Source organism: Parasteatoda tepidariorum, chromosome 4, assembly GCF_982258835.1.
Source record: "Parasteatoda tepidariorum strain Cologne lab strain chromosome 4, Ptep-v5.0, whole genome shotgun sequence".
Classification (NCBI taxonomy): domain Eukaryota; kingdom Metazoa; phylum Arthropoda; class Arachnida; order Araneae; family Theridiidae; genus Parasteatoda; species Parasteatoda tepidariorum.
Window position 1 is genome coordinate 103,382,064 of NC_141758.1, and position 272,736 is coordinate 103,654,799.

Sequence of the window (272,736 nt, forward strand, 5' to 3'; positions counted from 1 at the left end):
TATAAACTATTTTGTAGTTTGCGAAATGAGAGGCGCAGATTTCTTAAATTTTGGGGGATTCCATCCTTCCATCATTCTTGAGGGGATGAGCACCCCTTACCTAACTAAACAGAAATATAGTAGGCTGATTAACATAAAATGTGTAAAAAATTAAACCGTTTTCATAAGTATGTCATATGTATTAATTTGTTTATTTTGGATATCACACTGAAAAATTTAAAAGGTAAAACTAAGAAATGGAAGAACGGAAAAACTCAATAAGATATAAAACTAAGAAAGAAAATGCCATAATATACATTATTGAGTATGGAAATTTTCACATGACTGAAATTACAAATTAAAGCGTAACAAAATGGAACCGATAAAATTAAGAAAGCAAATAAATTATGTGTAAAATGTACTGCACAAAACGATCGTTCAAATTTGTCAAAAACTTTCAGATTTGTAAGATTTTTGAAAAAAAGTTCAAAAACTCCCCCGAAATTCCGGAACTACGACAAACTTGTAATTGATATTTTGTATTAAGAAACTCAATTAAAAAAAAAAAAAAAAAAAAAAAAAAAAAAAAAAAAACTGAACTTTGAATACCATCATCATTTTATTTTGTAAGCAAAATTTAATCAAAACAATAAACAGAAATTTTATTCAAAAAGTTCAAATTAAAGTCTTGCATCAGACAAGTTCACTGTTTAATATTTAAAAATAAAAATTATCATATATTTGAGACGTAATCATAACTTTTTAGTTCTGCAAAAGGTAAGTGGAGGCGCCGGGTATCGATCCCGGTACCTCTCGCATGCTAAGCGAGCGCTCTACCATCTGAGCTACGCCCCCTACGTCTTATAAACTAAACAGTAATCAAACTTTCAGTTATAGTTAAAGATCGGGTGTTGAATGCTTGTGAAATAGGTCAGTAATGTAGAGCACGTTCCAGGTAGTATTGAATAAAATCACTAAAAGCAACTTGGTCACTTTCTCCGTAATTGTCAGCAATAGTTCAATGCTTAGAGTTTTTCATCGAATTCAGTTCTTATATTCCATTCAATAGCCTTTTTAATGCGTATTTACTTTAATCATTTATTAGTTCCTCTTCATTGAATTCAAAGGAAATCGACTTTGAAGAAGAAAAAAAATTATCTTAATTTTTAATAATTATCTTTTGTTAATAAATTTTAATTGTCTTAGTCCATAAACAATGTAAGGAATTTTTTAACTGTAGCGCATTGCGTGCTTTACTGTAACATTGTAATCATTATTTTGAATGTTCTATAAATACCTCGCATTGTATCTGTAAGTGGTATTAATGTTTCAAAATATTTATTTATATGAATTTCGTGATTCTAAAAAGACGAAAATTTAATGAGTGACAAAATGAAAGATTTTCTATATCCTTCCAATATAAAAGCGGCTACAACCCCTTAAATGATATGTTGCTTATTTCTTTTGAAAGGTTATCAATTTAAACCTATATCGTAATTTTAGAAAATCTACTTAAGTCATTATTGCGACGCCACTATAAAATCTGTAGCTAATACCTATCAGATTATTTTGTCGAGAAATTCCAAAAATTGTGGTTTATTTCAAGTTAATACAGAATCAAGCTTTCATACACACTTTATAGAGTTTAATCAAATCAATGCTTCCATAAATGTGAAAACTTAATCAAAGATTCATATTGCAAGAAGAAAAATAACGTTTATTTTTCTCTTTTCTGTATTGATAAGAGAAAAAATATGATTAAACCTTTTTCATATGATATTACTCATATTACTCATACTTTTTCATATGATATTTCATAGGATTACTGAAAAAAAATCTATTTCCCTAAAAAAATATTTTGTCGTTACAGCGGATAGTCTGTAATTTTCAACTAGTTTCAAACTAGCGATATTTCTATGTTTAATATGGGCTAACTTAACGGTAACCTTACGGTACTTTCACCGTGACGTGAAAATCCGTCGTACTAGTGAACTTTTCGCAGTATCGAACGTTTCCTGTAAGACAATAAATTTATAACATATCAAGGTCCTAAATATGACCCATCCCAAAATATTAAGAACAATTTTGACATTTACAAGCATTCGTTAATCTCTTAAAAGAAAAACAAGCCCCCATATCAAGGGGCTAGCTGTGGGTAAGCTATTTCCTGCTTAATAGACATAATCTTTATTGATGACATAATTATTGTTCCCCAAAGATTGAAAAAAAAAGGTAAATTATTACCTATTACCATACTACCGCCTATTAAAGATGTAAATCAGTGTTCATACTTGTCTTACAACCACTAAAATGTCTGGGCGAAGTTAGGCTTAATTGCTGTTGCCACGAAAAACATATAAGTTTTGATATGTTTAGTATCTAAGTCTTTATTAACCACTATGTTAGATCTCATATGGAATCGTTAGATGGACTTAAATTGTTGTGATTAACAACCAACTAAGAATGATTTAAACTGTCTGATTTAAGACCAATTATTGCATCTGTTGTGAAACTTTTTTTTCTTGCCGTGTATATTAAGGTATTAAGGTAATTGCTTGATCAGAATTTGTAGTATAATTAAATTTTGAAAGTATTTTTAAAGATATTTACGTAATCTTTTATATTACGTAGGCTTTTGTAAAATAACTAGGGAATAATTTCGTTCGAATTCGCTGTAGCTAATTTCCAGTATATTAGTTTAAATTTGTATAAATTACGTTTAAAAAAAATAGCAAAGCAAGATAAAACTAGTTTTGTTTCCCTATACATTGTTAGAAATGTTTCAGTGGAAGAATTATTCAAATTTCCAAAAAAAAAATTTCACATTTGCATAAATTATGCTTTTAAATCAATAACAAAGCAAGATAAAACTAGTTTTGTTTCCCTGTACATAGCTAGAAATTTTGTAGGGGAACAATATTATTCAAAATTGCTTTAAATTTGTAAAAATTTATATAAATTATGTTTTTAAATCAATAACAAAGATAAAACTAGTTTTGTTTCCCTGTACATTGCTAGAAATTTTGTAGTAGAACAATAAAATTATTCAAAATTGCTTTAAATTTGTAAAAATTTATATAAATTATGTTTTTAAATCAATAGTAAAGATAAAACTAGTTTTGTTTCCCTGTTCATTGCTAGATATTTTGTAGTGAAACAATAATATTATTCAAAATTGTCTTAAATTTATAAAAATTTATATAAATTATGTTTTTAAATCAATAGCAGAGATAAAACTAGCTTTGTTTCCCTGGTCATTGCTAGATATTTTGTAGTGGAACAATAATATTATTCAAAATTGCTTTAAATTTGTAAAAATTTATATAAATTATGTTTTTAAATCAATAGTAAAGATAAAACTAGTTTTGTTTCCCTGTGCATTGCTAGAAATTTTGCAGTGGAACAATAATATTATTCAAAATTGCTTTAAATTTGTAAAAATTTATATAAATTATGCTTTTAAATCAATAACAAAGATAAAACTAGTTTTGTTTCCCTGTACATTGCTTGAAATTTTGTAGTGGAACAATAATATTATTCAAAATTGCTTTAAATTTGTAAAAATTTATATAAATTATGCTTTTAAATCAATAACAAAGATAAAACTAGTTTTGTTTCCCTGTACATTGCTAGAAATTTTGCAGAGGAACAATAATATTTTTCAAATTTGCTGTAAATTTGTTCAAATTATCTGTACTAAATTGAACCATATAATCATAACTCTGATATTTTTCACAATTTTTGGAAATTTTTCATTTTTATTTTATTTATTTATTTTGTTCTTAGTTCACAGGGAAACTAAATGCCTTTGAATTTACAGAAATAAATTCGCTTCTTCTCAACTAACTCTAGTCGAGAATAAAGTTTTCTGGCAAAAATTAGAGGTTGACACAATAATTTGACCGGCCACGCACCAGAGTAGTTAAATGGCAGTTGATCTAATTTGGTAATTTTTTTATTAGTATTTCTTGTAAAAAAAATTTAAAACTTTTAAATTTTTGTCTGAAACTCAAAAATTTTGAATTTTTTTTGCCTTGTTATTCCCTTTCCATGTTTAAGTGTTTGTAGTGTGTTGAATCATAATATCGTTCAAATTCGATCAAATTTGCTAAGCTAGGCTGAATCGTTCACATATTAGGCAAGAATGTTTAGATCAATCCCTTCTCACTCTTTGTCAGGGAAAAATAAGCGAATTACAAACTATCTCCCCAGCTTACCTAATAAAATAACAACACCCCATAGTTTTTTCTTTAGCATTAACTCAAATATTCAAATATTAAGTATTTTAGGATTAAATTCTTTGAACTTTGCATAAAGCAAAATATTCGCTATAATTTATTTTGTTAAATTTTGACACTCCCGGAAGAAATTTTTCTAACTTTTCATTATTTTTAAATTTAACGTTTATTTTAAATTTAAAACTTTTCCACACGTAATTTTTTTTTTAATTTTCTTTCCCACTTCAATAAAAAAAAATTTTTTGAAATTAAGATGGTTTCAGTGATTTATGTTAGCATTACTCACACTCCTTCTATTTTCAGCAAAAATGAGCAAAGCACAGAGCCCTTTAAGTGCTTTAATATAAACTGTACCATATTATACCTCATACTTGTAATACAAATCAATTTTTGATAAATTCTGCAAAGAGCCTCTTGTAGCATGGATGGTTAAAGATAGCGACATAATTCTTAATGACAATTCTGTCAAAAATTATCGAACAAATTTTATAGACTCTAAAAAATGAGTTCGGTAATTTTCGTTATCATTTTTAAGAGCATGACTTTTTTATTATTTTCAAAAGTATTTAAAGAAAACTAGTTTATACGAAATGGATACTTTTTATAAGTCGTTTTCATGATGGATACTTTTCAGAAAAACCGGCTCTAATGTAGAACCACAATATGATGTAAACTTGCGGCAATTTTTAATAAGGTGTTAAATTTATCCATGTCTTGTTCAAATTAAATTATAGTAAAATGTGATTGAGAATAGTGCTCCGGTGGTGGTTAAGGTATCCCTCACACCGCTGCTTGAGGATCTGGGAGTAGTGAGTTCGATCCTGACAGCCGACAAAACAACCGGCGTGTCTACGCAACATGGTGCAATCTTTCATAGCTGAAAGTCCTTTCGTCGGTTGTGCTGAGGAAATTTGGAGAGAGGGGCACCAGCTGAGACGTTCTTCAAGCCGACTGACCATTGTCCAAATTTCGTGGCATTCCTACCCTATGGCCGTTAAAACATGATGTCCTAAAACTGGGGTTAGGTGCTAGGCCAAGGTTGGGAAAATGATGTGATCTGTGAGTGTGATTTTGAATAGCAGGGCAAGAAGTTGCTGTAAATAAAAACTGCGTTTTTAGGACTTTTTTTCTGCAATAACTTGTCCTTTAATATTCTATAATCTAAAACAGTGATTTTTCAACTTAATTTGTTCAACTAACCCTGTTTCCCTATTGCTAAATCCTCTTTCTCCCCTTCAAAAACACAAAACATGGATACACACAATTAATTCAGTTCTTGATTATTTCATAATGTATTTCAAAAAAAAAAATAACAAAAGCATGGAATATTTTGGTATATAAATTTTTTTCTTCTTTTTTATGTTAGCAAACTAATCCTTCAAGCGTAAAAAATAATTTTTCTGTTAATAGAAAAAGTATTTCCAGTAACTTTTTTTGCTTAACTAAATAATGTAGTTGTTTTTTCTTCGATACACAGAGTAGTACAGGGAAAAAAAATAGAAATAAACGGCCACCTCCAGCATTCAATCTATTTCTTTTCGATGCTTTCATTTCACAATTATAAAATTGAGAACAGTCCAATATAAGTCGAGACAAATTATCTACATTATAGCCTTGGTGTATCAGGAGATAGAGTGTTCGCCTTCCCATGAGGTGAACCGGGTTCGAATCCCAGCATATAGTCGATATGAATTCTGCATCCGGCTTGCACCTTCCACAGTACTGACGTAAATTATCCTCAGTAGTAGACAGATCATGGGTTTGAGTCCCCTTGCCGTCAAGCTAACCGTGGGATGTTTTCGTGGATTTCTTCTCCGTGTAACGCAAATACAGGTTAGATCCATCAAAAAGTCCTCCTTGAAGGCAAAATTTCTCCCAATGCTAGGAGTTCTATTGTCTTCTGGATTGGGTTCAGAATGACAAGGGTACGGAGTTGAATATTAGGTGTCGTAAACCCAAAAATTAGTCGGCTGTTCAACTGTGGTTATAAAAAAAATATCAACATTGACTACTTTTGACACTTATGAATATAATTAAGATCACAATTCTATAATTAATTTAACTTCAAATATATATTTTACTTGAAAATCCTTTTTCAGTACAAACATTTCATCTTGAAAACTATCAAAAACATTTGACACAAAGAAACTAAGGGAATTTAGAACCAAATTTAATTTTTCATCAGAGAGTTTTAGAAAGTTTACCTTAAACTTATTTTCTGAAAATAAAAAGAAAACGTTCTACAGTTGAAATTAAGTGTAATCAGACTAACCTTACCTCTGCCCTGGTTGGGGTGATACTCTATAATATATGTACTAAACGGTGTAGTAATATTTTTCAAAAGCAAATTAATCATCTTAAGATGGTGCAATTTGCACCATAAACTTAGTACCATATTAAAGTTGCAGCAAATTTTGGGTCGAAATTTCTATATTCTTTTTTCATAATTTTATACCATGTTAAAGTCAATTTTTTATGTAACGAAAAGAAGGAAAATATAAAGAATATCATTCTAAAATAAAATGAAGTCTTATATAATAAAAGAAAGAGCAACTTAATGAAAGGAAAATTTCATACAAGAAATTATAAAAATATATTAGAACATTTTTTAGCACAAAATAGCCTTTGTTCTGAATTAACACGTAAGAAATCTAATTTATCTACTTATAAATATACCCGCTGTTGCGAGGGTAAAGGTAATTGTTTTAAGCTTATTATAATTTGAGAAATGGCATATAAAAGTTTTGCTCATTTGTGAAGAATGTTCCACGGTTTAGCATCTGATTAGTGAAGTTCAATCACGTTGCCATTTGCAAAGAAAGAAATGTCTGGTATAAAATGGCTTAATTTCTCTGTAATTGCTTCCGTAAAAAAATACTATCAGATAAAAGCAACATTGTGTATTCGAAGTACAGACTATTGTATTATTTAGACGTGACGCACGATTTTGGATTAGCAAACGAAATTAGATAATTCTCTTACAAGAGATAAAGAAAGAACCAGGGAATGTTTTCTTGCACTTCCGGTTTTGATTTGAATTCAAAAGAAGGATTTACTGAAACATATTTTTACTAGTCATCAGCAAATATATTTCTGTAATTTTCCTGACAGCTTATGTTAAAATATAGGAAATACTGCATTCATACTTTTCATGAAATAGGTATTTTTTTTTTTTAATTCTGCTGTCAACTGATGTTGAAATAGTTGAAATATAGCAGATTCTGCATGCTTATATTGCATAGAATACAAGGTTTTGCTTTTTATTTCGGCTACCCTCTGTATTTAAACATTAGAAATTCGTACATTCCATTAAAAAAAGACATTTTAACTCTGCTGTTAGTCTTGCTGCTGCTTCTTGGAAGAAATATATAGAAAATTCTTTGAAAAAAATATAAAAATATATACATTCTTTATAGTAAATTCTTTGTTCATATATTCCAGGAAATTGGCTTATTATATTTTGCTGCTGTAAATGAAATATGAGAAATTCTACATACATGCATTGCATGAAATATATTTTATATTTGGCTGTCAGCTTACATCAAAATATCAGAAATTCTTCACTCACATAATACATGAAAGAAAATTAAAAAATTCTGCTGTCAACTGATGTTAAAATATAGGAAATTCTGCAGTCATATAATACATTATTCCATGAAATAGGTTTTTCTTTTAATTCTGCTATCAACTGTTGAAATGAAGGAAATTCTTCATACAATATGAAGTATAATTTCATATTGCATGTACTTCCATGAAATATATTTTCTATTGAACGCTCAAGTTAAAATATTGGAGATTTTTCATTCATATATTCCATGATTTCATGGAATATGTTTCCTTTTTTTTAAAATTCTGCTGCCTGATGTTGAAATGAAGGAAATTCTTCAAGCATACATTCCGTGAAATACACTTTCGATTGAACGCTTATGCTAAAATATTGGAGATTCTTCATTCATATATTCCATGATTTCATAGAATATTTTTCTTTTTTTCAAAATTCTGCTGTCAGCTAATGTTAAAATATAGGAAATTCTTCATGCATATTTCATGAAATATATTTTCTATTTTTACTTTCTATTAAAATATTGGAAATTCCTTATTCATATGGTCTATAATTCCATAAAATATGTTTTTTAAATCCTATGTCAGCTGATGTTGAAACATATGAATTTCGTCATGTATTTTCCTGAAATTTATTTATTTTTCTTAAACTGTTTGTTTATGTTAAATTATGAGAAATTATTCATACGTTTAAGTAAATAACTTTTTTTCAGTTTTATTAAATTACTCATTAGTGATTGCAACGTAGCACATTGGTAAAACTGTTTGCAACTGCAACATTGGTAAAATTGTTTCCAAAAAATGAAAATTTAAAAATATGATTTTTTTCGAGCTTTTATCAGTTATGAATTATTTGAACAATTTCTTTCCAACTTAGTATTCAGAGATAAAATATTATAAGAAGTCTAAGAAGATATTAAATTTTTATACCTATCAAAAATTTTTCAATACTATTAAGTCAATTATGTTTTCTCAACGTTTAGGGGTATCGGTTTAAATTAAATTCTTTTCTACCATGACATAAATTTCTATACATATATGGATGTTTTAAAAATTATGACGTCTGTTCTTTCCTATGAAACAAAATTTAAATGATTCTGACTTTGTAAAAATTAAAAGAAAAGCAAAATTGGAAATATACTGGAAGATAAAAAATTAAATTCAGCATCTCTATTTCGAGTAATAATAAAAGTAATAATGTTCACATAGTTTTTTTCTCGCTCCAATGTTCAGATATTACGGCGCCACCTCGGCTAAGGGGTTATTTTTTTAGATTAGTAAAACATAAATTAGTTCGTTTTATGATATATTACATAGAATTTTGTACATATAAGAGAATTTTTAAAATTCTGACACTTATTTTTATCATATGAAACTAGTTTTTCACTTTATATTATAAACCTTTTAATTTTATACTATAATAATAACCATCGTGATAATTACATCCGACCCAATTTTGAGTTTATGACTAATGTTCAACTCTGTAACCTTGTAAAAATAAACCCAATCCAGAAGACAAGAGGGATTATGGATCAATTATTGGGAGAAATATGCCTTCGTGAAGAAAGTTTTGATAGAACTATGCGTTGCATGGACAGGAAAACTATGGAAACCTCCGACGGTTAACCTGACGGCAAGGGGGCTCTAACCCATGATCCGTCTACCACTGAAGATATTTTAATTCAACACGGTGGCAGGGATTCGAACTCGGGCCACCTCATTGGGAGGCGAGCGCTCTATCCCCTGAGCCACCACAGCGCATGAAACTAATTTTCAATAATTCTTATCATAAAAATTCATAAGATTTACAAAATGTCCAACAGGAGGTATCAAATAAAATATGTCCCAATTTCGCTTTATGATCTATTATTGGGTGAATTATTATTATTGTTCGATTTTCTTAATAGCCCTCATAAATTCTCAATTCAACCAATCAGAACGCAGAGTTGTTTAGTAGTTGTATATGATTACAGATTGATGAAGGCGGGTATGTGCGAGTCAGAAAAGAACCATTAACCACACAAGAGCTGAAAAAGATCCAGAAAAATTTCTATTGATAAATGAGAGGAGGGGGGGGGGAATCAAAATTGAAAACACTCCAGACGGATCTTTAAACTGGTGACAAGATGTAGTGTCAAGGAGAGCTATTAGGAGGTTTGTTTTAGAGAAGGAATGTCGTAACAGTATCCACCGAGAGGGTATCAGTTTGAATCTAAAAATAGAATAGAACGTTTATTTGCAAGCCAGATTCGTTAGTTAAATGCCCGTGCGACTGAACCATACTAGTAAAATATCTTTCAAGGACATTAAAATATGAAACAGCAGAATCAGATTTATTATGAAAGATTTTTCTTGAGGACACTAGAATATGTCGTAAATTAAAATAATCTCATGAGAACACTGAATTTTAAAGTAATCACCAAAATATGTAGAATGAAATAAGTAAATTAAATGAAAAATCCGTTTCTACTTTTATCTGAGCTTAAATAATTTTGTAGAACGTAATAGAGGGAGGGGAGTTCCGGTAGTAATACGAATTATTGCGAAAGTGATGTGTCCTATTCAGTTTTAGGTCTGAAAAAAAAATTACTTTAGTTTTATTTTTGATTTTTTTCCATTTTAGTTCAATTGAAAAACATAGCTGTCAAAAGTTTTATTTCGTCTTTCTCTTCTTTATAATTTTCTTCCTTTTGTTTGCCGATTTATATCGGTAAGGAGGGAAACTTCGACTTATGATAAAATGTACTACCCTTAAGTTTACGACTACCAATGTTCAACTCCGTAACCTTGTAATTTTGAACCTATTTTAGAAGACAAGGGAACTTCTGGATCCAATATTTGGAGAAATGTGCCATCGTGGCGGAATTTCTGATGGAACTAAACCTCATTAGCGTTACATGGAGAGAAAAGCCTTCCATGGTTAGCCTGACAGCAAGGAAACCAATGATCCGTGTACTACTCAGTATATTTTCCGTTAGCACTGAGGTCGGTGCGAGCCAGATGCGGAATTCGTATTGACCAGCCATCACTGGGATTCGAACTCGGATCAACTCATTGGGGGGCGAGTGCTCCATCCCATGAGCCACCTAGGCTCAAAAATGTGCCAATTGAAACTTGACATCGGACACAAATCTTTACTTGAAGCTATAGCGAGTCGAATAGATGTCGAAATTCGGATCACTCACATGGTGATCATATGGTGCTATACTTGTGTCGGCGGCAAATGATTTGAATATTTGCTGTCTCCCAGCATTAAGTTCCAGTTGAGATTTTTAAAAGCTATGCATCTTAAGTTTTCGAAGAATCAAAAATAAAATTTTGTACTTGTCGGTTATAGGAATAATAAGGTCAAAGTTCGCCAACTCGTAGGTTCTGGTTTACGTGGGTTACTGGCTACCGATCACACACACAGGTGTATCATTTACGACAATTTTGGCATCATTAACGATAACAATACACATCGAATACTATAATCACATGATCATTATTAATAATATATCAAATACGATAATATATCAAATACGATAATATCGCGATTACTTATAGCGTAACATATCGGAAAGACATTGTGAATATTATACATAATCATAATATTTGAATGTGATGTTGTTTTGAAATTTTATTGTTGTAAAGAAAATATTGAGCAATGTAAAAATAGTATTAATGAGTTAAATTGGAAAAAATCGTAATATATTGTTAAATATCGATATTGAAATTCGTACACATCGCCTGTAGGGACCAATATTCGTTTTGGAGGAAACAAGGAAAAATAGGTGCCAACACATTATTCCTATAACCTATTAGAACCGAAAAATTTTTTCATCTTTGGTTCTTCGGTTTTTAAAATTCTATCCTTTATTGCAGCGGTTCCAAATTTTTTTCCGCCGCGGAATCCTAAATCATCGAGCTTCTTTTGATAAAATCCTTTCATTATTTTTTTCAAATAAATAAATTAATAAAGTTTTTAAAAAAAAATCTCATTAGCAGCTGTGAATATACTAATAAAAAAAATCTTATTGTTTGCTGAAAATGAATTTCAAAAAGAAAAAAAAAAAAAAAACTCATAAAAAATTGAGAATATGTTAATCAGAGAAACTGTATTTTTAAAATTAGTTGTTTTATTTTAAATTGAAAAACTAGATGACAAATACTTATTAGTTCTTTTTTAAAACTTATTACTTTTTTTTTAAATGTGTATTTTTTCCATAATTTATATCAAGTCATTATCGAAAAAAAGTTTTTTTTAAAATTTTGCTTGTTTTTTTCATTTGCATTTTTAACTAAATAATTTCATATAAGCAATCGAAATCAAATAAATTATGGATTGTTGACTGGATATGAATACAATCCATACTGGTCAGAAAAATAGTCCAACTATTGGATCCCCTGTAATCCTACCACGGAACCCAGGGTTCCGCCGTACACCTTTCGGGAACCCCTGCTTTATTGCATTTAATAACGAATATCAACTTAAATAATTTAACTGAAATATCCCAATCTTTTTTACCTTATTCCTTAACACCCCACTAATAAACCCCAACAAACTGACGTAACTCCAAAAAAAACCTCTCGGGAAATATAAACGATTCCACTACTATTAGTCATTCCATGAAATACCTACATAAATAACTGTTCACCAACATATTTTACGGAGGAAATAATACATATACGTCACAATGTGTACATTACATAAACGTTTTCCCACCCTTTAAAATAATGGAACGGGCACTCCACTGGGCGAAACGCACAAACTGTTTGGGCACATACGGGCAATGGACCAATTCGAGAGGACCTTGACACATATATACGCCTGATTAATATAAAAAAAAGTGGATTCATTTTGCCCTGTGATCATCCAACCCTAATACGATCCACGGAGCGATATCCATTTATTAATTAGACATCGATCCCCTTTCTCTTTTACGATCGAAAAATTCATTCTGCGCACGCGCAGAAGCCTAGTTAATATAACTCCGTCATGCGCGTAATATGAGTTTAAGTTATGCACATTTTTAATACGGTATAAAATATTGCGCCTCTCCGGGTTTTGAATGTAGATATGATTAACACCTATTTTTGAAGAGGGGTAATTCCTTACACCTTTAGTTCTGTTCCTATTTTTTTAAGGAAAAAAATGATAGTAACAATATGAAACTGAGCAAATTTATTACCCATATAAAGGAAGATATGCAACGATGAATAAATTTATTCAGCATTGAAATATTAACGTCTGTTAAAAAATATCATGTATATTAAGTTTTACTTATAGAAAATCTTCATTGCAAAAAGGATATTTTCATCGACAATAAGAAAAAAAGATACTTAGAAAGATATTGATTTACGCTTAAGTTTTAATCAAATTTATTTAGATAAAAAATAATAATATGTATTTGTAGCAAATTTATCACCAGTAAAAATGTGCTACGATAACTAAATTCATTCAACTTAAAAATGTCGCTTTTAAACAGATATAATCCACTAAAAATGTAATTCGTAATAATATTAATTTGGGTTGGTTATTGTCGAGAATGCCCACTTTAAAAAGTATACCAACTTAAATAATTATTATGAAGTATAGGTAAAGGTTTAGAAGGATTGGATAAACGTACACTTTGATTTAATTTGAACATTAATAGAAAAATTAATAGCGCTCATAGATTAACAATAAAAAGGCCCCCAATTCATTCATTTAACATTGAAATAAAAAGTACTGGACAAAAATAATGCACTGAAAATCTCTTAATTATTTGCCACTATTTTTATACATAAGTGATAAGGATATATCTCATAACAAAATGAGGAAATATGAGAGAAATTTCCACATAAGTTTTGATCTTACAGGCTTTAATTTTTTAAAAAAATTGCACTTCACAAATACATTACAATTAAACTAAATTTATATAATTTTTTAATTATTTTGAACGCATTAATGCGCTAAAGTTTATTACGTTAGTATTAAATGATTACTTTACACGTGACGAAAGCATTACCCTTAAATAGTATATTTTTCGCTATAAATGGAAGGATACGATAAATTTACATTTTAATTTTGTCGTGAGCATATTCACTTTCATAAAAAAATACATTACTGGAAATGCATCATTCATTAAAAGGAAAATACTCCACAATAATTCACCGATAAAACTCCACAATAGTTACTCTACAACAGGGGTGGCGAACCTTTATGCACCAACGTGCCATTTTTTCTAAAAAAATTTTTAATGTTGTCATAGACGTGCCGACAAATAGTTTTGATTTCGTGATTATAGCGTAAGTAATAATACTAAATACTATCAACTCAAAAGTATTATAAAATAAAATACATTTTACAATGTCTCAGTTATACGCATACGCGTAATTCAACTTTAAGTAGCATCAATGTGACTTCTGTTGTTGCAGATTAGATGGCAAATAACTTATATTAGGGTTATAAGATGTTAGTTTAAGCAGAACTGTTAATTAGTTTGCTAGTTATTTATTGCTAGCTTGTTTTTTTATGGTTATTAATTGCTTTTTTGCCTAAATTGTTCAGTTTTTTGTGAATTTTAATTTAATTGTTATTATTCTTCATATCGGAACTTCGTGATCGGTAGCGTGCCCAAAATATGGTTACATGTAGTTTTCATCCTCGCATCGTGTTTGCCACCCCCCCTTCCAATCGTTGAAAGGGAGTGGCTGGGTAGGGCAAAGGGGTTAGTGTATGTTTGCAGTCATTGTCATGCCAAGGACTAGATACAAATTTCGCCAATGTGGGGAATCGCAACTTGGCACCTCATAACGTAAAAATATACCCCTATTCTCCTGAAAAAGTTGACTGCGCGTGCTCTAGAAAACGAAACTGCAAAATAATGGAAAATCGCACTCCTAGCTAGATATCGATATCATAAGTAGAAATTGATGTTTATAAATACTCATTCCACAAACGTACGAGTTCGCAGCAGATTATTTTGCCAAAATATTAATCTAAAAAAAAGATGTAGATCCCTTTCTTTCTCACAAATCGCAAAACTTATCCTCAATAGCCCTTTATTTTTCTTGGCTAAATATATTATGACATTATATTTCGTGCAAACATCAAGAGAGGGTAAAAACCTTATATTAGATACAACCCCAGAAGTTCAATTATTTGTATTCGATTTTTATAATAAAAATAAGTAAAATACGAAAATAGTGGTTTTTTTTCCATCGCTTTTTTTTAACACAATGCTAAAAACATTAATTGCAGAAAATGCTTGGTAATAAGCTCTCCTTAATACCAGCTAATTCAAAAAATTTATTACTAGCACTTGATAATGACTCCCAGTTCGTCTGTCCCGAAATGGGAGCGTTGGTTGGAAGTGTGGAATTATCTATAAAAGTAAAGCAATTTGTTTAATACAAAATCTTTTTTCCTGCTTCATATGATCATTATTAAATGCAATAATTCTAAGAAATTGAAAAGAAAAAGAAATATTCTCAATCGACATAGCAGCACCCAATAGGTTTAGTCTTTAAATTAAAATATATCATACTTTTTCATGAATAGTACTTATTGCATTAAATTTAATATATATCTCAGCAACTCGATATTAATAATTTGTAAAATTTATTCTCTTTTAATTCTGATTTATTCTCTTTAGAGGAACATCGTACTTAAAAAATTCTAAAACTAAGGAATCTTATTTTTAAATTTTTTTTTCTAGAAATCATAAGAAAACTTCATAAGAAATTTTTTAGGACATCAAAACTTGGTCAGTTTTTCCCAAAGAATGTTATTTTCTGTAACTAAAACATAGCATATAAACTTACTGAAGGTTTGGATTAATATTCATTTTAAAGTTGGAGAAATTTATTTAATTTTTTATTTTTTATTTAATTGTCATTGATTGAAATCATTTGAAGCATTCAGTCAATTAAAATTATTTTTACATCAGATATTTAATAGATAGTTAACTTCACTTTTCTGATATATTTTACAGAGATATGGGACTTATTTTAAGTATTTAAACAAATATTAAAATTATTTAAAAGAATTTAAATAATTATTAAAATTTTTTTGAATAGTTAAGATCACTTTAATATTATAGTTTTTAGCAAGTGGTTCAGTGGTATATTGATCGAATTTTATATATTAGCAATCAACCTTGTATTACGGACTAAATTCTTCTTTTTTTACAGTCATATGAGAATTATTTTAAATATTTAAGCAAATATTAAAACAATTTAAAGCAAATTTGAGCAGTTATTAAATTATTATTATTTTCTTTCTCTTCTTTTTTTGAATAGTTAAGATTTCTTCAATATTATAATTTTTAACAAGGGTTTCAGCGGTAAAATTTTTAAATTATTTTATTAGAAAATCTGAACTTAAATGAAATATAATTGCTTGATTTAAATCAAATTGATTGAATTCTATATATACAGGGTGTTTATAAATGCCCGGACCCATTTTGCTGTTTAATAACTCATAAAATAATGAAGATATAAACAAACTTATGGCATTTATTGATGGAATAACTCATATATTTTCCTTTTCAGGTTTGAATATCTTTACTTTTGTAAATATCGTCTACGCGTGTGGTTAATTTCAGATAATTTCATTTTCCTGTCTAAATATCTGTACTTTTCTAAATATCGTCTGCTTATTAATTGCATTTTTTTTGGCAACTATTGCAATGTTATGTTTACTTTCTATGTGATGTTTTATTCGAGAGGATATTAAGGAGAATGCATACATCGACATGCTTGCCGCTAACTGGCGTGAAATTGACTATCGACTTGATATTCTCCGCGCGACGAAGGGGGCACACATGAAACTTTTTGAGTCTATCTAACCATTTATGTTATTAATTTTAATCTATCTTTATTATTTTATGAGTTATTAGAAATCAAAATGGGTCCGGGACTTTATAAACACCCTGTATATTAACAATCAAGCTTGTATTACAGAGTAAGACTAAAACATACTAAAAATTTTTTTTATTTTTTTAAAGAGACCTGTCTAATATGGCTTTACCTAAGCTAATTCTTACTCATACCTTAATCTTAACTTCATTTTTATCAGCTCTAAATCATTATCCAAATACTTATTATACATCCTTATTTGTACTATATATTAATATTACATATTAATAAAGGCTTCTTTACTTGACATGATTTTTTGATCTAAGAATATTTTATTTCGAATTTCAATTGGGAATTCAAATTTCGAATTCAAATTTTGTGAGTTGGAATTTTTAATATTTCAAAACTTTGTAAAACACTCGTATATTTAAAAGTGCGTGATAAAAGCGCATGATGTTCATGGGTCAAGTATTAATTTTACTTTATGCTGTATTATTTTAGATTAATTCTTATTCACTGACTTATATTTTGATTGTGAGAATCAAGATATGTCGTAATATTTTAATAAATTCTTAATAAACTTCGTAATTTCTTAATAAAATTAGTAGGTGCAACTTTCATAATTTCACTTCATGAGTAGTACAATTTTCTTAGTTTAGAAATAGGAAGATTGGCGAAATAAATGTGTAAATAGATTTTTATTTTTTTAAACAGTTTTTTAAATAGTTTTTTTTAGAGTATATTAATAAATAGTATTTTTAGATGTCAAAATTGACTGATTAGGGGATTAATTATAAAAAAAAACTTGTCAAAATGAAGAAATAATAGTTATTTTTATTTATTGCTAAAAATCCATTCGTTTATAGTTAAGAAAAAAGGATTAACTGATTATAAAGCAAGATTAAAAATTTAGAATATGATATAAAATTGTTCGATATTTTTTTAAACTATTATTTATTTTAACCGAACTTTAATTTTAACTGAAATAACTTCAATATTTTCATTCTTCAAAGTATCTGTAAAATACACTTTACAAAATTTATAAAATAGTATTATTACTTAATTGAGATTTCAGTGTTTTAATTCTTTCTTATTTTCCTTGAGCAATTTTCATAAATATGCTTCATATTATTAAGTGAAAGTTTTGTTTAAATATTTCAACAAAAAAAAAGTAAATAGAAGAAAAATTTTCATTATTTCTCTCAAATTTATGAAAAATTGCTAACTGTCAACCATCAACTTCGAGATAAACTTTGTAAAAATAATTAAATATTAATTATAACTATTTTCTTTCTATCAATGCATTTCATTTATACATTTTTCAGTGCTAATAGCTTTGGATAATTTCAACCAAATAAGAATAAATTTTATAATGCAATCCATTTAAAAGGCCATTGTATTTAAAAATCTTTCATTCTTAGGTATTTTAATTTTAAACTTTTCATATGTTTAGTCCCACTTCAACTCCGTATCCTTGTTATTTTGAACCCAATCCAGAAGACAAGGGAACTCCTGAACCAAGTGTTGGGAGAAATGTGTCTTCGTCGAGGACTTTTTGATGGAACTAATCCGTATTTGTGTTACATGGAGAGGAAAACCACGAAAACATATCATGGTTAGGCTGACGGCAAGGGGACACTAACCCTTGATCCGTCTACCGCTCTTGAAACCTGTTCATCTAATTTGAAGGCTCTTTTCCTGAGCCATCATGGCTCTTATCATGAGATATTCAGTTTAGTGAAGTTCAATTTAATTTTCATTAGTTTGCAGTTCAGTTAAGTTTGCAACCGTGTTAGTGAGAAAGTTTTTATTGTGGTTTCTAAAATGTTATGCAGACGACTTCTTTCTCCTATTTCTTTGTGAGAAAGTAATAAAAGATTTTTTAAATTCTTTTTTGGGGTAAATTTTACCATTTTTTTAAAAGCTTTTTTTACAGACTATTGTATAAAAGTACTTAATGAGCATTTTTCTGATTTTAGGTTTAAGCATTAAAACAAGGTTTAAAAAGGTTACTTTTCTAAAAACTTACTAAAACAAGTCACGCAATCATAACTATTATATGATGCTAACTTAATTTGAAAAATATTTGCAATTTTAACCATGTTTCTATAACCCTTAGATCAAGAGGTATTCACTGCACAGTTTTTGATATCCCATGTATAGAAAACTCAAAGTCTAATTTGATTAAAAGTTTAAATATTTAACCACAATTTTTTTAAAAATTTATTAACTTAAGTTAGCTGTGTGTCGATATAAATGAAGATATTAGTTTTTAAAAATATTAAGATATATATATTCATATTTTAAAAATATTAATATAAAATGTTAATTAATATTAGAAGAGGTAATCATGTAATCAAATAAATGTTTGAATAAAATTTACTAGAAAAATCGCTAACAGGAAGAGTAAAATAAGATTTAAAAAATAAAATTTTTTACTTATAAATGTACCATGTAATTAAAATCCCCAAACAAGTAATAGTTTTAAAAAATAAATTATATTTTAAAATAAAGAATTTCTTTTAAGAAAAATTTAAATATAGAAAATAATGTTTTTAAATAGAAATAAGGTTTTTAAAAAACAATTAAATATTTTTAAAACAAAGAATGTTTTTTGAAAATCTATATATATATTTCTCTTACACGGCACCAAAAAAAAGCCTCATTACAACTCCCCGAATGGCAACGTTAGAAAATCGACCAATGATTGCTGCTAAAAATGTCACATGGCAAATGTAGATGAGGTGGCTCAACATATAGCGCTTTTAAAAACGGAAACAATAACCAGAGTGAGCATTATCAGGTTGTTCAATTCAGCTGTGGCAATCTCATACTATTAAGCTAGGCAGAAGTGAGTAGTAGATCTCTATTTTGTCGAAAGCGCTTTTCTGAAGTACTTTGTACAACTAAACAAGATTCTTTTCACAACACTTAAATATTTATTTTATTTTCTTCATTTATAGAGAAAACAGTCGGCAAAGAATTCTGTTAGGTTAAAAAACCTTTCACTAAAAAAAGAACGAATTCTAAAAGAAATAAAAATAAGCAACTTAAAAAATAAAAATGCTGTTGCCAGCCATAGAATTTGTTGAAAGTTAACTTAGCAACATAAATCAAAATGACACAGAAGCGCAACTAGATCAAAATTATGATACCTGAGCGCTTGACGTAACAAATCCTTCAATTCTATAAGTGTTGTATCGCCAAATGCCCAAATTAACAATTGCAATTTCAAATTAATATTGAAATGTACAGGTTTAGAATTTTCTGCAGTGAAAAGTTTTCGGAACTTCAGTATTCAGAAAAGTATACATAAGCTAGACGTCAAGAACGTATCCAATGAGCGAGCATTGGATTGCGAAGCAATCCGAAATGAACTGCGAAAGCAGTTTCGGGGGTTGGCGAGCGCCAGCGAGTAGGGGGCGAAGCTTCCTAGTAAATAATATTCAACAAAATAAGAATTTTCTTATAAATAATAATAAAAATTTGATTTTCTTTAAATAAAAAAGCAATATTTAAAAAATAATAATAATAATTCCCTTCAGCCAGTAATAAAAATAAATAATGATTTTAAAAAATCAATTTAGATTTTTGAAATTAAGAATTTCCTTAAACTTATAAATAATGTTATTAAAAATAAAAATTCCTTCAATAAGAATGCTTATATTTTTAAAAACAAGAAATTCCTTTTAAACAAGAAATTCCTTTTAAAAAACAAACTTTTATTTTAAAAAATATAATTTTTAAAAACAAAATTTCCCCCAAGAAATTGCTGAAAAGGTTACAAGCGCACCACCCAAATGTGAGGAATATTTTATTCTATAAGTTTCATCGGCAATAAACATTTGGTGTAAAAGCGGCAATAATCGCGCCAAGCTAGTTTACGGGCTAAGCAGTAGAATCATATGAGGCTTTGAGTCGAAGGGGAGGGAAAATGAAAACCTGGACCCGAGGATGAAACAACTACGACACCCAAAATATCGTGTCACGTGCCATAAATGGCACGCGTGCCATTGGTTCGCCATCCCTGCTCTACAACAACTCACAATTTTTTTTTTTTAATTGGCTAATTACTTTTTAAGGGATATTTCAAGGAATAAAAAAGATACTACCCATTATGAAATAGTTACAAACAGATAATAACTAAACACAGAAGAAACTTTACAGATTGTAATAAATGCTTTAGATACTTGATTTTGTCTTCAGACACTGAAGAATGCTCTTTTTTATAGAACCAAAACTGTATTATGTCCTTTTCTGTACTTTTATTTGTGCTTTATTCACGTCATTTTGAATTTTTGCACTGAGTATACCTTATCTTCATATAGTTGCTTAACACTTTTAATTGACAAAAATCTACACTGTTTTATCATCCAAAGTGATACTTGTTGAACGGATAGTTTAGTTTAAATCGAATTTATAGTCGTACCAAAATAGTTCATTAAATGTATAGTTTTATGTACCCAATAGGTACTAAAAAAAGTACACAGTTAGAAGTTTAGTCGCGTGTGGAATTTTAAAATAGTATTCATTAGCTGCACATTAAAGTACATATTATCAAGTTTAACCAGACTATAGTGCAAATAAAACCTTTTTAAACTTGATTGCATAGTAGTACTGTTCAATTTGAACGCATAAGCACGCTTCAGTATAGCATCTTGTTGAGGTTACCGCAAATTTTCATGGAATTATAATTCTAGGAAGAGATGCCCAGAGGAAACATCACATTATAGTACTTTCAGTGATAGGATCATTGTTTTTTCTTCAATATTTTAAATGCATATTTATAAGAATTGGAATATACTTTTTTTTCATAATTGGAAAATAGTTTCGGGTGATATTTTTGTCAAGAGGGAGAGTAAATTTTTAAAATCTCATTTTCCGTGACAGATTTAATTAGAAAAATTGATTTCTAATTTCAGTTCAAAACCTGACAAAATAACAAATAAGAAAACAAAATTTATAAACGGTTCTTTAGTTAGACGGAAACTGGAATTTTTTTTTTTTTTTTACTTCTTTTTTTTTAAAAAATAATTTGGTGAAAAACATTTTATTCCGAGACCAAAAAAAAAAAAAAAAAAAGCGAATCACCTTTTTGACCAGTAGTTTTAGAGTTTTAGTTGTACTGACGCGAATAGTCTCCCAATCTCTGAAAATATTTGTTGAATTCCTAAACAAAAATGTTAATTTTTTAAACATCTTTATTTTCGATTTAAATCTTAATTTATGGTAAAATCGGTTTACGATTACTAAAATCTCCACTTCTCAAATAAATATCATATGCCCTGTGTAAATTATGAAAAAATATAGTATTATACGAGACTAATAGTAATATAGTATAGGTATATAGTAATATAGTATATAATAATAATATAGTATTATACATCTAGACGAGTGGTTTCACGCAATGTTTATATAGTCTTCTCAAAATGCTGTTTTAAGACAATATTACTGACTGAGAGGTAATTTAGAATTTAACATTTTATTCTGATGTGAATTAAAAAAGAAAAAAATAGTGCGTGGAGTCCCTCCGCGCGGAAGAAGTTAAACTTCGCAACCTGCGACGTTAATTGTATCAGCAGTCGTAGAAGGATCACTAGTTCTATTCAACGACTGTTTTTCCTGCTCCGCTCGTTTCCGTGCTCTGTAATAACGGAAATATTGTGCATTTTTCCCTCGTGGACCTCTTGAACCAGTGGAAGTGCTTGTGGTTGCCTCATCATCTCGCCCTGGAAAATGTATTTGTATTAATAATGTATGTGAATGCGTCATAATGTAATTTCAAAAGAGAAAACATAACAATCAATTGATATTCACAAGAGACGTACCTTGACGTAACCTTAAATCCGTCGCACTGTCCGTGGGATTGTTTTCACTCATTTTTTACAATTGTTATCCACTAAATTTGAAAATTAAAAGTACTACCCTATTAAATTATATGCGTATCAAAGCAAACTAAAAAAATATTTATAGAAAAACAATACTTTTATTATTTTTATGCTAGTCAGAACCAAAACAATATGGAAATGAATGAGGGAAAACTGGATCTGGATCCTACCACGTGATTTCCCGGCCAATAAAAATGTAGCGTTAAACGTTTAACACAACCTTGTTGGAAGTCGCATAAGAAGTATAACTTCAAAAAAAGCTATTTAAATAAACCTTTTATGAGCATTTTTGTTGTTTTCTGAAATAGAGGGAGTTTTTTTTTTTTTTTTTTTTTTTTTTTAAATGATGAGAGGGATGAATCTTCTCAAGCTCTTGAGAGATTGGTGCATGCTACTAACAATATGGTTCGACGTTGACCCGATTATTCTGTTTCTGTATATTATTTAAATTAAAGGGTAATTGTATGCTTAATCATCATATTTATATTATTAGCAATGTATGTTACCATAATCACTGAGGTACTCTGAACTATTTGTATTCTTTTTTTAAGCGTAATGTAAAAGCTTTTTTTTAAAAAAATATTAATGCCTTGCTTGGTGAAAATAAAGAAGATGGATTTAAAGAAGTTTCAAAGAAGTTTCTTACTTTTTTGCTAAACGCTCTTAGAATTTTTGAGTCTAGATTGATTTTTTTAAGCATATTGTAAATACTATCTTTAAAAAAATATGAATACCTTTCTTCGAGAAAACTAGGGGAAGAAAAGAGGGATAAAAAAAGTTGTTAAGAAGTTTTTACGAAGGGATAGTCAATAGGTATTTTTAACGGAAAACTTAAATGGAATTTAGTTTCAGTTTAAAATAACAATTTTAATATTTATTAAAATAAATTCGAAAATACTTTCTTTTTTTTTTAAATTTATGAAAATTTTCAAAACTGAGGAATGGTATAGTTAATCAAAATGCATGTTAGAAATCTGTTTTAGTTTCTATTACAATAATTTAAAAAAAATGATTTTTTGCATTTTTTTATCCATTTATTAATTTTTAATTTCTTATTTTCAAACCCTCGGTTCCCGATAAAAAGCTAGGCTCAGCTAGATTTTTATAGAAATTAAAATCATTAAAAATTTATATTTGTTTTCCTTTTCTATTTTCTTTTTTTTTCCGAACATTTTGATTTTAAAGACCCATGGCAAAACTGGTTTTAATATTTCAAAGTACAGCAGATTGAAAAAAGTAGGAAAAAATAGAGAAAAGTTTGTCAGACATGCCAAAATCAATGAAAATTTAAGTTTTTTTTCCTTAGTAAGAAGTATCTAGGTAAGTTAAAAATCTCAAACTAATAAAATATTTTTTAAAAAATTGTTCATCTGTACACAATTATGTTTAGAGCATAGTGGAGGATGAATTTTAGTTAATAACATTTTCTATGTTGTGAATTACATTTTTAGAAGTTTCCAATACTTTAGAGCAAAAAGAAACCTTAGACTTTTAACACAGACAATTAAACGCTACTTTTCATTGTCTTAATATTGCTTCAAATTTTCAATTAGCTAAGAATATTTTAGCATAAAAACATTAAAAAAAATGAAATGCAATCAAGTGTATTGAAGAAAAAGAAAAGTATTACATGATTTGATGAGAATTATTTCCTTTTTATTGACTTTTTCAGTTCCAGTAGCCTTTCATTTGTTGTGGAATTCAAGTAACAGTGCTGCCATCTACAATGGGTTGTGGTAAAAATTATTAGATATTTTAAAGTTTGAGTTATTAAATTTGAAATTTAATTTGAAGGAATAAAAAAACAAGTATTTTAAAAGTGTATATATTTAAAACTATTTAAATTTTACAGGCATGTTAATAATAAAATTATTTGAAGAAAATTAAAACAAATATATATTAAGTGTATACGTTTAAAACAAGTAAAATTTTACAGACAAAACTTAGCAAATATTAATTAACAATGATTTATACAATTTAAAAAAAAAAAATCTTTTTTTAAAGCGTGTTTTTTTGTGAAGAACTATTTTGACTACCAACTCAAGTCAGGATGGCCGAGTGGTCTAAGGCGCTGCGTTCAGGTCGCAGTCCTCTTCTGAGGGCGTGGGTTCGAATCCCACTTCTGACAAGTAAATTTTTACTTAATTAAAACTTCATTTTTAACAACATACAAACTATGGAAACAATATAGACATTGACAGCATATAATACATTCCACTGGCTAACGCTTACTCCGTATTGAATTTATTTACAGGCATTCTGTCCTGTAAATTACAACAAGGAAAGATACCCTGATTCGCAACATCATTTATATAAATATACGTAATCAAAATTTTTCCTCATGCCCTATCTATAATCAAAAATTAATGCTTGAAAGAGAGAAAGATAACATTTTCCATTTCTTTTCTTTCTCATCTTTCCGTAATGTATATATGTATTTTTTTTAAATACAAATTATTTTATAAATTCCGTATTTTCTTAACCATTATCAAGTTTTTAAATTAGTTGTATAAAATAAGGTATGCCATGGCTAAATATGAATATAATTTCAGGAATCTTTTAAAAGTTATTTTCATGACCACACAAGGAAAAATCATTTCAAAACTCTCCAAGCATTTTGGGTGATCTGATATGTTATTAAACTCGACTTGAAAATTAAAATTTTCCGGTCGACTCTAAAAATTTAGTAGCTACTTTTTCTTCTAACTTAATGAGTCGATGACTGATTTCGATAGGTCCTATTCATTTAACATTAAATTTTTTTTTCCCGCCAACGTGAATGTAAATTTTTTTTTTAAAATTCACATTAGAAATAATCTACTGTAATAAAAAGTTAATTAAACGCTGAAAATAATATAAATATGTCACAAAATTTATTTAAACATACTGACTTTAAAGAACTTTATTAACAAACCATACCCTCCAACTGCTACGGAATTTCCGTAGTTTCAGAAATCTTCTTTTCAGACGGTAGCAAAATTAATGTCTTAATATTTTAAAAAAATTAGTTTTAGCGTAACTTGTCCACTATTACTTATAAAAGTGCAGACTATATGGCTAGATTCTTAAGTTCTGATAAAAGTTTTATGAGAGATCCATTTGCTTTAAAAATTTCTACTTTGGTTCGCTACCACTAGAAAGAATTATTTTCAAAATCCTCATAAGTTGGAGGGTATGAAAAACAATACTTTTATGACTTTTATTATTTTTATGCTTGTGAGAACCAAAACAATATGGAAATGAATGAGGGAAAACTGGATCCTACCACGTGATTTCCCGGCCAATAAAAATGTAGCGTTAAACGTTTAACGCAACCTTGTTGGAAGTCGCATAAGAAGTATGTATAACTTCAAAAAACTAGAGCGTGGAGTCCCTCAGCGCGGAAGAAGTTAAACTTCGCAACCTGCGACGTTAATTGTAGAAGAATCAGCAGTCGTAGAAGGATCACTAGTTCTATTCAACGACTCTTTTTCTTGCTCCGCTCGCTTCCGTGCTCTGTAATAACGGTAATATTGTGCATTTTTCCCTCGTGGACCTCTTGAACCAGTTCTTGTGGTTGCCTCATCGTCTCGCCTTGGAAAATGTATTTGTATTAATAATGTATGTGAATGCGTCATAATGTAATTTCAGAAGAGAAAACCTAACAATCAATTGATATTCACAAGAGACGTACCTTGACATAACCTTAAATCCGTCGCATTGTCCGTGGGATTGTTTTTACTCATTTTTTACTATTGTTATCCACTAAATTTGAAAATAAAAAATACTACCGTATTAAATTATATGTGTATCAAAACAAACTAAAAAAATATTTATAGAAAAACAATTCTTTTATGACTTTTATTATTTTTATTCTAGTGAGAGCCAAAACAATGTGGAAATGAGTGAGGGAAAACTGGATCCTACCACGTGATTTCCCGGCCAATAAAAATGTAGCGTTAAACGTTTAACGTAACCTTGTTGGAAGCCGCATAAGAAGTATACCTTCAAAACACTTTTCACGTATATGTAACTTGAGTGACCAAAATTAAGAGAATGTCAACTTTCACCAGTGAGGTGAATGTCAACAATCACATCGTCGCTTTGGTGAATGTCCGAAATATTTGTTACATCTGAATTGATATTAATTTACTCGTTGATATTATTATATTTATTCGATGTTTTAATATCTGCTGAAGATAGATTAGGAGAAACATCAGTGTTCGGAGTACCGGTTAAATGGCACTTGACCTAAAAAATAAAAATAAAAACATTGATGTAGGGAATACCGGGCAGTGGCACTGAAATTTAAATAAACATCAGCGTTGGGCATACCGGGCAAATTTATACCGGGCAGTGGCCCTTAACTAGACATAGTATATATTTCGGACATTTACCAAAGTGACTTTGTGATTATCTACATTGACCAGTGGAAGTTAACAACCACCAATTTTGGTCATTCACAGTAACATATGCATTACATTTTTGAATCACATGAATCTTTCCACCACAAATAAAAGGATTCCAAAGGATCAAAACTTTGAATTTTGACATTATTGGACATCTTCAAAATGCTCTTATCCAAAGTCTCTTTTTACATTGATGTACTTTCAACATTAAACAATCAAAAAAGAAATGATGGAAAATAGTGACCCATTGCTTATTTAATTTTTCAAGCCAGATTGGCCACTTTTAATTGTTGACTCGCCTCGAGGCTGGTAGCGAGAGGTTATTTTTAGGTCTAAACTATTTTAATTATTGGTAGTTATTGTGGCAAAAGAAAACTTAGTAAATTCAGACAAGTTACTGTTCAACACAATTATTTTATTTGTAATATTTGAATTTGAAATAAATATATTTAAAATGTATTTAGTAACTTATTTTTATTGTTATCAATTCTAACTATTGAAGCTTTTACAGCTCATGAATAATGCTAAATCTCTATTCCTCACTCAGGAAATAATGCAGTAAGTTCTGAAATTATATTTCAGCTCAATGTATATTTAAGGCAGTGTTTCCCAAACTTATGACTTTTGTGTACCCTTACTACATTTTTCGTGAAGCTGTGTACCACTAAAAAAAAAAAAAAAAAAAAAAAAAAAAATGAATGTATTTTTTTAAAATATGTTTCTTTTTCGTTTTTGGTACAAAGTTTTTTAGATACCAACCATATTCTATGTTAGGAATAAAAATTATATTTTATAAAAATAATCAAAATAAGTGGAATTTATTGCAAACTTTTACTATAAAAAAATTTCACAAAAGTTAAAAATCACAACTGGCTGTTGACACCACTAATTATTAACTGTCAACTCTGCAAAAAATATCCTATAGAAAAATACATAATCGTAAATTTTCATGGCTAACTTTGTTTTTAAATAAAAGTTTTTGAAATTTTCGTTTATTGCAAGTAGCATAAGAACGTGTACCCCGCTAAACTGTTCCCGTACCCCTGGGGGTACGCGTACCACACTTTGGGAAACACTGATTTAAGGCAATGTAGAACATGGTGTTCAATCCATTGTACAATGCTCCAAGGAGAAAAAAAACCAAAAAAAAAAAAAAAAACGTTCAATAACTTTTGAGCTAATGATCGGATCTCCACGTTCTAGGATTCAATTGTAAAAGTTCGAAGGAGTGACCTCAAATATTCTAATTAATTAGTGCAGATGGTATTATTTTAAGTTACGAAATCAGACACAAAAAGGTACTTTCTCACAATAAACATACCTTTTTTTCAAATGATTCGGATTTCTGATCCTTAAAAGGGGGTAGTTGGAGGTAGTTGCAATCTGGGAAGTATGGTCTCAATAGTTTGGTCAGTTGAGCGATCCAAAGTTTGGACCCCTTAATTTTATTTTTATTTTTATATTATTTTTTATTATTATTATTATTTTTATTACTTATTTTTATTATTATATTTAATGTTATTAATATTATTATTTTTTTGCGTATTTCACCATATTTCGAGAACTGTTTAAACGAATTGAAGAATTCTTTGCAAACAAATATAAAATTCGCTTATCCAAATATAATCCCCTGCAAAATATAACTTTTATTAAATAATTATTAGTTTTCAGTTTATTTAATAATAGTCAAAAATATTTTGATTTGTACGAAATACGTTTCATATCATAATTTTACAGTGTACAAAGAAAAATGCAAAATTTCAGCGAAATCGATTGAATATTTCCTGAGAAATCGAATTTTAACTATACGACTTTTTAAGATTCGATTTCTCAAAAAACAGATTTCGAGGTCTGATAATAATGTTTAGCAGATCCTCGAAAGCCTTCAACATAATCAACATTATTATTATCATCATATAAATATGAAACAGGACATTTTAAACCACTACTTTATTATTATTTAGCATTATTTATTTTTCGCAATTTTTATTTTCCAATTTTTCATTCCCAATTTTTTTTTTTGTTCTTTCTTTTTGAATTTTCAATTTTTTTCCTCCCTATATTTTTATTATTTACGTTTCCCAAATTTTACAAATTTTTAAAAATATCGAAAATTTCATTATTTTTCAATTAACGTTTCAAATATTAACTTATTATTCAACTTGTTTACATGATAGAAATAGTATTTTGCAATTTACAAAAAACATTCAGATATTGGTATTATGAATATGTTTTTTTTTTTAAATGATTTTTTTTTATCAAATTCCAAATCAGTTATTTGAAGATATTATTATATTTTATTTCAATTTTACATTCTTAATAAAGTGATTAAAATTCTATAAAAAGAAAACTTTTAATTAATTAATTTATTTTTCTTTTAAATTTACATTTTTAAGAATGTTTTTTTTTTCTACATGGAATAGATCCTCCAATTCTACAGAGAAAAAGTGGTGATGAATCTAGATTCTGGAATATCTCTGGAATCTAGAGAGAACTGAGTACTCTCTGAGACACATAAATCTTATAATGTAAAATCTTACTCATTTTGAGAAATAAATTGGGCACCAAAAATATGTTGCCCTAAAATTATGATATCAAAAAATATTTACAGATGGCGCCATCAACCGCAACAAAAAAAAACATTGTTTAACATTTAATTTCTTATTCTTTTAGAAAAATTTCAATTTTCTTTAATGTTCAGATTAATGTATTTCCCAAAAATAATTTAAAATTATCATAAATTGACAAATATTGGCAACTATATCGCTAATAATTGTCAATTTGTAACAAAAAATGTGTACAGATGGCGCCATCAACTACATCAAAAAAAATAAATTTTTTAACATTTAATTTTTTTATTCCTTTAGAAAAATTTCAGTTCTCATCAATGTTCTTTTTTAATATAATTTCTAAAACGAATTTACAAATAAATGAAGAGTAATGAATGTTTTATCATGGAGAAGACAGAAAATTTTCAATTGGTTTTTATTACCATTAAATAAAATGTCTTGCATTAATTATTTTTAAATAGTACAACTATCTAATAATGGCTAAACTATATTAATTTAATACAAAAACTATCATTGAAATAAAATTTTAAAATTTATTCAGTACAATTTAGCGAATGTATGAAAATTATATTTAATTAATAGCATTTCTAAAACCATTTTTGTTTATTTCATGGGCCTTACAGATATCCAAATTTTTGAAAGGGATAAAATTAATATAAAGTCACACTCAACATTTCACTCATAACAGAAAAAAATTTCATTTGCTAAACATCTGTAAAGAGATTTATTTATTTCGTATCTTTACCTTTAAAGAATTTAAATTGATTAAAATTGATGAAAATGATCTCTGTTTATCTGAAATATAGGAAGAATTTAAAATATTAAAGGGGGCATAAATTAACGTCTCCAATAAGCCAGTTAATTACATTAAGATATATTCATTTTTGATACTATTCTTATTCTACTTAAAAATGTCGAAGAAATTTAGGGAGAACTTAGAGGGATGTCTAAAAATTTCAAATCCATTAAATAAATTCTACAATATTTCAATTAATCTCTTAAAATTTTATTAACATGGAAAATAATTGCAATAAGTAAAGTATTCTACTTTTGATTTAAATTAATAACTGAAATATTTCTTTACATTTTTAATTAAAAATTAATAAATCCTCACTTTGTACGTCCTCGGTAGTATAGTGGTCAGTATCCCCGCCTGTCACGCGGGAGACCGGGGTTCGATTCCCCGCCGGGGAGGACGAAATCTTTTTTTTTAATATTTTGCTTATTAACATTTTATTAATAATATTTCGGAAATAATTTTTTTGGAAGAGGATTTTCAGCAACGCATAGCAGCAATTCTTGCTATTTTTTTTCTATTTAATAATGTATAATGTATGCCTAATCTATGTAAATCAAAAATCCTTAAGAATACAAATTTAAGCTCCTGGTTCCAGTTAATTCTTTTTTTTTTCTGTGGAAACGAAAAGTAATCGTTAAATAAATAACATTATAACAGTTATAATGCTTCTTAAAAAAAAAGAACATTTAATTAATTGTATTCTTTAGATTTAAACGTTTTTTCTTCTCTTTTAATTCCGATTGATAAATTATCTAATTTCTTTTTCGGAACTTTTATTTCTAATTTAATGATTATCTAATCGAATGCTAATTTTATTTATTCTGAATAATACTGAAAATGAGAAAAATTATTTTTAGATAAGATGCTTTCTAAATACGCGAACTACTAAGAAACAGAAGTATATTTGTTAAGTAGGAAAGTTTTAAAATTTTTTGGTAAATACGTAACATTATTTGGAAAAAATGTTTTACAGAATTTACAAGCTGGAGAATTTTAACCCGGATTTCAATTCTTTAGTAGCAAGGTCTGCTTTAAAATTTATTGATTGCTCTTCTTTTTAAAGTGTGTTTCTTTGATACGTTTTTTTAGCTTTTGTTTATTTCTTATTATATTAATAAATAATCATAATAATTATAATTAATTTTTGTTACTCTTTATTTATTATATTTCATTCATTTATTTATTTTATTTATTTATTTATTTTATTTCATTTATTTATTTATATTATTTATTTAAAAAATAAATGATAGTTCCCAAAAGTAATTCGGATAAAATGTTTGAGGAAAAAATAATTTTTCTAAATTTATGGACTTTTATAAAACAGCCTCTCAAAAAGGATTGTGTGCATTAAAGAGTTAAGTACAGTTTAAGAAAGGTTGATTAATGACAAAACTAACATATTTAAGCTAATCTATGTCAAAATGTATGCAAAAAAATAGTAGTCTTGAGTTAATGAATTTTTATAACTGTCCCTAAAATAAGAGACCATAGCAAAAATTAGATACAGTTAAAAACATGTAATATAAAGAAAAAATGTATTTTTTAAATATATATTTATTAAAAAATATTACGTGTGAAAATTTGTTTGAGATAATGACACATTTTTTAACTTTTTCAAAAATGGGTTTTAAGTAGGTTAAATGTAATTCAAAATACGTAGGATATTGCAAAAATTAATGTCTTCACTTTCACTTAGAAAAATAAATTTTACATTTTATAATCATATTATTTCAGAGCTCGAAAAAACTCAGAAATTTTACCCGTCCCCGAGGACGGCTTGTCCAACAATGTACCCGTCCTCCTTTGAAACTAACCCGTCGCTTCTAAATAAATAAAAATATTATTTTTTCTTATTTATTACAAACATTTATATAAATTACACGATGAATTAGTAGCTACTAGGATTACATTATACAGTAATAAAAGAAATACTAGGTTACTAATAGTAAAACCTAGTATTTCTTTTATGAAATATAAATTATTTCTTTTATGAAATAATTTAAATGACAAAGGTCAAGTTATCTGGAATGTCAATTTATCCGCGTTTTTAAATGAATCAGATATGACTTTTGCCAGTTCCACAATCAAGCCTATGATTTACAGAGGTTTCTGCACAGAAATCTGAAAGGGGTTTTCCATTTAGGTGGATGTTCATAATTGCGTTTAACGCTTGCGTAATGTGTTTTTTTGTAAGTTCATTGCTGAAAAGTCCCTTTCAACTGCTGCAGTACTCTCAGACGGAAAAAACATCAATCCACCAAGCGCAGTATGTTGCTGTACGGAATTTCTAGATTAGAGGGTCATTTTAGAAGTGAGGCGCTAGACTCTTGTAAGATAACAAAAATTTAAAGTGTATCACGACTAGGACTGGGCTATAAATCGATATATCGCGACATATCGATTTAACGCCTATATCGGCAAACCGATACAGCAACTTTCATTCCAAGCGATGCATCAGAAATCTGATTTAAGCGTCGAGTGAAGAAGACGATATAACGATATAGCGATATAGCGATACACGCAAGGACTTTCTCTTACGTTCCGATGCCAACTCGCGCTGTGGAAGACGATATTGTTTCGTTATGTTGAGACGGCCTTGACTGATGAGCGGTAGAATCAGAATCACTTTTGAGACCTTATATCGTTATATCACATGTTCGTTTTCGCAACTTCGCGATTTGAAATCGTTTCTTGTAGATTATTTTCAATGGGATTAACTTCGTGATCGCCGTCGTAACCTTGTTCTGAACGCAATCTATTATTGAAAAGAATTTATAAAGAAAAGTTTCTTCATTAATTAGGTAAGTTTTTTATTTATTTTCTGACAAAACTTTTTTTATATTTTTAAATGTGAAAATTATCGGAAATCTAATTTAAGGCATCCATAAGGAATTACAAAGTAAATAAATTTGTTAGGTTATTTTTTTACTTTCTTTTAATTTATTAAAAACCTTTCGGATAAAACTTCTAATAATTTAATGGGCTTCTATTACTGATTTTTAATTTATAAATCTTGAGTTGTTTTTATTTTTAGAAATAAAGTTAAAACAAAACTTATTTTTTGGACATAAGTCAATAAACTTTATTTGTTCAAAAGAATGTGAAAAGTTTGCGAATTTTATTCATTTCTTTTTTTTTTTTATCAATTACTACTTCGTTTTATTAGAGAGTAAAATCATTATTTTTTTTTAATTTTCGTTTTATATTATTAGTTAATTGGCTAAATATATTACCGAATATCACAATTCTTTTGTTTTTATTTTTAAGAATTTAATTAAGAAACTTTGCCTTACTTTATTTTTCGTTCATAATTCGGTCATTATTTAATTTAATTGAATTATTTATATGAAATAATAATAAAAATAGTGTTTAAGAAGCATTTTTTTTTCTAAAATTTATTTAGCTCTTTGTTTTAAGCATACAAATAATTTTTTAACGAACTTATTTTTTAAATTTTGTTCCTATGCTGTTAGGTAAATATATTGATAAATTTCACTTTTATTTATTTTTTTATTTTTAAACTAAGAAATCTTTTGTTATTTGCGTGGTCATTTTTAGAAAATATAACAAAACTTGTGTTTACTTCTTCATTAAGAATTTGAACATTACGATCGAACTTAATAATTCTGTAATTATTTACGCATAATAGTACAAGCAAATATTGATTTGTTAAAAAAAGTTTCTTTTTTAAAAAAAAAAATATTTTTAACACTTTGTTTTAAGTGTATAATGAATTTCTTAACAAACTTTTTTTTTAATTTTTTAAATTTTCTTTCAATAATTTCAGCTAGATATCTTTATAAAATTCCCTTTTTATTTTTAAACTGAGAAATCTTTCAGAGAACGAAAATTTTAAGAAATTATTACAAATCTTATGTTTACTTTTTAGTTTAAAATTCGAACATTTTTAATTTTAAACTTCGGCTTTTAGTCAATCTAACTTTTATTTTAATTAAAATATATTTTGAAATTTTAAAATCAGCTTTTGTTTAATAACAATATTTTTTTTCATTAAGGGTGTTTTAGGGGTTAACTTAAATTAAGACTGCTTATACCTTATAAACGATAAAGAAGTGCAAATATTTCATTCTGTATCTACACACATTTTTTCAATAAATATTTTAAGTAAGATTTGTACATCTTAGTCAATTTATTTAATATCTTTCTTAAGCAAAACATATATATTTTCAAATTTATAAATTGATTTAAATCAATATGCGTATGAAGTCTTGATAGAAATCTGACTTTCTGTGCTTTAAAGTAAATGAAATTCAAAAATACTATATCGCGATACATCGCTATATCGCGATGCAAGACTGACGATATATCACGATATATAATTTCTAATATCGCCCAGTCCTAATCACGACCATTAACGGGAAAATGGCCGTCCGCGCGGACGTCTGATTCGCGAGATTCGTTGTCCGCGGAAATTTTTGACCACCGAGGACGGGCGGTTTTTCGAGCCTTGTATTATTTCTCTTTCTAATGTGCTTACAAGAACGGCGAAAAAAATGAGACCACAATTTTTTTTTCCATAACATATTTTATTAATTTACACGTTTCATTATTACTTTGCCATTGCTAAGTTACAAATAAAAATTTTTTACTTTTTTTAGATTTATTGTACAACTGAACCATCCAGGCCCTAGTCTTAAAATTTTGGCAGTGAAGACTAGTAGGCGCTGGTAACCAACCAGGTGTAAGACATAAAATATATAATATGTATAATGAAATATATGTCATTATATAAAACTACACTACATAAGTTGGAAATGCTTATGCATATAGCTACTCATTTCCCTTAATTTCTCTAATAATAGAATGTAAAAAGAGTATAAGAGAGAATAATATGAAAACATTGCCTTATTTATCTACACAAACTGAACAATAGTGGAGTCTAGTGGAAGAGCATGTTAAGTGAACTGAGAAAGATTTAGAATGAACTGTAACGTAACGACAGGAAGCTGTTTATAAAACACTTTTTTCCGAACTCAACATTAAACTGAAATTTGAATATTTTCGAAATTTCTCTAAAAGTTTCTTAGAAACATGATCTAGCGTAAAACGTGAAGTGATTTAATGAAACTTTAGAAAGTAAAGAAACAGAAAGCTGCTTATGAAGCACATTATTTCCCACTATAACTTAAACCTGCCCTGAAAACAGTAAATTTCAAGAATTTTCAAAATTTCGTTTAACACGTTCTTCCTGCATAGAATATTCTAGTGGAAGAACATGTTAAGTTACATGAAAAAAGCTTTCCCACTATAACTTAAATCAGTCCTTAAAACAGCAAATATCAAGAATTTTCAAAATTTCGTTTAACATGTTCTTCCTGCATAGAATATCCTAGTGGAAGAACATGTTAAGTTACATGAAAAAGCTTTAGAATAAGTAAAAAATTTTATAAAACACATATTTCTCAGTATACTGAGTATTCCCCACTATATACACACTGAAGTTTGAGTACTCTCGAAATTTCGCTTAACATGTTCTTCCACTAGACTTCTAAATTATACTGCTTTTAAGTTTATGAATACCAAGTAATACCTTAATACCCACACTTTTAGTTTATGAGGCGAAAAGAGTTTTTGACCAAATTTGTTTTTTCTTAAAGAGGGAAGATGGCGCCCTAATCTTTAAAGGTTTGAAATATAATTGATAATTATCGCATTAAGCATTTAGAGGCGTAAATTTTAGAATGAAATGCTGAAGAAAAAAATATTAGATGAAAAGTAAATTAAGCCTACATTTTCGCCTTCACGTCTTTCAGATTTTCAATTAAAGTACTATTTACTTTTATACTTTAAGAAAGCATTTCGTGCTTAGTTAAATTCACTTGACATTATTGCTATATTTAACAAAAGCATACAATTATTTAGAATCGGAATTGGTTAAAATACTAACTATTTAAATATTAAAACAAATTTTCTTTCCATATTTGTACTTATTATATACAAGAAAAGAGCTTAAAAGCGACATGGGGATATAATTCATATTTTGTGATGATTTCAACGCAGAATATCTACAAATTACATAAAAAAGTGGATAAAAATATATTTAAACGATACTATTTTTTTGTATCTAATAGCAGTTTAAAAGTTAAATGCAATCCTTTTGTTTTATAAGGTAATAACAATGTAAAAAATTTTAATCTACAGCATAAAACAAGTCCATCGAAATACTTCTAATTTTGAAATTTCTAACAAATTCATTAAAATATGAATAACTAGACAATAAATATGATAGATTCAGTAATGCGAATAATTTAAATGGTTCAAAAATATTAAATAACAACAAGCTATAACTGTTTAATCAATATTAAAATTTTAACTCAACGACGAACTATTTAATGTGGTTAATATTCAATTTCCATTTTCCCCCGTCATTTTATTTTAATAACAATATTCAGTGTCACTAAATTTTAAACGTCGATAAAATTTTGAATCGAAATCAAAAATTTTGTATTAAACAATGTCTATTTGAATCAGTGACGTCGAATAACACAACAAAATCATTTTTGTACTTTTCTGTTTTTTCTAACCCTAGTTCATGAAACGTTCAATGTTTCAAAATTAGAAAGAGTAAATAAAAACTTAAAATTTTGAATCAGCAACGAACAATTTAATACGGAAACATTTCCACCTTTTCTTTTTCAGATAACAACATTCTATGTTACGAAATAGTAAACAGTTCCATATTCATAAATATGGGTATAACATTTCTGAACACCTAACCAGAAAAAGCCACTCAAGCCTTTTTTTCTTCAACCAACATTAAAAGCCATCACGCTTTAAGCTAAAATTAATTAACAAATAAAATGCTTCGCAAGCATATCAATTAACACGTGTATGTTTTCTCAAATTTAACAGAAAGCGCACATCTAAATAAAGCGCAGAAATAGGCCTAAATTCTAATATATTTATACATTTACAAAGTACTAAGCAAAGTTCATAATATTTAGTTCTATATGAAAGTATGCTTTCTTTCACTGACTTTATATTAAAGCTTTAACTTAATAGCTAGAAATTTCTAAATTGAAAAAGCCTAATTTTGCTTGAAATACTTTAAGTAATAAATCTTTATTAGTGATTTTCGTTTAAAAAATTTACTAACGTTTTTACATGTACAAAAGTGATGATTATTTTTAATTTCATGTTTTTATTGGAAATCGAATGATTTAATTTAAAAATAAATGTCATTAGTTAATTCGGTAGTTTTAAAATTTTCACTTGTAAGCTCCTAGCTCAAAATTAGAAAGAAAAACACGTACATTTTAACGGGTTTAGAAGCCTGTAATATTACGGTGACCTAATTACATGAATGCAGTTTTCAGATTTTTAAAATTATAAAATCTGAATTTTATTTTTTATTAACTATGTATTTACAAGAGAGCAGAATCAACAAATTTTTACATTTGAAAGCTAAATGATATTTTATCATTCCCATTTCAATTTTCCATATACATAATTACTATTAACGAAAAAAATCATGTTTATAAGCTTGAAAAAGGAATAAATTAAAATCGAGTAATTTAATTCAATTTACTACTAAAGTTCAGAAGGGAAAAAAATAATAATAAATCAATATTTTTAAGTACATTTGTAAAATCTATTCTATATTTCTACATTTTGAAAAATGCTCAGTAGCTCAAAGATTAAAGTAGCAGTTTCTGTTAAGTAAGTTTTTTTTTTTATCCAGTTTAAATTTTTTTTAAAAATACATTTACATGAAACTAGAGCATGAAATACAAATTTATATATTCACGCTTTAAGATTAAAATTTTTAAACAAGTTAACTTCAAAGTTGATAAATTATATTTAAGGAGATAAAATGTTTAAAAACGTATACAATATAATTCTATGCATGACATTGTCAGTTATCAGTTAATAGTTATACTAAATTTTACATATTTTTTTAAAAATTTTGATCATCTGAAGATAAAAATGTTTGAAATATACATACCATTTTCTAAATAAGTACATGAATTTCAGATGTAGTAAAACATTTTTTTTTTCTAAAACACAGTCTATAAAGTATTGGTTTAACAATAGACAGTAACATAATATTTTATTGAAACGACAAAATGTAAATAAGTAATAACTTGAACATTTCAATATTTTTGAAATTTATTAGAATTGAATAACTAACAATTTAAGTAGTAACAACAGCATATAACGATATCGTTTAAAAGCTAGAAAATTAAAAGTTTTTTAAATTCTATATCAAATTTTTCGTTAGAATAATGAAATATAACTCAAGAAAATGTTAAATAGTGAACAATAGTGTATTTGTAAATGTTATGCTTATTTTGGCAATGCAATCCATGATATTAACTTATGAAAAAAAAATTGAGTAGTGTGGGTTCATATTTCATGCCAAAATAAGCATAAATGTAAATAATTAAGCATTTTCAATAAAAAGTACATATAAATATATTTAATTCTTCAATAATATTTTTTTGACATTATTTCTTACACCTTTTCGTTACTTAAAACTACATCATTGTATAGATTAATAATTAAAGAAATATCTAATTTAAACATTTTTTTCTTAGATTTTAATTCGAGATGAGTTTTTAATTTCATTCAAATACTGAAATGCATGCACATCATTTTATAATTAGTTACAAAATAAAAAAAACTATCACGTGTAAAATATGATGTTGCAGAATCATAGCACATTCACAGATGGGAAATTCTTCTGTGAGAGTTTGCATAGTTTGAAGTATGTGATATAACATCCAAGTATTAGTATGAAGTATAACAAAACTTACGTACACACATTGATCAGCGAAAGAACATGAGAAATGCTTAAGATGATATTAAGGTAATATTTGCTTCACGATATTAAGACCAAGCCGCATTTATCAATAATATTGTTTGGAACGAAACTCTTTTTTTTTTCCACACTTAATTACAGTTTTACATTACACTTAAAAAAAAAAGAAAAAGAGAAAAAAAGGAGAAGTTTGATTTAAAAACAAACTAGGTCAATTTTCATGAATTTTGTATTATAGATAGGGAAGAAAAAACATATTGCTCACAAGATTTAAAATTTCTGTAAGTTACGTAGAATTGATTAAATTTCATATAAATTATTAAAAAATAACATCATGAATAGAACTGGTTTTAAAACAAACCATTTCTCTATTGCATGGTTTATTATTATTATTTTGATACAAAAAAAAACTAAAGTGCTTGTTAATGTTGTTGATTTTGTGTAAAAAATAAAGTTGGAAAAGTATATTAGGATTGGATAAATGTGTTCAATTTTTTCAAAATGAAGTGATTAATTTTACATTTTATATAAATCAAGGAAAATATTTGAATAAAACCCAATACTTCAAACAAAAAAGATCGTTTCCAAAATAGTGGTTAAATTTTTTTTTAAATTAAATTATTTTTTGTTGAAACATTTTTGAAAATTAAAAAAAATATCATATTATGTTTAAAGAAAAAACATTAAAAACTAGACCGAAAACTTGAAATGCTTTGTACCTTGGAAAACAATTAATTACTATAATTAATTCTTTTCGATAATTTATTATCCCTTTTTTAAGCATGATCCTTTTACAAAAAGTTAACAATGCTTGATTATAAACCGTCAAAATCTTAATTTCATTCCATTATTATTCCATAGTAAATCTGCCAATAACTCAATTTTAACCTATTATTTGAAAATTAATTTGTCAATATCTTAATAGCGCGAATATAAATTTGGCAATACCTTGATTTTAAGCCATTATTTGATAATAAATATAACAAATCCGTCCTAATATCGATTTTAACCTATTACTTAATATTTCTCTAAGATTACTTATTTCATGATAATAAATCCGCCAATTTTAGCCAATTATTGGACAATAAATCCGCAAAATCTTAATTGTAACCTAGTGCTTGATAATAAATCTGCTGCTTTCTTCATCAATTTTAATCCATCCGAAAAGGAAAAAAAAAACATTTCCTAATCATATAAACTGACAACACTGGCATGATTCTAATATCATAAACATGATACAATGTACGAAAATGCTTAAAATTTTAAGAAAAAATATACATTACCAACATACACCATGAACATTGAATGATTAACATATAAACTACAAAAGGAATGAAATGAGGTTTAAAACGGACTCTTGATATGAAGTATGATACTATTTATATTTGTAGCAAGAATAATTATGAGTTTTTTCTTCTCGCTGCTTAATAATTGTAGCAAGAATACAGTTAACTGCAATGCAAAGCTAAATTTTAACCAATTTCAGTAAACTTTCTCTAAGACAGAATCTATTCAATGCTGAGCGAAAATTCCGTTTTAAACAGTTTTACACAATTTCACATTTTTTTTAAAAAATTCCTTAACATTTAAACAATTATAAAATAAAACTTTAAAAGAAAGACTAATTACAACTTTTCCTATTACTGAATTAAATGTTTGAATACAATTTATACAATTTAAAATGTATTTTATTACTGTGTTGTCTTAAATCTATTTTAATTTAAAAAATTAAATTTTTAATCTAAATTTGGTTCTATTTTCTATTTACAACAAATTTTTCTATAGCTTATTGTTTATTATGATTGGACTTTTTTTGATAGGGAAATATTATTTATGTAAGCAATTGTGTGTTTTTCACTTTAGTTTTGGAGATAAGAATTAAAAACTTTAAAGTTTTTAAATATTATAATTCTATAGTTATAATAATTATTATAATTCTATAGTTATAATAATTATTATAATTTTAATTATTATAGTTTTAATTATTATAATTTTAATTATTATGGTTTCAATAGTTATAATTTTAATTTTAGTTTTTATAATTTCAATTGTTATAATTAAAAAATTATTATAATTTTAATTATTATAGTTTTAATTATTATAATTTTAATTATTATGGTTTCAATAGTTATAATTTTAATTTTAGTTTTTATAATTTCAATTGTTATAATTAAAAAATTATTATAATTTTAATTAAGTAAAGTTATTTAAAATGGAAATAATTAAATATGTATCTCTTAAACAGATTTTAGATTATATTAAATAAATTAATGTTATTTATAATAGAGTGTGCCAGATCCTAAAAAGTTTCTGCTGTTGTCAAAATTCTATTTCATAACAGCGCTCGTCTTTGACAGAGTTTACTGTAGTTAGTAGAAAGTATAAAAATCTATAAAAAATAATCATGATTTCTTCTAGTAATAATTTAATTTGTAATTCAGCAAGCTGTGACTATAATCTATTTTTCTTCTATTAAAACATTAACTTGTGTCAATTGTATATAATAAATGAGTAAGTAAACTTGAGCAAGATATGATTTTTATAAAAAAATTATTTTTTACTGACACTTTTAAAAAAAATAAACAGCTCTTGTTTTCTCATGATTTACGATTTTGAATATTTTTTTTCAAGCAAAAAGATTTTTTTTCCTCCAAAAAAGTTCATAATTTTAAACTTTTTTTTTTCCGAACAAAGTTATAAATGCAAAAGTTCTGTAGTCCACAATTAAACATTTTTTGTTTTTCTTTTTTTTTTAAACTAATATTGATGATTATAACAAGTAAATCAATCTTAATTTCACATCAATAAGCTTTTTAACAAGTTGAAATGAGACAATTACAACTGTCGTTAAAAATGGTAATTTTTATAAGAAAATATATATTGCTTGGTTACAGAGAACAGCATAATTCCCAATATCAATAAATTTTATAACTAGAAATATTTTAACAAGTAGAAAAAATTTATAAAAACAAATTAAAATTCAATTCGTAACTATAAGATGTGTTTTATAATTAAGTATCATTTTTAAAAACCATTTTTACAGAAACAATTGGAATGCTGTTGATTGAAATTCATTTAAAATAAACGAATTTATAAGAAGTTTTTTAACTGTATAATAAAATGAATCGATTATATATAGTAGTATTTGCATATTAAAATAAACTATTGTATTAATGAGATTTTATCAACAATTCAAAAATGAAAAAAAGCAAGCAAAAATATTAACTTAACACCATTTTTTAGTTTTACTAAGAATTACAAAGGACGCATGAATGAGACATAAATGTGGGACGAATCGTAAACGAAATTACATTTATAAAATGAACATTAAAGGACGGAAACGTTTGTAAACAAAGGAATGAGGTAGGGTACCCATTAACTAACAAGTAAATAAATAAACATTAAATGCACAGCGATGCAATGATTTTATAAAATATATCCAAACGAAATTTAAACATTCATGTGAATAAGAATTGTTAAATCTATAATTGATCAACAAACGACTTTTAAATAAAAGCAGACGATTACTGATTTTAAAAAAAAGAAGACTTTAATCATCCACTTGAATCAGTTTAATTCCAACATTAATTGGTAAAAAAAAACAAAAAACTTTCTTTTTCAAAAAATAATATGAATACTGATTTTATGTCATGATATTAATTTATTCATATTAAAGCAATTTGAAATCATTTAAAATTGGTGAAGGAACAATTTTTTAAATTATTATAAAATCAAATGATAAATGTATTGATTAGTACCACAAAGCAGACGATTTTAAACGATGACATAAAAGCCTTACACAAGCAAATGGAGCATAAATTATATTACCTAAGCGTCCTTTGCAAATCTTTTCTTGTTAAGGACAGACAAAAAAATGATGTCTATAATGAACAATCACCAAACACAATCTTGTAAAGGTGGTAAAACATATAGCAATGAATAAAATAAATACTAACAAAATATTGGTCCTGAAGACTAACAAAATTCAATAAAGTAAAGCCAATAATTACTTGAGAACAAATATGCATGGGCTTATTACGCTTTTAATCGTCAACAAATTTTAGTCCAGTCTCTAGTTTTTGTAATTGAATTTATCGTTTTTTTCTTTCATTTTTAGTACAACAGATTTCTTCCATTATTTTTTTTCTTTTATAGAGTCCTTTTCTCCATAGTGCTGCAGAAAAACATCTTGAAGACAGCTTCTTTCGACGTAAGAAATCTGGAATAAGTCAATAAAAGCTTTTGTGTATTTGTACCAGGAAAATATATGTAAAGTAATAAGGACATTTAATAAAAATATAATAGCTCTTGTCAATCAATAGTCAATAAAAACAATAAGTCAATAAAAGCTTTTGTGTGTTTGTACCAGGAAAATGTATGTAAAGCAATAAGAACTATTAATAAAATTATAATAGCTCTTGCCAATTAATAGGCAATATCAATAGAATCAATAAGTCAATAAAAACTTTTGTGTTTTTGAACCAGGAAAATAAATGTAAAGCAATAAGAACGTTAGATGAAAATATACTAACTGTTGTAAATCAAAGCTTGTTTTTGTGTATTGGTACGAGAAAAAAAAAGTATACCAAATGTAAAGAAATAATTCAAAAACTGTAAACTGTGTCTTTAGAAATCTTAAATATGCTAATTAAAGCTATTATGTATTTCTAACTCCAAATTATAATGTAGCAATGTAAAGCAATAAAAATGTTTCATCAAATTATAATAGCACTTAATAAATCTAAAAAATGCGAATTACGGCTATTACGTAGTGGTAAAGTAATAAGGATATTTAATCACACAAAATCTCTTAATAAAACTGAAATACAAATACGTTAATAACAGTTTTGTATTTGTACTAGGAAAATATTATGCATTTACACAAAGCAGAAAGACGTTTAACAACAAATAATATATTTAAAACAATCTTGAATTCATTAAAACTTGTATTAATTTATACTAGAAAATTACTATGCCTTTAAGTAATATTAATCCAAAATAATTTTTCTATAAATTCTAAAACGTGTCAATTAAAATTTTAGTGCATGTGCACCAGGAATCTATGTAAAGCAATAAAAATATAATACCTCTATGTAAAGAATCTATGTAAAGCAAATGAGAACATTAAATCAAAAGCTAATCTCTATTGAGAAATCTGTATTATATTTTAATCTATTTGAAATTTTAGTTTTGTTCCTTATGGCTGTTTATTTTCCAGCGTAGTTTTCCATTCTTAAAACTTTGAATATTTATTTTTCTTCATTTTTTTTAATTTAATAGCAATAACTAAAAACGGTTAGCGCGCAAGATAAAAAACCTAAACATTTTCTTAAAAAATATAAGCTTAAATAATTAAATATAGAACTTGGACAAAATGGGTTAAATAATTTTTAAGATATAAAAAGCTTAGCAAAGTCTTTTACTGGGATTTTGTTTTTAAATTAATCAACACATTTTGGATTCTTTCATATTTGAGATTTTGTCATCTAAAACTACATAATTAATGATCATGAAAACATTTGTATGAATTAATTAAAAATATGAATAATCATAACTTTTTTCAATGAAATTTTTCTAGAGTAAGCAAATTTCATAAATGAATGCAATGAATTTTTTATTCAATGGCAACGTGACGAGATATGCCAGAAGTAAAAAAAAAAAAAATTACATTTAAACTAAAAAAGGTACTACACCATTTATATTGTAGTATATTCATATATACAAAAAAAGAAGAATGAAATAGAGAGAGAGAGAGAGAGAGAGAGAACGTTTATAAGGCAGGTTTTGCATTTTAATCTATCAAACGTAAAAATTTATTTAAATCAAGTTTAATCTATGATTATTATTTAGTATGCCAAAATGGGCCCTTTAAGCCATAATTATTAATTAGCCTGTCGTAAGTAGGCACCGTAAGCTACGATTTTTAATTAGTATGTCGTTAGTGGGACTTTTAAACCATTATTAAATTAAAATCTGAAGATTTAAAAATCCAATATTTTTGAGTACTATTGTTTAGGGTGTCTGTTTTTTTTTTTTTTTTTTTTTTTTTTTTTTTTTTTTTTTAGCGCATTGTATAAAAAAATTTTTTATCAAGGAATAAAAATTCATGGAAGAAACAATGCTTATTATACTCAAGATATGGAAGTATGCAATTTTGAAAATAAATGTTCGATTAAAAATCTTCAAGTAGTTGGTTGCTCAGTTAAAATCCACTAAAAATTGTTTGGTGCATATTAAGATTTAGATTTTATGTCAGATTTCGCATTATTTTCCCTTTCTTTTCGTATTCGAGTGGAATAATGAGATTTTAAAACGAACAAATAACATAAATATTTTAAAAGGTGATTTTTTTAAATCGCCAATTTGGCGAAATTTTACCACCTAAACCAGAGATGGGCAAACTGTGGCCCGCCGAAAGATTTTATCCGGCCCGCCGGAAGATTTTATCCGGCCCGCGGATAGAATTTTAGCTTGCCGATCCGTGGCAAATATAAACATATAAACAATATACATCCAATTTCTTGTCGACTGTGTTTAAAGCTATTTCTGTTCTTTCTTTTTTAACAAAATACTGATGACCTTTTTACTTTCTCTATTTTTGTTCTACAAAACATAAATTGATGGAAATAGTTAGCACAGACAGCTTCAATTGGTAAAATGTTGAAAGTAGAAGTTCTTTATAGAATAGCCGTAGATTGACTCCAACTAGCGTTTGTCTTTCTCGAGGAGCAGACTTATGGAATCTAATATGTAGGTGAATTGTACTTCACATGTGACAGACTGCGCATTTTAAGCTCCAACGAGCGCACAATCTAACAATCATCTGAAGCAGTTGTTTCTAAATATGTCAAAGTTTGAGTTTTACAAATCGTTACCAAAAGCTAGTTTCCAAAATTTAATATTTCATGCCTAGAAAATCAGTGCTATGTTTGCTTAATCTTATGTTAACAAGAGTTTTCAACTATGAAACAATTATTTCAGAAAAAATTATTTCAGAAGTAGATTAACAGACAAGCATTTAGCCTCGTTCCTTAAAATAAGCACATCTCACATCGAACCTCAATATAGGGAACTTTTGAAAATGAAATCGCAATTTCATTCATCTCATTAAATATTTAAATTAAAACTTGTACATCGTTTTCTTTTCTTTTTTTTTTTTTTTTTTTTTTTTTTAAATTTTGAAGTTTTCACTTGGCCCACCAAAAAAAAATTTTTCTCGATTTTTTGCCCGCGACCAAAAAAGTTTGCTCATCCCTGACCTAAACAGACAAATTAAGCCACAAACGTCATGGCAATGTCGCAAGCGCCATTTTCATGATTAGCGTCATATCATTTTAAAACATATAGGTGGCAATTGGCCTCCACTTACACTGTTATAATTATTGCTGTTCGTATCTCATTTGCTGGTGTGGTGGCTGGTTCATGTCATGCGCCTCAGCAAAGAGTGGCGGTATCTTGACGAGTTCAAAATTTAAATTCACCCTGAACCAATTGAGGTGTTCTTCGTGCTTTGCGCCAAGTGATCTCAACTCCGGCAACTTCATCATGAGCATGGGAAAGGTGTTCGGTTCTCCAGGGTGGCTTTTTGCAACCTGGATTTTCAGAGCCTCCGTGACTTTCTCTTGCATCTGGTCTATCATCTTGTAATTATCGACATTCGATCGCTCTGAAATAGAAGAAAATTGCTCGTTAAAAATACTGTAATAAATGAAGATCTTAAATCTTCGCAAGTTAACATTTTAAATCTTTGGACATTGATATACATTGATATCGTTAAATATAAAATTTTGTCATTCCAAATCATTGAAAAGAGTGGCGTTTGAATTATTCAAAAGTACAGCAATTAAATTATTGCAAATAGGAGCATTTGAGCTGCAATGGATCAGGGGATAGAGCGTTCGCCTTCCAATGAGGCGAACCGGGTTCAAATCCCAGTCGATATAAATTCCGCATCCGGCTTGCACCGACAACAGTGCTGATGTAAAACATCCTCAGTGGTAGACGGATCATGGGTTAGAGTCCTCCTGCCGTCAGGCTAACCGTGAGAAGTTTTCGTGGTTTTCATCTCCCTGTAACGCAAATGTGTAGTCGTATACCCTAAAATCGCGTCACTGTTCAAAGATGGTTATAAAATAAAATGAGAGCATTTAAATGTTTGAAAGTCAGCTATTAAATCTTTTGTTCTTGAAGAGTTTAGTTTACGAATTGTGGCATTTAAATCCTTGAGAATTAACTGTTTAAATTTTTAGAGGTTGAAGCACATAACGTGAGTATTTAGTATTTTTCTTTGTGAATATTTTAATCTTTACGAATTGTAACGTTTAAAAAATTTTGGCTTTATATCATTGCAAAACGAAGGATTTGAACTATTGTGAGTTAAAACCGTTTAAAATCTTTGCAACTTGAAACACGTAAATTTTTCGATATTTATTTGTAGATAAAAGGATCGGAAAATGAATGGATAATTATTATTAGCTATTTTTCGATCATTTCCACATGATTTTTCCAACTTCGGTATTTTTAATACGATAATATTGCGACTCCCGAAGTTCGAATTTGAGTAATCACTTTTTGATGCGTCTGATTCATAGCTATTCTGTCGTTAATTCACGTTAATTCTGTCGTCAATTTTCTAATCGTTTTCTAAGCAGTTATTTAAGCTATTTTTTGTCTTTACGGCATTATTGACATGGTCAGCCAAATTCCGATATTCTTAATACAATATTAATAAGACACGTGAATATAGAAATTTGAGTTAAAATTTTCTGGCCTACTTAATTTGTAACTATCCCGTTATCGATTTTTAGATTGTTTCTCAGAATCATTTTTATGCCAATTCAACATGGTTTTTTAAATGTCGATTTTTTAATACGATGTTTCAATACTTGAATTTCGAAATTAAGTAATCACTTTTTGACTCTCTTTATTGGCGACTAATTCCATGGTTTATCTACGTCAGCGATTCCCAAACGATGTTCAAAGGAACACTAGGGTTCCGTGAAAGAGTTAGACCCGTTTCGTGGGTTAGTACTTTTTATAATTACAGATTAGTTTTGAATCCTTTCATTATATTTAGATCCAACCAGTTATTCATAATTTATTTAATCTTTCGGTTGCCTTTATGAAATTATTTCAAGTAAAATGCCAATGAAATAGAAATGGAATTTTTTGAACGAAAATATAATATATCGAATAACATTATACATAATTAAATTAACTTTGAAATGAGCACGCAATTGTAAAAAAATTGCTTTAATATTCCTCATCGCGCTTTTCAAATCAAAATGAAATAACATAATTTTTTAATTAAGAAATATGTTTCCTTAATAGCCATCTTCACCCTTTATAGTAGTTCTTTTAAGTTTTATTTCGAAGAAAACCATAATTCTGCTTATTTTATTTATTTTCAGCTTATGCATATAAACCTAAAACAAACTCAGACTAGACATAGCACAAGGACTATAAATTTAACTGTCAGACATAAAATATAATTTAAAATTATTAAAGATAAAACGATGAAAAATCTTCATACATCTAATTAAATATTTTAAATATATTTTTATAGGTTATAATAACGTTTACAATTACTTTAACTTTATTTGTAATATGGGGGTTCCGTCAAAAAAAGAAATGGTTAATTATTTAGGGTTCCACAGACGAAAGAAATTGGGAACCGATGATCTATGTCATTTTCTAACAATTTTTTTTTTTGCAGTTATTTTTTGTTCTTACTGTTTTCTACACATGGTTTTTCAAATAATGATATTTTGAACATGATGTTTATGAACACGTGAATTTAAAATTAGTCTTATCATTTTTTAACGCGCTTATTTTGTAACTATATACCGTCGTAATCGTTTCTAATCATTTTCTGGAGTTACTTTACTTTCGGCCCGGCAATTTCCACATCGTTTTTAAAACCTCGATATTTAAATACAATATTCTGAATTGCGCGTTTGAGTATTTAAACTTCCACACAAGTATAAATATTTAATATTTTCTATTCAATGATGGTTTCATTGCAATAAGTCACACAGATTATGCTGAATTTTCTGCACCAGAAAACGCATTGCGACACCGCATTAAAAATTGTTTGTATGAATCCTGATTTTGCTACTAGTATTTTTTAGTTACTGATTTTGAGAAATGAAAACATGCCCTGAAGGTAGGGATTAAAACTTTTACCGTTACGCCTATTATAAATTCAAAGAAAATGGAAGATTGTAGTAGATGATTAAGATAAAGCATTTCTTAGGGAAATATTTAAGTGCTTCTATTAGTATATGTAAGTAATTAATAAAACTACTTCAATAGCCGTAACGTGTTAAATCGTGCATAATAAAGTAAACAATGTCCAGAGATCCAAAGTGAAATTGAGTTGAAGTAATACTTACCTGATGTAAGTAGTACTATTGCAGAAAAAAGAGCAATCTCGGAGTCACTTAGTTCTAGGCTATTGAGTGACGTCATGAAGTTGAACAGAGACAAAGCAAACTCGTACTGTAAAGAGATAAAAAGAACTTTGCAATGATAATTTGAAATAAACGAAAAGAAAATGGCTTTAAGTTACCTTAACCCCTTAACGATCGGCTAATTTTTAAGAAAATGGTCATAAAAGTGTCTATTTTTTTGGCTTTTATATTTGTATTATGTATTTGATTAGTGCTGCAACCAGTTTAAAACAAACTAACTATCTACAATTACCTTTAAAATATCCTGGTACTGTCATCTTGTGTGTAAAATGAGAAATAAGACGTTTTCCGGGCAAAAGAAATGATTTAGTTTTATTCTTATTGGCGCGTTACTACTGAACACTCCTGCCCGTCAATATCACGGGAGCGAGAAATAGAGGGCGAAATCTCACCCCGTCATTTTCACGGGAGCGAGAAGGAAGGGGCTAATGAGAAAAGATTTAAATTTCACGCAAATAAATCTTTCAATCGAAGTACTTGCAGTTATAGTAAAGAACGCCCAGAAAGAATTTTTTTTTAAAAATTTTATAAAGAATATTCATTAATGTAATTCTGAGGAAAATCTGCAGGGATTCAAGACACGTGAACTTAGGGAGAAATTAAGCGAAGTAATAAATTGTGTATCAACGGAAACAAGTAGAGTTAAATTATGATTTGGAAATGATTATAGGAATTTATGATGAAGAGCAAAAAATTTGCATTCTATATTCTGGATAAAATTACTAAACTAAGCAATAATAATGGAAAATTTTTAACAAAAAAATTGCGCTTTTCTACACGAAATTTGAGATATATATTATTTTAAAGTGTTTACTTTAAGCATTAATTTAACCCTTGATAATGTAACAACTTCATTTGATTAAAAAAATATGATGGCAAAAGTCGACATGCTTTGAGCTCTCAAAAAAAAGAGCCTATTCTCAAGACTTGTCAGATGATTCAATTAATTTAACCATCAGCGACTGGTGACAGTAAGCAGACAATCAACAGCAAAAGGTTTAAGCGGACGACACGAGAAATAAAATTACATAATGCAATAAATTATGCATCTAGAATAGAAATTTGACGAAAACGTGTTCGAAGAATGTTAATGATGAACAAAGAAGAATTTAATTTTCCCATTCAGAATGAACTTACATTTTACAATAAGAATAAAACATTTCATACATGAAATAAATTACATGGTATTTATATTTTAAACTTAGGAAAAATTTCAAAAAAAAGTTAGCTTAGAACATAGAGTTATCATTTACAATTCGTAACACACAGACTTATGTTATCTTTCTACTTATATTTGAAATTTAGACGAAATTCCTGTCTCTAAAAGAACTTATGACAAAAAATGGTTTATCTAGATTTTAGATTCAGAATAAACTTATATTAAGTAGAAAGTTTCTGCAGGTACATATGGAAACATCAATAAAAAAAAACATTATGCAATAAAAATAATGCATGCAATAAATTTAGTAGTATCGATATTTGATATTGATAACTAAAATTTCTTCAAGTGTTAACTTCGAACATTGTAATATCTTACATCTAAAGTTCACGTCAACAAATTTAGAGCTTTCATTATAATAAATAAATATTTGAAATTAAGTAGAGCATTTTGCGTCTGAATCATCATGAGACAAACAATGGTGAATGTAGATTCTGAAAGACCTTACATTATGCAACAAGTGGAAAGTCTCAGAAAAACTTATGTAGAATCATTTAATATAGAAATTTATGTAGAATCATGGAATGTAGAAGCTTATGCAGAATTATGTAATGTTATGTAGAATCAACAATTTTTCTTTCGGAATTAACTTTCATCAAGTAATAAGTAAAAAACCTTTGAAAGAACTTATGATAGGTATTGATGAATCTAGAGTTTAGATTCAGAATGAGCTTACATTATACAATAAATAAAAAGCCTCAGTAAGAACGTATATGAAGGGTATAGGTGAATCTAGAGTTTAGATTTAGAATAAACTTACATAAAAAAGTCTCAGTAAGAACGTATATGATGGATATTGGGGAATCTGAATTTTAGATTTAGAATAAACTTACATAAAAATGTCTCAGTAAGAACGTACATGATGGGTATTGGGGAATCTGAATTTTAGATTTAGAATAAACTTACTTAAAAATGTCTCAGTAAGAACGTACATGATGGGTATTGGGGAATCTGAATTTTAGATTTAGAATAAACTTACATAAAAATGTCTCAGTAAGAAAGTATATGATGGGTATTTGGGAATCTGGATTTTAGATTTAGAATAAATTTACATAAAAAAGTATCAGCAAGAACGTATATGATGGGTATTGGGGAATCTGGATTTTAGATTTAGAATAAACTTACATAAAAAAGTTTCAGTAAGAACGTATATGATGGGTATTGGTGAATTTATGTTTTTAATAGATATGAATTTACCAGCGGAATTCAGAAGTTTGAATAATATGGTACCTGGTGCTTTCTTATTTTGTTATTAAATTTTGAAATGAAAATAAATTACTGTAATTTTACTCACACTGTAATTTTTTTATGAAACATAAAATTTTTTTTTATATAAATAAGAAGGAACGTAAGTCCATAGTAGAAATAATAGAACCACCGTAGTATTCGTGATTAAAGTGCACACCAAACTATAAATAATGAAATAGAATGAAAATTACGTCAAACATCAGTTCAACTTGTTGTCGAGTGATGTAGGTGCCGTCCGAGAAAGTGATGGTATTGTCTGCGATTAGCCTAGATGCATGCACCACCCAGATCTCGAAGAATCCCTTCTTGATAAGTCTTAGTTGGTCGTCCTGAGTTAGGCTTAGGAAACTGGGCACTTTCTTGGCGAATTCCACCTGCCTCTGAATGGAAGGTGTGAGAGCAGCCGCAAAATGTTGCCACATAATGATCTTCTGATGCTCCAGGCTGTCTGGCAAGGCTATTTGTGTCTGGCCATCATTCCCATTGCCTGTGTGGAACTCGTCGAGACTCTACAACACAAAGAAGTCATTTTAAGACCTGCTCTAAAAAAGACGCATCAATCATTTGCTTTTGGAATAAAATCTGTTAGTGATTTACAATGATTATTTGATCCAAAAAAAAATATTAGTGTTTATACGTCAATAATTTGCTCTTGGAAGACCTGTTAGTAAATATGCAACAACAGTTTGATCTTGGAAGAAGACCTGTTAGTAAATATGCAACAGCAATTTGATCTTGGAAGAAGACTTGTTAGTAAATATGCAACAGCAATTTGCTCTTGAAAGAAGACCTGTCAGTGATTTACATTAATTATTTGATCCAAACGAAGAAGAAAAAGACCTATTTGTGATAATGCATTTACTCTTGGAATAAGACCTGTTAGTGATTTAGATTGATTATTTTCTCTTGGAAGAAGACTTGTTAGTGAGTTATAATTTTATCCAAAAATTTAAAAAAAAAACACTTCCTATTAGGGATTATACACCAGGCATTTGCTCATGAAAGACCTTAGTGATTTCCATTAATTTTTTGATTTAAATAAAAGATCTATTAGTGATATGATAGACCTATTAGAGCATTAATGTTTTACACCAGGAAATAGACCTACTAGTGAATAGCATTAATTACTTCCTCTAAAAATTATTTATGTCTTTTGTATTAATTACTCGCTCTAAGAAAAAGACCTAACAGGGATTTGCATTAATTATTTGCTTTGAAAAAGAATTAGTGATTCACTTTCATTACTTGTTCTAGAAAAAAAGACACCTATCTCAGTTGAAAAGAAAGTTGAAACTTAAGTGGAAATATACAGTCTATAATGTGAAAAACTTTTTACAAAATCGAGTATACCTATAATAGTTATTTACATCAATTATTTTTTCTAAAAAATAATTAGTGATTCGATTTAATTACTTGCACCAGAAGGCTCTTTTTCGGTACTATCAAAGGAGTGTGAAGGGAAAGGGAAAACGTAGAATTTTTGATAAGTAAACAAATAACTGGTATTATACTTTTGCTTGTAAATAAATCTTTAAAAAAATGTCTTTGTTTTAGCACAATTTAAGTAAGAACAATTTTTTAACATCACCTACATTAATTTTCATCAGTTACAAGCAAAAAAAAAAGTAAATTAAAAAAAAATCTGATAATTTTTTTTCTTTTATTTGATCTTTTCATTTATTAAAATTTTTGTAAAGATACTTATATAGATATAAAGATTATAAAACTAATCTTTATAGATATAAAGATTATGAAAAAGGATACTTACAAATATTGCAGGTTTCCTCACGAGTCCCCTCGTCTTTAATTCAGAATAATCGCAATTGGAGTGATAAGCTTGTGCAATGGTCAGTGTCATATCGTACATGGCTAGTTCCTTGCTTTCGATATCCCTAATAGACTGGTCAGCTTCAGATTGGGTCACTCTGCTCTCTTCCATACGTTCTCTCGTCCTCTTCGGAACACGACCATATCGAACAGCTGAAAGAAGGATTTATTATCATTCAATAAATATCGCCAAGGGTTCGATTTCCCTTTTTTTATAGTTCATACATAGCTGCCAACATGAATAGGAAAAAATCCAGTAGACTTTATGAAGTAATATAAATTTCATGATATCTGTTGCAAAATATACTAAATATTTTACATATAGGCAATTTTAGAGATTTTTATTGTCATCAAAATATAAAAACTTATTGCACTAATAACTATAAATGGCCAACAATATTTTCCATTTACGATTGACATTAAATGAACTTGAATTCGAAATGTTAATTCATAAAATTGAATACTAATAGACAAGTATTTTCTTATTGATAGTTAAAAAGACTTTCTAATTATTTTAAAAAGGGAGATCTGAATAAAAATAAACTAAAAATTTTAGAACAAAAAAGGAAGAAAAAAATGCTTTAAAAGGGTTACTATAATTGAGACTCGTTTCATTATGTGAGTTAGCAATATTTATTTAAATATCTAAGAAAGCAACAAATTGTGTAAAAATTCTATTTCAATAGGAATTTTTTTTTTTTTAGGAAACTTACTAAATTTCTGCAAGAAACTTTTTATATTTGCAAAACTTATTTTTGTTTCAGTACTTTTATTTCAAATATCAATTAGTTTAAAATATTGAAATCATTATTAAAAGCTCTGAGATTTATAAATGCTGGTTATAAGCATATGTTAACTTAGGAAATTAAATTTAAAATCTGCAAAATTTGTAATTTGAAAAGATACAATCATTTAACAAAAATAACGAACATATTTTAAAATTTTTTGACTGTTGGCTAACATGTTTTGAATCATTGATAATGTATCTCACCTTATTATGTTAGAAAATGGTTATTTGATTAATAATAAATAATAATAATTAAGGATATTATTTATTTATTTATAATTATAAATAAGTTTAAAAAAACTTGGTTAAGTGTGATTTAAATGTTTTATTTATAGCTAATAAGGAGGATCACTTTTACTTGAAAACCTTAAATACTGTGTTAACCTATTTTAACCAATTAAATATTAGCGTTATTATGTTAATATGATAAATATGATTTTTACTTAATTTCTTTTTATAATTTTATTTAACAATACTAACTGAAGTCGTTAATAATTTAAACTTTTATTAAGGTTGAATCAAGTTTAATGGTTTACTTTTGAGTCAGTTTTTCCGATTAAATAAAATGCATTTGCAAAAGGAAAAAAAATATTTTGAGAATGAAATTTTTTTTTTGTGTGATAAAAAAATTGCATTTAACCTTTTGTTAAATACATCGAACATTTTACTAAAAAAAAAACTAGTTTAAAGGATTAGATAGATTTAATTAAATAAAATCTTTTAAGAAACTAAAATGCAAAGTAACAAGTAATTTTTATAGATAACAGAGCAAAACAATTTTGTGTAAGGTTTATTTTCGCTATAAATAGGTCTTTAAATGCATTTATAATTAATTCAACATATTTTTACATATTACACATTAAACGCATCACGAAACATATGTTATACATTAAAGCATATTTTCTAGAGAAAATAAAAAAAAAAATTTGTTGTTAAACTACTGCGCGATCAGGAGTCTAGATAAGTTTTGAATTAGTATACGTTTTGTATTCTTAGATGGCGCCACCACTGAAATGATGACTATTAAGTACTCAAATCAGTTTGTATTCAATCTCACCAATTATCTTTTTAAAACTTTTTTCATTTCATTTATTTATTTTATTTTATTTATTTATTTATTTTATTTTATTTTATTTTATTTTATAAATTTTTTTTTGACTATATGAAATATTCAAAATTTGTCTACAAACAATTTTTATTATTGAATTAAAAAAAGTTTTATGAGGGAAAATTGAGAAAAATAAGTAGTAATCAGAACAACGAGAAAATAGAGAAAAATAAAGAGAAATATGTCGAGATGTAATCAATTGAAACATACAAATGTCATAATTGAAATCGATGTAACTGACAGTAAAGCAGATCTCATTTAAATTAATTTATTTCAATTGAAAATCTGATGTAACAGAATTAAAGTGAAATTTTAAGTAAAGATAGGTAAGTAAAGCTAATAAATAATGTAAATCTTAGAAATTCTTTATACCAAAATGCATCCAAAATACCAAAATCAGACATTGCATTAACTTCATGACATACAAAAACTTGATGATTATAGGTTTTTCAGATTTTTTTTTTTTTTTTTACATAGTTTCTTGAAACACTATTATTGCGGGTGTTTTTTTGTTTATTCTACAAATAAATTATACAAATAAAAATAAGGTCGATAACACATATGCTCACACGTTTTATAGTTTTAAGAATTATCAACGCTCTACTTGTTATACTGTTTCGACTTTATCTTATTAAAGTTTTGTTAATCGTACTAAGAAGGAACTAACTATACATAAAAGTAATTTCGTAATTTTAGAATTTTAGAGTCTTGCAAGACTCTAGATTTTTTGTAAAAAAAATTCGGTGAGAAATATTAATTTAAAATTTTTTTTTAAAATTGGTAATACTTAATAGTTTGATATTAAGAAAATCAGGTAGATAAAAATAAGAGTTATAGTAAATATATTAAATGAATATTTAACACCAGTGATGTCAAAACGAGTGACACTTTTTTCTCCTCAATTTTTAATGCATTAGTAAAATAGCTTCACTGTGCTAAAACTACAAGCGCAGCAAAAACACTTTTACAGATGTATTTTACTTCCTCGTAAAAGTCATATGTGAAAGTGCCGTTGCTACTTCTCAAAGAACTGTTTTTCGGGACAATTTTTCAAAGTAAATGAGTATTATTTGCTAAAAAATAGTTTTACTTCTGCGCAACAGAGGTTTTCGTAAATTAATCCAATATTTTTAATTTAAATATGCTATGTTTGGGAATAATACTGACATCTTTAGGAACTTTTCAGTTTTAAAACATTAAAAAAATAATATAAAAAAAAGAGTTTTTATTTTTTTTTTAAAAAGTTCATTATCTATTAAAACTTTTTTCTTTCCTTTCTTGCTAAATGTCTTCTGACGAGAAAAGAAAGTACTAGATAATTGAAACATTAAATGCAACTTTTGCACACAGTATATCAGAATACGATATGTAAAAAGCATTTTTCTGAAATTAGTTTTTGATATTTTACCAACTATGATTAAATCTAACATGGGTGAACAAGTAAATTCCCTTCGTTTTTTTTTTATTTGTTAATTTTTTTTTTAGAAGAACCTGTCAATAAATGTTTTTATCATTATGTTTTAGATTATTCAAAACAGGATATCTTAAAAAGAATTTAAAGATGATATAAAAAATCATGGATTCTGTATGAACAACAGGATCTATGTTTGTTGTTGTTGCAGCTATTTTACGTTTATTTTCCGATCATTATACTTCGAGTTGAGAGAAATAGCATTTTTGACACCTCCTTTTTGCTTGTAAACAAGGTTCTAAGGCTTTTAAAGCTGCTCTTGACATTTGTGCTGTGCGTGAAAAGGCTACCATAGCTGAATGATTAATGTTCGCAATTGGTTTTTGTCAAGCTTAAAATTTGAAATTTTTACCTGATGCTCTAACACTTTAATTTTTTTTAAAAATTCTTTTCTTAAAAAATATTTAGTTGCCGAACAAATATCTAAGATTCATTATAACACTTTTAAGTGTTGATCAAGTAGCATAATGTTTAAACTCTTCTTACTTTAATTATTATTATATCATCGTCGCTTTGTAATTTTTCCGGTACCATGACGATGTTTTTTAGTGTACATCATACGAGGTCTCTTTTTAGATATTTCATTCACTTTTCTTGATTTTTTTTTCTCCTTTCAATATAATAAAGCATTTTCTATTTTTGATAAACATTAATATTTGCTAAAATAATCATAAAAAATAGACAGATTCATAGATTTTTGAATTGAATAATTATTTAACTCCTCCCCGCATAGCATGTTTAGGATACTCACAGTCCCTAGACATTCCAACGTCTAGACATTTCTTGAATCGGCAGAATTGACACCGATTTCTGTTAAGTCGTATAACAAGGCATTTCTCGTCTCTCAGGCATCTGTACTCAATTTTCTTTTGTATACTTCGACGGAAGAAGCCCTAAAAGATAAATAAAAAATTAAAATTAAATTATTGGAATATATTAATATATAATAGCTTAATACTTCACAGCATAATAATTGAAAAAGCATAACTTAACATTATCGGACTAAAAAATTCATTCACTTCAAAAATGTATAAATAGGAAATAGGAGTCAGCATGTTTTAAGCTCTCAAAAGCAGACACCCATTTTCAAGTCTTGCAAGACTTGAATGAGAAGAAAGAAAAGTGATTTTAAATATAAAATGATAAGTTGCCAACGAAAAATGAAAAAAATAAAGGTGAGGAACTAGGCTAGAAAAGCCATTGCAACTGAGAAAAAAAAACAGAACGAGAAAAACTACAGTTGCCAAGAAGGGCTAAGTTAGGTAAAATGCATTTCCACGCGGCAAGGAACTAATATCGTTTACAAGGGAATCATCATTCATATGAATAAAACAAACACTTGAAGCATGTCGACTGTTATTTCCTATTTAAAAAAGTTCGAAGCGAACGAAGTTTTCAAATCAGATGCATATGGTTTCAGTTTCCTGGGATTATTTATTTAATAACTTGATATTCTAAAAAATTATTTATTAATGAACTAAAATTACAAATTTAACTCAGAAATTTGAATGTATTAAACTTATTTAAATACGCTAAAAATAATTACCGCTCTCAAAATAATTAAATAAACTAAAAATAACACAAATTATTAGATACAATACGGTATAATATTTGAATAAACGATAGGAAAAGAATAACGAAAAAATAATTTAGTGTACTAAAAAATAATTTAGTGTACTAAAAAATAATAAACGTTTACTCTAAAAGTAATTTATAACACTGAAAATAATTAAATACTCTTAAAAATAACATAAATATTAAGGAATATTCCATTAAGGAATAGTGCAAAAACATATTTTAATATTCTGATAAATAATAAATTATTACGCTAAAAATAATAAATTTATATGAGAAAAAATAATTGAATGCAATAAAAATAACTTTATACACTATATATAAGATAAAATATTTTAATTCACTTATAATACTAACAGAATACACCAAAAAATAATTTCTGAATATGCATTAAAAGAATTACTAAATCATAATTTAAAAATTATGACTAAAATTACCCTAGTTTTACTAAAAAAAAAAATTTTCAATGCAATAAAAATATTTTGCTACACATAAAAAAATAGTAGTTATCAGATATCTTAAAAATAATTGAATATAAAAACAATTTATTACTTGAATTTTTTTTACTCTGAAACAGAATCTTCATATTTCATAGACACATTTAGTATTGAGAAGTTGTTAGTTAACTAATATTATAAATTGATATCAACTTCCATATTCTATTAATTCGTTTCATCTGAATTTCAGTTAATGTAAACAGTAGTGTAAAAAAAATTCAGCTATTATGCTAGCAGGGTCCTTTAAACTGTTTTGCTCATCCAAAAATATTTCATTTAAGTGTTCCTGTTTCAAAAACAATTTTTTAAAGCAAAAATGTGATGTAATTACAGTATTGATACATTTGTTCGACTTTATAAGATAAGAGGTACCACCCCTAATCGCTCTGCTTACCAACCCCCGTAATTCTGTGTCCCTCTCTATTAGTTTTTTCATAAAAGTCGATAATTTTTACAAAAATTAAAGAACATGTTAATAACTTATATAAATGCTATAATTTTATGTTATAACATTTTGTTAATGTTTTCACCGTAATGAAATGTACGATTTCCTAAATTTTAAAAATAATCAAGCACAATACATGAAAAGAAAAGAAACTTTGGAATACAATTTGGATTTTGTGTGAAATAATAATACGAATTAAAAGAGAAGCCATTTTGTTCGCTAACAAGACTTATATCATTATCATAGAAAATTGTTTTTATCCCTATTGTTTTAAGATTTTTATAATTTTAAAAACTTTAATATGAATGTTAAGTTCTATATGTGGAAACATGTAATCTATATCTCCATTTTGTCATTTTCGACATCAATTTAAATGGGAGCTTATAAAATAAAGATTTCGAGAGAGAAAAAATTCCCTACAACAATGGATTCATTATTTGAAGCAAAAAACGTAGTAAAAAACTATAGAAAACAGCGGATTTAAAATTGTAAAAAACTTCGAAACAAATTGAAATTTCGGAAAAGAACTTACATAAATAAAAAAGGTCCTTATCGCAACTCAAATTACATTTTTGCAAGTTGCAGAATGGCCCACATGGTATTTTCTTCTTCTTTTTTTTTTACTATAACAGTTAGTAATTCTCGAACAAAATAAAAATGTTTTTCATGGGACCCCCTGTGTATTTATAAACACGTCTTCGTAATTTAAAGTTTCTAAGGTTTTGAGCAGCAAAACAAAATATAACGCAAATTTGAACATCAAATTAGAATAACTAACATCGGTGTCCTTAACGATTTCTAAATATTGAGAGAATTATAAAATGTCTATCTTTAAAAACGAAACAATTGTAAATCAAAATAATCGTTTTAACATTTTGACAGTTATTATTTATAAAAAATATATAAATTTGTAACAAACATAAGCATATTAACGTTGTGGATATTTCAATAAAAAATTTTTCGAAGAAAAGGTAAAAAGAAAGAACTTCATAACAAGCGAAGCATATAACTTTTAATTTTAATCCTCAAATATAATTCGTTTAGGAGTTTTTGGCTGAAAAAAGTGGAATAAAATTAAGGATTACGATAACTAAGGAATTTAGAAAAGGAAAAAATTTGCATTCCTGTTTTTTAAAAAAAATTAAATTAAACTTAATTAAAGATAGAAAGAATTTATTTTCAAGTATGTAACTGTTAAAACTTTTATTTAAAAAAATTTTGTATTTAATGTAGGGCATGAAAAATATATTTTTCAAATTTTATAAAGCTAAATTGTAAACTCTAATAAACGCATTCCAAATAGATTCAATAAAAGAAAAACCCAACAAAAAAAATCTTATAATAGCGGTAATATTTAGTTGGTAAACAGAGTGTAATTACATAAAAGTTATTAAGTCAAGCAGAACTTCTTTCCCTCCAAAAAATTTTAAAACTTGTTTATTATAGGACACATAAGTCACATGTCAGAATGCTTAATTATGAAAAGGATTGGCCTATCATAGATACATTTATTTCTCTCATGTAACCAAAAACTTGGGTATTTCTCTACCTAAATTGGCAACACATATAGTCCTCTATATAACAATTCATGCTCTTAGGTTGTCTTAAATAATTTAAGTAGTGTTATATACATAGTTATACGTTAAGTATTTATTTAGATTCATTTGGTTAGGTAGTCAAATTTTAAATTATTAGTAAAATTCAACAAATAGAGGACAATATCACGTACATCTCTTGAAAATAGTTAAAATTGAAATCAAAGTACTTTCGCGCTGGCAACAACTAGCATTAATCTATAAGATAAATATTATAATGGTTGTATTTATAATAAAGGTTGTATTTTCTTTAAAATAGTCATGTATTATAAGATGAATATGATACATGCATTTTTCAACAGCATCCGCATTGTTTTTCATCTATTAACACAATAATAAAATTGAATGCAAATAACTCGGTAATCTTATTCAGCATTTATATTTTCAAAAGATTTAAATTTCATGACTATAAATAAATAAGTAAGCCTTTAAATATTAACTTTAAAAAATAAAATTAACTATAATAATCTATTAAAAGAGCAGTTGAATGAGCATTAACAACTTTTTATCTAAAAAAATTTATGAATTTCTCTAGTAAAATAAAGATGCATTTCATTTTTTTAAAATTTCGAATAGCTTTAAGAACATTTTGTTTTCCAAGAATATTTCATTTCTTTAGAAAAAAATAAACTATTTCTTTAATAAAAAAATAAAGAACCAGAGAATCTACAACAACAAAAAAACTTTAAACATATAGTCGTTTTTTCTTTAATCATCATCCTATCCAAAAGCTCTTCTTTTTTATTTATATTATGCAGCGTTTTTATTCGCTTTAAAAATATTTCAGTTCATTTTTATTTTTATAAATAAAATATATACCCAAGCTTAGAACAGAAAAAAGATGGCGAACATTGAAGATGGCGGCAAATACAAACAGACATGGCAAAGAAAAAATTACCGAACCAGAAAAGATAATATATCTTTGATGCGTTGTTTCTTTTGACATTTCTTTTGAAAGACTACCACTGGAGAGAAAAAAAATTCATGGAGTTAAAAAAGTTTTGCATTAAGAACCTTATCACGAAAGGTTTCAGGACATAAAAAAAGAACTTTTTTATATAGATATATATTAGTTTTTTTTCTCTCTTTTAAAGTATTTTACGAACCTAAACGAATTTGGAACGTGGTGAAAATGCTAAATAACAAAGTTGAGCAATTTTTCAAATGTCTTGCAAAAAACTTAATAAAAAAAATAGTTCCTATGAATCAAAATTGCATTAGACGCAGATGCATATGATGGATGTATATAAAAAAAATGAAACAAATATGCATTACTTAATAGTGAGATAACACATGACAAAACGCTATAGAAAATAAATAAAATGAATTTTTGAAAATAGCGATTTGGGATAAAACAGAAAGAATTGGGAAAAATAATCATGTCTTACTTCATTGTGATATAGCTAAAGAGAGCGATAGAAAATAATGAGATAAATATATTCCTTTAATAAATCAATTTTGAAAAAAAATGAATCAGAGAAGAAAGAGAAGGAAAAAATTGGAAAAAATTAGATGTTTTACAGACATGCCTTTCTAAATTGTAAAGTAACACAAAACAGTAAGATAATAGGGAAAAAATGAGACAAAAATGTTTTTTAATATGACAACTTCAAAATAAATAAATATTTAAACAAATAGAGAAAATAATAGAGAGAAATAATATGAATCAAAATTATATGCATAATAAAGAGATGAATATGATTACTAGATATGATAAATGAAACAAATATGTCTAACTTAAATTTGAAATAACGCATGACAGAAACCTAAATAAATCAGATAGACATATTTTATAAAAATGGAAATTTAAAAAAAAAAGATTAGAAGGAATCTAAAAAAAAACCCAACAAATCTTGTTCAATTTTGATGTAACGGAAAAGAAAAGGCTATGGGAAAAAATGAGACGAATGTATTCTTTAAATATGGAAATTCTGAAGGAAAAAAAAGAGTAAAAAAAGTAGAAAAGAAAGTAGAAAAAATATGTTTTACAAATATGTCTCCATCAATTGTGATATAACAGAAGCCTAAATGATAGTAGTAAAAAATTTGACGAATATATTGTTTTAATATAGAAACTTCAAAATAAATAAATTCGTGGACAAGAATTTTAAAAAATCCTATTAATCAAAATTATACATATTATAAAAAGGAAAATATTACGATGGCTGCGCATAATAAATGAAACAAACATATCTTAATTGTGATATGATGCAAAGAATATTTTTGACTCTTAACTTTAAGATATTGACTTTAAAAGTATTTTTTAAACAAATGTTTAGCAGTAGCAAATTTATTATTTGAAAGCAATTACAAATTTATCCTTTAAAACACAGAGCAATTATAAAGCTTTAACATTGCTATTTGTGTAAATGAAATTATTCTAATTTGAATACAGTTTAAAATAATAATTCCATGCAACGAGTAAAGTAATCGTCTGCAACGGTTGGTAGACGATAACGTTAAAAATAAGAGTACTCCTAAATTTATTAAAAAGGAATTCAATTCAATTAGATTTTAAATTAAGTTAAACTTAAAAGCACAATTAAAAAGATTTTTAAATAATTATTACTCCACATGAAATAAAAAATATTTTCAACTTTGATAATTGAAAATCTTCTGCGCAATGTTTTCAGTGCGAACATCTTAATTAAATTAATCGTTTAATCAAACAGGGATTCGTTCGTAAACATCAAGAGACTCGTTCTAAATTAAATCAGAAACCATCATTGAAGCGTTTTCAGTGACGAAACATATCAAGTGAATGATTCCATAAAACATGGCTGCTTCATTAGTCTGTCACGTGATATGTTGTTCCAAACAATGACAAGTTTATCGTCTGCCAGTGGGTAGCAGATGCTCTTAATTGAAAACCGTCTCTGAGGACACAATAAAGGGATTCAATTAATTACGACTTTCGTAACGGTGACCATAATGTCTTCGGAAAAAGCGGTTTTGGGGTCATTTTTTTTTATTTAATTGTCTGTAGTTTTCACTTTCAAAGATGAGAGGGAATTGAAAATCTTAGGAGAAATAAATTCCTTTATTAAAAAAAATAAGAAATATTAAGTAGTTTCCATTATTTTTATAATGAACGGTTAATTAAGAATTTAGTGATGTTATGGAAATGTTATTGTTTAATTAAATAAATCTTTTATTGAGGAAATTATGATAATTTTTTTTTTTTTGTTAGTTGTTATTATAAAAAAACAAAATCAAGTCAAAATTAAATGATACATAATTCATGAATTTTAAGAATTCAGTGTAGAAAAATACTTACAGCAAACCACCTAGTATAGAATATGGTAAATTAGATATTTTAAAGCATGCAATCTTACATTTTCATCCTTTACTTTTCACATTTACCATGACGTAAGATTTTCAATTGCCATACATAGGCTGAAGATTTTAAATTTCTATTGAATGAAGATTTTCAATTACCATAAGATTAAGATTTTCAATTACCATGTACTGAAAATTTTCAATTACCAAATACCGTTAAAAAAGATTCAATTACCAAATAATGTAGAGTTTTAATCACCATATTCTAAGATTTAATCACCATATAATGAAAGTTTTCAATCAATGTACATTGAAGAGTTTAAACTATCATATACTAAACATTTTAATTTACAGTATACTGAAGGTGGTTAAGTACAGTATATTAAAGATTTTCAATTATCAAATACTGAAGATTCATTGTTCAAAAATTTACTAAAAATTCAAAAACCGTATCTAAGCTAAATCTCAAAACACTGTATTCAAGAAACCAACCTCTATGCATGCATTTTACTTTTATGCTGAAAAGAGTGTGAAGTTTTTCGAATAAAATTCTCGAAAAAAAATTACTATCTCAACATGTTAACCCGATACTTTTTTTCAGCTCACAATTAATGTTTCTTGAGCTTAAAATGACCGTTTTTTCGGTAACTTAAACTTTCAAACTTCACATATTTTTGAATAAGCTGTATAATATCGTTATCTATTTTTAGTATATCATTTTTCATATAATATCATTATCTATTTTCTATCGTTTTATATGGTTATACATTTTTAGAACCCCTTTCTTTTCTTATAATGTTGGATAACACATTATTAAATTATTGTTTATCAAATTGTTATTATTAAATTATTGTTTATTATCCATTATATTAGAGCCCCTCTCTTTCCTTATAATGTTGGATGACACATTATTAAATTATTGTTTATCAAATTGTTATTATTAAATTATTGTATATTATCCATTATTAGAGCCCCTTTCTTTTCTTATAATGTTGGATGACACTTTATTAAATTATTGTTTATCAATGAATGGGGACAAGGCAATTTTATTGTTTTCATTTTATTTCAGAAAATTCTAAATTTAAGCTATAAAAGGTAAACTAATTATACACTCTTTTTTAAACTAGTTAATTTACTGTAGATTCACAAAAAATAACTAACTTGAGAACGATATTTTTTCATATTTTTCATGGAATTATTGATTATAGATAAACAATGAACAACTATTCATTATCGTACGCATTTTCAATCGCATTAACAGAGGCGCAAATAATTTTAAACTAAAGATGAGAAAAATTCTCTTGCGAAATTGTTTTAAAATAAATTTTACCAATGAATAGTGAACACATTTTTAGACTTTTAAATAAACAGATTGATGCAAAAATAACTGCCAAATAACAAATACAATATTGTTGAAATATCAAATATTATTGAAACAATATTGCTGAAACGACAAATATTATTGAAGAAATGTTCATGAAATGCGAAATATATCTGAATTATTATTGAATTGTCAAATATAATTGAAAAAATACTAGTGTTTTTTTTTTAAAAAATCATATTGTAGACGTGAAATATTTCAACATTTTTATTATTGAAAAACATCCTTCAAATGTTAAATCGTATTGAAAAAATATTTTCGTAATGAAAATACATTATTGTTGAAGTAAAACAAAGTTTAAAGTATAAAATGCTGAACTTATTATTTATATAATCTTTTGTAAATAGTTATCCATGCCTGAAATATTTTAATGTCGAATGTGAATGCATAAAAATTATTTTATTCATATTCATGAGAAACAAAAGTTATGTAAAATTTATAATTCCTAACCGCCTCTCCGCCTCAAAACCACCCTCCTTCATTTTAATACACTAATGTCTTTAATAAAAAAAAATTATAAAAAAAAACGTACAATTAAGATTAACACGTAACGAAAACTAGGCTGTAAACACATTTTCCTGGCAAACATAAGAATTTTTTTCTCCTAATTCACTTTCACGCGTAATCATCAACTGCATAGAAAATCATAACCGTAACTTATAAGCGATTTTGCATTTAGAACATTTAGGTCATCGAATTCAATTCCCGCTCACGTCCGATTTAGATTCCGCTGGATGTAAATTTGCAAGCACAAAATCGTGAAAAGATCTGCTCTCCTTTAACTCTCTCTTGATGAAATATAAACATGTATGTAAACACATAAAAACAACATAAAAATGCTTATGGAACCTTTCTGAAATAGTTAACGTCACAATAACGTTGTTATGAAATTGCAAATCAACCTTTGAAAAATAGTTTAACCTATGATCAGGTCATTTGAATAATTTTAACAGTCGTGTTCCGAAAGTGAAAACATCAGTGGGAAACTTTTATTTTTTATATTGTTTTTTTTTATTATTATGTTGCACAACCTATAATAGGTGGCCTAAAAGTGGTCAACAAACCCTTTGAACTTGGCCAGTAAATTGTCTTAAATATTAAAAAAATATGATATAAAAAAATTTAAAAAGTGATTTTTTTTACCCGTGGTCTAACCATAACAGTTAAGTTAGAGATCTAGTTCAGCTTTTCTAAAAGTACCGGAATTGTAGTAATTTCGTTTATAGTAATGAGTTCAGCATTTGTAATGAAATGTAATTTTTTACGAGTTTATAGAAATAATTTAAAGGGAAAAAAAAAGAAAAGGAAATCCCCAAAATAAATGTGATTTCAAAAATTTAACCACAACAATCAAATTTTCTAATACTTTATTCGTGATTTTAGAAACTAATTGTACTTTCTGTAAATAGTGAATGTTACATTTTCTGGTTTGTAATTTATTTTTTACATCTTTAAATTTTTTCGTTGCAATACGTAATGTACTTTGAAATCTTGTTACTGTGCACATTATTGAGATTTATTTCGATAAATTATTTTTGTTTTATTTATTCTTCATTATAAGCATGATAAATTTGCTTTACATGTGCAAAATATGTACACTTTCAAACAAGATTTAAATACACTTTTACAAAAACCGTAAAAAACTAAAACCTTCAAAAATGTAACTCTTTTTTTTCTCCTTATCTTGAACAATATTTTCCGTTTCTTCGCGTAACAAGTGGATAATTCCAGATGTTATCATTGTTTCTTTACAAAATGTCTGATTAAAACTTTTTTATTTCGACTAAAATTCTCTGTTTTTACCCAAAATTTTCCTTTTGACGAAGGAAAACTCCACCTAAAACCTTCAGATATTTAGCTTTTAAATAGCTTTTCCCTTGAACAATATTTTCCGTTTTTTTCACAAACGGAGAATTTACAGAAATTTCCACTGATTCTATACAGAATGTTTAACAATTCTGTTTTCAACTTTTACGTTAGCATCCAGCATTTTTTTGACCACGGAAAATCCGTCAAAAACGGAAACCTTCAAAAATAAAGATGAATACATCTGTTTTTGCTTCTCTTCGATGATAGTTTCGGTTTCTTTTAAGTTAATAGTTTCACCAAGTTTTTTTTCCATCCGAAAAATTTTTGAGGAAAGAGATAACACTGACTAAGAGAATACAAATGAATTTCAAACCCGAAATTAATGTGAAACACATTCAATAAACTTTAAACTTATTACATAAATTTAAAAATATTAAATCAATTTATATAACTTAACAATACTGAGACAACTAAATATATCGATATAATCAGGATCGCAAAAAAAAAAAAAAAAAAAAAAAACAGATTTAGGTAAAGTTTAATAAGTCTTAGAGAATATGCAATTATCATTTATTAAATAAACCCAAAAGCATGTTTTTTTTAAATACTATTCGGTGAATTCACGTTTAAATTAAGCATGAGCCAACCATTTTAATCTAGCTCACAAATAATCTAAAAGAGCCGTCAATCAAGCGGCCAAATTGACCAGGGGCTCTCTTTTAGAAATGGGTCGAAAGTTCAATAATGTTTCCACTTTCTCATCTTTCAAAGGAAAAAAAGAAAATTTAATTAATGAAAACACCACTTTCAAACGGTTATGTAAACATTTCTACGCCACTTTTTTCCCATCTTGAATTTTCTTTATGGGAAATATAATTTTACCCAATAACAAGATGAGTTGTTTTTTTTTTTTTAACTAAATCTATTACGCGTCTTTAAGAGGAAAAAAATTTTCAAATATCAAAATGAAAATAAAATTATGAGATAACTTAGGATTATGCAACGGAGAAGTTCTCCAATAATTTGTTTTTCATATATTTCAATTTTTTCTTCCAACAACAGAAACTTAACGGCATACTCTATGTTTAACTGAACTCACTTTTTCTTTTATTTTTTAATTTTAAACTTGTAATAGACGTCCTCTAAAGAAGAACTCGTATGAGTGCATTCATAGTGAAGATCTTTAGAATCTTTAATGAAGATCTTTAGATTCAAAAGATCTTCATTAAAGATTCATTTAATGAATATCTTTAGTTCTTTTATGAAGATCATAATGAAGATTCATTGAGATTGTTTATAACTAACAATTTGTGTCGTTATTACTTGGAAAGTGGTATAAGTCGAGGCTTTTAAGGTTTAGTGTTTGAGTAAAATTAAAATTTTATGCGAGAGTTAATTAATTTAGGTGATATTTTCAACACTACAATTTTATAAAACATCAAAATGCAACAATAATTATTGAAATCGTGACTTATGTCAAATTGACTTATTCCACATTCAAAAATAAGGGCTCATTTCTTTCTTTTAAATACAAGTTCTACTTCATAACTGCTATATATTCGTAACTGTTACTTTATAAATAATGTATGAAACTAATAATATAAATAATATTTTTAAACCTTTTCTTCATAATTGATATATTTTTTGAAATAGTACTTTAATGCATCTGGTCTATAGCATTTTTTTTAAAATTTTTGTAAGCTTTCTTTTTCAACAGCAATACAGCAAATAACTGTTTTATAAAGGTTGCCTCGTTAGTTTATAAACGAATCGTAACTTATTGCTTGTAAATAAGGTATTGAAGTGATTTTATTTTTGAAAGGAAATAAAATTTTAGAACATTCTTTTTGGACCTTTAATGAAAAATACATTCTCGAAAAATAATTTTATTAGTGCAAGCATCAACTCAACAGAATTCGATGCTTATGTTCTAAATGATCCTCTTCAGACAGAAATAGAGTTTTGCTTCCTCCAATCATTATGAAATTTCAAGGTGTAAGTAAATGCTCATGTATTTTTATATTTTAACGTATAAACCTCCATATTTTGAATTAAACGGTAGACCTACTAGTATGCAAACTTTTGATAGAAAATTTACACCTTAAAATTTTATTACATGTATTTTAAATAATTTAAGGTGTAAACCTATATATTTTAATACTTTAAGATGTAAAACTCCATATTTGGAGTTTTTAAGGAGTAAACCTGCTAATGTGTAAATGTTTCAAGTAAAATTTCAACCTCAATTATTCAATAATTATTATCAGGTATTCAATTATTATCAGGGCCCGCGCTAATCATTCGCCATCTCGCTAAGCAATAAAATCGTAAGTTTAGCGAATAACATTATGTTTTGGCGAATGCTTTTTTCCACTGGAAGGAAAAAATATATATTTAGCCCGATCCTCAAAATTGAGTCAAAATGAATCAGTATTTTTAATTCGATTCTAGTAGTTTTCGGTCGATGCACCTCATAACCAATTAGAACTGGGTCAAAATAATATTAGCCTTATACAAATTACAGTAAAATAGTTTTCTAGGGGAAAAATTAATCATAAAATTTTTTGAGATTTTCATTAGGCGAAAACTTTCGAAAATTGGCGAATACTTTTACTATTTGGCTAATTTACTGGTTATTAAATTGAAATCCTTAGAGCAGGCCCTTATTATAACCTTGTATAATATTCACGATATTGTTACACTCGATATATTATCGATAGCTGTTGAACTGTGTAAATCAGAACCTGACGTTGTTCCACGTGTTGGCGAGCTTAGCTTCATGGTACCAATATTTCTAAAGTACTGGGTTTCTTTTTATAAATAGTTTATGATATTTTCATTTAAGGAATAATAATATTAAGTTTGAGAATTTAAAGTTCGTGATCACAAAAAATGGAAGCAATTATTGATTATTATTAATAATTAGTACTAAAATGTTTTAGTATTAGAATTAAATAAATTTAAAAGTTTTGAAATTGGGTACTTGTACTCCAAGAAGAAGAAGACCTGCCATGCCACTATGTGATCTATGTGACCTTTGCAAAAAGTTATACTGTTACTTTTAATCAAAAAACAAAGTAGAAATATATATTTAGAATAAAGGTTAGTTGTAAGTTTTGGAAAATAAATTTATTTTCATTGTAAGTATAATGGTTATTTTTCGGAAATATTTTTTTGATTTATTTATTTTTGTTTGATTTAAACGTAAATTCATTCCGTTTTATATAATCGTAACTATGATATTTATTTTTTTAGGAATTAACTTTTGATTTCCTTATTTTTACTTAATTTAAATAACGTATCAAACATAAATTTGTTTCTCCTCCTATACATAAGAATTTATTTCATAAATATATTTTTAATTTATTTCATTTTGTTTGATTCATAAAAAAAAAGTATCGAACATAAACTCATTTCGCCTCGCACCCAAAATAGTCATTTTCATAAATATATTTTTGATTTAGTTACTTCAGTCTGCATTAAATAAAACCTTTTTTTTATTCACACAAAAGTTTGATCGATTTCAACAACTCATCAAATTTTTAAAAATTTCTCCCAACATTCCATTTTTTATTTTATTTAACTCAACCTACATAAAAATGGAATTCACGAATTATTTTCTCTGGAAGACTTTCACCGAAATACCGTTATTTCTCATTCTAGGCATGTTTTGATACGTGCGAACACACCGAACAACCCTTTTCCTCGGCGCGAGAGAAGAAAATTGGATTTTCCGAAGGGAGGACGGATAGCCCTTCCTTCTTAGTAGGTCACGTGCCTAGGTCAGGCCCAACTATGAATTAACTTTTTTTTTTCTTTTCTCTTCGGGCGATGAGTTGACCTCTATCTGTCCATATTTAGAATTACCTCACATTTAATTATTCATTCAATCTTTTTGATTGTATGGTATCGTACTGGACGTTTACTGAATAATTCCACGCAGAATTCTTCTTTGACTTTTCGCCAAGCGAAAAACATTTCGAACTATTTTTCGTGACTTTATTACATTAAATCTCGAGGAGAATGTTTGCTCGAGGCAATAAAAAGAATATCTCATAATACGATGTTTTGTTTTCAATAGAATATTATTCTTTAGTTATTTAATATTTTATAAATACGAGACCATAAAATTTCTTAATTATAAGTAATTCATAGAAACTCTGTGATTAAAGTTATAAAAAAAATTTATAATTGAAAGTAAAGTTATAAAATATAATTTACTTCATATAACAGTAAAAATTTGCAGTAGTATATAGTATTAATAAAATTTGTAGCAATAGTAATAGATTACATAATTTAATTAAAAATTTGTACAATCATGAAATCAATAGTTAAAATCGATGAAAAATATAATTAACTTCATATAATAGTACAAATTTGCAGTAGTATACAGTATAGTAAACTAAACTATACTGTCAGAAAGTTTGTAACAATAGTAATATATTATGTAATTTAAATAAAAATTTGTACAATCATTAAATCAGAAATAAAAATCGATAAAAAATATTTAACATAAAGATTTTTTATTATTTATAAATAGGAGTGGAATTGGGAAGGTGGTATTGGAAATTGGAGAGAGGAATTGGGAATTGAGAATATTCCCTCCTGTCGGAGTTTAAGTTTGCCCTCCCATTAAAGACAATTAATTTTCATAGAAAAATTGGTGCAAATAAAAAATACTGAAAAATAGAGATCGATTATACCATCAAATCTGAAAATCCATCTCTGGTTGACAAATTATTTCCTAAAACTGTCAGAAAAATTTGTTCAACGTCTAATCATAATGTAGGTACCATATTATGGTGCAAAATTTGCTGCCAGTTTAATATACGGTAAAATTAATGGTCACAACCGGCTACAAGTGGATTAATATAACAAATGTCGATTAAAAAATTGTCTGACTATTTTTTTAATGAATATGAAGTTACTATGAATATTTTATATTATTCTGAAAATTGCTTGCTCCTTAAAATATTTCTTCATTTTAGAACTGAACCTTGTAACGCTTGTTATGTTTTGAGAAGGAATTCAAAACAAAAGCTTTACATTATTCATCAGTTATCAACAGTTTTTTTTAATCGTTTACATTTTTGAAAAATTGACCATTGTCAAAACTCTCACAACTGGCCAATAACTAAATTTTCAAAATTTAACCCAATATAAAAAGCTTAAGACATGTTTCCTTTCAAGTTGAGCTTAAGTTTTCAAGTTATGTAGTTTAACTTAGTACCGTATTGAGAAAAATTGAACTATATTATGGTTAGAATCGCTTCAATATATCTATTCCTTGCAATAACATGGTTGCAATATTTGTCTCAGCACTGTAAATCATGGATACTCAAATATCATGAAACTTCCTTCGCTTTTGACGAAACCGTTTCCTGGTATATGCTCCGAGCGAATTTTTCGTTAAATTGGCGAAATAACTATCGTCATTTCTTCGATGAAACAAATTTCGTCAAAATTAAAGAAATATTTTATCAAAATTAAAGAAATAATTCGTCGTTTTTTTTATCAAAAAGAAAGAAAAAAAACTAGTAGTGCTTAAAGTATCCAACGTTTCTAATAATCATTTTATCGTGGGCACCATATAGGTGGATTGATGTCGCCCTAACAACACAAGGACAGATATAATAAAAAGATAAATTACACCCATGTCCGAAACGGGATTCGATCCCGGGATTTCCCTGGCACGAGGCCGACTCCTTGACCACAGTCGGCTGGCTTTCTTTGTCACTTTATTTTCGATCGTCTAGTCTTCATTCTAGCTAACCAACTTCCACAATGCACACCGATGAGGTTTGAGATGAGGAAGCATTTTCGTCATCTATTTGAGAGTTTGCGCTTCGTCACAAATCACGTGATTTCGTGACGAAATTATTCTGAAAATTAACGAAATATAGCTTAAGGATTGCTGAATCATCAATAGCGAGAGTTTCATTTCTAAAAGTGAGATGATACTAGAGATTCTAACCAACCGGTTAGGGAAAACGCGTTTTTCAATAATATAAATATACATACTCTCTCTCAGAGAGAAGTAGTAGCGTTTTATTTTAATATTATTAATATTTAAAGTTATATTTGCAGATATATTCAAACTTGAAAAACAGCATTTAGGCACCACCTATAGCTGACATAACTTTTTTTTTTAATATTTTGACCCCTCCTGCTCTCTGTCACAAAGTGTCAAACTTTCTCTTACCCCCTTCAATCCCCTTGTCACACGTTACATTATCTTACAAAATCATCTACCTGTTGTTGACAGCACTATATTATAGCATATAGTTCATATTTTACTATTAAACATTAATTATGTGTTTTAGTGCCATTTGTGCGAATGAAAATAATACTGATTAAATGTATTCTTATTTTAATAAATATATTATGACGAAAATTACATAAATTTATATAAAAAGGCTTAATTTTCTGATTTTATATGTTTTTATTTTAATTAAAATATTTGAAATCACCTTTGTCCTCACTTCTTGCGATAAACTCTTAAGGTAGCATTTTAAATTTTATTTCCATTTTAAAAATTATTTTTATTATAATTATTAAAAATAAATACAGTAACGCACCATTGTAAATCAACTTATAAATGAATAAAAAATCGTATAATCGTTACTTGAAAAATGAGGTTTATATTAATAAGATAAAATGCTGATTTTTTTTTTTTTTTGTATAAAGTTTGTGATATACAATTTCATTAAATTACAGCAGTTTTTTTAAATACTAATTCCCTTTAATGATTTAATAATATATTTTGTGTCCTACTTTTATTTCTTTAACCGCATTACTTAGTAGTTTAAAACAGCCAAACCGTGAAGGGTATTAATTAACGTTAAGCTAATTATACATAACAAAACATATTCAAAATAGAAAGTTCTCTAATAAACGGATTAATTATCACGCAATGTGATTTGAATGTTAGGTCACTTTCTTTATATCAATGGTAACAGCCATCGGCAGTTCATTTTAATCATTTTTATGTAAATGTTTTAACGGCGTAAATTTCTGTACTATTAAATCTCTAAAAGTTAGAAAGTTGATATTTGAATTTAGGAAAATATGTCAATTTTAAAACATTTTAATAATAAAATTCTTAATTGCTGAAAACTGCTATTTTTTTTAACTTTACGTTAACTGTTTTAATAGTTACCTTTTTTTTTGCAAAGAAAATGCCTATATTTACTTTTTTCAATTGCAATTGTCATAATTTTATTGGCTTAAGCATATCTTATTAAAACGGCTACATGGGCTACTTTTATAAATAGTTATTTGTCGCATTCATTCATCTCTAAAAAGCAACAAAGTTATTCTAAATTTCGTAATTATATTTTTAAGCATGGTTCTTTCGTTTTTCTACTCTAAGATTCCAATTATTCCGATTCCAATTCCTCATAACTTCAAATCGTGTCATAGTAAACTAGATACGAAATAAACTAGATCAATATTTTGGATCATAGAAACAATTTAATAGAACGAAATTTAATAATGCTTTGATTAACTTCTGCTTCAAAACCGAAGCTAAGCCTAAATCCAAAATTGAATCGTCATAATTTAAAACCATTTAGAGCAATGCCAATTACAGTCGCAGTTTGATATGTTCATTGAAAAGATCAATTTTACGAACGAAAAACTGTTACAACAGGGAAACATCAACAACCGCAATAACTACGTTCCGATTATCATTACTTTTTTTTTTCCTTTCTTTTTTTTTAATTTTTTAAGGTTGTTTAGAACGTTGTTTTTCTCGTTTTCACTATACTCCCCTCCTTTTTTTTCATTTAAAAAAATCCCTCTCTTTTTCACTTGTATCAAATGGCATGGCCTGAATCGGTGTGCCCAATTCTGTGACGTCATGCCGGCGAAAATAGGACGGATGCATTAGAGTTTTCTGGTGCACGTGACGGATTCAGGCCATGTCGCCAAAAGCCTCGTTGAAAGTGAAAGTGAACGTCACGTGAGAAAAAGGAAATTATTTGAAGATCGCAAACTCTTTTTTCCTCGATGGCTGACTGCTTATTACGGAAGATTTCACTGAATGTCGCCTTCTTAACAGGAAAATAATTTGTTAGATGGTAATGAATTTTTTAAAGGACTGAACACGTTGTAAAATGCTATTTTATTTTTAAATTGACTGTTTGTTTGACTCTTAATTTCAATATGTTTCAAGTTTTTTTTAAATTTTTCACACATAAAGCAAATGTAGATTCAACTAAATAAAAGTTCTTTAAAATATCTAATTTGTTGATACATTTATTTTAAATATAAATTTTAATTGATGCTTGAGTACAAAGTTTCAGAATGAAATAGAATTTTAGACATATGATTTTTTTTAATGTAAGTCTTTAATTTGCATCAACAAAATTTTACTTGAAACTGAAGAAATTGTTTCTGATTGATTTCAAATATTGATTTTTAAAGAAAAATGTGACTTCCAGCTTAATATGACAATGAAAAATACATAAATTCTGAAATCTCATTGCTTCAGTTGTTCAGTATAATGTCTAGATATTTCGAAATAGATGTATCTTAATTCTAGCGGATTATTTAAATTTTTCGTATTATCAAACGCGCTAGGCATATCATTCCAGTGCATTTGTAAAAAAATCTACGCAAATTTTTTAAAAATTTAAATTTAAAGTCGTCACATTTTTTTCAGCCCTGTCTATTTCATGTAGGAAATATTTGAAGACTTGCATAATATTTAAAATTATGAGTAAACAGAAAACAATGTAAAAAATGCTAACTTTGATGTTGTTTAGTCACTAAAAATTTTTTTGCAATTAATATTAAAATGCTACGAATTGAAATTTAAACTAGTGAATTTGTTTACAAGACCTGATAATGCATTTTCTAATTCATTTAACGAACTTTAAATTCACTTAATTCTTCTTAATGGGGTTTTCTATTTTTTTAAAAAATTCATTCTAAGGGATTTTCTACATTTTTAATTCCTTCTAAACGACGTTCTACGTTTATTACATTTAATTAAGTCTAAGGACTTTACAATAATTTTTAACTCATTTAATTCAGTCTTAGGAATCTTCCACATTTTTTAATTCATTCTAAGAGACAAACAAGTGGCAAACAAGGTCTGAACAAATTAATAGCTTCTTGTTTGCAATGAACAAAAAGGTTCGTATTATTCGTACTGATCATAAAGTTTAGTATTAGTTGTTCATTAATTCATCACATAAGAAAGTCATTACTGGTACTGAATGATATCGGAATTTTAATATCGTAGAGTATCGTCAGAAAAATCGGTATTTCACGATAAATCATGATATTTTCTCAATTTAGCAATTTTGCATTATTCTTGCAAAATGCTTTTGTGACCTGAATGAAATTTTTCTTTAGTCATGATAATTTTATATTCGATAACTATTTTTAGTAATTATACTCACGATTTTATCATAAGACATGATTTTTTAATATATCATGAGAATAAATCATAAAATATCGTAATAATTATCACATATCGTATAATTATCGTAACTATATTGAGGATGCATGGCAATACCGTGCAATACTCTGTTCATGATTGCTTCAACCCAACTCCATTTCTTGCCAAAACACGTATTTCTGCACAAATCGCTCCAAACATGAACCATACTTAAAACTGTATTTAAATAGAAATTTTGGCTACTCCTACTCCAACTTACTTCCAAAGCAAGCATTTTGCTCTAAAATATAACTTGCTCTAAAAGCAATTATTTTTTACAGCGAAATTGAAGGAATAAGATATTGGTGTTACAAAATTTGCATTAAAATATCACAAAAAAATCTTTCTAATTACAATTCTAGTAGAGAAAAATTATTGTTCTAAGCTTTGGAAAGCTACAACCACCGGCGACAACTTAAAGAGCTTTCATGTTTTTTTTTTAAGCAATTAAATCTTTTCAAATATTTTTTTACAAATAGACTCGTAACGCGAAAAGATCGAAAACAAACAAATTAATAATTATGTAGATTACGAAATCGTATGCGAGCATTATTACTGCAATAATATGCTAAACATATACTTTTCTTTTTGAAAAATGTATGTTAATGAAATCACATGACCAACTTTTACTTTCATTAATGTCAATCAGTATCAAAATTCAATAATATCAACAAGCTTTGCTGTGCAAAAGATTCGTTCTTTTTTCCACAGTAATTAGGTCAAACCTGTGGCAACAAACACACCTGGTTGAGCATTATTCTTCGAATATCTTGCTCCTGAACTCAATAGACATCATGAGTCACCGCAAACGATAATTTGCAGTTTTGACTAAAAACAAGCAACAAGTCAGAAGCAGTATATTTTAGCACACTGACTTTGAAATTCAAAATGGCGTGCAAAGAGAAATTAAGTAAACGGTGTAAATATTATACTATTATTATTTAGGCTAATCGGCTTTCCTTTTCAGTGTTTAGGAATCAAAACAACTCTAGGAAATGTATTGGAAATATAAAATTAAAGAAATCAGAAGTACTTTTTGTTCCAACCAATACATGTGGTATAAAAATGACAATAAAAAAGAAATGTAGTTCTACAATTTTCTCAGTTGAAACGAAAAGTATTTAAATTGAAACTCAAGAATGAAATAAAATAATAGCATTTAATTATTGTTTCGTATGAAATATTATTGAAAACAATCTGTGGAAATTAAGAACCAGAACAATTTTAAAAACATTATATTGATAATTTTACATAAAGAAACACTTTATTTTTTAATGTGTTTTAGAAAGCAAAAAAATATAAAATCAACTAAATTTTGAATAATAATGTTTTACAAAAATGATTATAAAAACTTTGAGGGAATTAGTTTGTTTCACAGAATAACGTCATTCTATAATTTAAGTGGTAAAAGCAAACATTTACATTTTAAAATAAATAACGTGACAGACATAAAATAACAACAGTGAGATAAAAATGATTTTTGGAAATAAAACTTTTATTCTGTGGTTTATTTCATTTGAAGAAAAAAATAAACATTTACATTTCAAAACAAAAAATTTTTGCCTATAAAAAAAAAGGTTTTATAAACGTGATTAAATTTTGAAAACAATAAGTAAAATTTCAGACAGAATTATTTTATTTTAAGATTTATTTAATGCTTAGCAATAAACCAACTTCTGTAGCAATTTATAAAACACTTGGGACATAACATTAACTTATCAAAGTAAACAGCGTAAAATAAAAAAAAAAACATGACAAGAGCCTTAAAATTTCGAATAAAAAATATTTTCGTTAAACATTTAACTGGCTTATATGAAAACAAAACAGCTTATTTTTATAAAATGGATTCTAATAAATTCTTAAAATGTCTAAAAAAAGGTTAAATTTCGAATAAAAAAACAATACAAGATATCCTTAGGTTAAGTGCTTCAAACAAATGTTTTCAAAAAAACAGTAAAAAAAGTCATTCTTGTAAGATAAAACAGAGCTTATTATTCAGATAAGGCGCGTACTTAATGAAAAAGATACTGAACGTTAAAATCAAGATTCAAAAATTCTCTCAAAAAATTACTTAAATAAAAAGTGAATACCCTATTGTCGAAACAGTGAAGTGCGTGATAATAAGATTACGTATTCTCTAAAAGAGATTTTGCCGGAATAGGTGAAGTAAAAAGATGAAATTCAAAACGAAATGGTATTTTTTTTATGTATGTCATAATACTTGACCTCTTTAAAACAATTGAAGGTTTTGCGAAATTCCTGTTACTTTTAATGATTTTTCTTCAGAAAATAGACGTATATATTTTTTTTTCTGCGTTGATTATTCAGAAAAAGGGTATATTATTCAAATGCGTGATTAATTTTCGACAACAACATAATTTATTTTTAATTTTAAAATAAAACTAACAAATAATTTAACCCCTTTAACACCAGAATACAAGATCGTACCAGTCTTCCTTTCATGGCTAACAATATCATATATGAAATGGTCTTTTAGAACTCTAACGGCCCATGATCATACGGTCGGGATCTCAATACAGTACTTTCGTATTGCATCCCGTATTATTACGTATATATACTCTTTATGACATATGAACTTAAAGTTTCTTCTCCATTTGACGGCCTAAGGGGGGTTAAAAGGATTCAGGTTAAATTTTTGGTGACATTAACAATTAATTAAAAAATTGTTGCCACATGTTTTTTAGTTAACAAGATATGAAATACGTGATTGATCAAATTTAGTAATAAAGCTGCATTAACATTTAACAACGATTCTAAACAATTGAAAAACGGAACCCCGAATTTTGAAACATTATAATCAAAGTTTTTTAATTATTCAAAAATATGCATTGTGGCAGCATTTAGTACAAAGACACAGTTACGATAGCGTTATAAACCATTCAAATTACAAAACTCCCATAAAAAAAATTACGAAAAGCTTAATTGCCAATATATGCAACAATTTATTCTAATAAAAACAATAATTTAAAGCTGAACAATAGCAATAGATTAAATTATTGCTTTTTAAATTAAGAAACATATGTATCATGTAATTATCGTTTGTTGAAACTAAAATAAATAAAATAAAAAATCCTACAAAACGCATTTCATACTGATCGTTTGCTTACGGCAAATCACGTTCATATAATCCACTTTCGTTCTTTCATAACATTTTGTTTACTTAGGATGAACCTCGTTTATTATCGTTTTCATCTGAATTTATTTTTCTGGAAGCTAAAGTATTTCACTGGACGTGTAATTATTGGCAACATCATCGCGTGTACCGTTACAATGGTGATAGAACAAAAAAAAATGAGCTCTTCCTTTTTGTTATGACCCTTTTTTTCGTTCCTTTCTTTTCTTCGTTTATTTAATAGAATGACCCCTTTTCAACAACTTTAGGAAATGATTACATTGTAGGAGTATATTCATTATCAAAAGCATACTCTCTTTTTACATAAAAATAAAATCGTCTGCAAATTTGTAAATATAGTCTGCCACGAAAAAATAAATTCATAAATTAATAACATATTATTAAAATTGCTATCCAACCAAGGAATTATTTAAAAAAATAAATAAATAAAGTCTTTATTAATGAGGTTAAAAACAACGCTAAACCTCTTTGTTAAAATTTTGCGGTACTACAAAAATTGTTTGCTTTATTTTTAATCTATAACTTCAACCGCATATACTTAAGAAACCAATATAATGAGAATTTTGAGAAAAATTACAGCTTGTTTGGATATATCTGCGAAATAAAACTTTAAAACTAAACAAAATTTAAGTAAGCTGTAATTCTTAAAAAATTCTTTCACTTCTTAAAGTCAAGTTATAATTCTTTATAATTTTTACTGAATTTAATTCATTTCTTAAAATTAAAATTATTCTAAAATAATCTTCTATAACTAAATCTTAAGTGTGAATCAATAAAAATTTCATTAAATATCAAAACTTTTTTCTTGGATTATTTTACAATTTCTAGAATCGGTCTTACCAATATATTTATTTTAAATAAATATAAATATAATAACCATTGCTTCTGAAAAATATTTTGAATATTGTATAAAAAACAGTTTTTAATATATTTGAAATTAAACTACTGAAAAATACTAATTCAAATCTAATCAGTAACTTCCAACATGATTTCTTTGAAATAATTCAGTAGGAAAATACTATCTATTCTCATGAAATTCGAACTCTTATATTTTCAAGACAAAAAAATATATTAAAATTAGATACTATTTGTTATTGGAAATTTTAACGTATGTATTTTTGGATTTCATTATTTAAAAATTTGTATTTAGGGACCTTTTGCTTATGTATACGCCAGAAAAGAATTTGAAAGGAATATTGTATGTGAAATTGATGTTAAGTAATTTGAATAAAAATATTTTAAAATTTAAATTTTGAAAATTTTAAAGATTAAATGAAAAGGTAAGATGTAAGGTCGGGGTAACGTTAAGGTCATTAAAACTACTTCTTTGAAAAAAATAAATAATCATTTTGAAATATTATTTTCCCCCTTTAATTTGTGTATAGAATTTTACCTAAAATTACTAGAAAATAAGATTTTTTAAGCAATACTGATCGATGAATTATGATGAAAATAAGAATAGTGTAGTAAACTGATTATTGTAACTGCATGTTTATTTCAATAATTATTTATTTTAAAAAACATATTAATGATCATAAATAGCTTTTTTCTAGTAAACATAAATAAATGGACATAATAAAACGTATGAACTACAGAATTTTATTATTTGCTCTCTCTGCATTTGAAAAATAACTCACTAAGATTGTTTTATTATTTATTGAAATACATTTCTCCGGGAAAAAAATTCTGTTTATACAACGATGAAAAACCCTTGCCTTTAGGTTTCATAAAAATCTTTATATTTAAAATGTTAAAATATGATAAACTAAAAAATTGGAGAATTTTCTTATATTCCATTGACTTTCTGAGCAATAATCAGAAGAAGGCAGAAAGTTTTATTTATATACAATTAATCATTAATCAATTTTGTCTAGACATTGGTTAAGTGAGAAAATATTTCAAGTAAATTTTGCCCCTATTCCAAATAAATTTAAATCACATTTAAAAATAAAGAATATATCAGTACATAGTATAATAATCAGAAATACTGCCATATATTGTCATTAATGAAAGAATAAATAATAACTAACTTTTTTTATATCAGGAAATAATTACGTGGTTATTTAGTAATCATTTGAACAATAATTCCTATGAACCGTAGGGAATCGATAAAAAGATATCAGATGTATCTCGATTAGATAAAATATGATCGGATAAAATATATATTAGATAACCCCTTGACGCAGATGGGACACCGGTGTCCCTTTTATATATATTTTTGTTCTGACGAATCTAATTATAAGTAAAAATATATTTTGGAATTTTTTAATCATAAAAAAACAGCATATTAGTTACTAAGAAATCTGTTAGATTATAGGAATTATACTTGTACAAAGATTCAAAATCCAAAATTATTTAATATTTTTTTCATTCATATTCAGATATTTATTCATGCTTTATTTCATAAATTAAAGAAATTTCAATGATGAATTAGATCTAAATAACTGTATATACATGCAAATAACGAATATATAAAATTATTGAAAAATTATTGCTCGGAGAAGAGCAATCAGTTCATACTTGCTAAGGGACACACGTTTCCCTATTTGCGCCTAACTATCAGATTTCATAATCATAAATTATTACAATTCTAAATGCAATGTTTTTCAATTACTTTGACCTAAATTAATACAAAATTATGAAAAAATTATGAAAATGTGTTTAACGAAAATTTTGAAAGGGAAAAAAGGTGCATTTTTACTTATAATTAATAACGATTTCAACTGAATAGTCTATACTGTAAAAAAAAAAAAAAAAAAAAACTATGAAACGACTTAATAATTATCTCAATATATCTTTCATTATTCATTTATATTTTATTTATTTATTGGTGCTTCTTGATATTTATTTAAATATAGTTTTCGTTTGGCAAAATTGAAATGCATTTAGAAAGCACCATAAATGTACAGAATAATGTGAAGTCATGCTGTGAAGTTTATTTTTTGTTAAATATCGTTGTGTAGCTTATCACAATTTCACAATAAGCGCGCACAAACTCAGTAAGCTAGTTTCATAGCTATATTGCCTGTATCCTTAGAAAGCTATATAAATCCCCTGCCTGCTGCCCTGCCAGAAAAAGATGAGAAAATACTTCATGGTACTTTTTGTGAATAGTGTTTTTACGATACATTTATACCATCAACCATTCTGCAGTCTAGAAGGTACGTTAAATCAGTTGGTGTGAGTTAAAACATTATAGCTAGATTTAAGCAACTGGATCGTGAAACAACTAACTTATTGAGGATAATCGAAATTGTACAATTTTGTTTTTAACAAATGGACTGGCATTCAGTTGTAAAACCTACAAATTAAGTTTGTATAAAAGAGAGCTATTGCTCTTGATATTTTTATCTAGGAGACGCCTTTGAACCTAAGAATAGTTTTATTGAAAACTGTTTTGGAAACTTTGTTCTTTACTAAATTTTTATTAACATAAATGTAAAGTTATCAGTTATCAAAATTTATTTTATTAACATAAATGTAAAGTTATCAGTTAAAGAAAAACATTACGATTTTCCAATCAGTCTCATTAGTTAGCAGATTAGAGAAATGACTAAAAAATTAATTAAACAAAATAAAGATAAACAAAATATGGTTTTAGGCATCAAATAGAATATTTTTATTTATAAGACTTATAACATTGCAAATAACAATAAACTAATATATTGCATTAATAATTATACAGCTCCTTTTTAAAATTACTAAGTTAGTGAAAGCTTTGAAAAAGCTTACAATAATAATGATAAAATAATCATTGATCTTCTACCGCAGTCCGCAGTGGTTCCCAAATAGTGTTCAGCGAGACCCTAGGGTTCGTGGTAGGCTCGCAGGGGTACCATGAATTAGAAATTTTTTTAAGCAGTTGTGTTTTTCGAAACTTGTCATTAAATTTATATTTAAATAATCTATATATCTAGTTCATCATTTGATTTTAGCGTATGCATATACTGAAAATGAATGAACGGAAATATGATATTTTTGTCGAAATAAAATATTTCGTTGAAATAAAAAATATCAAAAATGTTCATCACAGAAACATACTTACTTCATCGTTGAATTTGATAATTTTTATTCTAAGTGAAGTACTATTGCAATGTTTCACGAATGTATTTTCTTTTCATTATTCATTCAATATATTGTTATAAAAAAGTAGATTTTTTTTCTTTTTAATAGATTTTTGTAAAAAAAAAAAAAAAAAACTTTAGGATTAATAGATTTTTTAATGCTTTTCTTTTAACAAGAATTTTAACTTAACTAATAATTTTAACTATAATTTTAACAATTAATTTTAATCATCAACTTTTAATTTTAACTATTTCCAAGAGAGTTCCGTGATAATGTCAGAGTTCTTAATGTATTGAATTTCAGTAATAACTTAAAATTGGTTCAACAGCCATAAAATCACACAAACCATCGTAAGTATGAGTTCTGGACATAGTAGTGAAACTAAAGTAAATTATTTCTATCCCTGTCTTGAGATTAAACAGAAAACTTATCCCAATGCTCTATTACGTGCTGTACTTATGCACCTCTCGAGCCATATCTTGAGTATCGTATATTATTATTCAGTATAATACATTGATTAATAGTTTTACAATTCCAAATGAAATTTATTCATTAAGTTTCGGGGTGCCACCAAAAGAAAATTAATTATTTAAGGTTCCATAGCCGAAAATAATTGGGCACCGCTATTCCACCGTATTTAAATACCTAGTAAAAGGCTTTATTAAATCACATAATAAATTATTTTTAAAAACCTTAGAATTGGGGGGGGGGGAAGAGTTTACGTAAATAGCAAAAACTCACTGAAAATTGCTATAGAAAATGTATGTATTCCCGAAGAAAATCTAGCTAATATCTCTCAACTTAAATAATCAACAAATTAAAATATTGTTTAGCTAACAAATGACTTGTAAATTACTTAAGTTATTTTAATTTTTTTTTTAAAAAAAATACTATTTATTTTCATAAAACAAAATGTGCTTTTAGAATTTCAAAATAAAGAGAAACGAAACTATCTAGATGTGGGTAAAAAATCGCTGCGAAATAATGTGAAGTAATGAAGCTTAATAAAACATCAATAAAATGATAACAAAGAGAAAGTACATATTTCTCAACAAAAGTGAAAGTGTTCATTACGCACATGCGAAGCACATCCACGTCAACATTGCAACACAGATGGATTGTAAATAAACTCAAAGAGAAAGGCCACATATCGGATAGTTTACTCTTACGGCAAAAAATCATTTTGAAATTCTTTTTGCTTTGCCTCGCTATACCAGGACACGCTTTTCACTGCCGATAACTGTCAAAGTATTCGCGGTCACAGACAATTTATGGAATTTTAGTGATACAGTGCTTTAGTTTCGACAACTCGAACATTCGGTTACTTGTATAGCGGGATTCGGTGTTGGTATGCAATACAACTTCGTGTGCAATGGAAAAATAATGTCAAGCAAATATTATTTATATTACTATTGTATATTATATTTTATTATTGCTAAAATTAAAAAGTTGAAATTACGTCATTATTTTTTTTTTTGTCAGAACGTAATGGTAGACTTCCAGCTGAAAGAATTGAATTTGATTTTGGCTACCAAATTTAGAGACATTTAACTTTAATATTAGGTTGAGATCAGTTATTATTATCTTAAAAAAACTGATTATAATTCTTATATTCAACGTAGATAAATTAAAAATCATGAATATTTATGTGGCTTTGGCTACAAAATTTAAAGAAATTTAATCTTAACATTAGGTTGAGTTCAGTAATTATTATCACAAAAAACTGATTATACTTATGTTCAAAGCACATAAATTAAAAATCATGAAATATTTATGTGGCTTTATTTAAACGTCTGTTTAGATAGTATAATTTCAGGCTATCTGCATTTTTTTTAATTCATCATTTTATTACTCATAACATAATACATCGCTTCAATTTTATCACAAAAACCTTGCAATATTGAAGATCTCATTTTTAATCTAATCAAATTTTTAATGAAGATCTAATAATTAATGATCTAAATTTCAGTTTTTAATAAACCCAGTTTAAATTGATGATCCAATTTTAATTTTTATAAATGAAATTGTTATTTGTTTATCACTAATTTTGTTTCAGTTATTAGGTGAAAAATAAATTTATTAATTAAAGAATTAATTTCAATTTTAATCGATTTAATTTATTGATGATCAAATTTCAATCAATCATCATCAGTTTACTTATAAAATTTAACGCACAGCCTACATACATACCTATAACAAGATTGCATCTGTATAGATATACATTACATACGGTGGTATTTAAAAGCTTAGAAGAGTTTATTTGATTAACTAGCTTTATTTAATAGTTTGTTGATGATACATTTATTTAAAGTTTACAGAAATTAACTCAAAATGATTATTCATGAAATAACAAAAAAGATACACATCATGAGTGATGATTATCCCTGTTGAATGTGTTTTTATGGATCAAAAATGGAGTGACCCGTAAGTCTACTAAAACCACTAACAATTAAACTAAAAATATAAAAAATAATAAGATTGGAGAATCCCCACTTGATTCGATTTAGGAAAGCACCTTGGGTTTTATTAGGCATTAATTGAAGTTAAAAAAAAACCTCACTAGTTCTTTTTATGCACCTGCTTCTATATTCCTATTAAATTTCGTTCTTCGGTTGTTTGGAACCAAAACAGCTGTCGCTTGTTTTGGTAAACAGGTACGGCAGCATCAAGATTATATATTTAGAAGAAGGCTTTCATAAAAAAATGAATAAAACCAGCTTTCATATTTCATAAAATATCGTTAAGTATTCATAAAATGTAAATCTCTTTTAAATACAGGATGTTTTCTAAGCTCTTAAGGGTTTTTAGAATAAACACTGCGAACATTTTTGACACTTCGTATTGATTCAGAAATATAATCATATCCTCAAAAAAAAATTCTAGCATGATAATATATTCTATAATATGTCTTACCAAAATAATGCCAGGGCTTCATATTATTGCAATTGTACAAAAAGCAAAAAAAAAAAAAAATTATAATAATAATAATAACGGACTACCTTGAATACCATTTGATCTAATTATCAAATGATTTAATCATTGACTTTTCTGAAATTCGATTTCTCAGTAACTATTCAACAGATTTCGTCCAAGTTTTATATTTTGCCATGTAAAACAACATTCTTCAAAATGATGTAAGAAATTTTTTGCCTTACAATTCAAACATTTTTCGATTATTATTGAATAGAATAATAACAAATAATAAATATTTACTAAAAGTTACGAAATTTATAAATATCGTAACTTTGTCGAATTTGTTTTTTAATTCGCCTGAAAAGATCTCGAAATATGGCGAAATTAAAATGAAAATTAACATTAAGGGGTAAAAATTTTAGATTGCTCTCTAGTTCTCTATGAGGAAAAGATTTCCCAAACTGCAGCTAACCTCTTTATTTTGGGGGTCGGATATCAGAATCCGTTAAAAAAAAATTATATGTTTTTACAGACACATAACGTTTTTCAGTCTGATATCGCCAGTCAAAGTGATCCTTGTTTTACCTTTTTTTCTTCTTTTTTTTTTTTGCACACTGTACATATTAACACAATTAATTCACAAATAATCCAATTTTAACAGGAATGACGAAGTAAAAATAATAACGAATATTCCATAATTTAAAAGGAAAATGAATAATCCATAGTTTAACAAGTGTCAGCTTCCTTTATTTCGCTACATTAAAATCAATTTCGCTAGGAACTATTCGTCTAAAATCAATTTGTCAATTACCTTAGAATTTCCAAAGGCTAATCAGTGAGTTTTAATTTCAAGATCAATTTTAATTCATTTAAATTACATTTCAATCCTCGATTTGTTACGTTTTAAATTATAAATTTCTCGATCGATAATAATTATTTTACTTCTACTATTTCCCTTAAAACATTCCATGTCTACCCATCCGGGCACATAACGTGCTGTTGCGGAAATGCTTTACTTTTAAGCCATTTTTGACCCTAATGTTTTTATATTGCAAACTTTTTTTTTTTAATTTTAAATTATAATATTACTACGCTTATAAATTTGGAACAACTTCTTGTTTACTAAAAAAGAAATCCAAATTAAGATTTAACTCATTTCTTGAAAGTGTTCTATAGAAACGTTTTTGTTCAAATATTTCGTTTTACTATTCTAACAAGTCTTTCTCTATGATTCAATGCAATATGGGAAAAAAAGTACTCTTATCATCTTAATAGAGATAAAAGGGGTATTTAGTTTAGCCGAAATATTTCTAGTTTGTTTGATTAAAGTTATCTAGTTCTTGTATTGTACCTTAGACACGAGTTTCGTATCGATTGTAGCCTAATTATTTGGCAAACATGTTTAATAAGCAACAACAGTAATTAATCACTTTAAAATCAATAACCAGTAATTTTTTTTTAAACATTGAGACAACGTACTAAAACCTAATTTAACTATTCATTTATTTACGGTTAGTACACTAAAACGCTAAATCCCTATCTGAATAACCAAACAGCAAAATGATTAGCTAAATATTTCTTTAAAACAGAAACCCAAATCAAATTAAATTAACTAAATAGTTTTCCAAACTAACACAGTAATTAACTACATCGCAATCTAAACAAACCACTTATAAGTCACTAACTAATTGGTTATTTCACTAAATCATTAATTAAATCAAACACTAAATATTTTATTAAACAATTGACTCATTAAAATAGTAATTGGATTACTAACTGCGCACTGAATTTTCATTTAATAAAACATAATACAGTATCTTAAACAATTTTCTACGTTATGTTAGCATTTCAGTACTACTAAGCTTAAATAATTTAAGCAATCTAATTAATATAAAGTGGTTTTAAGCTAAAATTATATACTATAGATAATTATTAACTAACTATTTAAAATAGATATGTTTTATGAAGAAATCGCTATGCAATTATTAAACCATCACAGTAAATAAATTTTCATGACATATAACGAATAAAATCCATGGAAAAAAATGAATAAAAGATTTTTATATATTATTTTAATCATTAGTAACTATTTACTTAAATTTAGTGAGACTCTTGCATGTACTGCAAAGAGATTTTATGCCAGGTTTTATTTTAATTAACTTCATTCCACAATCTCCCAGTTTTAGTTCTGCTAAATGAGTTTCTTTTTAATAGCAAATCATTTACGGCATTAAATCCACAATAAAAATAAAGATAGAAACAGTAAAAATAGTTCTCTTGCGTATTTAGTTGCATTTGAATATTTGATTTTGGTATTCTCAGAAAGTCATGCCATTGCTTCTTTTATATTTAATGAAGTTCGTCTAAGTCATCAGTTTGCATTTCAACGAGTTCTTATTGATACTGCACATTTGAAATATCAGATAAACCTCCTAACACTGGCTGCATGATCCAACATGGAAAATCAATTTTTTTTTTCTAATTAGAAAACTATCTTTCAAAACAACCGATAAAATTTGCAGATGATAGACAACGTGTATAGACACGATTAACATCAATATAAGGTTAATTTAAATTATCGATCAATCTGTTTTCCACTTTTGAAAGTCCTAATTTAAAACTGATTCCGAATTTTTACGGAATTGGAGTCCCGCAGAGGACTGATCGTAAAGACACGGTTCCCAGTAGAACACCGAAATCAAGCATCACTGTCTCTGGTCAGTAAGTGGGTGGGTGACGATTTTGATCAGACTGCCCGGACCGAGGGTGCCCGGTATCGGTCCTCGTTAAATTGTTCTACCTTAAAGTGCTCGACTTCGCGCTCAGGTCGTCGGGCTACCAAAGCGGGAGAGCCATCCCTTCTGCAGAGGATCAAAATTGCAATGGCAAGTCATCGGATTATCCTCAGGGAAGTTTCCCAGGCCGTCGCCAATAGCTCGTTGCGCAGGTTTAGTGCGACGTAAATAAAGTACCTACCTATATGGAATGAGAAGAGAAAAATAATTTGACTTACTTTACAACCCTCGCAAGAAGTGACGCCGTAGTGATAACCCGATGCCTTATCACCGCATACTTTGCACGGCACAAAAGCCTTTGTTGTCGAGCTGCTGTTTGAATCAGCTGCCGTAAAGCTTTGATCTGAAAGAAATAAAAATAAGTTAGCATTAACTATAACTATTAAAAAAATATACAATTAAAAGTCTCAAAGAAAATCGTCATTTAATTACCTATATTTTTTTAACTCAAATATTTATAGAAAAATATTACAAGAAGTGCATTCGAGTTGGATAAGAAAAAGATGCAACTCTATAAGATATAAGTAATTATATACTCTATAACGCATAAGAAGATGCAACTCTGTAATGTAATATAATGTATAAAGAAAATTTAGTACATCTTGAGTGTCATTTAAAAATAATAACTTATCCATGTCTATAGTTATATTTGTTCATAAGACCAAATTTCTGTGCAATTGTAATTAAAAGGAATTTTTAAATTACATATATTGTTCTGACTAATAAAATTACTGCGGTGGTCACTATTGGTAAATATAGTGGAGGTACTGCCAAACCTCATTAAGATGGAAAATAACGGAATAAAATCACTGAGAACATCGTAGAACATCGTATCGGTATTTAATATCTAATGGGATAAAATTCCAAAATTACTCAACTAATTTTTTTATATCCCAATGGTTTTAGAAAGTTCAAAATTATTGTGACACTTTCATGGAGTTATATTTAAGACCTTTCCCACGATACGTTATTTCAAGCAAAACAATTTTATTTATTACGGCGCAGTAGTTGGTAACTCTTATGACCGGATTTTAATATCAAAAAACAATGACTAAACAATTGTCACTTTTTGCTTATAAGTAAAAACGAGAAAAAAATATTAAAATAGTAAAATATTTACATGCAATCTCAAAAAAAATCAGTTCAACGTTGAACAATGGTTCAACTTTGAGAAGGTGTGTGTTGTGTTCATTTTTCCTCTAAAGTAGAACCAGAATGTCTTGTTATCAAGTTTAAGAAACACGATAATATGATTCAACTTAGATCCATATGAAGCAAATTTCAGGTTAACTACTGGTTTAAGCTTACTTAATTGATTTAAGTTGCAGCAAAGTTGAACTTAAGTATGATTAATTATGCTAATTATAATTAGTCTGACTAAGTATGATTAATCATGTGCTATTTCCTAAATTGTACGAATTTCCTACAACTTTAATACAGTGTTTAATTGTACCATGTTTCCATTCAAGTTGACACATTGTATAGAGTAATTAGGTTTATGCAAGATAATATGGTACAACTCAGCACCATGTTAAGATTAAAACAAGTTGAGGTTCAAAATTCAAAATTTCTCTTGTAATATTGATAATTTCTAAGCTTAATTCAATTTTTTTTCCGCTCAAATTCAGCCATAGTATTGCGTAATAAAATTTATTCACCATTATATAGTTCAACTTAGCACCATATTAATGTGGTCAAAAATGTAACCTACATTAAAATTTTCAAGACGTTGCAAAATTTTTAACAGTGTAGTAGCATTGAAATGTTTAGTCTAAATTTCAATTAACATTAACTATCTTCAATGTATGCTTAAATACTTTCATCAAATTTCATTACGATCCAAAATTTCTAAGAGTGTAGTATTAAAAATTTAGTCAAAATTTCTATAACAACTAATTATCGTTAATACATACTTAGTTACGTTCATAATGAATATCAACGTGCTAAAAATTTCCTAACAGAGTAATATAAGCATTAATAATTTCAGTCTAAAATTTCTATTAACATTAATTATAGTCAATGCATGTTTAATTACATTTAAAGAAAAAAACTTTCACAGAGCGATGGGCAGTGATAAATACATTATTTTAATCCCTTATCTAAATTAAAATTCCTCCTTTTCTCTGTTATACGGAAACGACAAAAGAAACAGAAAAAACTAAAACATTAGCCTGTTTCAAGTGATGAATTTATCATTGTTGATAACAATGTCAAAGAAAAACTCGAATCAAACAACGGCCTCGTTTTCAGAGCAAGCAATCTTACGGAAAAGCTCAACTCAGTTCCTCAAATGGGATTACGTAATATATCAAAACAAAAACAAGAGAAAAGTGAAAGTAGGAGTTATTTTGTTTCTGATCATTTTTCTAGTATCTTTTTCTGGTATTGAGTCTTAATTTTCTAGTTCACGGCAAAAGGGGGAGGGACTAACCTGAAAACCGACAAATCTAAAAAAAAAAAATTAAAAAAAAATGGTTGATAGACTGAGGGAAAGTAATATTGAAAGATCTTATGTCTTAAACAATGACAGGAAATTTTCGATTCAATTACGCCGAAAAGTAGATTCTTTTCGAGCCCGAAGCGTTTTGCGTTAAGTTGCGATCACAACTCCATTTATGACATTGTAGACTTCGCCTTTGATTAAAAAAAAATTTAACTAAATTATTTGAATACATAACTCCATATATGGTTGCATTGGAATGACAGCTTTATCTTTATAAATCGTATTAAAAAAAACTATTCAACCAAATAAATAGCTAGGAATTGAAATTCTCAAAATTTATTTCATACTATGGTATGCAAAAAAGCAAAAATTATATTGCTATAATAACTCAAATGTAAACATGTTAAGTGAAATTACTTTAGATTTTATGAATTTTGTGCTTTCAAATGCCATTTGGAATACGTTCATATTTTTATATATAAAATGTAATCTTCACGATAGTTAAAGAGCTTAATCGAAAAACATATTAAGTGAATTTCTTAAAATTTACACAAATTTAAACAGAAATATTGGGAAGAAGTTTTCAAAACATATTTTTGCTTGTTAAAAGCCACCCTATTTGAACAGTTGAAACAATAAACTGATATTCTATTGTTAATATTATTAATAATAATAATATTAAATTGATACATAACTGATAAAGACATGTTCCAAAAAATTTGGTGCTATCAAAATATCACCTGAAATTCTTCCAAATACGCTTTGAAATTATGCTTTACACCTTTAAATTAAGTCCATTTAATTTTCGTCATATTTCACATATTTTATTTTTTTATCTTACTTCAATGCTTTTTGAAAAAAATTATAAAAAAATTAACTACAAGATAAAATTCTTTATTTTCAACAATGTAACACAAAGCAATTGAAGTTTGAAGGATTCTTAAGTTTAATAGGCAAATTAGTTTTATTAATTCACTCATGCTTAAGAAAGAACAAATAACATTCAATCAAAATATATCTTAGGACTTAAAATTATCTCCAGTTACTGATATTTTAGTATATTATTACGGAAAAATTTATATTCTTCATTTGAAAAATAACTTAATCATTACTTAGTTTTTCTAATTTGTTTTGATGATAATAAGAGAGAAAACTTTATTAATTGTTTGAAATTTTCCACTCTGATTCCAGGCTTTTCTGGAAGGTCGATTTCACCTGATGTTCTATTAGAATTTACACCGAAACCTAATAAAGTAATCACTAAGGAAATGTTAATTTCAAGGTATGCATTTCTTTTTTTTTTATGCATGGTTACAATTAAATATATTTCATTTATAATTTCATTTTATATTATAAGAATTGTTTTATAGATAAGTTATTTTAAATAATATAGCAAATTCATTTTGCTATAAATTGCAATATCAATAGCAAATTCCTTACATAAAATTTTTTTATTTAAATAGTATTGCAGTTTTTTTGTGATAAGTTGTAATTTAAATAGTAAAGAAATTAATTTTGTGGTAAGCTGTAATTTAATTGTCCTGATCGAGTAATATTTTAGTAAACATAATTATAAATAACTGTCTAAATATAACTCATAAGATCTATGATTTCCTTTTTTAAACTTTTGGGTATAACTTCTTACTAACAAGCAATTTTTTCGACTCTAACCTCATTGGCTTGATTATTGCTTTTTAGATTTAACCACAGTGCCATTAATCATCTAATATGTTAAGTACAATACTGCAAGCCTTAAATTCGTTGTAAAGATGTTTTTAAATAAAATTTAGGCACCAATAAAATAAAATTGATGTGATCAATTTACAATCTTAGTAAATTATAATGCAGAACTAACCATTCAACTTAATTACGTAATTCTCCTATATATATTTTTCTCTCTCTTTGTTTTCAAAGCTAATAAATTTTCAAATCAATCGGTAAACACGTCACTCGAGCTCACAAAACATGTTCTAAAATTTAGTTTTATATTCATATATTTATAATTTAAATAAAAACGATGTACCAACAAAATAAAATTGATGATGGGATCCATTTCAAATCTTAGTAAATTATAATAAGGAATTACCAGTTCAAATTTGTTAGTTACGTAATTCTTCGTTAGCTTTTTTCCTCCCTTTCTTTTCCAAGCTAATAAATTTTTAAACCAATCCGAAATCTAGCCCAAAACTCTTTTTAACAATTTAAGTAAAATCGATGTACCAATAAAATAAAATTGATGATCTGATCAATTTACAATCGTAGTAAATTATAATGCGGAATTAACGGTTCAACTTTATCACGTAATTTTTTTTCTCCCTTTGTTTTCGAGGCTAATAAATTTTCAAATCAATCAGGTGATCACTTAACTCACGTTCACAAAGCATGCTCGAAAATCACACACAACCATTTATGACTTCCCAATAACCCAAATCAACTAAAAGGCCTAGGGCCTAAACACATTAACGAGAGAAAAAAAAACCTGTAGAGGGGCGGATTTCGCTTTAAAAGGCGAAAGTCAAACAGCCTATCAATTAATCAACATCGGAAAATAAACGATAGTAATAATAATAATGATCAAGAGAGAAAAAACATTTGTTGACGTTAAGTTTCACTAGATTCTTAGATTCTATAATATATTCTTTTTGTTTTCACACCAAACTCAAAGGTTGAATAAAATGCAGTAATAGTATATACTGTTACGACATAACTTTGGGAAAAAATCGCCGTCTGGCCTAGTGGCCGAGTTTAGGTTGCTTCAATGTCCACTGAGGAAATTAGAAAAATAAAATATGAGCGAAGGATCAAAACGAACAAGATGATTTAAGTTTTTTTTTCTTCCCATTTTTCCATTTAGTTTTTGATTTCTTAGTAGTTGATGATGTAAAAACCGATTTCACATAGAATTCGTAACTTATTTTGATTACTTTTGACACAGCAGAAATATTAAGAGAAGAAGTTTTAAGTAGCGAACTGAAAAATATTTTCCTTTCAATTTATCTGCAAACTTAATACGGTGTAATAAGTCTAACCACATTATTGTGCTGCTTAAACTTGTTTACACGATAGTATCATTCTGTTTGACCGTAAATATTGTTCAATTTAACAACTGCAAATTTCCCCGTATTGTGGTTCAAAGTACTGATATCATCGTTTGTAAGACGTAGAGTCAGTTTTTCTAATAGCTACTTTGGGAGCTTAATACCGATAATTAAAGACAGTTTTTAATCGATCGATATCAAAACCAAAATTTGAACTCATTTTGTATACCAAACTATATAAATAAACAAATTATTGCCAAGCTTAAAATTTTAACCCTCTATAGTAGAGCCTTAGTTTAACATAAGACTCTAAAATTTTTAAGCGTTAAGTTGAAAAGAAAACTTAATCCAAAGGTTATGTGAATCTAAAATCAACTGTCCAAATCTCATACTGTCAAAACTGATTATGAAAAATGTCTCAAGTGGTATAATCTTACAGAATAGGGCCTGATACAGATATTACTGTTAAAGTATGAAATGAAATGCCGGCTTTCTATAGAATGAGTTACGTTTATAGGCAAAGATGATACATGAGAATTATTGAATTATTTACTTTGCCTAATAAGTGTATAAAATGCCTAAGCATTCTAGAGAATGACAAATGTTTAAAAAAAGTACGAAATATGAGATTATTTTCTCTTGGTTAAAATAAACTTTTCAAAGCTTTTTTCAATTATAAATTTATATAACTTGGTTGATGGACTCATAGTCTTTAAGAAAAATGTTTACCGCACGTCCGTATTAAACTAACAACCACCATATTAGCATAAAACGTATGCCTAAAATTAGCATACGATGTTAAGTTAGCTAATATAACATCACATAACCAAAATCGATGCTTAAAATTAAAATAAATAATTATCAAGAAACGCTCTGAATATTAAGTTCCTTTCTGTTTTCTTTCTAACCCGCATGCCGAAAGCTTGCTAGGAGAAATAAAAAGAACCTTGACTATGTTTCTTTTCAGTGTGTATTTAAAAACTGATTTCTATGAAAATTGGAATGGCTATAATTTTTTGTCAAAATAGAATTGTAAAAAGTGAAGTATAATTAAAACTTTTTTAGACTAAAATTTTTACCTTAAAATTAGATTTGATTTTTTTTTTTATTTATAAACTTTGGTTGATATGTATAATCCTTAGCTCTCAAAGAAAATGCTCACTTTACATCCCGGTTAAACCATATTAGCATAACACATAAGCCTAAAAATTAATATAAGATGTTACATTTGTTAACGTAACCTAAAACGACGCTTAAAATTCAAAAAGAAAATAAATATTAAGAAAAGTTCTGAATCTTAATGAATATGTAAAAAATAATTTATGATATTTATTCGCCGTTATTAATCACGTCTGTTTGCTTATTTTCTAGATAAAAGAGAAAGTTAGATAATAATAAACAAGAATCTGGGCAATATTTATCAGTATTGATTGAAGATGTAGTTTCTATGGGGATTCAATCTATCTATTGAAATTAAATTGAGTTATAATAAATCTTTATTTATATGGTATTGTAAAGAGTGAAGCACAATTTAAAATTTCTAATACTTGCTTTAAAATTAGGTTTTCAATTTTTAAATAAAAAAAAAAGAACTTCGTTTATATACATAAATTTTAGTTCACAAATAAAATTTATACCAAATAAACTTTTTTCCGGATTGGCATAAAAAACAATAGTTTAAAATTACTGCAGATCATTAAATTTGTTATTGTAACTTTATGACACCAAAACGGACATTTAAAATTTTGAAGGAAAAAAAAACGAATGTTAATCGATATTTATTCACCATGAAAATCACGTTTGTTTGTATACTGTCAAACAAGCATATCAAAAACTAGTTAACCAGAAATAAAATAAAATTTGCCCACAACTTACGGAATGTCAGTATAAATTGAAAATCTAGTATATATTAGAATTTAATTAATAAAAATTCGTTATTAAAATAGAGTAGAACATATTTGACTTTCTTAAAATCACTTTAAAATATAATATATGTTATGGTAAAAGTAATAAACTGGTGATTATATTTAATAACCGGTAATTATGCATAATCCCTAGGAAATTTGGTAAATATGATAAATTTGTGAAACTTTATCAAATTAACCGGTTTGTTTGAATAATTCACAACTCGTAATGGTAAATGTGATAAATATCATGACTGATTGGGCCAGTAGAATAGAGTGTAGTTTTTTTTGAGTAGTTACTAATCAGAAAGATATTTTTTCGTTGGACACTATGGCGTAAGTGACCACGAATTACAATATTTTATATTTTACGATTATAAAGTCAATAAATGGTAGTTCTCAAATCACATACATTTATTTAACCGAACGAAATTTGAATAAGAGACTGACTGCTACAAAATCAACGTTTAAAATTGTTGAAAAAAAATTTTTGAATATTGAGAAACGCTGTGAATATTAATGGACAAGCGAAAGATAATTCACGATATTTATTCGCCATAAAAATCACGTTTGTTTTCCTACTCTCTAACCCGCATGCTAGTTAACAAGAAACAAAGAATCTGTACAATGTTTACGGGTGTCAAATGTCATTTATCTCATTTCCATTCGCAAAATCGTGAGTTTATCTCATTAAAATTCACGCCGCCATCTACCTCTTGCAACACAAGTGAAAGAAAATATGAAGCATTGAAAAGAATGAGAAGAAAAAAAAAATTCCTTTTAGTTAAATGTCTGAAGGCAAAGAAAACTGGATTCGTACTGAACAACATCATTTCTACGAACATTTTTCAAAAAAATGTTTGACCAGTGAATTAACCTGTGAGAGTTGCGCAGGCGGTTGGAACATTAGATTGTATATTGGCATACTAATTACTAGCGATAGAAGAGGGAGTGACCAAATGAAATTTATTATTATTCTTTTTTACATTTCGAAATTTAATATATTTATTTAGTACTGATATTAAGACAGATGGGGGGGGGGGAATTATGCGGCGTTTCCTAGCTAGCTTGCGTAAGTGGTTAAATAATTTATGCAGTAATTTTTAAGAAAAATAAAAACTGTCAGATTGTATTTTAGATACACCTAAAATATAATTTTATTTTTTTTTAAAAATAATTTTAAGGTAATTGGGTAAAATTTATTAAAAATAAGGTGTCTTAGTAAGTGGTAAAATAATTTAAGTAGTAATTTATAAGAAAAATAAACAATGTCAGATTGTATTTTAGATACACCTGAAATATAGTTTTAATTTTTTAAAAATTATTTTTAAGATAATTGGGAGAAATTTATTTAGAGTAATGTGTTTTAGTTTTGTAAAATAAAGATAAAGAAGAAATCAAGTTTAAGGAAATAAAGTTCTTCAGGGGTGATTGTGAGCCCAAGTCAAAATTCCGGAAAATTTCTTGAGTTAAAAAAAAAAAAAAAACAGTTTAAATTGAAAAATTAGAAAAAAATTTAAGCAAGTTTTTTTTCTCCCTTTTTCTCAATATTTCTTGGTTTACTTAAAATATATTTAAAATTTTACACATACCTATACCATTTACATATACCTATGATGACCTGGAGAAGTAATTAAAATTTACAAATATGTCTTTCTTTCTTGAGTTAATGATTATAACAACTATTTACTGATAAAAAAATGAATAATAATCATGAATATAAGCTTATAAAGTATCTGGCTCCCCCTTACACACAAATAACTTGTGTTTTTAAGTTCCACCTTTGAAAATTTGATTTTCGGAAACTTCTGCGATCAATGATTTTTTGAAACGTCTGGACCCTCGATCTCCGGAAACTTCCGGATCACTGCTAGCGAAAAATCTGGAAATCCGGATTTTTTCCGGAGCACAATCAGCCCTGCTTCTTTAAACTTCCAAAAAAAAAAACATGATTAATTGAGAATAATATGAAAAAAACACAACTACTTCGACTTCGAAAATTTTACTATATTGAATAACATGTACCTTTTAGTTTAATTAATAAATTGACTTTTATATATGTTTACTAAACTCATAAACTTAGATAAAACAACAAAATAAATTATTTCAAAAGGAACTAGACTAGCAGCGACTAGTAACAACACACTTCGTTTAATGTTTACTTGTTGCTAGAAATCAGTTTCGTAGAAAATGCTGTTTACTAGTTAAATTTAGTGGGAATAACACGACCTGTGACGTAGGTTTTAGTATACCCTAATTAAATAGGTTATTTTAATTTACATTTCCCAGAAATGAAAGGATTCTGTAATGAAGAGGTCGAAAACTAGGGAAAATTTCCTCTGAAACTACCATGTTGCTTAGCAACGAGAAGAGGGAAAATTAAGCAACCGTGAGTAAAACTAAAAAGAATCTTATTTAACTCCTTTTAATAACCTATCAATGGAATTTAATTAGATAAAAGAAAATTCTAAACAATGCAAATTTTTTATGAACAATTTTATGAATATATTAAACAAAAAATTATGAATAATTTCCTTCAATTATGTATTTTTTGACAAAAAAAATTTCTTAGATTATCAATGATGAAATATCTTCAATGATCAATCATTCAATGATGAAATATCTTTTCACCCTAAAATCAATCCTAAATCACCCTAAAATCAATCATTTAATGATCAATCATTCAATTATGAAATATCTTTTCACCCTAAAATCAATGAACGTCAATACTAAAAATGCTACTCTAATTGAATTATTCTGAATTTCATGGCTGTATATTTTATGTTTTACTTTTTGTAAATTTAAAATTTTGTTTAAAAAGACTTCCCATAGTGGTTAAAATGCGTTTCAATTGCTAATTTGAAGTGCACGCAGATCAGTAACCTCAACCATTCTGAAATGTTTAAAAATATTAAACGCATTTCTATCTCGAATGTAGGCTTTATTTAAGTTTGTTCACTTATTAAAAATTTTGGAGTCAGCCACGCTTTCAATTACATACAAGTTACTTGTTTCTTACTTTTTAATCTAGTACATATCCAGCTCATTTTTGCTGCCGAAAGAGAATCAAAAATCAAGAATAATACAATCATTAATCTTTAAAAATTTGTGTCTCAAAAGGAAAGAAAGTAAAGGTGGACCATACTCCAATAGGCCTTCAAATATACATTTTTAGACAAAACTAATAATAATCATAATTTTATCATAGTGTGTTGTATTCACTTTGCCCAAACACTGTTAAAATCATAAACTCTCTCTCATTAAAATATTAAATCCAATAAAAATGCTTACTTATCAAGCCCAACGGCAAAGTTGAATGACCTCGAATGCCTCATTTAAAAAAATTATCCATACCATGACAAAAGTATACTTTCGTTTATTTCTCATCATTCACACCATTTTTTTTTTTTTCAAAAAAAAAATCAGTTAAATTTAATTTAAAAACTAATAAATTACTTATGACGTAACCGTGTAGAGTATGATATTTACCCTGACAAACCCCCCAGTTCCAGCAACCAGCAATAATTACTATTTCAAGGCAAGGTGAAAAATTGATTAATACCTCCTCCACTTCTTATCTATCATGATTTTTTTATTCCCTTTCGGAAATACTGTCACTTGATGATGTTAAACCAAAAGAGCAGCTGCGAAGAAAGTTAAAATGAGAAGGAGGAGTAAAAAAGAAAACGTTACTCAAGTGTTTCATAGTTGTGCCACAGAGAGAGAGAAGTTATCGGCAAAATATATATTCCGAGGCTCGAAGGTCGGTCATCGACCCCAGAGCGGATGGAAAAAAATCATCCACCAAGGCCAACCTGATCTCGCGCATCCCAATCGTAGCCTCCCGATCAAATTATTTTCTTCCCTTTCTTTCTTTTTTTTCTGCTCATGAACACTGAGATTAGTCATTAAATGAACTGTGGGATTAAATGAAAAATTGTTTTTATTTCCTTGCGTTTGAATTTTGTTCCTAAATGTAATTTGCAGTTAAAACGGTCTTGCAATTTATTCCATTTAAGGGTTCGTTAACTGCTGCTCGGATTTAAAAAGAAAAGAATTTATTATTTTTAATGTTGCTGAAAATTTTGGTTATACATAACTGAAAAATTATCACAGGCTTGCTCGTGAGAAAAAAGTTTACTAGTTGTATTATTGTTATTATTCGTAAGACTAAGGTGTGTTGTATAATTATTGCTTGCATGCTTCAAGTTTGCTAGTTATATAATTATTATTACTCGTGTGCCTAAGGTTTCCTCTCATTATTGATATTATTATTATTGCCAGAAAAAAACGCAACTAAAATAGTTAGATATTACATTTTAAATATGAACTTAAACAAATTTTCTCGTATGCCTAAGATTTGCTTCTTTTATTATTGCTCTTATGCCTAAATAATAATGAAAAATGTTATTTATTTACCAATTAGTATTATTTCTGACGATTTTGCAATACAGCTTCACAAATTGAACAAATTTTTTGTACTTTATTTATATTAAGTGCAAGCATGTTTAAAAACCATATATTCTTTAAAATTTATTTCTTATACTAAATCAGACGTTTGAATTTTTTTAAGTGTTCCAACAATATGTGTATTAAAATGGCTAAAGTTAAGTTAACCTTTTTAAAGAAATATAAAAGGCTTGAGGATATAATGATAGGCCATTATTTCCCAAAGTGATATTTTTATATCAAGCTGTTCATTAGTATTGTTTTCTAATGGATACAAATTTCAATAATTTAAGACTAAATAAAACCACAATTTATAAAAACATTTTATTGTTTACGTGGAAATCGTGTGTGTGTGGTTTCGTCTTTCAGTAAAAACGCTTTACAGAACAATTTAAAAATTCGGCTTGTAATTATATTACCTCAAATCATTCATATATATTTTAATTGTAAAAAATAATAAATAATGATTGTACTGTAAACAGTATTATATTTTGCATTTAATGATCGCACATGAAATGTATTGAAAATACAATGATCAAGAATTATTGAAATAACTTATAGAAATTATATAATTTGTATTCGTTACAATTTGTATAGTATTATTACATTGTAATATATATTGCTCATAAAATGTTATAATTTTTTTAGTAAAATTATTTCTAAACATTTTTTCAACCATAGCGCAATCAAAAACAGATCAAACAGATTTAACCATAAAGCAATCAGAATTTAATGAAAGTCGAATTCCCTTAAATTTAACAGAACTTTGGGCTCGCTTCATAGAAAAGTTAAATTAAAAATCCAATTTGTTTGTTCTTAAAGATTTCTAAATATTTTTTGTTTTAATTAATTAATTTGCTTATTTTTGTTGATTATTGAAATATCCTGTTACTAAGATGCCATACTATAGTGAGGGAAATTTTAAAAATCTGGTTAAAATAAATCATTATGTTGGTCCCTAAGAGTGGATAATAATTTTAATTATTATTTATTAAATTTCTAAAATATTAAGTTTTAATTATAAAAATATTTAATTTTTTATTTATTATTTTTAATTATTTTATTTTTTAATTACTTTGTTTAAATGCCTATGTTAATCCGCCTAAATGTGTTTTATGTTTTTCTTATGTAAAATTTGTATAAAAATACTATGCATATTGGATATCAAAGGTAACTTAATCCAAATATTTTATATACTGGGCAATAATAAAAGAACTACAATATTTTTCGATTTAAAGTTGCCTGTTTAAAGACCAGTAAATGATACATAAAAATAAACTTTAAAGTTATTTATTGATGCACTTATTTTCAAATATTTTATTTTCTACTAATAATTTTAGAATTAAAAATAATTCAACAAAATAAAAAAATAAAGGCTTAAAACTAAAACACAATAAACATGGATTATTTTGTAAAAATAAGAAAACGAAAAAAATGCGAAATGAAAATAATCGGAAAATATTTCTGGACTAGAAGGTCCTTACACTTGAGACAATAAAAGAAAATAACTGTTTTAACTATTTTCGAACGTATTGCGCAGAAAACTTACTCAACTTTTTACCCGTAAAAACCAGAATTCCCTGTTGTAAAAGAAATCAGATAAATCTTCTTTATCCTCTTTTACAGCACTGAGAAGTGAAATACAATTGACAGGTTAACTGCTCCGAAAACCCATTCGAAAGAAACTTTTGAAGCTATAATAATTTTTATCGGACTTAGAAATTCCCCCTACCCTCAACCAAATAATAAAAAAAAAACTTGTCCTTAAATTCCAAACCATACTCTGAGCTCTTCTAATTTTTTTTTTTTTTTTTTTTTTTTTTTTTTTGAAACACCACCGAACTGTTTCTATCAATATCTACAAATACCGTATCGTATGAGGCAGCTATTTTTAGTAATAATAATGCCTCTAGATTAAAAAAATGTTTCAAGTGAAAAAAATGCTTTAATAAATATAATCCCTTCGTAAAAATAATGTGTTGATTTAAGACGAAAAAAAAAAATTTTGAAAAATAATGCTTGGGTACCATTTAATTAACAATAAGAGAAAATCATCATAGGCATCTTTTTCTAAGTACACCGTAGCAGGCTGTTAATTTTCGTAATAATAATGCATTTATATGATATAATAATGTATATGTATGTAATAAGTAATAATATTGTATTCATATGTACGTAATATGCATTTGTATATACATATTTATATGATATAATATGGTATATGTATATATAATACGTAATAAAAATGTATTTATGTAAACGTAATAAAATGTTTTAAGGTAAAAAAATGCTTTAATAAATATAATCTCTCATAAAAATTATGTGTTAATTTAATACGAAAAAAATTGTTTCGAAAAATAATGTGTGGGTACCATTTAATAAACATTAGAAAAAATCATTCATTTATGAAAATAATTCAAAAATAGTAGTGTAAAGATCAGAACTTAATTTCTGTAAAACTCGATAGATAATAGCATAGCAAAACGTAATTTTTATTATGATAATATTATCTATTATTAATAAGAAATATAGTAATACTAAACTTAAGTTGTAAGAATGGCAGTATCTCCGACTGATTTCTAATTGGAGATACTTGTTTAAAATAACAATACTGAAGAATATTATTCCTTTGAAAAAATAATACCTAAAACGTAAATGCGTTCTTAGCATAGGAAAAAATACTATCAGTGAGCAAAAATGCGTTTAATACCATAAGGAACAATCACTCAATTGCAAAAATAATGCGTAAAAGTTAAATAATTATTTTTTCGTAATTTTCTATGTGTTCTTAGTATGGGAAAAATTACCAAAAAAATGCGTTTAATGTCATCAAAGGGAATTATTTATAAAAATAATGCATTACTGTAGGACTGAGCAACTTTTTTTTCGTAAAAAAATTACAATAATTTATTAGAAAACCAAAAATACATAGGTTTAAAATCCTTCTGTATAACAATTTTTAACTCTTTTTTAGCCATTTCATGCAGAATTTTTATGCAACGCATTTTTCATACTGTTCTCATTATTTTGTATCAGTTTAGATCAAAATAAATGAAAAATATTATATTTAGCATTTTAATAAATTATGGTTATGAAAAACAGCATGAAACACCGGTATCTTTTTCTGAGTTAAAAGCAAAACTCTTTCAAACACTGTTCACTCCCAAACAATAATTTTTCAAATTTGCACTTATTTGCAGTTGTATTTAGATCTAAGAGAAACAGTTATTCATCATTGAAATTTCTTTAATTTACCTAATCAATTTTTGAACATGAATCAAAAAAGATTTAAAACTACTCTTTTTTTAAATTTTATACTTTAGTACAAATGTAATTTTGATTATCTAACCGCTTTTTTTAGTAACTATTAGATTGTTTTTCTTTTATATTTAAGAGATACCAAAATATATTTTTGCTTGTAATTAAAGCTCCAGAAAAAAATATATTTAAAAGGGACACCGAACTCCCATCTGCGTCAAAGAGTTAACTACGTTTTTATAAAAAAAAACAAAAAAAAAAACAGATGAACATAAATTCTCAAACTTGCAGAACAAGAAAAGACTTAGTAGACTCCGGGGGTATGCGGGTGCCTTAACATGTTCTTTTATTAGACAGTAGCTCTTCAAAGATAAATTTTTTATAAGCTATTCTGCAGGAATAAAGAATTTCAATTTATTACAAAAATACGGTCAAAAATCACAGGAAAAAAATGGGAAAAAAGCGGAAGAAAAAAATTATTGGATTAAATAAGGGCCTCTTTTACAATTATATGAATTTATGAAATTTATATGATTATATTACAATTATATGAATTATTTTACAATTATACGAATCGATTCGGGCCAATAAACTCAAATATAATGCAATAAAATGATTATTCGAAAATAATTATATATCTCTTACCAAAAATAATTTTTACACAAAGATTGATTTGAAATTTACGTTTAAGAAATATAATATTTAATTATTTTTAAATTATTCATAATACAGTTATATAATAATATTCTTAAATGCATTACATCAATAATCAATAGTCTATCAAGGGGTTATTTTATGACAAGCTAAAAGTACTAACAAAAATAACAAAGTGTTCAATTTAAAAAAATAACAAATCATTAAAAAAGTAGTATCAGTTTTTTGTTATATCACAATAAATATCATTGTTGAAATTCAGAATCGTTTTAGAACTGCTAAAAAGCATCAGAATAACGGTCATATTGAGACACTTTAATAAATCTTGTTTCGATGTGAAATAATAAGTCTCGTTTCGTTCTACAATAATTTGCTTCAGTTATGAATATCTAATCATTCATTACACTAAATTTTTTCGTAGCACCGAAATTCGGTACAAAATTACTTTTTTAGAAACGTTGGCCACTTACATAGCTGAGCATGCTCCAAATATATTTATATTCTGTCCAGTACATCAAGCGTTACAGTGTTCTAAACACCTCACGTTATTTTATGTGTGCACAGTAGATCAGATATATAAGGCTGACAGGTTAACTGCACCAAAAATATATTCGAAAGAAAGAATTTTTATCAGCGTTCGAAATTCCTGCGTCCTACCACCCCGTCAAATCTTAACAAGACCTGAACAAGTCCCTTTTTTTTTATAACCATTTCGGAGTCCCCATTTTGTAGCCTCTTCAAACAATTTCCAACCATCTTCTAAGAACTTAGGAAGTACCCCTAAGGGGTTGATATTCAGGGGGAAACAAGGGGTGAAGAGAAAAAGGTCAATGCCCGTTTCTGTCTTATGTCAGGAATTATGCCGCCTTAAATATATATTTTCCCCCCGCTCTTACCCTCAATGAATTATATAACTATTTTTTTATGGTTACAAAACTGAAGAGATTTTTTGAGAAGATATCTACATCAACTTTGCGGCTTGACGTTTTCGATAGGTGTGGCCGGGGCGTTCACCTTTAAGTTTATGGAGTGTTTGAAGTTAAGTTTTGTAATGGCTGAGAGATCATTTTTGTCACATTTCAACGATTGTTATATGAACATAAATGTTGAAATTGAATAAGAAAAAAAATTAATGTAATTTTGCTGGTGTGGAAAAAATTGCATTAGGAGATAATGATTACTTGAGTTGAGTTACTCTACAGTTTGGTTGATTAATCCTCTAATATTCTGAATGAAAAAAAAGAAAAAAGAAATCTAAGCTTATTATTTCCAGAAAATCACAGATTAGTTAATAAGTAATTTTCTATTTAATTAACTGATAATAATTGATCACATGAACAAAACAAATAAACGAACTAAACATTTCTAACCAAATGTACAACCTGACGAATTAGCAACATAAGTAATCAAATAAACAGTTGATTGAATCTTGATTTTAAAAAATAGAAACAGCAAAGTAAATATTTGAATAAGCAATTACGCAAATCAACAAAATAATTTTATTACCAATATAAATAATATCAGCTGTTGATTACATTAGCAATATAAACAATTTTAGAACATTTAAAAAAAAGTTTTTTCCTTTTTTGAGAAAACGAATTTTTGTTTTGTTTTGTTTTGCTGTATATAAGGATTATGAAATAACAGATAAAACTATTTAATGGAATAAAAGATAAACTAATAAAAGATATTTTTTGAAAGTATCTACATTAAAAATGTAGATATCTTCCATTAACTTGGTTTGACGTTTTCAATTAAAGTAGTGGGGCGTTAACCTTTTAAGTTTATGGAGGTTCGCTTCGTAATGGCTGAGAGATCATTTTCGTCACATTTCAACAGTTGCTATAGGATCATAAATGTTGAAATTGAATTTTTTAAAAAGCAATATTGCTGATTTGGAAAGTAATTATTTATTTTTGAAAGCAATGCATTCATTAATATTGCTTTTATACAGCTTTCTTACCATTTTACTGTTTAGTTGATATGATCGAAAACTAATATTCAAACTAATATTCAAAACGACAAAAAAAAATTTAAACATAAAGCAATTTTTTAACATTATTCCAAGTAAATTAATAGATTAGGAATACGTTATTTTCCATATAATTAGAAGAAAAAAATGGATCATATATCATCAACGTAAATAATCGAATATGCTAGCAACAATTATGATGAGCCGAGCCAAGAACCGAACGAGCAATTTACATAAACAAAGAGATAATCGAACAAACAGTTGATCGAATTACGACTTAATTAAATCAGGAACGAACTTAAATAATCGAATGTACAGTTACGGCAACATAAATAATTGTATCATTCATAATTTACCGTTGATTATAATAATATAGCAATATAATAAATTTTCATAACATTCAGAAAATTAATGAGTGTTGAGGAAATTAATTATATTTCTGAAATATATTTCGGATGTTTCTTTTTAACGCATGAAATTATTATGAAAATAAACATAACAGTTTTTCGGAAGATAATCTACGCCAACTTTACGGTTTGATGTTTTCGATGAAAGCGGCGGGGCGTTAACCTTTTGAAAGAATACCATCTCATTTTTGTCACAATTCAACGATTGGAGAGATCATAAAAGTTGAAATTATGATAATTTTGTTGGTTTAGAAAGTAATAATTTTATATTTGTAACCAATACATTCTTTATAATTGTGCAAATATTTTCATTAGTTACTGTTAGGTTTTGGTAAGATACAAAATGCATAATGCAGTGAACAATCTGCGGACTCAGTAATGAGTCCACTATAAACAATGGATCACTATATCCAAATTTTTTTAAAGAATATTTTTTGCATTAAGAAAGTAGAATGATTGAAAATTGGGTTTGCAATTTTGCATAAGTTATAAAAAAATTATTATCTAATTAACAGATAATAAAGCAAGGATTAATGAAAAAAGTACTTATGCAGGTAAAAATTAGTTTTAATTTCACCTTTCATGAAGAAAAAATATTTTATTTTTTGATTGAACACAATTTGATTTTAAATAGAGTTCACGAATTTTCTTATCTACAATGTGCAAAAAATGCAAGATATTTTTATCTACATTTTCTGTAGAAAAAAAAAACATATTAAGGACATTAATGGCTGATTTTACTTCAGCTACAGATAGGGATGCATTAATTTTCAGTCCCAACACCTGTAAGTTTAAAGATTGAAGACTGAAAAAGATATTTAGAGAAATGAAATTTGAGTCTATAACCGAATTTCCAAGTTCTCAGCTTTCACTATAAGAGTTAAAAATAACATTATTTAAATAGGAGTACGGACGGGACCACTAAAAAAGTTCACTATATCGAGGTTCGACCGTATTCTCAATCAGAAGAGTAAGATTATTATTTCCAATAAATTATTGCAATTCATGAAATTCTTATGTGACGATTAAGCTCAAATTATTTATGAATAATTTTGTAGAAAATACTTAGAAAATAATTCATTAGTAACTCGTATAATCAAGCAAGCAATTGATTCGAAGCAACAGCATAAATAACCGAGTAATAAATTGATCTGAATCAACGGCATAAGTAATAGAATAAGCTGCTGATCGAATCACGAATGTTTATGAATGAATAAGCAACGTAAAATCATAGAGAAATTAAGCTTTTCAGCAACATGAAAGTCAATGCATTTGTGATATGTTACAGAGAAGATGTTTTTAAGAGATTATTGATGTTTCTGAAATATAAATAATAAACCCAGTAAGACATTTTGCAGCTTTTCATCATTTAAATTTGCTGCAACCTTAACATGGAGAACAGTTAATCATAATTGCATGCAAATTAAACCATCTTAAACCTGATATGAAACTACGCTTTTAAAGGAAACGTGGTTTAATTTAACATCTTATTAAGGTTTTAGCAAACATGTATCAGGAAATTGTTTAAAATACGCGTATTACGGTTCTACGTTGAAATGGTTTTTTTTGAGTGCGTATGAGTTATTGCCGTATCAAAAGATTATAAAATTAAAAATATAAAAATTTAAAATATTAAAAATAATTTTGAAAAACTGAAAAAATAATTATTGAAAATTAAATTATTTCTTAACTTACACGCTTACACGAAAGTATAATACAAATTTAAAGAAAACATGGTATTAATAATTTTATTCGAGTTGCAGCAAATTGTATCATAATATTGTTCAAGATAGGGGTATTATGGTTCAACGTTGAACTGATTTTTTTGAGTGAAAGATTGAATTGAAATTATAGAATAAAAATAACAATTTTTTTTAAAAAAAATGCAAAAAAAACTTCTTTTTTGTAAATTGAATTATTTTTAACTTAATTATCTAAACTGTCGAATAAATTGAAAGGGAACATGGTTTAATTTAACATCTTATTATAGGTTGCAGCAAATTTGCACGATATTAAGGTTCAAAGTTCCGGCTATGCCTTTACATTATTTTAAGTTCTCTGTTAACGTTTGTCTTCTATACGGAGAGCTAACACGTCACGAACCAAGGAATCACGTTATGAACCACGTGTGAGATAAGGTAATTTTAGTTTCATGTAAATTAAAATGTAAAATAATTAATGATGAGCCGTGGTGGCTCAGGGGGTGGACCACTCGCCTCCCAATGAGGTTAACCGGGTTCGAATCCCGATGATGACTGGTTGATTAGAATTCCATACTCGGCTCTCACCGACCTCAGTGCTGACGTAAAATATCCTCAGTGATAGACGGATAATGGGTTTGAGTCCCCTTTCCATCAGGTTAACCGGGGGGGGGGTTCGTGGTTTTCCTCTCCGCGTAACGCAGATGCGGGTTAGTTTCATTGAAAAAGTTCGCCTCAAAGGCAAAGTACTCCTAATACTTGATACAGGAGTTCCCTTGTCTTCTGGATTGGGATCAAATTTACAAGAATACGGAGTTGAACATTAGCAGTACTAAACTAATAAATTCGGTCGGCAGTTCAACGGCGGTTATAAAATAATTGATGACGATTACAATAATTTATTTTCGTCTGAAGGCAAAATTTCTGGATGAAAAAATAAATTGATCCAATCTTAGCTGGTGCACTTTCTTTAAGCGTTTATCAAATCGTTTCAATTACACTCATCAATGACTCCGATGTAAAGTGTAACACGCCTATCTATTCAAACGCACACACACATTTCAAAAGTCAATGACCTCCACGAACTCCTACTTCCATCTCATGTGACGTCATTTCCTTACGACCTTGAAATTCACTGAACGCCTGCTACAATCCATTTAAAAAAAAAAAAAACATACACGATTTTTTTTTCCTCCCTTCTTAAATATACAATAGGGTGAAAGGGACAGTTGTGATTGATATAAAAAATCGTGATACAATAAAGTGGTATAAATTGCCCAAATGAACAATGCTTATGCGATTCGCGATATCTAGACAAGTGCAGAAAGACTTGTATGTAGTCATGGGTTATTTGCGATGTCGATTTTTGAACATTCATTGTTTGCTTTTGTTTTTCTACAACCGGAAGAATTGATGGGTATTATAAGAATCGGGGGTATTTATGGGCTATTTAACGGTATTTTAAGCTGAGATCAAAGGATTAACTGGAAATCTCTTTTTGTTTTGATAAGCTGCCAAAGGGGAATCGGGAAATAACTTCATAAAACTTATCACGGCTGTCACTGTTTTAGTAATTTTTAACCAATTAGTGCTGGCTGTTAAAAGCAAGGCTATATTTGTGTTGGTGTAAATAGCAAATTAAGCGGTATCGAAAAACAAAAAATAGTTTTAAGACGTTCATCTTCGATTTCAAAAACACTATTTTCAATGTCAAGAATTTGCATGCTTTGAAAAGCGAAATCGCGAAATAAGGCATCAGATGTAAAATCTATCATGCTCCATATTTATTTATTTTCTTCGTAGTTTTTAATCAAAGGATTAACTGGAAATCTCTTTTTGTTTTGATAAGCTGCCAAAGGGGAATCGGGAAATAAGTTTATAAAACTTATCACGGCTTTTAGTAATTTTTAACCAATTAGTGCTGGCTGTTAAAAAGCTAGGCTATATTTGTGTTGGTGTACATAGCAAATTAAGCGGTATTGAAAAGCAAAAAATAGTTTTAAGACGTTCATCTTCGATATCAAAAACACTATTTTCAATGTTACGAATTTGAATGCTTTGAAAAGCGAAATAAGGCATCAGATGTAAAATCTATCATGCTCTATATTTATTTATTTTCTTCGTAGTTTTTAATCAATTAGAACTCGCTGTTAAAATAAATGAGGTGCTGTGTTTGTGCTGGAGTAATTAGCGTATTAAGCAGAATTTTAAGGAAAAAAAAATGTTTTCTTACATACAGCTGTTTCAACCTTGAAAAGAAAAATCAGGAAATAACGCATCAGATATAAATTTTTATCAGGCTCTTTATTATCTTAGTAGTTCTTAACCAATTAACGCGTATTGTTTAAAGAAATGATGTTTATGCGCATAGTTGAATAAATAGACTAAAAAGCGTAAATTTAAAAAAGAAAAAAAAAAAGATTATTTTCTTTAATACAACCCCTTCAATGCCTTTAACATGTAATTACCAATACTATGCATGCATCAATATTCACTTTGATTAGGTCTGAAACTAATTAATCGTCTTTCAGAAACCGATTGCAATCGTTACAGTAATTTTTAACTGGAATTTTATTTTCCGGTCTGAAAAGCTCTAATATTATTTTATGGTTACTTTATTTTAAGGAAAGCAATAAAGATGTTTTTTAAAATATAAATTTAAGAATACGTGAAAACCTTTTGGATCAGTGCCATAACCTGCAAAACTTACAACCATTTCATTAAAAGTTTCTACCAATTAAAGCAGATAAAACAGCTAGAGTTTGTGAGGAAAAAACGGAAATTTTGCGCAACCTTAGACATACAAAGGATTTGTGAAATTTTGACTCCTTATGTCCTTTAATAAACTGTTTCAAAAGGTATTAAAATTGTGAATGATTGGTTCGTAGCGAAATATGCAGCATAGTTAACTATTATTTATCGTAACTATATAATTTTCATTATATTTATGTTTTTAAAAGATAACTACAATCTTCAAATTATTGTAAACTAGACAGCAGTGCACTAAAGGAGTTCCGTGGATCGCTGGGGGACAGAGTGTGAAGATTTTTTTTTAACCAATAATAATTTTTGAAGCCTGTAACTATAAGTCTATCTAAAAATCATTCATAAATTATTTAATATTACAGTTATTTTTTTGAAATTATTTACGTAAAATTCCGATGAAAAACAAAATTTAAAAAATATCTATAGATTTTCCAAGCACAACTTATTAAATAAATTACGAAAAACGATATGCATTTATCAATAATGCATAAGAATTTTTCTAGAAACTTTTTATTTCAAAGTAATTAAATTAAAAGTTAAAACATTAAGTATCTCTGATAACCGCTCTTTTAGTTTGTTAGAGTAATTTTGAAAAAAATCATAATTCAGCTTCTTTTATTCAGTTGCAACTTATACATCCACCATAGACTAAGTCAGGTTTAGAAGACGCTCCAGACATTTAACCTAATAATAAGACTATTTTTCGTAAAACAACAAAAAAATTTATATGCATCCAAATTAAGTTGTAGTCTTTTTTTTCTGATAATTTATTCACAGCAGTGAATGAACTTTTTTTATAAAGTCAAGATTCCGCCAAAGGAAGCTAGATCATTTAGAGCTCCATCCATAGCTGGAAAAAATACGAACCACTGGTCTAAAAACCTTCCATAACGAAGAAGTATAACTTTATCATCAGAAACAACTTAGGTTTCAAAATTCAGGGACGCATATGGATGCTATAGCGCCTAAAAAATCGTAGCTGGCCTTCAGCTATTGACTAAAATTTAACTCGAAATTATTTTCATTTTATAATATTACTTTTCATTGCTATCTTCGTGTCTTTCTAAACTCTGGATAAAAAGTTTTTTTTTTTTTAATTATTCGTGTTTTATAATTTTGTGTTTTATTATTTCGAATTGTGGAGAAATAACCATAAAAAATGTTATTTCCCTGAATTGATAATTATAACAAAATAACTAATTGAAAAAATCACACATTATTACGGCCTAAACCTTTTGACGCAGAATTTTTGAAACTATTTTTCATACCTTTTCTTTTTTCTTTTTTTTCTTCCTTTTTTTTGTATTAATTTAGGTCAAACTATATATAGTATTTATAGTTATGAAATAAACACCGGTGTCTCTTTTTGCGTTAAAGGTAAAATCTTCCAAACACGGTTAACTTCCAAATAATATATTTTTTTAAATTTGCACTTAGTATTTAGATTTAAGAGAAATAGTTATTTATCATGATTTTTTTTTTCAATTTACAAAATAAATTATTGATTCACTTTTGAGTATGAATGAGAAAAAAAAATTTTCAAGCTTCTTTTTTTGGGGGGGGGGGTTATATCTTAGTACAAATATTATTTCCGATAAAGTCACAGACATTTTTAATAAATATAAGAGCTTTTGTTTTTAAAATTAAAAAATACCAAAATAGATTTTTGCTTGTAAATAGAGCATCAGAAAAAAATATATAAATAAAAACATAACCGGTGTACCATCTGCAAAGAGTTCAACCCATTATTAGTTTTATTCCAATATTTTTTAATTCTTTTTCGTTGGAATGTTATGTCATTTAAGTTTAACAGAAACGAAAAAAAATTTATCTGATAAATAGCGATAAGAGTACGAAAGAAAAAAAAATTCGAATGTCAAACATCAAAAGCAACTTGCATAATACACATAACAAATAGTTACAACAGGTGTTATTTAAAATAATGTATTCAAATAAAATACTATTTCGAAATTCGCAAGTAATGGATTCCTTACTTCAGTCTGACATAGTTTTGAATCGTGGCAAATAATAATATTTAATAAAAACAAAAACAAGTTAGTTATTTCTCTAATAAACAGAGGAGAAGATCACGTTCTAGACATACTTTTACCTTTTCATTTCTAGAAGAAAAATATTTTTTGGGTCAACGAGTACTTCAGTTAAGTTCCACCTTCGAATGTTTACCAAATAATATGCATTCAAAAAGATAACAGTAATGGAGATTCTAATTTATTATTTAGTGTTTTCAAAAGCATTAAACGGGTTTTATCGCATGTAATTGGAAAAGCAAGTCAAATTAAAGACGATTTTGAAAGAGCATAAGTTTCTTCCTGTTGAAAATTAAATAATAGGTATTCTAAAAATATTACTTAATGCCAGATTCACTTTATTATATAGTATTTTTTAAAGTAATTGGTAATTCTTATCGGACAAGATTGAAATCGATCTTGAAATTTTTTGAGTTACTTTCTATGAATGTTAACCAAATAATAGTTATTCAAAAGGGTAATGGTAGGTTTAATTTTTTATAAATTTTTTCAGAAGTATTTAACAGTTTTTAAATCTTGTAATATGATAAACAAACCAGATTTAAGCTGATTCTGAAAGATTATCTGCAATGAGAAAAAAAAGTATGGTTAAAACTACCGGATAACGGTAAAATTTACCGTGTTCCTAGCTCTATGGGAACACCAAAAAGCTCGGAAATTTTTACCGAAGTGCTTTGGCAAGGATTTTAGAAAAATTAACAACAAAATATTGTTTTATAATCTGTGATAAAATTTGGTAAAATTTGCTTTTTTTTATCATGATGCCGTAAATCAAGGCATAAAAACCTTTTATTCGCTTAAATTTACTTTTCAGTTTTATATTTTTTACTAAATATGTGGCAATAAAAGCCATAATTTTAAAAACCATTCTTTAAAAACCATAGAAACAGAAAAATTACCAGATGAATGATTTGAATACCGTATATTTTTGTTATATATAAACCAATTTTTTTTTTTTACCAAAATTGTAATTACCATACAGTACTGTAATTTTCCAGAATTTAATAATAATATTAATTATAATTTAATTCAATAATATTAATCTATAACTAGTAAGGCATAGAGCAACAAAAAGACCTAACTTAAATTTAATGACTTTTTATAAAAACGAAAATTTCAGATGACAAGTGCATCTGTAACATATTACATTTTACTGTCTTTAAAAGTAAGATACTGGTTTTATTTAATTTATTTTTTCAAAAGTGATACCACTTACAGATAACAATTTTATCAAATAACGGATGCTAAAAAAGTGTCAAAGCTTTTAACTTATTAATTGTTTTTTAGTCATTGATGTTTACATGGTTAAACGGAAAAAAAATTCATTTCAATTAATTATATTAAAAGCATTTTTAATATACTTTTTAGCAAAGCATTTACAACCTATTTAGTTAGTGAAAAAATGAAAAACATTTAATAATTTAAAATCAACACACATATAATGGGCAAAAATAAAACTATTTTCAATAAAGAAATAGTTGGAAAAAAAATTCTACTTTTAGACCTTAATGAAACAATAGCAAATTTAGACATTAATGAAAAAATAATGTTCTTAGCAATTAATTGCTTGATTTGAATGTTATATTTATTTAATAAGCTAATTAGTTAATGCTCACAGAGACTAATTTTCTTATTAAAAATATAAGTATATATAAGTTCCAGTTTTGAATGTAAACTAATTAATAAGAATTTTAAAAGATAATTAATAAGTTTTAATTCATTATATGATTCTTTTAAAATATTTAATAATTTTTAGAGCGGGTAATAGGGTAGGCTATTTAAGTTCGATGAAACTATATGTTTAAAAATCATTTTATTATCTTTACGCAGCTCTGCATCTCTCAAATAATAATGATAATTTAGTTAAACCAATAAGTAAAGTAATATTGAATTAGAATAATCGGAACAAAAAAAGAAAGAAATTTAAAAACTATTTAACAAGTGCGCATAGTAACCTATATTGAATTTTAATATTAGTTGAAGGGTCATTAAATGTTCATGTTATTTTAATTCTACAAGAACAACCAACGAATGCACAGCGGTGTCATGAAATTGATGAAAATTCATCTTAAACATTCATGCGGAATTTATCAATCAGATTTTATCGCGCCAATAACCAATGTAATAAATAAAAATTCGTTGGTTTCAATATTTACTAAAATATGTGGGGAAAATTATTTGTTTTTCCTAGTCAGCTCCTTATAAAAAAAAAAAATAAATAAATAAATAAAAATAAAAAAAATCTCGTATTTTATTTAAAATAGCTGCAGTTAAGTTTTCAATTACAATAATAAAGAAATCTCGTATTGTTCTTAAAATAGTGGCATTGATATTTTTCAATTAAAATAACAAAATGAATCATATTGTTTATATATATATATAATATATATAAAAAAAAGACAAGGTTATTCATATTTGTTTGTCCAACAGTATCTTTGTAACAGTAACTTAATTTCTTTTATTACTTATAAATATATATGTAGAGTTTCTGAAATCGCATACTAAATATAGGCAATTATGAGTTTTTTATATACATTTTTACAAAGTGATGCCATTTTCTTATTTGTACCTGTTACAATAAAACAATAAAGTTGCTCATTTTTTCAATGAAATAAATTTTGCTGATATAATAAAATTACCCAAAACGTTAACGAAAGTAAATAAATAAAAACGTTAGCTGTAGATCTTAAAACTTTTTTTAACATAATTAATACTTGCACCAAAAACCAGCTATTTAAAAAAAAAATACAACTGTGGCTTTAATATATTAAACTGTTATAAAATCAATGATGGTTTTTCTAACATTTAGTAAGATAAATAATCAGATTTCAAGCAAACTTCCACCTTTGCAGAATTTACCATAAAAATGTCACGTTAAAACAGAATGTTTTTACCATAATTCATCTAAAAGAAATGCAAAAAGTTCTCTTTTTTTAAAGATAAAAAAAAAAAAAAAATTACAAAATTACGATATTACGTATTAAAATAAATAATACGAACAAAAATTTAACAATTGCATTAAATTTAATACCTGTTTTTGCAATATTTGTTTTTCATTGTAAAATACGGAAAGGAATTCTCCAGTTTCATAATATTTCTTTCTTAATTTCGCATCAACAAATTCAAAAAAAAAATTTCATAACTTTATTTGAAGACAAGCGTTATTAGAATTCTATCAAAAGAGAAGAAAATACCATCAAAAAATGCCACAGACTAAGCAAAATTTATGTCAACACCGTTAACATAAATCATAAGCATTTTTTTTAAATTAATTGAGAGGAATCATACGATTTTGTTTTCAAATCAAAATATAATTTCATGTTTTTCTTAGAAATTTTTTTTTAACAAGTAAACAATTAAAATTAAATCTGGTAAATATAAAATCAAAAATTAAATAGTTTTATTCTTACTTCTGTAATTCTAAAAATATATTTAGAATCATTTTTCAGTATTTAATAAAGGGGTGAAAATTAATATTTTAGCAAACATTTGCTTAAAATTTAATATCAATAACATAAACGTAATTAAACGCAACATACGTGTGTAGTGTAGCAAGTTAAGTAAAAATTTAAATCTGATGTTGCTAATTTATAAATAACTAAACATTAATAAAGCATACCTTGTAAATAATTTAAAAAAAGGGTTCCTAATTTTTACTTTTGAAATCTTTAATCTTTTAATATTTTCAGCAGTTTAATCGAAACAAACGTTTTTTTTTTCGAACAATAAAACTTATGTTGATTACTGGTGTCAAAATCCATACTGAAGTAAAATTAATAAAAAAAAAGTTATCATGGCAGCGGCGGGATTCGAACCCGCGCCTTTATCAGACTGGTGCCTAAAACCAGCGCCTTAGACCACTCGGCCACGCTACCTTGTCATGAGTTAAGTTAAAGTTAAATAAAAATACAAACATAAATACATCAATGAAGTAAAAAATTTTTCTCATGAAGATATGCTTTCAACAAAGCTTGACCTGAAATATTTTGTTTCTGTAAATTTAATGTCCTTTATTTTTTTTAAAAAAAACGAAGTTTAAAAAGTTTTTTTAAATAGAATAAAATTTAATTCAAACAGCAATGGCAAATAAAATATACTACTAACATTCTTTAAGTGATAGATTTGTCTTTATAATATTTTTCTTTAATTAATAACTACTTTAATTCCCAGAATTAAATTAAATAAATCCTTGTATTAATAATTTTTTAAGATTCCTGAAGTTTTCAAGCTAATTTTACTTGTTAGACTCTTAAAAATTTCCTTTGCTCAATAGAATAATTATTTTCAACTAATTCATGTTCATAAAATATTATTAATTGCATTGAAATCCACAGATTGTTCATTTATACACGAATCATTAGATATTATTATGTTTTGCGTTTTTAAGTAAAAATGAAACTTTATTAGAATTGTTCCACATTGTGTTTTTTAAAAGCTTCTAATATTCGTATTAACAGAGCATGATTCATATTAACAAAATTGTATCAGAAAACAAAATAATTTTATGTTTTTATGAATATAGAAAATAATTTATTCGATTTATTCTACATTACAAAAGTTCATCAATCATATGATAAATATTTCAAGCATTTTACTTTTAAATAAAATTTAATTCTTAAGAAAAGAAATTTAGTGCAAAACAGCTGAAATCCGAAAATAATAATAATAATAAATAAATAAATTTTTCAAATTTAAAAATTATAACGTAAACGTGAAAAAGAAATCTAGCGCAAAACAATTGTAATCCATCAAATCCATTTTTTATTTTTTTATTTGAAAATTGTAACGTAAACGAGAATTTAATTGGTGAAATTGGTGAATTGGTGAGAGATATTACACATAAGTGAAAACAAATGATTCCCTTAAATATTGAAAACTAATGAATAAATTTGTACGTATGCAAATATTTATATTTCATAATAAATTCATGAAATTAACATTATAATAAACAATTCAACACTCATTGTAACTTATTGCTTAAATTAGTGCAAAACTGAATATCAAATATTGATTTTGAAAAAAGAACAGACTTAATATACAAAACACGCCAGGCAGAACATTTACATTTCGTTGAAAAACAATGAACTTAATTTTAAATAATGATTCATTTAACCTTAATGGCAACACTACAATAAAATTTGAGCAGAATTTTTTTAAATGTTGTATAATAAATTCCTATTTAACATGTTCGGAAATAAATTTAATAGGCAATATTTAAATCAACTTAAATAGATATAGATTGACAATATTAATAAAATATATAGACTATATTAAAATAAAATCAATTTCAATAACTTCTTCCGATAAAATGGTGAGTATAGTTAATTTTTCATACAGTTACACTTTTGAAATTTAAAACGAATTACAATTACTACATCCAAATCAATAATGTAATTTTGATTAACAATATGCATAAATTATAAAAAGAAACAAGTTTTTTTTTTTAATATTATTTTATGCACAATTTTTTATTATTCAATCTTATTGGAAGGGGTAAATATTTTATTGAACACGAATTGCACTTTTTAATATTAAACTTTAATTAGAAAAAAAAAACAGAATTAAATGTTTATTTAAAATAATCAACTGATACAAAATTTAAGATGAAGATTTAACTCTATAACACAATATATTAAAATTAGTACATAAAAAATGCATTTTATTTGAATATAAAATAATGAATGAACATTCAGAATATGTAGGTAATTTTCTTTCATTTATAATATAATAATTTATAATATAATAATTTCATTAATAATATAATAAAATCAATAATTAAAAACGAGTTGAAACTGTATATATTAAATTTTCTCCTATAAAAATTTTAATACTTAATTCATACTTGTTCAAAATGTACTATCTATTTATTTATTTCTATTTTAAAATAGATGAAAAAGATTTAGTGAAATTGATAGAAAATATTCTATATTAAAATTTCTACAAAATTAAAAGACACATTTTATTGCAATATAAAAGAGAAAATGTATATTATGAATATAAGGGAGAAAATATGAAAAATTGATTTAAAAATTAGTTTTAGCAAGAACTGCTTCTTTATAGAACTTTGAGTAAAAGCGCTTTTAAAAAAAAATATCACAGAATAAAATGTTTACGTCAAAAAATAAATTAATAAAATATTTATGATTCCATTTTAATATAATTTGAACTGTGATCAGAGAAACAAAAATTAAGCTACATTTAAATTTTATTCCATAATAGATATAGGTTTGCAAAATATATTTGGAAATATTTGGCTTTTCTATTTAAAAGAAAGAATAAGAATTCGTAATAGAAAAATTAATTGTTTCTTCAATTAAACTTCACTTAATGGCTCAAATTTTGATTTTAAGAATTAAACTTTAGGCTAATGTCCTATTATTACGAAATTGTATTATGAAACAACAATTTAATGAGTAAAATTAACTTTAAAAAATCTCAAAAGTTAATTTATTCCTTATTTACTATTCCATTGCTTTTCAAATAATTCAACTAAAAAAAATTCTTAAAATAATTTATTGCAACAATATTGCGATGTTTTCAAATCAAATGCAAAAAAAAAAAAATAATAATAATATTCTACTTTTGTTACAAATAAAAAAATAACAATTGAACTTCAATTTTATTAGATCAATCAAATAAGCATTTAGTAATTACTTCCTTACTATGTTTCTTTTGTCTGCGGCAGAAATAGTAGACAATTGTAAAAGAAAAAAAAAGAAAAATATTTTCGAACAAAATCGTGTATTCTTCTCACAATTAAAGTTTTAAGTAGATGATTCAATGAATTACAGGTGAAATAAGAAGAAAAAGGTAAGAAAAAATAAAGGATAGGGTCAATGACCTCGAGTAACCTTCAAACCACGCCGGGTTTTGGATGTTTACAATTCTACCACTAGCATCACGGTCTGTAAAAGTGATTTCTCACACGGATAACTAGATCAAACATAAAATATTTTCAATGCGTTTTTGTTTGGAAGATTGTTTTGATTGAAGAAATAGTACGATTTTCCTTCAAAGGGGGTACGTATGTTCGAGGGGCATTTTTTTCGAAGTTTTGAGCAAATTCTGTTCTGTAAATTTAAGTACCTAATGTATAAAACTAATGGAGAATAAAGAATAATAAATATATAAATTCTATGCCGCATTTTAAACTTTTTTTTAAATTTTAAACAAAATTCGATTTGTTTATTTAATTTTTTTTATTGCCAACTACTTTTAAAAAATTTTAAAAATAGTTTATGTTTAGTATAATTCTGCAAAAAAAAATCTGACTTTATGAATATAAGCCTTAAATTATATTGCTTAATTTTTCATTTAATTGATTCATTTTTATTAAAAAGTTTATTCTGGAAAGCTGAGGCATTTTAAAAATTCAAATATCCATCGCTTTAATTAATATCAAATTAGATTCAAAATGCAACACTGAAATTAAATTTTAAAAAAAAAATATTGAGAGATTTAGGATTTAATTTACACATTGTCACAGTTTCGTATTTAAAAACTTTCGTGTTTCTTGTTTATACTTTTGTGTTTGGCGTTTTCTCCTCTGTTTTTAAAGGTTTCCAAAATCCCATATGTTTACCAATATTTTATGAAAATTTGTCAAAAATTAGCTAGGATATTTCAACAATTAATATTATTTTCGGATCATTATATTTTCTAATATTTATACTTGAGGAAAAATGAAATTCACATAAATAAATTAGATGACAATTAAAAAGATAAATAAAAAACCAAACAAATTATTATAAAATTTCGTAAAAATATTTGAGTAATATTAATAGATTAGCGTACGAAACCATAAAGTAAAATAAAGCATATTGCTTGCATATTCGTAATGTTATACATGGTTTATATGTATCAAAAAACATAGTATAATTATGGGAAAAATTAACCATATTTTCATTAGGCAAAGAAAGATTTTAGATAAAATAAGTTTTTAAAAAAAGAGCTTCAAAATTAATTTATATAGTGAAATATAATACAAGCATATTTAAATACATTAGTAAACACTTAGACAAAAATTTTAGAATGCATATAATTTGAAGGAAAATATGATACAAAATTCATCAAATATAATTTGTTATAAGTTTGCCCTTTCAACAAAGAAAAAAAAAAGAAGAAAAGAAAAGAAAAAAGTGCCCTATTTATGGTCAAAAAAGCTTTGCATAAGCTTTTGTCTGCATATTCATTTTCATGCACATAAAAATTTCACTCGTACGATGTTTGCAGTAAAAATTTATTTGAATCAATCTTCACTAAATGAATACTGAAATGATAATTAAAAAACAAGATTAAGTACGTGGAGAAAAAATTATTCTGGTAAAATTGCTTTATGGTAATGATTTTTCTAGTTTTTTGGTTAATTAAACCAAAATATACGGTATTTAAATCATTCAATTGGTAATTATTCCGTTCATGTGATAAAAGTTTACCAGAAGTTCTACTTTTAAAAATGTTAGTTCTTATTACCGCATATTTAGTAAAAATACAAAGCTGAAAACTAAATTTTATCGAATAAATATTTTTTTTTGCCATGCTTTAAAGCAGAGGTTCCCGAATGGTGTTCCCCGGAACCCTAGAGTTCCATGAAAGGGTTACAGAGGTTCCGAGAGTTTGGAATTTTTTTAACCAGTAATGATTTTCAAAACCTGTTATTAAATTTAAATCCGATTTAAAATTACTTAATTTCCCATTATTTATTAAATTAACCATATTTCCGCTCATATTAATTTCATACTCATATTAAACTCATATTTCATACTTATATTACTTTTATGTTTCTGCATACACTAAAATCAAATTAAGAACTCGACCAGATGCCTCTCCAGACCTATAATAAATTTAACTGTCTGACATAAAAGCCAATTTTAAGATTAATATAAATAAAACGATATAATGAAAAAATTTCCTTCTTCATTCATTATCAATAAATATTTTCAAAACAATTAATAAAATTTAGATTATTAAACACATTTAATACAATTTATAGCCCTTTATTAGTCAATGCATTCATAATTGTTGATGAAATTTATTAAGTCTCAGCGTTCCGCTAAAAAAAAAATAATTAAAAAAAAACCCGATCACTTAGGCTTCTACAGTCGAAAAAATTCGGGAACCACTGCTCAAAAAAGTTATCATAACAAAGTTACCAAAATTTAAAAAAATTTATCAAATATTATAATACCATATTTTATTGTAAATATTATCAAAATCATTACTGAATCTCTTCGGTAAAAATTACGTGCTCTTTGTTTTTCTCATAGACCTAGAAACACGGTAAATTTTACCTTAATCTGGTAGTTTTGACCATACTTTTTTTCACAGAGTACCAAACTATTCGTGTGATAATATAACTATGCTAATTTGTATAAAAATTAATAACGCAATAAAAATAATTAATGAACTTCAATGAAACGTTAACAAAATAATTTTTTCTTTCTTTTTTTTAAAATAAAGGTTAAATACCTCCAAATAATGCGTCTGTAATATTTTGTAAATATTAATTAATACTATTATGTTAACTTGCGTGAAAATAAATGATGTGAGAAAGTTAATTAAATGCTATGCAAATAAACTCATAGACAATCATTTATTTTTTTCCAAAAATATCTCCAGAGGTCATTGACCTCTACAAATAAACTTCATAATTTAATATAACCAAGTGTATCATTTTTAATAAATTGATTTTGTTTAAAAACCACACTTTAAAAAAAAATTACTACTTATCCAAATTCACTTATTAATTTTCAACGTTCAAATATATTTACGTTGTGCCAAAAATGTAAGCAAAAGTTCATCGACTTTTCAAAACTTGTCCATATACATCCGAAATCAAATTGCTATTTTCCTATCAATAACAGAACCTAATCTCGCAAATACTACTTTTCGCCAAATGCATAAGTTTTTTTATTATTATTATGTTGTTACATTAAGATAATAGTATCACCCCCGAGATAAATTGGGTGACTATTCATTGGTATTTTTATTATTAGTTGTTCGTAAAATAAAATAAAAAACAAAAAGAAAAGCGGAAGAAATAGAAAACACAACGGGTTACGGTTTCAAGGTCATTGACACTGCGTAGTGCTCTCACTGGTGTTTTCTGTTTTCTGAATACGTGTTTCCGTTTTGTAGTCGCGAATCCGTCAAGTTGCGATGTTTGGCGAGGCGGTAGTTTGGCGCTTAGTTTTAGGATTTTTCACCTTGTCATAATATTGTCATGATATTCAAGAGGTTGTTAACTTTTTAAAACGTGATTGGCATCAGGTTTTTTGTGCTCGCACCTTGTCGGGGGTGAAATATTTTTCAAGACAGGATTAAGAAGGCTTAAAGCTTTTAAACATCAATAAGGATTGAAGAAAAATTACATCGTTTCTAGAGAATTTTCAATGAATAATTAAATTATAATTAATCAGTATGCATTTACCAAATTTAATTAATATTAGCATGTTTTTTTTTAGAATAATTAGTGAAAGTAACATAATATAGTAATATCATAATATTTACTTAGCATTTTTTCGATTAAATCACCAAATAATATTGAAAAATGTCTCACTGAATAATCACATAAAATTATATATATACGTATCTCTGTTTGTAGTACGTAATTCTTCAGCTTGCGATATTAGGTGAGGAGGTAGTTTAAAGGTCACTTATACGATTTTTACCATATCATAATACTGTCATAATATACAAGAGGTTAACTTTTTAAAACGTGGCAAGGTCTGTTATAAGGAAGTAAAATTAGAAGTCAGGTTTACGAAGATTTTAATAATAAAAGATTATTAAAATTGGTAATATTACGAAAATTATTTTTCATTGAATAAATAGCTAAATGTTGTAATAATGGATTCCATTAAATGTTTGTAAAGTTAAATAATATATTAAACAATATCAATGATGCTGACAATTTTACCATTTACCTTCTTTTTTTTCTTTTGAATTATCATAATAAAATAAATCATAATAACATAATATCCGTAATAAAAATAATTTTCATTCTAAGCTTACAAGTTTAATATTATAAACCAATATTTTTAAAAATGTGAAATTTTCTTTTAATTTAATTGCTAAATAATGTTAAAAAAAAATCTTTGAATAATCACATAATGTTTTCACATAGCTCCGTTCGTAGTTCCTAAATTCATGTTGCAATCTTTCGCGAGGAGATAGTAATGCTCTGAACATAAAGTTCTCAACTTTTTATAATATCGTCGTGATTATTATTAATTATTTTAAAACTTGATTGGTACCAGGTTTGTTTCCTTGTCGAAAGTAAAATTTAATTATTTTTTGTATGACTATCTAAATATCAAAGAATATTAAAAATTCATATAATTATATTATATTAATAAAGAGGAATTTTATAGCATTCACAATTATGTATATAGTTTGATATTTATACAACATTTTTCAATTCACAAACATGACGATATTAAAAATTATTCATTGAATAATCATAATATTAATTCTATGTATACTTCATCTGCAATCGTGTATTTGTCAAATTGCAACGCTTGGTGATAAAATAGTTTTAAGACGAGTTTCATATTTCCCTCTGGTTACAATATTGTCATGATATACAATTCATAAACATTTTTATAATGTGATTAAGCATCAAATTTATTACTTGCATCGTGTCGGCAGAAAAATATTTTTCTTTGGAAAGACATGGTTGAAATTATTGATTGTATTACAATAGTACAAACACAATGTAAATAATCGATATGAATAAAATGAATTATATAATAAAATTTCTCCTCGAAAGTTTAATTACAAATATTTCACTAACTAAAGATGCAGTTTAATCATCTATTTTTTACAGAGTATTAAATATTTTTATAGAATAATTAAAAGATTATAAAAAAATTTTTACGAAGTTCAATATGTTATCTTGCATTTCTAACGATTTTATAAATGTGCTATGATATTAAACACTTTAATGATACATTTTTATGAAATCAGAATAGTTGTTGATCTTCTTCTTACGCGCACTATATAAAAACATATCGAAAAAAAAGGAGAAAAAAAAATTTTTTTTTTTTTGTATGCACTATGTTACATACGCGTATTTTTTTAATACCCTTTCATAAATACTCTTCAAATGAAAATAAATGTTTAAAAAAAATTACAATTATACAATGTATGCATAAAACAACTATCCGCGTTAATAATTTAAGATATTTGCTGCAATGAATATTAATTTTAAAGTTTGCTTGATATCCTTTTCTTCTTTTCAAAAATACAAACCGACATTACAACATAATTAGTAATATTTTTTACTGAGTTATTATTGAATACTTTACATTAAAATTGAAGTGTATAATAATAATAATTTAAGATATTTGCTGCTTTAATAATTTAAGATATTTGCTGCAATTACTATTAAGTTTGCTTGATATCCTTTTTTTTCTTTCAAAAATACAAACCAACATTACAACATAATTTGTAGTATTTTTTCCTCAGTTATTATTTAATTACTTTACATTAAAATTGAGGTGCTCTGCATTAAAATAATTATCTATTTACGTCGATTATTTGCTTTTGCTGTATAATTTTTCTTATTTATTTATCAAGTTTTATTTAAGGAGGTAGTATCTGTGTAAGCTACTTGTGTAAATGCTCAAGCTTTAGTAAAAGCAATCTAAACAAGTGAAGCAAGTAAACAATAAAAATAAAAAATAAAAACAAGCATTGGATAAATAAATAAAAAATTGTCGGTGTTAGCTTGTTGAGACGAAAGTCATTTTAAAACTATCTTATTTTCACACTTGATAAAGCATTTCTGTTACAGAATATATATCTATTCCGGATTGCCCCAAGGCACTACTTTTTTTATTTTCTCTTTTACTTTCCCACGCTTTTCACCTGTTTGGCATTCTTCTCGTTTGGCAAGAGTTCTAAATAAATGTTTGTATAAGTTCATTCGAATTTTTTTTTTTTTACAGAAAAATTATAAATAAAAAATTTTTTACGCATTTTACCAATATTTGAAAGCATGGATTGATTCAAATGGCAATATTTATGGTAATATAAACTATTGAATTACAACCTGTATATTACATTTATGCATACAAGTGTATGATGTTTCTAAACTAAAATTAATTCAATTAGTAAAACTTGAAAATGCTGTTAAAATAACTTGAACGCTTAACAAATGAAGAAAAAAATTACAGTTACTAATTTTAATAAGTATAAATTGGCATATATAGCACCACCAATTCAAACATATTACGCTTGTATATTGCACCTATGCATCCAATTGTATATTACACCTATGAATATGCTTGTATATCGCACCTATGCATATGCTATGCCTATGCACTTGTAAATTGCACTAAGCCAATACTAGTACATAACGTTATCTATCAAATTAAATGTGAGACTTATATTTTTATGGAAATAAAATTATTATTCGAAGTACAATTATTTACAATATATTTCTATTCGAAATTTACTGAAATGACATGATGAGCATACTTGGTAACACAAAAAGTAATGATTATAATCTATTAAAATTAATGTACAACTTTATGGAAACTATCTCTGATTCTGAACTGCTAAAAAAATTAATTTAATGATCTTCATATTTTTCATTGCCATATTAGGGTAAAATCAATATTAAATATTTAATATAAAAGGATATTTTTTCATACTAAGTAAAATACTGTAGAATTGTAGACTTACATACAAATTTTATGGGTTGAAATTTCGCTTTATTCCATTTAATAGTTTTTCTCTTTACTTTTCCTTAACGAGCATAAAAAATACAACTTTAATTAAAATCAGTTAAATTTAAAATTTCACAAATTGTTTTTAGATTAAGCTGTACTTATCTAACGTGTCGAAAAATTAAATGAAAAGCTTAAAAGTTTATTTTCTAAATTTAAGTATAGAAAAATTTAAAAGAACGACAATCTAAAAGGCGAGCAGTAATATAAGAATTAGTTTTAATAATTTAAAATTCATCAAGTGCAACTATTTAAATACGCTCTATACAAACATAATTGCGAAAAATTTTGATGGACAAACTGTTCGTGGATGTCAATTATAATTATGTTCGAAATGACTGCAGAAGCGCTGTCTCATACAAGAAAGAAGAAATTCTTGTAATTTACCGTATTATTAAAATAAATCCAACAAAACAAAAAAAAGAAACATTTATTTTAATTAAGAAAACTATAATATACAGTATTTAAACCGTTGATTTGAAAAATTTTCCGTTTATAATATCCTGATAGTTTTGACCACATTTGTTTTCTCAGTTTATGTACTGGCATCAGATTGAATTTTAAAACCATTAGGCCTACCCCATAAAAATTATTTATCCCATTATTATTAATAATAATATTCATTAAAATTATAATTAATTACTTCAAACAAGTTAAAATCTTAAATAAATTGATCAAGACAAATTATTAGTTTCTTTTTTAAATATTCTAAAAATTTTAATTTGAAATGAAAAAGATAATTTTAAAGCAACATATTGAATTTATTATAAGTCTCAATCATTAAAGAGTTATGTTGTCCGATTTTAAATATAATTCGATTTTAAAAATACGTGAAACGTTTAGTTAGAGTTATAAATATCATTTTAGTCAATGGCAAAAACACCGGACCTTCTTCAACAAAACCAATTTCAGAACTTATCAATGCGAACAGCTCAAAAACCGCATTAAGCACGCAATTTACGTAACTGAAATTTTTTTTTTTGACATTCCCTTCTTTCCAAATTATTGAAACAAAACATTCAGATCGAACGTTCGGCAAACGATTACCAAGGTCAATGAACTGAAGTGAGATGAGGAAGAAGGAAGAACAAACGTGAACTTGGCCTATTTTTCTTAATCAAGGGACTCACAAACACGTGCATACCAATGCCATGGACAAAAAACTCTTCTTTTTTTCCCATTCATTTGTGTGTAGTTATTTCCTCAAACAAATATTACTCCTCCGTTCCTTACCGGCATTTTTATTTACCTGGCTTTCTTGACCTTTAAAAAACGCGTTTTATCTGTTTGTTGTTCTTTTAAACGAGACTCGAGTCGTAAATCTACCGTATATCTAAATAAATAAATAAATTCTAAATTTATCTCGTTAAATGGTTTCGACTTTATGTAACAAAATTGTTTGGCGTAAAGTTAGAAGACATAACAAATTTTTTTTCTTTTCTTTCTCTGAATCAAAACAAATTGCTTTAGAAGTTTTTAGTTCTTAAAGCTGATATCTCTGCTCGTTTTAAAGTATTTAACAGGATTGCAACAAAAGACTTTAAAAAAAAAATTTTTTTAACTAATTTTATTGAATTTCCCTAATTTGTAAAACAGGTTGCATAAACTTTATCATTAATTTTAAATTAAGTAGCATTCCTTAACATAAAATATGTGTGCTATTTGAGTTGAAAATAAACAATTCTTTTTTTTTTTAAGAAAATTAATTATAAGATTATTACTTCTTTTCTTAAAATGTTCATTATTAGGCATCTCAAACATAAGTTTAATAAATTTTTCGCTAGATTTTCATAGATTTTTCTTATAACTGTACTTTTTATTCAGAAGGACGAAAGAAAAAAAAAGCAGTGTAAGATGATATAAAATTTTGCAACTACGATTTTAGAGAAATTTTCCGATTTTTTTTCCAATTTTTTCAGATTAAGAAAATTCCCAAATTTTGTCCTGTACAATGACCACCCTGTTTAATAAATATAAATAGATATGGGATTAAGTATAGGGATGTGAGAATAGAATAGAATTTCATAAAGTATAAGGATAGAATATATGCGAGGATAGACTTTGCAAAAAATGTCGGGACAATAAATGTTCATGTAAAATTTAGCAATACTTTAATATTAGGAGACAGTAAACTTGAAAAACGAAAAAGAAAAGATAATTTTTGAGTAAATGACTACATAAATAATGAAATTAATATTAAATATTAGTTATTTAGAATGCTTTTCGAAATCGTTTTTAATTTTTCAGTTTTTGTTTTCCAATGCAATAACACATAAAGGAATGAAAACATGTGTAACAATTTGACACCAATAATTCGTAAATTCTAAAATTTGTTTGTTTTAACACATCTTGCAGAAAATTACTCTTATTTTTAACATTATTTTTTATTAAATATGAATTTGCTTCTATTTAACAATAGATGCCAAAAGCCTAATCTATTTGTATTAAGTTTATATTTAATCATGACTTTTTAAATATGAATATATCTGAAGTATTCATATTCATTTATGTAAACATTTACATATGAAGTATTCATACATAATATACATGCACACGAAGCATTTATTTATAATATAAACATTAAGAAATACAGACCTTAGTGGCAAAATATGTAGAATAATAAAATATTATATTCAAATATACTTCAAAAAGGGTCATTCATTCCTTTTTGTATGTATTTTCGGAACTGGACTGAATATTTGGAAAGCTAATCACAACCTCTTTCTTATTTGCAGAAAAGTAGGCTAAATGCGAGTCTGTAATAAATATTTATTCTATATAATATAATGTGATATCTGTAATAAATATTTATTCTATATATTATAATGTGATATCTGTAATAAATATTTATTCTATATTGCTGAAATCCATGCCACTTTTATTAAGAAGTATGTCATTATGTAACACGACTTTCTTTTATTATCTGATATTTAACAGGGTAAGAATTATTAATATACTTGCAGTACACGTCATGGATGACTAACACACTATCTTTTATTCACAAAGTTAGTCATCCTCTCCTCGCTTTTCAAAGTTCACATTCATTCATTCATTTATTGTTCGAAGAGATCTTAAAAGTTTTTTTTTTTTTTTTTAATAAATTATTGATTTCTTTGTAATATGGGCAATTTTTTTTCTTCTAATTGAAAGACTTTTCTTTAAAATAAATAACTCAGTTTAAATTAAGAAATCAAAAGAGAAATAATTTAGAAATTACGTATCCAGAATTAGTAGTTATTAATTTTTTAATAACAAAGTTATTTTGACTGAACGAGTTTTAAATAATGAATTAAAATTTGTCATTTAAATTCATATTATCAAAATATGTTTTCTATTTTATTAGCTTTTAGGGTACATTTTAAGAGCTATACTCAACTTTGTTATTCTGTTTTTTGCGTTGCTAACTAGACTGAATATTTCAAATGCTCATGAATTCTGTTGTTTATAATAACATAATCCGTGCATAGTTCGTTCACCAGAAGTTGGCACATGGCTCCACCTCCACGGACGAAGAGTTCAATTCAGAGCGGGAGTAAGAGGCGAAACATCTCCGCGCTTGAAATTAAGACAACCCTTAATGCGCGCCAAACTCAAACAGCGAGTTCTTGTTCAGTCACTTAATTCGCTTTGTCATCTACTATTAGACTTTTCGTTACCCTAGCTAATTAAATATATTTCGGCAAAACGACTCAAAAAGGACAAACTATTCACTCGAAAGAGAGAAATATCATCAAATTTATGAAATATTTAATCTAAAGCAAATGCACATAAAGATTGTGAAATAAATATTTTTGTCATACGATCGCCAAATCGAAACTTTGTTTAGGAGATTGTCCACGTTCTTCTCCCAATTATACCGAAATAGTATCGTCGGATACCACGTGATGAAGGGAGAGCCAAGTGCCAACTCCCGATGAACGAACTATATATGTAATGCCTTAAAAGAGTGCCCAATGACTGTTAGACAGTGTTTAATACGATCTCAATTTAATTAGTAATTATTTAAAGTAGTATTAGTATTCTTTAAATAAATTGAACTAAAGTCGACTAAGTAATACTGTCATACTGTCACCATGAAAGAATTATGCAAATTAAACCAAACTTACTGATAAAGTAAAGTGAATTAACGCATGTAAATGATTTGAATCGCTAAGTGATTGCGTGTGTACCACTATTGCTCATGATTATTTGCATCTCTATATATGGAATAAATATCATCAATTTTAGACGATTCTTTCAGGGTTTTACAATTTTCATGAACATTGGTGAATGAATAATCTACAGTAAACTGAACTAAAGTCAGTTTAAGTAACTAAAGTCCTTGCTATAATATTTTATTGATATTATACTATCTCATTAACAATAAAGTATTATTGTAACAAGGTTCTTTTTAATAAATTTTACCAATTTTGTTCTTTATAACTATTCCAGTTACAATGGTTAACAGTTAAAGATTATTTATTACAAATAATTTTTTCAGTTCAGGTGTCTATGTGTGTGTGTTTTTTTAAGGATTTTAGTTAGGGATTTTAACTTTTAAAAACATTTTAAATTATTAGGATAAATAAATCAATATAACTCAATAAAGAAATTATCACTCAACATCAACAATAGGTTTTAGTAGAGCCGTGGTGGCTCAGGGGATAGAACGTTCGCCTTCCAATTAAGTAACCCTGGTTCGAATACCAGCGATGGCTGGTCGATACGAATCCCACACCCCGCTCGCATCGACCACAGTGCTGTCTTAAAAATATCCTCAATGGTAGACGGATCATGAGTTAAAGTCCCTTTGCCGTCAGACTAACCGTGGGACATTTTCGTGGTTTTCCTGTTCACGTAACGCAAATGGGAATTAGTTCCATCAAAATCCACAAAGCTAATTTCTCCCTATTCATGATCCAGAAGTTCCCTTGTCTTCTGGATTGGGTTCAAAATTACAAGACTACAGAGTTGAACATTAGTAGTCATAAACCCGAAATTGGGTTGGCTGTTCAACAACGGTTATAAAATGAAATACGTTTTTGTAATTAAGGCTCAATTTTTAATACTATGATACTTCTTTTAGATGGATTAAACATGAACTTTTCTACAATTTCAACAAATGGTAAGATAATTTTTTTTAACTTTTTATGTAGATTATTTATCAGCCGAGTACACAATACTAAATGTAAGACGCTTATAGTAAAAGAAGAATCTCGTTTCGCGAACTCTTTTTAACTCAATTTCAAAACTTCATTTCGAGGCGGGCGTGGCACAAATAAATAAATCTACCTTTTATATCCCTTTGAAAACGTACATAGCAAACATTTGAAACCCAAACTACTACATAAATTTAATCAATAGCCTTAACAATAAAAAAGTAATAAAACCTGTAATAAAAGGTTCGGAAATTACTTTTAACTGTTAAAAAAAAAAAAGTCTCTTTTCTTCCCTGAAGATTGGATGTAAGAAACTGAATCTCCATTAATTATAGCGTAAAAAGGAAACGATTCTAGAATGATAATAAATGATCGTTTACTGATATGAATCAAGTGAACAGGTGACAAATTAACTCTTTTAAACTTGTTTAATTCGTTATCAGCGTTTTGATACTTTATGTATTGACTTTCAATTGTTCAGGGCAGGTTATTGAGTTTTACAAGGAGAAAATATAATTATTGTTTGCGATCGTATATATCACACACTGCGTTAGGATGTAATTAGATGTTGTGTTAAATTATAAAGTTTCTATTATTTTCTTCCTTTTTAAAAAATAATGTGAAATACCTTTATGGCGGAACAAACAATTTTTTTACACTTTAAATTGAGATCTTTTAAAACTTTAACAAGCTCTATAGCTAAATATAACTACTTTATTTAAGATTTGTTTGAATTTTAAATGATTCTCGTTTATTCTAAACACACTATTATTTCGAATTGATTCTCATTATTTTTTAAACTGACATTTACTTAAATTTTAAGGCTTTCTCGCGGATTTAACTTTTACTTCGCATAGCTTATCTTTTTCAAGGTGATATTTTAGGAATAACCACAATTTATAAATATCAATAATGAATTAATCAATAAACTATTTGATTAATATAGTTGCATAACAAACTCTATTTTAGCATATGCTTGTATTTTTAACTTTTATTATAGTATAGTTCTGTATAGTGTTGCTTTCATGAGAACTCCTCCAGACATCAGTCTCGCGTCGTGGCGAGTACTATGGTTACGAGGAAAACTGACTTCGAATAGAAGTGAGTGGCGAATATAGTTTGTCTAAAATAAGAACTTCCCTAGCCATTCGCCTGGACCCTTGGATGTGACTATGGTAACGAGGTATAACTATTTCAAGTAGGGGTGTGGGGTCATTGTTTAGGACAGGTTTTGCCTTGAATAGGCGAGAGAAAGGGAATATTTTTCTTCGGTCTATTTTGTTAGACTTAGAGTGAAGAAAAGCTACCCTCCCTGAAATGCGATATTCTTGTTTCCATAGCAGCAGACGGCATCAAACTTTGTGGCGGGGGGAGTTCTTGATGTAGACAAACTATAGTTTTTGCCTTAATCTTGGCATGGATCGGTGAGAGTAAACCAATCGACACCTTCATTCTTCCATTTCAGCCCCATTAGACACGTACTCACGCTTGTTACTATAGCAGCAGACAGCCCATGACTTTTAGTTTGAAGGAGTTCTTCTCAAAGCCCAACAGTAAATAATATGTAACATATTAAATACGATATAAATATAACTCTGAAATAACGTAACTGAAAATTTTCAGTAAGGTTTTTATTTTCATTTTAAAGCTGATAGCAACTTTTTTTTCTTTCCATTTAATTCTCGGATTTAAAAAGTTAATTCTATATAATTTTGAACACGATTAGATGAAAACAATTATAAAATATATACTAACGTATAGTAAAATCATACCACGATTTGTTTAAGCTCTTTCAAAACGAAACAATTTATGCCTACAGTTGTAATTCAATTGTTATTTTATGATAATTGGCAGAATCATCCTGGGAAAAATTAAAAGTTGGCAGATATAAAATAATGACGAAAAATTTATGAACATTTATTTAATTAAAAAAAAACACTTTTAAATAAATAAATAAAAAATAATTTCTAAGATTTGTTTTTGATTTTGCATTTAAAACAGGAACAAGAAAATTTACTTGCTCTCAATAATGAAGATTAAAAGCTACAGAAAAAGCAAAAACTTTTAAACGATATTTTTTTTCAAAATTATATCCTATTATGCAAAATAATTTGTTTTTTAAATGTCTGCATACAGCATTGCGATTTACTTATTAAATATAACTTCTTAAGAATAATTTAATATATATTAATGTATTAGTTTACACTATATAATTAGATAAATACAGTATAAATATTAGTGCAAAAAGTACAAAAACAACTTTAAAATATTAAATTCTATATTAGAATTTAAAGTAGTTCAAACCTAATTTGAAGCTAATTTTAAGACAGTTGTTAATAAAATAGCAAAAGTTAATATAGTATAATATAGCAGAATAAAACCAATATATTTACATTTATAAAAAATATGCTATATTTTATATAGATCTATTATAGTCGTACTAAAATTATTACATAATTTATAAAAAATAAAAGAAAATGTTACGCACTAAATACTACATGCAATTAAAGTATGGAATTAACTTAAGAAAAAGGCTTAAAAAGTTTTTTTTAACATCACATACATATTTCGTGTTTAAAATTGAGTATTATATAATTTATCACATTACAATGCTAATGAAGTAAAAAATATTGCATTGATACAATAATTTGGATTATTATTTCTGCATTATGAATTCCTTTGTATAATAGATTTTCTGCATTATGAATGTTCTGTGTCAGCACTAAATAATATGCATTGCTCAGAACATTTTATAGAATAATCCACTATACTCAAACATTTTGCAGTAACATTACTATAAAGAATTTAACGTGTGATTTATACAAAGCATAGGGCGAAATTTACTATGAAAAGAAGAGATATAATGAAACCTATCTTTTTAAGTATTCAAAAAGTAAATCGGAAATGTTAATATTATCGTTTTCAAGTTTTAATCTAGTTTAGCATTCCAAACGATTTTTTAGGTCGTTGGAAAAACCGCTTTCTCCAACAACCTGTGACAATGAGGCCATAAACTCGAAAATCAGAACTGTGTTTGACACCTGTACCTGACAGTAATTATAATTCATTTTTAACAACCAAAGTTCTTTTTTTTAATATATCATTATTTTTCTCTGATCTAATTCATTTTCATTTCACTTTCATGAGCTTCATGCATTATTTAACGGAAACCGGGACTCGCCACCATTTTACAACTAAACTCGCGTACTTAATCGCATTTTGTATGCAACTTGGAAACTTGATTATACATATGCATTTTGCTCATAGGGCTGTTCTTAAGTTTTTATGGAAAAAAAATAACAGTGCTGGATTCTTAGAATCAAAGAAAATCATTTGTATATGATTAATCAAACCTACAAATTTCCATTTTCCACTATTGCAAAGAGTGCATTGCTACTCGCAAATCAAAATTATTCTTTTTTATTTATTTAGTTTTTGGGCTAAAAAATTTAAACAAATTTTTTGTCTTCTTAATTTTTGGTTAGAGGTATACATTATTGAAGAGGGAAAAATTGCCAAGATTCGCAAAAACTTTGCCAATTATACGATTACGAATACAATTTTAAACATAGATGCCTAAATAAAATAAATTTTAAACGATTTCTTGTGAGAGCTCTAGTAGATAAAAGCAAATAAAATTTAAATCCTGAAAAAAAACTAGTTAAACGCAGATTATTGCGGGATTTTTAAAATTCATTATTTAAAAAAATAACATTTTTATTCTAATTTTTGATTTAATTTAATTTGTTTTAATATTTTAAAATGCAAAATTTAAAATTTCTAACTAAGGAGAAGAGTCTTAAAAGTTTTTTTAACAGCTAGCAGTGCTCTTTGCCTGCGAAATTGGTGAGATATTCTAAGTAAAAACAAAACACTTATTACGTTTTCGATAGTATATAACTTAAAAATTATTTTTAAATAGAAAAATAATAAATTTTTTTCCTAAACTAAAGAAACTTTCCGTAGTGTTCTGAATGTGTTTTTGGCTGATCTGTTTCAGCCAGAAACACAATCAGCCAATTTCAGCCACTATATTGAACACTTATATTCAATATATGACTCATTTCCTATTCAATAATATATTTATTATAAATAATAAATTATTGAAGCACATATCCAATAACCAAATGATTAAACAAATTTTCAATCATATTTCACATTTTAAACAATATATTGGATAAATTATAAAATTTATATCTAAGTTATTAAACATTGTTTTAAACAATGTATTATATTTTAAGCAATTTAAATTATCGACATTCTTCCTTTTCCATAGCCAAGTGATTTCCATTTGTTTCAAACAATGCAACATATTTAAATTAATATATTTGATGAATTTTTAACAGTCATCTCAGAGAGCCAAATGTCCATATATCTTAAATAATAAATTATTTAAAATATCATATTTTAAATTTATAAATTATGGACATTCCCTTCTGACAGCCAAGTGTATTACATTTGAAGTAAAACATGTGATAAATTATGGACATTTATGTTCAATTATTAAATGATTAAAAAAAATTTATTGAGAAGTATCTTAATTAATAGATTTTGTTCAATTCCGGACACCCATTTCAAATAACCAAATGCTTAAACGTTTCCAGTTTCCAATAATGCATTTAAATTGCATTTCAAATAATCGATTTGATAAATTATAAACATTTATTTCCTTTAAAGAATTATGAAATTTTATTCTAGAATGTCTCATTTTAAAAATTATAGGTTTAGATCATAGTTTTAGTAATATATTTACTAAACTATGATAATTTGATAAATTCTGAACACTCATTTCTGTTAGCCAAATGTTTGAACTTTTTTTCTACTATGACATTTGAATTGAAAAATTTGATAAATTATAGGCTTTTGATTTCATTAACTAAATTATTTTAAAAAAATGATAAAGTAATAGTTTAAATCAGTGGTTCAAATGGCGTTTCACGGAGCTTAAAGGTTCCAAGGAAGAGTTAAAGGGGTTCCGAGAATTAGGACATTTGTTTTAATCCTTTAACCTTTGAAACATTTTATTATAATTCGATCCAATCAATAATCCGTTTTTTATTCCATATTTCCGTTGCCCTTATGGAAATATTTAAAGTAAAATGCCATTTTATTTTCAATAAATAAAATTTTTCTTATAACAATATATTGTATAAATTATGAAAAGATCATGCATTTATAAAACTTTCATTAATAATTCCCATCGCGTTTTTCAAAGAAAAATATTACCAAATTTGTTAATAAAGAAATATGTTTCCTTATGACGATTTTCAACGTTTACAGCAGTTGATTTTAGTTTTTATTTAAAAGAAAACCATACTTCTGCTTATTTATTAATTTTTAGGAACAAGCATACATAACACTTAAAAAGAATTTATAACTAAACTAGATACAGCTCCATGACTTCGAATTTAACAGTCAGACATAAAAAAAATAGCTAAAGATTATTAATAATAAAACAATATTAAAAAAGATCACTCTTCTTAAGTTTTTTTTTTTTAAAATAAAGTCTCTTTATTGGTAAATATGTTCGCAGTTGTCTTTATTATCAACGAAATTGAGGATCAGCCGAAAGAACAATATATTTGATAAAATATTGATTAATAAAAATCATAAAAATATTGATTGATTAGAGCAATAAATTTGATAAAAAAAAAACTCTCCTTCGATAATCAAATAGTTATTTCCAACATTGTAATGTATTTTAAATAAATAGATTTGATAAATTACAGACACTTAATCTCCGATAACTAAAAGATTAAACAATAGCTAACTTATTGCTCAGATATGAAGTGAAATTAGAGAGCGCAGACGATAAAAAAGAGGCGATTAATTTCCGGAAACCAGATGGGTAGTATTGAACCTGCAATCGTCATGAACAAGAAAGTGAACTGCTTCCTATTGAGGCATGAACACGAGAAGAATAGAAAAGAAAAAATGATAAGAAAAGGAGTAAAAAAAGGGAAAGATTCGCGATACGTATTCAAATCGAAAACTTCATTGGAACTTTCATTTCTGTGTTGTTGCCATCTTTTTTTCTTTCTTTTCCCTATCGTTTTCACGGCCGCGTCGAAAGTGCGAGGTCAATGACCTTGAAATCCAAACAATCATCTCTCCCTCCGTTGCTGCGTCTCGCTTCTGTGGCTTTCGATGCGACAAAGGAATGCCTGTAAAGATGACGCGGCACCTGAATTGTTCAAACCGCTTAACGAAAAAAGAATTTAAGAGAACGATTTAGGAAATTCTTCCGTTTTAATCAAGTACGAAGAGTATTAGTTCGTAAAGGGATGGCAGAACGTAAATAAACCGAACTATTTGCAGAATATTTACGATTTACTGCTTTTAATCTGTGTAATAAAAAAAAAACTTGAATATAAAAAAAGGATTAAACAAACAATTACGATACATCAGTATACATTTTTTTTTTTTTTTTTTTTTGCATAACACAAAAAAAAACTTTTTTACTGGAAAAATGATGTTTAAATTTTTCATGAACATTTAGTTGAACTCGTATATTACGAGCTCTGACTATCAATATAATTTTAAATATAAAAATTTCAAATATTATTTTTTTAATTAATCAATTTCATTCACTCTAATTAGAATTAAATCATATAAACACATAAAAATTTTATAAAATTAGCAATTTTTAATTTAAGAGTCTATTGCCAATATTTTCGCATGTACGCTCTAAGTTTTGCTTCAACTAAAATTTAATCACATTAAATATAACTGCGAATTGTGATCTCTATAATTATATTTTACAAACTTAACATGTGCTTTTTTAAATATTACTTAAAGTACTTATTTCATAACATAATTTTATCGGAACGAATATTTTTGGCCATGATTTCTTACCCAAACCAATAAAATTGGTAATTAGAAAATAATGGAACTATATTTGAAAAAGAATTTAGAAAGTTGTAAAATAATCTTTTACACCCAGCGCGCCTAATAAAACATTTTTTTTTAATTTTTTTTTTTTTAATGGCGGGCACTGAGTCTATTTCCCATTGGCCTCAGAATTGCTACTCTCTTATCGCTAGCCAGTGGGCACCTGTGGCTAAGATACGGCAGTGGAGTAGCGTCATCCACGTCATACAACCACAAACCTGTTGCCTAATAAAATAAGGTTTAAAAAAAAAAAACTTTACATTTAACAATTTTTAAAATAAGTAAATTCTTATACACCAAGCGTCCAAAATATGTTAAATTATCGTACAATTGAAGTAGAATACAAATGTAACTTAAAAAAATTGCTATACTCTACTCAAACTCATCGATACCTTAAGCCACAGTGTTTCCTAATTTGTAAAAAAGAAAAAAAAATTAAGTAAATTTTATTTTTTAAAACCTTGCCAAACACGTGTTTTTTTTCTTGGATGCATTAATTTACATTAGCAAAACTAAGCCACATTTTTATATAATTTAAATCCTTTAACACCAAGCCTGTACTTGATGCTCAAGTTACCACGTCAAGTATCCGAGTAAACGAAGCAAGTTAAACATTATGACACAACCTTAAAGTTAAAAATTAACATTAAGTTAAAGCTTAAGGTTAAACATTATGACATAACCTTGGAATTCGCCAAGCCAAATCGATTTTTAAATGTAATTTGAACAAACATCAATTCGTTAAAATAAGAGCTATAAGAGTTTTCTACAATTGTTGCTAAGTACAGACCGACCTGGTTAACCTATTCATATTTAGAAATAAATGGTGATGAAATGCTTAACGCCAAAGTATCTAAATAAGATGCGTAACGTTAAACCTTACAATGTAACGTTAAAATTTGAAAAACTTAGTCATTTTTTTTAAATACAAATTAAATCAATTTTTACTCAAATTCTCAAGACAAGAGTCATTGTAAAACAAGAGGACAGGAAAGTTCGTTACAGTCAATTATTATGAAACACAGAAGTGGTTTTCGTATCCATATTTGCATATGTACAAGACAGGAGCTTTAAGTTAAACATTTCGACATAACCTTGTAATTTGCAAAATTAAGTCAAATGTAAGTTGAACCAATTCTGTTGAATAAGGGTATTTTGACCACAAGAGTTCATGAGAGTTCATTACAGCAATTGTTATGAAATACTGATGTGTGGTTGTCCTGCTCATATTTGGCTTTCGCAATGCCACCAAAACGTACTTCAACGCTCAGAATTTTAAAATAATGACATAACCATGTTCAATCTATCTTCACGGAGCAATGAACTTCAATGACAAGATAAAAAAAGTTTTTCAACAAAAATTTCCAACTCTCGAAGGTAAAAAATTCCATGAACCTTCCAAAACTACCAGTCGACCTTGATACATCAACTACCCCCAAATCATTCTTGGGGCCTCTTAGCACCCCTAAAGAAAGCCTCATTTGTAATAAAAATAATAGAAAGAAGAAAGATTTCGAGGCAACTTTCGAACTGTTGCCACGCACTTGTTGGATAAAAAAGTAATACTAAGATTAAAGGGGGGAAAAAAGATTATAACTTTCCTTTAGCTTCCCCTATGGTGTGCACACTCGTCTGCGGATCAAAAGCGGTAGTGGTGGGGAAGGAGGGGAATGAATGGATAAATGAGGAGAAGAAAAAAATTCTCGGAGAGGAATACCATCAAAAACAAGATTCGTCTCTGAGTTCAATGACCTCGGTGAGCACACCATCCCAGGCAACAAGTGCGGAGGGGTGTTTTTGCATTCGAATGGACACCCACCCTGTATAGTGTAAAATGAGACATTGTGATACATGATTGGAAAGTTCTGAACGCGTTAAGAAAACGATTTCTTTTCTGCGTTTTAAAAAAAAATGGATTATATTTTAAAGAATAGTTTGGTTTTTTTTTGGCACTTTTTTAAATCAAAACTAGTTTCAAATTATTTTTTATTGGGTTGTTGAAATCTTCATCATTACATAAAATATTTTCCAAATTAGGATAAAAATAATGGATAACATCAAAAACTTAAACACGTTTAGGAAAAAAAATTTTTTTTAACCCGACCCTAAACGCGTTTATAAAACGATTTTTTCTTTTTTTCTTTTTTGTGTCTATTGCCAGTTTTCATTAGATCATTGAATGGAAATCAATTTTAAAAATAATTTTTATCGCATGACTTGCAATTATTTTTATCAACTTGCATGCAATAATTTTTTTTAATGTATAATTGAAATTTCGATTGTTAACTAGAGTAATTTACGAACATTTCGGAAGATCCAAACGAGTTTAAACAACGAAATTTCTAATTTTACATAGTTTTTTCCTGTCAGAATAAAAAAACTGAAAAAATAACTTTAAAGCTGTTTATCATCTATTTTTTATCAAAACTAATTGTAATTATTTTTTTAATGCATAACTGAAAATTTTATTATAAACTCAAGCAATTACCAAACTGAGAATTTTGTTATTTCCAGAATTGTTTTTACCCGTGATATGATTAGAACATCTGATTGCATTTAGATTTTATTTTTTGGAAGGTTCATTCAAATTTTTCTTTAGAAGAAGAGCAACAAAATTATTTTAAGAATAATTTAAAAATCACAAACATTTTATCAAAACTTTTTGATACAAAAATTAGTTTAACTTTTCAATGGATAATAGAAATTTTAATTATTCATCAGAACAGTTTCCAAATTAAAAATTTTAATATTTTTTATTATTCTTTTTTTCTCACTTAATAGAATTGGAAGATCTAAACACGTTCCGAGAGAGTTTTTTCTCAGTTTCATTTATATATATTTATTTTTTTTAAAAAGAACATACAAAATGGTTGTTAGAATAGTTTAAACCACACTCATTTCATCACATTTTTTAAATCAAAACCAAGATATAATTAATGTTAAAACATAATTAAAATTTCGATTATAAATTATAGTACTATTTGCCAAATTAGAAACTCGAATAAAATCACAGTTAAAGACATTTTTTCCCAGTTTTCATCATATTTTTATTAGATTTACAAAAATTAAGAATTTTAATATTTTCCTTCACTTTTTTCTCCAAAAAAAATATAATTTTTAACTGTTTTTAAATGCATAGTTGAAATTTTGATTACTAACCATACTAATTTCAAGTTAGATATTTTGATTTAATTTTTCATTATTTTACGTCTAATGATTTAGCAATAGTTAACTTTACAATCGGATTAAAATTTTCAAATTTTTCATCCTAAGTATATGCAAATTTTAAATTTTATAGTTTAAATTTTTGTGATATTCACATGTTCTATAGGTTTTTAATGGTTATATTTCTTTGAAATTAAAGTAGTCCATAACAGAATTATATAAAATACTTAAAATGCGAATTATTAAACAAATGTTAAGGTTTGATTGAACTAAAAAAAACCCCATTTAAATAGACATAATTAAATAAACATTTTCTGAGCTTTAACAAAAAAGAGTTTTGTGTCTAAGTCTGTGTGACAACTAAGTCTAGACCTTTGAAATTAAATTATATGATACAAATCAATAATTATCAATTTCTACTATAGTTAAAATGTACTTGTGGAAAAATTATTCAATACATAAGTATTAATAACTACTATATTTACTTCATAAATTAAAAGATTACTTGGTTATTTACACTTTAGAAAAAAATTCTTCTTCGAATGAGTTGGAATTTTAATGAACACCAAAATGCGAAACAATTTAATAGCTTTGCGCAGACTTAGTGTGTTTTCTCAAAACAAAATTTTCATACATTGAATTTCAGAAGAATGAATGAAAATTCGTTAATTATATCTGGATAGAAAAATTTGCACAAATATAATTAAGCTAAATACAAATAAGATTTATGTTGCCTTATAAAATTATTTTCTTTAAAACTAAAATAAATCATTCAAGTTTATAGAAATTCACTTTTTTATATTTCTGAAATGTGAACCATTCAATGACACCAAATAACGCTCCTTAATTCTTATCATCGAAAAAAAAAGTCGTGTTTTATTTCTAAAGATTGTTTAACTAGAAACAATCTAATGATAAATAATATGTACTTCAAATTTTAAAAAAAAGATGCGTTTGAAAGAAATATCATTAGAACGAATATTTGAAAAATTGTAAAAAAAAAAAAATATTAAAAAAAACTAAAAAGCACAGTAAAATTTTTTAAAAGAAACTTCAGCTTTAATTCAGAACAAAAATCTTTTTAATTATCCCAAGAACTTTTTTAATTTAAATTTATTCAAACCTGAAAGGTAATTTTTTTTATTTTATCTCTTTCATTTTTAAAACTGTCTTTTTTTATAAAAAAAACTTATATTTTAAATGTTAATATTTTTATTTACTTGTTGAAACTTGTCTAAACACTTGTTGAAACTTGTTGAAACTTGTGAAACTTGTCTCTTGCTCTTTAATTAGAATAAATTTACATTCATATACCATTAACTGTACATTTTGTTGCACAAATAAAAATTAATTTTCAATTTACTAGATCACATCTACGTTATTTTAAACTAGGCTTAAAAAACACCTAATCCTTTTAACAATAACGCAGTTATGTTAGTCAATATTTTTTTTTAACATCTTTTCAATACAATTCCTTTAAAAGAAATTTAAAATGTTTTATTTTACAAAATTTAAATTATTTTTTTTTACAGGTGAACCTTTTCAAAAGTTATGTTAAAATACAACCTTTTTTTAAAATTAACTAAATTTTTATGGGGAAAATCAAAAATAATCTCCGTTGAATATTAAGAAAGCTATTCTAAGAAAGCACTTTGGAAACCATATTAATTTCATTAGTTTCATCAGCATTGAAAAAAAAAAAAACTTGAACGGAAATAGCCGATTCAACATTCACCAATAAATAACCAATATTCACCAAATAAAAATAGTACTGACTTGATATAATCCAAGAAAAAATGACTTAAAATTATTTATTAAAAAAAAAATTTAAATGAGTAAGGAAATAAGTCATGTTATACCAAAAACCACTTTCATATTATTAACAAAGTATAGCGAAATTCACTGTTTTAAATATGCAACACTTAAAGGAATTAGTCAGTACGGTTTTACTGTAATCAGCAACTACCATTAACATGCATTTTTAAATTACGATCTAATTTAATTAACTCAACTAATTTAATTTTGAGAATTAACTCCAAAACACGTGATATACCAAAATATCGAATTTCATAAATAATATGTCAATATTCACCTAATACTGTATACACTGACTCAGATAAGGTATATTTAAGACTGATAATAACTTACCAGATGAAGAACTTGAAGATTTAGATGGTGAATATCCTTTCTGCGCCACATATTTACGTTGAGGGGTTGTTGAACTCTCAACTCCTTTTTGTTCATAGAGAAGTGTTATGCCTGGATAAGAGTGTCCACTACTGTTAGGGGAAAATGGTGGGGGACTACGTCCCATCAAGTCCGGTGATCCACTGGTCACCACTGGCGATGTGATATAACTCATATCGTCCCCACTACTAACAACTGCTGCAGGCCGAATATTAGTCACCACCGGTTCGTAGTTATAGTCCTTTTTTATATTGTGATGGAAGGTACTGACCGGCTCGGCCATTGGAGCAAGAGGATCAAAAAATGTCTTTTTGTCGTCAAACAGTCCGATACCAAAATCTGTTGAAGAGGCTGGGTCAAAGCCCAAGTCCGCCATTTGATCATCATGGGGGTGGCCCAGGGGGCTGACCACAGTCGAAGTCACTGAAGATGTGAAATCTTCCGCAGACCCACATTCTTCCACTTTAATAAAAACGTCCATATCAATGTATAGTTTGTCCTATGTCAAGAATTTTTTACGGAGTGTTTGAAACCTCCAGCAATCACCGATGGTGCGACATAGCGATTAGGGGTGTTAGATAATACAGGTGGAACAAACAACATTCATGAATTTCTTTCCTCTACCGCTTTCAAGTAAAACTTGTACTAAAATATTTCAAATCCAAGCTTAAAATATCACAATGTTCGGTTTAAGAATAAGGCACTTTCAAAGTCTAGTTCTAGAAACAGTCAACAATTGTGTAAAAGGGAATGCTTAAAAGTTGTTACAAAAAATTTTTTTCTAAGAGGAATGATCGATTCAGTAAAAGAAAAATTTTCAAAAATAATTCTTGTAAAAATATAAATTTCTATCAAACTTGAATCACTTAAAAGTTCTAAAAATAATCTTACCCAGACTATTGAACTCTGTGTACACGTTGCAGGTACTCGAAAACTGCACAGATTTTGTAGTGTTCTGATGATAATTGGACAGCGTACGCAAAATTAATTTTCATTACCTTGAAATATAGATGAAGGCACAGTCTCTGATTTACTGCCAACTATTCAAGTTCATTCGCTTCAAATCAGTTCTGGAGTTAAACTCCAGCTATGGGGGACCCGGGGTCATTGACCTCAGAAAGCGATTACAGATTCCAAAATAAGAAATGCAATATCTTGAAGACGACATGCAGAACACTTCAAAAACCAAAAATTACTTTCTCCGGAAAAAAATATTGAAGGACAAGCAGACAAAAAGATATCCAGGAAACGATCTTCTCGCCGTAGTCTTGACCATCAAAAAACGCACCGACCATCAAACAACAAGAGCGCGGAAACGCCGATCCCCGCACGGGACGTTTTGGAATACGAGAGGAAAGTTTGGGGGCAACTTTCTCTGTTGAGAACCAACCGGCAAGTGTCGATTCCGATCCTGTTTACCTGGTAGGTCAACGAACCAGGTAGAACCAGCGCGGAGCGAACCTGTCCTACCCTCCTTCAGGTGTGTGTAGAGAACTTACACCATGACCAAAAACCGGTGGCTTTCCACCAGAGTTGTTGGACCACTTCTATCTCTCCATCCCAACTAGTTTTCGGATTTGCTGAAGAAGTACCGTTAGAAGTTAATGCGTCAGCTTACTCAAATGCTTATTACCATCCAAACAGATCATCATACTTTCTTCTTCTTTTTTCACGCTTTCTTCGTCTTCTTGTTTGTTGTTATTAGCTCTTCGGAGTCTGCATCTTCTTCAGGTTCAGGTTTTTATTTTGTTACGCATCTTCCCCTCTTTTTCTTCTTCCCCCCTTCTCCTAAATTCCCTTCTGGTGGGTGTTTAAAATAATAAAGGAGATGGTTCGGGATTTTTATCGTCGAACAAGGATAAACAGTGTGGTGGCGGATGGAATTTTTCAAGCGATCACATCTTCCAGGGATAAGAAAAAATAATTTCAAGGTTCGTCGGATATTACGGAAGTGATTACTTGCATATTTCCCGTTTTCATCTAATTTCAATGTCGCTTGACGCAAAGAAATTAACGATTGCGATTAATGTCATGCATGACATTTGAAAGATTCGCAAAGTTTTGTCTTCAATTATATTTGCTACATGCAATGCGACCACCCGCGTACTTAGGTCTTCATTCGTTACAACTCTAATAACGATGATGAATAAAATCATTCATTTGAAGCTTCTCTTACACGTTCCCAACTAAGAAAACATGATAACAGATTATATCTCACTGTTAATTTGACGATAGCAGTTTTACCCATCTATTCTAGTTTATTCTATTAACAAATCCATACAGTTGTACAGTATTACAGACAGTATTTTACAGAAAACTGAATAGATAATAAAGGTCTGAAGCCATTTCACGTTTCATCCCGCGCGGCCACAAACACATGTGTTGGGTAAATTCTGCAGAGCACCAACATTGTTCAGTAATTTCTGTGCTGTGCTGAACATAAGAACGTGAACTTGCAGGATGCTAATTATTTGTGTTACAATTAGCTATTAGTTTTGCGAAAGTTTTTACGCATCGGCAATTTTACACAGTTCACTAATCCATATAGTTCAAATATGAATAAACATCATAGATAATTGAGACATTTAGCACTTTTACGCAAAATACAGCTTTACACTTCTCACAAATCCATGCAAATTTAAATACAATCTAACTTGGTCGATAATTAAAAGATTTAGCGTCATTCACGTAGTATCCTATTTTACAGTTCTTACAAATGCAAGCAATGGTAGACAATAAAGATCTTTAGCAGTTTCACACAGCCTTCCGTTATATATTTCTCACAAATCCATAAAATTTTAAATACAAACAAACTTTGTAGATGATTGAGAAATTAAAAGCTGTCGCGTAGCATCCGGTTTTACACTTCTCACAAATCTATACAAGGCTTAACACAAGCAAACCGTTTTACGCTTCTCACAAGTTCATAAACGTTTGAATACAAGCAAACTTTATAGACAATTGAAGGATTTAGCGTTTTCACTTTGCATTCAATTTTGCACTTCTCACAAATCTATACAATTTTACAAAATACAAGAAAACTTAAATGGAAAGAAGACAATTAAGAGCTGTCACGTAGCATCTCGTTTTAAACTTCTCACAAATCTATACAATTTTAAACTTAAGCACACCTTTTGACATTTCTCACAAATCTATACCATTTTCAAGACAAGCAAACTTTATTGACAACTGAGAGATGAAGAGCTGTCACGCAACATATCGTTTGTCATTTCGCACAAACACATGCAATTATAAATACTAAAAGCAAACTTAATTACTTGAGAGACTTAGAGCTTCCACCTAGCATGCCTCGCATTCGTATAAGTTTGTTCTGCGCAAGCTCTGTACGGAACTAAGAGTGTTCCGTAGTAAATGCATTGTGCAAAACAAGTAAAAGTCCTGTAAAAATTTAAGTAAAAGTCCTAATCCTCAGAAATAGAAATAATTATATTAAAACTATCTGTCAATTTTACCATTATTTTTTTACACACACAAATTTTGTTTTACATAGTTCACAGATCTGCGTTGTATAAAGAATGGTCAAATTTTATATAAAATAAAATTATTTGTATTATAACTAGATAATAATTTTAGTAGTAGTTCTTTACTTACATATATTATTTTACACAGTTTAAAAAAATCTTTAATAGTTAAAGCATAATTAAATTTGATACATAATATTTTTTTTATATCTTTTCGCACACGTGTTCTGTTTTACTAAGTTCACAAAACTGTGAAATGTTAAGCATGATCAAATTCTATACATAACACTTTTGTACGCATACTACACAATTATTAATTTTACCATAGTTTTGCGTGACAGCTATTTTATTTTAAACAGTTAACAATATAATTTATAATCGGACAATTTCGTTTTCTTTGTTCCTAGGAAACTTCTCAATCAAATTACATTTAATATCACCAATGCTCATTTCAAACCTTAAAAAAAATAAGTTTTTTTGAACTAACATAAATTTATGCTTATACATTATAATTTTTTTAATTAATATTTCTTTTAAATATTTAGAAAAACGTATAATTCAAAATATGGAATTTATGTAAGGTATAAAAAATCAAAATCTTCTTGAATTTATTCCTATTTTGAATTGCAGCTTTTTTATGGAGCTATTTAACTTTTTCATTTAACATATTTAAATAATAATGCATAAATTGCAATAAAAACTTTACATTATTTAGTATCGTACATATTTGTATCATACATAATCCAGTAATAATCCAATAATGAAAATAGTAAACTAATAATGTTAATGCAAAATGTGATCTGAAAATAAAAGCTATTTCGAGCCTTTCTAGAAAGTATAGTAGGTCTAGAAAACTACTTGATTAATTATTATCAAGAGCACTAACAGTAAGACTACTAATATTAAATATACCAGATATTTATCTCGGATCTTGGTTTATAGGTTACGTAAATTTAAAATATATATATATTTATATAAAAAAAAAGAAACACGTAAATCTGTTACAGTCTAAAATTCTAATAACAATACATATTTTGTTAAGTTTGCACATTTTTGTAATATATTATAATTTCGACAGCAGTTTAATACAAATTGTAATCTAAACCAGGGTGCGTAGCCACATTTTTCAGCAAAATATAAGCACCTTTTAAGTACTTCTTAAGAATTCAAAAAATATTTTTCAGCACTATATACATTAACAAAATGCAAAATAGCTTTCAAAGATTTCACATGATCATGATAAAATGACTAGTTTCTGAAAAAGAACTCTTTTCTTGATTAAATTAGCCATTTAAAATGCAGGAGAGATTTTCCGGGTCGATATCAGAAGCTGGAAAATGAGGCCTGAAATTGAGAATATCGAGCAAAATGCAGCACGTAAGAGTGCTAGAATCTCACCGAACACGGCTCAGTAGACGCACATGCGGACTCGCAAGTATTTCATCAAACAAGTAAAATGATCGGTGCTTTCATACGCTATGGACGACGGTAAGCCGAAATAGATTGTAGTTAAATGAATTGCGAAAACGTTGAATAGAACAATGTGAAAAGCAGGCTTTTGCATAATACGTGGCAAAAATCGACATGGTAAAGAAAAAACCTTATTTTCGAAAAGGAAAAATTAAGCACTTTTTAAAAACATCCAATGAAAAAAACACCTTTAAGGGCTTTTAAAAAACAAAAATCGAAAATAAACACCTTTAAGCACTTTTTAAAAACGCTACGCACCATGTAAACTTTATTTATCACCTATAGTCAATCATTTAGAAACATTAGTCTAGCGAACTAAACCATTAAAAACTAAATTATTAATTACGTCACTAATTCACTGATATAATTACTAATTTACCAAGCAAATATTCTACACCAATAATTTCTACCAAGTCTTTCTAAAAAAGATGCTTTTTATGTTTTTCGCTTTACAACTAGAAAAATTAAATATTATCCTTTTCACTCGATTTGAAAAACGTAGTTTTTTCTAAATATTTTCTTAACTTTAAAGATTGATTTTAAACGACTTTTTGTCTTTAATTAGAATAAAATCTGAAAGTTAACGTTCATTAAGTTTTAATTAACATCAATATCCAAAGTGAAATAATAAAATCTTATACGAAAAAAGAAAAAAAAAGAATCCTCTTAACATTATTCTTTAATGCCTGTTTAAATTCTTGTAAGGAGAAAGTCTTCTTCATTCTTAAACCGCTATAAGCTTTTCATCTCTTTTATGTGATGAGGCTGGAACCTGAACGGAAGATTTCTTAATAACGAGCCGAGTCAAAAACCCATGAACAATTTCATCAAATTCCTCGCCAAATTGCTTATCGTGATTATGGGAGGAGATAGGTAAAGACAGAAATGCTCTTCTTTATGCTAATGTATGTAAATCTGTAACTGTTTCCTTTTTCTTTCCTTCGCCTTTCCCTGGGAGAGTTTTAATGAATTCTTTCTCAAAAGTCGATAACTAAAAAAGATATCTTTAACAAGATAATGAAGATTCCTTGGGCCCATACATTGGTTTTATTTTCTAAAAATACTGAAAATTGAAGTGTAGAATTTTTGAGTGGAAGAAAAATTAACCGATAGTATTTAGGTATATTAACCTTCAGACGCAGAATTTTTATTAAACACAATTTTTAATACTTTTTTTTCCTTATTTTAAATTATTTTAAGATATAAATAAGGGAAAATATTATATTTAGCATTTTAATAATTTATGGTAAACAAATACAGCATGGAACACCGGTGTCTTTGTATGCGGTAAAGGTAAAATTTTCCAAACATGGGTCCCTCCCAGAAAATAATTTGTTTCAAATTTGCACTTATTTGCAGTTAATCATATCTAAGAGAAAAAGTTATTCATCATCGAAATTTCTTTAATTTAAAAAATTTATTATTGATACATTTTTGAATATGAATTAAAAAAAATTTCAGTTCACTTTTATTGGATTCTATATTTTAGTAAAATACATTAGTAGGGGAGAGTGGGGACAATTGTAACAGGGTACGATTGTAACAGAGCAAAAATTTCGAGTGTTGGGTTCTAGATTTGGTTCATAGGTGGCGCACAAGGTGTATTTAATAAATCTACATGTACACCCCTGATGGCAACCATTTTTATGTACTTTTGAAAGAGTTACATCACAAAAGATATTTTCACGCCACGCAAGTACTTTTTTTGGTATTTGAATATTATATTGTAACAAAGTAATTTTGTTTAAACAAATAAAAATTAGTAACCGAATATGTAAGTGGACACCTTAATTAACCTTTCAATAAAAAAAAGATTAGTTTTGCTAATTAACTAGCATTGTTTTTCACAAATGAAGCTGAAATGGCGTCTTGGGGACAATTGTAACAATAAGTAAAGGGATGATTGTAACAGCTGAAAATAAATAATCTTATGTTTACAAACCATTACTTAACTCTTTAAGAACCACCAATAGTTTCCTATATCATTTATATTATGTTGCATGTGCATTATTTTATTTGTCACCCTTCACAGCATAAATTAAAATTTTTAACCCCTTAAAGTTAAAAGTTTAACCCTTTAGGTTTCTGCTCATTATTATTTTTACTCCTAAAATATCACTACTATTTTGATCAATAAAGAAATATATCACAACTATGATAATATGCATAATTAACTATGTTTTAGTTGAATTTATGAACTGTTACAATTGACCCCGTAAGAGGGGACAATTGTAACAAGTGCACGACTGTCAAAAATTGTTAATAACTAATATAATAATATTTAAAATCAGGTATTTATTTTTTTTCTAGTAGAGGATAGTCTACTTTACTCGTCTGTCAATTAATACTAATAATATATTGGATTTTTTGTTAGTTGAAAATAGTTAAGTAAAAAATGTTACAATTGACCCCACTCTCCCCTATATATTATATAGTATATATTATATAGTATATATTTTATATAGCATATATTTTATATAGTATATATAGTATGTATTTTATAGCATATACAGGGTACGTAGCCAAATTATTCAACAAAAATAAGCACCTTTTTGGCACTTTTCAAGCATTCAAAAAATATTTTTAAGCACTTTTAAAAAAATGTCATAACTAGGCAGGGTTGGAAAGTTTTTGACAATTGGTGGTTTTACCTGGTTGTAACCGTCATATCATAAAAATAAAATAAAAAACCTTTTGGTACTGTTTTATACAATTGTCAAAAATCACGAAATTTAGAATCATGTAAAACGAATGGCGTTTTCATACGCTAGGGACTGACAATACGCCGAAATAGATTGGGGTTAAATTAATTTTGAAAACGTTGGATAGAACAATGTGAACTGTGTCTTTTTGTATAATTCGTAGCGAAAATTAACATGATAAGGGAAAAATCTCATTTTGAAAAAGGAAAAATTAATCACTTTTTAAAAACACCCAATGAAAAAAGCACCTTTTAAGGTTTTTGAAAAACGGAAATCGAAAATAAGCACCTTTTAAAAACGCTGCGCACCCTGATATATTTTATATAGTACATATTTCAGTACATCGATATTTCAGTAGTCCGATAATTTAACAGATTTTTTAGTAAAAATTATACTGTTTTCTTTTTTCTTTTTTTTTAAATTAAGGAATACCAAAATATATTTTAGCTTAAAATTTGAGTGTCAGATAAAAAGCATATAAAAGAGACACCGATATTCTATCTGCGTCATAGAGTTAAGGATATGTTGTCTGACATATCTTTAACTCTATGTCGTCTAAGTACTTGGACCGAGAATATTTGAAATTGGCCGAAGCATGTTTTGATGGGCACTTCGATTGTGTAAAGGATTGTCCAAGTTTTTCCTCGCTTAACCAACAAGCTCTTTAAATAGCATAACGTCAGCGAGCGGGCAGATGATAATTTCATTTTGTTGTCCATTTTCATACAGTTTAATCTAAATAAATTAACCTGTCGGGATCGATTTCAGTTATTTTGATTTGTTTTGATATTGTATTTTTGCCCTACCGTAAACCGGGGCGAGTCTACCCATCCAGAGGCGAGTCTACCCATTTTAGTTTTATTTAATTTTCACTATTTTAAATTGCAAATAAATTTTTTTTTACCGACGGAGGACTTAGTTCAGACTCTAAGGAAGATGGCGCTGTAGTAGTTTGATCCGATTTTATTTATTTGGTGTCTTTTTAACCGACCTGTTCAAACGTCTTTTGAGAGATTTGTATTGGAAATCAGCAAACTTTTAGTTGGTGCTCTGTAAGTATATTATTATTATTACTATTTTCACTTTGGTTAAGTGATAAACTTATCTAAGACTAAGATTACATTAATTTTATATGAAAAAAAACCAAAAAGAATATAAGTTTTGCTGTTCTAAACAAAAAGCCAGAATTCGCGGGGCGAGTCTACCCATTCGTATTTAGTTTTAATAAAGCATAATAATATAATTTAGAACTATGTTTATATTAAAATTAAGTCGTTTTAAATGAATTTGAGTATATTATTTTAATTCTGCATTGATAAATTTATCATTAATAAGAAAATTTATAGGTTAAATATAAATGTAAATATAAAATATGTTTATTTTACCTATTTTTTCAATTTTTATATTACAAAATTAACTTTTTTTATTTAATGCAAGTTAAATAAATTATTATTTATTATTACAGATGGTTCGAAATTATATTCGCAAAACAAATGGATTTAAATGTTACAAAAAAATGCCACCTGAGATGGAAAAAGCTATCCAAAGGATAAAAGCCAAACAATAACAATATTAATTTTAATTTATTTTTATCAACAATAATCAGAAAAAAATGTTATTTTATAATGTTAATGATTATGAAAACAAAATGTGATAATCGATCAAATACTCAATTTGTGTTATTTTATGAATAAAAAAAATGGAATATATAATAAAGTTATGAATTTTACTTCATAAATATCCTATATAGTAACTAAAATAACAATTTAATAGTAAAATTTGATTATTTACAATGTTAACATTCATTTTAGTAGAATGGGTAGACTCGCCCCATACGAGAGATTTGTCAGCAGTTCTATAAAAATATACAGCGTAACTGTTAATATTTTCTAAAATCGATTTCACAGCCTTAAAGAGGGATAAATAGCGATTCCGAAACACCTATTAAAAGCCTTTTTTCTTTAATATTTACAAAAGTTTGACCACTTGAAAGTTGACAAACTGAAAAAATGGGTAGACTCGCCCCGGTTTACGGTAGTATGAATTGGTAATCTTAAATAGAAACAATGCTCATAAGCAGGTTTTTCATCTGACATTCAAGAACGTATAATATAGTGTAACGATTCATTTAATATCTTAAAAAAGGAAACTACTCTGAGTCATCGGATTCAAGAACTCCTAAACTGTTCTACCGTGAAGTACTCGACTTCGCTCGCAGGTCGTCGGGCTACCAAAGGGTATGTGTATCTTCTCTGCAGAGGATCAAAATTGCAAATGCATGTTTTCGGATCCAGCCATTGTACAGTCAGCAAAAAAAAAAAGATATCACCCTGAATAACTTTTGTTCTAATGATCGGATTTTCACGATCTAAGTGTCAATCTTAATGGTTCCCGGGGGTGACCTCAAATATGCTAATTAATTAGTGCTAACTATTAATTAAGTTACGAAATCAGACACAAAAACGTACTTTCTCTGAATAAACATGTATTTTTTTTTACATATTTGGATTCCTGACCTTCAAAATAGGGGGGGTAGACAAAATTTCGAAAAAAATGGGTTGTAAATTAGGTGGCAATAAGGATTTATATATCTGGCGATGGTTTAAAAATATGCCAAATTACCTCGCCATAGAAGGGGAAATAATTTATAACAACCATAAAGAAACTGAATGAATGACAAGATGGGAAAAGATAGTGCTTCTCGTTGCTAAGCAACCAAAAGAATTTTTCGCGTTGCTTTTTGGGCTTTTTTTTTTTTTTTTTTTTTTTAAATCTCCTTTAAAAAGGAAATTTAAATAAATTAATAAATTATTTTTGATTCTCCAAGATTACAGAATCTTTGAATTTTTATCTGACATTATTTATTTTTTTAAAGCTGTTTTAATGTAATTTGTATGACAGTTTTGAATTAAAACCAAATTTTCATAAGTTATCATAAATTTATGAAGAGTTGTAGGGTTAAATGCTTTTACCCCTCACTTCGAGTTTCTTAGGAAAGGAAAAAAAAAAAGCGATCAAGCAAAGGTGGACCTGAAAAAAGATAGCTATTCTGATGCATAATCGCAAAATTTTATAGAAATCACGGTATTTATTTTCGATAAAATTGTAAAACTTAATAAATGTTATATGGCATTTTAAAAGCATTTTGATATATATATATATATATATATATATATATATATATATATATATATATATCATAATAAATAAAAACAAAAAAAAAACACGAAGAAAATTACGATAAATAATAAGTTTTATTTATTGCGCATAAGCTGCAAGTAAATAGAACTCATAAAATAAGTAAATAAGTTCAAAATGTAGAAAAAACTTGGGAAAAATTACAGAACAATAAAAAAGGGGGGAAGAAAAATAATAATAAAAAATAAAACTGCAAGAAACCGGGAAAAAAAATTCCGAAAAAAGGAAAAAAAATTCTAAAAATATCCGGAAAATAAAAGATATAATCTTTTCATCAGCTTACACGATTATATCAGCAAAAAAATAGCACTTTCTATTATTGTATCAATATAGCCAAAGTAAAATATATCAATGCAATAGTTTGAGAAGCACTCAAAAAAAAATTACAAATGTAATGGAACACAATAAGTAAAAATATCAAGCGAAATCAGAAAATTAAGTATAAAGAAGAAACAGAATAAAACATGAAACGAAATCTATAAAGCGTATTCAAATGAACTTATTACATGAACGTGAAATTTTTAACAGTGTATGAGCGCACCTTGAAAGTCATGAAAAATCATGGAAAGTCATGAATTTCGTTATTGAACACAATTTGTCATGAATTTAACTATTTTTTTTAAAAAAATCATGTATAGTCATGGATTGAGGTCACCGAAAAATTTTATTTTTAAAATGTAAACCCTCCCCAATTTCACGGTGTTCCGAATATCTGAATTTGTTAAAAAATCCCCACTCTGAGTCATATTTTATTAAAATATAAAAAGTTTTTATCATTTTCTTTAAAAATTATGCTGTTTTTTCGTAAAATGAAAGAAAAAACATCATTTCTAGAGCGAAGTATCTTTTAAACTTATGTGATTTCAGAATTATTATTATTCATCTTTTTTTTATTTTATCAATTTAAAATTCAAGCAGGAGCAAGTCAGTCATTGGCAATTTTTTTTTAAATTCCGAAATACGAGCAGAAAAATCAGGAGTATTTCTTTCATTTCTGATGAACAAGGAAATTATCTTTTGAATATAATTCTCCAAAAAAAAATACTTGCTCAGCTGTTTTATTGTTTCAACTCTTTCTTTACTCTGTTTTTCTAAATTTAAAATCAATAAATAAGAAGATGCAGAGTATAACAGTTTTGGTTATACCTATTTTATATAATGTGATTATAATGCTTTTTGAATTTATTATTCTGTTTTTATTGGAGAAAATAGTAACTTCGTTAAATCATGAAAATTCTTGGAATTAGACATGAAAAGTTATGAATTTGAAAATCTAAAATGTAGCAGATACCCTGTATTAAGGAAAATAAAATATTTCATTTGAAATCTCTTTTTTTATTCAACATTATTTTATTTTATGCTTTACAGAATATTAAAACGGTGTGGAGATCAAGGAGGTATGTAAATAGGAAAATATATTAAAATCCATATTTTAAGTTCAGAACCGTTTTTCATGGCACTTGTTAATCAAGATGCTGTAATGATATTGTCAGCATTTCAATTAAAAGAACTAATTCGTTCTGTTTATAACTATCTCTATCACACGACTTTTTTTTTCCGAATGTCGCATACCTCCCTTAACTATATCCGTACTTCTTCAACTACGATTAAAATAAAACTTTATTTTAAGGAGCAAGTCAAGAATTTGTACTTCTTAATATTTGCAAATGATATTAAGTAAACTTAGTTTGCAGTAAAAAGAGTTGATGTTATTTACACACTCCTTTCGTTAGTTCTTTAAAAAAACATGATTAAACGAAAATTAGGTTTATAATACCCTTAATTAAACAAGAGTAACAATTGTTACAATTTTTTTCAATACTTTTTCAACTCTGACACTCTTTTCATGAGATAACTTCTTTTGCCAACGATTTTGTCCCTTTTTTTTGTTAGTTGAAACCAGCTTACGTATTCTTGTAATTTTTACATTTTATCTTTGAAATTTCAATCTCGAAAGACATGCATGAAGTGACGCATAGTCCAAAGAATCTAAGTTAAATAGTTGTAAGGCCGATTATTACGAAAACAATTAACTACTCCGAATCAATGAAACAATTACAGTAAAACTTGTGTAAGTTGACCACTTCATGTGCATTGTTTTAGTGGCCAACGTAGACAAGTGGTCAACTTATAGAAGGGGTGGGACATTGCTTACTTTTTCGCTTCCTACATGTTGCTATACATTTAAATTTTTTTTTACTTGACTTAAAAATTTGATTTAGCAAATGGTCAAATGAATATCTCAAGAAATGTGTTAAAACCTAAACGAACTTCAATTTGTTACACAGAAATAATTTTAATATTTAACTAACTTTTTAAAAAAAATTATTTTGTTAGTTATGCATGTGAAGTGTTTAATAAAAATAATTTCTTAAAATATCAGAACACGAAAACATTGAAAATTTTAACAAAACAAAATTATTTTAACACTTTAAAATTTATTCTGTTATTACTACACATACAAGCCTATTTGCTCACTATTGCAACTGGAAGAGCAACTTTTCAACTAACACACCTGTTTTCAATGAATGAATGAAAGAAATGGTCAAAAGCTGACTCCCTACAGTTTCCCCAGATGGTCAACTCACAAAAAGGTTTAGATTAGCTTTTTACACTATTTCACCAAACAAGTGAAATATTAACATACATTGCAAAATGACAGAAAATTTTCTGAATTTTTTTTTCTGGTCAACTTATGAGGGTTTTAGAATAGAATTTCATAATACTCCTAGACAAAATTAACTTATTTCAGTGGTCAACATACAAGATAGACAGGTGGTCAAGTTACAAAGGTTTTGCTTCTTTATTATGTAGGAAAATTTCCGTTCTTGATAATTGAGGTCAACTTATTCAGGTGTAAAACTTACAAGTGTGATCAACTTGGCAGGTTTCAGTGTATAAATAAATCATTAATATTTTTGTTTTTTTATTACGAAATATTAGGAGAAATTTGTATACATAATTTCTTCAAAACGTGTGTTAAAACTATGATTATAAGTTATTTAAGAAGAAAAAAGTCAAATGGAGTAAAAGAACAATTTTTGACATGATGATTCTAAAAATAGCACGTTTTTCAAATCTTTTTACAATTTTTTATTTTAGTAGTTGTTTAACAAAACAAGGCATATCGAACATTTTCCTGATATAGCAATATTTTTTTGAACTGTGCAAAAGTTGAGAAATCATACAAACAACTTTTAAAGAAAATATTTTCAACTTTTTAAGACAAAAGGGTAACTTAAAAGGGTTAGCGCACAAGATTAACTTTGAATGTTGAATTAAAATTGCATGCCCATAGTTTTTTGTTCATTTAAAAAACAAAACAATCTGTTAAATTTTTCCCCTGTGCGCACATACGCATTTACTTTTCATTACTCGAATAAATAAGAAGCAATAAAAAAAATAAAATTAATAATTTATCTTCATTTTTCGTAAACAATAGTATTTTTAGTAAATAGTCAGCTGTTCTGCTTCGAATGATATTGTGCGTGATCAGTAGAATATTTTTAATTTCTTAACAAGATTTAATTCTCAGATAGCTGGCAATAATTCTAAGTTTTCTTTCAATAAGAACTTAGCAATAATTTAAAAAGTAATTTTATTTTAAAGAAAAACATAAATTAAAGTACTTAAATGATTGATTAGTATATTATTGGAAAAAAATATACATAATAGAATTTAAAAAAAATTGCATTAAAATTCAATAAAAAAGTTAGAAAAATAATTCTGCGAAACACGCACAGACAGGTAATTTACAAATTTATTTTAAGATTAAGGCGATATATAAGATGTAAAGAAGTTTTAAAAAACTCTACTCTAAACTCAGCTGCACGACAGCCCATGGAGGGCCAAGGCCTACTGTGCCCACCTCAGTTTTCTGGACCTAAGGCTCTGGGGTGCAGGAGCAGATGTTCCGGTCAGGTGGTCAGCCGAACGCGGAACCCCCAGTGTTTAGTTCCCAATCATGCTTGGTATTTATTTATCGACCCACTGAAGGGATGAAAGGCTGAGTCAGCCTTGCCCGGCCCGAGGAACGACAGGGCGATGCGCTACCGCACAGCCACCGGGCGAAGTTTTAAGATGATTAAAAATGTTGACTACGCATTCGTATTAATAATTATAAAATATATATTCAAGAAATTGATAAATATATTATTCCAAATCTATGCATACGTATGTATATTATTGAAATTGTATCAGTTATTGAAAAAGAAAATCAAAAATTAAAAAATAATCACATTAAGTAAGCACAATCTGGTGCATAATCATATTCTATCAGATGCACGCCTTTATAAAACTAGACATTCGTTGAATAAAGTGTTTTTTATTCAAAATGTTTTATTAATAATTTCTTTACTGAATTACAAATAAATTATTAAGCGACTAAAAAGGAAACATTGTATTTTATAGTTAGAAATAAATAAAAATTAAAAGATTAGCAAACGATTATTAGCGAAAAAAATATGAATGAAATTTTACACTACGCGCGCGAAGTCAAGTTCCTCGCAAGTTTATCACATTTTAATATTAATCGCCCCATTTAATCATTTTTTTATTGTCGCCAAATTATTTTTTTAAAAATAATTAATTTTAATTTTTTTCAGATTCTAATAAATAAAAACAGTTGAAACTTTAGATTTTTCTATTGAAAAATATGTAGATTATTATGGTATAAAAAAATTCATACCTTATAATTCAATATTTTTTCATCCTCACTTTAATTAAATAATAAAAAATAATAAATAAATATTAAAAATTATTTTTTTCATGAAATTATCTTTGGGTAAATGAGTTTTATGAGTGGGTGCAATTTTTTTTTGAATTGCTTCATTAGTTTTGAAAATATGACTGAAAACGCAAAAAGCGAAATTAACATTAAGGGGTACGAACTTTGGATCGCTCTCCTGACCAAACTATGGAGACCACATTTCCCAGATTGCGGCTACCCCCTATATTTTGAAGGTCAGGAATCCAAATATGTAAAAAAAAAATACATGTTTATTCAGAGAAAGTACGTTTTTGTGTCTGATTTCGTAACTTAATTAATAGTTAGCACTAATTAATTAGCATATTTGAGGTCACCCCCGGGAACCATTAAGATTGACACTTAGATCGTGAAAATCCGATCATTAGAACAAAAGTTATTCAGGGTGATATCTTTTTTTTTTTGCTGACTGTACATCTCTAGTGCGACGTAAATAAAAATACAAAGTATTTACTCAACTCCGCTTGAGATTTAAAAAAGATGATCGCACATAGAGGTTAGCTATTTTTAAATAAAAAAAAGAAGGTTTGTAAATAAAAAAGATTTGACATTCAGGAGTGGAGAAAAGGAATAGCCATAACGTTCGAAATTGAAATTCAAGAAGAGTTGTATACTCTATAATTTTCAATTTTTTTTCGACTGTGACATCCTAAATAACCGACCCTTTTTTTGACGGAACCCCAAGGCGGAGTGAATAAATTTAATCGGCGATTTGGAACTAATGAAAGAATATTAATTATTTTGAAAATATGCAATGATCAAAATTTTATTTATTATTTTGTATTTCATTAAGAGCCGTGGTGGCTCAGGGGCTAGAGCGTTCGCCCTCCAATGAGGTGAAACAGGTTCGAATCCCAGCTACGGCTGATCTATACTAATTCCGCACCAACCACAGTGCATAAAATATCCTCAGTGATAGACGGATCATGGTTTTGAGTCCCTTTGCCGTCAGGCTAACCGTGGTAGGTTTTTGTGGTTTTCTTTTCCATGTAAGGCAAATAAGGATTAATTCCATCAAAAAGTCCTCCACGAAGGCAAAGTTCTCTTAATATTTGATCCAGGAGTTCTTTTGTCTTCTGGATTGGGGGCTACGTAGGGGCTACGTAGTTGAACATTAATAGTCGTTAACCCAAAATTGGGTCGGCTGTTCAACAACGGTTATGTTATTATTTTGTTAATTGAGTTTCTGATTGAGTTCCGGACGTCAGACAGTTGGAATTCATAGGTCTATTTTTGTTCGAAATTTGATTTTAGTGTATGCATCCTTTATAGATAAGCAATTATTGATATGTTAGCAATTATAGACACAAATAGAACACTCATACGAACGAAATCGAATCATGGTAATGAATGTAACTCTTTGAAACAATTCCATAATCTAACTACACGTTAACAGCCAGTTTCTGAATAGAGAACATTTCCGCATATGGGTGTAGTCCTCTAATTTCATTTACGAACGTAGGCTGTAAAACGTACGAACTTCGACACTCCTTTTTTTTAAAACACTACGCCTTAAATGTAACACTCACGTTCTTGTCTAATTTATGCAAGAAAAAAATCTAAATATTAGAATCCTTTACTTGAAAAGTATGTCTGCAAAATTCAATCATTTTTTTTCTCCAAAAAAATTTGTGTAAAATTTGAAGCATGTCAAAAGTTTTGAAAATGAAATCTCAGTGGATACAATTTGGTTTTATCAAAGTGAATATGAACCAAATAAATTTCAACTGATTAAAAAAAATTTAAACAACATGTATGCTATAAGAACAAAACAATGCTATCAAAATAAATATGAACGAAAGACGTGTGCAAATTATATTAATTTAGTTTCAGTTAAAATATTTGTTATGAGTTCAAATTATTTTTTATCAAAGTAAATATGATACAAATTAAGGGGCAAATGAAATTTTTTTATACAAAACACTTGTTTTGAGTTTAATGATTTTTGTTAAAATTATTTGTTAAAAGTTCAAATTAGTTAAAAGAAATTTCGGAAAAAATACTTGTTATAAGTTTAAATTAATTATATCATAGCGAACATAACCACACACAAAGTGTAAATTAATAAATAAAAAAAATCTTACAAAATAGGAGTTAAAATTAATACTTCTAAAATGAATTTGTTCCAAAATAAAGAGCTAATAAAATTAATTGTTTCTTTAAAAATATTTGCCATGCATCCAAACTAATTTTAAAAACATTTTGTGAAAAATGTGTGTTGTTTCCAATCAAATTTATTAAACGTAAATATAATCTAAAATAAAGTGCGAATAAAATTAGTTTATTTCGTGCATAGCAAAATATTTGTTATGAGGTTAAATTAATTTTCATCAAAGCAAATATAAAAACTATTTCAATTGCAATCAATATTTTTTGGGCAAAAATATTTCTTATGGGTGCATGTTAATTTTATCAAAATGAGTGTGAACTAGATATGGTAAGTTTCTGCCACATCAGAAAAAACCGCAGAAAAAACCGATCCGTTTGAAATTGGTTTCTTCAAACCCAAGTGGAAAAAACTCTTTTTTTAATAATGAAATATCAAGTGTTAAATTTAAATTTTAATCAATTTTAATAGCAATAGAATTTCAATAATAGTATTAATTTCCAAGCCATTTCGTATATCATTTTTAAATAAGTTAAAGTAAACAAGCAAATGCTGACAAAAAAACTATACTTAGGTTGTTATGAATGCTATGGATTTTAGAATAACATAATCCAAATACAAAATAAATTATTATAATAGTTTACACAGATTTTAAAATTTTGTATAAATCTAAAATAAATATCTAAAAAAATAATTCTTGATAAAATAAAATGTAAAAAATTTTTTGCCATTTGATAAAAAAATTAACAAAGTAGTAATTTTTTTATTAATACTTTTAGCCGAGATTTTTTTAAACAATATTTTACTATGCAATATTTCTTTTATCTTTTTAAATAATTGATTTTTTAAGAGAATATTCAATAAAATATAAGTACACATTTAACTATATTTAGCGTGTTATAGACATTATGGATTTTAGAATGACATAATCCAGAGTCAAAATAAATGATTATAATAGGTTAATTAGATTTTAAAATTTTTTATAAATCTAAAATAAATATTTAAAAAAATAATTTTTGACAAAATTAAATGTAAAAAAATTACTTCCTTGTATTATATAAAATTTTATTTGTCTTAAAATGGAATTATTCATTAAATAGCTACGTTGAACATTTATAATTGGCCATTTTAGTGTCTTCGATTTTCCTCTAGTTTCTTCCATTTCCTTGAGTTTCTTCCAATTTTTTCCACTAATCTTCCTGGAAGAAATGGATTTCTTCCGCAAAAAAAATACCCATCTCGTGAACATACATTATGGTACAAATAATCAAAAATCTCTTCATGCAAATCAAATATCTTTTGATTAGAAATATTCAAAAATCTTTTGATTATTTTTTATGAGGTAAATTTAATTTTAAAAATTAAATATAATATCCAATATAATGTACAAATATGCTTTTTTTTGTACAAAATATTTGCTGTTCATTTTATTAAGTGAGTTTAAAGCAAAATAAAGTGCATATAAAAGTTTTTTTTCGTGTAAAATAACTCTGATGAGTTCGAATTAGCTTTATCGAAGAGATATACACCACATATTAAAATACAAATAATTTTTAAAAAATTACAAATCCTTGCAATATTCCTTATGAATTTAAATCAATTTCAATAAATAAATAAAAACCCAAATTCAGTCTAAAAAGTTTTTTTCGTGCAAAATATTTTTTGTGAATTCACATTAACTCTCAAAAACTCTGAAAAGAACTCCGATGAGTTTGAATTAGCTTTATCAAAGTGATGTAAACCACATATTAAAATACAAATAATTTTAAAAAAATTATAAATCCTTGCAACGTTCCTTATGAATTTAAATTAATTTCAATAAATAAATAAAAACCCAAATTCAGGATTAAAAAACATTTTCGTGCAAAATATTTTTTGTGAATTCAGATTAATTAAAAACATCTTCGTTCAACATATTCGTTACGTGTTCAAAAATTACTACTTTTGATACCTATATGTACGGAAATATATCGATTCTACAATTTCCCACCCAAACATTAACTTCCCAAAAATCAGCCCTTTTTCTCAAACATTTGACTTCCTGCATTGAAAACCCTTAAACGGATGATTATTCAAAGTAAGTAAAATATTAAGTTTCCTCAAAACAAAATCAACCGCTACTTCTTTACAAAAGTGCGGAACTTGGCGGAGGGGGGGAAAAAACGCCTCGCCAAACAAAATCAACCCCAAGCCTTCTTGTGTTCCCATCTGCTCTATCTCAAAAGTACCCTTTTTTTTAAATAAAAGGGGATAAAAATCACCAAGCACCCACTACTGTATACCGTGAGAGAATTTACAGGTAAACACAAATACTTGACTTATTTTCACTTGTATTGGCCAGGTGCATTCTGGGTATGTCCGGTGAAAGGGGCTTGGCACGGCCATTATATTTTCGATTTTTTTTTTCTTCTGTTGTCAAAGAGTTTTTAAGTTGTTGTCTTTTTTTTTTTTCCTGTTTACTTGATATTTTTTTTCTCGGGAAAGAAAAGGATGCAGGGATTGATTATCGTATTTTTTGTGAGAATTTCTAAGGGGATGAAGGAGAAAACGGGATTATTGAACGGGTCAGCGATTGTTGCATCAATTTTTTTACTTCTTTTATCCTTTTTTTTCTTTCTTATGTGCAATTTTTCTTCCGATAAAGATGATTTTATGCGATATTTGATTGGTTACCATTACTTTCACTGCTTAGATGTCGGATGTTTCTTTATTTTTATTATTTTTTTATTATTATTTCCTTCCTTGGGAGTAAAAAACAGGAAAATCGTATATCCAACTTTCAAGTTGTTTTTATTATTATCATTACTAACTTTAAATTAATTTGATAGTGAGAATAAAGTGTTAAAGAGTACACAGAATGCGTTAGACGTTTTTTGGGGCATCTTAAATAGTACCGGGAAAAAAACGCGGAAAATAATACAAAACCTATTCATAAATCTGTGTTTGCTTATATTAAATAACATGGAAAAAAGGGGAAAAAAATCTTCTTTATTATTTATATTGGTGTCATACATTACGGAACATTGTAAAACCAACCTGAAGCTGCATCTTAAGTACATTACTTAGTTTAGAAAACTGCAAAATACATTATTAAATTTAGAGAATATATATTAAAATAGCGTGGGAAACTATAAAATCTATGAATTAGCTGGGTTTTTTTTTCAATTGTTAAATAACATTTAGGAAATAATAACGGAAAGAAAAGAAATTTATGAGTTAAGCTTCATAAGTAGTTTTTCGCTAATGTTAAATACACTGGTTATCATAAATTAAGGAAAAATCACAAAAATAGCGATAACTCTTTCAAAAGTAAGCCAAACCGTGCAAAATTTGCATATGTTGTCCACTAAGAGTAGCTGAGTAAAATTGCAATATGCAAATTAGTGGCGCTGCACTCGGCTTACGTCATCTGCCTGGAGCATAAAAGTCCAAGTTTGAGAGAAAGCACACAAATTTTACTGTGATTGCGACATTGAAAATCTGAGATAGCCAATTCGTAATAATGACCTCTAGGCATCATTTGCCTGAAGAACTACGATGGAGAGCCATCGGGAGACTAGAGGCAGGGCAGAGTCAATCAGAAGTGGCCAGATGGCTAAATGTGAGTCCATCTGTGGTTCATAGACTTTGGAGGCAATTTCAAACCACAGATTCGGCATCTAGGAGGTTCAGTCAAGGACGGCCAACTGTTACGACCAGTGCCGATGACCGATATTTGACATTAAGTGCACGCAGGAATAGAACCGCTACTCCGACACATCTTAGATCCTCTCTTGCTGCAGCCACCGGAAGGTTGGTGTCAACGTCAACTGTGCGCAGAAGGCTCCACGAAGGTGGTCTGTATGCGAGACGACCAGCCATTTGCGTGCCGCTCACATCACGCCATAGGAGAGACCGTTTACAGTGGGCCCGACAACATGTCCACTGGACGTCAGATCAATGGAGGCCTGTTCTCTTTACGGATGAGTCCAGGTTTAGTCTAGAAAGTGACAGTAGACGTTATTTGATATGGAGAGAACCTGGGACCCGTTATCATCCATCAAACATCCGTGAAAGAGATGCATACGGAAGAGGCAGTGTCTGTGTTTGGGGAGGCATATCCTTAGGAGGGCGCACATACCTCCATGTCTTTCCAAGGGGAACCGTGAATGCTCAGGTTTATCGAGACAACATCCTTGATGCTTATGTGCGCCCATATGCCGGGGCAATTGGTGATTGCTTCCTGTTACAGGACGATAATGCAAGACCACACAGAGCTCGCATTGTTGATGATTATCTTCAACAGGAAACAATTACTCGCATGGAGTGGCCAGCTCGATCCCCGGACTTGAATCCTATCGAGCACGTTTGGGATGCTCTAGGGAGGCGTGTATCTGCCATCAATCCGCCCCCTCAGACCCTTGCCACGCTTGCAACTGCTTTACAAGAGCAATGGCTCTCACTTCCTATTGAACTGATAGACCGCATAATTGAAAGCATCACACATCGCTGTTTGTGCTGTATTGCTTCTAGAGGCAATCATATTCCATATTAAAGGTACTTTTTCTATTGCAAACCGATACTTCCAATTTGTTTATTTTATACATGTGCTAATTTCTATACTACTATTAATGTCTGATAATTTCTTTTTATGTTGTTTAATACCTTACTATGTGTTGTATATTGTGGGTAAGTTTCATAAAATTCCATGTGTAATTTCTTGAGTTATCGCGATTTTTGTGAATTTTCCTTAATTTATGATAACCAGTGTAGTATGAAAAACTATAAAATCTATTTTTCAAGATAGTTTTTATTATTAAATGGTATAAGAAACAATGAAATCCTAATTAAGGCTGATTATTGACTGATGTTGCATGTTATGAGAAACTGTAAAAACAAAAGCTGAGCGCTATATTTTGCTCAATTTAAATAGTCTAGAAAATAATAAAATTAATTATTAAAGCTGTTCTTAGCTAATGCGAAATTAAAAATTATGGAAAGCTATAGGAAATATAATACATCTCTTTTTTTGTTAATAATAAGTAATGTAAAAAATTATTCTGAAAGCTGTTTTTAGTAATGTTTGTTAAATAATGTAAAAATGACGAAAATAATGATTTTTTTTCTTTTTAAACTATAAAATCCTACCTTTAAGCTGTTTTTTGCTAATGTTAAATTAAATATTAAGAGAAGCTATGAAATCCATACCCAACATGAATGTTTAATACTATGGAAAAACAGAAACTATAAAATCCATATTAAAACTGTTTTGAGGAATGTTAAAACACATGGAGAATCATGAAATCCATTTTTAAGGCTGTTTATAATTTATGTGAAATTGTAAAGAAATCTAATATCTGAAATTGTACATATATTTAAACTAATATCTTGTTTTAGGATGCTTTTAACGAATTTTGAAGAATAGTAAAATACTATAAAGTGTATTGTTAAGCCATAATACAAGACTTTTTTAGCCAAATAAATACATCTTTAAGACATAAAAATGCATCATTAGACCATATAAATACATCTCTAGGCCATAAATATACATTTTATATATACAAGACTTGTTAAACTTAAAATATACAAGATTTGTTAAACTGAAAAATCTAAATGCAATTTGTGAAATTAAAAAAAAAAAAAGGCACAACATTATTTTTTAAAAATAAGGAACGTCGATATTTAAGGAGAAAATAATAAAGGAAATTGCTGAAAATTAAAATTATTCAAAATAAAAACAAATTTCAATTATAAGACAAAATTATTGGATTCCTTTTGGTATGATGTTATTGGTAGCGGCTAACTCGTGATGGTCAAAATTTACCACAATTCACTTTACATCGAAGTAGCTCCTTTAAATGCCCGTAAAACACCGATTTCCACTGTATCTGTATTTAACTGCTGCACAGCACTAGTGCAGTTTTAATAGGTACCAAATATACTAATTTTACCTACATTAGTATATTTGGAAATCATTAAAATTGCCCCAATTACCATAATACCAAAAGTGCCTAATACCAAAATTACTTCATTACCATTGGAATAAAAAATATCATGGTGAAGTTTTTAAGTTCCTCCAAAACGAATTAGAACCATTTTCCTATTAATTTTGCTTTTCAGCACACAGCTTTTTTTTTTAAATTTCATTTTTTACCTATTACCAAAATAAATTAACATCATTGGCTTCAATAATAGGGTGATGATTATTTACTTTTCTCCTAAACAAAGTAGTACCATTTCCCCCATTAAGTTCACAGTTTATTTTATTATTTTAGATATAATATACCTTTTACCACAATTAATTAAGCATCAACTGGCGTCGAAAATAGTACGGCGAGTTTTTACTTTTCTCATTAATGAATTATAACCATTTCTCCATTAATTATGCTTTATAGTACGGCGAGTTTTTACTTTTCTCATTAACGAATTATAACCATTTCTCCATTAATTATGCTTTATAGTACGGCGAGTTTTTACTTTTCTCATTAATGAATTATAACCATTTCTCCATTAACTATGCTTTATAGTACGGCGAGTTTTTACTTTTCTCATTAACGAATTATAACCATTTCTCCATTAATTATGCTTTATAGTACGGCGAGTTTTTACTTATCTCATTAACGAATTATAACCATTTCTCCATTAATTATGCTTTATAGTACATAGTTTATTTTTTAGTTAGTATTTATTATCAAATTGAATTAAGCCTCATAGACATAAATTATAGTATGGCGTTTGCTACGCTTTTCCTAAATAAATTTGTATCATTCTTCCCTTAATTTATGTCATTAGTACGTAGCTTGTTTTTTTTCCCAATTACTATCTTCTTGTCCTCCACGAAGACAAAATTTCTCTCAATACTCGATCCAGGAGTTTCATTGTTTTCTGGATAGGGTTCAAAATTACAAGGCTAAGGAGTTGGATATTAGTAGTCGTAAACCCAATATTGGATCTGCTGTTCAACGACTGTTATAAAATAAAATACTATCTTCTGAGCTGCGTCGGAGCAGTGGATACGTTTGCCTTCCAATGAGGTGAACCGAGTTCGAATTCCAGCGGTGGCTGGTTGATACAAATTCCCTACCCGGCTCGCACCGACCACAGTGCTGACTTAAAATATCCTCAGTGGTAGACGGATCATAGGTCAGAGTCCCCTTACCGCCAGGCTATCCGTGGGAGGTTTTCGTGGTTTTCCTCTCCATGTAAAGAAAATGCGGGTTAGTGCCATCAAAGAGTCCTCCATGAAGGCACATTTCTCCCAATGCTTGATTCAGGAGTTCCCTTGTCTTCTGGAGTGGGTTCAAAATTACAAGGCTACGGAGTTGCACATTAGTAGCTGTAAACCCAAAAATTGGGTTAGCTGTTCAACGACGGTTGTAAAAAAAAGAGGAAAAAAAAAAGGGAAAAAAAACAAACAATTTAGTACCTTTTTCCAAAATTAATAAAACACTGGCGATTCATAAATAATATGGCGATTTTTTATCATTCTCCTGAACTATTTGGTACTCCATTAATTTTGATTTTCAATACATATTTTTATTTTATTTCAAATACCGTTAATTTGAAATTATTTAGTTATGTAGAAATGGGTTTTAGAAGCTTAACTGGATATACACGCATAAACGAACTCTTCGTTTTATTATTATAGATATAAATAACTTAAATCTCTGGGAACAAAATAAAATTTTCATTATTTTAGTCGAAGTGCCAATGTTCACGAAGAAAAGGGGAAAAAAAATTTATCATAGTTTTAAACTTAAAATCTATACGGTAAAGTAAAAAAAATGAATTTCAACATGAAATATTTCATTGTTTTGAGTACAGTTAATGATGGAAAAATAAAGGAAACAGTTGGGAATTAAAAAAAATAAAAATAGTTTACTTTTATTCAATTATTAAACAAACAAATCAGATACATCAAAAATAATATACCTTGTTAATATCCAATTGTAATTAGAACATCTCATTTTGTTAAACTTAAACGCTTATATAGCTGATGAAAAGAAACGCTGAATTTCAACATAAAAATATTATCGATTTAAACGAAGTTTGATATTTATAGATAACATAAAGGAAATAGTTAAAAACTGAAAGTATACACACTAAAAATAATAAATCGTAACACTGAAATAAATCGTAAAACTAAAAATAATATATCGTTATAAAATTAAATGTTTGTTTCATTCATGAAAACATATATCTTGAATATTATTATTTCATTCTAATATTCAAGCGATAAATTATTTATTAAAATACTACAAGATATATTTTATTATTTCATGATTTATCATAATAATAATAATAATTATTATTGAAGGAGTAAAAATATATCTTTATAAATTGAATTAATCCAATTGTGAAGTCCTGGTTTTGCTAAAATGCATCTAATATTAATGAATTAATGAAATAATAATATATCTTGAATATAAAAATGTAATATTAATGATACATTATTCCTGATATATTATTATTAGATATCTTGTTAAAATTTGATACACCCAATTGTAACTTCTCATTTTGTTAAAGTTAAACGCCTGTATGGTAGAGTAATGAAAAGAAAACTTGAATTTCAACATAAAAATATCATCATTGTTTTAGAAGAAGCGTCGACAAGAGATATGAAAAAAGTTGCTTTGCCAAGAGCAAATTACGAAGGATTATGAGGTTAACACCAGTAATTCAACTCAACTGTTTCGAAACTGTTGATGGACGCAAAATAGCTATTTGAACGATACAAAAACATTTTTCGATTTCAGAGATTGTGAAATAACAAGCACACCCTGTTTTAACTCGTGTTGTCTCAAAGTATGAGAAAAGATTTTCATGACAAATACATTAATAATAGTTCACAAATTTTGTACAATTTACACCTTAATGCTGTAAATGAAACCGAAGCTTTCTGAAGTTTAAGTACAGGTTGAAGCTAAAGTACATAAGAAATTCAAGACTGATCTAAATTCCACTACACAGGCCTGCGAATTCAACTGTCTGGCAATAATATTCTTAACTTCATCAATGACAATCTTAATTTTAAAATCATTTCTGATAATAAAAAAGTATGAAGAAATTAATTACAATATTATATAAATAATTAATGTATTTCTCACATGAATTATCTTCAAGATGATTAATAGTGTTATTTTGGTTAATAAGTTTGCAATTGCTAATGAACTATATTTTTTAAATCGAGAATCTGCCAAACGAAGGTTGATCATTTGGGGCTGCGTAACCGGAAAAAACTTGGAAACAGTTCATATAAACCACCTTGCCATAAAGAATTATCTAGGCTTTAGAGCAAACAAATTGAAATATTTTAAGTTAGCTTTTTTAAGAAAATAGTCAATTTGGCGAGATTTTTCAACCTAGATGGAAATTATCAAAATCAATGGATAATTTGCAAATTTTGTTAATTTTTATGAGTCCATATAACGCAGGGTTAGAATAACTTTCCAAATATTAAAAAGCTAGATCATAAGCGCTATTTATTTTCTCATAACAGTGGCTTTCTTCCATATAAACGTTTTGTGTCATTTTCAGAATTATTATAGAAAACGCTGGCTAAACTTTCAGAATTATAATAGAATATAAGCTAAACTTGAAGTAACAATAATGAATAATAGCTGCAAACTCACAATAGTTATAAAAATAGCATATTAATTCTGAAAAAAAACCCTATTTTATGTGACAAATGAGCCATCGAAACCCTAAACTTAAAAAGTGAAACATTTTCAGAATGTCAATCTCTTCTTTCTCTAGCTAGAGATTATTATTTATAAATTTATTTATATTTATTTATTTATATATTTATATTTAATTATTTATTTAAATATTCATATTTAATTATTTATTTAAATATTTAAATTTCATTATTTATATATTTATATTTAATTATTTATTTAAATATTTACATTTCATTATTTACGTATTTATATTTCATTAATTATTTATTCATTTATATTTAATTATTTATTTATTTATTTATATTTAATTAATTATTTGTTTTTCTTCTTGCGGTGCAAAAAGCACCTCTGCCTTTTCATTAATTTTTACGTCGGTTTAATTTGTTGTTGCCATGTTTTTCCCCTTTTTCTTTCAATTTTCTATTCGTCGATATTCCCATGAATAAACAAAAAAAATTTATGAGCCGTACAATTAAAATAAATTTACTTCTTATGTGGCCAACCAATCTCTTTGCCAACCAAAAAAGATTAATTTATTAGAAAACGAGGCTTTATAATGAGTAAGGTACTTAAAAGTAACGTTCTCATGTAAATTAATAAAATAAAAACTGCCTTTAATCAAAAAAGAAATGTAAGCAAATTAATCAAATTTGATTTGTTTAAAAGCAATATAGGGTATTGAAGGAAAATATTGTCATTACACACAAGATGGCAAGTTGGCAACTTGCTCACTACACAGACATAAATTAACGTACGTTTGGTATGATAACACAGTAAGTTAATGGCAACACAAATACAACAATTACATCTTTTAAACACTGAGATGTTTATCAATAAACTTAGAAATATTTTTTGTCACTATAAATATTACATTTAATGAAGAAGAATAAAAAAAAAAGAATTAAAATTTACTCAGGAAGTAACAATACGCATGATGCGTATTCAACATACCATAGCGAAGCATTCGATTACTTTTTAATCAACTTCATCAAGTCATTATTATTCTATTCATGTTGCATATTCGATAAGGCATATCTTTTAATTAACTTGTCATTAATAAATTAACATATCTCACTCATAACAAAAGCCCGCTGTCAAAAATTTTCAACTCATTTATTCCAGTTTTATATAATACTGAAATCCTGCGACCTCTCTAGAGGTTATGCGACCCGTTTTTGAACTAAGATACATAAGAGTACTCATCTGTTAAAGATCACTGTCAAAAATTTTAACTCATTCATTTCTGTTTTGTATAATACTGAAATCCTGCTTCCTCTTTAGAGGTTATGCGACCCATTTTTGAACTAGTATATATAAAAGTTCTAAGGAACATGTGTTGGCGATTGCTTTTCAAGTTGTCGCCAACACGAACATTGGTCTCTATATACAATAAGACAAATCTTAATATCGCCATGTGTAGTTAAATATCGGCGTTTAACAACATATCGCGATATTTATCAGCGTAACTATTATGTATTATTTTTGCATTAGTCAATATTTTTGTTATCCAAATAAAATGTATCACCATTTACTTATAATATAGTATTCAATAATTATCATTATTTATAACATTCAAGATCTCGGTATTATCTTTTTAGGCTAGATTGTTAGGTAATGATCGTGATTGTATCGTATTCGTTGTCTTATACTTACAATTATCTTATTATTTTATAACCGTTATTGAACAACCGATCCAATTGTTTGGATTTGTGACTACTAATGTTCAACGACCTAGCCTTGTCATTTTGAACCCAACCCAGAAGACAAGCGAACTCCTGGATCAAGTATTGGGAAACATTTTGCCTTCGTGAAGGATTTTTTGATGGAACTAACCAGCATTTACGTTACATGGAGAGGAAGACCACGAAAACCTCCCGTGGTTAGTCTGACGGCAAGAGGACTGTAACCCATGATCCGTTTACCACTCAGGATATTTCACGTCATCACTGTGGTCGGTGCAAGACGGATGCGGAATTCGTATCGACCAGCCATGACTGGGATTCGAACCTGGTTCACCTCATTGGAAGGAGAACGCACTATCTCCTGAGCCATCGCGGCTCACTTACAATTATTAACAATGATCGCGATTCGTATTCGATGCGTATTAGTTAATGATTCTTTATTCCATACGTATTATTATTGTTTTTCGCCTCGTATTTTGTAATGGTAATTAGTATATAGTATAATAATAGTTTCTGATTTATTTGTGTGTATAATAGGTAAGCGGTAACCTGTAATAAAGAATCTGTCGTTGGTAAAAATGGGTGGGTAAAATCAGTAAATAAATACGAATTGGTAAAATTGGATACATGGTCTCTAAAACCGATAAATACCAATGTAACTTATAACAACGTAGAAAGTAGAAAATAACATTAAACCACAATCTTTTGTTAAGAAGACAGGCAGCCATTTCGATACTATGAAAAACATCCTCAGTCTATAACGAAATAAAATTTATGAGATATTATAAAGATTTATTTCTTTGAAGTGGTTTACAAAAAAAGGTCACATGTTTAAACCTGGTGCACAAACTTTAAAAAAGTCTTTTTTGGAAAATATTTTTCAGTTTTTTAAAAATCCTTAGCTTTTTTTCTTATACTTTTTGTATGATTGCAATTACGAAAACTCCTTTAGTTATTAAGCTTTATCAAAATTAGATTTTTCTACTTAACGCGGAGTCATTTTTTGTTCGTCATTGTCAATGTTTTTAAAATAATAAACGTTTTTAAAAGATATAATTCTAAAAATAAATTGTCCTTTTCATTATATATTATGTTTAGACGGGAAAAATATCATCTATTATTAATATCATTTTTAAATCAAAGATATTTTTGCCAAGCACTATATAATAAGATAATTTATTGCTTTTAAATTTTAAATTCCGCCATAAAAAATTGTAATTAAATTCTTTAATTAGTTTTTTGTTTCAATCGCACCATTTACCGTATTCGGCATCCCATTCTTGATGACGAGATATCAAATTTCTAACACGTTGGGATGTATAAGTTGATTTCTGAAAAAAAAATTTAAAATTTCTAGAATTAAAAAATATTAAGTCTACAAAATGTCCTCAACTGAAAAATATTTCACATTGTTTTCGCCTTCAAATTAAGATCCCCCAAATATAGCTAAACATAATTTAAAGTGTTGTTTCTAAAAATAACTTTATATGTTAAGAAATTTGATGAAAGAAAATGCAAAACTAATTGTATATAAAGTATTAAAAATCGTTTTCGAACGGAGAAAATTGATACTCAGTTATGCATATCTATCGCATTGGCATGGAAAAAAAATTGGCTTGAAAAAAAAATTTAAAAAACGGCAAGTTAAACGAATGGTTAACATGTACAGAATTGAAAGCCACTATTCCAGTTCTAATATTTTTATTGTCAGTCAACTCAACTTACGTGATCAAAATCAGAATTTAAAATTAATAGATGAACAAACACACATGTGAAAAAATTTTATTGCGGGGAGGGTAAGCAACCTGTACTCATTTGGAAACTTATAAAAAAAATTTTTATTCAGAACTAAGTTAGTTTTTCATTATGTCAGGTTTTTCTATTTAATGAGAAGAAAAGAATTTAAAACCGTAAAGAGTGAAACACGTGTTTTTGAAGCTATAGTGGCTCCATCTGTTGTATTTTGTTAAAAACAAATGAAATTACCAAAATTAATTTTATTTTTTTGCGTTAGTATTAGTGTGAACACATTACAAAAACAGAATGTATGCTTCTTTTTCATTATTATGGATTTCGTGACAACTGGCGAAAAATAGAGAATGTAATTAATTAAATTTAATTCTGATTTGTCCTACATGATAGTATTATATTTCAATAAATAACGAAAATTAAATAAATCATTGAGAGTAGAACAAAAATCACAAACGTTAATTTTTTCTTCAAATTCTATTAACGTTATCGATTAAAATGTAATTTCAATTTATAATGGAAATTTCAAACAGAAATAAATTCAGTTTCCTAAATTTATTTAAAGCTTTATTTAAATAATAGTAATTATAGATGAGAACAATGAACAGAATATCAAAATTAAATAGGCTCATAGATGATAAAACATCATGAAAAGAGCTTACGAATAGTAAAATATACTTCTCATAATACATAAAATTTACAGAGCGACATCCCTTTTGTCAAATGCATGTTGTTGTTTTTTTTATTTTTAATATTTTTTATTTTTACACTATTAATATTAAATGAGAAAGCTTCGAAAATAAAAAAATACAAAGTAATATTTTGCATTATAAAACAACTTTTATACTATACCAAGCTATGTTAACAAAATAAGTTTTCAGGCCTTAGTCATATGCAAAGCTCAATTTAAAAAGAAATCATAAAGCAAATTTTAACGTATATCATTTCGTTTCACTTTTATTCAGCTAGTTTCACCATATAAATTGCAGGTTTATGCATTTTTACTTCCGCGAGAGGCTGTAACAAAAACAAAACAAAACAACAAAACTTGGAAACAAGTTGTTTAAATTGGCGGCATCTCGAAACACATCAAATTGAAAAATAAAAATGTTTTATTTCTTTTTTTTTTTTTAATTTTGAAAAAAAAATGTTTACAAAAATTCAAACATGTCTATTTTTATGTTTTCAGTTTGATGAGTCTCGAGATTCGAATGAAAATGTTTAATATTTTTTTCTTAAATTGTAAAAATAGTTTTTTCTTTTCTTTTTTAATTGAAACATGTCTATTTTCATGTTCTTAATATGATGGGTCTCGAGATTTGCATTTTAAACAGACTGTGTCCCATATTAATTTTTTCTTGGTTATGGTACCAGCAAAATCCTTAAACCATAAGTCAAGTAGGATTAAATTTTTCTAAAGAATCCGAATCTGCAATGAAAAAATAAGGGTTTATGCTTTATATTTCAAAGAAAGAAGATCGAGCTTAGTATCATTGGATCGCTTTATTTGATTCAAAGAAAATTTCTCGAAAAATGTAACAGTTTCCTAACTTCCTTTACACCCTGTATATATATGAAATAGCAGTGTGGCCGAGCAGAAGAAATAAACAGGAATGCCGAAGCAAAATAAAAGTTTTATTTAATACTCATTGTTCGTTTTTATAAGTCTTCGAGCATATCGTTTTTTATATGACTTAAAACCTTTCCCAATTTATGTTCCATTTGATGACGGCTGTTTCTTGTGAACGTTTCACAGCGTTTATGTTCACGAATGTTGAATTCAGTCGAAGTTTCTCTAAAAAACTTTTTAATGTCCTGGTGGCTCGATTGGATGATGAGCTTATCCCCTCTTGAACAGGAAATTCGAACATAAAATTCGAAACTGTCACAGCAAGCTTCAAAGCCTGCTGAGACTGCAAACATTTCTTCGGTGTAAGAGTTAAAAAGAATTGAGATTTCAAATGTGAGAAGGCCCGCAATGTCATCTGATTTGAATAAAAAAAATATGGGAGTTCGTAGCATGATATTATAAAAGTCTTAAAAATGTGAACTTTTCTAGATATGCAAAAAAAAATTTTTTTTTCGTGATTATTGTTATTATTCATACCGGTTTTCCTAAAAAAATAACCAACGTTTTGAAAATCAATTAAAGAAAAACAGAAGGAGAAATAAATGTTTTTATTTATTTCTTCTTCTGTTTTTTTATTTTTTAGACTCATTAAATTTTTTTCCCACCAAGTCTCAAAATTCGTTTAAAGATGGTTATTTAGGATGGATTTATTACTGCGCCATCTTTTGACAAAATCTGTAAATAGTTGTAAAATCTTTATGAGCATCAATAACTTGTTTCCTACGCAGAATACAGCAAACAGTGAAAATATCCTTCCATTTTTTAACTTTTTTTTTTCCCAAATGATCGACCGGTTTTTATCACTGCTTTTAACTTTTATTATGAAAATAAATAAAATATTAATAAAAACGTATGTATAACAATTACAGTTCTTACGACTACTATAACATCATCATCATTTTTCTTCCCGCGAATACATGAGCCTATTGTCATGAATTTTTTATTAATGCCTTCAATTTACCAGCATACAAAAAAGAAGAATGAACTACAAAAGAGGCAATGACAAAAAATAGAACCGAAACAAATAAATGAGCGCCAATCGATTAACCTCGAAGAATTCTCACTTGCTTCTTTTTTTCTTCTGTCCTCGTTTTAAAAATCGACCTTGCCAACACATAGAATATCAGCCACTTCATCACGCCAATTCAGAAGAATAATTTTGAAGGTTCTACGCCAAACAGCGCCACTCTTCCCTCAATGGACGTTTGTCTCCCCCTTTTCACCCCAAATAAAACACGCACTATTCCGAAAAAGGGCGTGTGGAATAAGGAGTTGGCGAACAGCCAAATTCCAGAAATAGAATCTGGAATTGGAGAATGAAGTTTAGAACGGCTGGAGAGGGGTAGAAAGGTTAATTTGAGGGAGGGGGGTTGAAATAAAGAAATATTTCCATTCTCGGTGTTCTTTTTTTTTTTTAATAATACCGTCGCCTGTATGTAATATCTGCATTCTTTTACGGTACTTAAAGGAGTTAATTTTTCTTTCATCGAAGAACATTACGATGTGAAAGTCTTTTGTTCCCGTAATAATGGCGGGTATAAAATTCTTGAAGTTAACCTAAGACTGCAGTCGTTTTATTTAAAAGTAGCTTAATTCAAAAGAGTATACATTGGCAAATTATCATATATATTGTTTATATTCTAAACATTGCATTTAAAGAGTCATTTATATTGTTAATCTCAGATATTACATTTAAAGGATCATTTATACTGTAAATCATTGTTTGTTTTTTATTTATTTAATTCTTATTCCATTTGTTTCTATTGCTATTTTTGCATTTATTATACATATTTTAAGTCTTAGATAAAACATTAAAATTATAATTCATACCGCAAATCTTAGTTATGTTATTTAAGTTTATCATACTTTTTGTAAATCTTAGATATTTCTTTACAGTTATTGTTATTTCTTATATGTTATTTCTTATATATATTTCTTATATATATTTCTTATAATATTGTTAATTATAGATTCAACACTCATATTGTTAATCGTAGAATTATAATACATATTGTAAATCTTAGGTATTGTAATTACTGATCAATACATATTGTAAACTTGGATATATCATATACAGGAGCCGTTGTAGCCCAACGGTTAGAGAATCGAACTCTGGTCCACAGGGGCCGGGATTCGATCTTTGACTCCTCGAGAACCAGCCGAGTACATGCGATATCTGTGGAATCAAAAAATTTCGAAAAATCTGTGGGATCGAAAATCCTGTGATCGGTTGTTGAGCAGAACTATGGATGCAGGGATCTCGAGAAAATTCTCTTCCCCATCAGATTTATGTCTAAATTGAGGACGTGGCCTCACGAATGAGCAGTGCTGCCATCTATTCGTGGGGCTCGGAGCTAAGACGTACTTTTACCCTTGCGGTGCTCTCTTCTCAAACGAAAGGCGCACTTTCCTGACTGAATTCGCAAAAGCTCGATGGCTGGCTAGTTTGGCTTGTCAGAGCGTCATTAGAAACAACAACGTATCATCTACAGGATGTTCCTTATGATTACCTTTTATGCATGTTTTCAAAATCCTAGTAAAAAAATTATGCGTGTAGTAAATTTATATTTAGAAAGTATTAGTATATTAAGAAGTTTTAGTAAACTAATTTTATATGTAACGAAAATGCTTACAAACTCAGACCAATCACTTTTCTGACCAAGTCACTAAAGACATAGCAGGTATTAAAATAATCTAAAATCAGTTTATTTGAGATGAAGATGATTAAAAGTGGCTTGCAACGAAAAGTGTATGCACTTCAATCAGTCAAACAAGACTAATATGTTTTTTTTTTGTTTTTTTTTTTTTAAATTTAATGCTGAGTGAAATCTTATCCTTTTCTTCTCCCAGCTGACAATACGTCAGAGTTTTGATATACGATTACACGCATACAATGCCTATACACATTACAAAGTAATTAGTACAATGAAAACTCTCGGAATACTACAATAAACTCTAACAGATAATTCAACAAAATTTTAACTAAGACTGATTACTATAGTTTTGATCTACTTTTTCATACCAGCGCCTTTCAAACGCTTGCTTGAAATAACGCTTTTTCGCAAAAAACTTTTTTTTTTTTTTTTGTAAACTACTAATGTGAGTTTGAAACGATCATGATTGTCATGTTAAATTGCGTCAAACTTCCGCCTTTTAGTTTAGTTATGAACAGTTTCGTGTTCAACGCCCTAGCCTTGTAATTTTAACAGAAGACGAGAGAGCTCCTGGATCAAGTATAGGGAGAAATTTGCCTTCGTGGACGACTTTTTGATGGAACTAACCTTGCGATACATGAAGAGGAAGCCCTCGAGAACCTCCCACGGTTACCCTGACGGCAATGGGACTCTAACCCATGATCCATCTACCACTGAGGATATTTCACGTCAGCACTGTGGTCGGTGCAAACCGGATGCGGATATCGACTGGGATTCGAACCCAGTTCACCTCTTTGGAAGACGAAAATTCCATCCCATCCATGGCTTCTTGTGGTTAATTGTTTGCTCACTGACGCCATTACATCAGGGTGTTGTTGTGTTTACGTATGTTAGTGAACGTTCAAAATGTATAAGACGATTGACGATTCCGCCAACAAAAAAATACATTCCAATACAGTTTCTGAAGGCAAAGAATGTTGTCACCTGCAATTCATCGTCAACTTGTTGAGATTTATGGTGAAAATGTAATGAATGATTAATGGAATGCTGAGAAAAAAAGGTTTCTACAATTCAATGTTGCACGCACCTACGTTCATGACGAAGCGCGGACAACTGTCTCATGTCAACGAAAAATTGTGCCATTAGTTGGGTTGAAAAAACGAATCAGAATACAAACTTCACAATGTGCTTGCCTTGATGAGTTCTCACAAAATTTCGAAAACTGCTTTGCATGACAGTGTCACAAATTGATGACAAAAACGGTGTTCAACAGTGTGTGCTTGCACTGGAGGAATCTTTTTTTTTTGAAGAGGAATAAGGTCTTGATCTTGAAGAAAGTCGAAGACAGGTTGGTCGCCCGTTGTGACAAATGTCTGTACAATGTTAGCAACTATGTAGAAAAAAAAATGATTTTTGAAATTCTTTCTCATGAAAAAAATTAATTTTGTTCTGAAAAAAAAAAAAACTTTCTTTATGCTAGTTTTTCCGAAATGGTACTTACTTTCCGGACATGTATCGTATAAGTGGAAAACTTACGCCAAATTATATTAACACTAGAAAGACTGAAATACCTATATTGCCCAAATACAGCAGTCAAAATGTCTGCATTGTGAAATAATAATGCATAAAGAAATTTGTTTAAAATTAATGTTTGATATTATTTTCAGTTATATAACAAGTTATTAGTAAATATCAACAATAAAAATAATCATGAAAGTCACAAGATTCTAAGAAATTGTGTCATTATATACATCATTGTTTTTCTAATTGAAATTAAAAAGCAGTCAAAATGACTTCCTCGGGCAATCTAGTGTTAAACAATGTTTTTTAAAGTACTTTCACCAAAGAAAATAATAAAGAACAAACCACAGTTTAAATGCCTTACAATTGTAGCAAAGCTATAATATTAAACTACATAAACCATCGTGCCGTAAAAAATTATCTTGGTTTTAAACGGACAAATAACTTAAATATGTTTTAAAAAGTATTGCAATTTTTTTAAAAATTTCCAAAGACACTGTTCTCAGTAGAACACCAAAGTCAAGCATCACTGGCTGCTGTCAGTAAGCGGGTGGGTGACCACTTTGATCAGTCTGCGTAGGGACCGAAGGTGTGCGGTATGGGTCTTCGTTAAACTGTTATACCGTAAAGTGCTCGACTTCGCACGCAGGTCGTCGGGCTACCAAATCAGAGGAGCCATCCCCTCTGCAGAGGATCAAAATTGCGATGGTATGTCTTCCGATCATCCCCATGGATGTTTCCCAGACCGTCGCCAATAGCCCATTGTGCAGCACTTGTGCGACGTAAATGAAGTACCCAATTACCTACCAATTTGGTTTTGTGCTTAAAAGAAAATTATCAAAATTTATGAGGCATTTGAAATTTTTATGGGCCCTTATAATATAGCGTTAAAGATAGGCTAAACTTGTACAAACAACAGTCAAATTGTTGCAAAAGCAACAATTATTCGCAAATTTTTTTTTATTTCAAGTAAGAACAGAGCCTTCAAAATACAGCCTAGAAGCTGTTTTCAAGTCCATGCTATTTTTTTCAACCTCTATCCAGTTTAAAATTAAAACTTTGTTTCGAGTTCAAAGCATTTTATAACAGTGGCTTCTTCATTTTGAACACCTTTTTCAGCAGTTTAATATTATTTACATCAGATCAATTACTCTCCAACTACTGCCATCGTTAATTCCAACTTTAAATGATATACATCACAATTAAAACAACCCACGTGAAAGAAAACATTAGCGGACACCCGCTTATTTTTACAACCTAGAAGACAAATGAACCTGGTGTTAGGAACTTTCCACCTTCTCATTAGGGATAATTTACGAGCGGCATTAATGAAACAGACTCGCAGACATACAATGCTGTTTGTTAAGCGAAGCCCAGAAAGGGTTTCAACTCATTTTTCACACAATATAAGAGGACATTGATAAGCGGAATTTAAAATAAGCAACAACAAAAAAAAGGCTCTGGCAAAAAGCCTTATGCAACTGTTTGCCAAACGGTGTTTAATTTTTCAAAACAAGATGGCATTCATTCTCTGGGGTATTGACACTTAGAAGTCAAAAAGCGCTTGCGGTTAAAATTGTTTCCCCTTCAACACACATTAAGCGTTTTTTTATGTGTGAAGAATTTTATTTTGTTTTTTCATCGTAGAGCTGAGCAATAAATTGTTAAATATTAATTTTTATAAGAATCGCGATATTTTTCGAATTATTTTTAAAATGCATCCAGAGCTCGAAGCCTTTTTTTCCCTGGAGTCCGAAGCTCTACATTTTTCCGTGATCCTAGGCTCCAGCAATTTCTTCTCCTATTAACATCAATGCCGTATATGATATAAGATTTATTAGATTCAATTTCAATTCTTTTTCTTAAGAGTGAGCGTATAATTCAACTGTAGTTTTTTAATTAAAGGCGATAACGATATTTTTCAATTTATTTTCCTGATGTATCCAGCACTCGAAGATATGTTTTCCCAGGAGTCCGAAGCTCCAGCAACTTCGTCTCCTATTGACATCAGTGCTGCATATGAAGGAAGATTTATTAGATTCAATTTCAATTCTTTTTCTCAAGAGTGAGCGTATAATTCAACTGTAGTTTTTTCAATTAATGGCGAAACCGATATTTTTCAATTTATTTTCCTGATGTATCCAGCACTCGAAAATATGTTTTCCTAGGAGTCCGAAGCTCCAGCAACATCGTCTCCTATTGACATCAGTGCCGCATATGATATAAGATTTATTAGATTCAATTTCAATTCTTTTTCTTAAGAGTGAGCGTATAATTCAACTGTAGTTTTTTAATTAAAGGCGATAACGATATTTTTCAATTTATTTTCCTGATGTATCCAGCACTCGAAGATATGTTTTCCCAGGAGTCCGAAGCTCCAGCAACTTCGTCTCCTATTGACATCAGTGCCGCATATGAAGGAAGATTTATTAGATTCAATTTCAATTCTTTTTCTTAAGAGTGAGCGTATAATTCAACTGTAGTTTTTTCAATTAATAGCGAAACCGATATTTTTCAATTTATTTTCCTGATGTATCCAGCACTCGAAAATATGTTTTCCTAGGAGTCCGAAGCTCCAGCAACATCGTCTCCTATTGACATCAGTGCCGCATATGAAGGAAGATTTATTAGATTCAATTTCAATTCTTTTTCTTAAGAGTGAGCGTATAATTCAACTGTAGTTTTTTCAATTAATAGCGAAACCGATATTTTTCAATTTATTTTCCTGATGTATCCAGCACTCGAAAATATGTTTTCCTAGGAGTCCGAAGGTCCAGCAACATCGTCTCCTATTGACATCAGTGCCGCATATGAAGGAAGATTTATTAGATTCAATTTCAATTCTTTTTCTTAAGAGTGAGCGTATAATTCAACTGTAGTTTTTTCAATTAATAGCGAAACCGATATTTTTCAATTTATTTTCCTGATGTATCCAGCACTCGAAAATATGTTTTCCTAGGAGTCCGAAGCTCCAGCAACATCGTCTCCTATTGACATCAGTGCCGCATATGAAGGAAGATTTATTAGATTCAATTTCAATTCTTTTTCTTAAGAGTGAGCGTATAATTCAACTGTAGTTTTTTCAATTAATAGCGAAACCGATATTTTTCAATTTATTTTCCTGATGTATCCAGCACTCGAAAATATGTTTTCCTAGGAGTCCGAAGCTCCAGCAACATCGTCTCCTATTGACATCAGTGCCGCATATGAAGGAAGATTTATTAGATTCAATTTCAATTCTTTTTCTTAAGAGTGAGTGTATAATTCAACTGTAGTTTTTTCAATTAATGGCGATACCGATATTTTTCAATTTATTTTCCTGACGTATCCAGCACTCGAAGATATGTTTTTCCAGGAGTCCGAAGTTCCAGCAACTTCGTCTCCTATTGACATTAATGCCGCATATGATAAAGATTTATTAGATTCAATTTCAATTCTTTTTCTTAAGAGTGAGCATATGCAGGGGTCTGTCCAAACATTTTGTGAAAGGTCCGGTTTTTGTGAAATTGTGAAAAAATTACTCACATTTTTTCAACCAGGGTCCTGCTTTTATGAACTTGTGCAAATAGGGTCCGGTTATTGCAAAAAAACTTTTCCAATGGGTTTTTAAATTGTAAATAGATACAAGATTATGCTCAGCACTTTAAAATTAATAATTAAAGAAATTAAATTTTCAAAAATAAACAGCAATTACTGCTTCTAAATTAGAGATGCAACATACAAATATTTGGTATTTAGCCTACACTGCTGAACGCAGAATATTCATTTCGAACGAATAATGGAAGAATCGTCTGCCGAAGACAAAGCTTAATTCGTTTGCATCCATCTTTCTTGTTTTCTGCCACGGGAAGGGTTTATTCAATTAACAAATCAATAATGAAGGTAAACAAATTTGTGAAGGGTCCGATTAAAAGAAAAATCACTTTGTGAATGGTGCGTTTTTAAGTTAAAATATTTTTTGAAGGGTCCGTTTTTATGAAAAGATATTTTGTGAAGGATCCGTCAACGGACCCAAATTTCTTCTAAGCAGACCCCTGGTATGTAATTTTTATAATAATCACGATAACGATATTTTTCAAATTATTTTCATAATGTATCCAGCTCTGGAAGATATGTTTTCCCTGGAGTCCGTAGCTTTTAACTTTCACGTTCTCCAAAGCTCCAGCAATTTCATCTCCTATTGACATCAATGCTGCATATGAAGGAAGATTTATTAGATTCAATTCTTTTTCTTGATGTTCAATTTCATAACGTTCATTTTCTTAATAAAAAATTTCCAATTAAAAAAAGATTCTTAAAAAAAAACTCAAAAGAGCACATAAACATGTAGTAAAATAATCAGAGATGGAACTTTAGCTTATTATTTGGAGTGGAGCTATAGTTGTAGCATCGAAAAATTCCAGCTTCCTACACAAGAGAAGAAGAGATTTTTATAAAAGTTAATGAATATTTAAATGAAGAAAGTGTGCAATGAAAAATACCGTTTCGGCATTTGCGCAAACCGTGCCAAAGCGAAAGTTGGTGACAAAGTTGAATTTCTCGCCAAAATTATGAAAAAGATGCGAAATTATAGCATTTATCCATTTCATGCTACATTAAGAAGCCCCAGAGGCCAAAAAAGACATCAGCGGAATTAGATGTTTCTGCTTCGAGAGTGTTAAAGTGGTCAATTTAATTAAAAGTCGTGCCTTAAACAGTCGTTTGTTTTCAAATCTTTCTTAAGACGAGGGTTCTGAACACAAAAGCTTTTTATTGCATGCAGAGGTAAGGTGGCTTTCAAGAAGTCACAGTTTAAAAAGGTTATTAAAATTATAAGAATAAATTCTTCTCTTCCTAACCGAACAAAAATCTGATTTTGCAAAATTTATTCCACAAGTTGAGGTTATACTCAGTATGTCATTAAAGAGGCATATTTGAAAAACTAAATGTATCATTTCAAGGAAAAAGTTGCAACATATTCATATTCAAATAAAAAAATAATGTTTTGTTAAGAAAATCGTCAGTGGAAAAGGAATCGTTAGAAATATTGTGAATTTTTAAATAAAAATGAAGTAACAGATCATCAAAAAGATGAGTAACTAAAAGTAATAAATGAACATCTTTCGTGTCTTGAGATATGTAGAGAAATGTTTCACTTCAAATTTTAAAGCCGAAGAACTAATATCGATACTATTCGGAATTGATGCGAAAAATATTACTCATTCTCCAGTAAAATCACAACGAGAACTTGACGAGATATTAAATGATTCGGGCTTTAAAATTTATTATAATACGAAGTTCTTACACTATTTTTGGCTAGGAATTGCAAAAAATTTTCCCATGATTTCTGAAACTGCCATGAACTTTATTCTACTTTTTTCTACCATAAAATTTGTGTGAGACATTTTTGCCTTTAACTTTCATAAATCAAATGTCGATCAAATCTACAAAATAAGTGCTCCATACTACGGTGTCGACTATTTTATCATGATTTGGTAATATAATTACAAATAAACAGGTACACTCTTCCCATTGATATTAAATTCTCACATATGCGCAGTGCCTGATTTATCATAAAGCCTGACAGGCCCAGGCGTAGGGCCCCCTAAGTGATTCGGGTTTTAAAATTTATTTTAATACGAAGTTCTTAAAAAAAAACTTTTTAAATTTAAAAAAAAAATTCTGATTAGTTTTTGAGGGTCATAATTACATAATTAACGGACCATGTTCAGCTCGCAGACCATGTATTTGGCTGCCAAACATGCTTCATTGACTTGAAAATGCAGCAAAACTCCAATAGCAATCACCTGTTTATTGTAAACATAAATTAGATTCATATAATCAATTGCAAAACTTGCTTCGATAAGATTTTATTTTCTCCTGTTATTTACATTTTGCGTGATTCCACGGTAGTTACGTCAAATTACAAGGTTGCACTTATCATATACATCATAAAAGTAAACAAACTAACAACAACTTTCTTTATCACAAAATTTCCCCCCTGTTTTCTGTAAAGCCTTCGATCTATAAATATTCTTAAGATGAATTGAAATGTCTAGTTTTAAGGAAATGTCTAGTCTAGTGTTTTTCGATCTATAAATATTCTTAAGATTAATTGAAATGTCTAGTTTTAGAAAAGGTTTTGTCTAGTTTTCTTCGATCTATAAATATTCTTAAGATTAATTGAAATGTCTAGTTTTAAGGTAATGTCTAGTCTAGTGTTTTCGATCTATAAATATTCTTAAGATTAATTGAAATGTCTAGTTTTAAGGAAAAGTCTAGTCTAGTTTTCTTCGATCTATAAATATTCTTAAGATGAATTGAAATGTCTAGTTTTAAGGTAATGTCTAGTCTAGTGTTTTTCGATCTATAAATATTCTTAAGATTAATTGAAATGTCTAGTTTTAAGGAAATGTCTAGTCTAGGGTTTTTCGATCTATAAATATTCTTCAGATTAATTGAAAGGTCTAGTTTTAAGAAAATGTCTTGTCTAGTTTTCTTCGATCTAAGATTAATTGTAATGTCTGGTTTTAAAACCGGGTAAAGCATTTTAAGATATCAAATAAGATTAATCAGGACTAATGTGAAACACTCAAAACTACGTGGGAAATGTGAAACACTCAAAATAATGAGACTAATATCAAACACTATAAATGACAGGACTAAGGTTAGACACTCAAAATTATAGGATTTGTTTGAAGCACTCAAAATAATGAGACTAATGTGGAATACTCCTAGGATGAGGCTGTCTTAACATCTTAATAAATTGTAAATTCTTAAAAACAAGTCTCGCTTACTTTCTGAGAAATGTAAAGTTATTTGTACTTAACACTTAATAGCATCCAAAATATTATGAAACAAAACGGAAATCGTGATCAGAATTAGCCGAATAGATTCTAGGTATTAACTATTCAAAAAGCCTTGTTTTAAATTTTCCTCTCTTTAGAACTGTTGTTGCTGTCGACGGCCATTAAAGCAGAGGTGGCGCCCTCTATGGCCAAGAATTCGACTTCTGCCGCACCCATACCCGTTTATAGGGCGGAATAATTCATACATCCATTCATTATTCCACAGATCGTAATTTTGACCTGAACCAGAGAATGATCAATCTCCAATTCATTACCCCCAGAGGTATCGATTTGTTATGGGAACATGGAGGACATTGTCACCCGACAGATTTAACGTGGACCAGTCACCATTTATTACACGGAGAACTAATCGACCACCATTTATTACTTTTGAACTAATCGTCTCATTTTATTTAGATTTTGCCATTTGAATTCAAATAGTGCAAATTGATGCAATTCAAAAAACAAAATTTCAAACATTGACAAATATGTTAATAATAAATAAAAAATTTTAAAAAAATTACTTGATTCTTTCGATAAGCAAATCATACAATTAAGTGAGAAAAAATTATTCGAATCTCTCTTATAGGTTTAATAAGGCTCTTTTGCAGGTATTATAAAATATACAAAAAATTTAAACTAATATTTAGTTATTCAAACTTTTAACTGCTCTTCTGTCGAAATTATTGGGGCCATATTTTGAGGGTGAGAAATCCGAATGCATCAAAGAAAGATAATGTTTTTACCCACAGAAAATGCATTTTTATGCCTGATTTCGTTACTTAAAATATCGTCTGCGCTAATTTCTTATCAATACCTCTCAAAACTATTAAAATAGATGTAATGACAGTTCATCAAAATGCCATCATTTAATCAAAATTTATTCGGGTGTTCTGTTTATAATTTTGCACATTCTACATAGATTTGTACTTACGGCTTTATTAAAAAGTGCTAACATTTAACAAGTGCAGGGGGCAAAAAAATTAATGGATCAACCTGAATAACTTCTGATTTAATCATCGGAACTCCACGTTCTGGAACTTAATTTTAATGGCTTGAGAGATGAAATCAAATATGATAATTAATTCGGGCAGACGATATTTTAAGTTACAAAATCAGACACAAAAAAAGTACTTTCTCTGAATAAGCGTACCTTTTTTCGACGGATTTGGATTTCTGACCCACAAAATATAGGGTGTAATCCAGGGGCGGATCCAAAAATTTTCTTGGGGGGGGGGGGGGATCATAGACTCAAAACTCCCCCCCCCCCAAAAAAAAAAAAAATTTTATGATTTTTTTCTATTAAATATTTTTTTTTTGAAAAAAAAACTTGAGTTTTTAATGCTAGTCTTCTCATTTATTTTTTTCATAATGAATAATACATAAATAATTCAAGTATTCAAAATCTTTAAATAATAAATGTAAGGAGTTTTTTAGAAACTTTAGCAAATCTGTCAATGATTTTTTCAACATCAAAATCAATTTCTCGATGAGTGTTTAATAATGCGAGTCCAGTTAATCGTTCTTGATTTTGAGTTGCTCTAAGCCAAGTTTTGAGACATCGAAGAGTTAAAAAGGAACGTTCTGCTGTTGCTGCACTAACTGCCAGAGTTATTAAAATTCTCAACAACATATTGATTGATGGGTACATATCGATGTCACAGGCATTAATAATCTTGGAAAGATCGTTGGGCACTTCAAGTCCCGCTTCTGTTTCACGCTGCCATTTTGCCACCCAAAGACAAAAATTCTGTTTCGGCAACTTTTACGAAAGCATTTAAGAGATTCTTATAAACCCCCCCCCCCTCCTTAAATAATTTTTAAAATGTTTTATTTCTTTTCTAAATTGTGAAAAAAATTATTATTTTTATTTTATTTATTTTTTCAATTTGGGGGGGGGGTCATGACCCCTCCCCCCGGTGGATCCGCCACTAGTGTAATCGCAATCCGGGAAATATAGTCCCCATAGTTTGATCAGGAGAGTGTTCCAAACTTTGGACATCTTAATGTTAATTTCACTTTTTTCGTATTTCACCACATCTCGAGAAATTGAAAAAATTTTCAATTCGCTTAAAAAGTTCTTGAAATATAGCGAATTTTGGTCAAGCTCATTTAACTTCCATACATATTATCTGCTTCTTTAGCAAGTGATATTCTCGGTTTGTAACTATCGAAAATAAATAAAATATCGTTTGTATCGAAAATATGTTCTTATGTTTCTAAGAACATATTTTCGATATTGATACGTATTTGCGTGTTAGGTTTTGCAGTTAAGTTTGGGGCATTTATTGCTTTCACAATATAAAATTAATATTAGTCAATAAATTAACCATTAAAACGAAAAGCAAAACTTAGATGCCAACAGAATATGAAATATTATTGAAGCATTCTAATTTTATTTCATAGTATAAAACGATTCTTTAAACCTTAACAGGTATTTTACGTTCCATCTCTTTAACTGAAAGACAAATCGCTAATCCTCTATTAATATTCGTTTGGTTGATCTACAGAGAGATTTATCAAAATACAAGACATGTTCTATAAAGCGATCGCAATCAACAAAGCAAATAAATACATTTATTAGACGTGTAAACTTCGTAAAAAATTTATGATCTCGTTCGCGCTGAGGCGCCAAATGAAAAAAAAAAAAAAAAATGGCGCTTTGACACTCAGCAATCAGATGAAAACATTGAAAATTCGCGAGCGATCATTACATGACAAGAAGACATGATTTACGTCACGTTACAATGTCAACGACCGGCAAAAGTTGGATGAGTAACGGCAAAAAGTCACGTGATGGAATGGAAAGCTTCGAAAGGAAGAAGGCATTAGCGAAAACAATCGTTTGTAAACCAACACTTTTCACACCGCACAATGGAATAAATTATCCTGAAACTAACAGACGATGATTGATTACGGGTTAACTGTGTTGGCAGAAATGATGAGATCATACTCAGCCTGTGAATTATATTCTTTAGAGAACAATGATGAGGATCTTAGATCACCAATAATAATTGTTGGGAAATGATTCTTTCAGTTGGAACTATTAAATAGAACTATTTACAAATAAAAAATCATAAGGAGGGGGAAACCTTTTAGAACATTCGAAAACTAAAAGACGATTAATTGATTATTGGATGGCTGTTAGTGGATTTAATGGAATCATATACATTTGGCGAGATATATTATTCGATCGAGTAATGAACCTATTTCCTACAAATTGTTGAAAAAGATATTTTTTTTAGAGATAATGAAATAAAACATGAAGTTATCTTTTTTCTAAAAAAAATGCTCTATCGATGATCCATTACTATGAATATTGCAATAGGAAATCGAAAGATAGTCCCCGTGATCCAGAAACTAACAAACGATGATTGATTAGGGGTTGACTGTTGGCGGATTTAGTGGGATCAAATACCTTTTTGGTGTGTTCATGAGCTGAAAATGAATAAAATAAGCTGAATTGCGGTTTTCGTAGAAATGAAAACGAAAAAGAATTGTTATAATAATTGAGAATGGTTATGAACGAAACACATTTTTTTAATCGTTTAATTTGATTATTTTCTTTTTATTGAAAAGTGAGATGAAAATGCTTATGCAATTACTGTTAATTTTTTTTTAAAAAATACAATATTTTTCAATAACATTTTGCTTGAATGATTTGTTAAAAATAGCTGAACTAATATGTAAATAATGGTTTGAAATAAATACAATTGCAGGTTTCAAAAATCATTACAGTTTTTTTGAATTTTTATGTTGTTTTTTTTTTTAAAATCAAAACCCCTGTAAATCTTCTAGAGAACCCTAAGGTTCCGCAGAACACCTTTGGAGAACTGGTGCTCTAGAGAACAATATAAGAATCTTAAATTTCCAAAAATAAATCTTAGAAATGGTATTTTCTGTAGGAACCATATTAAATCGAACTTATAATTATCTTTTTTAAAATAAAGAAACATAATACAAGAGTATTTGAAAACTATAAGACGATTATTGATTTTTGGATGGCTGCTACTCAAAATCAAACTTTATTGAAAATTTAAGAAATCTCTGATGAAATTATTTCTTTTCATTGAAAAGTGTGATGAAAATGCTAACGCAATTATTGTTAATTTAAAAAAAATAATTTTTTCACTAATATTTTGCTTGAATAATTAGTTAAAAATAACTTAAATATTATATAAATAATGGTTTGAAATAAATACAATTGCAAGTTTCAAAAATCGTTATGGGTTTTTTTTTTTTTTAAAGTCAGAACCCCTGTAACTTTTCCAAGGAACCCCAGGGTTCCGCAGAACACCTTTTGAGAACAATATAAGAATTCTGGATTTCCAAAACTAAACAAGAGAAATGGTAGTTTCTGTAGGAACAATATTACATCGAATTTCCAATAATCTTTTTTTGAGATAAAGAAACATAAGACATAGAGATCATAATATCATAGAACATTTTTAGAACATTTGAAAACTATAAGACGATTATTGATTTTTGAAAGGCTGTTGGTGTGCTAGATGGAATCATATACATGTGACGAAATACCTCATTCGACTGAGTAATGATCGAAAAAGAGAACTGATTTTCAATAAATTTTTAAAAATGATTCTTTCTTTAGAGACTATGAAATTGAACTTGCAGTTATCTATTTATTAAAAAAAAAAAAGAAAATTTTTTAATTTTTTCTATCGATGGTCTATTATTATGAAGATTTTTATAATACACTCTATACCAAAAATTCGACGCACCAAGAAGGAGTTGTCCGATTAAAACGAAAGTTGGTGGATAGGAAGACAATATACAGAATAGTAAATGATTAAAATTTCAGAACAATTGAATAGTTTATTGCAGAGTTACAGTAACAAGTTCAATAAGGTGTTGACCCGCCTCTTGCCTGGATACAAGCTGCCACACGGCGTGACATAGACCGATAAAGCTCTCGGATGGTCTCTTGCGGTATTTCCTGCCTAATTCGATCCAATTGTCGAACGAGGTCACCAACATTCCGTGCCAGATGCAATCGCCTTCCCATCATATCCCAGACATGCTCGATGGGAGAGAGATATGGTGTTCTGGCAGGGCAAGGAAGAGTTTGACAAGCTTGCAGACAGTTCATAGCAACACGTGCCGTATGTGGTCTGGCATTATCTTGCTGAAAAACCAGCCAAGGGCGCTGCAAAAGGAACGGTAGCAAAACAGGTCTTAGGATGTCGTCGATGAACCGCTGTGCAGTAAGTGTACCTTTAATGATGACCAAAGGGGTCCGGCTGTCAAAGGAAATGGCACCCCAGACCATAATGCCTTCTTGAGGGCCGTTGTGGCGTGCAATAGTGAAGTCAGGATCCCCCCTCTGCCCTGTGCGTCTCCAAACACGTCTTCGATGACCGTCAGGACACAGTTGGAAGCGGGATTCGTCGCTAAAGACTATACGTCCCCAGTCGGCATCATTCCAGCCATATCTGTTCAAAACATTCATGCATACGAAATTTCAATACAATTGGATGATTGCTTCTTGGTGCGTCGATTTTTTTGTTATAGAGTGTATATCATTAAGATTATAATATTTTCCATAATATAAATTATCCAAAAACTAACAGAAGATGATTGATTAGTTATTGATTGACAGCTTGTGACAACAAAAAAGGCTTTCGATTTCTAATTAATAGAAAGAAAATATTTTTTTTCTTTAGGAACAATTAAAGAAAAGTTATTATCTTTGGTCAAATTAAAAAGCGAAAACTAGAGAAAATAGCATCCTCCCTTAAAAAATTTTTAAAAGTAGAAAGCGCGATCAACATCAAAAACTTAAAAATAAAACTATATTAGTAACTTTGCATTGAAAAAAAAATCAAAAATGATAAATTTCCTTTATGATACACAAAACTCAAGATGAAAGTTATCACAAAAAAAAGTAGCGATGTCCGAGAATGTCAACCTCGGATTAACGACCACACCAAATGACCACATAAAAGTATTTGCTTTTTGGGGATCACTCGCTTAAAAATATATTCTCCTCTGGTTTATGTTTAAAATTATCCTTTCATGTCCTTGAAAAGTGGGACACCCTGCCGTTCGTATTTGTTCTGTAAATTTTCAATCTATATCTATAATATTTCTCATATGAACCTTTTAAATGTATCACACTAACCTACTCATATGTCCCAATCCAATGTATGGTATCTCATACCAACCTCTTTAATGTATCCAACCAACCTACTCAATGTCCCAATCCAATGTATGGTATCTCATACCAACCTTTTTAATGTCCCAAGTTAACTTATAGTGTCTCATACAAAAAAAATTTAATGTCCCAAACCAACGAATGGTATCTTATACCTATCTCTTTAATCTCTCAAACCAACTTATAACATCTCATACTTATCTTTTTAATGTAGTAAACCAGGATATGGTATCTCATACCGACCTTCTCATGTGCACGACATCGAAAATCATAAAATCTGTCATAGCCTTGGCAGAAAAGTTTTAGGCTTCGCAAAAGTTTCATGTCACAAAGACACGGTCTGGTTGATGCAAATAAATCATCAAAAACCAAGCTTTGCTTTTAGAACAAAGTGGTGTTCTCCAAAAATCAAAACTATGATTTTTAGGAACAGCAAGTTTAACGCACACCTATATTTTACTTTATTTCTTAATCCCCGTTGAGCGGCCGACTCTTTTTGGTGTTTGAGTCAATCGATGTTCAATTCCGTAACCTTGTAATTTTGAATCCAACCCATAAGACAAGGGAACTCTTGTATCAAGCAATGGGGCAAACTAGACTTCGTAGAGGATTTATAATGGCGCTAACTCCCGTTACCTCCCACAGTTAGCCGACGGCAAAGATTTCAACCCATGAGAATATTTTACATCTACATTTTGGTTGAGAGCTGAATTCCTCTTCGGGAGGCACCCCAGTTCACTGGTTCACCTCTATTCCCTGAGCTACCGCGACTGCACGCAATCGGATATACAGTCTGGATGTAATGGAAGCCAAGGACTCCGTCTTTCAACCAGAATTACGAATGACACTTTGCCAGGAAGCGCCATCAAGGAGCTTTTATTTACCTAACTTTGTACCAATAAATACTTAAAATTCACTTAAAAACATGTCTAATTCTGAAAATGGGCAACTAGCAGACTGGCATACAGACAACTTGTCACTTTGGTTCCGAAATTAGCATTTGATGCATTTTTAAAAACTACAAATTACCGAACATTATAATCAGCTATAAAAATAAATTATTAATTCATTCCATAAATTCTTTAAGACTGCTCTCACTAGAATTTTTTTTTTAATAAATAGCTCCCTGCTATTTTAAGTCGCTCTCAAGCTGATTTTCTCTTATTCACAAAATTTTTATCAACAAGTTCATCCTTTAAGCTTACCACTCACAGAACAGCAACCATATAACTCTTAAAAGCGCTTTTAACGAAGTTATTTTTATATCAATGAAATATTTATCCTAATTACAACTTCCGAAAATTCACAAAATGCTTCGTGCAATAACTTTTTCCACTTCCGTGTTTGCAAAACCTAATCCAAACATAACCAGATGATACTAAGATATCCGTTCCTTAAGCTCCTGTTATATATTTTTTTAAACATAAAAAGCACTGTAAATAGAATCTTGTCTGTTCACGCACACTTTCCAAGCATCTCCTTGGAAACCAAAAAAATATTAAATAAATAAATAAACAAATAAAAGTAAAACTGCTCGATCGGATCGACTCCAACCCTTTTTCCCACGCCAAACAAAACAACTCCCAATCTTTTCCATGCCTGGGTATTGCTTTGGAACTGGCGAAGACAATTTTATCGACTTAGTCGTCGCCGTTACCCGGGCAACCAACATGTACCCGCGCTAAAGCAAGACCTTCCCGAACTCAGATTTTGGTTAATGGCCAAATTTTATTCAATGAACGAAAAATCTCGCGGCTTCTCAAAGTAGTGGAGAAATGAGAATTTACACGCAGGTTGGGGGGGAGTGTTGCATTCGAGGTATGTATAAAATTTACGCTCAGGTACGCACCGTCATTTGTAGAAAAGTTCTGAATGCAGATTAAACAACAAGGCAATATGTTTTCATCACGTTTGGTTCAAATTTCAAATACTTGACTTATCGCTATAGATAAACCAAATGCTAATTTTGAGATTTTTACAATAGTTTTTAGTAATAAATGGTAGCGCTTCGCGCTGCCGTGCCAGAGGTCCTTGGTTCGATCCTTGGGCCGGGCAAGGCCGACTCAGCCTTTCATCCCTTCAGTGGGTCGATAAAATGAGTACCAAGCATGCTTGGGAACTAACACTGGGGGCTCCGCGTTCGGCTGACCACCTGACCGGAACATATGCTCCTGCACCCCAGAGCCCAAGGTCAAGAAAACTGAGATGGGCACAGTCGGCCTTGGCCCTCTTAATGGGCTGTCGCGCCACTGAGTTAGTTTTTAGTAATAAAACTTAGGAACTTATAAAATCATATTTAAAGCATGATTTGTATAGAAGTTCTGACTGCATTTATAAACTCCAAGCAATGTATTTTCATTTGGTTCTGATTTCGAATGCTTCATTGACAATATTATGTCTTATTGCGTTTTAATAGACCAAATGCTGCTTTTCAAGTTTTTTTTTAAATATTTCTGCGCGTTATTTGTTGTAAGAATCTGCTATAAAAGCGACCTTTTATTAGAACCATGTATAAGACTTACGTTCTGGTAAAATCATGCTTCAACCGTGATTTGGAAGAAGAAAAACCTGAAGCCATATAAACTTCAAGGCAATGTATTTTTATTTGGTTTTAGATTTCAAATACTTCATTGACAATATTAAGTCTTATTGCATTCCAATAGACCATATGCTGCTTTTCACTTTTTTAAAAAAATAATTTTTTTTTGCGCGTTATTTGTTGTAAAAATCTGCTATAAAAGCGGTGTTTTATTAGAACCATGTATAAAACTTACGTTCAGGTAAAATTATGCTTAAACCGAGATTCGCAGAAAAAACCTGAAGGCATATAAATTTCAAGGCAATGTATTTTTATTTGGTTTTAGATTTCAAATAAGTCTTTGTATTGCACTTAAAAAGACTATATGCTGTTTTTCAAGTTTATCTTTGATTTTTGCGTGTTATTTGTTGGAAAAATCAGATTGTTTTTACAAACTTTTTTTTCTTTCTTGAGTGGTGTTTTATTTAAGATGCGTATAAAACTTGCCCCCCAGGTAAAATCATGCTTAATCCGCGAATAGTTCTGAATTCAAATACCTTATTGACAATATTACGACTTATTGCATTTGAATGCATTGCATTGATCATATGCTGCTTTTCAAATATTTTTAGTCCCGCAGTGGACTGATCGTTAAGACACGGTTCCCAGCAGATCACCGAAGTCAAGCATCACTGGCTGCAGTCAGTGTGCGGGTGGGTGACCACTTGTATCAGCCTGGGTAGGGACCGAGGATGTGCGGTATTGGTCCTCGTTAAACTGTTCTACCGTAAAGTGCTCGACTTCGCGTGCAGGTCGTCGGGCTACCGAAGCAGGGGTGCCATCCCCTCCGCAGAGGATCAAAATTGTGATGACATGTCTTCGGATCATCCTCAGGGATGTTTCCCACATCGTCGCCAATAGCCCATTGTGCGACGTAAATGAACAACAATCAAATATTTTTAGATTTTTGCATCTTCATTATTGTAAAAAGCTGCTATGAAAGAGGTGTTTTTATAAGAACAATGCATAAAGCGTACGCTCAGGTAAACTCATGCTTAAACCGAGATTTGCAGAAAAAATCTGAAGGCATATGAACTCTAAGGCAATGTATTCTTGTGTAATTCAGATTGGCGGTCTTACGGACTTATTGCATTTGAGCCATCCAAAAATATTATTTAGGTATTCAGATTTTTGCTATACCTGTTGCAAAAAGACAGGAGGGCAATGCTACAGTTGTAGTACACTGGTTATCATAAATTAAGGAAAATTCACAAAAATCGCGATAACTCAAGAAATTACACATGGAATTTTATGAAACTTACCCACAATATACAACACATAGTAAGGTATTAAACAACATAAAAAGAAATTATCAGACATTAATAGTAGTATAGAAATTAGCACATGTATAAAATAAACAAATTGGAAGTATCGGTTTGCAATAGAAAAAGTACCTTTAATATGGAATATGATTGCCTCTAGAAGCAATACAGCACAAACAGCGATGTGTGATGCTTTCAATTATGCGGTCTATCAGTTCAATAGGAAGTGAGAGCCATTGCTCTTGTAAAGCAGTTGCAAGCGTGGCAAGGGTCTGAGGGGGCGGATTGATGGCAGATACACGCCTCCCTAGAGCATCCCAAACGTGCTCGATAGGATTCAAGTCCGGGGATCGAGCTGGCCACTCCATGCGAGTAATTGTTTCCTGTTGAAGATAATCATCAACAATGCGAGCTCTGTGTGGTCTTGCATTATCGTCCTGTAACAGGAAGCAATCACCAATTGCCCCGGCATATGGGCGCACATAAGCATCAAGGATGTTGTCTCGATAAACCTGAGCATTCACGGTTCCCCTTGGAAAGACATGGAGGTATGTGCGCCCTCCTAAGGATATGCCTCCCCAAACACAGACACTGCCTCTTCCGTATGCATCTCTTTCACGGATGTTTGATGGATGATAACGGGTCCCAGGTTCTCTCCATATCAAATAACGTCTACTGTCACTTTCTAGACTAAACCTGGACTCATCCGTAAAGAGAACAGGCCTCCATTGATCTGACGTCCAGTGGACATGTTGTCGGGCCCACTGCAAACGGTCTCTCCTATGGCGTGATGTGAGCGGCACGCAAATGGCTGGTCGTCTCGCATACAGACCACCTTCGTGGAGCCTTCTGCGCACAGTTGACGTTGACACCAACCTTCCGGTGGCTGCAGCAAGAGAGGATCTAAGATGTGTCGGAGTAGCGGTTCTATTCCTGCGTGCACTTAATGTCAAATATCGGTCATCGGCACTGGTCGTAACAGTTGGCCGTCCTTGACTGAACCTCCTAGATGCCGAATCTGTGGTTTGAAATTGCCTCCAAAGTCTATGAACCACAGATGGATTCACATTTAGCCATCTGGCCACTTCTGATTGACTCTGCCCTGCCTCTAGTCTCCCGATGGCTCTCCATCGTAGTTCTTCAGGCAAATGATGCCTAGAGGTCATTATTACGAATTGGCTATCTCAGATTTTCAATGTCGCAATCACAGTAAAATTTGTGTGCTTTCTCTCAAACTTGGACTTTTATGCTCCAGGCAGATGACGTAAGCCGAGTGCAGCGCCACTAATTTGCATATTGCAATTTTACTCAGCTACTCTTAGTGGACAACATATGCAAATTTTGCACGGTTTGGCTTACTTTTGAAAGAGTTATCGCTATTTTTGTGATTTTTCCTTAATTTATGATAACCAGTGTATTTATAAAACTTACCGGTGAAAGCAATGCTCAAACCAAGATGTGTAAAAAAAAAAAAATTAAAAAAAAAATAAAAAATAAAAAAATGATGGCAGATTAACTCCAAGGCAGGGGTTGGGAGTAGCTTACTACAGTAGTAAAATTACTGTAGTCCAGGGATGGGCAAACTTTTTTGGTCGAGGGCCAAAAATCAAGAAAATTTTTTTTGGTGGGCCAAGTAAGATCTTCAAAATTTAAGAAAGAAAAAAAAGCGATATACAAGTTTTAATTTAAATATTTAGTGGGATGAAGGAAATTGCGATTTCAATTCTAAAAGTTCCTTATATTAAGGTTCGAAGTGAGATGTGCTTATTTTAAGGAACAAGGCTAAATCCTTTTCTGTTAGTCTACTTCTGAAATAATTTTTTCTAAGGTTCATAATTGAAAACTCTTGTTCACGTATATAAGATTAAGCTAACATAGCACTGATTTTCTGGGCGTGAAATTTTAAATTTTGGAAACTAGCTTTTGGTAATGATTTGTCAAACTTAGGCATATTTAGAAACAACTGCTTCAGATTATTGTTAGATTGTCCGCTCTTTGGAGCGTAAAATGCGCAGTCTGCCAAATGTGAAGTACAATTTACCTATATTAGATTCCATAAGTCAGCTCCTCGAGAAAGACAAACGCTAGTTGGAGCCAATCTACGGCCATTCTATAAAGAACTTCTGCTTTCAGCATTTTACCAATAGAAGCTGTCTGTGCTAACTATATCCTTCAATTTATGTTTTGTAGAACAAAAATAGAGAAAGTAAAAATGTCATCAGTACTTTGTTAAAAAAGGAAAAACAGAAATAATTTTAAACATAGTCGACAATAAAATGGATGTATATTGTTTATATTTGCCGCTGATCGGCAAATAAAAATTCTATCCGCGGGCCGGATAAAATCCTCCGGCGGGCCACAGTTGGCCCGCGGGCCGTAGTTTCCCCATCCCTGCTGTAGTCGCTACTTTTTTTCGTAGTTTGTAATGTAATGTGCTACTTTTATTTTTAAAAAAAATAGTCTAGTGAGTAGTGTGATACAAAAAATAGCAGCTTGTAGCGATTCCTGACAACTACGTTAGTTGTAACGTTAGTTTAGTACATGGACAGGGTTCTAACACAACTAATTTTTCGAATTTGATGGGGACAAAGCTTAGCGGGTTTGTCAAAGGACGCAATTTTAAATCTACCTGTGACTTTGAGTTAATATGAATCGTGTAATTGGAGTCACGTAAAACTAATATTTAAGTCAGCCAGTACAAATAATAGATAATTTATCACTTTGGTCACACTTACACATACGAATTTAAATTCGTAAATCAGTGATGTTATTTTAAAGGACGGAAATACATTTTCGATGTATTTAATTTCTCAGAGGAAATAATCGAGCATTAAACACTAAACGAAATTGCAAGTATTTGATAATTTCCAAGCATGTCTTAAATGAAAATCTCGTTGTCAAAGAAGGGCATTTAAAAGTTGAAGACTAAATGAACAAATTCGAAAGAAAAAAAATGTTTTAGAATAACAAAATGGCTCATGTGAACATGAATAAATATTTCTTCATGTTTAATATTATCTAATTTTTAAATCAAAACCATTTTGTACTTAATGTGCAAATTAATTTCTCTAGCAGTGTAAATTATACAGGTGTAAATTAATTTCTCTAGCAGTGTAAATGAGACAGGTGTAAATTAACTTCTCTAGCAGTGTAAATTATATAGCTGTAAATTAATTTCTCCAGCAGTGTAAATTTTACAGGCGTAAATTAATTTCTCTAGCTGTGTAAATGAGACAGGTGTAAATTAACTTCTCTAGCAGTGTAAATTATACAGCTGTAAATTAATTTCTCTAGCAGTGTAAATTATACAGCTGTAAATTAACTTCTCTAGCAGTGTAAATTACACAGGTGTAAATTAATTTCTCCAGCAGTGTAAATTAGACAGGCGTAAATTAATTTCTCTAGCAGTGTAAATGAGACAGGTGTAAATTAACTTCTCTAGCAGTGTAAATTATACAGCTGTAAATTAATTTCTCTAGCAGTGTAAATTATACAGCTGTAAATTAACTTCTCTAGCAGTGTAAATTATACAGCTGTAAATTAATTTCTCTAGCAGTGTAAATTATACAGCTGTAAATTAACTTCTCTAGCAGTGTAAATTATACAGCTGTAAATTAATTTCTCTAGCAGTGTAAATGAGACAGGTGTAAATTAACTTCTCTAGCAGTGTAAATTATACAGCTGTAAATTAATTTCTCCAGCAGTGTAAATTAGACAGGCGTAAATTAATTTCTCTAGCAGTGTAAATTAGACAGGCGTAAATCAATTTCTCTAGCTGTGTAAATTATACAGGTGTAAATTAATTTCTCTAGCAGTGTAATTATGCAGGTGTAAATTAATTTTTCCAGTAAAGTTCGGTTCCTTAAAGTATTCACTACATTTAGAAAAAAGTAGTGTAGTTAACTACATTTGTAACAAAGTAGTTTTAAATGTAGTATAATACAAAAAAAAATGTAGTTTCTCCGACCACTGCTCCAAGGCAATAAATTTTCGCCTTGTTCAGACTAAGGTTATAACATGAAAGGTTATACGATTTATTGCATTTCAATAAACGAAGTGCAGAGTTTCTAAAAAAATTATCGTCATTTTTTGTAAAAAGCTATGAATTAAGTTGAGGAAAATATGTTCAACATGATAATATCTATATAATAAAGACATTTGCAGGCTAAACACCATGAAATTCATCATATTTATAGCGCAATATCCAAAAATCTGTTTCATAGCACTGCAATACATATCTTCTGCATTTTTAATCTCATATTCCAGCATTACTGGAAATATAAATATTCCAGCAGGCGCAAATCTATGAAGCAGAAAATCATAGGGTTACAGCAAAGGAATGAGAAAAGTTGAACTTTTCCATCTACCGTAGAAATTTTTTGTGTTTTTTTTTATAGGAAATTTTTATAGATATTTTTTGTCGTAAAACATTTTTTTAATAATACTTTAATAACATACATAGCACTCTTTTGGAAAATTATGAAAACGGCGCAAAATAGGAGAGCGAAGATAAGCAGCAGGTTAGTTTAAAATGAGAAGTGTTTGTGGTCTCATTTCAGTCGAAAAATTATTCCGGCTTAAAGCAATATGTGAAAATGTGCAAAAATAGAGAATTATTCGATGATTTTAATGTTTTTTTTCTCATCTAGATGGAATAATCTTGCCAACTTGGCGATTTAATAAAAAGAGGAATGATTTTTTAAATATGCAAGCTATTTGTCCGTTTTTTAAGTCCTGACGATTCTTTTCAACGCCATAGTTAATATGGAATAAAATTAAGGCTTTGATTCCACTTTAAGGCACTTAAAATGGGGCTTTTTATTTTCTTTGGCAAAAGATTTCGAAAATCAGATATTAAAACTTTCAATATGGTAAAAAGATCAAGGTCATTCAAAATAAGTAATATCGTCGAACATTTCCTTTGCATATTCTTTAAAACTTAAAAAAATAATAATAATACTTTTAATCAAGCTAGTGGAGAATGAAAACGAGTAAAAATCATTCTAAAAATCGGGAGGTACCCAATCATTTACTTTAAAATCTATCCGAATAAAAGTTTTAATGAAATTCAGGAGCCAGCAGCATCATCATATCGAATGCAAACAAGTTTTGAGTCATCAAGTGCCCTTTTTAAGTAAACAAATTCATGCAAAAGAAGTCGTTGGCCGATAATGAAGTAATCGGAGAAGGAAAAACCTCTGATAAAAGGGAGGGTAACTTGATACTAAGTTTTGTTTAATCAAAATGGCAGCAGCAAAGAAGAATTTTCATCCCGCATGTCTTTGTTCAAGGATTGCAAAAAGAAGATTGTTCACCTCCAAGAACTAATCTTTCTTGTTTTTTTTTTAACCACAGCTTTTTATTTTACCTCTTTTCTTAAATCACAAGTGGTAATGATGAAATTTATAAGCGAAATATTGAATTGCTTAATAATTATATTTAAAAAAAATATATTTAATAGCTTATGAAATTTAATTGCTTAATGCAGTGTTTCCCAAAGTGTGGTACACGTACCCCCAGGGGTACGGGAACAGTTTAGAGGGGATACGCGTTCTTATGCAAAATATCTTGCAACAAACGAAAATTTCAAAATTTTTTACTTAAAAAACAAAGCTGGCCATGAAAATTTACGATTACATATTTTTGTATTGACTATTTTTTGCAGTTGGTGTCAACAGCCAGTTGTGATTTTTAACTTTATCCATTCTAAATAAACATTTTCCTTAAAAAATACATTCATTTTTTTATTAGTGGTACACAGCGTTACGAAAAATTTAGAAAGGGTACACAAAAGTCATAAGTTTGGGAAACACTAGCTTAATGTATTATTTACAACGGTTCTCAATTTTTTTCAGCCACGGAACCTTAAACGATCGAACTTCTTTTGGTGGAACAAAGATTACGATTTTTGCTGTTTAAGTTAAGTATAGTAGATTTCGCTGTTTAAGTTGAAAGTCAAGTTAAGTTATGTTGAAATAAGCTAAAATATAATTTTTGAAAAAGAACTGTTATAAATTGTGAGAAAAATAATAAGAGAAAAGTATTTTTTATTCTTGAATTTGTGGTTATTTTATTTTGAATTTCAAAGTTCGATGAGAAATACTGATGCAATAATTTATAAATGAATATTGTTAAGCAATTTATTTAATGTATCATTATTAGAAAAATATTTATTATTTTAAAATTTCCTATTTCAATTTCATTGCAATTTTACATAAATAATTTAATAAAAAATAACCAAAATATTAAATAAATAATGGATTTTTGGTTGGATACAAATTACAGGTTCTCCTATTACAGGTTCAAAAAATCACTACTTGGTTAAAAAAAAAAAAACCTATTTTAAACAGATTTATTATTATTATTTTCAAATAGCAAAAATTTCAAATATTTCCAAAATGTGTGTGCCTTTGATCCCTTTATTAATTTTTTCTCTGCTAAAAAAATACTCTGAATGTTAAATAATCCAGTAGTTCTGCTACGTTTTTTTAATGTGTGCATTTGGGTTAAAAGGAAGCATCAGATTCAGTAAAAATGTAGTTTTTCGCATTTTCAATGTAGTTTATCTTAATTTTGCTTTATTTTAGTGTTCATTTTTCTTAAAAACAGTATTAAAAAATAATTCCTTAAAAATTAGAAAAACAAGGTTGGTTATTGAAAACTGAACAAATGCCGTATAAGCAATTTAATATTTTTCATCTATTTCACAAGCTTTATGTCGAAATATTTCTGTCAAATACTCATTTAACTGGTCCCGTCATATTTTGCCTTTTTTAGAACAATCTAATGTCTGGATTAATAATTTATTTAAAGAATAAAAAATAATTATATAACCAATAAGATGTTTAACAGTTTCAAAAGATATCTATAATAGTATGTTGTCAAGAAAAAAGTTTCCGTTATGAGACTATATTATTTATTGTTTGACTGGCTCTTTCATATCTTAATATTTTTCATAGGATTCAATGACCTCTCTGGGTGAAAAAAAAAACAGAAACAACATAGCTTAAAAGAAAAAGAACATCCTGTGATAGAAGATTAGAATGTTCCCCAAATCTCCCCCACACTGAAACTGATGCTGCCTTCAATCTCCAACAACTTTGTTTACAAGAGGACAAGAAGAGCTGTTAACTTCGATTTCGAGTCTTGGGCTGCTTTGGGAATCTTTTTCATCCCTGTATTTACAAATAATCAGTTTCAAAAAATTATTAAATCGATTTCACATCCCCGAATTATGTCACCCAATTTTTTTTTTAAATTACAAATTTATTAAGTAAAAATTTGTATAAATTTATTAAGTATATTTTATATTAAAATATGTTTAATATTAAAATATAGTATAAATTATTAAGTATAAATTGTTTGGCTTGTACTTACTTTTTTAACATATTCTCTCACATATATAAATAACTTGTTTCAATAGTACTTAACGAAATTATTTATAATTTAGATTTATAAACATCCTTTTAACCAATTTATATTCTTTTATATTAATTTTACAGTAATTTTACATTCATTTTTAATTATTTCATTAATGTTAGAAATTTAATGAGCATGTTGAAGAAGATGGGTCAAATTTGCTATCTTAATAAGCTGAACCCTTCTTAAACTTTCACTCTTAAACTTCTTGACATTCTATGCTTATTTTATTTTATAAACGTCGTTGAACAGCCGACCCAATTTTGGGTTTGCATAGAGAGGCAAATGCGGGTTAGTTCCATCAGAAATTTCTTCACGGGGGCTAGTTTGCTGTAATGCTCGATAGAGGAGTTCTCTAGTCTTCTGGGGTTGGGTTCAAAATTATAGGGCTTCGGAGGTAAACATTGATAGCGTAAATTCAAAAATGGTTAGGCTGTTCGACGCGAGTAAAAACTAAATAAATAAATAAACAACTGTCAGAAGTGGCTCTATTTAATTATTTATATAACTATTAACTGAACATTAAATCTTATTTTAAGGCGTTTCTTAACAAATTGGTGATTGTGCCACACAATATAATTGCAGCTGAAGAGACAATTTTATTTTTAAACTATCATGAAAAAGTCAAATTTTTGTCACCTAATGCGCACACATAACCTTTCACAACATTTGACATCTTTATTTCCAAAAATAAAAAAAGGAACAATTCCAAAAGATATTCATCAATACAGGCACCACAACGGAAAACCACACCTCAGCAATTACTGACATATATATGAAGTTGATTACTAACTGCATATGTGGCCTTCAAACATATATGTATCAAAAAATTTATGACAACTAAGTTGGGGAGAAGGGGGATGTCCGTGCGTGTGCTTTCCATTAAATTGCCATTTAGGGCGGTGGGTGGGTGGAAGAAGAGGGTCTCAGAGTTATGCCCAACGTCCTTGAAACAATTCCGAGATACCCATAGAAACGTGACGACCATGCAGAATAACGGGCGAATCGGAAAATGTGTCAAAGGTTTAATCAATACCAGGGTTTGCAAAGGGATTCTCGAATCAATATTTATAATTTACGAACGGAAAAGATGAAGAAAGAAAATAACTGAGTTCGTATGAAAAATTGAAAAAAGAACTCAAGAAGAAAGTTGTCGTTTTAGATAACTGAACTGTAATTAGGATTTCAAAGTGTTTTTTATGCCCTGAATGTCGTATTTTTTGTAACAAACAAGTCAATTTTATTTTTACAATTTTATTCCGCATGCATAACAGTTTTGTTCAAGTTAAAATCAAACAATTTATTTTGCAAATAATATTTTTTTTTTTTAATTATTAAGTTTGAAATCAGAAAACGATTTTAAAAACTTTAAAAAATCGTTTGCTCAAAAAGTCAGAAACATTTTCAAACATTTTTATCATAAAATTTATTTACTATATAATATTTCTTTAAAAAAAATTAATAAGTTTGAAATCAGAAAACGATTTTAAAAATTGTTTAAAACCGTTTGCTCTAATAGTCAGAAGCATTTTCAAACATTTCAATCAAAAAATTTATTTCGTATATAATATTTTTTTGAAATATTAATAAGCTAGAAATCAGAAAACGATTTTAAAAACTTTATAAAATCGTTGCTCAAAAGACAGAAATTTTTTTTAAATAAAATAATGCATATTAAGACATTTTTTGATCATTTTACTGAAATTTTTCCTGAAATTTAAAATCATAATTTTGCATACTTCTTATATAAATTGTAAGTAGAGTTGTCAATTTGTTCCATATTTCACAAAATACTTAGTTTTTAGAATTTACCAATGGAATCATTAATTTTTAATCATTAAGCCAGAATTTATTTATTTATTTAAAAAAATAATTGAAGTCTTTTTCGTTAATTTTTATGTAACGATTTTTTTGAACTTCGAATTCCAATTTTGATAAACATTTTATGAATAACATATTTTTAATTTAGCTTAACCATTAAAAGTAGAACTGATAAAGCACATCTTCATTCTAAATGATATAGACAACGTTAGTTATGAGAGAGATTTTTAGATTGTATTTTATGATTCGTCATTTAAAAATTTTGTTAATTCTCAAAAAAAAAAAAAAAAAAATTTACAAATCAGTGTTAGTGCTTCAAAAATTTCAATAACTTATAAATCATACTTAGTGTTTTAAAAATTGTATTCACTTACAAATCTGATTTTAGTTTTTAATCTGATTTTTTAAAAAGCTAATTTATTTACTAGTCTGATTTTTTCACAATTACTAATTACAATTATTAATTTTTACTAATTCAAGCATTTTAAAAATCTTATTCGTATAAAAGATCTGATCAAGTATCATAGTATTTTTTGATTTATTTTATTGATTTTGATTGATATTGATATTGTATTTGATTTATTTTCAAGAAGGTTATATTTAATTATTATAAACTTTACAAAACTGATTAAGTATTTTAGTTTTTCATAAACTTGCATTATTTATGAATTATACTAAATGTTTCGTGTATTATAAACCTAATTTGCACTCAAATGCTTCAAAATATTTAAACATCTTCATTTTTTAAATAAAAAATACGTGCATTTTTATATAGAAATTTTTTTTTCTGCCTTAAGTTTGCAGTAGTACAATTATAAATATTTTAGCAAAAAAAAATTAAAAACATTTCAATTAACAAAACATTTTAGAGGACATATCTGCTCCTAAACCCTTAAGAAACTCTAATTATTTCAGGACAGTAAATAACAATGTAAATGAGATTCGATTGTTTTCTAACCTTCATCAACTATAAATAACACGCTCTTCTCCATTCCTACCACCTATTTTCAACTCCTATATCTAATTCTCACATCAACTGCCATCAGAACTGTCTAAATTTTATTTCAGACCTCTTGAAAATCATATTAATTTAATTTACAATTTTATTAATCAAGTAAAACTTACTTAATGAGAAACTCAATAAAATTAAATCATTTAAATTATTTTTAATAAGGTGCTTAGTATGGTTGTATTTTTAATATTTTAAAATTTAATAAATTCCTCACTAACCCTTTATCATAATTTCTACTACACAAAGATTAAATTTTAAACTCTAATCTATTTTAAAATCTTATATATATTAAAATTTAATCTATTTTAAAATATAATCTAATCATATTTTAAGCCTAGTTAGATTTTTATGATATCGTCAACTCAAAACAGAAGAAAATTCTGCATTGGTTGTTTCTGTAAGAAACATGTGGAAAATATTTATTAAAAATTCATTTATTTAGTAGTAATAATTAAAAATTCATTAATTTAGTAGTGATAGTATATATAAAATGCAAAATAGAAATAGAAATATCAAGAATTCAAGATCACATATTCTACAAATGATAGTTAAAAATTCATTTATTTATTTTGTAGCAAGTAATTTCTAAATGCTTTTAGATATTATTATCAAACTCTGCTATAACATTCTGCAGATATTAAATTGAAATGTAGAATATAGATAAAGATAAAATTTGTAAAGGAAATATAGATATTTAGAATTTAAAATCATAGCAAAAATAAGCAACTGATAATTAAAAATTAATTTATTTTACAGCAGAATTTACTGATATTTTTCATGAACTCTCTTAAGACATTCTTTTACAAACACTACTTTTCACAGATTAAATATATTAAAATGGCATTTTTTATAGCACACAATTTTAAACTTATTCCAAGATTATTTTTTTACACCAAAAATATTTCAATATTAATTTTATGTTCAAACAGACGATATCTAAGATAATTTAAATTCAAATATTGTTTAATATTGAAAAGATAGATTTCAATCAAATACATACCAACAATTAACAATTTTTAACGAACATTCTTAATTGACGAGAATATATCTTAGCTTAAATACGTTGCTTTAATTAGTGTTTATAGATATATTCTAAATTTATCATACATATGTACAGTCGAGATTGTCGAGATGTTGTAAAGATAAAAAATATTTATCATTATGAACTTGACAATAGCATTAGTTCGATGTTGTAAAATGTTGTTGTAAAAGATGTCAAGATGTTGTAAAATGACAAGAATAAAATTGTTCAATTAAATACGAACATCAATTAATATCCTTTAATAAATATTTTAAATCTACAACGAATTGGCCAAAAAAAAAATTTTTTTTTTTCAAAAAAAGACATAAAATCATTTATTATTATGAACTTGACAATATCATTAGTTCGATGTTGTAAAATGTTGTTGTAAAAGATGTCAAGATGATGTAAAATGACAAGAATAAAATTGTTCAATTAAATACGAACATCAATTAATATCCTTTAATAAATATTTTAAATCTACAACGAATTGGCCAAAAAAAAAATTTTTTTTTTTAAAAAAAGACATAAAATCATTTATCATTATGAACTTGACAATATCATTAGTTCGATGTTGTAAAATGTTGTTGTAAAAGATGTCGAGATGTTGTAAAATAACAAGAATAAAATTGTTCAATTAAATACGAACATCAATTAATATACTTTAATAAATATTTTAAATCTATAGTGAATTAGACCAAAAAAAATCTTTTTCTTTAAAAAGACACATAAAATCATTTATCATTATGAACTTGACAAAAGCATTAGTTCGATGTTGTAAAATGTTGTTGTGAAAGATGTCGAGATGTTGTAAAATGACAAGAATAAAATTGTTCAATTAAATACGAACATCAATTAATATACTTTAATAAATATTCTAAATCTATAGCAAATTAGCAACAAAAAAAAAAAAATTTCAAAAAAAAAAAAAAAAAAGACACACAAAATCATTTATCATTATGACCTTGACAATAGCATTAGTTTAAAATTAGTAACACTTCAATCATCAAAGAGTGTTTCTTTTATATTCGGGTAATGACCCACAATATTAGTAAACAAACGCCCACTCACCTTGAGTTACGGGTGGGGGTGACTTCTCCCTGGACTGGGGGGTCGACGCATCACTGGAGGAGCTGGGCACGGCTCCTCCACCTACGCTATCATCCTGACCATCCTCTCCTTTAACAGTCCGAGATGACCACCCGGACGATGACGACGAACTGACATCTGGCAATGCAATATCGTTACTGCTGCTGCTGTCTCCCCTATAACCCTCCATTTCTCAGGATCCGAAAATCCCATTAGATAGTAAATCCACAACAAAACTTATTTTGCGAGTTCGTTACACTCCGACTCCTGTTTTTTACTCCATTGTTTACAATCCTTCCTTCTACTCCACAAGGTCACCAGACTAGTAGGATGACGGGAAGATGTGCTCCTGCTCTTCCACTCATAGCATCTTTTTAGGATGGAATGGGAAGATGCGGAGAGAGAGAGAGGCTGTTTTTAGGGGGCGGTGTATAAATTGCCTTTTTGTTTTTTTATTTTAGTTGACTGCTCTCCGGTTTTTTTTTCCTGGAGTGTTTTTTCTCGCTCTGTTCCTTTCCTCTCTCTAAATCTGTAGGACTAGAGTAGGGATGGTCGGTCGCTGAAAGCAGCAATCCACATTGAGCAGGGTTGCCCTTGAGCCGGCGAGAAGGAACGATTCTCCGGCTATCAGTTCGCCAAATGTGTCGCCAAGGCTGAGACTTGGAAGCGAAGCCGGTGATGAAGTAATCGATTAGTGTTTGATTACGGTTCGCTTTCTGAGAGAAATGAAATTATTTTTTATTTCTTGAGATAATCTTCTTATGTTTTTATTTAGATTATTTAGTTTCTTTAAATCAATTACTCTTAGTTGTTATTTTTGAAAAAAATTTTAAAGTCGGCGTTTTAAATGATAAAAGAAATTTCGTCTTAAGCTAAAGATTCATTAAATCACAAATCTTCTTGCACACGATCTCAGCAATTTGTAATTTCGTAATGAATTAAAACTAATACTTTAAAATTCGAATGCGCAAGTCTTAAACTCGAAAATTGAAACTAATACTTCATAGTATAAGCAGACCATTGAATGAACAATTAAGCACAGCTTGCCTTTAAATAACTCGTAATATGTTTAAAATCAGTATCTTTTTGATAATTGATACTGTCAACATACTTGTTGTAAAAATGCAAATTATGTTTAAGAAAGAAATGGAAGAATTTAAAAGTATTGTTTTAAGATTTTGGGGTTCAAATAATAAGTAGTAATATAACCAAGTTAAAGGGTAACTTCTACCAGTGAATAAACACAAAATTTTCCACTGACTGAATACTTGATATTCTGATTATATTATGACTTTTTAATGTCTTATAAGTCATAAAGAGAAGTTTTTTCCTGGATTTAAGACATACAATACTTAGTATTTTGAAAAATTTTACACTAGGTAATATAATGTATATGTGCATCGAAAGTTGCTGGTCGATTAACTAAAGAAAAAAATATTATCCATTTTCTTTCTTATACGTTGTTATTTCGGATATTAAGTAAATTCCAGAATAGGAAGAAGATAGCGCAGATTGCCGAAACATCAGTTATAGTTTTCTTTCTTTTTTTTTAATTTAATTTAATCTCTAAAATATCGAATTTTGTCTAGATTCTATTTCCAGTTAAACCTTGTGGTCCCATACATTTGTTTACCTCATTTTTTTTTATTCTTCAAAATATTTTATTTTATTTTATAACCATCGTTGAACAGCCGACCTAATTTTTGGGTTTACGACTACTAAAGTTCAACGCCGTAACCTTGTAATTTTGTACCCAATCCAAAAGACAAAGGAACTCCTGGATCAAGTAATGGGAGAAATTTGCCTTCGTGGTGGTCTTTTTGATGGAATTATCCCGCATTTGCGTCACATGGGGAGGAAAACCACGAAAACCTCCCACGGTTAGCCTGACGGCAAGGGGACTCTAACCCATGATCCGCTACCACTGAGGATATTTTAAGTCAGCTGTAGTCGGTGCAAGCCGGATGCAGATTTCGTATCTACCAATCACCCTGCAATTCAAACCTGGGTCACCTCATCGGGAGGTGAGGGCATTTTCCCTTCGGCCACTTGAGCTTGACCCTTAGTATGTGTCAGTTTTCGTTTCTAAAAATATGTAAAGGCTATTTCATCGTTTACGAATGTCGTATTAGCTGACTTTAAAAGCACCAAATTTAGCTTTAAAAGAATCTAATTTTTGATAAAATCAATTTTGGTGTCATTTACGTAATTTTTATTAGTTAAAAAAGTACAAACTAACTGTTACGAACAAAACTGAATATGTTTTGTCATTAGCAGACAGTCTTAAAGTTTTAAACTTTTAAAAGTTAATAAAACATAAAGGAATTTTAAATGGAATTGTTATATTTTCGCAAAAATTAGTGGAACTACTTATTTATGCATTTAAAGATGCAACTATGACATTCGTAAATGGTTTAATTGCTCATAAGGATATCATTATAAAAACGATATAAAATAGGATTTTAAAAATGTATGTTAAGAGCAGGGAAAATGGGACACCTTGTATATTCCATTTCTAATCAATAAAGGTTAGTTTTGTGTATATCATTGTTTCACCAAAACAATAGAATAGTAAAACAATTGATTGAATTAATAAATTACAAATCATGTTTTCGTAATAGTGTGCATTGTTTAAACCCATTTCAACAATAACTAAAATTCATTTTAACAATAACTGATATTTTATTTCAACAATAACTAAAATCCGTTTTAAAATTCATTTGATGTTCAGCTTTTGTGGTTGTCGGTTGTATTTGAATACCAAAAACTGAAAATTTTGCAACTTAAATGGTGAAGGTACTGCAGCTGTAGCGAATATGAAGTATGTTAAAGCTGATTAAAAACTGTAAGTAAAAATAATTTAAAATCCAGAATTTAAAATCTAAAGATCCAAAGAAAAAAAAATTCACCCGATATAACTTTTAATCTAATAATCCATTTTGCATGCACCAAGTTGTCCACCAATCAATATATTAAATGTCTTTAAGGTAAACATGCGACTACCTGAGAAATATAGATAATATTGGTTATAGAGAACCATGAAAAAACAATTCCAGATTCTGGTCAGGAAGTCACTGATAACCGATAAATAAATTTAGGGAAAACGCTGTATTTCCTGATAATTATTCATATCAGAAGTGAAACATTTTGATCAACATCGATAATTCTGCACATAAACATAATGATAATTATTAAATATAATATTGCTTTGAGTGTTGATTGAGTTTATTTAACGAAAGTCATGACCAGTATAAAAATAATATACGCTATTTAAAAGGTAAAACTTTGCGATTTATTGCTAAATATCGATAATTTTGATAATGATAATTTTTGCTTTTCGATGTAAACAATAGAATTTGAAATGATATGTAAAGGGTACTTACCCCTTTCTTAAGTTCTTTCGACGCCAGGGTCTGTAAAAGATTTCTTAACAAAATAAACGAACTGGAAAAACATAGATATTTATTTATTAACACAAGTAAATTACAGAGAAAAGATATGCCACTAGATGACAACTGACATGCTGCCTTTTTTGTGTGTGATGACAACAACTCCTAACGCGCATGCGTTAGGAAAGTTCTGTTTTTGGAGGTTGCATTTCCGACAATAATTAAATATATATATTTGATTTCTGTACTAAATCTTGGCACTTATCCATTGTAAACAACAATGCTCTTGTTGGCGACAATTGAAAAAGCAACCGCCAATATATACGGTCCTTATTACTAATAAGCACTGAAAAATACTAGCATATCTGCTGGAGCGTTATTATTATTACGACTTCCAAGTAAAGAATCAAGATGGTAGTCATCAAGGTTAAAACAATTCAGTTTAAATTTATAAATTACAACATTTCAAATTAATAACCACATTCTTAATCATAATTAAGATTAATCACTTCTTAAAAAGCAAAATTAAATCTGACTACATTCTATATTAAGTAGCATTTATAGAGTACCAAAACTTTGCAAAAATTTCAATACTGAACTAATTCCTAAGTGTTTGAAAACTCAGAAACTAAATTTTACCAAATCTTTAAAGTCTACCAATTATCTAGGTAACTACAAAAATTAGAAATCAATAGCTCATTTTTTTATTATCAATTAAATTTAGGAATTTGGGGACAAAATCTTTTTTATTATCAGTTACATTGCATACTCCTCTAGATTTACTTATGTATTTTATAATGTTCCCATTTCTTGCTTTTCCTGCAGAATTTCGCATCTTTATTTTAAAGGTGCTTTTATCGCTGAAATTCATTTAATATATATTTTACATTTTCTGATATTTTTATCATGGAAATTACCAGTCGAATCCATGAATCTTTTCTAATTAGAACTTTGTAAGCATAATCAAAATTTAAATGGCGATTGCAGTTGACCCATTTTTTCTAACATGTCAACATTCAGATTCAAAATTTTCATGACGAGAATTAGAGTAATTGATTAATTTTAAATTCAGTAATTTTATAGTAATTCCCTTTTTTGTAACTTTAGTTCAGAATCGGTACTTTTTAAAAGTTTTGGCAATTGATTCGTTTTCAATAGGTTAATAATGCGTACTTTTCTCGTTTTTCAATTAATTTTTTATTTTTATTCAGAGATTTTCTCAATACGACTAATTTGATAATTGATTGTTTAAATAAAGTCTATTGCTAAAGGGAATTAATTTTATCAGACAGTACCCATTTCGGGTTTCACATACTTTATTATGAATTAAGTCGCATCAATATCTTGAAAAATAGGAGTTTTTTTTTCACCATTTTCCTTAGTTGAAATAATATAATAGGTGCCGGGAGTCTGTTTTTAAATGCAAGACAAGAACCAATAATTTCAATATTCTTACTTAGTTCTGGGCACTGAGAGCGTAAATTAGATCTACATTCTACTTTCAAAATTTTCTCTCATTACGCTATTTTTAAAACATTATTTTGGCGATAAGTTTGTTAAAAATCTTTATTAAATGAGCCTTTTGTTAAATGATGAAATTCTTATTTGGAAACTTCCCATAATCGCAAAGTTTTTCATATGGTTTTGGCTGTCATATCTTTCCTAACTATACGTTTCACTCACTAGTTGTTCTTAAAATTTTTAAAATCGCCAAAGGTTATTCTTTTAGTTTTAAAATGCATTCGTCATAATGACAATTTAATTCCTGAGCAAAATGTTTCCCTGATTCTAAGGAGATTTTACACGTAGCTCAAAATTTTAAGTTCTTCTGTTTTAAGTTTATGTATGATATTGAAATAAGAGAATTATTATATACTTTACCAAGGCTGAAATAGGAGAATTGGATTGGCAAAGATTGTAGTAGGAGAATCAGTTATACTTTACCAAGATTTCTATTGAATTCCTAGCAATTTTAGGCGAAGATTGAAATAGAAGAGTTATTATATACTTTACTAAGATTGAAAATTAGAAAATCGAAATGGTAAAGGTTGAAATAGGAGTATTATTATATACTTTATAAATATTTCTATTGAATGTCTAACATTTTTAGGCAAAGATTGAAGTTGTTGAATTCTTCAAGATTTCTTTATTTTGTCTTGTAACCGTGTTTAAACAGCCAAACCAATTTTGGATTTGCGATTGCCATTGCTCAACCCCGTAGCCTTGTAATTTCAAACCCAGTCCAGAAGACAAGGGAACTCCTAGATCAAGTATTGGGAGAAATTTGCCTTCGTGGAGGACTTTTTGATGAAACTAATCCGCATAACATTGCTTTCAGTTTTGTATTTTAACCTAGAAAACTTTTTTTTGTGATCGTCACGCGTCATTTATTTTGAATTTTTGTTTTCTTAATCAGCAGTCAATATAGTCAAAACTCTGTCCATATTTACATTCGGTTTGAACTTCCTAAAAGAGATAACCATTTGAACTTGGATTGCGATTTAACAAAGGCCATTCACCAGTCAAAATGTTTGAAATGTTTGTTTACTCTTACAAAACAAATCAATACCCGTTTCTTTTAGAATAGAGTTAAGTCGTAAATATCAAAAATAACAACTGTATATAAAACCTTAACTGTTTCAGTATTTGGTGCTAGACTCGTTCCTGTTTTATACATCTCAGTTTTTCTTTTCAAATTTAGCGCTTTAAAATCCCTGATGAACAGTCCTGTCTTAATACCAAACCATTATTACTATTTCATCATCACTTTTTTCATTGCAGTATTTAATTTCAATTCCATTTTATTTTAATCTTTCAGTCTCGAGTTGTCACAATAAGTACAAAATACATGAACAGGAACAAATTTCTTTACTTATTTGAAGCCATCTAAAAAATATTTTCTTCTTTTACTCAAGTGGAGAATTTCAAGAGTTTCGGAATTGTTTTGCTGAAATGATAATTACGAATTATTTAAAATTTTTGGTTTCTTTTTGGCCGATAATGTACTGTCTTAATCGTTGGTTACGATTTATGATGGTTATTATGGTTCTGTTATGATTTCGTGACTGAAACTGTATATCTGGTCTTAATCATCTGTTACTGTTAATTTGAATTATTATTGCGGTTTTCTTAAGATTTTTTTTTTTCAAATGGCAGGCACTGAACATTATTCTTCGCCTTAGAAGATGCCGGAGTTGTTACTCATTTCACGTTATCCCCCAGAGGGCACCTGTGAACCAAAGTCACGGAGGCGAGCAACATTACCCACGCCACACTGCCACAAACCCGTTTATAGGGTGGGCCACATTCACACATCACACACAACAGAGGACAACACATAGAGAGAAAAACATCCATGCCCAGAGCGGGATTCGAACCCGCAGCCATTGACTTCGCAGTCAGGCGCACTAACCGCTCGGCCACCTGGCCCGCTTTCTTGAGACGTAAGACTGATAAAATTTATTCAGAAAAATGCGCTCCACAAAAACAAAAATGATAATGATGTGAAAAAAATGTCTGTTGATATGAGTAAAATAGCTTCACGACAGATGTAAGTGGAATTAAACTTTAAATTTATACTTCTTCATTAGCGGATAAATAAAATATTCAAAAGTTCCCTAAAATGCTTAATCAAGTACTATGTATGCAATGCAAACATGTTTGATTGCCGGAAGAAACTGAGGCTTAAAAAGGCAAATATTATAAACATGAAACATTTGGAAAATTTCAATGTTTTAACATCCCTTTAATTTCAGAACTCTAAACTCGAAAGTTGCAGTGACTGTATTTATTTTCTTTAATTAAGAAATTTTTTTTAACTAGAAACTAGTTAAAATATTTTGATTCTTCCAATTTTGATAGTACATGTTCCCTGAGGCGCGATGGCTCAGGGAATGGAGCTTTCACCTTCCAATTAGGTTGACCGGGTTCGAATCTCAGCGATGGCGTGTCAATACGAATTCCGCGTCCGGCGTGCACCGACCACAGTGCTAAAGTGAAATATACTCAGTGGTAGACGTATCATGGGTTAGAGTCCCTTTGTCGTCAGGCTAACCGTGGGAGGTTCTTATGGTCTTCTTCTCCATGTAACGCAAATGCTTGTTAGTTCCATCAAAAACTCCTCCACGAACGCAAACTTTCTCCCAATACTTGATTCAGGAGTTCCCTTGTCTTCTGGATTGGGTTCAAAATTACAAGGCTACGTAGTTGAACATTAGTAGTCGTAAACTCAAAAATTGCGTCGGTTGTTCAGCGACGATTATAAAAAAAAAGTACATGTTCCCTCTGGCCTTGTTTTCCTTTAGCTAACCATTGACCCGTTTGCCGATTTTTTTGCTACAGAGGAGAGAAGGAGTTTTTAAAATATCATATATATTTTAGTATAAATAAATATTTTAAAAATCATACCTAAAGCAAAACAAAGAATAACTCAAATTAACATTTAGGAGATAAAATAAAACGATCGTCTTATTTCATATTTTATAGAAAATTAGCTCTGTTTATTTGCAATTTTTGTATAAATTCTTACAGGGATTTTAAAAATATCTGTTTGGGTGGATTTTGCGAAAAATACTGATAAAGTACTAATTGTGTTTAGTTAAATAGCAAATCTATGTTAATTATGACTCTTCGTGTTTTCTAAAAATTAAATAAATTCACTCTTTTCTAACAATGGCTACTGAGTTGGTTTTAAATTTTTTTTTTTTTTGTGTACACTATTGTTGCAACAAAGCTAAAAGATGTAGTTTAACAATTACATTCAAAGTAACAAACATTATTAGCTATAAAAATATTCATTGTTACAAAATAATTTTTAAAAAAAGTTGAAATCATTATTGAGTTCATTTTGCGTTTGAATTTCGTGTGTGAAGGTTGGTTTTTAAAGTTGAGTGAAAGTTGTTAAAGACTAACTGATGAAGTAAAAGAAGCCGTTGACAGAAGATTAGTATACGAAAGGTGACTGAAAATTGTAAGTTTAAAAGTTTCATTAAATATTTATTTCATTAAATATAGAAGAAAAACAAAATAAAGTCAGCTAACGGTTTAATGATATTCAAAAATAAATGATATTCTTTCTTTACAATTCTTGTAACTAATTTTAAAATTAAACTACTTTCGCGTTTGTTTGGTGGTTTCTAAAATATAATAGAATGCAATAATTATAATTAACATATATATTAAGCTATAAAAATAAAATAAACGTGTTAAGTTAGAATCACAGAGAAATATAGTGATTTTGTTTCCTTTTTGTTTAACTTGCCAGTATTAAGACTCAATTTACAAACATGTTATGGTTTTCGTTAATAAGTGTCACTATAAATTATAGAAAACTATTTCTGCTTAAGGTGATTCAATTTTATTTCTGCGATTATAATCCTACATTTTTTTTTTTTGATGAAATTCTCAATAAAGAACTGGTTATAATTCAATGGCATGCAAAAGCATTGCTTTAAAATGTTTTTATTAAATTCTTATTTTAAGGATGACAGTGAACCCATATTTTGAGTGTCAAAATATAAAACTGTCTGTCTATTTAGAACAATTATATATGTAGAGACAATTATAATTATATTTCCTGAATTAGTAAATTAGCGTATTTAAAACGTACAGCTTCAAACGCAACATTTGCAATTTAATATGTGATTTCCCGATTGCAACGTCGAAAATTGTGACTGGTCAATGGTCGGAATTAATTGTTTGAGACAAACATAATCTGTGAAAGATTGATAAAATTGACGACAAGTTAGGTTTCACTAATGTATTGCAAAGGATTATCTTCATTAGTACCAGTCTGCATTAGTGCCAGCAGTTGCAGTAGCTACTGATTTTATGATCCCTAACATACATCATTTTTCAATTGCCTTTTTACTATTTTCTGACCTAGGTTGAACATTTCTTTGATATCTTTTTTTTTTGCTTCTAAAATTTAAACTTTTTTCTTTTCTCATTTTACCAGTTATTCCAGAGCCATTTTTTAAAAAAAATTCTAATTCACCAGTTTTGTATTTAGAACCAGAATCATCGTTATACAACACACATTTTTACCACTTTATTTTGCGTTGATACTTTCCATTAATGCTTATATTTACTTTAATTTACTTAATCTGTTATCGACCTAATCAAAACGTGCTAATATTTACATTCGGCTGCAACTTCCAAAGCTATGTAACCACTTGGATTGTTTCAGATAAAGATTTAACAAAAGCCCATTCTCCAATTGACATGTTTCAATTTTTATTTTTTTATATTTTATAATCGTCGTCGAACAGCTGATCCAATTTTGGGTTTACGACTACTAATGTTCAACTCCGTAGCCTTGTAATTTTGAACCAATCCAGAAGACAAGGAAACTCCTGGATTTGTACCCCCAGAGGTATTGATTTGTTATGGGAACATGGAGGACTTTGCGCCTCAACAGATTTAATGTGCATCATTCACCATTTACTACACGAGGAGTCTTCTGCAGGTCTGGGATCGAACCCACGAACTCTTGGACATTGGCCCAGGGCCTTACCAACCAGTATATCCCGGCCCTCATGTTTGAATTTAGACTATCCTTACAAAATGATTCAATACTAGCAGAAAATAAACAATGATATCTCTTATCAATTGATATCTGAGAACTGACGTTGGCCGAAATTATTGAACGACTGTTTCTTATAAAAACCACATTTTGTGTTCTTCAAGCAATAAAAAAAATCACATCATCGCATTTTTCATTAAACTGTCTCATTTTATTTTTAAAAAAATTTCAAAAATCTTTCTGTTTCGAATCGTCAAAATGGGAATGAAACAGAGCAATACAATCTAATAAGATTTTCTTTGGATATTTGTAGCCATCTAAGAAGTATAAAACTTTTCCTTTCAAAAGAATGAAGATTTTGCATACTTGTTTTGTTTAACGTCACGAACTTTAGATAAAATAAGTTGAAGGGCAAATATTTTAAAGGCTTTCGGAAATCTTAAATATTTGATATCAGTGTAATTTTAGAGTTTTAACTCAAAAGCAGTGTCAAAATTTATTTATTTTTTTTTTGCTTGGAAAAATATTTAAGAGGTAAAAACTACAGAGAGAAAAATATTCTAGTAAATTTACTGTAGTCTATGATAATTACTTATCAATTAAAAAAAAAAACATAATTCTGATTATAAAAACCAAATATGCGTTTCAAAGCCATTCATTTGATAATTATTTAGTATTGTTTAACCGGAAATTCTGGTTTTCAAAATTGAAGTTCTCATTACCATACATTTTCAAAACCAACAGAACTGAAAAACAAATTTTAAATAAAGGATTTTTATGGCATGCTGTAAGGAATTAATATTTAAGAGGTAAAAAGAAGGATTACCTTGCTTCAAATCTTTCAGATCATTAACTACTTCTCTAACAACTATTTGTGCTTAAGAAGAAATAGTTGTTTAATAAAGCGTTAGCTGCTTTATTTTAATTCTGCGCTTATACAATACTACTACTTGTCTTTTTTCCCGACCTTGGTAAAATTTTCCACACAGTATAAAGAACTGGTAAAATTTAACGCTAGGTAAAAGTATTGCTCTAAAATTTTTTATCAAATTAAAATGAAATAATAAAAGTAAGTATTATTTATTTAAAAATATTTTTGCAATAGATTATTTTTGAAGAAAATATATTATAGCTGCTAGTAAACATTTCTCAACTCATATGATTAATTTTCCAGCCAAAATGAAATACAAAAAAAAAAAAAAAAAAAAAAAATAAATAAATAAAAAGCAATGTGCCTGAAACCAAATTGCTTTTAATAACTTTATACTAAGAGTCATATTTTAAAGACCCATATTATGCAAATCAATATTAAGTAAACCCATGTTTGGGGAGGACTCCCCAATGAATGCTGAGCATTTTGGGATCTGCCCCGCAGTTACTGGCAGCATCCATGACAGATATTGGAATGCTAGGGAACAGTTGCTGGCACTGTTAACTGACTGATTTTCTGTTTATATTTCTATGCTAATATTCCATTTAATGTTTCCTTGTTCTAATTGTTTTTGTATTGCCAATGTTTTAATGTTTTCAAATTTTTATTTAATTTTCTGTTATTCATTATGGCTCTGCGCGGAGTATTTTTACACGCCAGCGAATGATGTATAATCAAGTGCTGCTGCTGGAAATAATAAAAAAATATATTTTGAGTGTCAGAAACAAACTTGCACGTCTATTTAGAACAATTATACATTTAGATAATTATAATTATCTTTTTTGAATGAGAAAATTATCATATTTAAGATGCCCCGTTTCAAATATAACATTTTCAATTTAATATGTGATTGCCCGATTGGAAAGTCGAAAAAAGTGGTGGCACGATGGCTAGAATTATTTTTTTAATACAAACATAATGTGTAGAAAATTGATAAAATTGCCGACAATTCTGCCTTAACTGATGTTTCTCAAGGAATTATTTTCAGAAGTACCAGTAGCTACTGATTTTATAATCCCCTAACATGCATCATTTTTCAAATGCTGTTTTACTATTTTCTAACCTTGGTTGAACTTTTGTTTCAATTTATTGTTTTTAAAACTCAATTTTTTATTTTATTTTCACAATTCACCAATTATTTAAAAGCTATTTTTTAAATCAGTTTTGTACTTACACCGAGAAACCATCTTTCTAAACTATGCACCATATACTCTTTTACCATATTATTCTGAGTTGGTACTTTTAAACTAATGTTTCCATGAATGCTTACATTTGTTTTAATTTACTTAACATGCAAGCGACTTAATAAAAACGTGCTCATTTAGCTTTAACTGATGACATAGCCGAAGCTATGTCATCATTTGGATTTGTTTCAGATGGCGATTTAATAAAAAGTCCATTCACCAGTTAACATGTTTTAGATTATCCTTACAAAATGAGTTAATGATACGTCTTAGAACATAGATGACATCTCTAAGATGAAATTTCTTAGATGGTTTATCTAAGATGATATTTCTTAGAACCGAAATCATAGAACAACTGTACTAGGTAATATTAAAACCCCATTCTATGTTGTTCAAGTAACAAACAAAAAAGTCACATCATTACATTTTCCATTATACTATCTCTCATTTCACTACCAATTTTTTTTTAAAAATCTTTCAGTCTCGAGTTGACAAAATAGGAATTAAATTACAGAATACGGACTAATAAGATTTTTTATGGGTGCTTATAGCCATCTAAGAAATGTAAAAATTTTCATTTTGTTCAGATGGATGAAAATTTTGCATTTAACAAAATAATATAATTTATTTTTGCATAACAAAATAACATAATTTATTTTGCTAAACTTGAAGAACTTAAGATTAAAATTAAACGGTACAAAATTTTATGCCTCGCAGTTTAGCTTAGGTCTGCTACCATCTGATACAAATTCCCCTGTGCTATGAACAAAATGGTCTTACAGCATATGCAAAGCCTTAAAATTACACTTTGAGTTTTGCCAAAAAATAAGATATACAAGAAGTTCTATAAAATGACGTCCATGTCCAATGAAATAATTATGTATGCAATGAAAGTACATTTGATTACAGAAGGAAAATGAGACAAGTTGAAAAGCAAATATTATAAAGGTTTTTGGAAATCTGAAATGCTTGATAACTAGAGCCCGGATTTTGATGACCTAAAAAAATCTCAATTAATGCCCTTAAAAAGTGCAAAAAATGCCCTTATGAACTGCAAAAAATGCCCTTAAAAGTGCAAAAAATGCCCTTAAAATGCGAAAATGGCGTTAAAAATGCCTTATGACGTGACTTAAATAGAAGTAAAAATATTGAACCAAAACAATGTTTTACTCTTCAAAATTATTGTGAGTCGTTTCAAAAAATATAAAGCAATGCAATACTTGTTCTACGTTCATTAAAGTTCGACAAATATGTTTTATATCCAAAAATAACAAAAAAAGGAAAATATATTGACTCCAAAACATTTTCATTTCGTATAGAAACTTAAATGAATATATCAACTTCCATCTCATAATATTACTAAATATCAGAATTACAGTGGATTATTAAATTTTTTTTTAATATTTTGAAGTGTAAACGAGCGTCTCTTGTCTGAAAGCAAATTTTTATACCAGGAGAAACTTCTTTCATCGTCTACTGATGTTATTGGTGCGTACTTGAAAAGGACGGTCACACTTACTGACAATTCTTCTTCAATTTGAAAAGATGTTGCTTCACCTGTTAATATCCTAGAAATTTTCTTCATTGTTTGGAAGCCAGTGTAATAATAAAAAATTATAAAAAATAATGAAAATTAGAAAAATTTACCAAAAAATTTAAAAAATGCTTTAAAATGCAAAATACGCCCCAAAATTTTAAAGAAAAATGCCCTATAAATCTCAAAAAATGCTCCAAAGGACAAAGAATGTCCAAAAATGCAAAAAATGCAAAAAAATGCAGATGTCATCAAAATCCGGGCCTTATTGATAACAGTGTAATTGTATAGCTTAAATTCAAAAGCAGTGTCAAAATGCATTATCTTTGTTCGAAAATATATTTAGTAGGTAGATATTACCAGAATTAAAAAAAATCTGGTAAAATTAACATAGTCTATGGCAAAAAGCTTATCTTTTTAAAAAAATAATACTGGTAATAAACACAAAATAGGTGCTATTTGAAACATTCATTTGGTAGTTTTTTAGTAACTGTCAATCGGAAAATCTGGTTTTTTAAATTATAGTTCTCATTACTACACATTTTTAAAACCTACAGAAATGAAGAGTAAATTTAACAAAATAAACTGTTTTTATGCCATGCTCTAGGATATAATGATAAAGTTACCAAATAGAAATATGTATTTACGGAAAAAATATTTAACATGTAATTTGCAAACATTATGTAAAGTAAAATTAAATAAAAGATTAACTCATATTAATAAATGTAGGTAAAAAACGATTTCCTTGATACAAATCTTACAAATCATTATCTATATTAATTTGAAATCCATCACTCATTTATGAATATTTTTACTTAACATCTAAAAATATATTGGAACATCCTGATAAAGTTCTAACTGTGCAGAGTGAAGTAGCAAATCTAGGAATATCAAATTTCATTATGTTTTACGTTTTTCTGACAAATAAATAAATTCGCACTCTAACAAAGACTGTTGAAATCTTTTTTAATTTTCTTTTTTTTCGTACAATGTTGTTTCAACAAAGCTAATGATATCGTTTAACAGTTACAGTCTAAAGTAGCAAAGATTATTAGCTATAAAAGTATTCATTGTAGCAAAATAGTTTAATAAACACTAAGCAAAAATCATTATAAGATTCATTTTCTGTTTGGAATTCTTGACTGTAGGTTGTGTTTTGAAAGTTGTTAAAAATTGTTAAAAACTAGCTGAAGAAATTAAAAAAGATGTTGAAGAAAAATGAGGAAACACAAGCTGATACGAAATGGTAAGTCAAAATACGTCAAAAATTGGAACAAAACTTTTTTTACGTATATTAAATTTTATTTATAATATTTTCAACGTAAAATTTATTTGTGGAACATGCATTCTATCTAAGTTGTTTCATTTAAACTTGATAATGCGTTACACAAGGTATGGTATTTTACTCTCTGGCAGGGACTGGAAAGGAAATCTGTCTTCAATGACAAAAGGTTGTCTTTTAGGATTTCAATCGTCAGAGGGAATGAGAAGACGGAAGAATTAAAAAGGGCAGTGGAATTAGAAGTAAACCAAAATGAAAGGAAGGGAGAGGAAGAGATGTTACATATTGTGGCAATGTTATTTCTAGCTAATATAAGATTTACTTATATTACTTGCATTAAATCTCAGTTGTATTCTTTAACTTTGATGGTGTGTAATGGGCGGAATTTTTATTTCTCTCTCGTAGGGACTGGAAAGGAAATCAGTCTTCAATGGCAAAGGGTTGTCTTTTAGGATTTCAATCGTCAGAGGGAATGAGAAGACGGAAGAATTAAAAAGGGCAGTGGAATAAGAAGCAAACCAACATGAAAGGAAGAGAGAGGAAGAGATGCTACATATTGTGGCAACGTTATTTCTAGGTAATATAAGATTTACTTATATTACTTGCATTAAATCTCAGTTGTATTCTTTAACTTTGATGGTGTGTAATGGGCGGAATTTTTATTTCTCTCTCGTAGGGACTGGAAAGGAAATCAGTCTTCAATGGCAAAGGGTTGTCTTTTAGGATTTCAATCGTCAGAGGGAATGAGAAGACGGAAGAATTAAAAAGGGCAGTGGAATAAGAAGCAAACCAACATGAAAGGAAGAGAGAGGAAGAGATGCTACATATTGTGGCAACGTTATTTCTAGGTAATATAAGATTTACTTATATTACTTGCATTAAATCTCAGTTGTATTCTTTAACTTTGATGGTGTGTAATGGGCGGCATTTTTATTTCTCTCTCGTAGGTACTGGAAAGGAAATCAGTCTTCAATGGCAAAGGGTTGTCTTTTAGGATTTCAATCGTCAGAGGGAATGAGAAGACGAAAGAATTAAAAAGGGCAGTGGAATAAGAAGCAAACCAACATGAAAGGAAGAGAGAGGAAGAGATGCTACATATTGTGGCAACGTTATTTCTAGGAAATATAAGATTTACTTATATTACTTGCATTAAATCTCAGTTGTATTCTTTAACTTTGATGGTGTGTAATGGGCGGCATTTTTATTTCTCTCTCGTAGGGACTGGAAAGGAAATCAGTCTTCAATGGCAAAGGGTTGCCTTTTAGGATTTCAATCGTCAGAGGGAATGAGAAGACGGAAGAATTAAAAAGGGCAGTGGAATAAGAAGCAAACCAACATGAAAGGAAGAGATGCTACATATTGTGGCAACGTTATTTCTAGGTAATATAAGATTTACTTATATTACTTGCATTAAATCTCAGTTGTATTCTTTAACTTTGATGGTGTGTAATGGGCGGCATTTTTATTTCTCTCTCGTAGGGACTGGAAAGGAAATCAGTCTTCAATGGCAAAGGGTTGTCTTTTAGGATTTCAATCGTCAGAGGGAATGAGAAGACGGAAGAATTAAAAAGGGCAGTGGAATAAGAAGCAAACCAACATGAAAGGAAGAGAGAGGAAGAGATGCTACATATTGTGGCAACGTTATTTCTAGGTAATATAAGATTTACTTATATTACTTGCATTAAATCTCAGTTGTATTCTTTAACTTTGATGGTGTGTAATGCGCGGCATTTTTATTTCTCTCTCGTAGGGACTGGAAAGGAAATCAGTCTTCAATGGCAAAAGGTTGTCTTTTAGGATTTCAATCGTCAGAGGGAATGAGAAGACGGAAGAATTAAAAAGGGCAGTGGAATAAGAAGCAAACCAACATGAAAGGAAGAGAGAGGAAGAGATGCTACATATTGTGGCAACGTTATTTCTAGGTAATATAAGATTTACTTATATTACTTGCATTAAATCTCAGTTGTATTCTTTAACTTTGATGGTGTGTAATGCGCGGCATTTTTATTTCTCTCTCGTAGGGACTGGAAAGGAAATCATTCTTCAATGGCAAAGGGTTGTCTTTTAGGATTTCAATCGTCAGAGGGAATGAGAAGACGGAAGAATTAAAAAGGGCAGTGGAATTAAAAGTAAACCAAAATGAAAGGAAGGGAGAGGAAGAGATGATACATATTGTGGCAATGTTATTTCTAGCTAATATAAGATTTACTTATATTACTTGCATTAAATCTCAGTTCTATTCTTTAACTTTGATGGTGTGTAATGGGCGGCATTTTTATTTCTCTCTCGTAGGGACTGGAAAGGAAATCAGTCTTCAATGGCAAAGGGTTGTCTTTTAGGATTTCAATCGTCAGAGGGAATGAGAAGACGGAAGAATTAAAAAGGGCAGTGGAATTAAAAGTAAACCAAAATGAAAGGAAGGGAGAGGAAGAGATGTTACATATTGTGGCAATGTTATTTCTAGCTAATATAAGATTTACTTATATTACTTGCATTAAATCTCAGTTGTATTCTTTAACTTTGATGGTGTGTAATGGGCGGCATTTTTATTTCTCTCTCGTAGGGACTGGAAAGGAAATCAGTCTTCAATGCAAAGGGTTGTCTTTTAGGATTTCAATCGTCAGAGGGAATGAGAAGACGGAAGATTTAAAAAGAGCAGTGGAATAAAAAGTTAACCAAAATGAAAGGAAGGGAGAGGAAGAGGTGTTACATATTGTGGCAACGTTATTTCTAGGTAATATAAGATTTATTTATATTACTTGCATTAAATCTCAGTTGTATTCTTTAACTTTGATGGTGTGTAATGCGCGGCATTTTTATTTCTCTCTCGTAGGGACTGGAAAGGAAATCAGTCTTCAATGGCAAAGGGTTGTCTTTTAGGATTTCAATCGTCAGAGGGAATGAGAAGACGGAAGAATTAAAAAGGGCAGTGGAATAAGAAGCAAACCAACATGAAAGGAAGAGAGAGGAAGAGATGCTACATATTGTGGCAACGTTATTTCTAGGTAATATAAGATTTACTTATATTACTTGCATTAAATCTCAGTTGTATTCTTTAACTTTGATGGTGTGTAATGCGCGGCATTTTTATTTCTCTCTCGTAGGGACTGGAAAGGAAATCAGTCTTCAATGGCAAAAGGTTGTCTTTTAGGATTTCAATCGTCAGAGGGAATGAGAAGACGGAAGAATTAAAAAGGGCAGTGGAATAAGAAGCAAACCAACATGAAAGGAAGAGAGAGGAAGAGATGCTACATATTGTGGCAACGTTATTTCTAGGTAATATAGGATTTACTTATATTACTTGCATTAAATCTCAGTTGTATTCTTTAACTTTGATGGTGTGTAATGGGCGGCATTTTTATTTCTCTCTCGTAGGGACTGGAAAGGAAATCAGTCTTCAATGGCAAAGGGTTGTCTTTTAGGATTTCAATCGTCAGAGGGAATGAGAAGACGGAAGAATTAAAAAGGGCAGTGGAATTAAAAGTAAACCAAAATGAAAGGAAGGGAGAGGAAGAGATGTTACATATTGTGGCAATGTTATTTCTAGCTAATATAAGATTTACTTATATTACTTGCATTAAATCTCAGTTGTATTCTTTAACTTTGATGGTGTGTAATGGGCGGCATTTTTATTTCTCTCTCGTAGGGACTGGAAAGGAAATCAGTCTTCAATGGCAAAGGGTTGTCTTTTAGGATTTCAATCGTCAGAGGGAATGAGAAGACGGAAGAATTAAAAAGGGCAATGGAATTAAAAGTAAACCAAAATGAAAGGAAGGGAGAGGAAGAGATGTTACATATTGTGGCAATGTTATTTCTAGCTAATATAAGATTTACTTATATTACTTGCATTAAATCTCAGTTGTATTCTTTAACTTTGATGGTGTGTAATGGGCGGCATTTTTATTTCTCTCTCGTAGGGACTGGAAAGGAAATCAGTCTTCAATGGCAAAGGGTTGTCTTTTAGGATTTCAATCGTCAGAGGGAATGAGAAGACGGAAGAATTAAAAAGGGCAGTGGAATTAAAAGTAAACCAAAACTAAAGGAAGGGAGAGGAAGAGATGTTACATATTGTGGCAATGTTATTTCTAGCTAATATAAGATTTACTTATATTACTTGCATTAAATCTCAGTTGTATTCTTTAACTTTGATGGTGTGTAATGGGCGGCATTTTTATTTCTCTCTCGTAGGGACTGGAAAGGAAATCAGTCTTCAATGGCAAAGGGTTGTCTTTTAGGATTTCAATCGTCAGAGGGAATGAGAAGACGGAAGATTTAAAAAGAGCAGTGGAATAAAAAGTTAACCAAAATTAAAGGAAGGGAGAGGAAGAGGTGTTACATATTGTGGCAACGTTATTTCTAGGTAATATAAGATTTATTTATATTACTTGCATTAAATCTCAGTTGTATTCTTTAACTTTGATGGTGTGTAATGCGCGGCATTTTTATTTCTCTCTCGTAGGGGCTGGAAAGGAAATCAGTCTTCAATGGCAAAGGGTTGTCTTTTAGGATTTCAATCGTCAGAGGGAATGAGAAGACGGAAGAATTAAAAAGGGCAGTGGAATTAAAAGTAAACCAAAATGAAAGGAAGGGAGAGGAAGAGATGTTACATATTGTGGCAATGTTATTTCTAGCTAATATAAGATTTACTTATATTACTTGCATTAAATCTCAGTTGTATTCTTTAACTTTGATGGTGTGTAATGGGCGGCATTTTTATTTCTCTCTCGTAGGGACTGGAAAGGAAATCAGTCTTCAATGGCAAAGGGTTGTCTTTTAGGATTTCAATCGTCAGAGGGAATGAGAAGACGGAAGAATTAAAAAGGGCAGTGGAATTAAAAGTAAACCAAAATGAAAGGAAGGGAGAGGAAGAGATGTTACATATTGTGGCAATGTTATTTCTAGCTAATATAAGATTTACTTATATTACTTGCATTAAATCTCAGTTGTATTCTTTAACTTTGATGGTGTGTAATGGGCGGCATTTTTATTTCTCTCTCGTAGGGACTGGAAAGGAAATCAGTCTTCAATGGCAAAGGGTTGTCTTTTAGGATTTCAATCGTCAGAGGGAATGAGAAGACGGAAGATTTAAAAAGAGCAGTGGAATAAAAAGTTAACCAAAATGAAAGGAAGGGAGAGGAAGAGGTGTTACATATTGTGGCAACGTTATTTCTAGGTAATATAAGATTTATTTATATTACTTGCATTAAATCCCAGTTGTATTCTTTAACTTTGATGGTGTGTAATGCGCGGCATTTTTATTTCTCTCTCGTAGGGGCTGGAAAGGAAATCAGTCTTCAATGGCAAAGGGTTGTCTTTTAGGATTTCAATCGTCAGAGGGAATGAGAAGACGGAAGAATTAAAAAGGGCAGTGGAATTAAAAGTAAACCAAAATGAAAGGAAGGGAGAGGAAGAGATGTTACATATTGTGGTAATGTTATTTCTAGCTAATATAAGATTTACTTATATTACTTGCATTAAATCTCAGTTGTATTCTTTAACTTTGATGGTGTGTAATGGGCGGCATTTTTATTTCTCTCTCGTAGGGACTGGAAAGGAAATCAGTCTTCAATGGCAAAGGGTTGTCTTTTAGGATTTCAATCGTCAGAGGGAATGAGAAGACGGAAGAATTAAAAAGGGCAGTGGAATTAAAAGTAAACCAAAATGAAAGGAAGGGAGAGGAAGAGATGTTACATATTGTGGCAATGTTATTTCTAGCTAATATAAGATTTACTTATATTACTTGCATTAAATCTCAGTTGTATTCTTTAACTTTGATGGTGTGTAATGGGCGGCATTTTTATTTCTCTCTCGTAGGGACTGGAAAGGAAATCAGTCTTCAATGGCAAAGGGTTGTCTTTTAGGATTTCAATCGTCAGAGGGAATGAGAAGACGGAAGATTTAAAAAGAGCAGTGGAATAAAAAGTTAACCAAAATGAAAGGAAGGGAGAGGAAGAGGTGTTACATATTGTGGCAACGTTATTTCTGGGTAATATAAGATTTATTTATATTACTTGCATTAAATCTCAGTTGTATTCTTTAACTTTGATGGTGTGTAATGGGCGGCATTTTTATTTCTCTCTCGTAGGGACTGGAAAGGAAATCAGTCTTCAATGGCAAAGGGTTGTCTTTTAGGATTTCAATCGTCAGAGGGAATGAGAAGACGGAAGATTTAAAAAGGGCAGTGGAATAAGAAGTTAACCAAAATGAAAGGAAGGGAGAGGAAGAGGTGTTACATATTGTGGCAGCGTTATTTCTAGGTAATATAAGATTTACTTATATTACTTGCATTAAATCTCAGTTGTATTCTTTAACTTTGATGGTGTGTAATGCGCGGCATTTTTATTTCTCTCTCGTAGGGACTGGAAAGGAAATCAGTCTTCAATGGCAAAGGGTTGTCTTTTAGGATTTCAATCGTCAGAGGGAATGAGAAGACGGAAGATTTAAAAAGGGCAGTGGAATTAAAAGTAAACCAAAATGAAAGGAAGGGAGAGGAAGAGATGTTACATATTGTGGCAATGTTATTTCTAGCTAATATAAGATTTACTTATATTACTTGCATTAAATCTCAGTTGTATTCTTTAACTTTGATGGTGTGTAATGGGCGGCATTTTTATTTCTCTCTCGTAGGGACTGGAAAGGAAATCAGTCTTCAATGGCAAAGGGTTGTCTTTTAGGATTTCAATCGTCAGAGGGAATGAGAAGACGGAAGAATTAAAAAGGGCAGTGGAATTAAAAGTAAACCAAAATGAAAGGAAGGGAGAGGAAGAGATGTTACATATTGTGGCAATGTTATTTCTAGCTAATATAAGATTTACTTATATTACTTGCATTAAATCTCAGTTGTATTCTTTAACTTTGATGGTGTGTAATGGGCGGCATTTTTATTTCTCTCTCGTAGGGACTGGAAAGGAAATCAGTCTTCAATGGCAAAGGGTTGTCTTTTAGGATTTCAATCGTCAGAGGGAATGAGAAGACGGAAGATTTAAAAAGAGCAGTGGAATAAAAAGTTAACCAAAATGAAAGGAAGGGAGAGGAAGAGGTGTTACATATTGTGGCAACGTTATTTCTAGGTAATATAAGATTTATTTATATTACTTGCATTAAATCCCAGTTGTATTCTTTAACTTTGATGGTGTGTAATGCGCGGCATTTTTATTTCTCTCTCGTAGGGGCTGGAAAGGAAATCAGTCTTCAATGGCAAAGGGTTGTCTTTTAGGATTTCAATCGTCAGAGGGAATGAGAAGACGGAAGAATTAAAAAGGGCAGTGGAATTAAAAGTAAACCAAAATGAAAGGAAGGGAGAGGAAGAGATGTTACATATTGTGGTAATGTTATTTCTAGCTAATATAAGATTTACTTATATTACTTGCATTAAATCTCAGTTGTATTCTTTAACTTTGATGGTGTGTAATGGGCGGCATTTTTATTTCTCTCTCGTAGGGACTGGAAAGGAAATCAGTCTTCAATGGCAAAGGGTTGTCTTTTAGGATTTCAATCGTCAGAGGGAATGAGAAGACGGAAGAATTAAAAAGGGCAGTGGAATTAAAAGTAAACCAAAATGAAAGGAAGGGAGAGGAAGAGATGTTACATATTGTGGCAATGTTATTTCTAGCTAATATAAGATTTACTTATATTACTTGCATTAAATCTCAGTTGTATTCTTTAACTTTGATGGTGTGTAATGGGCGGCATTTTTATTTCTCTCTCGTAGGGACTGGAAAGGAAATCAGTCTTCAATGGCAAAGGGTTGTCTTTTAGGATTTCAATCGTCAGAGGGAATGAGAAGACGGAAGATTTAAAAAGAGCAGTGGAATAAAAAGTAAACCAAAATGAAAGGAAGGGAGAGGAAGAGATGTTACATATTGTGGCAATGTTATTTCTAGCTAATATAAGATTTACTTATATTACTTGCATTAAATCTCAGTTGTATTCTTTAACTTTGATGGTGTGTAATGGGCGGCATTTTTATTTCTCTCTCGTAGGGACTGGAAAGGAAATCAGTCTTCAATGGCAAAGGGTTGTCTTTTAGGATTTCAATCGTCAGAGGGAATGAGAAGACGGAAGAATTAAAAAGGGCAGTGGAATTAAAAGTAAACCAAAATGAAAGGAAGGGAGAGGAAGAGATGTTACATATTGTGGCAATGTTATTTCTAGCTAATATAAGATTTACTTATATTACTTGCATTAAATCTCAGTTGTATTCTTTAACTTTGATGGTGTGTAATGGGCGGCATTTTTATTTCTCTCTCGTAGGGACTGGAAAGGAAATCAGTCTTCAATGGCAAAGGGTTGTCTTTTAGGATTTCAATCGTCAGAGGGAATGAGAAGACGGAAGAATTAAAAAGGGCAGTGGAATTAAAAGTAAACCAAAATGAAAGGAAGGGAGAGGAAGAGATGTTACATATTGTGGCAATGTTATTTCTAGCTAATATAAGATTTACTTATATTACTTGCATTAAATCTCAGTTGTATTCTTTAACTTTGATGGTGTGTAATGGGCGGCATTTTTATTTCTCTCTCGTAGGGACTGGAAAGGAAATCAGTCTTCAATGGCAAAGGGTTGTCTTTTAGGATTTCAATCGTCAGAGGGAATGAGAAGACGGAAGATTTAAAAAGAGCAGTGGAATAAAAAGTAAACCAAAATGAAAGGAAGGGAGAGGAAGAGGTGTTACATATTGTGGCAACGTTATTTCTAGGTAATATAAGATTTATTTATATTACTTGCATTAAATCCCAGTTGTATTCTTTAACTTTGATGGTGTGTAATGCGCGGCATTTTTATTTCTCTCTCGTAGGGGCTGGAAAGGAAATCAGTCTTCAATGGCAAAGGGTTGTCTTTTAGGATTTCAATCGTCAGAGGGAATGAGAAGACGGAAGAATTAAAAAGGGCAGTGGAATTAAAAGTAAACCAAAATGAAAGGAAGGGAGAGGAAGAGATGTTACATATTGTGGTAATGTTATTTCTGGGTAATATAAGATTTACTTATATTACTTGCATTAAATCTCAGTTGTATTCTTTAACTTTGATGGTGTGTAATGGGCGGCATTTTTATTTCTCTCTCGTAGGGACTGGAAAGGAAATCAGTCTTCAATGGCAAAGGGTTGTCTTTTAGGATTTCAATCGTCAGAGGGAATGAGAAGACGGAAGAATTAAAAAGGGCAGTGGAATTAAAAGTAAACCAAAATGAAAGGAAGGGAGAGGAAGAGATGTTACATATTGTGGCAATGTTATTTCTAGCTAATATAAGATTTACTTATATTACTTGCATTAAATCTCAGTTGTATTCTTTAACTTTGATGGTGTGTAATGGGCGGCATTTTTATTTCTCTCTCGTAGGGACTGGAAAGGAAATCAGTCTTCAATGGCAAAGGGTTGTCTTTTAGGATTTCAATCGTCAGAGGGAATGAGAAGACGGAAGATTTAAAAAGAGCAGTGGAATAAAAAGTTAACCAAAATGAAAGGAAGGGAGAGGAAGAGGTGTTACATATTGTGGCAACGTTATTTCTGGGTAATATAAGATTTATTTATATTACTTGCATTAAATCTCAGTTGTATTCTTTAACTTTGATGGTGTGTAATGGGCGGCATTTTTATTTCTCTCTCGTAGGGACTGGAAAGGAAATCAGTCTTCAATGGCAAAGGGTTGTCTTTTAGGATTTCAATCGTCAGAGGGAATGAGAAGACGGAAGAATTAAAAAGGACAGTGGAATTAAAAGTAAACCAAAATGAAAGGAAGGGAGAGGAAGAGATGTTACATATTGTGGCAATGTTATTTCTAGCTAATATAAGATTTATTTATATTACTTGCATTAAATCTCAGTTGTATTCTTTAACTTTGATGGTGTGTAATGGGCGCCATTTTTATTTCTCTCTCGTAGGGACTGGAAAGGAAATCAGTCCTCAATGGCAAAGGGTTGTCTTTTAGGATTTCAATCGTCAGAGGGAATGAGAAGACGGAAGATTTAAAAAGAGCAGTGGAATAAAAAGTTAACCAAAATGAAAGGAAGGGAGAGGAAGAGGTGTTACATATTGTGGCAACGTTATTTCTAGGTAATATAAGATTTATTTATATTACTTGCATTAAATCTCAGTTGTATTCTTTAACTTTGATGGTGTGTAATGGGCGGCATTTTTATTTCTCTCTCGTAGGGACTGGAAAGGAAATCAGTCTTCAATGGCAAAGGGTTGTCTTTTAGGATTTCAATCGTCAGAGGGAATGAGAAGACGGAAGATTTAAAAAGAGCAGTGGAATAAAAAGTTAACCAAAATGAAAGGAAGGGAGAGGAAGAGGTGTTACATATTGTGGCAACGTTATTTCTAGGTAATATAAGATTTATTTATATTACTTGCATTAAATCTCAGTTGTATTCTTTAACTTTGATGGTGTGTAATGGGCGGCATTTTTATTTCTCTCTCTTAGGGACTGGAAAGGAAATCAGTCTTCAATGGCAAAGGGTTGTCTTTTAGGATTTCAATCGTCAGAGGGAATGAGAAGACGGAAGAATTAAAAAGGGCAGTGGAATTAAAAGTAAACCAAAATGAAAGGAAGGGAGAGGAAGAGATGTTACATATTGTGGCAACGTTATTTCTAGCTAATATAAGATTTACTTATATTACTTGCATTAAATCTCAGTTGTATTCTTTAACTTTGATGGTGTGTAATGCGCGGCATTTTTATTTCTCTCTCGTAGGGACTGGAAAGGAAATCAGTCTTCAATGGCAAAGGGTTGTCTTTTAGGATTTCAATCGTCAGAGGGAATGAGAAGACGGAAGATTTAAAAAGGGCAGTGGAATAAGAAGTTAACCAAAATAAAAGGAAGGGAGAGGAAGAGGTGTTACATATTGTGGCAGCGTTATTTCTAGGTAATATAAGATTTACTTATATTACTTGCATTAAATCTCAGTTGTATTCTTTAACTTTGATGGTGTGTAATGCGCGGCATTTTTATTTCTCTCTCGTAGGGACTGGAAAGGAAATCAGTCTTCAATGGCAAAGGGTTGTCTTTTAGGATTTCAATCGTCAGAGGGAATGAGAAGACGGAAGAATTAAAAAGGGCAGTGGAATTAGAAGTAAACCAAAATGAAAGGAAGGGAGAGGAAGAGATGTTACATATTGTGGCAATGTTATTTCTAGCTAATATAAGATTTACTTATATTACTTGCATTAAATCCCAGTTGTATTCTTTAACTTTGATGGTGTGTAATGCGCGGCATTTTTATTTCTCTCTCGTAGGGGCTGGAAAGGAAATCAGTCTTCAATGGCAAAGGGTTGTCTTTTAGGATTTCAATCGTCAGAGGGAATGAGAAGACGGAAGAATTAAAAAGGGCAGTGGAATAAGAAGCAAACCAACATGAAAGGAAGAGAGAGGAAGAGATGCTACATATTGTGGCAACGTTATTTCTAGGTAATATAAGATTTACTTATATTACTTGCATTAAATCTCAGTTGTATTCTTTAACTTTGATGGTGTGTAATGGGCGGCATTTTTATTTCTCTCTCGTAGGGACTGGAAAGGAAATCAGTCTTCAATGGCAAAGGGTTGTCTTTTAGGATTTCAATCGTCAGAGGGAATGAGAAGACGGAAGAATTAAAAAGGGCAGTGGAATAAGAAGCAAACCAACATGAAAGGAAGAGAGAGGAAGAGATGCTACATATTGTGGCAACGTTATTTCTAGGTAATATAAGATTTACTTATATTACTTGCATTAAATCTCAGTTGTATTCTTTAACTTTGATGGTGTGTAATGGGCGGCATTTTTATTTCTCTCTCGTAGGGACTGGAAAGGAAATCAGTCTTCAATGGCAAAGGGTTGTCTTTTAGGATTTCAATCGTCAGAGGGAATGAGAAGACGGAAGATTTAAAAAGGGCAGTGGAATAAGAAGTTAACCAAAATGAAAGGAAGGGAGAGGAAGAGGTGTTACATATTGTGGCAGCGTTATTTCTAGGTAATATAAGATTTACTTATATTACTTGCATTAAATCTCAGTTGTATTCTTTAACTTTGATGGTGTGTAATGCGCGGCATTTTTATTTCTCTCTCGTAGGGACTGGAAAGGAAATCAGTCTTCAATGGCAAAGGGTTGTCTTTTAGGATTTCAATCGTCAGAGGGAATGAGAAGACGGAAGATTTAAAAAGGGCAGTGGAATTAAAAGTAAACCAAAATGAAAGGAAGGGAGAGGAAGAGATGTTACATATTGTGGCAATGTTATTTCTAGCTAATATAAGATTTACTTATATTACTTGCATTAAATCTCAGTTGTATTCTTTAACTTTGAAGGTGTGTAATGCGCGGCATTTTTATTTCTCTCTCGTAGGGACTGGAAAGGAAATCAGTCTTCAATGGCAAAGGGTTGTCTTTTAGGATTTCAATCGTCAGAGGGAATGAGAAGACGGAAGATTTAAAAAGGGCAGTGGAATTAAAAGTAAACCAAAATGAAAGGAAGGGAGAGGAAGAGATGTTACATATTGTGGCAATGTTATTTCTAGCTAATATAAGATTTACTTATATTACTTGCATTAAATCTCAGTTGTATTCTTTAACTTTGATGGTGTGTAATGGGCGGCATTTTTATTTCTCTCTCGTAGGGTCTGGAAAGGAAATCAGTCTTCAATGGCAAAGGGTTGTCTTTTAGGATTTCAATCGTCAGAGAGAATGAGAAGACGGAAGATTTAAAAAGGGCAGTGGAATAAGAAGTTAACCAAAATGAAAGGAAGGGAGAGGAAGAGGTGTTACATATTGTGGCAGCGTTATTTCTAGGTAATATAAGATTTACTTATATTACTTGCATTAAATCTCAGTTGTATTCTTTAACTTTGATGGTGTGTAATGCGCGGCATTTTTATTTCTCTCTCGTAGGGACTGGAAAGGAAATCAGTCTTCAATGGCAAAGGGTTGTCTTTTAGGATTTCAATCATCAGAGGGAATGAGAAGACGGAAGAATTAAAAAGGGCAGTGGAATTAAAAGTAAACCAAAATGAAAGGAAGGGAGAGGAAGAGATGTTACATATTGTGGCAATGTTATTTCTAGCTAATATAAGATTTACTTATATTACTTGCATTAAATCTCAGTTGTATTCTTTAACTTTGATGGTGTGTAATGGGCGGCATTTTTATTTCTCTCTCGTAGGGTCTGGAAAGGAAATCAGTCTTCAATGGCAAAGGGTTGTCTTTTAGGATTTCAATCGTCAGAGGGAATGAGAAGACGGAAGATTTAAAAAGGGCAGTGGAATAAGAAGTTAACCAAAATGAAAGGAAGGGAGAGGAAGAGGTGTTACATATTGTGGCAACGTTATTTCTAGGTAATATAAGATTTATTTATATTACTTGCATTAAATCTCAGTTGTATTCTTTAACTTTGATGGTGTGTAATGCACGGCATTTTTATTTCTCTCTCGTAGGGACTGGAAAGGAAATCTGTCTTCAATGGCAGAAGGTTGTCTTTTAGGATTTCAGTCTTTAGAGGGAATGAGAAGACGGAAGAATTAAAAAGAGCAGTAGGAAGTATTGGTCCTCGTTAAACTGTACTACCGTAAAGTGCTCGACTTCGCGCGCAGGTCGTCGGGCTACCAAAACGGGGGTTCCATGCCCCCCGCAGAGGATCAAAATTGTGATGGCATGTCTTCGAATCATCCTCCGGGATGTTTCCCAGACCGTCGCCAATAGCCCATTGTGCAGCTCTAGTGTGACGTAAATTAACAACAACAACAACTTCCGAGAGAATGAGAGAAAAGACGAATTAAGAGGGGCATATCCACCTCGAAAGAAGGGACATTAAGAGATTTTACAGATTCTGGCAATGTTTTTTCTGGCTAATGTAAGATTTACCCAGTTACGGATTATCAGTTTGTTTTTTGTTTTCTTATTAAGAAATTTAATCCCTATAACACCGAATTCCGTTTTTATGTAGATTCTATTTTCAGTTAGACCTTGTGGTCCCATACATTTATTTACTTTTAGTTTTAATGTTACTTTTAATTTATTTTTGCTTTTAATTCTTCAAAATATTTTATTTTATTTTATAACCATCGTTGAGCAGCAGACCAATTTTTGGGTTTAAGACTACTAAAGTTCCACGGCGTAGCCTTGTAATTTTGAACCCAATCCAAAGGACAGCCTGGATCAAGTATTGGGAGAAATTTTTCTTCGTGGTGGACTTTTTGATGGAACTAACCCGCTTTTGCGTCACATGCAGAGGAAAAACATGAAAACTTCACATGATTTCCCTGAAAACATGGGGTCTCTAATCCATAATCTGTTTACCACTAATGGTATTTTACGTCGGAGTTGTGGTCGGTGCAAGCCTGATGCGGAATTCGTATCGACCAGCGATTGCTGAGATTCGAACCCCGTTCACCTCATTGGAAGGCGAACACTCTATCCCCTGGGCCATCGCGGCTCTTACTCAGGGATTTCAAGCAAAAGCTGAGACAAATTAAAAATATTGAAGAACATGATGTCAAAACTAGAAAAAGTGATCTTGTGGAGGTATCTCATAAGGGAGGGCACTAGCATCGATTCTTCCATATCAAAGTATCGTCGGTTCTGAGAACTTATCAAGATGTACGAAATTCAGGCATCCATTTCCTCCCCTAGGTTACAAAGTGTGTAGATGGGAGAAGTAGCAATGTTAATTCTGCTGAGGTGTTCAAGAAGACAGTCGTGTCCAGTGGCCAGGCGAAATTCTGCCACAGCTCTACGCCTTGGCCCAATGTAGGATTTTGGGACTAAATCCCTAAAAGGTTTATCGGACACTCTTTTGGACAGGTCCATGAGGGAATGGTCTTTTATGCAATTTGTCACCATTTTCTTGATGGAACAAAATGGTATTGCGTGGGAAGGAATTTCATTAATTGAGGCGCCCTTCTTGGCCAAAAGATCTGCACTCTCGTTTCCCATATATCCGCAGTGGGAAAGTATCCACTGAAGGACAATGTTTTTCCTGTGTGACTCAAGGTTTCGAAGGAGTCGTCGGCAGTCCATGACTTCAAGGGTTTGGAGATCGTCAGAGGAACTGGTGTCTTGAAATGCGGCCATAGAGTCACAAAAAATAACTGCTCTTGTAATATGGTCAAGGTGACAGTGAATTTGAGACAGAGCAGCTCGAATGGCGGTTATTTCACCATCAAATGCAGTTCCTTGTCCCACAGAAGTGTAAAATGAAAATAATTTTGATGCGATTCCTGCCCCTGCATTATTACAGTTGGAGAGTAGAGAGCAGTCTGTAAGTATATGAAGCCAGAGATCTTCAGGATAGTAATTGTTTATTGTTTCATAAACCAGGGATCTCAAGATGGTAGTATCAGTATTCTTTTTTGACACAAGTCAAGATTAACCTTAAAGAGCCTCATTGTAGTTGGGTTCTGTGGTGGTATAATAAATTCTGGTTCGTGGTTCAAGTTATGGGAATTCTTCAGCTCGAGAACTCCTTGTAGAAACCCGTGCTGGGTCTTTAAATTTAGTGTCAATTCAAAATTGACTTCGTTCCAGAGCTAGAGACACCCAGGCACTTTAATGATCTTCACCCATAAGAGAAGGACCTTCTCCTGGATTATTGACCTTAAAGGCCGGCACCCTGTTAGCAACAGCATAGCGCCAATGGGGGTAGTTTTGATGTTGGAGGGCCTGGTTTTGGATTATTTCTAAGGAGTTAATGATTTTATCCCCAGCTGAAATGAGTGATTCACAGCAATAGGTTATCAGTGGACGTATAAAGGTATGGTAAGTTTGTCTGGAGCAACCCCACCTTACTCCAGCAAGGCGTTTCAGGAGATTAAATCTTTTCGAGACACGGCTGTTAATGGCTTCAACTTGGTGCTTCCACGTAAGCTGATGGTCAAAGCTTACCCCCAAGTACGTGGATTTATCACATTCGGGGATTAATATCCCTTTGTGAAAGAGTTGTGAGCTTAAAGGCTGGTGCGTAAGCGAGAAAGTCAGATAAAATGTTTTATTTAGATTGACTTCCATATTGTTTGCATCACACCGATTTTCCAGTGCGCTCAAAGCAGTAGTAAGCTTGGATTCAACAGACTGCCTACCCTGCTTTTTAGTGGAGGCAGTCCAGATGACCAGGTCGTCGGCATACAAAAGACATCTCACACCAGGGATAAATCTTAAGATAGAAATTAAGTCGTTGATGTTAATATTAAATAAGGTGCAACTAAATTCCGAAGTTAAAATGATTGATCAAGTGAAGAAATTCCGAATGATACATGTTAAGCTAAAAGCTTTTGAGAAGCAACATGCCAGGTCAGAGGATGTCATGTATTCGAAGAATAAGACGTTGAAACTTTGTTTCCAATGTATATATCCTATGATTGGACGAGAAAGTGAATTTCGAATGCAAGATGATGGAATGAACGAAAGAAAATGGTCTTTTAAATTTAGAAGGCCAGGCTAAAGATTTTCGTATGTAAGATGATGAGTCAAGTTTGCACTTAGAAAATTTCTGATGTTATTGGTACTTAAAATAGCTTTCAAATTGTTTTGACTTACAAAAACTTTCAAATTTTTCGTACTCGGAAACATTCTGAAGTTGTTTGAACATAGAAAATGTTTTTAATTGGAATCGTAGAAGTTTAAAAAATTTCAAACTGTTTGTACTTCTGATAATATTAGTACTTAATCTTCATTATTTTTTTTTTCATGTTTTCTCTATATATTTTTTAAACTTATTTTATGAGTTCTATATACTTGCAGCTTATGCGCTGTAAATAAAACTTATTAGTTTTCTTCATTTTCTTCATTTTTTTTTTCCTTTTATTCTTCTTGTTTTTATTGTGCTATATATTAACAGAGAAAACAAGGAAAGGAGAAGAAAAAAATTATTAAAAATTTTTTTAAAAAAAATTGGAAAATAAAATAAAAATAAAAGTTATAATCCCATCATAAGCTCACACGATTATATCTGAAGGAATAGTGCTTTTTAATATTGTATTAATATAATCAAAGCAAAACATTTCATAGTGTGAGAAGCACAAAAAAGGAATTGAAACGAAAATAGAACTTATTAAGCAAAAAATTTAAAATAAAAATAAAATACAAAATAAAACAAACAAGCTAGGAATAAAAAAGTGGATTCAGGTAAACTTAGAGTAAATTTAAAATGGTGTAAATCTAATTCTACAAACATATAATGATGTGATTACTCATGATTACGCACTGGATAAAAGCTTAATATGTAATAAAAACTGGAAAAAATTTCTACAGTTGAAATTTCACAGTTTATTCTAGGTTTCCCTGAACTCTCTTTTCTCTCGAAATACCAACGGAGGTGAAACAGAATTTGCAATGAAGCATTTCTCCAGCTGTATAACATGCTCTTTAGTCCCTCGGACCTACCCAATCTTCGAAGTCTCTAAAACTTTATTTTAGTATGACAATGCACAGCAGAATACCATATAATGTCTCGGTATTTCTTGATACAAAAGGTGTTCGAACGGTTAGCTTTTGTCAGGGAGGTGGCTATTCCGTTCTTCTCATCTCTCACCAATAAAAAATATGTCATCAATGGTTGCCGAGTGATTGACGAACCACCACTCACCGTTCACTATTGTCGATGAACTGAGTTGATTATGTTGACGCTGTAATTAGTGGGGTCATCTTAAACGTCTTACAATATCGGCAGAAGAGCGGGGATGGCGCAGGGGATCGATGGTTCTCCTTCCAACGAGATGTAACGGGTTCGAATCCCAGCCCTGGCTGGTCGATACGAATTGAGTATCGGACTTGCACTGACCACAGTGCTGATGTGAAATATCCTGATTGGTAGAAGGATCATTAGTTAGATTCTCCTTGCCGTCACTCTAACCATGGGAGATTCTCGTGGTAACTTCCTCTCCATGTAACGCAAATGTGGGTTAGTTCCATCAAAAAGTTCTCCCCGAAAGCAAATTTCTCCCAATACTTGATCCAGGAGTTCCCTTGTCTTCGGGATTGAGTTAAAAATTATAAGGCTACGGAGTTGAACATTAGTAGTCGTTAACCCGAAAATTTGGGTTGGCTGTTCAACGACGGTTATAAAATAAAATATCCGTAGGAGCTGTGATGGCTCAGAAGATAGAGCGCTTGCCTCCTAATGAGGGTGGTCGGTACGAATTCTGCTTCCCGGCTCACACCGCCACAGTGCTAAAATAGAATATTCTCCGTGATAGACGGATCATGTGTGAGAATCCCCTAGTCATCGGGCAAACCGTGGGAGGCTTTCATGGTTTTCTTCTCCATGTTAAGTAAATGCGGGTTAGTTTCATCTAGAAATCCTCCACGAAAGCTAATTTGTCCCCAATGCTTGATCTTGCTGTTTCCTTGTCTTCTGCATTGGGTTCCAAATTACATGGCTACAGTTTTCGAACTTTGATTGTGGTAAACTCAGAATTGGGTCACGTCCGTTATAAAAATAAAACTATCTCCATTTGATTCCATGCGCGAACAGATAAGTGTTGCTATTGTTGCCAGATTGAGCACTATTCTGGGTACTGATTTCTCAGGTTCTAATTTTTTGTAAATGTAATCATTTGTTCTTTTCACCACAATGCGTATGTCCAAAAAAATAACAGTGCTTTGTTTGCATTTCTTCCCCATGTAGAAATTTAAATGACCAGTATATAACATTTTTGTTATAATCATTTTTGAAAAATAAAAGCGTTATCGACATCTACTAATAATTTCTGAGAAAACCAGTTTGAATGTTCGAAGAAATGAAAAGTGTTGAAAGGCGGTTGTTAGGAGAAAAAAAAAACTCTAAATTTCATTCTTATGGATCCTCTTTTTCTTAAAATTAAAATACGAATTGAAAATGCAGAAACTGAAAAATCAAAAGTTGCCAAAATGATAGTTATAATTCTTGTTGATGATTATAATTATGTAATAATGGAAAATGTATACTTTTTTAGTCTTAATTTTAAATTTTTTGCATTATATTTCACTTATTTTTCATACAATTTTAATTTTTTTTATTATATTTTTTTATCTATTATTTAAGCAGAACTGTCATAACAATTGGTTTTTAACAAGCATAATAACATTTATAACGAAATTAAACTTCTTTTTCCAGGATGACCGACTTCTATTAAGCATGTTTGATAAATAATATAAAGGTTTGAATGGTGATTTATTACATGATAGAGGTTACGATAAAAAAAAAAGTAGGATAATTTGAATAGATTTGGAACTTCAAATTATTATAATCAATAAAAGTAATGATAATAATGTAATGTAATATTTGTAATGTAATAATGATATATACAATGTAATATTTTTAGAACAAAGAGATATAATAAAATTTTATGTAAATATCATAAAATTTAATGTAAATATAATTAAATGTAATGTGAAAAATTTTATTTACATTCTAAAATTTCTTCTGCAGTAAACTTCTTCAATGTCAATCAGAATTAATATATTTTTAAATTGTGGCGCCATCTATTTATTATAAGCCGAAATATGTTTCCATTCGTATAGAAAAGTTCAATAAATTGACATATATATAAAACAGTTATGTGTTATGTTGATTTGTAGCAATGTAAAATAACGAAATTACAAGAATCGCTCTAAAAAATTTAAGGTCTTTATTTATTTATTATTTTTTATTTTATTTTTTTGGTTTTAAAGACAGAGTGGCGTAATTAAAACGATTGAAACACACTACACTGCAGCTATTTTATTGTTATTACAATAAATATTTCAATTAATATTTTTTAAATAAATGCACATAAATTTATAGGCACTTTCACTTCATTTTTTACGAAATAGTGAATAAAAAATATATATAGTGAACTCATTTTATGATTAAAATATATGCAGTAATAATTTAATTCGTTAGATGGCGACACTGATAATACAGTATAAAAAGATTTTTCCAGTTTCGTAAAAGCAACTTTATCATAGCGAATATTCCGAAAAAACTTTTTGCTCTCAAAGTTGCTTCAGTTTATTCAGTTTTTAGTATACTATATGGTTTGATATATATAAATGTTGAAAACTGAGTTGTATTTTACGAATTGTAAAATCAGGCAAAACTCGATAACAACTACAATATTGGTGTAGAGCCTGGGTGACAAATTCAATATGGCGTCTTGCTAATATGTTTGTTGTTTTGGGATGACGTGGAAATTTAAAAATTCCTTTTGCTCTTGTAATGTTCGCAATGGAGTGACAGTGCATATTCAGTTACATTGATTAACTTTGTTTCTCTGAAAATTATTTGAGATATAAAATGTTTGAAATTACAGATTTTCAAAGTAAGAGTAATGAATTTTCTCACATCAGACCCCACCGGTTTCTGATGTGAAACTTTTATGCTATCATTAATCAAAATAATCGTTCATTGCCAAATTTATTAGATTTTGCTCTGTTTAACATATTTAATACACAATTTTTATGGTCACTAATATTAAAATATATGCTAATAGACTTTTTTTTCATATTTAGAAAGATATCACTGTGAAAATAATGTTTATTTTTATCTACTTATTCCTGATATTTTAATTGTTATTTTATTAATTAATTGAGTGAGATATTATGCAGCATATTTACTATTTATTAAATAGTATCTATACTTTTTAGTAGATTAGTCAGTTTTAATAATTCATCCAAATTTAATAACCTTGTTTCCAAGAAAATTGCGGGAGGATTAAAAATGTTTGAGATTTTCTGAGTAAGTTCTAATATCTTGAGCAATAACTTTCTTTTCATCTCTGAATCCAAGTGGTATGTGATGATAAAATTTCATGTGATCATTACTGCAGCAAAAATAATCTTTCAAATGAATATATTGTTAATCTCTCAGTTTTTATGACATAACAAATTTTTTACTTGCTGGTCTTCTTATAAATATGCAAAGTTTAATGTGTTTTTTTCTTTTGTATTGCAATTTCGATAAGTATAAAAAGTTTTAAATTTAAAACATGATATCAAATTCCGTATTTTCATTTATTTTATTGAAAATGAGGAAAGATTTCCTTATCAATGGTACCTATGACCAAAAGAGTCATCATTGTTATATAGATATGGTTCTCCTTTATTGTGTTATTTGATAATGTAAAATTTTTCATGATTTATGTTATCGACAATGACTTTTATATACATTTATTGTAACATAAGAAGTCCTATCAATGGTGTTTACATTATGAATGTAAACAACAACAATCTCAAGCTCTTGGCCTGCTCTGTTTCCTGTTAGAAAGTATACAGTTGCTTAATACAGCTTATTCTGCCTAGCGATGTTTTCCAACGGATAACATTGTTTTTAATAAAAGAAATAAATTACATAATTTCTGGGCTCAAATCTGCTGTATTTCATGAGATATTAAGTAATTCTGATGAGTTTGAAGTGAAAATTTGTTTTAGTTCTTTATAGATATATGGTTAGTAAAGGTGACATGGTTGCTAGATTTAGAAAGAACTCTCTTTTTTGGCAATCCGGAGTTGGCCTATTTTTATTACTCTTTGTTAACTTGTTGCAAGCCCTGAACCATCATACGCCATACCTGCCAAGTCTCCTGTTTTTTAACGAAGACTCCTGTTTAGTAACGACCATGTCCTGTTTACCAATATATTCTCAAATTTCTCCTTATTTGTGGAAGAAATTTTTTTTTTAAAAACTAAAATTTTGGTGATAAAATATCTGTTAATGGCAAATATACTTCTCTTATTCCTCAAGGGAGTCTCAAAACACAATTATCTCATTATGAGCCACGGCTTCAAAATACACGGGAAACAGTAACCCTGAAGTATCAGCAGCATTGGCACGACAGCCCTCTGTGAGCCTAGGCCTTCCTCAGAAGCTTTTCCCATTCTGCCCTTCTCTCAGCAATTGATTTCCAGTTCTTTACTTTTAGGATGGCAAAATCCTCATCCACACAGTCTTTCCATCTCTTTTTGGGCCTTCCTCTTGGCGTTTTATTGGAGGGGGTTGTATTAAAGATTCTTAATGCTGTTCGTTCTGGGCTCATTATCACTATATGCCCGGCCCATCTGATTCTACTTAGTTTAATAGATTTAAACCCTGAAGTGTAAGCAGTAAAGAACTTGCATTGCACCCTAGTGTAGAAAACACCATCCTTTGAGGGAATATTTCTCTATCGTAGGGGTGCACGACCTTTTAAAGTGAAGGGCTACTTGCACAACGAGTAGATTAACGAAGGGCCGCAAGCATATTTAGTCATGTTAGCGGCAAATATGATGATGTTTTTTATAGAAACATTAGTGTTGGAAGCAGTATGTTTTTCATCAGTAAGCTTAATAGCAAATTAGCTGAATATTAAATACTTTTAATAAAATGAAAAATCTTTTTTCCCCAATAATTAATTTAATAAAATGTGTACATAAATATATATTTAAATATAAAGGAAGGAGGGATAAATTCTAACCAAGAAAAAAAAACTGCAGAGCTCACAGAGTGAAAGTGCAAGGAAAAAATATATATACAGTCGAACCCCGCTATAGTGAACCGTCTGCGGACTCAGTAATGTGTCCACTATAACCGATGGTTCACTATATCCAAATTTTTTGAAGAATATTTTTTGCATAAGACAGTTGAATGATTGAAAATTGGCTTTGCAATTTAGCATAAGTTATTTAAAAAAATTATTAACTAATTAACAGATAATAAAGCAAAAATTGATGGAAAAAGTAATTACGTAGCTAAATATTAGTTTTATTTTCACTTTTTATGAAAAAAATTTGTGATTTTTGATTGAACACAAATTGATTTTAAATTGAGTTCATCAATTTTCTTATCTACAATGTGCAAAGAATGCAAGATTTTTACATTTTGAACAAGATTTCGAACCATCTTAACAAAGCATCTTCTACGTTTTCTCTTTCAGCTCCACGCAGTTTTTTCGATGAAACCATGTTTTTGTCGTATGCCGCAAGAATTGCACTTCGATTAGTAACTGTAGATTTTGACAAGGAAAATTCCTTACACAGTGTCGATTGATTGGTTCCATCATCAATATGCTTTACAATTTTAACTTCGTCGTCTATCGAAAACGCTTTTCTCTTAAGAGAATTTGCCATTTTCACTGCTTTTGAAATAAAAATCTTGTCTCAAATAGATAATGTAAGAATATGAAGAGAGCAGCTGTACAATGAGTTAAATTGTTCCCCTTTTTGATTGTCAAGGGGTGATTTGTAAAGAATATGGTTTGAACAGATAAGAAAATTCCAAAAATTCAGCAGGTGGCCAAGTTAACTAGTTGTAGAGCAAGCTTGGGGAAAAGAGAGAAAGCGAGGCTTGTCAGGGAGGGGGGAGTATAAGATAAATGATCTGTTTGACATTTATTACAGTATAGTTAAAAATGATAAGCATAAAGGAGAGTAATATGACACATTTTATAGGAATGCATTACAAGTTTAAAGATGGAGGACTGAAAAAGATATTTAAAGAAATGAAATTTGAGTCCACTATAACCGAGTTTCTAAGTTCTAAGCTGTTCACTATAAGCGTTAAAAATAACATTATTTAAATAGGAATACGGACGGGACCGCTAAAAAAGTTCACTACATCCGAGTGTTCACTATATCCCAGGTTCACTATAGCGGGGTTCGACTGTATACATATTTTCTAGAGTAATATAAATTTGAATTAAATATTTTTATTAAAGAAAATTTATAACGTTTAAACAAAAATTAAAACAAATCCATTATAGTATAAAATAAAATTCAATATTTTTCTTTAAAAAAAATTCTTTGCATTCAGAAGCTTCCGCGGGCCGCACATCAACAGTCAACGCGCCCACGGCTGGCAGGTTGAGCACCCCTACTCTATCAGTATCTGTGATCACCAACTACTATCACCAAGGTGCCAAAGGGTTTTTTGTGTTTATCAAAATTTGAATTATGCATTATCTGTGGTTGTTTGTATAGAAGTGGCTACAGTTATTCTCTTCAGTCACTTTCTGTAATGTATTTTCAGTTTCTCCCTATCCACTGCCTGATTGTCATAAAAATTAGGTAATTTAAACGCAGTTGCCATGTTCATTCTATTGATATAATGCGTTTTGACTGCAAAGAAATTCTGAAATATTTTTTCTTTGCTTCATCACTATAAATAGCCATCTAAATGCTTCTCTCGTATTAAATTTAACTGTCAATTATTTTGAAACTGTAATTATTTTAATTTGTTTAAATTAATTATTGTAAAATGTATGTTTTGCTATATCATTAGAAATTTTATGTTTACTATTGAATTGTAATATTATTGTATATCATAAATATAATTACAGAAATATCTAATTATTACGGAAATATCTAAAATATATCTAATACAGAAATACAGATAATATATACAGAAAATATATCTATACAGAAATATCTAATTATATATATTGGTTAGTTTTTAATTAATATGCAATTATTTCTTTTTTTCATTCAGAAATATAAATTCATTCTTTTTTATCTTTCCTGACATTTAGAAATAGGAATAGGATTAACAGGGTTTGGACTTTTTTTCCTGTTTCTTGGAGTTGTCTTTATATTTGACAAGGGACTTTTAGCTCTAGGAAATGTATGTATTCACTTTTAATAACTTACTGATTATGTTTTGCTCATATTACCTTATAAATTGTTAATAATTTGTTTACTGCACAAAAATGTCAAAGAGGTGTACGTTCCTGGGCATTTAGAAAATTTATAGAGGTTCTTAAAGCAGTCAAGCCAAAAATTAAAGATTTTGAAAATTTATTTCTTTAAGATATTTTTTTTAATGCTTGCAAATAAGGAAATCTTAGTCTTCTTTCACTTCTTTTATGAAATGGTCTAAGATTACCCAAAATATAATAAATATAGGAACAGTCTATAATAAGTTAGCATGATTTTATCTCATTACAATGAAAATAATTAATCATACTTTTATACAGTTTAATTTTTTAATAATTCAGTAATAATTATAATAATTTTATTACTATAATTATTACTGCATTATTATTTTACTGTCTTATTGTTCCTCATGTCATATTATTCCATGTATTATTTTATGATTATTTTTATGTATTATTATGATTAACCCCTTACCTGCCGAGCAAAATTCACTCCCCATTGCCACCGTTTTTCGCTCAAGTGCGCTTTGTTACGTGGTGTTTTGGTAGGGGGAAAAGATGCACGCTTTGCAATTTAAAAACAGTTTACTTTTGCAAGAGAAGAAAAAGAGAAAATACAAAACTTAAATTAAAGAATAAAAATACAATATAAAAGATGTTAAAACTTAGCTGTTGTGTGATAAATCCTGAAACATGGTTGGACACACTAACCAACATCACATTCATTGCACTGATAACGGGATTCTCGACGAAAATATACGGGAAACGAAAACGAAAGAAGAATAACCCCGACCTTACTCAAATAGAAACACACAAGCAATAAATATTATGATATAACTTTTCCAACACATCTTTTTCCCATTCCCCCTCCTCCGAAATTGGTAATACATTCATTGCAAACACTTTCAAGGTAATTTTACTGCATTTAGAAGGCGGGGGTGTAGTTCAATTTATAACAGCGCAATGCAAAGCCTCATACTTAGGGAAAGCATATATATAGGTTCAGCTCTGGCAGCAGCTCTCACACTGAAATTTTCCTTTTCAATCATTAAAAGAAATTTGCTATTTTTGCTTTCTAGAAGTTTAGTATCCTTTTTAGGCTTATAATTTCTCACCTTATTTATATTAAGTTAATTTATCAACTTAAAAATTATTCTAACAATGTACACACATAAAATTAAGATAGAAGCAAGGTAAGACAAGCTAGAAATGGTGCTTATCAGAACACATTTGTCTTGTATACAGTTGAAAACAAATTTTTATTTTATTATAGTTAAAATATATTTAATAGTTGCTCCCCTTAATAAATATGAACTGTTATTTAAGAAAAGACAATTAACTATTTATTAGCTATTTCTTATTTTATTTATAACAAAAAATGACAATGATCAGGAATTACCCCAGTGATCAATAATTACCCCATCTGTAGGGGGCAACATTTGATATAGTTTCCTGTAATCAATTATAATGTTTACAGTAGATGTGAAACAATTAAACAAAAGCTTACACTACTTTTATATCAAAGAAAAAGAAAGTAAATCAAAATATTTATTATTAAAAGAAGGGGGGGGATCTTTGCAGAAATGTGCACATTTTGAAACCTATGTTTGAAATGGAAAATACAGAAAGCTGTTTAAAAGATACTTATTTTGTTAGATTAAACAAAAAATTATTATTAAGTAAATGTAGTTATACTTTAGTAAAGTGTACAAGCATTCTTGTCCATGTCTCAAATTTAAAAAAAAGTACTTTTTTTAAATAAAACTTAGGTGATCATTATTTACCTTAGAAACAGAGTGATCGTGAATTACCCCGGGTCACCCTATTTTAAGATTTAAAAAAGTAAAACGTCAATAATCTGTATTGATATATTATAAAGGAAATCCAAGCTTATCAATTCTCACGAGTAATTCTCATACTTTGTATTTGCTAAAACATATTTAACTTCCTTTATTATCATTATTTTCAATATGTATTTGTCATAGTTATGAAAATAATTAAATACAAAAAATGTGTATTGTAATTTATAACAAACTATTGATGTACAAATTATTTTGACTTTTCAAAAAGTTGAATAATAAAAGATTAACTTATTTTCATGGTTTAAATTTTTTATAGGAAAAATTGTTCAAAATCTCAAGTTGTTAAATCCTTTTTCTATCTGCAAAATCAATGTTTAATCTAAGTAACATTAAAACAAAACAAAAATAAATAAATGGAAGATATAATTAGAAGATTTATTATTTTTCTTTTATATTCCTCATAAATGACTTTTATGAATGAAAATTTTGTTTTTCAGATACTTTTTCTGTGTGGCTTGTCATTTGTTATTGGCTACGAAAGAACTTTCAGGTTCTTCTTTCAGAGACATAAAATCCGAGGCTCTGCAGCTTTCTTTGGAGGAATTTTTATTGTATTATTTGGATGGCCACTTGTGGGAATGATTATAGAAATATATGGTTTCTTTGTACTATTTAGGTACGTATAAATTAATATTATCGTGCATAGAAGAGTTATATCTTTTTACTCAACTCGTATAGAATTAATGTCAAAATTATTTTGAAACTCATGGTTTTTGGATTCTTTCTTTTTTAATTTAAAGATTGATAATTCAAGTCAAACCAATGAACTCTATATTTTATTATAAACATCTATGCCTTTAATCTGTTGTATATAATTAGTTAAACATTTTTGTGTAAATATAAATGAAACAAACTGAAAAAATATAATTGTAATAACTATTTCTGAAAATATAGTATAGCTGCCAACTCTACTGGATTTCCCAGTAGACTACTGGATCTTGCCAGTTTCTCCTGATCAACTATTTTAATAAAAATTCTCCTAGTTTTTGTACATTTTATAAAAGTCCTTAAAATTGATTACATTTTCTAAAAATAGGGATTCTATTGACTTAGAATTTTTGCTTGTTTGAATACTTAAATAAGTATTACTAATACACGATGAAGCATGCCTTATTTATGGAAATAAGTTTAAAACTTTTTTTTTGTTGTTCAAAAATGTTTAGTTTATTTTTATTTAGAACTCCCTTTTTAAATTAATTAAAAAAATATTTTGAGGAATTAAATGCCTATTATTAATCGAAATTGTGGGTAAGAAAAACGTTTTTTTGTAAAATCTACTGATATTTTTCCTATCCGTGTTGGGTAGCTGTGATGTGCTAATTTTGTTCTACTTAATAACAGTATTGAAAATCGTAGGTAGACTGTTAATCAGTAATTTAAAAACTAAAAGAATTCTTCATTTTTGAAATGGTGAATGTTGTGTACTTATCAGGGTTGGGGTTTTGGACGTCCTGAACTGGTTTTGGATAGGACACGTGGGTTTTACTGTCTTAAACTGGGTAAAACTGTCTTAAAGTGTCCAAAACCTTGAACTTTTGTAAATGGTAAAAATTCTATAGGTGTAACCATTGTACACATAATAATTACATATATCAATAAATATTTGATATCTTTTATATAATTTACTGTAACTTATTAAAGGAAAATAATATAATAGGAAAAGGTTTATAATTTTTGAAGCTTCACAATTCATTGAACAAGAAAAGTGAATACCTAATCCTTTAAATATAAATATGCTTTTAATACTAATAAATAATATTTTTGCATAAGGATAAATATGACAATATTAAAAAATAATAATTTTTCTTAAAAAAAATTCTAAATTTGCTCAAAAATTAATCTTTTATTTTTCACAATATTTTTTTTAAAAAATTTTATAATTTCTGCATTACAGGATGATAAAAAAGAAATCTATTTTAAAAAAAATTGTTTTTAAATATAAATATATTAGTTTAAGTTGAAAATACAAAATAACTGAAAAATGTATTAACAGTTTTGAAGGGCATAACATCAGTTTCAGTTACTGACCCTGGTGATGTATCACCACTATGCTAAAAGAATCGAACATGAATGAAATAAAAGTATTCTTGAATAGTACTATAGATAAATAAACCTGTTTATGACGAACCAAGCACTTAGTCCCTAATATTTTAACCTGTATGGCAAGGCCAAACTTCAGTTATGTACTATTCAATGAGAGGACCAATTGAACTTGATTACTGATTTATCTTCCTTTGTTTAAATTGAAGAGTCAAACAATATTAATAAAACATTATACTTTTAAAAACAAATATTCTCTAGTATATTTAATTATCAATATGTTATTAGTTCTATGTTTATTTTACCTCTTAAATATTGTTCAGATAAAATAGTGAGATAATTTGAGTAAAAGGGTTTCGGACAGTTTTGGACAGGACGGTTTAAACCAGGGTTTAAACCGTGGATTAATCCATTCTGTCTTAAACCTTGCCAACCCTGGTACTTATGTCTGGATCACTTAACTCTCCTTTCTGGAGGCAAAGGATCATAGAAAAAACATATGTCGTAAAGGAGTTTTTGCCTAATGTTGATTCTCTAATCAAAAAATTGTTTCCTTTATGCAAAATATTTAAAAAATCCCCTTTAAAATGAAGCTCAGCAAGATTACACAAAGGAAAAGTTCAAAAACTAACTATGGATAGTGTTTTCTATGCTAGTTCTTGACTGCCTGTACTTCTGGGTTACTGTTTTTGATGTGTTTTGAAGCTATTTGGCTCACAACTTGATCATTGTGTTTTGAGACTATCTTGAGTAGTATTTCTTGCATATGTGTGTTTGTCACCCGATTTATTATTTGCATTTAAAAAAAGAATCATTATAGGAATCATCATTTGAAGACCTGTTATTTCAAAATGAAAGAATTGTTATAAAACACTTCTTACTTTGTTAACAATATACCAGCTTAGAAATTTAAACCTAAATGATAATTTGTAAATTAGCTTAAACAATATGCTAACACTTATGTATGATGGTGACATGATCTAACAGTCTTTTAGATATGCTAGAATGATTTCTTAAATTGAAATACAAAAAGCTCTGATCAATATGAGGTAGACAGTAACTATTCCTGAGCAAAAATTCCATAAGGTTCTGTGATGCTTCTCCCAATTAGAATAGCTATCAAAAGTCTTTGCTAGAGTGGCAACTGTTATCTGCAAAATCACAGCCAGCCCGCAGACCTGAGAACGAACATAGCGTTTTTAAATCTCCCAGGGTTGCCACAGGTGACTATTTGCAACTATTTTCGACCTAAGGTGACTATGGTAAATTTTTTTTGCTTGAGAATGAACTATTTTCAGGAAAAGGAGACTATTGGGAGACTTTTCTGTATTCCTAGTGGTGTTTTTTAGCATAAATTGGGTTGATAACCTGCAGCCCGCGGGAGATTCTAAACACAGTGAATATTTTTTTCTTAGAAAATAAAAAATTTTGAATTTCAAATTTGAGTCATCACTTTTTAATACTCTCAATTTGCGCAGATTTCATTGGAGGTCTTATTTTGTTTCTCGATCACCTTTGTAATGGATGTTGCTACGAAATTCTGCATGATTTAAAAAAATATATTTGATACGACATTACTATGCGTGAATTTCGAATTTGAGTAATCACTTTTCACAGTATGTATATATATATATTCTAAATCAATTATTGATAAAAGGGAAAAAAATTTTAGAAATTTTTTTTTTTTAATGACGAAAAAGTTTTTTTTTTAATGAATTCTAGTAATTAAAAGTATTTAACTTTCAGCAAATATACTTATTTTTTATATAAAAATTTAGTGCTAGAGCACTAACATTTATATAAAAATGATATTTGCCACCAACTTGACTAAATGGATCATGTTATTTTAGTTATTCAATAAATTTTTACTCATATTATAGAATAATTTTTGTTGTTTAGGCAACTATTTCCATGCCTTAGACTACTAAAAGCAACTATTTTATTCATTTTTTTTCTCTGGCAACCCTGTAAGCACATCAAAGTTGAAGAGAATATTAACAGATTTTATCAATATATGTATTTTTATATAATGAATATTAGAGGATGAAGTGGGAAATGGAAACAAGTACACTGAAAAAGGACAGATTGAAAATGATGTATCAAAGATGTCATTAACTTAATGTTAGCCATACAAAACTCAAAGGTTCTCAGAGTTCTGTACAAATAAAAACGAAAGTGACTTTTATAATCAGCAAAAAAATTAGTCTTTTAGGAAGAGGTGGTTAATGTGGTGGAATAAATTATTTTCTTTTGAATTTTGTTAATTTTTGATAAAAGAAAGTTTTAGACATTTTGCATAGTTATCTTATTTATATAAATAACTATATAACGATGTCTTCCTTTTCTTCATAGTGGATTCTTACCTGTGGCTGTTAATTTTTTACGAAGGGTTCCAATACTAGGCACTATTTTAAATTTTCCAATCTTAAATAAGGTATGTATTTATTTACGTTATTGTAATACAAAAATGTATCTGTAAATTCTGTACAGTCAAAACTGTGAGTTTTTTTTTTGTTTCTTTAAATCTAGATGAAATTAAATTTTTAGAAATAAATTTATACCTAAAGTCTTAAAAATAAAACACAGAGTGTTCCCTAGGAATAAAAAGAGCACTTCCTCTCAGAAAAGGGCACTTAACACTGTTAAAATGTATCAAAATGTGTAACATTATGTAATAACTTAATTTTATCCTCAGTTTTCAAATTACCCTCCTCTACTATTTTATATGTGTATTTTTTTTATTAAATAAAAAGGTTTATACTTAAAAAATAGTTTTAAAATTTAAAATCACTTTGAAATTTATTAATATCCTCCCAGTTGAGAATAATCCTAACAATGTAAATATTTAGAATTAAACCTATAAACTCAGATAATTTTACCAGTTTGTTATTATAATTTTAACAGTGAATTAATTTTTTTCGTAATGGAATATGAATAAAAAGGCAGGGTTTTTAAGAGATAACAGCTTATTTTTACAAAGAGGGTGCATTTCTTGGGATCAAAGGGCAAACAGAGCAGGCCGCCCTTCACTAAACAATTAGGGGGGACACTGAAAATGTTTTGTAAAAATTATTTCTTTACCATGTTTATACTTTTAAACTTGATGAAATTTCACTTTTATTGTTATAATTTAGTTTGATAAACCTTGTTTTAAGAATCACTTAATTATCCAAATTCAAAATTTGTATTCTACTCTAATAAACAAGCAATAAAAGTTGGATAATCATATTTTTGTAGCATTTTTGAGTACATGCAACCTTTGTTGTACTACTTTTAATTGCTGGTCGTAGCATAGAAATAATATAACTTTTATGACTAAGTAGAAAAAAATTTATAATAATGATGCTTTTTTATGTATAGTTCAAATTTTCAGAAGCTCAATTTGCTAAAATATAAATTTAAAAAAAAAAAGAAAACTAAATACCGTTGTCAAGTTTAAATTAAACAAATTAAAATGTTAAAATATGCAGCATCATTTATTTATTTATCATCAATTCAACTTCATTTTTAATAGTAGATATGATATTAAAGTTTAAATCTCAGGGGAATCTTTTTTTTTTTTTACTTTTATTATAAAGATTCTAATTTGTTATTCTCCTTTGATTTTTGCTTTTAAATGTAAGCCTAGCTATGCCACATTTCTTTTTCATACCATTAATTACTTATTTGATGATTTTCATGTTTTTCTCTACAGCTCTATTCTATTATGGTATTCTCTTGGTAATGTGGTACTAATTAATATGGATTTCTGGTTAATGTGGATTTATTTGTGGTTCTTGGCAATTTCTAATAATAGTGATTAGATAAACACTTTTGTTCACAATTTACTGTAATTTTTTCCCCTTCACGTTAATAACTAAGAATTATCACTTTTTAAAATACTATTTTTTTCTGAAAACGCTAATTTCCTACCCCGGATTATATTATCCTTATAAAATGGACGACATTAGTTCACTTTAAACTTATTTCCTATTAAAATTAGTAAAAAAAGCTTTTAAACTGTTTTATATTTTGCAAAACGTAGATACAAAGTGTCCTACTTCCTACCCAGAATTATCCATATAAAATGGAGGACAGAAGTTCACTTTAAACTAATTTTCGATTAAAATTAGTAAAAAAAAGCTTTTGAACTATTTTATATTTTGCATAACGTCTATACAAAGTTTCCTACATAGAATTATCCCTATAAAATGGAGGACAGACGTTCACTTTAAACTAATTTCCTATTAAAATTAGTAAAAAAAGCTTTTAAACTATTTTATATTTTGCATAACGTAGATACAAAGTTTCCTACCCAGAATTATCCCTATAAAATGGAGGACAGAGGTTCACTTTAAACAAATTTCCTATTAAAATTAGTAAAAAAACTTTAAAACTATGTTATATTTTGCATAGCATAAATCCAAAATTGTAGTTTTATTTTTTATTTTGTAAATGTATCAAAATCCTATATGCATGTCAATAGTTTGCACTAAATAAGGATACTTACAGTTTTTTTTCTTCTCTTTTTTTTTCTTTTGCTTAGCTTGGTTAACATCCTGCCAATGGTAATTAGCATTTTAGCTTTACTCTCTATCACAATCCTATTTGTTAACTTATACAGTGAACTTTCTTAAACTAGCCATTCTTTTGTTGATTTTAATACTTTTTTTTTGCTAGTGTACTAAGGTGTGCATGCTCTACCCTGGCTCAAAATTACCAGTAGCCTGTTGGTTTGGGATTTATAATATTTGACTCAAACCACCAGAAATTAAATAACTGTGGTCTCTTGGACCAGCAATCAGTATAAAAGAATGGTATTCTATTTTGGATTTTTTTTTATTGCTATTAGTATTTTAAGTTTCATGTTTTGGTCTTCGGCATCCCCGTAGCAGAATCACGGAGACATTGTCGCAGAACGTTCCACAGTTCTTGCAGAAAGAAATTTCTTTTAAAAAGTTTTTTTTTTTTTTTAAAAAATTATTATTATTACAGAAATTTGAATTATGCATTTAGATATACACTTTTTGACACTCTCAATGTATGCCGATAGTATCGTAAATCTATATAATGTATCGATTGTATTTTTGGCAGTTATTGGTATTGATTTTTGCATGGATTTTAAATATCCCGATATATTTCAAACAATAAGGAAAATTTGAATTGTGCATTTGAATATTTACTTTTTAAGGCAATAATTCTATTGAATTTTTGGCAGTTATTGCTATTGACTTCTCTATAATATGTAAATCCGATATTTTTTATAAAGTATTATTTATTACGACAGCCTAATCTCGAACACGCATTTGAGATGTCCGATTCGCGTTATTTCGTTGCGGTCTTTTTTTTTTTCTCCTTGTGATGATTACTTACAAAGTGCGAAGGAAATAATTTGTGCATTCCCCACCGTACAACAAAATGCGAGAATATCACCTATAATATTAGAATAAAATTACATGTTCAATTTTTAAAAAAATTATAAGTAGTTTTTTTTTTTTTTTGCAAACACACTGCTTTTGTTATTTTAAATTTGTAACATATATGTTTGTTATTATTAAAAGTATCTTGCAGAAAGATATTAGTGCTAGAGAGTTTTGTTGCAGATAGTTCGAAAAAATTCTGCCACAGGGTTCGGCATAGCTACAAAATAGCATGTTTCCTCATAATTGTGAATGCTATGCATTCAAATTTTCATTTAATTTCTCTTCGTTTTTTACAAAAAATCTAATGGAGACATGTTAATGGATCAGAGTAAATATGTACAGTCAGCAAAAAAAAAAAGATATCACCCTGAATAACTTTTGTTCTAATGATCGGATTTTCACGATCTAAGTGTCAATCTTAATGGTTCCCGGGGGTGACCTCAAATATGCTAATTAATTAGTGCTAACTATTAATTAAGTTACGAAATCAGACACAAAAACGTACTTTCTCTGAATAAACATGTATTTTTTTTTACATATTTGGATTCCTGACCTTCAAAATATAGGGGGTAGCCGCAATCTGGGAAATGTGGTCCCCATAGTTTGGTCAGGAGAGCGATCCAAAGTTCGTACCCCTTAATGTTAATTTCGCTTTTTGCGTTTTCAGTCATATTTTCAAAACTAATGAAGCAATTCAAAAAAAATTGCACCCACTCATAAAACTCATTTACCCAAAGATAATTTCATGAAAAAAATAATTTTTAATATTTATTTATTATTTTTTATTATTTAATTAAAGTGAGGATGAAAAAATATTGAATTATAAGGTATGAATTTTTTTATACCATAATAATCTACATATTTTTCAATAGAAAAATCTAAAGTTTCAACTGTTTTTATTTATTAGTATCTGAAAAAAATTAAAATTAATTATTTTTAAAAAAATTATTTGGCGACAATAAAAAAAATGATTAAATGGGGCGATTAATATTAAAATGTGATAAACTTGCGAGGAACTTGACTTCGCGCGCGTAGTGTAAAATTTCATTCATATTTTTTTCGCTAATAATCGTTTGCTAATCTTTTTATTTTTATTTCTTTCAAACTATAAAATACGATGTTTCTTTTTAGTCATTTAATAATTTATTTGTAATTCAGTAAAGAAATTATGAATAAAACATTTTGAATAAAAAACACTTTATTCAACGAATGTCTAGTTTTATAAAAGCGTGCATCTGATAGAATATGATTATGCACCAGATTGTGCTTACTTAATGTGATTATTTTTTAATTTTTGATTTTCTTTTTCAATAACTGATACAATTTCAATAATATACATACGTATGCATAGATTTGGAATAATATATTTATCAATTTCTTGAATATATATTTTATAATTATTAATACGAATGCGTAGTCAACATTTTTAATCATCTTAAAACTTCGCCCGGTGGCTGAGCGGTAGCGCTTCGCGATGTCGTTCCTCGGGCCGGGCAAGGCTGACTCAGCCTTTCATCCCTTCAGTGGATCGATAAATAAATACCAAGCATGATTGGGAACTTAACACTGGGGGTTCCGCGTTCGGCTGACCACCTGACCGGAACATCTGCTCCTGCACCCCAGAGCCCTAGGTCCAGAAAACTGAGGTGGGCACAGTAGGCCTTGGCCCTCCATGGGCTGTCGTGCAGCTGAGTTTAGAGTAGAGTTTTTTAAAACTTCTTTACATCTTATATATCGCCTTAATCTTAAAATAAATTTGTAAATTACCTGTCTGTGCGTGTTTCGCAGAATTATTTTTCTAACTTTTTTATTGAATTTTAATGCAATTTTTTTTAAATTCTATTATGTATATTTTTTTCCAATAATATACTAATCAATCATTTAAGTACTTTAATTTATGTTTTTCTTTAAAATAAAATTAATTTTTAAATTATTGCTAAGTTCTTATTGAAAGAAAACTTAGAATTATTGCCAGCTATCTCAGAATTAAATCTTGTTAAGAAATTAAAAATATTCTACTGATCACACACAATATCATTCGAAGCAGAACAGCTGACTATTTACTAAAAATACTATTGTTTACGAAAAATGAAGATAAATTATTAATTTTATTTTTTTTATTGCTTCTTATTTATTCGAGTAATGAAAAGTAAATGCGTATGTGCGCACAGGGGAAAAATTTAACAGATTGTTTTGTTTTTTAAATGAACAAAAAACTATGGGCATGCAATTTTAATTCAACATTCAAAGTTAATCTTGTGCGCTAACCCTTTAAAGTTACCCTTTTGTCTTAAAAAGTTGAAAATATTTTCTTTAAAAGTTGTTTGTATGATTTCTCAACTTTTGCACAGTTCAAAAAAATATTGCTATATCAGGAAAATGTTCGATATGCCTTGTTTTGTTAAACAACTACTAAAATAAAAAATTGTAAAAAGATTTGAAAAACTTGCTATTTTTAGAATCATCATCTCAAAAATTGTTCTTTTACTCCATTTGACTTTTTTCTTCTTAAATAACTTATAATCATAGTTTTAACACACGTTTTGAAGAAATTATGTATACAAATTTCTCCTAATATTTCGTAATAAAAAAACAAAAATATCAATGATTTATTTATACAGTGAAACCTGCTAAGTTGACCACACTTGTAAGTTTTACACCTGAATAAGTTGACCTCAATTATCAAGAACGGAAATTTTCCTACATTATAAAGAAGCAAAACCTTTGTAACTTGACCACCTGTCTATCTTGTATGTTGACCACTGAAATAAGTTAATTTTGTCTAGGAGTATTATGAAATTCTATTCTAAAACCCTCATAAGTTGACCAGAAAAAAAAATTCAGAAAATTTTCTGTCATTTTGCAATGTATGTTAATATTTCACTTGTTTGGTGAAATAGTGTAAAAAGCTAATCTAAACCTTTTTGTGAGTTGACCATCTGGGGAAACTGTAGGGAGTCAGCTTTTGACCATTTCTTTCATTCATTCATTGAAAACAGGTGTGTTAGTTGAAAAGTTGCTCTTCCAGTTGCAATAGTGAGCAAATAGGCTTGTATGTGTAGTAATAACAGAATAAATTTTAAAGTGTTAAAATAATTTTGTTTTGTTAAAATTTTCAATGTTTTCGTGTTCTGATATTTTATGAAATTATTTTTATTAAACACTTCACATGCATAACTAACAAAATAATTTTTTTTAAAAAGTTAGTTAAATATTAAAATTATTTCTGTGTAACAAATTGAAGTTCGTTTAGGTTTAAACACATTTCTTGAGATATTCATTTGGCCATTTGCTAAATCAAATTTTTAAGTCAAGTAAAAAAAAAATTTAAATATATAGCAACATGTAGGAAGCGAAAAAATAAGCAATGTCCCACCCCTTCTATAAGTTGACCACTTGTCTACGTTGGCCACTAAAACAATGCACACGAAGTGGTCAACTTACACAAGTTTTACTGTAATTGTTTCATTGAACCAGAGTAGTTAATTGTTTTCGTAATAATCGGCCTTACAACTATTTAACTTAGATTCTTTGGACTATGCGTCACTTCATGCATGTCTTTCGAGATTGAAATTTCAAAGATAAAATGTAAAAATTACAAGAATACGTAAGCTGGTTTCAACTAACAAAAAAAAGGGACAAAATCGTTGGCAAAAGAAGTTATCTCATGAAAAGAGTGTCAGAGTTGAAAAAGTATTGAAAAAAATTGTAACAATTGTTACTCTTGTTTAATTAAGGGTATTATAAACCTAATTTTCGTTTAATCATGTTTTTTTAAAGAACTAACGAAAGGAGTGTGTAAATAACATCAACTCTTTTTACTGCAAACTAAGTTTACTTAATATCATTTGCAAATATTAAGAAGTACAAATTCTTGACTTGCTCCTTAAAATAAAGTTTTATTTTAATCGTAGTTGAAGAAGTACGGAGGGATATAGTTAAGGGAGGTATGCGACATTCGGAAAAAAAAAGTCATGTGATAGAGATAGTTATAAGCAGAACGAATTAGTTCTTTTAATTGAAATGCTGACAATATCATTACAGCATCTTAATTAACAAGTGCCATGAAAAAAGGTTCTGAACTTAAAATATGGATTTTAATATATTTTCCTAATTACATACCTCCTTGATCTCCACACCGTTTTAATATTCTGTAAGGCATAAAATGAAATAATGTTGAATAAAAAAAGAGATTTCAAATGAAATATTTTATTTTCCTTAATACAGGGTATCTGCTACATTTTAGATTTTCAAATTCATAACTTTTCATGTCTAATTCCAAGAATTTTCATGATTTAACGAAGTTACTATTTTCTCCAATAAAAACAGAATAATAAATTCAAAAAGCATTATAATCACATTATATAAAATAGGTATAACCAAAACTGTTATACTCTGCATCTTCTTATTTATTGATTTTAAATTTAGAAAAGCAGAGTAAAGAAAGAGTTGAAACAATAAAACAGCTGAGCAAGTATTTTTTTTTTTTTTTTTTTGGAGAATTATATTCAAAAGATAATTTTCTTGTTCATCAGAAATGAAAGAAATACTCCTGATTTTTCTGTTCGTATTTCGGAATTTAAAAAAAATTGCCAATGACTGACTTGCTCCTGCTTGAATTTTAAATTGATAAAATAAAAAAAAGATGAATAATAATAATTCTGAAATCACATAAGTTTAAAAGATACTTCGCTCTAGAAATGATGTTTTTTCATTCATTTTACAAAAAAACAGCATAATTTTTAAAGAAATGATATATTTACCAAAATATTTCTTTGTTAATTTATATAATTTTTTCCCGCGCAAATCCATGTCGGGAAAATCTGTGGCTAAAATTATGTGCGAAACAGGCAATTCATGTTTCTTTCTCCTTTCTATTTTTTTCTCTTAAATAAATATTAATTTTTTAAATTTATTAATTGTTAACTTCTTTAAATTATCCAGTATAATAAATATTTCCTTGCTCACATCCATTTTCGGGCCCATCCTTGGTAACTAACAAATCAAACGCACTACAACACTGCAGTAAGAACGCACTTTAATACAAAACCCCTCTATTTAAGCTTTTAGCTCAATTTCCGCTTTTGGTTTCATATTTTGTAATGTGGCTATCTTTTTCGAAAATATTTTAAATCATTCTTTAAAAATTTCACGTTCATGTAATAAGTTCATTTGAATTCGCAGCTCGCTTTATAGATTTCGTTTCATGTTTTATTCTGTTTCTTCTTTATACTTAATTTTCTGATTTCGCTTGATATTTTTACTTATTGTGTTCCATTACATTTGTAATTTTTTTGTAAAATTTTTTTGAGTGCTTCTCAAACTATTGCATTGATATATTTTACTTTGGCTATATTGATACAATAATAGAAAGTGCTATTTTTTGCTGATATAATCGTGCAAGCTGATGAAAAGATTATATCTTTTATTTTCCGGATATTTTTAGAAATTTTTTTCCTTTTTTCGGAATTTTTTTTTCCGGTTTCTTGCAGTTTTATTTTTTATTATTATTTTTCTTCCCCCTTTTTTATTGTTCTGTAATTTTTCCGAAGTTTTTTCTACATTTTGAACTTATTTACTTATTTTATGAGTTCTATTTACTTGCAGCTTATGCGCAATAAATAAAACTTATTATTTTTCGTAATTTTCTTCGTGTTTTTTTTGTTTTTATTTATTATGATATATATATATATATATATATATATATATATATATATATATATATATATATATATATATATATATATATATATATATATCAAAATGCTTTTAAAATGCCATATAACATTTATTAAGTTTTACAATTTTATCGAAAATAAATACCGTGATTTCTATAAAATTTTGCGATTATGCATCAGAATAGCTATCTTTTTTCAGGTCCACCTTTGCTTGATCGCTTTTTTTTTCCTTTCCTAAGAAACTCGAAGTGAGGGGCAAAAGCATTTAACCCTACAACTCTTCATAAATTTATGATAACTTATGAAAATTTGGTTTTAATTCAAAACTGTCATACAAATTACATTAAAACAGCTTTAAAAAAATAAATAATGTCAGATAAAAATTCAAAGATTCTGTAATCTTGGAGAATCAAAAATAATTTATTAATTTATTTAAATTTCCTTTTTAAAGGAGATTTAAAAAAAAAAAAAAAAGCCCAGAAAGCAACGCGAAAAATTCTTTTGGTTGCTTAGCAACGAGAAGCACTATCTTTTCCCATCTTGTCATTCATTCAGTTTCTTTATGGTTGTTATAAATTATTTCCCCTTCTATGGCGAGGTAATTTGGCATATTTTTAAACCATCGCCAGATATATAAATCCTTATTGCCACCTAATTTACAACCCATTTTTTTCGAAATTTTTTCTACCCCCCCTATTTTGAAGGTCAGGAATCCAAATATGTAAAAAAAAATACATGTTTATTCAGAGAAAGTACGTTTTTGTGTCTGATTTCGTAACTTAATTAATAGTTAGCACTAATTAATTAGCATATTTGAGGTCACCCCCGGGAACCATTAAGATTGACACTTAGATCGTGAAAATCCGATCATTAGAACAAAAGTTATTCAGAGTGATATCTTTTTTTTTTGCGGACTGTACAAACTAGTAATATTTTATGGTCACTAATCTGTGGGCCAGTGACTAAATTTTCTTAATTTCTAACGTTACATTCTATCAGTTTTTCCCTTCATATAGGTAGAAAGAAAATATCATTAAAATATATTATTCAATAACTTCTAAATATTTATTAAAAAATATTTAGAAGTTGAAGTTATATTAAATTTTTTTCATAGAAATAATGCATTTAGTTCCACTAACAATATTAATTTTTAAAATTGTCATTACATATTTAGCTATTGCTTAGCCTTAAGTTCATTTTACAAAGTTGCGCAAAATATTATAAGGATTAATTTAATATTTTTGTGTTTTATTTAAATTGGCCCTATAGCAGCTCTGAAATGAACTTAATTACCTTTTTTTTTATTCCAATTCAAATATGCTGTATTTTCTGTGGAAGGACTAATTTGTAAAATTTATATTTTAAAACTAATTTTTATTTTATTTAAATTTTATTTTTGTTTTAATTTGCTAAAGTTTAATCATTGCATAATTGTTCAGAAAGCAAGCTGCTTAAAATATGTTTTGACTGTAAAAGTACCGTTAAGTTATTTGTAATTAATTCATTATATGGCAACTTCAACTTCTTGTGCCAGCAAATGCCACGTTTAGTTCAACTCATTAAATAACAAGTAATGTGTTTTACACCATCTTAACTGTAGCATGTGAGCTGCACAAATGAATCAAGAAGAATAAAATAAAATTATACTATGTGTGAATTATATGTTTAAAAATTTTCTTACCGATACACATAAAACTTAGATCCCATTAATAATAAGTATTTAATCTATGCTTACTTTAAAATAATTAGCTATGTTGTATAGATTTACAATGTTTTATGTAATTCCTTTAAAATTATTTTATTAGAAAAGTTTTTTTTTGCAATTTTAAATCAAATTATTTTATTAATTTATAAATTTTTAGTATTTTTTATTTTAATATTTAGTTTGATATTTCTTAAAACAAGGTTTATGAAATACATGTCTGACAAAGTATTTATTTGATATAATTTGTCACATCTACCTGTCTATTAGAATAAGGGTGGGTTCTACAAATCCTGGGTGACATGGCATCTAAAAAAACTTATTTGTCTCCAAATATATTAGTAAAGTTTATTATGAAAACAAAAAGTTGTTTTATTATTTTCTATTACATAACTTGCTAGTTCTTAAAAATTGGTCCCGGCTCGTAGAAATTTTTTGTAGACCTCTCTCTCTATTATGGGCTAATTTTATGAGCTAAATATCTTTGCAATTTTATCATTTCTTATCTCTAATATTTCTAAAAAAAAAATACTTTTTTTGGTAATTATGATAAATTCTTTACATTTGTTGATTGTATTTTTTACTACCTTGTTTTCTCACTTAAAACAGATATTTTTTTTTTGTTTTGTTTTTACATAAAGCTCAAGTCTTAACTATTTTTGACCTTAGGATAATACTTCTTTATATTTTGCGACATTCATTGGAGTAAAAGGAAAATATTTGAGTGCATCAGTTCCTTTAAACCATGTCTTAATAAGGTTAATTCATTAGTTTTTTTTTAATATTATAAATGATGTTACTGCATTTAGTAAGGTTAACAAGAAATTGAAGGAGGAATAAAATTGCCATTAGAACTATTTTTAGAATCATAATTTTCTCCTGGGTTGCTCCCATTATTTTATTCTTCACGCCATGAATTCTTAAGCATTAGGTCGTACGGACCCATGGGTCTGGTCGAAATTCCTTACAAAAAACATAGTGTTTTATAAGTAGTTAAAGCCAAGAATTCCTTTATTATCTATTTCAAACCTACAATCTGAATATAAGGTCTTCGATATATATATATAGTGTAACTCCCGTTTTATATTATCTGTTTCGTGCATTATCCTGCTATGTCATTTTCTGCTGTTCCGTGAAAATTGCTTACATTGATAATGTTTAGATTTCCCTGATTTTATGTCATCCTTTTGAAGGAAATCCTGCTTGATATGTTTTTCTTAACAAATCAAAATCCTAACAAAGCTCACGCTTTTTTAAAAAGAGAAAGAAAAGTTTGCTTGTCTCACCAGCTAATGAACTTTTTTTTTTCTTTATAGATTATTGATTATATTGCTGGAGATCCAAACAGATCAATGGTGTAAATAATTAAATCAAAGTTTTAATAAAGTTTGTATAAAAATAAGTTCTGTAATCCTTTACTCACAAAGAAATGTTTTTTGTATAGTATACAAATGTTTTGTATTTTATGTTTGCCATGAGGCCATTGTATGTATCATCTCCTTAAACTTCACAAATCACTAAATTATTTATATTCCTATCAAATGGTTTTGTTATTTTTCATTCATAAAACGTGTTTTTGTTTTAGAAATGTAAAATTATCTTTATAACTTATAATGTGAAGAAAAAATTACCTGCTAGATTTTTTCTTTTCTTTATTTAATAATCCTTACTCTTTTCTGCAGTTATCTCTAACTCTAAAAAGTAGGTGTCGACCAAAATTTCTTTTAATGAGAAAAAACAATTACATCCCTCTGAACTGTTGGCACAATTTAAATCACTTAATTTTTTTAGAGTAAATCATTAAGTCGAAAATATTTATAAATAAATATTATTTATAAATATAATTTGTAGGTTCTGATTTATTTTAAAGTCTGCTTTCATTGATAATAGAGGTTTATCCAAAGAAATAATGAAATTGGGATGTATGTAAAATTATGCTTCAAACTAAACTGAGAAAAAAATATTGGCATGAAATTTTTAAATAATTTTCCATTAGCTGTATATAAAATAATTTGCTGGCAATAAACATATTTCGATTATATCCATTTGGTTTTATGTTTATTTATATACAGGTGCTTTTAAAACTTATTAAATGTGTAGTTAGTGTACATCGCTGATGGAAAAAGAGATGTTCTGCTCAGAGAAACACAATTATTATTTTTTTCATTGGTGAATTCCAGTCTGGACTAATTTAATCTTTATTGGATGTCTGATAAATTGCCTCCCCATCTTTAAAATCATTTTGTTAATTAAATAATAATTTTAAACATTTTAGATAGAAATAAAGTATTTTTGCTGTATTATTGTTTTTAAATAATGCATTATATCTGATGATTTGGTTGGTAAATGCAAAAATCAAATAAATCTGATATTTTTTTTAATAATTTTTTTCAACCCGGTAAATGTCTATTCATTAGTCTTAAGGAAATATTTTTTAGCATAATTAAATTAAGTCTCAGAATTTAAAATTATTGAATTTTACAGTGCTCTCCTATTATAATTTATAGAAATTTTACACAATTTTCTTCATTATCTTTATCTGAAAAAAATCTGATTTTAGAAGAAAAATAAGTATCTATATACAGTAAAACCTGTCTATAACGATACTGTAGGGACTTAAATAAAATATTGCTATAGGCAGGTTTGAATTTTAAAAGTATACGTTTAAAACTAATGATAAATTAAACTTCTTTTATAGGCTCCAAATGAAAATTTTACTTAGAATTATGAAACAGCACACAAGAAAAATTTACTTACAATTTTATGAATCAAAACAGAAATTATTTAGAAAAATAATCGGTTAGTTTTGTTTGCTTATTTTTGGAAGCAATTGCCATTTTCATGCACATAGATTTCAGTCCATCTAATGAATTCAAATGAACATCAGTTACATTTGGTAATGTTACAACAAAATCTTGCAAAGTGTTAATTAGCAATATGGCATTCTCGGGTGAAATTTGAGTCCTGTTTTGAGAACAGTCAGCTGCTTCTTCCTCATCATTTTGATCACCCGGGATAACTTCTGCTAAAATCTCTTCATCACTTGCACCACTGAAAACCAACACATCATTATTTAAATTTAAAAATTCATCTGCGTTAAATAGAAATGATGTATTAGATGATCTTTGGAAATCACTGACAATCGAATTTAAGCCTGCCACACATTTTTCTTCTTCATCAGTGATTTCAGTAAGCTCAGTTTCTGCGTTTCTGTTGCTTTTATCCTCAAAGAAAGAAGCGTTCTTCCAACAATTTCGGATGGTGGATTGTGAATGAATTCCACCCTCCGGAAATCCAATCACATGCATTTTTTACATCAACTGCATAAGGATTTGGGAGTTTATTATCCAGATTATAAACAACGTTCTGAACTAATCTTTTTCGATAGTATCCTTTGAAACATTTTATTATTCCCAAATCTAATGGCTGTAGAATCGACGTGCAATTTGGGGGAAAATAAAACAATTTTATATTTTTCAAACTTGGAGGATTGTTGTGAGGAGTGCAGTTGTCAACTAAGAGAGCTATTTTTTTCTTCTTTCCTTTCATCTCCTTATCCACATCAAGCAGCCAGTTGTTAAATATTTCTTCTGTCATCCAGGCTCTTTTGTTTGCCTTGTAGTCAACTGGTAAACTTTTCACATTCTTAAAACATCTAGGTTTAGCGTATTTGCCTATAACGAACGGCTTCAGTTTATCGGTTCCAGTACTGTTTGCACAAAATAGAACAGTTAACCTCTGTTTTGATTTTTTACCACCTTTACAATTTTCTCCCTTAAATGCCATTGTTTTATCTGGCATGAGCTGATAAAATAAGCCAGTTTCATCAGCATTTCTGACGAAGCTCTCTCCCTCCTACAATACCTCTTTACCCATTTCTACTGCTCTAATTTCCCCTAAAAGTGGCATTTTTTCTCAGAAACAACGAAAGAATATTACATACAAAGGAGATGAAAAAAAAAAACATTTTGTTAACTAACATTTAAGCTCGATGGGGAGTCGTTTTCCAACGGTAGAAAAATCGGAATGGAACTATCAACTATCAAAAGAGGAAAAATTATCGTTGTAGGCATGTTTAACTGAAAAGTGGTTATCGCTATAAACAGGTTAAAAATACATTGAGTAAATAGGAATTTCACCGGGACCTCAAGGAAATATCGCTATAGACAGGTTTATCGTTATACACAGATTTCACTGTATTAAAAATTTAAAAAAAAGAGTTGAATGCAAAATTTTAAGAAAATTTAATTAAATTCAAGAGAAGGAAAAAATGTGGATCAAACTGGTATTGAAACCATAGTGTTGGCACATTTTGAAATTTACATTAAAAAATTAATTTTTGAATTTATATTATATATGTAAATAGATAACCTGAATTAAAAAAAATAGTAAATAAATGTTAAGATCAGTTTCTTCCATGACTTTACAATAACAATAATGAGCATCCTAAAATTCTCCGAAGATTTGAAATTTGTTCTATAAAGTATTGGCAATGGAACAAAAGACAAGTGACAGCTCAGGGACTACAAGAAAGAGCAACACTTTTCCATTGTTATTACCCAATTTGGTGATCCCATTTGATGGACATACTAGAACCATTAACATTTGATTTTTTTATTTATTCATTTTTTGAGCAGAGGGGGAGTTTTTAAAGTTTATGCCGACACATACGCTTCCTTAGGATGAGATATCAGTATTGACAAAATTCATTAATTTTTATCTGAAATGGTAAATTTCAACAAGAGTGTATATGAGAGCTAAGCTCTTTCTCATTACCAGTTATGCTTCTCCCTATATAATCTTATATTGCATATTTAACGGATCGATTAAAAAAAAAAAAAAAGAGTTTTAAACTAAAAACCTGTATTTTCTTTCAAAATGTAATCTTACTTAATGAGCTGTCTCAAGTTTTCTTTAAAAAAAACTACATGAACAACAAACATTATCAAATCCAAACAAATCGCTGCAGAAAAAAA

At 28.6% G+C, this 272,736-nt stretch overlaps 3 protein-coding genes and 4 non-coding genes across 9 annotated transcripts; 3 read left to right on the forward strand and 4 right to left on the reverse strand.

Annotated features, from left to right (window-relative positions):
- Positions 1–761: 761 nt before the first annotated feature.
- TRNAA-AGC (transfer RNA alanine (anticodon AGC)) lies at positions 762–834 on the reverse strand. The gene has a single exon. It is a non-coding gene; the product is annotated as a tRNA-Ala (tRNA).
- Positions 835–24,533: 23,699 nt separating this feature from the next.
- Positions 24,534–24,617, forward strand: TRNAL-CAG (transfer RNA leucine (anticodon CAG)). Its single transcript has one exon. It is a non-coding gene; the product is annotated as a tRNA-Leu (tRNA).
- A 5,952-nt stretch (positions 24,618–30,569) lies between these two features.
- Positions 30,570–30,641, forward strand: TRNAD-GUC (transfer RNA aspartic acid (anticodon GUC)). The gene has a single exon. It is a non-coding gene; the product is annotated as a tRNA-Asp (tRNA).
- Positions 30,642–41,838: 11,197 nt separating this feature from the next.
- Positions 41,839–212,408, reverse strand: LOC107436527 (Ecdysone-induced protein 78C). 2 transcript variants are annotated; one of them, XM_016048288.5, is made up of 8 exons: positions 211,672–212,408; positions 90,335–90,459; positions 57,912–58,053; positions 53,736–53,947; positions 52,159–52,476; positions 49,423–49,528; positions 46,398–46,694; positions 41,839–43,247 (listed from the first exon to the last, which is right to left on the reverse strand). In XM_016048288.5, exons 1-7 carry the CDS (start codon positions 211,877–211,879, stop codon positions 46,408–46,410), a joined length of 1,398 nt encoding a protein of 465 aa, XP_015903774.1. In that variant the 5' UTR covers positions 211,880–212,408; the 3' UTR covers positions 41,839–43,247; positions 46,398–46,407. The 2 variants fall into 2 exon arrangements, with proteins under 2 accessions (XP_015903774.1, XP_015903773.1); XM_016048287.5 differs by lacking the exon at positions 211,672–212,408 and adding an exon at positions 145,831–147,587.
- TRNAL-UAG (transfer RNA leucine (anticodon UAG)) lies at positions 118,550–118,630 on the reverse strand. The gene has a single exon. It is a non-coding gene; the product is annotated as a tRNA-Leu (tRNA).
- Positions 212,409–241,105: 28,697 nt separating the features above from the next.
- Positions 241,106–241,570, reverse strand: LOC107447597 (uncharacterized). Its single transcript, XM_016062545.2, has one exon. It carries the CDS (start codon positions 241,568–241,570, stop codon positions 241,106–241,108), a length of 465 nt encoding a protein of 154 aa, XP_015918031.2.
- Positions 241,571–246,376: 4,806 nt separating this feature from the next.
- Positions 246,377–269,302, forward strand: LOC122272552 (vesicle transport protein GOT1B). Of its 2 annotated transcripts, XM_087161849.1 has the most exons (6): positions 246,577–246,774; positions 250,954–251,045; positions 253,376–253,554; positions 257,331–257,412; positions 259,504–259,525; positions 269,077–269,302. In XM_087161849.1, exons 1-5 carry the CDS (start codon positions 246,750–246,752, stop codon positions 259,510–259,512), a joined length of 387 nt encoding a protein of 128 aa, XP_087017975.1. In that variant the 5' UTR covers positions 246,577–246,749; the 3' UTR covers positions 259,513–259,525; positions 269,077–269,302. The 2 variants fall into 2 exon arrangements, with proteins under 2 accessions (XP_087017974.1, XP_087017975.1); XM_087161848.1 differs by lacking the exon at positions 259,504–259,525 and having other exon boundaries at positions 246,377–246,774.
- Positions 269,303–272,736: the final 3,434 nt, after the last annotated feature.

Bases quoted from the DNA above. Each gene is read 5' to 3' on its own strand.
- LOC107436527 (XM_016048287.5), bottom strand. From the start codon at position 146,350: ATGGACGTTTTTATTAAAGTGGAAGAATGTGGGTCTGCGGAAGATTTC. The intron at 58,054-90,334 runs GTAAGTCAAATT...TTTATCTTTTAG, and splicing joins CTTCTTGCGAGGGTTGTAAA to GGCTTCTTCCGTCGAAGTAT. The intron at 46,695-49,422 runs GTAAGTATTACT...CTTCTATTTCAG, and splicing joins AATAGTACTACTTACATCAG to AGCGATCGAATGTCGATAAT.
- LOC107447597 (XM_016062545.2), bottom strand. From the start codon at position 241,570: ATGGCCGCATTTCAAGACACCAGTTCCTCTGACGATCTCCAAACCCTT.
- LOC122272552 (XM_087161848.1), top strand. From the start codon at position 246,750: ATGTTTGAAATTACAGATTTTCAAA. The intron at 251,046-253,375 runs GTATGTATTCAC...TTTGTTTTTCAG, and splicing joins GACTTTTAGCTCTAGGAAAT to ATACTTTTTCTGTGTGGCTT. The intron at 253,555-257,330 runs GTACGTATAAAT...TTTTCTTCATAG, and splicing joins GGTTTCTTTGTACTATTTAG to TGGATTCTTACCTGTGGCTG.